At 42.9% G+C, this 237,438-nt stretch overlaps 19 protein-coding genes across 27 annotated transcripts; 6 read left to right on the forward strand and 13 right to left on the reverse strand.

The window, feature by feature from the left end:
* Window positions 1-1,370: 1,370 nt before the first annotated feature.
* Window positions 1,371-26,178, reverse strand: arid3a (AT-rich interactive domain 3A). Of its 2 annotated transcripts, none has more exons than XM_067229774.1 (9): window positions 25,705-26,178; window positions 17,898-18,600; window positions 17,319-17,601; window positions 8,095-8,167; window positions 6,794-6,977; window positions 6,304-6,539; window positions 5,703-5,990; window positions 4,591-4,680; window positions 1,371-4,389 (listed from the first exon to the last, which is right to left on the reverse strand). In XM_067229774.1, exons 2-9 carry the CDS (start codon window positions 18,254-18,256, stop codon window positions 4,244-4,246), a joined length of 1,659 nt encoding a protein of 552 aa, XP_067085875.1. In that variant the 5' UTR covers window positions 18,257-18,600; window positions 25,705-26,178; the 3' UTR covers window positions 1,371-4,243. The 2 variants fall into 2 exon arrangements, with proteins under 2 accessions (XP_067085875.1, XP_067085874.1); XM_067229773.1 differs by having other exon boundaries at window positions 5,703-5,993.
* Window positions 26,179-27,165: 987 nt separating this feature from the next.
* Window positions 27,166-32,893, reverse strand: r3hdm4 (R3H domain containing 4). The gene is made up of 8 exons (XM_067230045.1): window positions 32,758-32,893; window positions 31,868-32,025; window positions 31,592-31,716; window positions 30,428-30,542; window positions 30,061-30,146; window positions 29,886-29,971; window positions 29,202-29,257; window positions 27,166-28,802 (listed from the first exon to the last, which is right to left on the reverse strand). Exons 1-8 carry the CDS (start codon window positions 32,796-32,798, stop codon window positions 28,699-28,701), a joined length of 771 nt encoding a protein of 256 aa, XP_067086146.1. The 5' UTR covers window positions 32,799-32,893; the 3' UTR covers window positions 27,166-28,698.
* A 1,905-nt stretch (window positions 32,894-34,798) lies between these two features.
* abca7 (ATP-binding cassette, sub-family A (ABC1), member 7) lies at window positions 34,799-57,791 on the reverse strand. Its single transcript, XM_067230046.1, has 49 exons — window positions 57,692-57,791; window positions 56,495-56,597; window positions 56,115-56,208; window positions 55,494-55,635; window positions 55,261-55,388; window positions 54,908-55,026; window positions 54,477-54,671; window positions 53,793-53,885; window positions 53,052-53,289; window positions 52,751-52,890; window positions 52,375-52,491; window positions 51,776-51,973; window positions 51,342-51,547; window positions 51,021-51,197; window positions 50,600-50,822; window positions 50,200-50,421; window positions 49,693-49,897; window positions 49,274-49,387; window positions 48,822-48,993; window positions 48,594-48,725; window positions 48,205-48,344; window positions 47,832-47,969; window positions 47,467-47,687; window positions 47,326-47,383; window positions 46,919-47,121; window positions 45,782-45,914; window positions 45,239-45,384; window positions 44,876-45,000; window positions 44,530-44,622; window positions 44,036-44,228; window positions 43,708-43,802; window positions 43,539-43,571; window positions 43,314-43,419; window positions 43,028-43,102; window positions 42,743-42,912; window positions 41,913-42,090; window positions 41,567-41,682; window positions 41,183-41,327; window positions 40,879-41,002; window positions 40,641-40,770; window positions 40,195-40,318; window positions 39,915-39,977; window positions 39,606-39,712; window positions 39,139-39,280; window positions 38,754-38,888; window positions 38,416-38,519; window positions 37,632-37,724; window positions 37,138-37,387; window positions 34,799-36,958 (listed from the first exon to the last, which is right to left on the reverse strand). Exons 2-49 carry the CDS (start codon window positions 56,558-56,560, stop codon window positions 36,215-36,217), a joined length of 7,365 nt encoding a protein of 2,454 aa, XP_067086147.1. The 5' UTR covers window positions 56,561-56,597; window positions 57,692-57,791; the 3' UTR covers window positions 34,799-36,214.
* Window positions 57,792-58,533: 742 nt separating this feature from the next.
* si:ch73-40i7.5 (amyloid-beta A4 precursor protein-binding family A member 3) lies at window positions 58,534-65,651 on the reverse strand. Of its 2 annotated transcripts, none has more exons than XM_067230093.1 (11): window positions 65,394-65,651; window positions 63,641-64,735; window positions 63,509-63,539; window positions 63,082-63,227; window positions 62,712-62,798; window positions 61,983-62,162; window positions 60,906-61,085; window positions 60,573-60,785; window positions 60,002-60,121; window positions 59,636-59,776; window positions 58,534-59,518 (listed from the first exon to the last, which is right to left on the reverse strand). In XM_067230093.1, the coding sequence occupies exons 2-11, from the start codon at window positions 64,643-64,645 to the stop codon at window positions 59,447-59,449; spliced, it is 2,175 nt and encodes a 724-aa protein (XP_067086194.1). In that variant the 5' UTR covers window positions 64,646-64,735; window positions 65,394-65,651; the 3' UTR covers window positions 58,534-59,446. The 2 variants fall into 2 exon arrangements, with proteins under 2 accessions (XP_067086194.1, XP_067086193.1); XM_067230092.1 differs by having other exon boundaries at window positions 61,983-62,165.
* A 66-nt stretch (window positions 65,652-65,717) lies between these two features.
* On the reverse strand, window positions 65,718-68,085 carry pex11g (peroxisomal biogenesis factor 11 gamma). Its single transcript, XM_067229961.1, has 5 exons — window positions 67,766-68,085; window positions 67,413-67,601; window positions 67,053-67,231; window positions 66,642-66,713; window positions 65,718-66,494 (listed from the first exon to the last, which is right to left on the reverse strand). The coding sequence occupies exons 1-5, from the start codon at window positions 67,826-67,828 to the stop codon at window positions 66,281-66,283; spliced, it is 717 nt and encodes a 238-aa protein (XP_067086062.1). The 5' UTR covers window positions 67,829-68,085; the 3' UTR covers window positions 65,718-66,280.
* A 237-nt stretch (window positions 68,086-68,322) lies between these two features.
* Window positions 68,323-75,422, reverse strand: si:ch73-40i7.2 (FYN-binding protein 1). The gene is made up of 16 exons (XM_067229911.1): window positions 75,320-75,422; window positions 72,734-73,400; window positions 72,225-72,336; window positions 71,523-71,611; window positions 71,286-71,323; window positions 71,056-71,096; window positions 70,740-70,866; window positions 70,389-70,548; window positions 70,021-70,186; window positions 69,885-69,901; window positions 69,699-69,759; window positions 69,533-69,575; window positions 69,210-69,372; window positions 68,986-69,019; window positions 68,781-68,818; window positions 68,323-68,629 (listed from the first exon to the last, which is right to left on the reverse strand). Exons 1-16 carry the CDS (start codon window positions 75,320-75,322, stop codon window positions 68,601-68,603), a joined length of 1,788 nt encoding a protein of 595 aa, XP_067086012.1. The 5' UTR covers window positions 75,323-75,422; the 3' UTR covers window positions 68,323-68,600.
* A 10,930-nt stretch (window positions 75,423-86,352) lies between these two features.
* On the forward strand, window positions 86,353-87,636 carry LOC136936248 (prostaglandin E2 receptor EP4 subtype-like). The gene is given in 3 exon segments (XM_067230012.1): window positions 86,353-87,177; window positions 87,259-87,482; window positions 87,484-87,636. Coding segments are annotated over 3 exon segments (1,125 nt in total). The 5' UTR covers window positions 86,353-86,397; the 3' UTR covers window positions 87,605-87,636.
* Window positions 87,637-87,787: 151 nt separating this feature from the next.
* Window positions 87,788-93,462, reverse strand: slc35e1 (solute carrier family 35 member E1). 2 transcript variants are annotated; one of them, XM_067230159.1, is made up of 6 exons: window positions 93,127-93,462; window positions 92,264-92,334; window positions 91,590-91,727; window positions 91,111-91,236; window positions 90,539-90,784; window positions 87,788-90,324 (listed from the first exon to the last, which is right to left on the reverse strand). In XM_067230159.1, the coding sequence occupies exons 1-6, from the start codon at window positions 93,452-93,454 to the stop codon at window positions 90,091-90,093; spliced, it is 1,143 nt and encodes a 380-aa protein (XP_067086260.1). In that variant the 5' UTR covers window positions 93,455-93,462; the 3' UTR covers window positions 87,788-90,090. The 2 variants fall into 2 exon arrangements, with proteins under 2 accessions (XP_067086260.1, XP_067086259.1); XM_067230158.1 differs by having other exon boundaries at window positions 90,524-90,784.
* A 561-nt stretch (window positions 93,463-94,023) lies between these two features.
* On the reverse strand, window positions 94,024-98,497 carry LOC136936354 (mediator of RNA polymerase II transcription subunit 26-like). Of its 2 annotated transcripts, XM_067230155.1 has the most exons (4): window positions 98,463-98,497; window positions 98,171-98,278; window positions 96,727-96,804; window positions 94,024-96,641 (listed from the first exon to the last, which is right to left on the reverse strand). In XM_067230155.1, the coding sequence occupies exons 2-4, from the start codon at window positions 98,240-98,242 to the stop codon at window positions 94,971-94,973; spliced, it is 1,821 nt and encodes a 606-aa protein (XP_067086256.1). In that variant the 5' UTR covers window positions 98,243-98,278; window positions 98,463-98,497; the 3' UTR covers window positions 94,024-94,970. The 2 variants fall into 2 exon arrangements, with proteins under 2 accessions (XP_067086256.1, XP_067086257.1); XM_067230156.1 differs by having other exon boundaries at window positions 96,727-96,801; window positions 98,171-98,467.
* An 844-nt stretch (window positions 98,498-99,341) lies between these two features.
* On the reverse strand, window positions 99,342-100,720 carry smim7 (small integral membrane protein 7). The gene is made up of 5 exons (XM_067229906.1): window positions 100,631-100,720; window positions 100,317-100,358; window positions 100,167-100,225; window positions 100,007-100,097; window positions 99,342-99,832 (listed from the first exon to the last, which is right to left on the reverse strand). Exons 1-5 carry the CDS (start codon window positions 100,654-100,656, stop codon window positions 99,817-99,819), a joined length of 234 nt encoding a protein of 77 aa, XP_067086007.1. The 5' UTR covers window positions 100,657-100,720; the 3' UTR covers window positions 99,342-99,816.
* A 751-nt stretch (window positions 100,721-101,471) lies between these two features.
* tmem38a (transmembrane protein 38A) lies at window positions 101,472-105,636 on the forward strand. Its single transcript, XM_067230116.1, has 6 exons — window positions 101,472-101,872; window positions 103,270-103,426; window positions 103,705-103,889; window positions 104,072-104,159; window positions 104,536-104,653; window positions 104,849-105,636. Exons 1-6 carry the CDS (start codon window positions 101,749-101,751, stop codon window positions 105,050-105,052), a joined length of 876 nt encoding a protein of 291 aa, XP_067086217.1. The 5' UTR covers window positions 101,472-101,748; the 3' UTR covers window positions 105,053-105,636.
* Window positions 105,637-107,018: 1,382 nt separating this feature from the next.
* comp (cartilage oligomeric matrix protein) lies at window positions 107,019-115,220 on the forward strand. Its single transcript, XM_067230148.1, has 19 exons — window positions 107,019-107,197; window positions 108,532-108,605; window positions 108,844-108,895; window positions 109,043-109,191; window positions 109,498-109,635; window positions 109,719-109,796; window positions 109,881-110,033; window positions 110,282-110,386; window positions 110,569-110,676; window positions 111,090-111,249; window positions 111,384-111,502; window positions 111,595-111,647; window positions 111,874-112,067; window positions 112,465-112,643; window positions 112,750-112,798; window positions 112,910-113,106; window positions 113,455-113,627; window positions 113,804-113,943; window positions 114,208-115,220. The coding sequence occupies exons 1-19, from the start codon at window positions 107,131-107,133 to the stop codon at window positions 114,264-114,266; spliced, it is 2,247 nt and encodes a 748-aa protein (XP_067086249.1). The 5' UTR covers window positions 107,019-107,130; the 3' UTR covers window positions 114,267-115,220.
* Window positions 115,221-115,754: 534 nt separating this feature from the next.
* Window positions 115,755-126,948, reverse strand: LOC136936349 (CREB-regulated transcription coactivator 1-like). The gene is made up of 14 exons (XM_067230149.1): window positions 126,817-126,948; window positions 125,420-125,536; window positions 124,926-125,051; window positions 124,658-124,719; window positions 124,005-124,099; window positions 123,510-123,595; window positions 123,379-123,422; window positions 122,978-123,201; window positions 122,446-122,597; window positions 121,473-121,703; window positions 120,820-120,906; window positions 119,804-119,890; window positions 119,534-119,708; window positions 115,755-119,307 (listed from the first exon to the last, which is right to left on the reverse strand). The coding sequence occupies exons 1-14, from the start codon at window positions 126,940-126,942 to the stop codon at window positions 119,096-119,098; spliced, it is 1,824 nt and encodes a 607-aa protein (XP_067086250.1). The 5' UTR covers window positions 126,943-126,948; the 3' UTR covers window positions 115,755-119,095.
* A 285-nt stretch (window positions 126,949-127,233) lies between these two features.
* klhl26 (kelch-like family member 26) lies at window positions 127,234-132,093 on the reverse strand. The gene is made up of 3 exons (XM_067229713.1): window positions 131,908-132,093; window positions 130,688-130,870; window positions 127,234-130,265 (listed from the first exon to the last, which is right to left on the reverse strand). Exons 1-3 carry the CDS (start codon window positions 131,955-131,957, stop codon window positions 128,684-128,686), a joined length of 1,815 nt encoding a protein of 604 aa, XP_067085814.1. The 5' UTR covers window positions 131,958-132,093; the 3' UTR covers window positions 127,234-128,683.
* A 1,102-nt stretch (window positions 132,094-133,195) lies between these two features.
* On the reverse strand, window positions 133,196-138,521 carry il12rb1 (interleukin 12 receptor subunit beta 1). The gene is made up of 13 exons (XM_067229925.1): window positions 138,426-138,521; window positions 138,007-138,155; window positions 137,851-137,887; window positions 137,552-137,674; window positions 137,025-137,101; window positions 136,671-136,887; window positions 136,407-136,553; window positions 135,784-135,882; window positions 135,459-135,605; window positions 135,164-135,316; window positions 134,976-135,045; window positions 134,777-134,849; window positions 133,196-134,362 (listed from the first exon to the last, which is right to left on the reverse strand). The coding sequence occupies exons 2-13, from the start codon at window positions 138,124-138,126 to the stop codon at window positions 134,006-134,008; spliced, it is 1,620 nt and encodes a 539-aa protein (XP_067086026.1). The 5' UTR covers window positions 138,127-138,155; window positions 138,426-138,521; the 3' UTR covers window positions 133,196-134,005.
* A 2,906-nt stretch (window positions 138,522-141,427) lies between these two features.
* On the forward strand, window positions 141,428-167,085 carry LOC136935866 (microtubule-associated serine/threonine-protein kinase 3-like). Of its 2 annotated transcripts, XM_067229533.1 has the most exons (27): window positions 141,428-141,474; window positions 143,491-143,580; window positions 147,334-147,422; window positions 147,774-147,846; window positions 150,174-150,252; window positions 151,404-151,561; window positions 153,210-153,285; window positions 153,488-153,697; window positions 155,912-156,013; window positions 156,200-156,332; window positions 156,441-156,508; window positions 156,639-156,730; window positions 157,246-157,454; window positions 157,779-157,917; window positions 158,041-158,173; window positions 158,424-158,589; window positions 158,834-158,935; window positions 159,142-159,264; window positions 159,448-159,560; window positions 159,960-160,138; window positions 160,441-160,565; window positions 160,813-161,010; window positions 161,223-161,449; window positions 161,752-161,874; window positions 162,165-162,301; window positions 162,651-162,835; window positions 163,123-167,085. In XM_067229533.1, exons 1-27 carry the CDS (start codon window positions 141,428-141,430, stop codon window positions 164,175-164,177), a joined length of 4,431 nt encoding a protein of 1,476 aa, XP_067085634.1. In that variant the 3' UTR covers window positions 164,178-167,085. The 2 variants fall into 2 exon arrangements, with proteins under 2 accessions (XP_067085634.1, XP_067085635.1); XM_067229534.1 differs by lacking the exons at window positions 141,428-141,474; window positions 143,491-143,580 and adding an exon at window positions 145,746-145,828.
* Window positions 167,086-167,424: 339 nt separating this feature from the next.
* Window positions 167,425-181,449, forward strand: pik3r2 (phosphoinositide-3-kinase, regulatory subunit 2 (beta)). 2 transcript variants are annotated; one of them, XM_067229806.1, is made up of 16 exons: window positions 167,425-167,477; window positions 169,970-170,669; window positions 172,175-172,264; window positions 172,982-173,056; window positions 174,547-174,687; window positions 175,351-175,552; window positions 175,830-175,918; window positions 176,138-176,297; window positions 176,469-176,567; window positions 177,010-177,190; window positions 177,381-177,506; window positions 177,814-177,956; window positions 178,053-178,229; window positions 178,310-178,381; window positions 178,592-178,762; window positions 178,987-181,449. In XM_067229806.1, exons 2-16 carry the CDS (start codon window positions 170,345-170,347, stop codon window positions 179,174-179,176), a joined length of 2,241 nt encoding a protein of 746 aa, XP_067085907.1. In that variant the 5' UTR covers window positions 167,425-167,477; window positions 169,970-170,344; the 3' UTR covers window positions 179,177-181,449. The 2 variants fall into 2 exon arrangements, with proteins under 2 accessions (XP_067085907.1, XP_067085906.1); XM_067229805.1 differs by lacking the exon at window positions 167,425-167,477 and having other exon boundaries at window positions 169,867-170,669.
* Window positions 181,450-181,701: 252 nt separating this feature from the next.
* Window positions 181,702-184,117, forward strand: ifi30b (IFI30 lysosomal thiol reductase b). The gene is made up of 7 exons (XM_067229481.1): window positions 181,702-181,875; window positions 182,469-182,657; window positions 182,847-182,918; window positions 183,104-183,193; window positions 183,460-183,612; window positions 183,834-183,902; window positions 183,988-184,117. Exons 1-7 carry the CDS (start codon window positions 181,735-181,737, stop codon window positions 184,045-184,047), a joined length of 774 nt encoding a protein of 257 aa, XP_067085582.1. The 5' UTR covers window positions 181,702-181,734; the 3' UTR covers window positions 184,048-184,117.
* Window positions 184,118-185,499: 1,382 nt separating this feature from the next.
* pde4cb (phosphodiesterase 4C, cAMP-specific b) lies at window positions 185,500-221,571 on the reverse strand. 3 transcript variants are annotated; one of them, XM_067229478.1, is made up of 16 exons: window positions 216,828-218,309; window positions 216,406-216,683; window positions 196,296-196,487; window positions 195,422-195,458; window positions 194,452-194,525; window positions 194,196-194,245; window positions 193,953-194,065; window positions 191,582-191,675; window positions 190,408-190,580; window positions 190,168-190,266; window positions 189,695-189,859; window positions 189,407-189,506; window positions 189,166-189,320; window positions 188,848-188,970; window positions 188,399-188,581; window positions 185,500-187,367 (listed from the first exon to the last, which is right to left on the reverse strand). In XM_067229478.1, the coding sequence occupies exons 2-16, from the start codon at window positions 216,480-216,482 to the stop codon at window positions 186,795-186,797; spliced, it is 2,208 nt and encodes a 735-aa protein (XP_067085579.1). In that variant the 5' UTR covers window positions 216,483-216,683; window positions 216,828-218,309; the 3' UTR covers window positions 185,500-186,794. The 3 variants fall into 3 exon arrangements, with proteins under 3 accessions (XP_067085579.1, XP_067085580.1, XP_067085581.1); XM_067229479.1 differs by lacking the exons at window positions 216,406-216,683; window positions 216,828-218,309 and adding an exon at window positions 221,498-221,571; XM_067229480.1 differs by lacking the exons at window positions 216,406-216,683; window positions 216,828-218,309 and adding an exon at window positions 210,428-210,503.
* Between the last annotated feature and the right edge of the window lie 15,867 nt (window positions 221,572-237,438).

A 237,438-nucleotide genomic window follows, 5' to 3' on the forward strand; every position in this document is an offset into this window, starting at 1 on the left:
TACTGAGTAAATAGGCAAGACACATTCTTCACCCCACAGAAAGTCTTAAAATAATAGATCTCACATTCTAAAATGCTTGTTGTCAATCATTAATAGGGGCATTACACCTTGCTAATAAATGATCGTTACAACATGCCACATTTCCACTTCACTGTTTCCTTGTATTCTACGAAACATCCCATTTAGTGAAATTAAAATGTCATATAAAATTTGAAATTAACACACATATACAGACTTTAAAATACTTGTGCCTGTATCTTAGAAACTATGTGTAGACCTGTGGCAGTTTGTTACCGGAGTATAACCTGTTAAAAACAAAGTGCTACATGACAAATAACCTGTAACACACCAATAATGAGAGAAAAGGAGAGAAAGAGAGAGAAAGAGCAAGAGAGAACTTCCCTGTGTGCACACACTAAACTGTAACTTTAGCCTAGCATAAATGCATCTGTAAAACTGGAGGTAGAAGTATATTTTCCTGAGAAGAAGACAGAAGCCTCATTAAAATTGTTTTTTTTGTCTAAGAACATTTAAAACAAGTCAGCCACACCAGGGCTGGTATGTCAAATGAGCATTCCCCAAATTATCATGATCATAATTATCATCATCACCACCATCTTTAATCACAACCATCATCATCATCATGTATACCTTCCTTTTTACATGTAATCTCTTGTGACTAGGGTTGCACAGCATATCATGAAGAAATAACTACAACACAATGGTATATAGGTATGACAATCTAAAGCCATCAAGTATTTTTTGAAGCATAATGTTTAGTTCTATATACAAGTTAATTCAAACAATTGTCACAGCATAAGGCATCTTGTCAAATAATTGTTTAGTCGACAATGGTCTTAATTTCATCTTCACATGCTGTGGTCATCCCTGCAGTATACAACATGCCACTTGCTTTAACCTACTGCAAGGTTAGTTTCATGTTTTAAGGCGTACATTTCAAGAAGAGAAGATATAGGAATAATGTAAAAGGGTATGAAATGAAAAAGCATACAACTTCAATAATAAGTAGATTGCCTTACGTGAATTGCAATAGGCAAATTAAATATGTAAGGGTTCAATTAAATAAAAGCAGGCCCATTAAGATGCCATGTTGAAGTCAAAATTGTACACCTTGCTATGGAGAAGAGACAGCGAGGATTCTGAAGGCAACCCAGATAGATATGTAGGGTTTAGACAGAGAATAACAAATGTGTGATTGTAACCAATCCACCAGGTGGCAGCCCCACTTAATCTTCCCTACATCTCAAACACTTCATAAAAAAGGCTTCTCTGGTTTCTACTGCATGTTTCAAAAACAATCTAAACTGACTATGAAGAATGATTATGGACAGATTTGAGATATCATCCGATTGTCTACAAATATTTATTCTTCACACCATCTCAGATAATTTGTCAATGCTGAACACAATCTTTGCCATTTCGGTCAATAAAGAGCGGGTTTAACAAACACCAGCATATATTATCTTAATATAACTTAATAGTGATATTGTGTGATGGTATTTTAAAACACATCTCATTGAGGTAGAGAGAGGCTTCATTCAGGTCAAATAAATCAGCTGGAGATCCGTCCTTGAGGTAAACCGTGCTGTAACATCCCTCTGATTGTCACTACCACAAGGTCAAAATCAACCTTCCCTGAGGATGCTAAATACAAAATCACTGAATGATAAACCCCATGGATAAATGTAAAATGTTATAGTTTGAGTACCGATGTGGTTCAAATGTAAAATATGAGTGCTGCAAATCAATGGATATGTTTTAAACTTAAAGCTGGGTGCATTGATGTAGCCTAAGGGACAGGGAGGTCACAGGGACCAATCTAAAAAAGCAGCTCTGACCTATTGATCAGGATTGATTGGGTTTAATTCCACCCCCATCCCTTCAGCTGTAGCGTACATTAAACATACGTTTATTTTACTTTCGGCCATTCGTCATGACAATAATAGACTCCCTGATGTACTCCAATAAAAAATATTTCTACAATTCATGACGGTTGGGGCAAAAGGATGATTGTGTGTAGCTAATTAAGTAAAAAATGTACAGGCAAGCATTACTGTACATAGGTGTTACTTTACTTTAAATCTAGCTTTATAATTGTACGTTTTCCCGGGCCCACTGCTGACAATATGGATTTTTCAGTAGTTGAAAGCTCTGGAAGAAGTAATTATTTTACACATATCCCACAAGGGGATCTATTCCTTTCCCTTCACATAAAAGCCTCTTTTTTTTCATTCCCTCTTGTTTACAAAATGTATTGAGCATCACGAGTCTCTATTGTATCAACTGTAATAGATATGTACAAATGTTTGCAACCCAACTGTGCTGGCTGATTGACAATGCACAATGAGAACATAGACATTGAATAATATAGATTAATTCTTAAAAGGCTTAGTGGCTTTTCACAATTTTTGCTATCTTTTTGTTATCTTTGACATAATATATATATGTTTTAATACCGGCTCGCGTGTGTGTGTGTGTGTGTACATTTTTGATAAACCAGAAAATATGTGAAGAACAAAATGACATGAGAACTATTACCTAACAGCAGAGCAGTGATGCTCCCGTAATAAAACAACAAAGAAAAAAGACGGCGAGACGAGAGAGGAGACATACATGAAGCATTGTTTCATCACAGATCAGAAACGTAAAAGGCAGAGTTACACCCAAGCACATCATGATTGTTAATACAGTGAGGTTTACACAATAACTACTGCTACTCATTGTGTAAAATTATTTTGAGTCAAGTCAGGGTCTATATATATATATATATATATATTTGATGAGATACACATTCTTGTTAGAAAGATGGGTAAATCTTTAAGGCCTCAAAGCTTCCAGGAAGCATGATTGTTTCCTGCATCGCTATGGAACATAGAAAAAGGTCAATGTAAAGGCTTGTCAGATTGGTTATCTATAATCTCCTCAATCCAAACTGGTCAAGTCGACCCTGTCCAGACTGCAGATGATGATATAAATCTATAAGAATTTGGGTCTGACAAAAGAAAACCAGGCAAGCAAGTTAGCGTGTTTCATAGGATTCATGCATCATCTCATAGAAAGTATGTTGATAAAATTAAGAAAAATTATAACTTGTTCCACTCTGTAACATTGACTAATTCCAGGTTATATACTCTACATTTGTCCCAATACCCTTTGAAGGGCCCCAAGTAATCAACCTTGTCTGATAGCAGTGAGAACGGAAAGAAGCAGCATCCATTGAAGAACCAAGATGCCCCAACCCATCTCTTAAGTCTACTTCTGCTACATTTGCCAGGAAAAAGAACAGAGTTATAAAAAAAGAAGAAGAAGCTCCAACTCAATATTGAGAACAGGGGGTGACACGTAACAAATGTTTCCTGAGTAAAACAAACACTTGCAGAAAACTACAGATGTGAGAAATACAGTGATTGTTTCATTGCAAGTTTGAAGACACCTGAGAAAAAACTACAAAACACACAAATATTAGGCCTATGAGCATAAAGGATGCTTACCAACATACATCAATGAAGTTCATAAGTCTTTAGGGGTCATTTGACAAAACAAATACCTGTGCTCAAGGTACAGTACAACCCCTAAAAAGGATCACTGCCAAGACTGTTTTGACTGCGTTTGAGGTCACAGTGGTACTTTGTTATATTATGCCCTTAAGTAAAGCTTTAAAGTATATGTTGTTTCTTATCAAATAAAGATATTAATTAATTTTCTCTTTATAGAATCCTAAATATATTTTTTATACAGTAAGGATGTTAGTGGTGATTGTGAAGATAATGATGAGAATAACAATAATGATAATGTTACTGTAAAAAAAAGAAAAAAGAAAAGAAAAACGTTTTCTTCTTGAGAACATTTAGTCATTTAGAGAAGAAGCTTCATTGTCAGTCAGTAGCTGTGTTTACGTGTAAACAGTGTATTACCATTCCTGTTAAGTATTTATCTTTTGTTCTCTGATAATTTGTACATTGATGTAGAAATACATTATTCACAGGCTGTGCATATATTTATCATATACTGGCTCTTTGTTGGGGCTTTCAAACTCATTTTGGCTAAACTGAACGGATAAGGGAAGGTTTGGTGAGAGAACCTGAGATAGTTTACTTCAAGTGGTCTGAGTTTCAGTTAGTCACTTCTGCATGTATTCTCCTTCTTTTGGCATAGGCTATGTAGAAAATGAGGTTGGATTTTGGCTTTAGTTAGCATCAAAAAGGTTAAGGGTCTAGGTTTGTTAAGACGATGGGTTGTTGGAGGTGGATGAGGTAGGTGTGTGGGGGACTGGCTGAGGCCCACTGCGCCCGCTAGGAGCTTTGTTGTTACTGGATGATCCTGAGGGGCCTGTCGAGGCTGCCCCCGCTGCCTGAGCAAAAAGCACACCTACAGAAGACAAACAGACGGAAAAGCGTGAAGAACCTGAGTCTTGTTAACAGTTCAAGTGTTTAGTTTCCATAACAAATATAAATATCCACTGTTAGCAGTGTAAACATATTGATGATAACGCTCAACATCAGCTTACGAAAACACCTGGTCTGTTAATGTAGTTACTTCCTGACTCGTCATGTGACAGTGGGGACTCACCAGCGTAGACTACTCCATTGAGTTCCACTGACATGCTGATGCTGCTCATTCCGTTCGTTGTGAGGTTGAGGGCTGAGTCCTGTCTGCCATCTGTAAAGGGACATTTAGCATCAGATCCAGAGAACACTAGTAAACTGCCATAAATACCAGGAGGAAGAGTTTTTTTGTTTTATCATACAGATGTACATGTACTGGATTAGCATTCGTGCAGGGCCAACTACTCTGTATTAAAAGTTAAACATGTAATAGAACTTTACTGGGCAGTTTGAGATACTGTTCACATCAAATTAATTTCTCAAACTGACCTGTGAACCATCTGCTGTACCAACTACCTTAAACATCAACAATAATTTCACATCAAATGATTTTTTTATGAACTAGTCTCACACACAATGTATATTTGTCCTTGCCCACATATATACATTCATGGTCTTCTTCAACCAGCTCCACGAACACACTAGCTAAACAACTTCACATAAACAAATCTATGGTTGTTTATGGAGCCTCACATGGGGACCCCAATAATTCTTTAGGTCAAATAATGTACAGAAAAACAAACAAACGCTAGGTCTCCTTTCCATCTCATCCACACAAAAACTATAAATGAAACATGTAATTTCCTTCAGTACTTTACGAGGTTTTCCACTGATACTAAGACGACATTGAGTCTATAAACTTGGGGTTTTCCCGCACACCAAAAATGCCATATTCTTGAATGTGCAGTGTATGCAAAATGTGTGGTAGGAAATGATACTGTATTCAATTATTTCACAGTAGCTACTTCAAATTAAACCCTTAAAAAAAAAAAACTTCCCACGTAAAATCCCTTACAGTCGTAACCTATACACAGGTTGTGTTACATGTGAACAAAACTGACACCAACCCCATTACCCCCAAAAGAAGAAGCTTTCTACCATGGGAGTAGTTGTCAGAGTGTACATGTCCCACCCACACTTTCTACTAAGAGAATGATATGAAACGGGCACATTCTCAGTCATTTAAAAAAGCTGCCACACACCCACATTTGAAAACAAACCTATGACCCTGCTTTCTGCCATTGTAAGAAAAAAAAAAAAAAAGAAACGTCTAGTCCACAGTCTCCCTCCCTGTACCTTGGTTGTTGATGCGGATGTTCATGGGCATCTGGGCAGTCATGGCCAGCAGGTTGTGCTGCAAGGCCCTCTGCAGCAGCCTCTGGTGTTCCTCGGCCCCCAGGGCCATCTTCTTCTCAGGGGGTTCTCCTGCCTCCAGCTTATCCCTCAGGTGCTCCAGAGCCGCCACCTGGGCTGCCATGGTCGCCTGGGCAGCTGCAGCAGCCTGGGCCGCCGCCATCGAGTGGCCCGCCATCGCTCCGGCGGGCATGCGGCCCATACCGGCCCCGTGGGTCAGCCCACTGTCCTCTTCTGGGTGTAGGGAGGGGCGAAGGAAGAAAAAAAAAATTGTATTTCAGATGAGACTCTGGATGGGATGGCTTTATGTCACATTGATCTTTCTATCCTTTTGGTATTTACATGTGGTATGTGAGTGCAAAACTAATACATTTCTTGGAAGGACGGAGGCTATATATTATATGGATATAATTTGTTAAACATTTGTGTTACGGTTAAATTGCTGACCTTGATACAATTTCAAAACAACAGAATTACAGTGGCAGCAGTGTAATGTCAATAATACAAACAATACAGCAACAAACCATCTAGCCCATTTTTTCACCTTTCTTGATTTTCTGGGTGGGGGTGAGCGAGGCTCCGTTGGTGCCCATGCCCTGCATGGAGAGCTTAGGCGAGGACAGCATGGTGGGGGTTCCGTTGGGGGAGTAGGTGAAGAGCGAGCTCCCGAAGCTCTGTCTTCGGCCCTCCCGTCTGTTGCTGTCGATGGCTGCTTGGAGCTCGTTTGGGTTGCTCAGGCCCCTCTTGTCACATTCGTAAGGGTACAGGTACTTCATGTATCTGCGAGGGCCACACTTCGGTCAGATGTTTCGTAAGGAGAAATAGGAGTGTGCAACTAGACCTCGCCATGGGAACGAATACGGTGTGTTTGTATCCGGACTCAGTTGTATTGTATTCTGGATCCTAAACTAGTTAAAAACTTTTTTTAAAAGGTGTTGTATTGGAGGCCCAGTTTGAATCCTACCCTAGTTTTGCACTGGAGAAAACTTTGTTTAAAATGAGTTGTCTTGAGAGGGCCAAGTGTGGTGACTTACTGTGTTCTGAGGGTGAAGGCAGCGCTGGTGATGGAGGTGGGCAGGTTCAGGCCCTTGGTGATCTCCCTCCACAGCTTCTTGTTGATGACCTCCACCAGGCCTCCCTTCTCCGTCACCAGCTGGTAGAGCATGTACAGGTCCAGCACCTGCTTGGCCATGATGGGGATGCGGTTCACAGGCGTTCCTACAGGGAGCAGGCAGAGAAAAGTGTAAGCATTTTTCTTTCTGATATATTTTTGGCATTTTGCTTTACTGGAACAGTTTTTAAGTGAAGTGCAACAGGAAAGGCAGGGAGAGACAGAGGGGGAAGGTATAGCAAAGAGCCAAGGCCGGATTCAAACCCGGGCCTCAGCCAACATGCATTTATCTGGTGAGCTACGGGGGCGCCCCAGAAAAGTGTAAACTTTTTGGGGCAGGAAACCTTGAGCAAAAACACAGCATGGACACGGCACATGCCATTTCCCATCACAATATTTAAAGAGTGTAGATGGAAACAGAACTCGTGACTCGGTGTGCTTGGAAACTGAAACAAAAAAGACGTTTAAACTAGACGTAACATAAGGTAGTCATTAAGCAAAATATCTCACTGAAGCCACAAGGGTTCTTAGTTGACGTCTGAAAACCAGTGCTCTTATATTTCTAATCAGTTCCCCATCTTGACACCAGAGGGCACTCTCGTATCCTTCCACGATGTTGGGCAGACCCGCCCATACATCGGTAGGATAACTGACATACTGTAAACATCCTACACAGGATTTTCTACATGTAGTCAACATAGGGCATTACGCAACCCAAGGAATGCATGCTGGCTTCATTTTACGAGAGGAATGTCTCTTGCATTTGTTGCTTTTAAAACGATCCTTTAAAAAAACAATGATTTAATATGTCCACTTCTAATTTATTTCGAGGTGCAAGCTGTTTCAGTGGTACGACATGAGACACATACGAGCAAAGTAAATGGAAACAGGTGTGAATATGAATCCAATCCCGTCAACAAATGCCAGCATTAGATTTAGCCCTACGATGTGGGTCGAGCAGGCACGCCATAATGAATAAAATACATGAAGATCCACACATCTATCTGTAATATGAGAGTGGTGTTTCATATGTCAGGGGAAGGGGGGAGGAGCAGGTGGCAGAGAGAGAGAGAGAGAAAGGGGGGGGTCTGTGCAACTTACTATCAAAGCCAGTCTTCCACTTAGCAGAGTCATCTCTATGAGTCTTGCTTTGAGACATGAGCCATGGGGGGGGGGGGGGGGGGGGGGGGGGGGGAGTGTGCATCCACACATACACCAACTTACCTCTCTTCTGCATGAAGCTGAACAGGTCGTCCAGAAACTCTTTTCTCTTCGGAACTCCATCCAGTTCATAAAGCTGTGTGGAGCAGAGGGGAAGTGGGGGAGGGGGATGGAAAAAAAGAAAGAGAGAGAGAGTCAAAAAGAGAGAAAGAAAGAGTGACGGGAGAGTGAGAGAGAGTGAAAGAAAATGATAAAGGTGGTTACAGCTGGAAGCAGATTGCCAGGAGAGGTTGAGTCATTATTGCCCCCCAAAAATGGAGAGGAGAGAGTGCCTCAGCCATCAAATGGAGGAGGCCGCCTGATGAGAACCTGATGTGGGCCAGCTGCTATTGGGGCTGAGGGTTCCAGAAAGTTCAGTGAAAGTTAACAGTAAAAGTAGAGAGCACCCCCATATAAATAGTGGGAGGCTAGTCTTGTTCCCTGTAGAAGATACTACAACGACCAATTCTTGGTAGAGGAATATAGTTAGCCAGTGGTTCGATGGACTACGCATCATTTTAACTAACTAGAGAAGAACATTGTTTTTTTGTTTCAACTGCTAACAAACACAGACACACGCCTTACATTCCCTTAGACACACGCAAGGGGATATCAATGAGAACAATAAGATTCCAACATAGACAAAGATAAATGTTCTACCCAACTCTACACTAGTCCTGTAAAAGTACTTTTTCCTTGCGGTAACCACAAACAGACCCTTTTTTTGTGGCGTTTAGCGCTCATTAGTGACACCGAGCTGCCCTAAGATCTTATTATCAGAGATGGGGGGCTGGATCACAGGGCGGGGGAGGGGCGGTAATGTAGGGGCTGGAGGCAAGTCGAGTCTTAATTACAGGATGCATGCATTTCGAGGAGTGCTGCACCATAAATCTTGGAAATGGCTCCTCTCAGTCTCTCTCCCTCTCTGCTTCTCAAACAGACACATCCCTACGCCACCCCCTGCCCCCACACACACACACACCCTAACAACACACACACACACACACACCCCACCCTGCCCACACACAAAGTTTTTTAATGGATCTCCCTGACTCTGCCTGAATCACTCCACAGCTATCAGGATTTCCCTTCTCCTCCCAGCCAATCAAAAACGATTGTCTCCACTGCATTCTTCCTGTCCTATTTCTTGGAATTCAACGACTTGCCTCCCTCCTTTTGCTGTGGCTATCCTAGAGTTGTAACACCCCCTGATACCCAGGCCCCCCTAACAGATAATCACGATGACGAAGGACCTGTCTGGACAAATGGAGATAACAAAAGAACAAACCGCAAATTACAAAACACGAGTTCCCTCTGGTTCTGATGGAACATCATAAACACTAAACGTGCCTAGTATAATAGCTAGGTGAGAACAAGAGTTGCCAGGGTTACTGGTGAGAGTGAACAAGACAACTGAGGAGAGTCACAAGGTATTAGAAGTGAACACCAGCAACCACTTGGCACATGACAGAAAAAAAACTGACAAGCACCTTACGCAAGCAGTACACAAAAAAAAAAGACCCTGTACACAGTGTACACAGGGTCTAAAACAGTTAGCATTTCTAACATTTAACATTATATAGGAGGTGCCAACCAATCGGGTCCCATTACGCCCCATGCAGGGGCCCCCAGTCTCTCTTATTACTGGATCCAGCTGCATCCTTTCCCAGGAACTCTTTATAGAGCACCCCCGCCCCCCCCCCCCCCTGCCGCCCCCCCAACTCACACACACACACACACACACAAGCATATACAGTGTTCATGTACACATGACCCACTCAACCCCCTCTCACAGCATAACACCAGCAGATCACATATGTTTATCTAGGTTGGGACGGGTGTGGCTGTAATGGCTATGCGTTTTCAGATCAAGTCAAATCTATAGCACACACACTGATATAAGGGCGTCTCCTCAAATTGAGTTTTTTCTTTTCTTTTCAAAACCAGTACGCCAAAAAGCTGGGTCACGGAGGAGTGGAAGCGTAGGTGAGGGTTGTTTAGTCTCCTCTCCCGAAAGGTTAGATGATACTACAAAGGGCCGTGCGTCGACTACAGCCAAGCAGATCTCTCTCCCCCCCACCCTCTTTTGTTGAGTGAAGTGCTATCTATTCTGTTCTCTGGCACCAGGGAGTTTGTGTTCGTTTGCGAAGCTTCCTGCCTCCTCTGATCCACCCAGAATTTTGCAATGCAAGGACGGCAAACAACACAAAAACCATCAGCGACTTCACTGTGTAAAAATGCTCAAGTCTCTGCAGTGTAAACAGGACCGACGTAGCAGAAATAGCTAGCGAGGGCTAATTTCTGCACATTCTAAATCAATGAGTGTGGTCTGTTGAAACGTCTACCAATATGAAAAACAAGGACGACATATGAGAGAAAACAAGTAACCAACGTTCGGGCCATTTTTCTGACCTCAGAGGGATGAAAATAACATGGGTAGCTTCAGCTCCTCAAAGATATTAGGGGGAAAAGGACACCACTCAATACAAATCATGCTAGCACCTTGCAACAAGTGTCCTGTAGCGCATAATTGGGCCTCGCTATTGAACCTTATCCCGATATGGACATCGAGAGGGGAACCCCATCGAGCTGATGCGCCACATGAGACGCTACGTCTTAAACACTTCACCGTCCTTCACACCTGTCAATCATTTCAGGCACCCGCACACGAATGCGCGTGTGCACACACACACATGCAGGAAATAACATACACGAGCACGCATGCACACACTCCAAGTAAGTCCACATGCCGCGCATTTGCACATGCCTTCAAGTAAACATGTAGGGCACATGCAAATACACACTCTCATCCGAGCCATAGGAGGGAGTGGGGGAAGGGAGCGTAAGGTCAGAAGGGGGAGGGGTAGCAGAGCACAAGAAGCTAGACTTCAGCAGTGTGCAGAGACTTCTAGATGTGACGTTTGTGAACAAGGGGCACATGATCATATTCAACCAAATAGTGTATTCATTGTTTCAGTTTGAGGACCATAAAAGTCTGCTGTCTTTCCACACTATTTTAAAGGAAACCAAGAGTGACCAAAAACAGTTTGTGTAATTATTGTGTTCCTGTTACACTGTTACAATCTTACTTTCATGGCAAAAGAAAATAGAAGCAAAGCCTGTCATTTTCAAACCAGTTTTACAAAGAACAGACCCCACCTTACTAGGCCTGTGTCACGTACTAGGCTATTTAGTTTCAGGGCTATTAGGTGATTAGTCACACTGAGCATATCATCCTACTGCCATCTCCAATGTGCGTTTCCTTTTTTGTATCGAAAGGACACATTTAGCTCAGTATACTACCAGTTGAGAAGTGAAGGTGTATGAGCAGCACATTCATGTATTGTCCAGCTACCCCTTTCTTCAGTTAACATTCAATGAGACCTGAAATGTACGTTACATTTCTCTTTCCCCTTGGCCCTCTCTGTCTTTTATGTCATATACGTGAGGATTCAAAGGGTTAACACCATGACAATTTCAGTTAGCTATTTAGCACCCAGACTGGGTCTTCCTGTCTCAAATGTGTATGTAAATACGTCTCTGTCTCTCTGTGTGTCTCTCTCTGTGTGTGTCTCTCTGTCTCTCTGTCTGTCTGTCTCTCTGTCTGTCTGTCTGTCACACTCACACACACACACACACACACACACACACACACACACACGCTCAATCTGTTCCGTCTATCCTAACACGATATCTCTAACATGTCTAGTCTGAAAGAGGAATGCCAATGTATAGAAACTATACATTTGCATGGAAACAAAACTGGTGAAATGAGCTAGGCAGGACAAACATGCTCAAACACATCGTAATCCTGTCTGAATTCCTAAAGATCCACCCAAATGAACAGGGAGGTTGGGGCACTATCAGGATTTGTAGGAGAGAAACATTTACAAACTATAGGGCCTATTTTAAGCGAACACATTTTGTATCAGATACATTCTGAAGCTTTAAGGACGCATGATAGCTGCGGTTTTTAAGTTTTTCCTATGTGACAACTTGATGCCTACCCCTGGGGCGAAAGATTATTGACAGCCTCTCTCCTCTCTCCAATGATTTAATGTGTTTCTTCAGCTGAATATATCTGCTGCTGACATGGAAATGGAGTGAAAACTTGAAGACAACACGCATGACATGAAAACAGTATGAATGCTATTTGGTGAAACATTCCGTCCAACAGCAGCTGCTGGGAAGCCTAGTAGGCCTTGATAAGAATCAGAAATAGCCGCCAACTTATGAAGCATGTAACGTCTATGTTAGTGACTACGGATCATGTACTGATGGCATGTCCTGGTAACCACGGTGTTAATGAGGCGTATCAAATGTAGACATGCCAAAAAGAGTTAGGGAGAATTTTTTTTTTCTTCACGCAAGTGGGTGTAGCCATGATTTATTTTCACAGAGGACATATAACAAGTCTCAAATAGAAAACTGGGCAGCCAGTTCTGGAACCTAATGGCTTTACAGAAAGGGAAGAAAGCATTTATTCAGCGTCAGGGCAGATGATGGGATAACGTTGTCTCGAATGTCACTCAGAGATGGGAGACAGAGATACAGGAAACCCAGGGCTTGATCCAAAGTTGGGACAGACAAAGAGAGGAAAACATGTCGTGTCCCGGCGAACACGGCTGCTCGCCCGGTTTCCCCTCCCTCTCTCAGCGGCACCTCTTGAAGCGTCAATCACAAAGATTGATTGCCGTAGTGATGAGTCTAATGGCTGACTACCTTCTAAGCATCACAAGAGTCCCTCCCCTCAAGCCCCCCTCCCCCATCTCATCGTGGCTCCTTAGTGATGGAGATGTCTTGGACGCGTGGATGGCCTTGCCTGATCAATAGGTAGATGGGCGACACTTAACCTTTGGTGACCCCGGATTTGTCCTTCCCTTGTGGCTGGCCAGTCTCTTAGTCTCCCCTGGGAGTTTTGGGACAAAGGCTTGAATCTCCGTAATGGTGCTGGAAGGGGTTCTGTATTCAGTCTAGTAAGGGAGTCAGGTGGCTGAGCGGTGAGGGAGTCGGACTAGTAATCCGAAGGTTGCCAGTTCGATTCCCGGTCATGCCAACTGACGTTGTGTCCTTGGGCAAGGCACTTCACCCTACTTGCCTCGGGGGAATGTCCCTGTACTTACTGTAAGTTGCTCTGGATAAGAGCGTCTGCTAAAATGACTAAATGTAAACCCTCTCCTGCTGGAAGCAGCTGACAGCAGGGTCTGGCCTAACCCAAAACCTGAACAATAGGTTTGGGACCCCCAAAAAGTTTCCTGATCACCATCCAATATATCGGTTCATATACTCATCTGGATTGCATTGTGTTTTAATTGGATTGAGCCATGGCATGCCTTAGTGCCATTTGTAATGCCATTCAACCAATATGAGGTATATTTCAAAAAGGCGGAGGAGTAATTTAGATTTTGATAATTAGCAGTCTGACCTTTTGCCCCCATGTCTTTCATACAAAAGAACACACCCCTTTTTACACTCACAACCCTTTTTACACTCACAACCCAATGAGAAATGGTTGGAGGCAAAGGCACACAAGAACGTCCTTTGTAAGACGAGGCATTTTGTCACGATGGCCCCTTGGACATCTAAGTCATTCAGCGTAATCATATTTCTGTCCTTGTGTTGTGGCACAAGGACACACTGCAGGCTTTCATCCATTAAAGGAGGCATGGAAAACAAAGAGAGGCAAGTACACAAAAACATATTCATAAGAACACACACACACACACTTAAGAAGAAAAGATGTTGAGATTCTGCCACAATGACAGCCTCCAATCCATGACATACAGAGAAAAACATCCATTCTCAATCTCCCCCCGGACAATCAATCAGCTGTCCAATGACAACAACATCACTAAGAAACAAATCAAGTCCTCCGAAAAAACGGATTGAACTGAAACCGAGTCTTATAAAAATAAAAAAAAGAGAGAAAGACTATGTGAACGGAACACTGTGAGGAAAAAATGCTGGCCTCAGCCTTTATGCAATCTTTGTTTACATTCCTGCTGCTCCGCTTCCAACTAACCCATATTGAGTGTCTGCCAATTTCCAGAATCCCCTTGGCTGTACAGTTCTGACATCAGCCCCACACTGAAAGCTGGATGTTATCCAAAACGCTGCATGGAGCTTTGCAGCCAAAAGCCAACATTCTTCTTGTACACGTACTAGTTAGCTGCTGTTCAAAGCGGAACCCCTTTTGGGTCTTCCCCCCCCCCCCCCTTCTCTCTCTTTCCTTGTCTCTCTCCATCTCCCTCTCTCTCCCCCTCTCCCTCTTGCCACCCACACTGTTAGCCATGCCTCTGTTCCTCCTTGACTCAGCGGGAACAGTTGAAAAGGTCTGCCCTTGCCATTTCTTCTTTTGTCATCGACCTTTTGTCATCCTGTGATGTCAAGTTCCAATCACAATGGCTTTTCTTTTTCGTCAAATAAAAAGACCCTAAAACACACCCTTGGGATTCCTGGTCACACGTCGCTGCAGATGTGAAAGATTCATATTTATTCTTTACAAGCTCCCATTAAGAATCTTGCAACTGTGGTTCATGTAGTCTCGGATAATGAGCGCAGAGTCAGCATTACCATGTGTGTGAGCTAATTATCTTAATAGTCTCAGGCAGTCAAAGCCTTAGGTCAGCTGCTTCACTAGGGAGACCTTGAGCAATCTATAAGCAGTTTTCGGACTTTCGCAGTCCATACCCCCTTTCACTATACACATCCAATCAGTATTTTCTAGACAACATCCGTGGTGTAAGTCAAATGAATATAAGAATAAGAAGGACTGAAATAGTTCAGTAATACATAATAGACATGTCTGCATTAGCCAATGCACCTCATAAAACAGCTTAGGGCAAAACCACAAGAGCATGTGCTCAATGGACAATTGCATCAGCAGAATAAGCCCGAAGACCAATCCCAATAAGTATCCCTTCCCACTGGCTCCTGTTCACCCTTCACTTCCTGTGGTCACTAACGGCCTTACAACCCCCCTCCTGTTGTGCGTGTGTGTGTTTGTACAAATCAATGTTTAATGCCAAGTCCCCTCCGTTCAGCCTCATAATACTGAGTGCAATGAATTTTTAAAGAGATCCCTCCTTTACTGTCCATCTGGGCTCCATCTGCCCTGCTGTCTGCATTTAAACTAGAGGGCCGAAAGAGACACGACGAGGAGAAGGAGACTTCAAAGGCATTCTGGCTTTTTGGGGCTTTTTCACCTGAGGATGAGAGGGATCTGGCAGAGAGAGGGGGGGGGGGTGGTGTGGGTTAGAGGACACCGTGTTTTTTGGAGAGACCACAACTTCCAACAGTGCCATGTTTACGTTCTTAACCGCAGACCCTTTGCTGTCGTACATTGTATAATACAGTCACAAATGCAAGGCCACATGTACACGACACGACTCAGTTTAAAGTACCACCTTGAAAGACCATCAACAGAAAAGCTAAATGTCTTTTGAATACTTTAATTAAAGCACTACATTCTGAGATTCTTGTCAGATTTCACTCATCACTATAAACAGAGAATAGTGGATCAGTTGTGTTTTTGAGACCAATTCACAGTAGCATTGACAGGAGTCTTGCCATGTCAAAGTATTAGGAGGTAAGTGTGTGGGTATCAAAACTGAGAGAGGGGTGGGGGGGTGTAACTGAAATAACACAGTTCAAATGGCAGCCAACCAGCAGTACATTAGTTTCGATTGCAAAATAATTCTGAGCTGGTATAATTTGATCTTGGACGATGAATCCTTATTTGACTATAACTGTTCTTCCTTAACCCCATTGCCGTGTCAGACACTGGCCTGCTCTCCCTTCAAATTTGTATTAATTATTAAACACATTGTAATTAGACTTCCAAATAGACTCTGGTCACTGGATTTAGTCAGACCTTTTGGCAGAGAAGGAGCGAGACATTATGAGGTGGTGTCTCCAGATTAGTCAAGGGGCAGTTGGTTCATCTCTTTGTCATTGCATGAATGTCACCTGAAACTCTTGTTTGGGCGATACAAAGATCTATTTTAGTTTGAGGCGTGCTAACTGACGCAGACTGATAGAGACATGCAGCTTTTCGACGGAGGTCTGGATCTAGAATGGACAGATTATCACTCTCCCTCAGGCCCATTCCAACTGTCTCCACCCACCTGCCTAAAATAAACTGTACAGTCTTTAACCCCTTCCACCCAAGGGAGCTCATTCTGCTGAGACCATTTTTCCCCCTGCTGCTCACATTGCATATCTAATGATCTGTAAGTTAATTACATCAAATCAACAGAAATGTTTGAAAACTTCAAACCAATGCAAAATGTATACATATGTACACTTTTCTTTCTCGAGTTATCTTGAGGTAAAAGCTGCCTTTGCACAGAGACATCAGTTTTTAGTGTTGGACTGCGTAACATTATCTTAACAGAAAAGGTCCTGCCTCTTGATTATATAACTGTCACATATAGTCTTGGGAACTGAAGTGTTACATAAGAAGTTTCCCACAAACACTGGCACAAAAGAGACAAGTGGTAAATCATAGATTCCAAGTACCAAGTTAAGGAATTCTAGATCTAATGAGGCCACCCTGCAAAATGCATCTGTTTTGCATATGGATTTTTTTCAGCTTTTGTTACCAAATAAGGGAGTCAGGTGGCTGAGCGGTTAGGGAATCGGGCTATTAATTCAAAGGTTGCTGGTTCGATTCCCGGCCGTGTCAAATGACGTTGTGTCCTGGGGCAAGGCACTTCACCCTACTTGCCTCGGGGGAATGTCCATGTACTTACTGTAAGTCACTCTGGATAAGAGCGTCTGCTAAAAGACTAAATGTAAATGTAATGTAAATGAGCCATAGGTTTTGTGCAAGTCTCACGTACTTTTGTCGAACGTTATCATGAATGTTTGTTATATTCACCCTGTTCCTTCTTGCTAATAGGCACATAAACAACTGTACCAGAGAGCTAATAAATGCAAACTAGCTGTAAACGTAATAATGTGGTAATGCTCACAAACATGTCAACATGGTTTCAGTACACAACCTAATGGGTTCACATCTCACGTGTAATGCAATTAATGTCCTGTTTGTATTTGTAAACAACTAGCCTCTGCATTTTGCAGGACTGCCTGCTGGTCGTTTGAAATGATTGAAAACAAACTCCAGAATATTTCTGAATGGCTGAGCTGTGATTTAAAATATTCAATTTAAAAGAAAAAAAAAATGTCAGTGGAAAAACAACAACTTTAAAACAAACGCATATCAATGATTTCCCTCTCCCTCCTACCTGTCTGAACTGCTCTTCGTAGGTCCAGTCTCCGTGGTCCTGCCCTCCCAGCTGGCTGTGTGTGGCGTGGGGGTGGAGCATGGGCGCCCGAGGCTCCTGCTCCAGGCTGGGCCGGGCCTTCAGCAGCTGGGAGTGGGGGTGGAGCTGGCGGTGAGGCAGCAGGAGGATACCTTTCCCAGGGGCCACGGCTTCACGCCCCGTGGGTAAGCTGTCCTCGCCCAGGTCGTCATCATAATCCTCCTCCATCTCACCCTCAAAATCCTCCTCGTCCCACTTTTGCTTGCTGTGGAAGAGTGGAAAGGCAGATGGAACGCATATTAATGGCAAGTTCTCTCTCAGAAACTTTGAGAGAAGTCTCAAAGCAGTTTCTGCCTCATCAATTGGTTGGTGTGTGTCCTAAACTGTGTACAGTAGACCAAGCACATGGCCTGAAAACACTTCAAACAAGACCCAGATGCTAATCAGCGATGGCAACCTTATACTACCAATACCACCCTATCTGCCCCACCCAGAACACAGTCGAATGTCTAGAATGCCACTTGATCTCATTTAAACGTAAACAAAAACTCTCCCACTCACATCTGCTCCTCCTCCTCTGACCCCATCATATCCTTGTACTGCTCCTCCCCTTCCTCCTCCTCATCCTCCTCCTCGTCCTCCTCCTCCTCCTCCCCTCCGCTGCTGCGCTCCGACATGGGGCTGTCCGCCGCCCGCTGCAGCCCTGCCGCCACCGCCCGCATGGCCGCCAGCGCCGCCATCTGCGCGTGCTCCCCCGCCTCGGGGGCTGGGCTTCCCATGAGCTCGTCGGCGCCCCCCGTGGTGGCGCCGCGCGCTGCCGTCTGGCTCGCCGCCGCCGCGGCCGCCTGCTGTTCCAGCTCCAGCAGCAGCTTGGCCCGCTGCTGCCTGTGCAGATTCTCCATCACGGCTTGGAGCTTCATCTCCAGGGGGAAAGCGGTGCGCCCGTCAGCCGCCGCCTCCCTTCCCCTCTCCCCCCCCCCCCCCAAAGATGCACCAGTCGGGGGCCAGTTGGGGGACAGCGCCCTGCTTAGTCCTGGATGCTGAGGGAGGGCGGCCGTTGGACCCTGCTGGAGAGTGCGCTGGAGATGCGGAACCTTGGGAGGAAGGAGGAGGGGACGGTGTGACAGTGACGCTCAGAGGCAGTCTGATGGGTTATCTGGGAGGTCTCTTTCGTAGCTGTCAAAGCCAGTGGGGACAACACGCATACACAAGGGTCCCTGTCTCGAGGAGTGGACCTCTCTTATGAAGACAGCTCTACCAGGACCTGAAGGGAAGAGAGAGAAAGAACAAAAATGTGTTATGCCTGTTTCTATGACAGGTGGAAACAAATGGTGTTGAAACAAAAAGCACAGAGGCTGATATCTTGCATAGGTTGCGTTTCTCCAAAAAGGAATCTCAACTGCTTTCGAAGAAGATACTCAGGGGAAACCATCAGCCCAGAAACAGAGACAAAACACCTGAGATACAGTATGATTCAGCAACAAGAGGAACACAAATGTAAAAGGGGGGAATTCCGTGATTCCATGTTGTGTCATTTGGCCTTATAGTGACATTACGGTGATACCAGAAAACGAATCTAAACATGAGTGACATAGAAAGTGGTTTAATGGGCTGGACATGTTTGGCACAATGTATACCTGGTATCTTTTATGTAAAATGGATATCAGCTGACTTAGCATTAAACTCTAAGCTGTGCACCACACAGTGCAGGGGGAAAGGTCTTCATTTGGATTGGGTCATATCTGGGTCAGGACAAAAGATAAGAGATACACATGATGTTCTAGAATCAATAACACACGATGTTCTAGAATCAATAGCACACAATGTTCTAGAATCAATAGCACACAGAGAAATTAAGATGAATTATCAAGGATGTCACTTCACAGAGTTTGAAAGCAGTCATGAACATTTAGACTTGGTCTCATTTAAACGACAGTCAAAGAAATGGCACAGTCAAAATCGTAAAAAGGTCCCTTTGATTACGTCTCTGTGTCTGCAGGGTACACTACAAAACAAGATTTTCGTTTTATCAGGATGTCAGAAAGACATTTAGTACTTATTCACACCACATACCTACTGAGTACCAGCGGCAGCTGTCTCACTGCAATCCTTCAGGCCAAAATAGTAGCATACAGGATGATAACATTTTATCTTATTTGATAGTTTTTTATTGCTTTGTGACTGTAGTAACTTCTTATCTTTCGGAACAATGACAAAAAGAGACAAATGAGTCAAGCACATGTCGAAGAGTATCAAAGGGAAACTGATGTGTCTCCTATGTGAACTTTTTATATAACGTCCTAAATTTGTTGCACTGAAAAGTAATCTTGGGAACCTCATTCCAAGTCACAGCTATATAACTGATGGAACAAAACTGAGCAGCAAATCATGCATGCTGTTTTTATGACAAAGCAAAAGGACGAACAAAAGGCACACAGATTTGTTAATCTCTTTTGTTCATTTATTCCAGTGCATGTTGTCAGGGGTGACCGGTTGCTGTGTGTCGTTACTGTACATGCAACGCAACTCTGGTTTCAAACTCGGCGAGGCAAGCAAACCATTCCCACTAAATGTCAATGTCAGGTGTTTTTTTGTGGGCAGTTTCTGCTTTCCTGTATACCTTAACTGATGCAGGGAAGAGAAACAGGAAATGTAATAGAGAGATAGAGAGAGGTAAGGGAGAGAGAGATAGGGGAGGACATGCAGACAATTTCCCAGGCTGGATTTGAACCCAGTCCCCTGCGTTGAGGCCTTAGTATTTAGACATTTACATTACATTTTGTCATTTAGCAGACACTCTTATCCAGAGCAACTTACAGTAAGTACAGGGACATTTCCCCGAGGCAAGTAGGGTGAAGTGCCTTGCCCAGCAAATGAACCAGCAACCTTCGGATTACTAGCCCAATTCCCTAACCGGTCAGCCACCTGACTCCCTCAGCCTTGACAGCTGAGCCACCGGGGCGCACCAACCTCAGGTAGTTCAATAAAGCGATATTAAATGTGACCTTTTATCACCACAAAGTCCTCTCTGAGTTCAAACGCAAATGCAAGCAGCTGTCCACTTGCCCTGGAGCCCTTGGTTAGCAGGAGGTGAAATAGCAGAGGATGAGGGGGTAAGCAGCTAGGGAGGCCACAAGAAAGACCAGGCGGTTGAATGGCTATAGGAAGGACAAGGGGAGGATGAGGGGAGCCAACGGGTTAAACGTGTCCTACCTACTGGCACACAGAGGGAGGCAGGAGTGGGGGCAGGAGTGGGGGCAAAAGATTGCGCGGTCTGAACAAACAGAACAGGGAGATAAGGAAAAGCGCAGAGGGTCTAATTCCAGAGAGATAAAGAAAGCCTCACATGCAGGGTCTGCAGAAGTCCAATATAAACTGGTTTTTAACATACCTCCCGGGATGTAGAACGCAATTAAATCTATCAACTTGATTGTGAACGTTCATTGACTACCTGTAGGTAGAACGCAGACACGAGTTGATGGCGCAAAAACCGTAAGGCAAAGAAGCAGAAAGTAGTAGGCAGCTGAATTCGAGACGTTTTTCTGATCAACAGCCCAGCCCATTATAAAAATATAAAATTGGTCACTGGTAGTCTGCAATTACAGACTGATCTGTGACCTTTGTCCCAGCCTACACACAGTCTTTCACAGCCTTGATTCTAAAGCAGAGCGTGCCATTACAGTATATTACTGTATAACATGCTTTGCTTTACGGTTGCCATGTGCAGTATGAAGACTTATAACAAAATGTGCTGAATTGAAGGCCTTACAGAGCTATTAGGAAAGTAGAAGGAAACATTTGGCACGTTTCTTCATTGGCCTGGGTGCGAATTGGGCAAACTCGTTATTGCTCACATGTCATTTCCTCATTTCCATTTCACATAGGATCTAAACCTAACAGTTGTCATTGTCCGTCCCCCCCTGTCTTAGATTAAAGAAAACAAAATGAAAAGTCGGTCAATGGTATTGGTATATATATATATGTGGCATTTTCTCACATTCCACTCAGTATTAGCAGGGATTCAAGCAACAGTGGTTCCATTGAGCTCTACAACACCAACAGCCACATCATTGAGGAACTGTCACACACAGACTGGTCACGCTCCTTCCACCAACGTCTTCTGCAATCCGGTGGAGCGATGGCGCTAAAATCTGATTAGCGAAGCCTGGCATTATTAATGTTAGCAGCTATGGCTCAAAGACTGACGGTATTTCACTAAGTCTTATACTTATTATACCATTTATGGATTATGTCAAGTCCTTCAGTGAAATTAAAACATGTAAAACGGACAAATATTATTAAGGCCTACAGGATTTTACTCATTCTCACAGCAATATACAGAAACCATCGGATATATGGAATGCAAAGAGGAAGCATTGAGTTAGCATGAACATTTCTGATGTTCATCCTTGAAACAGAAGCTAGGCTCGCCTGGGCAGGATTGGGTTGGGCTTAGCTAACGCTACAAACACACTACCCTCTCTTCAAACCTGTCAACAATCAAAACATTCTATTCATTCATTAGCCAGTTGGAACGTGTTAGAAATAAGCTTCCATGGTAACCTTTAGACATCAGTACATGTAAAGGCTGTTTGAATCGGTTCTCACCATTGAATCTGATACTGTTACCCAGAGGGTGGGGACGTCAAATCATAAATGCAGGATCATAAAAACTTGACAAACTAGTTTGTTCTCAAGATGTGGGGGAGGTCAAGTCATTGTGATCTTCCACAATCTGTTCTTCATAAATTGGAGACAAACATGTTCAACAAGGAGGATCACAGACCTGCATGTGGCTACATAACATGCTCCTTGTGCAAATGTGTTCATGTTTGTCATTGTTTTACATGGAACACCAGTGTGTTGGCTGCACCCATGTTGATGACATGCATGCATAGCATGCAACTCATTCAGGAGCTAGAGGCAAAATAATATTTGAGTTATTTCATGACTACTTTTATTCCGGGGGCTTGCTGCCAGCTTCCTCCTCCAGAGCACACTGAAGCCAAGGGCTGTAAATATCAAAACACAAATAAACCTCCTTGATGGACACATGCGCGTGTGTTGAGTGTGCACTGGTATCCAGGCAGACACATACAAGGATAGCTTTGGGGATCCATGCTGGCCACTACACATCGACTAGCAGTTGTCCACAAAACATACAGGCCATAGCAGGGTTGTTAGGGGTGTGGATACCGTGGCACGACCCATAGTGAGATCCTTCCCAATGCTCTGTTCGACCTACGTCACAGTCAGCCGGATGGGATTCCCCACACATTTTTTGGCAGGAAAAACACAGAAATGGTCTGCCTGCCAAAAAGACTCTTTGAAATGTGGGTTTTGGCAACAGAACAGCTGACAACAAGCCAATTTATGACACATTTTCATGTTTTAAGAGGAAGTAAATTCTGGAAGTGAGATAACATCATATACGTCCATAAAATGAAAACTTTTGGGGGTTTGTCGACAGTTGGTCTTGTTGAACGCAAGGCGTGTTCAAGCTATCCATAGTGTGAACTATCCACAGACTAATATAACATCATCTGTCATAACTGGTGCCAGTACATAAGGCTAGACAACCAGTTGTCACCTGAACAGCATTACTGTCTCCGATAAAACTGACTCAAACCTGTTTGACTTGTCTTGTATGAATAGAGATTTGTCCTCAAAACAAATAACCAGTTTAGAGTCCAATAAATCATGTACCGTATTTTCCGGACTATAAGGCGCACTTAAAAGCCTTTAATTTTCTCCAAAAAATGACAGTGCGCTTTATAATCCGGAGCGTCTTATATATGGATTAATTCTGGTTGTGTTTACTGACCTCGAAGCGATTTCGTGTGGTACACGGCGCTCTGTCAAAATGTTTTAGTACAACTTTGAACCTAAACCAAACTACAAAGCCGCACCGCTTGCAGCATTACGGCTACCGTAGTCAGGAGCGTCGCGGAGTAATACATACTGTGCTTCAACATAATATTACATTGTGAATACGCTAACGTTCGATTTAGCGGTATCAGACTGTTTTTTTTAAGGTTGGGAGTTATTGTGAATACACTCATTAACGTTTGAACAATGTTGAGAGTTATTGTGAACACGTTCAATAAAGTTTGACTGACTGACATATCTGACAGTTTAGTTTCGCTTAATGCACCTTATAGTCCGATGCGCTTTATATATGAAAAAATATCGAAAATAGACCATTCATTGTCAGTGCGCCTTATAATCCAGTGCGCCCTATAGTGTGGAAAATACGATAATCACTATTAACTAAGATACTGCAGAGTTGATGTTTGATAGGGAGCATTAATGATTATTATTATTGTTTATTGTTTTTATTGATTTTATGTAAAGCACATTAAGCTGCAATTCTTGTATGAAATGTGCTATATAAATAAAGTCTTATTATTATCTTATTATAATGATGAAAAGCTCAATTGTCCAATTAACTCTATCATCTACAAATATGCTTTTAGTTACACTTCATATAGACTGTAACTGAGACTAATCCAATTGCAAATTAAAAAGGGCATAGGACCAAGCATTTTCACAGTAAAACGTTCCAGATTTTCTATAAAATACTACACATAACGTATGAATTGCCTAAATTATTTGATGTGTCAAACCAGACGTTTGTCGTTTACCCCCGTTTTTGCAATTTCCCCTTCAGACAGCACAAAACAAAAAAACATTAGTGAACCATGGGTGCATTCCAAACATCAGTAGCTAAATTGCATACAAAAAATAACAACCTTTAAAAGAGAGAGAAACAAATACAAGGCACAGACAAGTCATGTTATTCATTAGGCTGGCTTCATTAAGGAACGAAGGCCTTTAAGAACAGGACTTGATCACCAACCATACGTTCCTAATCCAACCCCTCCTACTCAGAGGCCCCGATGGATCCGTTCATGTTAGGATGGATGTTACAAGTTTATAGGATGCAGAATTCGGTAAATGGCACATCAACTTTGTGGCTTTAAATGTTGTCCAGTGTCCATAGATAAGTATGGTCTAAAGAAAGCAACATTTTAAGGGAAGTAGTATATACAGTAGATAAGTGAAGAGATTCTGTGCATTTTAGATGAAAAGATGGATTATCAAGCATCATTAGCAAAGTTATCATACCATCAAACCGCATAACATACTGTTCATCGTAACTAACGTTTTTGGTTTTTGTTAGTGACTGAACAGGGTAAGAAAGTGAATCAAACTGTGATTAAAATCATTTACGAATGTTATGTAACATAGTTAAAGGTAAAATTCTTTACACACAAAGAAGAGCGACTTGTTGCTGTTTATCAGTGACATTCACAGAACAAGTGTTGACCTAATTCCATGCTTTGGTTCACAAGGGGGTGTTACAAACAATACTTTCTATCCAACTTTGATTATGCACACATGGCTTTAGATGCGAGACAGTCTCACATCTAGTCACACAACGAAACAGCTTTAGGCAACGACATAAATTGTATCATGTTGTTGGCATTTCAAAGCCAACTGATTATTGCATGAGGTATGGCGCAATATTGGGTTTAGCTGCCTATTTGGCTGTTCCAATATGCAAAGCGTTTGTGTGTGTAAATGTGTTTAACTTCCACCAGACAGAAACGATGCAGTCTTTAGATTAAGACAGACAAAAACCTGTGTCTTCTCTATTGTGTTTGTAGACCATTATAGGCCTTTGGCTAATCAACAATTTATAAAGCAGAAGGGCCTCGTAGACGCCATCGTCACGAAGACAACCATTTACGTAGCCTATTTGACGCCGCCTATGAAAGTAGTTTTACTTGTTTAATATATTACGTTCAAAATGTACGACTACATAAAACATCGGAAATGCCTTTAAATCGCTAGAAGCCTATATGTCTATTTACGGTAGACTATGTTAAACGGTTCAAACGTTGAGCGTTACACATGAGCACAAAATGCAAACTGATTGCGACTTTTGCAGTGGTCCTATATTTCCTTTGCCAAGCAAATAAACAGAATACAGCCTTCTTCGAGTTCACTCATCGCAGAAAAAACATCATTTTACAAATCTGACTGTATTTTAAGTTAACTTCTGCACATCCCTGGCTGAAACTATTCGTATTTACATGAAGACCCATGCTACCTATGAGAGCGCTTTCGTTAATAAATGTAAAAGGGAAAAACTGTTGATCATACACAGCTATTGTGAATTCATCACGGACAGCCTGCAAGCACATACGGCCGACTGTACGCAGCCTATAGGAAGAGTTTACATAATGTAGCCTGACTGACATATCCACCAATATTTACTGAGAAAATAATCGTAATGTAAACGTATCGTGATATTAATCTATTCTAGGTAAACCAAAGGTATAAGAAATAGGAAAAAACCTACCAAATGTCTTCCGTTTGTTTTACCACTCTTGGGAACCGGAAGAAACATTCCTGATTTCCACTGGATCCACGGTGTTCTGGTGCTTATCGATCGGATTTTGTTCAGAAATGTAACGATTTCATTGGGCGGTGCTCATACTACACAATTGCTACATTAATTCGATTTCTGAGTATGGCTCGATTCAGAGGTTACATAGTATCTTTGCGTAGTCTAAGGCGTGCTCACAGAGTCAAATCATTGGTTGACAAACAGCAATCAGACGCAAATTCCTAACCTCTGAATCAGAGGGGCCAACCTACCCCAATAAAAAAGGGAATGTCGGTCAATGCAAATATAGTGAAGTCACTAACAGGAACCAATCCTAACTGACTTTTACCAATGGGTTACAACTAAGTGTGTCTGAGAACTAAACGTGCCATATTTATTCTAAAATACTCAACATTTATCTCTAACTTGCACATCTCGACTTGGTCATTACGTCTGAACTGTAACTATATACAGTAGATTGTCCCTTAGCGTTTGTATTGTACATACCATTTACGGTTTTTGGCCACGTCCCCTTGGTTGTGATCGCTTTAACCCTATGTAGGCGGGTGGTCTATCTGTGCTTAACAAAAGCAATGGAAAGTAAGCGAACCAATCTAATGAAGGAATGGAAAAGAAGTAGGATCTAAGATCGGTCTCGTCATAATGATGTTTTTTGTCATTTTAGCCAGTAATTTGAAGAAATCCCTATGTCATTTCTAAACCGTTATAATAGTCAGCAGATATTACAAAAACCTTTTTATCACAGTCAAATATAATTGTTCAATTACTTAACTATACTAATTTAATAAAGTCAACTTTAAATGATCACAAATGCATTTTACAGAACTTTTTTTGATCGAAAAACACGTCTCATACTTGATCTTCCACGTCTTCTAACATTTTAATTTGCTAAGGTACATAGGCTACAAGGTTATAATTGATTAAATGAAGCATACATTCACATACACAGACCAAATGCTTTATTACAAAACAGAGTTGTACGGTTGACTTAAACCATAGAAGAGCATTTCTTTGGAATATTCGTATCTATCATTTTTCAGCATTACAGTGCCATCTCATGGAGAAAATCCTGGCCATCATTTAAGAATTTTAATTTAGACAAGCTTTACCCAAGATCAACTGAAATACTGCCATTCCTTTGTTTGAAAGTAAACATTAACTAAGCATACATTTATAAATTGTATCTGTAGAAACAGAGGCTTTGACTACATGCCTATCCAGTACCTAGTTTAGGAAGAAAATGTACAATTGCAAATCTGCTTCACAGACCCCATATTGTCCCTTATCCACCCAGGGACCATTGTATTATTCATGTTTCTCATTCAACCATTTCATCTGGTTCAATTAAAAACTGGAGGAGTGGTTTGTGGAAAATTGAAAAAAATTGAATTCAGGTTATTGAAGTGACAATCATTGAAGAGTTCATTCATTATTTATTGAAAATCTTTCAGACAAATGTTGGCACTCATCAGTTTAAATTTCACAACCTAATTCCTAGATTTAAGTTTAAAGTTAAAACGACATTCAACATCCCTATTTTTATTTATTTCCTGATATTAATACAATATGTACTGACATACAATAAACTTTCACAGCAAAGTAACAAAGACACTTTTCTCCAAAGCATATTATATAAAGCTTTGAGATAATCCTATTCCAACAAGTTTACAATCTATGTTGGCACATGACATTAGGAAGCTAAATATTTACAGCATAACTAGTACCCACATTTTCTATAAAGTTGTAAAAAAAACTAGTGGAGAGTTCTTAGTTAAAAATGTTGAACTAAGTTCCCCCTACACTATGTATTAACTATTTCAAAGAATTACACTCAGTGAAATCACACAACATTCATAGTGGGAGGTTGAAAGCCTGAGAAAACTGAATTTCACACACACAAGCATATAAACTTTGGTTATTGACAGAAACAGAATGGCAGGTCGAGATGAATCCATCTTTGATAGCACAGAAACATTTATAATTTAAATAACCTGAATGTTTGTTTTCAAAAGCCTATTAATACAAACATATAAATACAAAGATAAATATGTAGAGAAACCCATAACATGCATTTATAAGGCATAAGTGCTTGTCTAGGGGTTGGGTAGCCTGAGAGTCAAATCACTGAAGATTTGCCAACATTACATCAAGTGCCATTAATTTCTCATTGACTCATTACTACTCTTGCATGTAAACAGTAGAACTGCTTCGCATTCCATACATATGTTAATAAAATCTGTAAATAAGCTGTAAAAAATTTAGTGTTGATGGAAATCAGATGGTAAAAATGACACTATTTGGTAAAGCATGTAATCAATAAGCAATGTTAACCGTTTGGTTAAAGCAAAAAAAAAAAAAATGAATGCAGGGACACAATCTTTCAGAATGGATGTTTTGCCCTTTGTTGTGCATTAACTAATGCAGTGAATGAGGAGAGAAAGCTACCCAAAGTTCATAAATTAGAAAAGCGTATTCCCATTATTTCAAAATCATGCAATAGCCTACCTGACATTTTGGTGAATACATTTCTACTTACTTACATACGCTTACATGTGAATTAAACTGTTCCGTTACCTTTTTATGTTCAATCAAAACAATACAATTTACAGTATACATTGAGTCATCAGATATGGTATCTATGCTTAAGGACTGGCTTTTTCTTTTCTTGTTTTTAGGGGCGCCAAGGAGAACAGACAAAATCGTCATCGGTAATGACAATCCATTTCTGCCCAGTTCCAATCACATTATAGTGGATTTGCCCCTTCCTCTATTAAGAGTGCAGATCTGAATTGTAAACACTTATAGACAATTCACCTACCATAGCAATCAAGGTGGAGCTGGCATTTTAAACCTTATGTCTCTTCCTACCCGTGTCTTTAAGCATGCATGGTGTAGGTTTCTAGGCATTCAGATGGAACTGGTCCAGGTGTCGTCTCTGGCGTAACCTCAGCTCATCTGCTCCAGGTAGGCAGAGAGCAGGGGGCAGGGCGGCAGGAACGCCTCCTGCTTGTTCATGACCTCGGTCTGGCGGGCCCCCTTAAAATCAGAGCCTGGATGACACACGCAAAGAAAAATGAAAAAAATAAAATAACAAAAAAGACAGTTGGAGGTCAAGGATTGGAGCATAAAACATTCTGTCACCCAGAATCAGAATTCGGTTTATTCGCCATGTATGTTATACAAACACGGAATTTACTGTGGCAGGGAGGTGCAAAACACTAAACATATACAGATCTTAAATTAAGTAAAAGTACAAAAGTTTAACTATTTCTAAGAACTAAACAATCTAAGAATACAACAATTTAAATATAAAATAAAATATATATAAAAATAAGAATAATGAGCAACCAACCGTCCTCCCAACCTACAATGTCCTAGATGTATGTAAATATGATTATGGGAATGTAATTTTTTATGGGTACTGTAGTGGAATTAACCATTCTACTCACTGGCTGACACAAGGTCCATGTACTGACAGATGGCGTGGAGGAGGAGCCTCTCAAAGCTGATTTCAAACAAATACAAACACAGAGGAACAACTTTGAGGCTCCGTTTTCAGATCCTTCTCACACTGTCTCTAGACGAACATGCTGTCATCTACATTTAATTATAATAGTAGGTTTAAGAACAAACTTTTTATCATCAGTAATTGAAACTGTTGTGTGTATGTCTCTATGGAAGCAGACAACTAGACATCCTAAACAAGGGTTGACTTGAGCCTCAAAAGACTGGACTTCCCTTGCAGGGATTATCTATACGTTGCTTAGTATAGTAGGCTTAGTAGGGAGTCAGGTGGCTGAGCGGTGAGGGAGTCGGACTAGTAATCCGAAGGTTGCCAGTTCGATTCCCGGTCATGCCAACTGACGTTGTGTCCTTGGGCAAGGCACTTCACCCTACTTGCCTCGGGGGAATGTCCCTGTACTTACTGTAAGTCGCTCTGGATAAGAGCGTCTGCTAAATGACTAAATGTAAATGTAGTATGTGTGGCAATGTACCTTACAACAGGTTGTTACTGCTACAACAGTAACAAGAAGTACATCTTTTCCTCCTTCTTCATCTCAGGTCAGCCTAGAGTCAGGCATGGGTTCCTATCATGTTCTCTAGATGTAAAGTCTTTAGTGGGCATAGTGTACCTGCTTCTAAGGTGGGTGGTGTAAACAGATTGAGGCTGAGCTGCGAAGAAACTCAGCAGGTTTTCCTCCAGCAACTCCAGAGTCCCCTAACAACAACAGAAAGAGGAATGGGTATTGTGTGCCAGCACGGATGACAAATTACATTTGTCTCAAAGTTTTAAATCCCAATGCTTACAATAGGGATTTGCTTGCGCTTTAAAGTAGCACGCAGCCTTCGGTCGATTCTTTGGAAGCATTCCTGGGCGTTGAAAGCTGGATTTACTGCAAAGAAAACTAAGTTAGAGTAATAAAACTATAACTTTAACTATAACTAAAATGTCTCCAAGACAACATTTGAATTTCCCTTATTATCCTATACAAAGATAATCTTGAAAAACTCAAGATTGGCAATACAACTTCCAAATACTGTTCACTGACCTGACTTGTGTTTCATCAGTGTACTATGAAAGTCCATGAAACTATTAGTGTGTACAGTAGGTATGCAAGTACATAGGGATCTTGGGCATGACGAATCACTGTGGGCGTTGACCATGGCATCTCACCCTCTCTCTGGTCTTTCAGAACCTTGTGGGAGCCGCTCCTCTTGGCCTCCTCCTCCAGCAAGGCCAACAGCTGCTCCTGTTCCTCTCCAGAGCGGTTCATGAAGTCATTCCAGGGCTGGACAAGGACAACAGGAAAAAACTAATTCTTATTTTCTTTTGTAAAATGTTACATTTAACTCGTTTAAATGGGGAGTCAGGTGGCTGAGCGGTTAGGGAATCGGGAAGGTTGCCGGTTTGATTCCCCGCCGTGCAAAATGACGTTGCAGTCACTCTGGATATGATCCTGTGACCTCTTGATACCGAGGCAAATGCTCTACCACTGAGCTACACCACTTCCCCACTTCTATAAGCATACTGCAAATAGAAAGTACTGCTGATAATTAAGGCTCATCTGCATGTCAACTCGAAGTATTTCATTTTTGTGTGCCTCACAAGCATGCCGAAGGAAAAGATTTGGTTTCTGTTTGACAGTTTCTTCCTGTTTATGAAATGCTACGTGAGTGCATTCTCATGAAATGCATGCTTCTCAACCCACGGAATCTCTGTGGGTTGCCACAGTACTTACATTCACTGTCTGTTGGAATTTGGTAACAATTAGTTGCAGAAAAGCAACATTTTATGGTTCCCACGTCTTCTGTTGGTAAACATTGCAGAACATGTAATCTGATCACAGGCTAAGAAAGAAAAAAACCTTTCCTTGAGGGATCTGAATATAACTGATCTTTTCTGATGGAGTTGCTCCGCATGATTACACGTGTCCATTAGGGGTGTAAGAATATATCGTGCAACAATATATCGCAATACAACATTTTTACAATATGTATCGTAGTGTTATGGCAATATTTTTACAATAGGACGTCCGTTTGATCCTATTGGTTGAGCTACCAGCACGCGACCTACTCTGCACCTGCGTCATGAGTGCATTCATTGCATTCACAGAAATCGCTTGAACTGAGTTAACTAAATTGTATGTACAACAAAAAAAAGTATTGAAAATGTTTAATGTTTTGGAAATAAGTCTGTTAATTGAATTTCAGTTTCATTTAAAATGTTGTTCAAAATATAGTGATACGTATCGAATCCTCAGCTGAGTGTATCGTTTCACCCCTACTGTTCGTGCAATGAGGTTCCTTGAAAAACCTGTCTGGAGAAACATGCACCTACCTCAACATAGTTTCCGTTGGTACAGGCCTCGGTGAAAATGGATGGAAGGGCTGGGTAACTACTGCACAACTCAATCTCATCTTTGGTGCACTCGTCTCTCTCAAGGAGGTTCGCAAGGAAGCGAGCTGTTCAGGTGAAGAAAGGGTAACATCAATACAAATTCACATTGAATCCAGTACAGCACTAAGATGACGAGAAGATCCAGAGATTTACTTAGACAAGCAAAACATTATTTGCAATGCAGCACTCCTAGAGAAACTATTATATATTTCTTACTGTTCTCTAGCCTCCGAAGGCTCTTCTTGCCTTTGGCCCTGGGAGTGAGATCAGAGTTGCGTATGGCCTGGTTGATGTAGAACTGCTTCTTCTTTGTGGGAGAGACACGCTTGGCAGGCGAATTGGGCAGAGAGGTACACTTGCGTTCCTCTATAAGGCTAAGGGTACACAAGGACATTAATTAGAACGTCGCTTGAGTTATGCTGACAAACGGGATAAGGGTTGGACACATTAGCAGCCACAGCAAGGTGCAGATTTAATATAATTGAGAGGGAAGTAGTTTGTGTATCACACAGGCATTAAATGCACTGTGACTGGGTGGAAGGAAGTTTGAAATATGACATCCACTGAGAAAGAAAAAAAACTGGGTCAGTGGGTGTAGATTTCAAAGCAACGCCCCATCTGGTTTCCCTGCCTCTGAATGGCTGATGTGTTGTAGCACCACTAACCAGCACGTAGAAACAACAGACCTACAGTGCTTTAGAAAACCAAAACAGGAACTATGTTGACCTACACAGGAATAGGTTACTATATCATATTAAACGATTGTAAACGAGACAGTACAAACAACACTATCCACACATGCTATAGGTAGCACCAGCTAAATGCATAAACCTCAAAACATTTATGTTTTGATATTATTTTTAGCAGCTCAGATTAGCTGACAATCTAACAGTCCTGTGGGTCAGGGGGTTTTGTCAAATCTGACATCGTCGATTGACAATGAGCTGGGCGAGTTGTAGGAACTACCCACTAGCTCGCTAAAACGCACTGCAAACATTGTCGATAAGGATTGGGGTTAAAAAAAACCCTAGTCAAGCTAGGCTAACTACCATGGCTATTGTTGTGCATACTAGCATAGGCTAGCTACAGACTGTAATGTTACTCACATAAAATCCGGTTCCTCATTGTTATTTGTCAGAACAACCATTTTACACAAGAGAAAACGAACAGGAAGCTATAACAGATAAATTCCCGATGGAATATAAATTTAAAATACCTAATTTAGATTTCTAGTTAGTTACAAGCTTACAGTGGAGTTAGCTAGAAGATACAGCCCAGTACAGAAATAGCAATCAACCAAGATCTTTTTAGTCCCCGCCTTTGGATCTGCGCGGAGACCAGATCGAGGCTTTAGAATGCCTGGGCAACGGTGTTTGGCCCCATTAAATCCTGTGCAACACATGAAATAAAATATCATACAGAAAATACTTTTTTTTTTTTAAACGCACATTCTGTGAAGAAAGTGATAGTGTTGTTGTAGTAATTAGTAATTTAAAAACAAAGCTAGCCACCTAATGATCTTGGCAACACCATTACAATTTGGGTCAAGTTTGTAAACGTTTCCATAACAGCAGTTTTATTGAAGTCTTACAGGAGTCAATTTGGGCTATGTTAAGCAGCAACATTTGGCGAAAGAGTGTTGTTCCTTGTCATGATGTCCAGAATAATAGTGTGGGTATTTGTAATCTTTCCTTCAGGTATGTTACGTTTTTTTGTTGTATAAATCCAGATTTATCCAATACCATAGGCTAGAATGTGGACTCATAGACAGTGTTTACAGACTGGCCTAATAATGAGCAAGAACGACATGGGTGCTGAACTCTGCGACATACCACAACCGTGTCAACTTGTTGTGGGTGGAGTAAAGTATTCTTGTAAGAAGAGTGCCACAAAATCAACTCGTTGTGAAGTTACCAAAAAATATGTAAAATCTAAAAAGATGGCCTCGGACACATTAGAGACAACAACAGCGCTGAAAATCTGTATTGATTTATGCCCTGTTCTGGCTTCAGCTAAAGAGCCGAACACAGAAGAGGAAGATAATACTAAAGACTATGAAGAACCTGTGTGTGGCACAGAGGAATGGACAAGGATCCCAATAAAGCCTCGACCGCCGCCAGGAAAAAATGTAAAGATAACCTATCAAAGTCTAGAATTAGATAGAGCCACAGTCCCACAATCAGTCAAATCTAGGTTACTACCGCCTATAAGTAGACCATCCCTTATTCGGTCAACACATTTAGACAGCCTGGCTCCAGGGCCTCCAGCCCACACTACTACCCTGCCACTGATCAGTGTCTCGAAACAGGGTGCTTTGATCAAACCTCATACCAAGACTGGCAGTGAGCACAAAACAGCACTTCCAAGGATTAAGTTGCAGGATACTAGTCCTCTGACCATGTCTTGGATGGAAGGCCCCAGACAAGTAAGATAACCTTCAAATCAATCCAAAATAATACATTATTGATTACTCACCGATACATCTTATAATTCACAATTCTGGTGTTCTTATAATGATTTTTAGGCTATTTCAAGCAATTTCACTAGTAGGCTACCCCTATCTGAATGTCTGGCTGATGATGCACAGTAGTTTATCTCACAGTTGTAGTGAATAGATGTGGTACAAAGTAAACAATTTTCTTGTTTTCATAACCCCAGAGGTCACCTCAGTTTTTCCTACCTGAGATCTCAGTGTCCAGTATAGAGTCCCTGCTACAGCGAGTGACGGAGAGACTGAGAAGAAAAGACAGGGAGAGTGATAATGGAGGGAGACTTGCCCATCCAGACCATCTCCTCATGACCAGTAATCTGCTATACCTGAGGGATAAGAGGAAACCACCAAGAGGAAACTACAGATGGGAGTAAGAATAACATTGAATTATGAAAAATAAAGTTGTCGCAATGCACCTGTCCAAAACATATATGTACTGAGTTTTGCTGTAATAAGACAATTGATTTGTGACCCCAAATCAACTTCCAATCATTTTTATACAATGTATACAGGGGGAAAGGAAGATGTCCACCGTCAGACGTCAAGCTGAAGGAGAGCTCAGAGACAGCAGAGCAAGACCACACCTCACTCTACATGGGAGTAAAACTGCCTGTCATCCTTAGCATGGCCAAGAGGACTCACTGCCACCAAAGTCATTCATGAAAACTGTACATTTAATTATATTTTATTCATCTGTAGAACAAAATACTCAGTCTTTATATTCCCACAACTATATACTACTATATTGTCAGTATATACATCTACTAATATATACACAGATAAATATCCATTTCAGTATTTCAAGTACAGTATGACAGCCAAGCATAGTACACAGAAGACAACCATACATTCAGTAGTATATTGCATATATTCTACACATGCCTATCATTATTGTAACCATTTCTCCAATACTGTGCATTACAGTGGTATCTGTCTTTGGATTTGCAGTAAACTGTTTTATTGGGGGGGGTCAAGTACATTGTTTTTTGATTGACAAATGCATAAATAACTGCTGACCTGATTCAGCTGTGTTTCAGGTCTGGTACGTGTCTGCCAGATCCATTTCAATTATTTACATTTACAGAGCAAGTTTTTTGTTTACTTGCAAAGTGCAAAAGCGTATATAAAAGCATTTGAAATAATTGCTCAGTGACATTTTCCCCAACCCTGACATTTTTTTTAATGTAAAATAACTGAAGTGCTTGTGGTGAATCAGTAAAAAAAATTAAAAGTGCAATACTTCAAATGAAAACGTTGATGGATATGGAATGGAATTGATAATGAATGTATTCAGTGGACAGCTTGTGCGCAGCATTTCTTAATGAGTTCTAGGAAAATATGCAAATGTCAAAACATTGATTAACGTTGATTTGATTGACTACTCTTTTTTGTTGTTGGTGTGAATATGACTTAAAGTCATTGAGAAACCAAAACACATTCAAGATTAAGGTAAAAGAAGATAAAATTAAACAAAAACTATAATAATATAAGCCATTGACCTGTCCCATGGAAATGCACAATAGTATTTAGGAGTATATTCAACTCTTTAGGAGGTATTGTACTGTAGCTGTATTCGAGAGTGAAAAAGGCACCAAAGCTAGACTGTGGAGGAGTCGTCTGTTAGCGTCTTCCTTTTCCAGAGAACACAAGAGGAACACTTTGCGTCTCTCGCTGAATACCATTTGTATGTTTTCTTTTGACACCATTTCCAGTGAGCTTAAACATTCATCAATTTGGAGGTTGGGATGCAATGCGGAACGCAGACCTGATTCCCTATTCGACATAGCACACGCTCATATTCATGTCATGTTTTTTTTTGTCTTTGGACTTTCTGTCGCAGTTTGTTAAAGATCCCACAACAGAAAGCGAGCAAAAACATCACTCAATTTCTTGCACCGTACCTTCTTTGACAGAAATTGACAACAATGTCCAATGATTCTACAGACAATCTGGTCGTGTATGTTCAGAACATTGGGGAATTCACAAGGGAGTGAATGACTTAATACAAAATGGAATTCAGCCTGATTTCAACCATACTTCTTCCATGTCCTCTTATACGTTCCCGGTCCACTTTATACCTTGCTCTCCTGAGTGTCGCTCCCCACTAGGAAGAGAGCGGTGGGATCTTTACTGCTGGAGCGCTCTGCTGCTCGCTTGGACCCGTTGGCAGTGGACGTCCTGCTCTCCTCTCTACCACCACCGCCACTGCCGCTGCTGCCTGACCCACAGCTGGCAACCTGGCTCGCCCGAGGCTTCTCCTTGGACGCCCGAGGCTTCTCCTCGGAAGCTGGGGGCTTCTCCTCGGACGCTGGGGGCTTCTCCTCGGACGCTGGGGGCTTCTCCTCGGACGCTGGGGGGTTCTCCTCGGACGCTGGGGGGTTCTCCTCTGGCTGCGGTCGGCTGGTCATCGCCACGCTGCTGTCCATCACCCCGTTGTGATTTCCTTCTTTAGATTTCCCCTCTTTTGATTTCCCCTCCTTTAATTTGCCCTCTTTAGATTTCCCCTCTTTTGATTTGCCCTCTTTTGATTTGCCCTCTTTAGATTTCCCCTCTTTTGATTTGCCCTCTTTAGATTTCCCCTCTTTTGATTTCCCCTCCTTTGATTGGCCTTCTTTAGGTTTGCTGTCCGAGGATTTGCAGTCCGATGATTTTCCTGACTGGGGAGCCTTGTTTGTTTGAGTTGGTTTGTCCGTCTGCTCTGAGCGTGAGGGAGAGGCCCCACGGCTGCTGTGAACTACTGCTGTGGCTCCGTTGTTGACTATCACCTCGTTGAGTTGGTCGTCATCGCACTGCTCTTTGGCAAAGTTGACAAAAACCTGAAGAAGAAAAAAAAAAAAGGGAAAAAGAGTTGCAGTCCATTGCAGAATACCTACATTGACTGAACACTGTCGTAAAACAAAAACATCCTACTGTAGCCTTATGTTACATTGCTGTTGTCCAACATATCTAGCTAAGGCAGATTCCTTTCAACTAGTCCCTTTGAACCCGACTTTACCTGGTCCAGTGTGGTTTGTGAGACGGAGTAGTCTGCGATGCCCAGCTCCTCGTGGTTGTTGGAGAGCACGTCAAAGACCCGCGCCAGGGAACAGATGTGCGAGGGCAGCTGGTACTGCAGAACGTTCTGGTGGCGTTCCTTCAGCTCGATGCCGGGGAACGAGTTCTTGATGTAAACGTCCACTGGACAGGGGTTCTCCGGGGGCTTGGTGCTCGCCAGGCGCAGGATGACGGTGTAGCCATCGCCAAACCTGAAACAGACACGACACACGAGAACGTAATGGGATTGGACGTTTTGTAAACTTCACAAGATTAGGATGGGTCTGAATAATATACTCAGGGATTGTAGATCGCCAGAACTCCAGCTCTCGACATAAACAACGGCATCGTGCACTGAAGGAGATTCTCTTTAAACTGTGTGTGTGTTACATGCTGTAACACACACACAGAAACAGGGTCAAAAGAGTTCCCTGGGGAGCCCAGCGTGTGACGTACCGGTTCTTGAGGTGCTGGACAGAGCCGAGACACTGGAACCTTCCGTTCACCATGATTGCCATGCGGGTGCATAGCGCTTCACACTCCTCCATGCTGCACACGACACAAGGAGAACCCAGTCAGCACATGCACATTTACATTTAGTCATTTAGCAGATGCTCTTATCCAGAGCGACTTACAGGGACATTCCCACTGGAGGCAAGTAGGGTGAAGTGTCTTGCCCAAGGACACAACGTCAGTTACATTTACATTTAGTCATTTAGCAGACGCTCTTATCCAGAGCGACTTACAGTAAGTACAGGGACATTCCCCCGAGGCAAGTAGGGTGAAGTGCCTTGCCCAAGGACACAACGTCAGTTTGCATGACCGGGAATCGAACTGGCAACCTTCGGATTACTAGCCCGACTCCCTCACCGCTCAGCCAACTGACTCCCTGATTTAGCAGATGCTCTTATCCAGAGCGACTTACAGGGACATTTCCACTGGAGCAAGTAGGGTGAAGTGTCTTGCCCAAGGACACAACGTCAGTTGGCACGGCCGGGAATCAAACTGGCAACCTTCAGATTACTAGCCCGATTCCCTAACCGCTCAGCCACCTGACTGACATGAACATAAATATAACACTGTCTTTTCCGAATATGACAATATTCCAAATATGATACGGCCATGTTAACAGCATTATCCGGATATTTTGAATGAGGCCATATTCCAAATGTAGCATTTTCAGATGAAAACGTGGGAAGTGTGCCCTTATTATTCAGGATTATGAAACACCGCCCCCTACCTGTGAGATGTGAGAACGACAGCCCTTCCCTCCTTGGTGACACTGAGGATGCAGTTCCACAGGAACCTCTTGGCCTTGGGGTCCATGCCTGTGGTGGGCTCATCCTACACATACAGTTGGCGTGGTTACAAGAGGGATGGATCAATCATTGCGTAACGATCTTTGACACCACCTTAACCTGAACCATTAATGATAACTTAGATTGTGACAGAAAAACAAAGGCATATTTCATCACTGTCCTTCCTTTACACTTCTAGGTGGGTTCGATGTGAAACGGCTGAAACTAAACAGGTCCCTCTCCAGAAGCAGTGCTGCCTGGCTCACTGAGCTCCACACACCAGAAATATGATTGGAGGAGCCCCGATGAGAGAGATGGCGGTGGAGAGCTTCCTCTTGTTGCCTCCGCTGTAGCCTCCGGCCTGCCGCTCGGCATACTGAGTCAACCCCAGCTTCTTCACCCCCCACTGAGCCACCTGTGGATGGGGACAGTCCCATTTTACTAGTCTCATTCCAAAAACCTCCTATAGTCAGTACTGTAGTTACAAAATGAAGAAAAAAAAAAAAAAAAAACTTTTAGAACATGGTGAGTATATAGAATATGTTCATCAGTCTGATTCCACACATGGTAAGCAATGATTTTAAACTGTAAAGTATTCACTGCCAACCAGGAAGTACATTGTGGAAGTAAACAAACGCTCATAAACCGACTGCTTCGGCTGTTACCTTGGAAACATGTTCCTCCGACACCCCTCGAAGACGGGCGTAGAGCTCCAGGTGTTCACGTCCGGTCAGCAGGTCGCTGATGGCGTCAAACTGGGGGCAGTAGCCCATCAGCTGGTGCACTCTCTCCATTTCACTGATCACACTACGGACAGGGAAGGAATCACAGCATGACCAAATACTTTCTGATCAACGTTCTTTTTTTATTGTTTTGTGGGACAAGCACAACATTTAACGTTAAATTAGATCATAAAAAAAAAAAGTCATGCCAAGGACACGCAACAGTTTAGGAACCTACAGTGAATGTGCTTGAGGATCGCATTAACAAGGTCTCTACCAATACCGTTTGACAATAGACATGACACTATTCGAGAATGCTGTCCAACTACAGTAATTGGTCAACGGTCGTTATGTCAAAAGGGCACATTTGAGAGTGGCATTGAGCTTTTCCAATCAAGCTCGGTGGTTACCTGTGATGGCTGAGGGAAGCCTCTCCATTGGTGATGGGGGTGTCTCCTGTCAGCATGCGGAAGGTCGACGTCTTCCCAGCCCCGTTCACTCCCAGCAGTCCAAAACACTGGCACACGGAGGAGGAATAACACCAGGTCACACCCATGGATAACACGGTAGCATGGCCACATATTGCACATACTGGCACATATTGCACATAATGGCCACATACTGACTGTGTGACTGGCTACTACTGACTGTAGTAGTTCATGGTACAGTTTGAGGGTGAGGAAGTGTTGGTGTCTGACAGGAAACATCCAATGTCTCACCTCACCACGTGGGATCCCCAGACACAGTCGATCCACAGCCGGTTTCTTTCCAGCTTTATACACCTGCGCCACAAACATCTTTACACACCTGTACCCCAAACATCTTTACCCACCTACACCACCAACATCTTTACCCACCTACACCACAAACACAACAATGCCGCATTCCCACCCCACAGCAAGATGAAAACGTGAACTAACCATAGCGCACAGCATTGCTGTCAAGCCCAAAGCCCCAGTCCCGAAGATGCTATCATCTGTGTTGGCGTTGCCACAGTACCTTGCTCAGGTCCATCATGGTGAGGATGTCAGCCTGGGCCTTGCCACTCTTCACCCTCTCTCTCTCCCTGGCCACGTCCTCATCCTCCGGGCCCAGCGGAGGCATCTCAGGCTCAGACCATGGCCTGGAGGGACACAAACACATTTACATCACCATTTTTTATGATGTAGCATACTATTCCTACTGTGCCTTTTTACACTTTTGTAATACCCTGTATACCATTTATTTGCACAGAAATTCCTACAATGTTATCTATATGTATTGCTATGTAGTTGCATGGTAGTGATTATAACCTTAATGTAAAGTGTTGTCAAAAGTGCACAGTTCTAACAGCTGTGGTTGGTGCCGAGGAATAGCTTAAATCGTTCTGCACTCGATAAAGACGACAGAGGTTCTGTGCTGGGCAAACCTCAGTACCACCTAGCCTCTTTTTCCAGCGGTCATACCTGCAGCTAAGGAAGAACTTGTACTGTAGCAGTATGGTGAAGATGAAGAAGATGAATCCTTCAACCGCCATGGCAAACAAGTTCTTCCCCACAAAGTCCCACTCAAGAGGCTCCAGGTTCTGCTTGGTGCCTGTGGACACAGAGACACACTGGTGACCCACTAGACAATAGGAGGCAGCCGACTGTATTACTGATGTAGTGTTGATGTGAGGGATGGGATATAGAGCCTTTTACACACCCAGTCTCAGGAAGGCATCAGCCATGGCCTGGTTCTTGGCCATGTCGATGAGGCCCCGGCCCAGACAGAAGTGAGGGAAGATCAGAAACACTTTCTTCAGGATCCTGTTGACTTCATTCAAGTGCTGAAAATCCGACAGACAATGTATTGAGCTCAAGACAACATAATGAGATCAGAACAAAATATATTTAAAAGTCAATCAAACAGTCACACAACTGGACTAGAGGGGAAAAAAAGGGGGGTTACATGCCTCCAAAGTCAACCACACTTGCGATCAGAATAAACAACAAATAACTACGCCCACCTCGTCTACAAACAGCTCCAAGACAAAGGTGGCGATGCTGCCATTGATGCCAATGAAGAGGTTGATGGAGGTCAGGACCACATAAGCAGTGCTGGGGACGGAGAAGATGAATGATGCTGGGTACATGAGAGGTGTGATGGACCAGCTGAGACAGAGGGAAAAACACACAGCACCATTAGCAACACCCTCAATAACACTATTAAAATAAAGAACACGAAATCGTAATGATATCACATAGTCATTATATGGATAGATAACACACTGGGGGACTGAAATCATGTTGTCAGTGTTCAATCTGTGTTCCAGCTACTAGCTTCAACGTTTTTATCTTTTAAGCTGTGGGTTCTAGTTGCAGGTTCCAGAGTGAGCAGCCATCTTCCTTACCCATACAGCAGTAGCAGAAGGACCAGAGCGGGCAGGTTCTTCTCCGAGACGTAGGACTGCTGCTGGAAGCACATGAAGATGAGGACCACCATGGTAGCCGGGACCGTGTAGTTCAACTGGGAGGGGGGGAAGGAAACGACACTGTGACAAACTGTCATGTGAGGAACCTGGTAACATCTTCGATTACATTTACATTAGAATCTGACAGATTCCACAGGATACAGTCTCATCTAATGATTATATAACTATATAACTCAATAATGAATATTAATATACATCAGTAGACATTAAAATAGCTCCAGGGGATCCAAGTAAAGCAACTTGTAAAGCTAACTGAGTGACTAACCATGTCCCAGGTGAAGTTGGCCAGCCAGTAAAGAATAGGTTTGACGCCACTGACAAACTGGAGGTGCTTGGCCTTGCTGACCCGTTCCTCAATCAGGAACAGCACAAAGCTGGCCGGCACGAAGGACATGGCGAAAATCACACAGATGGACACCAGTACGTCCACTGAGGTGGTCATCCTGGAAACAGGTGTGGGGTCAGTTGAATTAAAGGTACGCTGCGGAACACTGTATAAAATGTTTTAGTGGCAAGGGACTATGTCGTCTTTTAAATATAGATAGGGTTAGGGTGAGTGGTATTATGTATAGGGGTATTATTCTTGAAATCTGAAACTGGAAATACCAAACAATTTCTTAATCTTAATCTGATATTTGTTATGAATTCATTCTCATGCAAAACTTTAGAGCGATTGTAACTGAGGTGTGGGCAGTCAAACAAAGATTCAAATAGAGAGAGGACGGAACACATTCAGCAGTTTAATCTTGGGCTTAATTCAACAAAAGGGCTCTTTATAGAAAGAAAACAGTGGATTGAGAGAGAGGGAGAAAGAGAAAAAGAGTAAGAGAGTAGAGAAACCGTAAGAGAGAGAGAGAGGGAGAAAGAGAAAAAGAGTAAGAGAGTAGAGAAACCGTAAGAGAGAGAGAGAGAGAGAGAGAGAGAGAGAGAGAGAGAGAGAGAGAGAGAGAGAGAGAGAGAGAGAGAGAGAGAGAGAGAGAGAGAGAGAGAGAGAGAGAGAGAGAGAGAGAGAGAGAGAGAGAGAGAGAGAGAGAGAGAGAGAGAGAGAGAGAGAGAGAGAGAGAGAGAGAGAGAGAGAGAGAGAGAGAGACTCACATGGCCATCTCAGTGAGTTGCTCCTTGGTGAGGTTGAGGGGATGGTTGAATGCGGTGATGCCATGCCTCATCCTCTCCGGTCCGGGAGGCAGGCTGGCACGCAGCAGGCCATTGTTCATGACATTGACGAACGAGGTCACGGCATGCCAGCCTTTGTTGTTGTACCACACCTGGTGGGGAAAGGGCAGTAGTTAAACAAAACCCAGACAGTGACGCAAATGGCCAAACCCACACAGAGACACATATTTGCACACAAAGTGCAACGTATCCTTTGCCACCTCTCACCTTCACGTTGTTTTGACTGTTCAGTCCACTTAGAAACTCTGGAAGTCGACCCAAGAGCAGGTCCAGTGAGGTATTCTGTCAAAACAGATATTCTGTATAACGCATACTGTAAAACAGATGGAGAACAGAAAGAGAGAGAAAGAACGAGAGATTGAGACAGCGAAAGAAAGACAGACAGAGAGAGACTGAGAGAAGGAAGCAAAGAACGAGAGAAAGAGACACAGAGAGAGAGAGAATCAAAACCCCGCCGGTTGAAGAAGTGGTACAGCCCGGTGACTCCCCCTACCTGTGCTACTCTGTAGCGTGATCTGACAGACGTTATTGAGTCCTGGATGTGGTGCACCTGCGGTAATGCCTGGCTGGCTTGCCCACCCAATGAGAAGCCCCCGTATCTGCAAACACAGGAAGTCCATACGACACTCGTTCACAATCCCACTGGCGTTCACAGAGCTGACACTATCGTGATGGGCGTAATTGTTTGTACTTTGTATAAGAGTTCCCTTCAGCTCACCTGAATTCATTGACCCACTTTTTAGTCTTTAGGCTGAAATGAGATAAAAGGTAATGAAATGAGATAAAAGGTAATGAAATGAGATAAAAGGTAAAACCGTCAAGGCAAAGGCAAATCTGTGAGGAAATCACTGAAGACTAGCAGTGATGATGAGCAACCAAGCAAGCACCTTTTCTTCAGGATCTGTGGGTAGGTCTTGACCAAGTAGTCAGATATGTTGCGGCCTGTCATATTTTGCAGTATGTCACCAGTGAATCTTTTAATCTGTGGATGAGAGAGCCAAATCGTTCGAATATAAAAAAAAAAAAAAAAATCAAACATTCAGTTGTCTTAAATCAACATTTAAGTATTTTAGGTAAGGAGTAGTCACATGAACATACAACACAGTGCATTCCCACCCGACACACTCAACATAATCACATGAAACACCATGAACGTCAATAAAATCACACGACATAATAACATGCAAGTCTCTGAATGACACGAGTGTCTCTGACCTGTGGAGGGGGGAGCCCCCCGGCCCCCTGAGGGCAGTCTGGCAGCATCCTCCGCACCTCCTCCGTGCTGCACTGGCAGTCAGGAGAGGGCTTCTCCCGGCTCCAGTTCCCTTTGTCGAACATCTGCCAGGTAGAGTAGGACACCTGGGGGCGCATGTACATGGAGCCATGCTCCGCCTCACACTGCCCACTCCTGCAGGGAACAAACAGAGCCCCAACGCCCACTCGTTATGGCTTAGCCTTTGGAAGCTTTACCCCCCTCCATTTGCCATGGTTGTGATCCGGTTCTTTCAAATGATTCACAACAACACAAAAGGGGCCACTAGGGATCTTGAGGATTCTTTCGACGGGAGCGTAACAGGTTTTGGGAGAGTGGTTTACTTATTTGTAAGTGTCTGATTCCCCTTTGTCGTTGGTTCTGGAGATAAATCAGATAACGTAGACTAGGAGGGATCAGATTGCAGGTTGTGAATGGAGAAGAGGACGGGCCTTACTTGTTGTCTTCCATGCACTTAGTGCCAAACCCTGGTCCGTCCAGAAGGGCATCCAGAATATTCTCCATGGCAGGATTCCCAGGGGCATCGTTACTGGAGAGACAAGTGTATCACTGTCAAACAGGACAATGCCGAATTGTGTTTAACAAGCATTCAGCCAAACCAAATAGCAACTGTCGTTTATTCGTAAACCAACAAAAGACTATTAAAAGATAGCAGACCTTTTAAAAGATGAACATGAACAACAAAATAGACATTGAGACAAATAAGATGCAGTTGATAGGTGCGACAAGGAGCAAGGCCTTTGAAAGGGTAACTATTTCCTGTCAGGGGCCCTGTTCAGTACCTGTAGAAGGTGTACTGTTCACCATACATCCAGGGCTGCAGCTCAAGAGCAGGGTACTTCCCGAACGGAGGAACGACCAGGCTGAACAGAAGAGCGATCAACACAAACACAGCGGGCAGCACGATCTGAAAGACAGCATGTAGCTTCAGACACCTTTCACAGGGACGGACTACAACTTCCAGTATCCTCTTTACTTCCAATTTAGCGATAGAGAGAATACAATACAGGCAAATTGGCAATAGTACGTGTCACGTTCGTACAGTGGAATACAGGAACAGTTAAGACAAAGTTAATAACACCTTGTTTTGCTATTCCCTAGGCATTCACCCGCGCTTTCATTTCATTCTTGTTGTCTCGGTCTACCTGAGCAAAGAATCCTCTGCGGCTGCGGAGCGCATACAGCCACCTCTTAAGGAAGAGAGCCCGCAGCTGTTGCCAGGTCAGCCACCAGCCAGTCAGAGGGACCCCTCCTCTGCCCTCCCCACTCAGCAGGTCTGTCTCCTGGGGCTCTGCGAGTAGGGCGAGAGGACAACTCACGTCATCTATGTCTAGGGGGGGGTTATCACGGCTGAATCACTCTGTCAGAGGGAGCGGTGAGGGGAGAGGAGAGATAGCGTAGCGTCTGTTATTTGGTTAGCTAAGCTAGCGAGGCAGGTTATCGGGGCCCACGATGTTGTGACACTATGGGTACCTTGCTTACGAGGTCTTTTCCTTCCTGGCAGCGGTGCAGAGAGAGAGACAGTTCGAGAGAGACAGTTAGAGAGAGACGAGTTGGACTGGGGCAGGGGGCGGCACACACGAGGACGTTTGTGAGTGGAAATGTTTCAGGAAGTGAAAAGGCATGTTGTTTTCTCTCTGTGTTCGTGCGTTTTCTCTCTGTGTTCGTGTGTGTGTGTGTGTGGGTACCTGTCTCTGAGTCCTCAGCCGCCCCCCCCTGTGGGGCCCGGCTTGGGCCCTGGCTTGGCGGTGTGCCAGCCTGCCTGGGGTTCTCCTCTGGGTCAGCGTCCACTCCTGTCTCCTCGGCCACGCGCAGGAAGATCTGCGGCACACACACATCCATGTTTGGAGCACGCACAAATATGGACGAGTAACAATGACTTTTCGCTTTTTCCGTTCCATCCATTCGAATTTCTGTAGTTGACTGTGGTGCTTTACTTTGTGAAATACCTACCTCAATCACGAAGGTACAAAAAATAAGAATTTACATTTGAATCAAAAACAAACTCGGTTAAATATCAAGTCAGTGCCAGAAACGAAAACAACCTTTCAGGCCCCAGCAATGATAGATCGATGCGTGCCGAGGTCAGGAGAATAGAGCAGAGCCCCTTGAATTAAACAGGATCCATCTGGCCGTGGAGGTGATCTAAGCACATTACTGTCACAGCCACTTCACAAATACACCCTTCCTGATAAACCCAGCTTGATCTGGATAAGACCCAGACACTAAACGAACACAAGGGTAAAGGGGGTTTTATAACATTCAGTACAGGACACTTTACTAGAGCTGATTAGGTAGTGGTGGGGTTCAAATTGTGGCTGTTTTATTTATATAATCAAGTCACGATGGGCATGAGAGAGAGAGTGTTTCTGTGTGTGCGTGTTTGTGCGTGTAATGCGGCTTTAAGATCCCCTGCAGTGAATGACCTTCTCACCTGTGTGCATGCATGGAGGGTTCCTTATGTGCCTTTAAGTGACAGTGTATGCGTGTGTGGGTGCATGTGTAAATGGTAAATGGACTGCATTTATATAGCGCTTTTCTACCTTAGCGGCACTCAAAGCGCTTTACAATGTTTGCCTCTCATTCACCCATTCATACTCTCACTCACACATACCGACGGCAGTGAGCTACCATGCAAGGCGCCGGCCTGCCCATCGGGAGCAACTTGGGGTTCAGAGTCTTGCTCAAGGATACTTTGGCACATGACCTAGGAGGAGTCGGGGATCGAACCGCCAACCTTGTGATTAACAGACGACCCTCTCTACCCGCTGAGCCACAGCCACCCCATAGGTGTAGGTGTGTCTATGTATGTGAGTTATCCTCACCTCCTCCAAGGTGGTGTCAGACAGGCCGTAGCTGGACACGCCCAGCTCTGCCTTCCTGTGTTCCAGCTCTGTGAGGAAGATGGCCAGGCTGCTATCCTCTGCACAGATCTGGGGCAGGTTGATGACCGCCTCACGCCCCAGGTCCTCCACCAGCCGAGCCCCCGGGACATGATGCTGGGCGAGGGCCAATAACGCTGCCAGGTCTGGGGGGAGGGAAGGGATTGTGGGTCAGCCGGAGATTTAAAACGATCACCCGACTGGTGAATAAATGCTGTTAGAACAAGCCAGGCCGGGTGCAAGCAGACATTCCTCCAAACCTGACCATTCGCTTGAGTCTGCTTGGGGTTTTAGCTGGGAGGAGTTAGCAAAAACAATGTTAGCCGGGGAACCTGGAGTGTGACACTGACCTGAGCCGCTCACATCACTGCCCAGCCCTGTGTCATCGCTCATGGACGAGTCGCTGTCCTGGAACACAAGACGGTTTGGCCTCAAAAGCAGGTCACGTTAAGAAGGTCAAAGTTCAGAGAAGGGGGAGCCCGAGGATTCACCTTGGTGGGAGGGGGCAGCTTGTGAGCGCTGACGCTGTTGGCCGGCCGGGTCTCCAGTCCCTCCTTCTTGACCACGGTGAGGTAGTAGCCCGTGCCCAGGCTGGCCTTCAGGAAGAGGGGAGAGCCGCAGCAGCACAGCCTGCCCTGGGAGATGATGGCGATGCGGTCCCCCAGCAGGTCGGCCTCGTCCATGTAGTGAGTGGACAGGATGATGGTACGGTCTGATGGGGGGGGGGGGGGAATATCACTCTTTAACATGTAGTATGTTTGATCTTATATACTATTAGTATATAATTGACTATATACTATATAATATTTTTATTTAACCCATCGCCCATCTTTGAGGACACTTAGACGCGGCTGACCCTTGCGGTACTTGAGCAGCAGGTCCCAGATGCCCCTCCGAGAGTAGGGGTCCACCCCAGCTGTGGGCTCGTCCAGGACCACCACCTTGGAGCCCCCCACGAACGCTATCGCCACCGACAGCTTCCTCTGCATGCCCCCTGGGGAGGAGAGGGGTCCAAGCAGAGCACACAAACACCAAGTCAGCTTCCCCCATGACTCCCTGGGGCAATGGGGTCAAGACAGCCTAGAATTTTTCTTTTTTTGTAACTTTGTAAATGTAAAAAATCGATGAATGAAAGAATGAATACAAAAATATAAACTTTCGACTGGTGCTGTATAAATATATGAGTCTTAAAAGGGGCGTGAGGGAGCCCGTGTAGAGCAGAGAACTACCGGAGAGGTTCTTGGTCTGCTCATGGCGCTTGTGCAGCAGTCCCACGTCCTCCAGCAGAGTGTCTATCTCCTTCCGCACGTCCTCCCCGGACATGCCCTTCATACGGCCGTAGAACCACACATGCTCCTCCACAGTCAGGCTGGCAGCACCGAGAGGGGAAGGACAGGAGGAGGGAGGAGGAAACAAGTCACGCCACAAACAGGAAGTCCAGTTAGTCTTTTGACATTTTGCGATACCTGATTCATCATAAGAGACTGCTACGCTGACGATCAAAAAACAAAACAAAAAAGATGACATAAGGCTACAGGTGAAGACAGACAGCGAGAATCTAGAAGGACCATCTCCAAAGAAGAAGAGCAGAGAAAGACACTCGGCAGTAGGCACCTACATGTCAAAGAGGACATTGTGCTGGGGACAGACCCCCAGAGTTCTCCTGATGACGTCCATGTCCGTGCGGATGTCCATCCCCTTGATGTACACCGTCCCAGCGGTGGGAGGGAACAGGCCGGTCAGGATGGAACTGCCAACGGGAAGGCACAGTTGTTGTTACGAAAGGACCCTACGTCAGCTCTTTGTTGGACCCACTTGAACCAGTTTAGAGACCAGTCAACCTTACATAGTGGTGGTCTTGCCGGCACCGTTGTGACCCAGGAAGGAGGTGATTTGCCCCTCGTAGAACTTGAGGTTGAGGTTGTTCACGGCCAGCTTGGCACCCTGTTTGTAGATTTTGACCAGGTTATGGATGGCCACTCCCAGCATGAGGTGTGTAGGTTCCGGTTCAATACGATCTGTGGACAGGGAAGAGCTAACTGTGGGCGAGTTTCAACTTTCACTCTCTTGTAAGTGAACCTTCATCTCACTATTCTCTGTGTAATGATCCTTAACAGTCAGAGACTCTGGCTCGCCAATCTCTGGCATTAGAACTAAACATAAGGCAGGCCTCACTTTTTTGGACCCTTTCAGGACATATCATGTTTACTAAGAATACGTGAAATCACTTAACTTTCACATTCAAGTTCAAGTTTATTTCCCATTTGTAACAAGTACAGGTACATTGGAATGTATTACCTTGGTCGTGGTCTCTGGGTACTGGGGGGAGGGGCATGCCGGCCTCCAAGGGAATCCCACCCCAGTAGTTGAGCTGGAAGATGAAGTACCAGGGCCTGGGAATCCCAAACTCACCTGAAACACACCGCAAAACGCTCAATATCGCACGTTTCACATTCAGATATCTACCACACATGCCGACTTGTAACTCAATTCAAGGGAATACAGAAACCATTCATTCCTATATTTTCCTATGTATGTATAACATCTCCGTATATATCGTAAATATTTACCAATTTGCTACACAATACACTACATTATAAACTACACCTAATATCAGCTATTTTAGCAGACACTCTGGATAAGAGCATCTGCTAAAATGACTAAATGTAAATGTAATATATTTGAGACATATGCAGTAACCCACATCGACGTCTTACCTGGGAAAACGGCCTCAATGTACCAGGCAGCAGCGGCATAGAGGCAGGCGTCCACGTACAGGAGGACGATGGAGGTGGTGAAGTTGTACGTGTCTCCCTCCGTGGGGCTGGAGTGCAGGTTGAACCACTGGATGCCCACGCCCTGCTCCTCGTACTGGGAGAAGTACTCGCAGCCAAAGCCAAAGGCCACCGGGGAGAAGAAGCTCTGCGACGGAGGAACAGGCGACAGTTGAGACCTCCATTTCTGCAGTTGGTATCGAGAGCATCTGAGGCCCGTTTCGGTCCCCGGGGGTGGGGTTTCTGAGGCCTACTCTGGCACTTACATTTAGCAGACGCTCTTATCCAGAGCGACTTACAGTAAGTACAGGGACATTCTCCCCGAGGAAAGTAGGGTGAGGTGCCTTGCCCAAGGACACATAGTAATTTCGCACGGCCGGGAATCGAACCAGCAACCTTCTGATTAATACCCCAACTCCCTAACCGCTCGGCCATCTGACCCCTACTCACGGCGAGGATGCGGTGAGTGGTGTTGAGATGGTCCCGCCAGGCCACACACAGGACGTAGGGCAGGTAGAGGGCGAAGTAGATGAGTCCTCCGCAGGCGGCGGCCAGGTTGGCCCGGGAGAAGAAGGTGCTGATGAGGAAGCACTGCATGATGGTGGCGGTGGCGAACGCCGTCAGGAAGAAGAACACCACGGAGGGGTCGCTGTAGGGGAGGATGTCCCCCCACTGTTGGGAGGAGAGGAAAGGAGAGGAGAGAGGAGAAGAGAAGACAAGAGAGGAAGGAGAAGAGAGGAGAGGAGAGGAGAAGCGAGAAGGGAGAAAGGGAGATGAGAGGATAAAGTAACGATTCAGACCTCCGTGAGACGAAAAGAGAGTTTCTGATGGGTTTACCGTCCCCCCTCACCTTGAGCAGGGCGATGAGCAGCCCGGCGCTGATGAGGAAAGGCACAAAGCTGCTGATGAACCAGCTGACCCACAGCGTACCCGTGCCCAGGCCCATGATCCTCATGGTCTCCTTCAGACGGGCCTCCTTCTCGTACACCACGCCCTTGATGATCATGGCTACCGAGTAGATCCACGCCAGCGTCATGAAGAGGGGCAGCGAGCGGTTCAGCACGCGCAGGAAGCTGGAAGGTGGGGGGCGGCGGGGGAAGGTGGGGGCGGGGTAGGGAGGGGCACGGCGGGGTGGGGCGATTTAGGACGGGTGAGGTCGAGATGGGGGGAAAGGTTCGAAGGTTAGCGGGAAAAAGAAATCGGAGGTGGACCGCCGGGTGAAATGAAAAAAGGAAGGAAAGGAAGAACAGGGGTCATCCCTGGTCACTCACACGTCATCCACATAGCAGGGGTAGGGCATCTGCTGCAGGTAGATGCCCGTGGTCTGCTGCATGCCGCTCAGAACCCGCGACACCGCCCGCTCCACCAGGTCCTGCACGTACACAAACCCCCCCCAGATGTAGCGCATGTCGTTGAAGGGGTCCGCCGCAGGGCCTGGATCCCAGAACCTGAGAGGAGAAAAAGGAGAATAAACATTTTATTTATTTATTTAACAAACAACCCAAAGCTTCCATAAACACAAACACAATCACCAGCTGTCGCCGATTTAGCCGACTCACAGCGATGGCATGTCCAATCACAGGTACGCTCACCTGTCCTTGATTTTGTTTGTGCGCGTGACGTCATCGATGTCCATGCGGATCTTGTAGGTGACGTGAGGAGGGAGGCTGGTGGAGGAGGAGTTGGGGAGGAGGAAGACGATGCCTGCCCAGAACTGCCTGTCCTCCAGGAGGTCCAACGCCCTCTCAATCAAGGCCCCCTCTGACGCCACCCCCTCCAGCTTGTTCAGCGAGAAGCACTGGAGAACAGGACAGGATGCAGGAAGAGGAACCAGGAAGGACAATAACATGAGGCTTACGGATTTAGTTGCAGCTCGTAATCTCAGTCAGTTCTTTTGTGCTGACGATTTCATCTGGGGTTTTTAAACCCAGGAACTTGATTTTTAAACCCAGGAACTGGATTTGTTAACCCAGGAACTCTCCAGGAGCTATGTTGATTGCCATTATAGCTGGTCTTAGCTGTGCACCTGTGTGACTTGAGCGAGGGTGGTGATGGTGCTGTTCACGTCGTTGTACACGTCCAGCCAGGTGGGCGGAGCCCCCTCTTTCCTGGGGGCGCCGGGCGGCGGCGTGGACAGGAAGCGGGCGATACGGGAGGCCGTCCAGCTGGTGTTCTCCAGACGCAGGTTGACCAGCACGGCCACCTCCGGTCGCTTCAGCAAATCCTGTCACACAGGGAAGGCAGGGCGCAAAGAGGTGCAGGCAGGACTTTTAGGATAATATATCAAGAGTTTTTTGGAGTAGATACTACTTGGAACACCGATGCGTAATAGAAGAGTGTACAGTAGCACCTTCAGGTTAGTACAAGATTAGCTCTTACTCGAAAAGCTGAACGTGTCGTCACACAAGGATTCTATAGATAGAAAGGGGACTACCTGGCACAAACATTGCCATAAACAGACGTGACTGGACTAGCACACGCTCTCTAGGAAAACGACCTCTTGGCCCAGCAAGTGGTCAATATTTTGGGCTTCAATGTGTTTGCGTTTTCAACACACAATTAAGATTGTTTTCGATTTAATTGTCATTCGCGGATAGCATTAGCAATCTACTCAAGGTGAAATACCTGCAGCAGCTGAATCTCAACACTGCTCTCCATATAGGTCCTAATACGAGGTCCCACCTCTATCCAGGCACTGTTCAGGTCCTCCAGAATCTGCAGATCCTGGAACGTCCTGTTTACCTACAATAGGAGACAAAGAGGTCAGGCGTCACTGAACGACACAGACACTTAATAATGGCGAAATAATCTGTTGAATTCTTATAAAGACATCCGTTTCCTTTCATAGGTAGATCCTTATAGAGGAATGCCGATTGTGATCATGCAAGTACTGTATATATCTCCAGTAGGAAGCACAGCCATCACAAAGAGACTGAAACAGTATCTATTGAAGGCCTCAGAGACGAGAGTGAATGGAGGCGGAGAAAAGAGGGATGAGTACCTCTTTCATGACTTCCTGAATTGCAGGGGTGTCAGGTGTGTACAGCAGCTTCCCAATGAACAGAGGCTTGATTCCTCTCCACACGATGCGAGACAAGGGATTGGACTCCAGGTTCTGGATCATGCTTTTACAGTATGGGGCTGGGAGGAACCACACAGCACAGTAAACAACATTTGTTTTTAAGTCGTAAAGAACATTTTACACAATTATTGTTATATAAACATTATTATTATGACTATCCACTATATAGTAGAGGTCTAGAGGGGAAATAAAAATTGTGGGCCGTAGAAAAATATCTTACTGGTGGTGTTGTCGTCGTCCATGTCAGTAACCTCAGTGCCGTTCTTGCCCAGGAAGGACTTGATATCGTTGTCCTCGTACCAGTTGAGAGAGGGGATCTTCTCCCCTCCCACCTCCGGGTGTCCACACATGATCCTGGAGAAGGCCTTGAAGCTCTGACGAGGCACGGAGGAGCGGTTCTCGGGCGACAGCAGCCGCAGCTCCGCGTTGAGCTCCACAAAGCTGGAGAGAGACGAGAGCTGGGGAGGAGGGATGGAACAGACCAGAGAGAGGGGCAGAGGAGGATGTGGAGGACACAGGAAACGAAAGTGTGTGTGTGTGTGTGTGTGAGAGTGGGAGGGAGGGAGGCCAAGAGAGATGTTGGGAAAGATAAATTGATACATAGAGAGAGATAGAGAGATAGAAAGAGGGAGAGAGAGATAGATAGATGAGAGAGATAAAAGAGAGTGGAGATGAAACATTAATGGATTTTCCATCATGCTCTCTGTACAGCTAGAATTCAGTTAGCAGGTCTGTTTGGCAAGGCTATTAAAGAAAGATCTAGCCACAATGGACTGTAAGTAGTAGATTTTACTGTCACCTCGAAGCACAAGAGAAAAGTATCTGACAGTATCTGACCAATACTGTACATTTGAACAATACTACAGCGAAACAAAGCAAATATAGAAATACATTTAAAAAATCTACTAAAAATAGACCTGAGATTTATATGAGAAAAACGAGAAGAAGGTTTTCCTCTTACGTCATCCATGATGACAGCAAGCTCCTGGGACACATCAGTGACTGCCTGGCTGATGACCCTCAGGTCCCCGGGATTGGCCCTCAGTCTGTCTCTCTGTGGGGGGAGAGGGGGAGTGTGGGAGTGGGGGAGTGTGGGAGGTCAATATTAACGTTTACGTTCGTCTGAAAACAGTCACAACATCCGATGGCACCACACACTTGATAGGTTTTGTGTCATGTTAATCGGCTGACGGAATATAGCGTGCAGAAACCAATGTGATTGTATTTGTTCTAAATTTCTACCAAGGAAACCCAAGACCAAAAGACACAAAGCATTCTAATAACCCTGCTTCGGGACCAGTCTGAATAGGCTACATCTGAAGATTCACCAGAGAAACCCTTGTAAAGCTGCCAAAATAAATTGTTTAAGTGGGAGACCGAAGACAAGACTTTGTTTGTTCCCTATTCTGACTTCATCTGTAGTCAACAGCTTGAATAGCACTCTGTAACTTAATAGTATTTCGTGTAGGCCTAGAGTATGGAAGCCACTACTTACAGTTGACAGTATGAAAACAGCAAGCTGATTGATACACAATGACTGGCTTCAGTACAGCAGTTGATTTTCAAAAGGTCATCGTATTTCTATGCCTTTAAGGGAGAACTCTGGGACCTGCAACTGGGGCCTTTTTCCATAACTGCCACTGACCGTGAAGAACTTGGTGAAGTCGAGCTGGGAGAGGAAGCGTTGCTCCGCGTCCTGCAGCGTGTCGGACTCTAGCGCGCACAGCTGTCTCTGCAGGCCCTGTGACTCCTCCCCTTCCTCCGCCGTGAGGAACTGGCCCAGCACGCTGGCGTTACACACAATGTCCTTCAGCATCAGTCCCTCTCCCGCCAGAGACACCTATGGGAACAGACACGCAGACGTCAAACTTAGTCGTCGGAAGACACCGCAAGCGAGTAGAGAGGCTCTTGTCTTTTCTGACTGCAGGTTCAGATGAAGCTTGTGGCTAGGAGGACTGCGTCGCCTATCGTGCTGCCACCAGCATCATGGGGTGTCTAGAAGCTTCTTTGAGGCAGGCAGTGTCCTTAGAAACTTTAGTAGTGAGCTGAGGTGTGGGAGAGAAATTTGCTGCTTACCACCTGAAGGTTAAGGCGTGACTTCAACAGCTGGTCCACAGCACTCGGAGACAAACCATTGGTCAGTAGGAAGTTGGAAAATGTCTCATTGGCTCTCAGGTATTCCCCCACAGGTAAATCTGTAATATAAACACACGAAGCAAGCTATGATGCACGGGATGTACACAGGATATGCTGTGGAGCATCAAGGCTTTGAGTTCTAATGCACTGCCAATGAAAAGAGGCATTTGGGTGGAGCCTTGAGGAGACTGAATTGCTTGGACTCAGGAGCATATCCCCAGCACTTCAACACAAACACATAAAACACACTTAGTGACATCAGATCAAACACAGGGGAACAGAGAGATCCGTACTTGGCCAGGCTTCTGGCCTTTCTCCCAGCCTCTGGACCGTCTCCAGAAGGTTCTGGAAGCTTGCAAAGGCTGTCTGGTTCCCACTGTAGGACAGGATGGTCTGGGCGTCCACCATGAGCCGAGACAGTCTATGAGAGACAATAAACACATAGTAAACACACAATAAACCCCCCCACAGAGTACAGCATCCGGCCCCGCCAACGCCCCACTCGGCCCCCGTACAGTGTACCTACATGGAGTCATCAAAGTTTCCAGCCCTCCCTGGGGTCTCCCCTGGGGTGGGGCTGTGGAAACAGGGGTTGTTGATGTTGCATATGATGCCCTGGATCCAGGGCAGCGTGCCCGCTGAGGGCAAGGCTTTGTTGGGGAAATGACCTGGAATTACAGAGAAAACACAGAACATGCCTGTTCAGTGTCTGATCTGAGACTTAGAAACATGGTGGTGGAGGCTGAGGGGTTAACTGAGCTAAAGCAGGCTTTCTCGTGATGATAGGATCGGTCTTTCTCAACACCATATATTTGTGGCGCGAAACAAACGTGAGCTCTGTCAAGACGGAGCTCACAAACGCACGCAACGCTCACACTTGCACGCAACGCTCACACTTGCACATCCACAGCCTACAGTGTCGACAGGTCAGGGCAGAGCATGCCAACAAGGTCTAAGAACAGAACAGGCTGTGGAAGAAGAAGAAAAAAAGTGTGCGTGGTACCAGATTCACTCTCACGCCAAGCGAGCTAATCGGCTTAGCGTGGCTGTGGTGGGGGCCACCTGAGAAGGGAGAGGGGGGGGGGGGGGGGGGGGGGAGGGTTGGAGCAAAGGTCAACGACATTTAGCAACATACGGAGGCACTCACATTGACTCTGCTTGTAGGGCCGGTGAGAGCGCCGCACGGAGATGAGGATGAGGAATAGGAAGAGGGGCCAGAGCAGCTCAATAATCAACTGAATCTGGAACGGGGGGGAGGAGAAAAGATCAGGTCACGGCTCTATAGCGACTTCGATGCCTACCGTTGATCTCTGGTGAGCTCACACCAGGCCCCACACTATAAAGAGATGAAAGATGGCTACACAAGAGTTGTTTCGTCAGCGTGCTTAACAAAACACTAGGTTCACGAGGCCTTTTGGAGAATACAAAGCTCATTCCATCAGAAAGAGACATAAACGTTGTTTCTTTGTGCTTAAAAACATCGACACAGCGTGGCTCAGCCATTGCAGACCGGAGCAGACCACTCACCTTGTTTCTCCGGCGGTAGGTTATGTTCTTCCAGAGCAGGAGACAGAGCTGGCTACAGATCCCCATATCGTACACTGAGATCTTAAGGGGCCATAGTGCTCCACTATAATAGAACCAGGTGCAGAAGAGCACATTAAACACGTGTTTACATTATCACCTACATTGTTTGACATTTTGGTTCGAAACAAACAACTTTTCTTTCTTTCTCTCTCAGGAAATGCAATCTTACTGTTGCTATGGTACGAGGTAGTAGCCTAATGCACATCCCTTAGACAGCAGTACAGTCACGTCCGCGGGTAATTAACGTGCGGGAGCCGGTGTATGGCAGCTGGCAGTCTTTCAACTCAATAGGGAGTCTGGAGTCACTGACAGTTCACGAAAGCTTAATCCGGACAATAAACAAGCTCTTCCATCTCTGCTCTCTAGGACTATGTTACATCAAACTAAATTAGGCCTGATCACAACTGCTCAAATATATTGTAGTGGTTGATCATCATATGAATGACTTGGCATTGATATTCATTGTTTCGGTAAAGCAATTCAGAAAAGAAGATGATCTCCTCAAGACTCTCCCATGCTTAGTTGACCCTGCAATCCTTCTTACCTCTATTGGCTTACGTGACTGAGATTTCAAAATTAACATTTGGTAGGCAAACATCTCTACCCACAGACAGTAGCCTACATCCCGTCTACAGGAAAATGACAGAAATTTTCTGTGAATAAGTTTACATAGCCCTGGTCTTGGGTACCATGAGGAAGTAACAAAATGTACCACACCAGGAAATGTTTTAGACAGTCTACACACCAAATACAATTTTATTTAACTGCATTGGAATTCGTGTAAAAGACTTCGCAACTGTACATTGAATGTATGGTAGAAATACTTGTTTAATTCATCCAAAACTATTTAGTTTCACTGATATAGCCTAACCCTGCATGTTCAGTACACATAGTTTTAGATAGAATTTCTTTTAACATATTAATTTCCTACAAAATCAAGGGTTGTGAGATAAGTATATAGCCTATCAGGTTATGCTAGGTATCTTCAGCATTAGCACCTGTCATGTAAGGGCTGTAGAGATGCTCTTGTTGGCTAAGCTATGTCAGAAAAACAACTGCGTACAGACGCCGAAAATGAATGATGTAACACGCTCCTGACAAAAACAACCCTTTTGGAAATGTAGGTCTTATACTCACCTCTGTATGTCCGATTATATTCCTTTTTATACTGTGTAAATGTCCCAAATAAGAATGTCCGCTCCTTCATTGACCTAAACTCTTCATAGCTCAGTATAGTGTTGTAATTGGAGATGCGATCTAAGAAATTCCCGCCTACTAATGTTGATTGGTTGAAGAGATGATTACAGTACGGCGTCACAGAAACCGGTTCCAACTATGATTGGTCAAATAACCGTCAATTGTACGTTTATTTTGGTTTACTAATGCAGCCGATTTGCCAGTGACAAGGGTAGCGCAGTTTTATGTATGTTTCTATTAAATGTATTAAACATGGGAGTTTATCTCAAACAAATGAAAGGTTGTTAAATAAACCAAAGCATCAAAAGGTTGTTTGCTACACCATAAAGAAGGCCTACCATACTTCCTTGGGCTTCGACATAATGTCCCATAGTTTCAAATCAATTTATGAAATTCAGTTCAATTACCAAAGAGGTAGCTAACAACGACACTTAAAAAAAATAACTCTTAGATTCAGTCGCTTGCTGCTATTTATTCGTTAAACTTTGGGCCTTAAGTCACACAAGGTCCATTGTATGGAACATAGTTGATTTTATTTTGGGAATAAAAAATGCATTTCCGTGTAGGGCTATTAATTTCCGAATTCTAAGAATAAAACCATAGCAGAGTTCGAAGCAAAATAAAGTATTTTTTGTTACTGTAAAGCTCGAATGTATACTTTCGAGTTATCAACAACTTCACCATAACAACCACACCATTTTTTTATGTTTCATTTGGAACATTGAGACAACTCAATAATCTTCTTCTCAGAGAGCAACTGTTTTTTTTTATTGAGACATCTGCTGATATTTACAATGGGCTACAAATATTCAAAACTTCTGCTTCTTGTTGCCATCCTGGTAGTGGCGAGCCAAGTTCAGACTCCAAACTTTGAAGCCCTTGGAGACACTTTGATGCCCCCGATGGTGCCTAAGCAGTGGGCAACCACTCCACCACTTACACAAGACTTTCTTACTACCAATAATAAAAACCGAATGAAGTAGAGAGGGTGTTTTTATTTCTGCATACGGTACTCAATGAGTTTTATCAGGCACTGGAATGGGACACACACGTTAAGCACAATGGATGATCTTGGAACAAATAAATCCATATATAGAGATAACCACTGTGTAACACTGATAGATGTTCATTTAATATGCACTTGTGACAGGGTGTTAAAAAAAAGGTGAAGCACTGATGAGACAAATTTCCTAAGGCTCCACCTTATCTACATAATGCTCCGTTACAAGTACAGTTGAGTGAGGCACGTCAGCAACAAAGCAAGTAGGAAGACATGGTCATAAAAGCACTTATGCTGTTATTTTGCAGACAAAAGCAATAATTAGTTCAGACGTAAAATATATTTTCCTACTGTGCATTTACGTAATAATCCAATTTAAAACATCTCATAAATACAAGCAGAAAATGTCTGGTTCTGGGTTTAGAAATGTGCTGCATCATGATGTCAAACAAGTTCTATACACTTTTAAAAATACTCCGTTCAGTGGCATTTCAATTGCCTTAAAATATAGTACAATTGCATATAGAAAAGGAAATCTTCAACATGGAGCTCTCGATGTGCACATGTAGTCTCATATTGCTATATGTGGTAGCCTCGGTATAGGATCTGGTAGCTCAGTATGGTGTCCGGGGTAGCCTCGGTAGGGGATCTGTGATGTGAGCATATCAAGCAAAGAGGCAACCATGTCAGCTGCCTCAGAGAAATATGGGCTGTTCTTGTCCTGTCAGGAGACGGTACGTCGAGGCAGGCATAGTCTTCAAGTGGATCTGACCAGAGGGAAGGAAACAAAAGATCAACCGTGGCGACGATAATAACCATATCCAAGTAACTAAGTCCACTAAGAAGCAGGAGAGGCTCTGCGTGGGTTTGGTTTCCACTCTCACCTCCCCGACAGCATTAGTCAGTATGTTTATGATCTTGTCATGCGGTGTGGCGACCACACTCTGGCCGTTAATCTCTATGATGCGGTGACCAACACGGATGCCGCCTCTCTCAGCGATGCCTCCTCTCATCAAGCTGCATATCTGCTCAGGGCAGTGCCACAGGAAGACGGTACATTAGGAACTTTGTCTGTACAGAAGAGACTTTTCTGCCCCATGCATGTATACTGTACAATACCTAATCTACAGACTTATTGCTAATGTATCCGCTTGCGACACAGGCAAAAGCCTTAATGTCACGAAAGATGTGGGCTAGCGTGGCACACTAGTAGGTAACGGAGATGGAAATAAAGTGAAATGATCCTTTACAATGCCATCCTCCACACTGAAACCCAGCTGGAATTTGGGGTCGGGCCGCTTGATGATTGCCATGGTGACGGGAGGGCAGTGGACGATGCTGAGCTTTACACCATCTTGGTTTTTTAAATCCTAGACAGAGGAGGGAAGTGAGGAGAGACCATCACTGCTGCATGAACACAGCAGCTGGACAATACCAGGAAACAAACAGTTTCCACTACTTCCATCTCATGATCGACACACCGTTAGTGCTGAACTGAACTTTTTTTTATTTTCTTCTTCTTCTTCTTCTTAAGATTCAAGACTAAATCTAAATACTGTAAACTATCATCATATCACATTCTACATGGTACTAAAGCACATTCTACTTTAGCAATAAAACATCTGTCAATGTAGCTATACATCGCCCTCTAGTGTACTTCCCAGGGAACACAGTCAATAGCCATATTGTTATGAACATCCTGCTATTGTGGCAGGATACGTGCGGTAGCCATCCTGTACTTAATGACAAGTATATCACGGCCCCAACTCCCATTCCCCACCCCAATCAGACATAAGCAAACGAGTGCCGAGTTGACCTTACTCGGATGATGCTCTGGCAGGTGGCTATGGGGAGGCCCACCAGGCTGGTCCCATTGACGGACATGATGCGGTCTCCGATGCTGAGGGCCCCGCTGCGCTCGGCGGGCCCCCCGTGGAGCAGGTTGGCCACCACCACGGTGGGCAGGATGGAGCCCCAGCCAGACTCTACCACCGCCAGCCCCATGATCTCCCCCGGAGCCTTGGAGATGGTGACCTGGGACAAGCAAACGGAGGTTGATATCACATGACCACACGAGTGAGATGTGTTTTTACAGCATGAAAACTGCATTCATGCCGTAAATACAGAAGTGTCAGCTAGCAACAAAAGCCTCACCTCTCTGATGTTGTCTGAGTCAGAGAAGTGCACCAGGTCTCCGTTGTAAAGCTCTTGTGTGCCCAGGTAGTCACTGTACTCGCTGGGCCTCAGTTCACTGGCCTTGATCCCGTTGGCTTGGAGGAACTGCTGATAGGCTACGCCGAAGGCCTGTCCAATGGCCTGAGCTATAACCTGGGCCTGTGAGGAGAGGTACGCACAACAGTTTGGTGTGAAAGGAGTAAAAAGTACTAATAATAACAACCAGAATACACTTAAGTGTACATCTGCAAGTACATCTGCAAAGGGATCTTAGACACACAAACGGAACTGTTAGAGGCAAACTTAGACTTCAAAACACACTTGGGAAACTAATTATAATTTGAGTTAAAGCAAGTGTAAATCATGTTTGCGTTTGTCTACCGAGTGTGTTGGTTAGTTCGCTGAGACAGTTACACAGAGACAAGAGAGAGAGAGGTCATGTTCAGACACGCTCAAGAACAATGTGCTGATGTCACTACCTGATCCTCCACACAGAAGCTTCATGCATGGGCTTACAGATGGCTTGAGAATCAAAGGAAGGTTTTTGTTTTCAACCCCGAAAAAGAATCCTGATCTTAGTCTTAAACCTTAAGTATTCCCTTTCCAATACGTTCATAACTTATTAAAATACTAATGTCAACATGCAACCTGATTTAAAGGTTTCTTCTTAAATTTGTCAATCATAAACATGGAAAACTGGCCTGAGTTCCAGTCCGCGTTTTTATTCAAGAGTGCTACAACGTTCCTCAGAACGAATAACAGCAGGTGGCTAAATCCGAAGACACTAATGGCCCGAGTGCACTGAAAAATAGCAAAAGCTCAACACTTTCATGCAGTAAACGTTTACTTGCCCCAAAAGTTATACAAATCACTTATTCCCGCACATAAACATGTTTTAAAAGGGTATTAATCCCTTTAGATTGCTTTCTATTACAGGTTTCACACTCGCAATTTGAATCAATCAGCGAAGCGAAAACTATTGACAACAACGTCAAACAATCAAACACCCAAAGCCTGAACAAGGCCATGTTCTCTCTATGTGGCTGAGTGACTCACATCAGCGGAGGTGAACACGTGGCAGATCATGCAGCATTTCTTCTGCGGGCCAGAGGAGTTGGCCGCTTGGCTGGCTTCTCGCTCTTTCCGGCCGGCCGGCTTCCTGCGTGCCATCAGGACGACTATGCTCCCGATGTCTGCTATGTAGGAGATCATCTGGAGAGAGTGGTCCATCATAGCCTCCTGACGGAACGCAAGCAGTCCATGAAACACTGGAAGGGGTCTACAGATTGTGTGTTGTGTGGGAATGTCTATGTATATGTATACCATGAGATGTCTGGGTTATCTGGCTGGACAAGAAGCAAGCAGCAAGAGGGGAAAAGACTGTTTAAATGGCTCTAATTTTCAAGTCCTCTGGCGTTAAAATAAACATTCAAGTGAAAGAATATTCAACTCGCAAATAACATTTCGTACCTATAAGTATTTTTAAAGATGAAGAAAGTGTGCAAGTCTTACAGCACTCACTTGTTAGCTAGTCATGCAAGAAAGGGCAAACTGACCCACTTAGACTCTCTTGACAATTCAACTGTTCAGGCTATTGCTCAGATTAGACAATGCTATTCAGGGAATGACATTCACAAAAGGACCCAAGTAATTAGGTTCTGTTCTTCCAAGGCATCCACTTTGGAAATTACATGTCCACCGCTACGTAAACTAAAAGAAATGTTTTATATAAATAATAAAAAACATTTTGATCAGAAAGAAGCATCAGCTTCCATGTAACAACACCTGTGTGTCTGCACTGAGCACTTTAATGCGTTGAGTGGAGATGAAGAGGTCCACCTCTGTCGTTGGCTGGGACTCCCCCTCTGGAGCCTGATGAGGAAGGAGGACATAACAAACAGGAACTTACACAGCTTTGTCACACACTGTTGAGCACAATTCTGACGGAATACGGATATGGTGTGAATTAAGATGTGGGTTAAATATTATCAATGTGTTATGTTTTCAAATTGGTGACTGGGGAACGATTGTCATTTGTCTTATTCCTCACGTAACACTAACTTTATGAGAATACAAAATGGCAAAAAATAATTTACATTTGTGTAGGCCCCAAGACATTACCCTTTTGAGACAACTTGGTATGAGCCAAACTCACTTTTATTCTGTCCACAGCCTCCTGGGCCTGTGCCATGCGGGCGTTGGTAGAGGGGTTCTTGTCAGACTTCAGCTGAGTGGAACCCAGGTAGTTAGCTCCAAATATAACCCCATCCAACAAGTCCTCAGGGTCACAAGGGCCAGGCACTGACAAACAAACGGTCCAAAATGAAAGTCAAATGTAGATGTTGTAAAGCACATTTAAAAACAACAACAGTTGACCAACGTACTGGATTATCAAAATACCAAAAGCCATAAAACAACACAATACAAACGAATACAAACGCAACACAAAATGTATCACAAAATAAAGATATAAACCACAAGATTTAGATTAGTTTCCTCCTGAAAGTAGCTCTTCACTGTACATATGTAACTGACATTTAGGTATAATACGATATAGAAAATGTAATATATTTTTCTCTTACCATCTTTATAGGCTGGGTGGTCCTCAGCCCTCTATAAAGAACAGCAGATAAGACATTAGCACCTTCCTGTATATAGTAAATTCCAGCCAACATTAATGCAGTGTGTCGTTTCATTAGCCCTTTCCAACCTACCTGCTCAATGCCCTCCGCTGCACCTGCCTCTTCTGGAGGCTCCTCCCCCAGCTTCATCCACACTGGTTCTGGAACTTCATCCTCATCCTCTGGTAAGGAAACCATGGAGTCATTTCTGGGGCGATGCTGGCCGTTCCCGTAGTGATCCCAAAACCTCTCGCCGTCTTCCTGGTTGTAGGAGACTGAAACAACGGCATCTATGTCCCCCCTAGGGCCTCTAGCAGCCTGGGCCTCTAGATGCTGAGGAGCCCCTATCTCTGTACACTCCAGCAGTCCTACAAGGTCTCGCTGGTGGCTTTCTGAGAACAGCAACCCTGAGGCTTGGTTATGTAATGGAGCTACAGGCAGTGTGCCACCACCTGTCGTTAGAGAAGGGTCAGAAGGGTTCAAGTCAGAAGAGGCAGCGTATTGCAGCGAAGGGTTTCTAGGTGTTGAATCCTCATGGAGAGGGCTTTCTCCAATGAGTTGGAGTCGGTTCAGGAGAACTTGGATGCGAGTGTGGTCTTCATCACCAGGCCTCCTCTCCTCCACTTTCTCAAATTCCTCATCGCGAAAGTTCTCTGCCTCTTCCACCTTCTCATCTCCACCCTGTTCCTCCACTTGTTCTCTAGTGCCATAACTATGCTCCATGTTATCTTCTGGCAGTTTCTCTACCAGCTCCCCCTGGTTGACTCCAGGTAAAACAGCAGCATCACTCACATCCGGGGGCAGTGCCGACCCACTTTCAGGCGTATCCACGGTAACGGAGGAGGGAGAGAAGGTAGGGTCATCCATCTCGCGGACAGACCCAGCTTCGCTGGATGAGTCAGATCTCCAGTCCAGTGGAGGGGGCTCTATGAGGTTAAAAGAGTCCAAGTCCTCGAACTCAGGGTTAGGAATTCTAGAAGCAGCATTAGAGGCAAGGTGACCTCCCTCTACGACAGAATCTCCATTACAGTTGAGGTTTGATTGGGCGTCTGATGATGAGGAACAGAACTCTTTGGCAGGGCAGTTATCGGATTCCATATTGAATTTGGCAGCACATCGGCTCTTTTCAGTGGCCACCTGTCATTCAGTGTTCTAGCTATCCATTTATAACAGTGGCTTTGGTTCTCACTGCAAAAGAAGAAGCTTTTAATACATGTTCCCCATAAATATATATGCCACTCCCAATGTCGACATATTTGTATTTATTTAATATTGATAGCATGACATTTTAACATGGCAATACTGGGTATTTATTGTAAAAGGCTAGTTCAGCTAAAACATTATTTGTGCTATCCCCTCTGCACCCATCTGGATGGCCTTAACACACGCCTTAAGTGCTATTGCCTAAGACTCAAAGTACATGCGTATCATTGCCAAAGACCAACACTGAAAAAGCATATTTGCATGTTTATGAACCGTCTGAATCTAAAGCTTGATTAGCCGTTTTCAATAATAAATTGTAATGTTTGATGTAATCACGTTTAGTTGTTGTAATAACACATTGCGTTGCACCGACGAGAAACATGGTAGCTATTAGATAGTAAGTTTTCACCTAGCGTTAGTTACCCCACTGCCGAATTGCTAATTCAGCTAGCTAACTTAGTTATTGTCAGCTGGCTACCAAGCTACTAGTGTAGCATGGCACCTAACATCGAATCATAGTCAATTAGCCGGCATAAATGCATTAATTAGCTTGTTATTTGGTTATAAAGTATTCCATGTCATTTAAGACCGTATTTGTAATAAGATGTATTGATAGACGAGTGAAGCTAAAGCAAAAACTCACCTAGTACGTAAGCATTTGACCAACTTGAATATCCAGTGACAACTACTGCTTGAACTTCACCAGGCACTGCAGGGTAGACTTTTGTTGGACGTGTTTGGAACCCCCTAGTAATACACAGAAGTCAACTGCGACTTGTCGTTCGCTTATAGTTAAACCTGTAACAATATTTTGCTGCAACAAGCCATTACCCGTTCAGGCCTTATGACACACATTATAAGGTTATATCCATAGAACACAAAAGGTAATCAATTATCAGCCGTCTTCAATGTAGAAACGAATGCTATGAATGCGCATGCGTTTGAAACATTCTAGACACAGTCAGTCGATTGTCACTTCAATTTATTTTTGTCACATGAACTGTCTTACAGTTTTTTTAAGTAAGAATTTAATAACTTTACGTTCGTTAAGAAAATTTATTGACAATCTTCCAGAACTATTTCACTGAAAAGTAAAAAACACTATGCAAAATCATATAACATCAAATAAACACAATTATAATAATAATAATGATACAAAAAACACATTTCATTGAAATAGTATTATTAATATTATTAATATTTCAAATCCAGACAAATGACTGGAGTGCATAAGGGAAGCGGCAAGCCTGCCTTGTCCCTGTCTACATTTCATTGGGTAAGTGCTAAACAACATAACAAAATCAAGTTATATATAATTTGTGCAGCATGATTGCATATTGTTGACAACAAGGGTTGTCTGCACAAGCACAACTCCAGCACTAACTGGATTATTTCCAACTGGCTATCTCTTTGTCTAATCGTACTTTTCATTAATGTAATGTATGCGGATTGACTGCTAATAATGAAGTAGCCCACACTGCAGGATTTTATCATGAATTAAGTCACATTAACTTAATCTGATGGATGAGACTAGGCACCGCCATCACTCATCTGGATGAGACCTATCAAAGAGGAGGTGGTGCCCATCAGTCCCACCAGCCAATTAGGAAAGCTTCCAGCCCAAAGGAATCCAGGAGGCATCCAATGAATGGCGTTGCTTAGATCAGCCATGCTGCTCAGGACACAGAGGACCTCCGCTCTCATCTTCCTCCGAAGCTGAGATGGGCTGGGCACACTGCCCTCACTGGGAAGAGAGAAGCACAAATGTCATTGGTCTACACACCCTGTAGCTCAACAAACATCTCAACTAACAAACTGCAGTTCGCATGGGTTTTTTATGAGACCTGCTTTGAAGGCTTTTGTTTTGGTGTGGTTATGACTAATTCCTCACCTGCGGTCGACTTCTCTGGCCCTCTCGCACTTTCTGATATTTTTCTTCAGGAGCGTAATGACTCTTACAGACCTGGAAAAAAAAGACGAGTCTGGTTTTAGCATGCTGGGTGGTGTGAACACTGTTCAGTCCGCTCAACTAGGGGGGTCAGATGGCTGAGCAGTTAGGGAGTCGGGCTAGTAATCAGAAGGTTGCCGGTTCGATTCTCGGCCGTGAAAAATGACGTTGTGTGCTTGGGCAAGGACTACTTGCTTCTGGGGGGAATGTCCCTGTACTTACTGTAAATCGCTCTGGATAAGAGCGTCCGCTAAATGACTGTAACTACAGTTCCAAGCGACTTGACATATTTGGATTCACCTGACTAGCGTTGAGCTGCAATGTGAATGTCTACGGTGTGAACAACTGTCTCACCTGAGTATTCCCAGAAGCAGAGACGTGCCCCATAGCACTGTGCTGAACAGCCACCACTTATCAGACTTGACCTTAATGAGCTCTGTGTCGGCAGCCCATGCGATGTGTTCGCAGGGGTAGTAGAGCTGGTCAGCAAGATTGTTCAGCACAGACATCCAGCGCAGACCAGGGTCTTCTTCCTAGTGAAATGTGAAGATGTGTGAACACTCAAGTACTACAATGTTTTGTTGTTGTTTTTTACTTAGGTGGAGGAAAACTCTTAACCTTACAGAAACAATTTGAATGCAATTCAAATACTGTAAATGACATGTAAAAGCATGGCACTGGAAGACGTGCAGACTTAACTTTTGTTGTACCTACCCTAGCTCCTAAACCATAGCGATGGGAGTAAGCCAGCATGGAGAGGTCATCGAAGAGTCGGAGAACAGTTCTGCACTGACTTAACTGGGCTGAGAACAGTAGCAGACTCTTTCCAAGTTGCGCGGATCCCTCTGTCTTCTGAGTTAGGACTCCACCGACCAACTGAGACCCATAGCATATTGTCCTTATCTGACGTAAACATGAAGGAACAAGGAATTAGGAAAATGTATATGGTGGTATGAAAATACCATGAATGTAGCGATGACACAAGTGCTCCATGTAGTCCAAATGCTTGGGTATTATATCCATTGGTTATTTTACTTGTGTGTAACGTAGACCAGTGCAATACTGACCACTTTGTCTCTTCCTCGGTACGACTCTAGAACATTCACAAGCGATTCTAAAGACTCTTGCATGTCAAAACAGAGTTGGAGACAGGAGCGGTAGAGTCAGGTGCCTTGATGTAGCTAGTACTTCAAGAAATTCTCATAGAATTTCTCACACGATGTGATGGATTCCGCACCTTTATGAACGTCAAGACAAAGACGGTGTATGGAGACACGTGCGCGATATAGTTCTCGGATTCTCCCCAATTCCATCTGCTTATAACTATTGTTTTAAACAAGGTCGAGTGCACAGTGCCCAGCTAGCATAGTTTTTTACGTCAACTTATGATGTGTACTTTGAACAGGAAGTGACGTCAAAATTGTTTTCTAGGCAGAAATAGAGGATCCCCTATCCATAATGCAATGATGGCAGGATCTAATAATTTAACCTGAAAATGAGCAATTTATAGTACAGGATAGTTTACCCATGACCTTGACCTCTGTTCATATGAGATCCTTTTTTATTTCACCCAAATATTAAAACCAGACAATCAAAATAAATAGTAGGCTACATGAAACAGATAATCTGGGGGAAATGTTTATTTCTTAAATTATCTAAGACACCAATAAATGAACAAAGTATATAGTGTATCGTCAATATACAAGGCAATTGAAGCAAACAAAATAGTTTATTTTGGCTTTTGTTAGATCGGTTTACTAACAATAGCAGGATATAAAACAAATAGCAGGATAATGTGTGCATGAGTGCGTGCATGGTTGTGTGTATATGTGCATGTGTGTGGTTGTGTGTACGTGTGTGTGTGTCTTTGTGTAGGTGGGTGCATCTCCAGGGAAGCCAGCATTAGCGCACATGGTCGTTGTCATATATTTCTGTAAAGAGTATGAGGAAGATCAACAAGAGAGCAAAAATACAACATCATGACATCACTGCACCGTGGGATGATTAATAACTCATTGATGTTCAACTTTAGTTTAAAACAATAAGAACAGTCATTTCTATTTCAAAATAAGCCTGACATACCATTAATGTTGTCAACATCGTCATATACATCCCCTTCCCTGTAAAGGAATATTTACAGATAGTTAAACTTTAGAGCATTTATAATTGTGATATATAACCAGGCTGAAAAGGATCAACGATAAATTGTCCATTTCAGTCCTATATGATAGGATGTAGTACTGTAAAAGGACAGAAAATAAACTGAAATAATCTGAAAGAAACCTACATCTGAAGAAGATGAGCTCTAGGCACATATCCATCTAGGACAGGAAGAAAAATTTATGATCTGTTACTTTTGCATCATACAATCATTTTCAACCACCTAGTGAGATAACTGTGACAACCCAACAAAATACCCCAGCAGGTTACACTTTGGGTATACAACATGTAAATCCAAAAATGGCAACAGTTTCTGCAGCCATGATACAAGAGGGCAGCCTATTCACATACATTTCCCACGACTGTTTCGACAGAGGGCTTTCTTCTTGTTAGTGATCTGAATAACTTCCAGGATGTCTCCCTGAACCACAGCTAAATCCTTCCCTCCAGGCTTCTTAATGTTGGCATTCAAATCAACCATCATGGTGTGCAGCACCTTTATAGGTCCATTAAGCTGAAATAACATGAAAATCACACAATTCACATTTTGTTTTGGTTTGGTCACAAAACATGAAACACAAGTGCTTTCAACAACCTGTGTTGGAGAAAAAGGCATGGGAAATATTCTCCAGAGTCATTATGATTTTGAGAAAAACAGAAATAGCAATGTTAACCTTAAACTTTGTCCTCAACTCCTTCTCCGATTTGGGATCAAGGCTGAAACATAGTTTAGGGTTTCTTAGCAATGTAGGCCAACTTCAACCAAATCAGGCATGATAAGATTTCCATGGATGAAAATATGAAAAATAAAAAAATGTTCACAGGGGAATATTGTAAAACCTTATTTCAAGAGGGGGAGGTGGACACTCCTTGAACAGTTGTTCGACGTCATCATAGTCCTCTGAGTGAAGAGACAAAAAGAAAGTAAGGAGTGAGGGAACTAGAAAGAGACAAATACCGTTATTGATTCCCCGATAACTGAGTGACTATGACTAACTCAATCTTAAAAAGTTGAGCCCTACTTACCATCAGTCTCGTTCATACTGTTCCAAAAAAAAGCACAAAAAAAGCAATCGATCGATTGACAAAGTGAGGCACTACTACTTGAACATTCAACTGTTTTCTAGATTAAAGACATGTTTTGTGATCCTGTATGACCGACCTGTTCTTATGATCTGAGGAGTCCACGTCATAATAGATATCACCATCCTGCGGAGGGTCAGGTGGTGGTGGAGGCAGCGGGAAAGGATTAAGTTGTCGGGAATCGCGGTATTTACGTTTGATTTCCTCATAGTTCAAATCCACACATGATATACTAATGTAGCCATCTGTGAGGTAAAAAATTATTTATATATAGATACCACATTACAAAAGATGACTCGAACTCACTGTCGTGTTGATAAATGTGGCACAACATTCAAGAGATGTTTGGTGGGTCTTCACAAACTGTCTATGAAGGCATCTTTGAGGTGTATTCTGGAGATTTGAAAGGCAGAATGGTAACCCACACTACATTTGAAAGGAACTTACAGTTGCCAGTCATTGTGCGGCCTAACCACATGCCAACAGGGTTATTCTCGATCCTTATGATCTCAATGATCTCTCCTTGTTGGACACTTAGATCATGTTTGTCACCTTGCCAGTCATGTCGGACCGTGGCAGTGTGAATAACCATCACTTCATCTGACAGCTGTTGAAATAGAAAATAACCATTTATTGGAACATCTACAGAGATCTGTACCTCATGTTCTACTGTACGTTTCCCTAGTTGGAGAAATACGAGTTCCCAAAAAATGAAACAACTGTGGTAAGATTCAAATCCCGTGATTTTAGTTAGTTTAACATCTGTCACTGTTTCTGCATAAAAATGGGGTACACTACCTTGAATTTCTTTTTGTATTCCTTTTCCTTTTTATGTATTTTTTCCTGATTTTTCAATTCCTGTTCTTTAAGTCGCTTCATCTCTCTTTCAGTCTTCCTGTTTGAACTGCTGGATGTTGCACCCTGCCTGTTGATGCAGTCATAGACAAGGAAACAGACTTTATTCAACAGATATTATTGAACACTGAGTCAGAGGTACAGACCAGAGGTACAGTATGTATGTTTAAAAATCCACCTATATGACTGTGATCTGTTAACACATACAGTTCAATTGGTCAACTGATTACGGTGGATAGTAAGACTTGATTTAACTTACTCCTCATCGATAGTGTCATAGACCTCACTTTCATCACTTTCCTGAAGTAGGCAAATAACAGATAAACTGATTAGTTAGTGGGCTATAAAATCCACCTTTTAAAATCATACCATAAATAATTCTGCCTGTTTCATTTTCTTTGTTTATGGCTATATCAGTCACATTTAAAATATATGTTTTGCGAGATTGTTGCATAAAGAAATTTTGTAGAAACAGCATTTTACACTCACCACCTCAAATTGTGAAGAACCACTGTCTTTCCAAGATTCTGTGGGAAAAAATGGATAGACAGTTTATTAATTTAATTAGTCCCTCCCATGACAAAGTATGTACACATACTGCAATCCTCTAGTTGACATCACTGTTATAGCACCTACTTAGACTTATTATACTTACCATACAATTATATCATCATTTAACTTTAAACCTGACATGTATAGTAAAATAGAAGACATTATTTCACATACCACTCTTATCAAAGCTTCTCATATGAGGTGGAGGTGGAGGTGGCAGGTCAATGTCATCATATGTTTCTTCAACGTCTCCTTCCTCAAATCTTTGGGATTTCCAGAACAAAACAGATGAAACTTGTAAACTAATCGCCTTTAATTGATCACGTTGCACTTTCATAACTTCCCAAAAGTGGTTTTACGAGAAAAATACTAATATACAAAACATACCAAAAGTCAAAAGTTAAGAATTAATACATTATGAAAGTCCATTTAACCGTCACCCCAGCCATCTTACTTTCCATGGAGAAAACACTTAATTCTACACGCATTCTGCATTTAATCATAAGTGTCCCCTTAACTGCATTATGTGCTAACATGCTAAGAGAAGATATTAGATCTGCAAATATATTTTAAGATATAAGGTATACCGGTAGTAAGCTGTACTCAGAATCAGAATCATAATGGGATTTATTCGCCATGAAAGTTTGCACAGACAAGGAATTTGCTTTGGCAGGAAGGTGCATACAATAAACATATACCTAAAATTTAAATATGTGGACTATCTATACTAAGGGTACATAAACTAGCAGTACTAAGTGGGATTAGAATAGAATTATATACAATATATATATACAATAAAATAAAATATAAGTTGCCGTAAATTACAATATAAAAATACAAAAATACAAATATTACAAAAAATACAAATGTACTCACGCAGGGGTGTGGTGGCGTGGAAGGCTGCTGGGTTTGTTGGGGGGTCTGGGAGGCCCAGTAGGACTGACCAATCCAGACAGGGATAAGCTACTGCTGCCTGAGGAGGAAGAACCTAGACACGACCAAGAACAGAATATGTGGGCCAATGGGTTTGATATTCCCATTTCACAGATTGGACAGCGAGTAAGGACCTTCGACTTGTGGTGAATGTCCTAATGAAGACAACGTAACAAATTGACAAGTAACAAACTGACATAAAATGCTTGCTCCTGATGATGAACATAAAATAAATTTTATATTACCGTTTAACTTAATTTCTTTCTTTGTGTACAATAATTCCTTTGAAATTATTAGAGGTGATTAAATAAACCTAGAACAGACTCAAACAGAGGTTTTTAACCCGGACATTTGTGCAAATCTAGGAGCTAGAGCCAATGCATTTCCCGTACACATGTCTTGCCTTACTCAATTTGCAAGGGTAGTTGCCAAACAACCTGCTTTCTACTCACCATCAGTCCTCCGCATCCCTGTGCGTTCTGGTGGGGTAGGTGGAACCCTTTTATTTCCCTGGTGTTGATCCAGGTTGACATGGGGGGGGCGCTTGGGTTTCAAGGGCCTGAGTCTCTCTGGAGGCAAGGGCCTCCTAAGGGGGACCACCTCCGACCGGATCTTCTGGCTGGGCAACAGTGGGGGGCCGCTGGAGCCTGGCTTGGCTGGCGACGGCCCCTGGTGCTTCAGCATCTTGTTCTGCAGCATCGCTCCAGTGAGCTTTACCTTGCTTGCCGTCTCTGCGACTTCAGAAGGCGGAAAAGGCGGTGGAAGTGCTTTGGTCCTTGCGCCATGAGGTGGTGGAGGCGTGGAGGCGTGGAGGCGAGGGAAGACTCCCTGAGGCAGCTGGGGCCTCGGGGAGGAACCGCTCCCTGCGTCATTCCTCATGTGCCTGGGCAACCTTGGGACAACTGGGAAGGAGTCTCGTCCAGGAGGAGGTGAAGGAACCACAGCCGGAATTTTTTTTCTGGCCACCCCGTTTGCAGTAACGCCACCCTCGGCCAAAAGACCGCCGATCCCGAACGCTGGCAGAGGAGATTTTGGAGAGCCACTGTCTCTACTGCTGTCACTGATCTCAGCCTTGGCGTGAAACCTGGCCCTAAGCGCTTTCACATCTACAGCCTCCTCCTGACAAAGACACAGTAAATGAGAATAGTGCTTCTTTGTCTAAGCAGGAAGTTAGCACAAACAACACAACCTATCCCACACAACAGTCTTCACATCCCATTAGCATGCTAAGGTTTTTCTCGCTCCACAGGACGTGTGTACAGAACAATAAAGTGTTTCCTTGATTCAAAAGTGTCTCGAAGTTACAAGACACAGCACTGATCATGTTGACCAGGAGCTAGGTAAACTTGAGCAAGAATGTGAAACTAAAAGATATTTTGGTCTTTGGTTTTGGTTCACTGTGTCTGTGAATACTGATGCTCTATAAAACCTTGCATGAAAAATATTTCATTATGCTTAAGGTTAAGCTAAAAGTTAATATGGAAACACAAACAATGTAACTATCTCATAAAATTGACCAAATGATTAAAACAGTTATAAAAAATGCATTGTTTGAAGTCGTTTTTGATGGATATGGTATTTTCCACAAAATAAAATGATCCACGTGTCACTCATCAGTTTGCACATAATAGAATCATATCAATTTTTGAGTCACTTAACCCATGGTTAAATTATAATTATACTTGGTTGTTATAGAGTTTTCAGTGAATGTAGATATGCCCTAGTTCAGAGGGAGCCTTTCAAGTAGGTCAACCTACAATTAAACACTGACAGCACATTGCTATTTAATGTAATGTTTTTGTAAAGACAAATGACAATGACTTCATGAGGTCAATATCCCTTTGTTAACCATTCACGTCAAGATTGTGAGCCATAGGAAATACACTATTCATGTATTATATTTTCAAGATTTTTTGAAAGGAGGATTAAAGATTTTTTTATAGAGATCAAGACTTATGGTGCAAAAGATTAATATATAATTATTTTTAAATGACTACTCTAAAGTTTGGACATACTTCAGCAAAACATAATCAATGGCACAATAATATTTGGATTCATGGAAGACTTCAAAACATGACAGAAGCCGGAAGCAACTGTAACCACACACGTATGCACCTCTGTCTGCAATGGTTACCATAGAAATGGAACTTGCATGCACTTATCATCCAATCGCTTGCATGCTTTGCTCATCATCAAAGCAAAAATATTTCTGCACCACAAAACGCAACGTTTGATAAGTAGCATATTGTTCCCCAAGTACTTTGTTACTGAAAACAGAACTGTGTATGTACTTATGTATGACGCTTTCAGATCATCATTTTTTTATGACCTGAGAAAAACTCCAATAGGTAGTAGGCTTATACAATTCTCAAACCCCTCAGAATAAAATGTGCACAAAGTAAAATTTTATATTGTAGCCAATGGGTCAAATAATTACATCATCCTATGCGATGTTGGTGTATTTGCATTTGCTGATAGAACGTGTAAATGGTTAACTGGATTTAATGAATGGGTCTTTTCATTTCACAGAGAACTAACAAAGTCAACCCAAAAAATATAAATGAACTATAACTTTAATAATCTTTAAATGATTTATACTTTTACTTTCATTCTAGTTTTGTTGTTTTTTTTGTTTTTTGTTTTTACAAAAATATTAGTGACCTTTAGTAGCACTTCGACATTGCAACCTAGTGAAGTCGAATGTAGTGTCAACCTGAATATTGCGCTAATAAGGACGCTACCAAAGATATAGTCATCAGTGCCATGCCACAAATATATCTATAAAAAGCTAGCAGGAATGCATCTAAATACAGCAAGACGTATGAGAAATGTAGAAGACATGCGACTGAACAATTTACTGCAGGCTATTATTGTGCGTGTGGTACAGAGCAAGGTATGAAGAACAGAGAAAGAAAATAGCATTTGCGTACACCAGCAGACCTGCTATGTTAAATTTGACACCTGTGTTAAATTCTTAGAATGCTTGAATGTAGCTAAGGAATACAAATTCGGTGTTAAAAAAAAAGATAACGTCTTACCATATTTGTCAATATCAACTTTATCTCTTTTTCAACTGAAAGTGTGATCCATGATGAACAGTTATTTTGAGTGCCATACACGAGGGAAACGTTGACGCTGTGACGAACTATAGCCTTTTGATACTTCAGGAAACGACATTAAAGTAGGTCTAGGTTCACTATCTGTAACTGCCGTTGACACGTGTAAATCAGTTTTCTTGATTCTGTTAATAGAAACAATTTATTAAATCACTTGAATGTCTGTAATGTCTATTTCAACTTCAAATATATGTTTATATAGCCTTCTCAGAAAGCCTAAATACAACCTCAACACACATATCAATTTGACCAATATGTCATCAATTAACACGAGAGTGTAGATTTCTAAGGACAACTCTCATCTAGACACGTGATAAAATTAGAACATGACATGATAAATTCATAATTTATCAAAAGACACATTTGTCATCAGTTTGTAAACAGTTATATCATCCCACCTCCATAAAAATCAGCAGAATACCATATTTAACCTATTTAAATCAGAATTCAGAATAATTTTCGATTGACAATATATCTCAAGATTATAATCAGGAAAAAAACTTTTGAAAAAATACAAGTGCCAGGCCTATACCAAAACCTTTTAAATCACTTTATAAAAACATCACAGAAAATAGCAACTTTCTCAGTAAGTTCACCCCAGTGGAGGTTTGTTAATGGTTGTAGGAGAGACAGGCTGCTGTACTCCTTCTCCACCAAAGGGGATGTAGTTGATTGCAGCTGGGGGATAGCTGGCTGTAGTCTGACCCCACTGACCTCCCAGCTGAGAGTTCATCACTCCCAGTCCATAGCCCTGCATCTGAGCTCCCCCATGAGGTATCATGCCACCTGGTGGCCATGATGCCACACCAGGCTGGGTGGACCACTGCCCGGGGGCTTGAGCTCCCCAAGCCATGCTTGGAGGGGTCGAGAAGGGCCCTTGCTGGCCCCAAGGGATGGAGGTTGGTGATGTATAGGGAGAGCCCCCTATTGGATGGGTGTAGAGGATCTGAGATAGTGATGGGGTTTGTTGTGGAGATCCTTGAATACATTAGAAAGAGTTATACAAATTTGTGTAGCTTTTCTTAATAAATGATATTTGACTTTGAAAGGTGGGTGGTTGTATTTGTATTTTATTTCAACATCTTGTCAAGGCTGAAGCCTCATATATACAGTGTATTGTATACAGCCCTGTATATATTGTATACAGGATTGCCCTGCTTACGATCCTTATAACAACAATTAAATGTCAGTGACAACAACTGTATATAAAAAACTACCATTTAATAACAGTAAACAAATCAGTCTTAAGTCACACTTACTTGCATTTCGTTTGTATGACATTATATTTGACGTTACATTCATACTAGGTATGTAGGCCTATGTAATCGTAGCAGCATTGAATACAAGTTAACAGTCAGAGGCTGTATAGGGGACCAGAATGTGTTTTCTAGGTGATAACTCACTTGGTAGGTCCATATCTGAGTTTTCACAGGTAGCTGGTGGGTCCTCCAGACGTAAGGCGAAGATGTCCATCAGCTCCTCCCTGGAGGACACCTACAAAACCAACCCAGAACCATGGATGGTCAATCAGCATGAAGGAGCAAGTCCTGCATCAAAGCACCGTACCATGTCATCTTTATCAATGTGGTATCTACGCCACCTGCGTCGGTTGACCTGTCGGAGAGCTAGGCCCGGGGTTGAAGATGTCCAGATCATCCAGGCTCTTAACAGAGGAAATCAACAGTCGTCAGAGTTCAAAAGTCTTCTTTGTGTTTCTGCCTAAGCATATGTTAAATGGTTGAGCACATTGATACTGAAACATCCCCTCATCTTTCTTTCTTAAATTTTTTTTTTATACCTTTGTTGGACTGGTTGCATCTTCATCAAGTAGTAACAAGGAGCCAGTCTACCATAAATAAATAAATAAATAGCATCAAAAGTGAGAAGTGTCACAAACAGAAATGTAAAAATATAAACATACAATTACATTCAGTCATTTAGCAGACGCTCTTATCCAGAGCAACTTACAGTAAGTACAGGGACATTCCCCCCGAGGCAAGTAGGGTGAAGTGCCTTGCCCAAGGACACAAGGTCATTTGGCAGCGCCGGGAATTGAACCGGTAACCTTCAGATTACTAGCCCGACTCCCTAACCGCTCAGCCACCTGACTCCCTCCCTGACGCCAATTAACTCACATCAGTTGCTTGTGTTACTTCGTTATTTTCTGCCACTTCGTCCAGACTTTGACACACTTCTGTGATGTCAGTAAGGACAGGGTCAGCCTGTTAGTGACCAAACATTCCCGTGAACAATTAATTACCACTAGAATGTGGGCCCAACAGTTCAACACAAGGAGCTCCTCCTAGCCAAAACACGCACCAGGTTAGCCATCTTGATGTAGAAGAGTTTGTAGGATCCATCGCTGTGGTAGACGTAGGAGAGAGCTCTTGGATCTGACTCGTCCTTCCTCAAGGAGCTGATCCTCCCACACTCGTGATCGTGCTCCACAACCTTTCGAGAAGGAGAAGAGAAGAGTTAGAACGCTTATGAGAACGCCCTAACGAAAATAACATCTAAAATAAATGTTGGGGCAGGGATGAGCTGCCCAGTCTTTAAACCACATATGTCTCCTTTGAGTGTACAGATTAGATTACCAAAAATGGGTTCTACTGTATGGAAGTTCTCTCAAATCATTTATAATACAAAAGCAACCCATGATAATAAAATTATTTTAAGAATAAAGAAAAATGATAAGAAGAGTAAACATTTTCCATGACTCATGTCTGCCCTAACTCTGTAGCTCTCCCCACGTTCAACTATTTTCTAAGAAGATATCACAAATATGTGGGCTTTAACATCCCCTGGAGAGAGAGGGAGAAAAAAACTTGTGTCATGTCTTCTCCATTTCCCATTGTTTCAGCTGGACCAGCTTGCAGCTTGCAGCTTTCAAATAATTCCCAGTCCGTTCTCTTGTGCCTGAATGGGATTAAAGAGTTCCATTACAGTTGTGAGAAAGAAGTGATGTGGTACTTACCCCTGTCCTTTCATCTACAATTTTCAGGCCAGCAGTGGAGACCTTTAGCCATACCCTCTGCTTGTGTTTACCCTGACTCCTGCCTGCCACCTCCTGGCCCTGAGAGTAAACACACACACACACAGACACACACACACACACACACACAGACACAACACACACAACATCAGATTAGCAGCAGGGTTTCCTGCTGGACAGCTGTATTGTCTATACCAAAGAGTTTCATGGTGGTCCTCAAAATTGGCCTTTATCATAACATTAGAGAAGTACTTGGAAGTACTTTTATGTGTTTCCTGTGACCAGATTGATTAATGAACTGTTAAGTGTATTTCTTAAATTAATAATAGGCTACCAGACTGAAAATAAAACATGCATTCTCTCTAATGGCAAGGAGATTCGCAAGCGAAAGTCAGAAACGAATCAAATGTTGCTTTGGTGCTGGTATGGTAATAGGGCATAGTACTCTGGACAGTCTTTCCACAGGCTACCTTCAGTTTCATCATGGAGTCCAGACACATCTTGTCCCCCTGAGGTTCTTGAACCGGATCTACGCCAATAAGCTTGGCCTTAAAACGAACCCCCTCTCCTTGGAAACGTGAGGTAACGTCTATGACTGCCTTCGGATTGACCCCGCCTGAGAACATGAATGTTACACACAATGTCTGACGGGGGTTGAAGGGGATCCATGGACCATACAGAACAAACCTACAGTCATTCGCTCTAACTTGACTCCTGCAGTGTGTGTGTGTGTGTGTGTGTCTCTCTGCTGCGTCAGCGTTTGGCTTGTTTAAGAGGGACCTCCTGACTGTCCTTGCCATAGTCAATGTTTCATCACTGTCACTTCCAGTAATGACACTGTGTGTGGGGAATGTGTCAGAGTGTCATACTGCTGTGAAATGGGAAATGGCTTGGGTTTGTAACGCTTTTCAACATTTATCAGAATTGTACATTCTACATACATTTGAGAGGGTACAGAATATATCAAATAAAGCTCTACAGATGCGTGTAATTTGATGTGGTTAGAAAATGTTCTTTATGAGAGCAAATTAAAATTATGAAGGTTGTTACATTTCTATAAAATACAAGAACTCTGCCCCAGACGGTTAATAGTTAACAAGCAGCGTGGCTGAAATGACATTATGCAACATTTATGTTTTGATCAGTACATTGACCTAAACAACTGTGTTTTATTTGTTTAAACACCAGAGCGGATGTTAATTCAGAAACTTTAGAGTCCACTTCTTCTAAACAGAAACTCTTAGCTTCTGAGAGAAGACTTATGTATTTATAAATGTCTGCATAACAAAATATGTTATTCTACCGAATCTATCAACAAATTCTACATTGTAAAAAGATTATTTTCAGTGCAGTTTCAGTATTGTGCATGCTAAAGAACCAACCTGACCCTTTTATGACTTAACATTTTTTCACAAAGTCACTATATCACTACTTGTCACATCAACTTTATTTTACTATGCATATTCACACCACCACCCACAATTCTTTAATTTGAATTATAAACAAAACCATTTTGATTGTGTTTCTCGACACAATAAACAAGATTCCTTTTCAGATTCCTGAGGATTTCCTACCTCTTTTGCTGGAAGAGAGCCACGTCTTGACAGGTCCTTGGTCCTTGGGAGAGCTCACAGCCGTCTTAGTGGCATCTTGGTCGGACTCCATAATGATGTTACTGTTGTTTGTGAATCTGAAGAGAATCTGTGAGTCAGATGGCTGAGCGGTTAGGGAATCGGGCTATTAATCAGAAGGTTGCCGGTTTGATTACCGGCCGTGCTAAAAATAACGTTGTGTCCTTGGGCAAGGCACATGCCTCGGGGAAATGTCCCTGTACTTACTGTAAGTTGCTCTGGATAAGAGCATCTGCTAAATGACTAAATGTAATCTATCATGCATCAGCTACAGTAACTCCAGTTTGAGATTAAATGGAGAAAACTTCCAAAACATGATGGTCTATGTCAAATCAGTCCCTCCGATAACATACGCATAAACAGAAAAAAAAGATAACGGGATTCATTATTTTCTCTTTCAAATGTTTACGAAATGAAAATGGTTGCATCTCACCTGTCAGGATGTTGGTCAGCTCTACTCCTTGGCTCGACTTAAACCTCCAGTCGTGTGAAACATGTCGGAGCCAAAGGTCAAGCAGATGCCTCATCGGTGATGTATTAACCTCTGCTGGAATGCATTGAACTGCACAAAAAAGATTTAAGGGCAGTATTGCCATCTTAATGGGAATTACTGCTATAGTGGGTAAGGTATTGTGAGGAAAACTTGCAATAACATAAAGGCAGTCAGTAGAGGCATTGCCAATATGGGTGTAAGTGAATCCAATCCAATTTTTTATATCAAATGGTACCGTAATAGCCTACAGCATGTCCTTCCAAGGAGCGAGGAAAAACATTCACGATAACATTCACAATAACATTTTCATAATCTATCCTTAACATGTGTATTGCCCTACAGTGTTTAATAGATTGTACAATACATCATCCATCTCATGAACTACTGTTCTCCCATGAACTGTGCTTTAATTAGTGTCTATGACAACGCAAATGGAACTTGGCTTCTTTTAAATCTTAATAAACCTGTTGGGAAGGCTGTTGTTGTGCAATGGTTTCTCAGCAAAGCCTTGCATATTAAAGATATCACAAAGTATTTTCTTCAATCATCTTCTATATAACTGGGGAATTATAATTATAATGAAAAGTTCAAACACAAACAAAGACCGAAGTATGAGGCCTGGGGATATGATTTAACACTTTTAATGTCCTTTATTGCACAGTAGTGTAATATCCGGTTTACTGTGAAGCTGGACTAGTTTGTGATAAGTAGTTGAGAGTAGGCCCATTTAAGATTGTGGTAAATTATTTAGTCGTGGCTGGATCAAAATACAAGCAGTTTTATTAGTCTCATACAGGTTATACACAGTCACTAGGTATTCTTACCTCAATCCTCATACCTGGATATGGTAAACTATCTTGTTTATGGTATAAGCGCTTATACCAGTGAACAATTTAAAAACTATAAATCCCTTGAAGCCCACGGACATTCAGCAATGGCTGGGTATAGGATTTAGATTGCTTTTTATTATAGTTTTCACACTCGCAATTTGAATCCATCCGCGAAGCGATAACTATTGACAACAATAATGTCAAACAAACAATCAAACACCCAAATACTGAACAAGGCCATGTTCTCTCTATTTGGCTGAGTGCCTCACATCAGCGGAAGGTGAACACGTGGCAGATCATGCAGTATTTTCTTCTGCTGCAGAAGTTCTAGGCACGGGCAGAGACGGGCTCTGGCACGGGCAGCATGAAGAGAGGGGCGGCACTTTCCGGCATTTTTGTGTTCGGCGCCATAGATATCTATGTTCGGCGTCCTCTGCTGGCATAAAAAAGGTATTGCGTTTGTGTGTATTCACAATTGCATTGTAACGGCATTGTCGTGCCGTTTACTGGGTTGGGGGGGGGGGGGGGGGCGGCAGTGATAAACTTGGGTTTGGCTTTGTAACAGCTTTTCAACATTGATCAGAATTGTACATTCTACATACATTTGAGAGGGTACAGCATATATCAAATAAAGCCCTACAGATGCGTGTAATTTGATGTGGTTAGAAAATGTTCTTTATTAAAGCAAATTAAAATTATGAAGGTTGATACATTTCTATAAAATACAATAACTCTGCCCAGACGGTTAATAGTTAACAAGCAATGTGGCTGAAATGACATTATGCAACATTTATGTTTTGATCAGTACATTGACCTAAACAACTGTGTTTTTAAACACCAGAGCGGATGTTAATTCAGAAACTTTAGAGTCCACTTCTTCTAAACAGAAACTCTTAGCTTCTGAGAGAAGACTTATGTATTTATAAATATCTGCATAACAAAACATGTTATTCTACCGAATCTATCAACAAATTCTGCATTGTAAAAATATTATTTTCAGTGCAGTTTCAGTATTGTGCATGCTAAAGAACCAACCTGACCCTTTTATGACTTAATATTTTTTCACTAAGTCACTATATCACTACTTGTCACATCAACTTTATTTTACTATGCATATTCACACCACCACTCACAATTCTTTCATTTGAATTATGTAATTATAAACAAAACCATTTTGATTGTTTTTCTCGACACAATAAACAAGATTCCTTTTCAGATTCCTGAGGATTTTTGCTGTAAGAGAGCCACGTCTTGACAGGTCCTTGGGAGAGCTCACAGCCGTCTTAGTGGCATCTTGGTCTGACTCCATAATGATGTGCAGCTGTTACTGTTGTTTATGAATCTGAAGGAACACAGATATGCAGGGAGGGTGGGAACGTCTATATTGGCCTCCATGAGATTTTGCATGCATCAGCTACAGTAGCTCCAGTTTGAGATTAAATGGAAAACACTGCCAAAACATGATGGTCCATGTCAAATCAGTCCCTCCGATAACGTACGGGTAAACAGAAAAAAAAGACAACGGGATGTTTACGAAATGAAAATGGTTGCATCTCACCTGCCAGGATGTCGGTCAGCTCTACTCCTTGGCTCGACTCAAACCTCCAGAGTCGTGTGAAACATGTCGGAGCCAAAGGTCAAGCAGATGCCTCATCGGCGATGTATTAACCTCTGCTGGAATGCATTGAACTGCACAAAAAAGATTTAAGGACAGTATTGCCATCTTAATGGGGATTACTGCTATAGTGGGTAAGGTATTGTGAGGAAAACTTGCAATAACATAAAGGCAGTCAGTAGAGGCATTGCCAATATGGGTGTAAGTGAATGCAATCCAGTGTTATATCAAATGGTAATAGCCTACAGCATGTCCCTACAACGAGCAATGAAAAACATAGGAAAGTTCACGTTAACATTTTCATAATCTATCCTTAACATGTGTATCACCCTACAGTGTTTAATAGATTGTACAATACATCATCCATCTCATGAACTACTGTTCTCCCATGAACTCTGCTTTAATTAGTGTCTATGACAACATAAACAGAATCTGGCTTCTTTTAAATCTTTATAAGTGGGGAGTCAGGTGGCTGAGCGGTTAGGGAAGCGGGATAGTAATCAGAAGGTTGCCAGTTCAATTCCCGGTCGTGCAAAATTACGTTGTGTCCTTGGGCAAGGCACTTCACCCTACTTACCTCGGGGGGTATGTCCCTGTACTTACTGTAAGTCGCTCTGGATAAGAGCGTCTGCTAAATGAATAAATGTAAATGTAATAAACCTGTCGGGAAGGCTGTTGTTGTGCAATGGTTTCTCAGCAAAGCCTTGCATATTAAAGATATCACAGAGTATTTTCTTAAATCATCTTCTAAATAACTGGGGAATTAGAATTAGAATGAAAAGTACAAAAACTGAAGTATGTGACCTGAGGATATTATTTAACACTTCAATTTCCTTTATTGCACAGTAGTGTAATATCCGGTTTACTGTGAAGCTGGACTAGTTTGTGATTAGTAGTTGAGACTAGGCCCACTTCTGATAAAAAACAAATCCACCCTATAGTTTCCTATAAATGTTAATGCTGTTGTCTTTTGTATTTGAAAAGGATTTGGTGGGTCACCTCTCATTCTACTCATTCTGTCAGTGGAGATCAATTAAATTAAAGCTATGATGACTCATCAGAGGATGAGTTTGAGGAACAAATACGTTGGCTGGAACCCAAAGTGTGAGCAATTCTAATGACCAACAGGGTGAAGTGCTTCCCATGTTCTCCAATAGTGATGACTAAGTTTCGCAAAAGTGTAGAAAAGTTCAATTTAGCATTATAGGAAGGATAATGAATCGCTTTACAACTCATTACTGTGTGGTCAAAGAACAGTAATGTTTGTGTACTGTGAAGCCTGCACAATGTGAGGCAAATTGCCAAATAGTATGCAGGTTAAAATAAACACTGCCTTATATAGTGAGATATCATACTTAGACATACTTAAGACTAAGACATGTTCATGTCCTCCGAGAGGAAATTTAGGGTACAGCACAGAACATAAACACAAAACACATCAAACAAACCAATCAACAACGATCCAAGGCCATCAAAGTCATCTATAGAAGCCATTATAAATATGGTCGTAGTCCATGCAGATATTCAAGGTGCACTTACTCTAATGACAAAACTGTGAACAAAGGACTTCAGGCTGACATCTGAACTCACCAAATTAGAATATATACAGGCACTGAATCTAATGGAACAGATCAATACCTGTTCTGTAAAGCTGTATCGAGGCTATCTGTCTGTTTTAATAAAAAAAATGGTGCATCTCAGTGTAGAGTTTAGTCTAATCAGATCAAATGACAGAGCATGATCCTGAGTCATGATCAACTGAGTTTTCTCTATAGAGAAATTCAGTAAACACAGTTTAAGCATCTCCTTACTGAAACTGAACCAAATTAAGCCTGAAAACACATAGTGTTTGGTGAACTGAACTTGAGACCGTAGTGCTTCTAACATGGAAGCGCAGCTGCATACAGTCTTTTTCTTGACTATACACGTCATTCTCAGGTCTGTAACTTCCTGGAAGTTATGACATCAGAATCCTTCATGTTACAGGTCATTGAAATGGCAGGCAGTACTTGACATAGCAGGCCCTTCGCTAGCCTAGTGGAAGTCTAGCCTTTTTTGCAGTCCCATCCCCCCCTCCCCCCGGGACTCGAACTTCCCGAACCCCTCCTGTGTCTACGGGCCTGCATAATGAGCACCGGACTTTAACTTGCACTCGTGGGAACCCTTCTTATTCAATTTGCACAGTGAGACAACTGAGACAAAAGAAGTATTATTTCAGCCTATGTAATAGTTACATATTTGAAAATTACAACTCCATGATTTTGACTAAAAGCCATTTTTAACTGTTGATACACATTTCTCAACAAAACATGTTGATAAGAAAAAAAGTTGTCACTTTGAACTTGAAACGTTATTTTTTTTTTACTTTTTTAAAACTTTGATCTTACATTGTTGCAATTATATAGTATCAAGTTGCAATCCTTCTAAGAAACAAAAAAAACACTTATTGGGAATGAACCTCAAAAGAATAAATGAGTTGTCTTGAAGATATTGCAGTTAGAGTGCAGTAACACTTATGAGCACTGTTGATATATACTGGATTCAGGCGATCCGTTCTGTTTACAAAAAAGCTCTCCTTGTCACACAGCTCTGATATCATACCTCTCACTGAGGTATCGTGCTTTGTCTTTTAAGGATGGAACGAGACATGAATCGTGCCACACCAGTTCTGAATGTAAACATTTGTCATCCAGTAATGAATGTGCTGGGAAGAGAGTCAGACAGCTCAGTGCACCAATATCTTGTGTTCTCCTTCCATCACGGCTGACCTCCCCAGTAACAGCCATTTACAGCCATCTTTGTTTAGCACAAAGCTGTGAAGTTTGTTTTGGAGACACTGTGTTGGAAACTTACACCGTAGGTGTGATTGGGAGCATGCTAAAATACCCTATTAAATTGGTTCAACTATTCCCTCAAACAAAGAGTTGCAGGATTGAGGATCAACTGATCATTTGAAAGGGGGTTGGTTTACTTGTTTGTAAAGTTTAGCAATTGGAATGTCTATGGCCACTTTTTTTGTGAATATGAGTAACTGTTATTATAAAATAAACATGCATGTATTGCAATGCATTATCATGTGGGGCAATACTTAGGAAATTCTGACCTCCCAAGGGCCAGATTATGCGTAAACTTGGTGACGACAACACTGTGGGATAAGGAAAGGAAATGAAGTCCTTCCCACTGCACTATCTCTCAGTGCAGTGCGGATATTAGCTACTGCTTGGAAGTTAAGAAGACTGTTAACTAGCCAAACTACATGTGCGAAGAGCGAGCTTACCCGTTCCAGTTGCAGTATTGAACAAGAAATTACAAGGGTGCGATCTTGAAGGATGGGGCGACTTTCATAGCCTACATTTCCCATGGATGCAGATGAATTGTTTCGGAATAAATACATAAAATAACCCAAAGGAAAAAAATTGATAATTGATTACTGGACACCATGAACGACACACTGAACAACTCGCACGGTACAGATGATGGGACTGTTGCAACGATGGCTGTGCCTGTCCTCATGTTTGCAGTTGGCGTAATTGGAAATACTATAGCAATAGTCGCCCTTTCCAGATCTAAACAAGAGCAAAAATCGTCTGCGTTTTACTCACTAGTATGCGGTTTGGCTGTAACTGATCTGCTTGGGACATGTCTTGCTAGCCCAATCACTATCGCTACTTATCTTAATGCAAAGGTACTCGAAGACAGGCACCTCTGTGAATTCCATGCATTTCTCTTACTGTTTTTTGGCGTCCTTGGACTAAGTATTACATGCACAATGTCTGCTGAGCGATACTTAGCCATGTGCCACCCGTACACTTATCAAAGATGGGGAGTTGATCGATGTTTTGCACGCCAGTTCCTGTTTTTAATCTATATAGCAAATGTCGTTTTTTGTTGTCTTCCAATGATGGGTATGGCGAACAGCATTCCTCAATCGTCCCACACATGGTGCTTCATTGACTGGAGGACACAACAACCTTTACCTGCCACATATTCTTTCTTATATGGAAGTGTGAGTTTTCTTCTCATATTGATAATCATAGTCTTAAACTTTACCGTTTGTGGGACTCTGATAATCATGCGTCGGACGACAATCCAAAAATCCGTCACACGGGGAAGTGCGCGAAAACGATGGAAGGCAATCTCATCAGGCGCAGAGGTTCAAATGATGATTGTTCTCATGGTGATCTCTGTGGTGGTTTTAAGCTTCTCTGCGCCATTGGTGGTAAGTTATAATGGTTATCAATTAATTTAAGGTTATTATCTGAAAGGGAGAAAATAAGTGTCGGTTCTTGTTTTCTTTTAGGTACGCGTATTTGTTAACCAGATAACACTACAAGATAATTTCCAGGCAGATTTGACGGCTATTCGGGCTGCCTCTGTGAACGCCATTCTGGACCCCTGGATATATATTCTCCTTAGAAGGACTCTCTTTTGGAAGATTCGGAACTTGTGTAAAAGGGTTTGTCACAGTCGCCAAGGAGCCGTTTCAACTAGCCCGCAGAGGAGTTACGTTTACCCAGAAAACGTGTGACACTAACAAGTACACTCACGTCTTGGAGGCAATGTGCAGCTCTACCATCAGTGCACAGATTCCTGTCATGGTAACCTACGCCACTAAAGCTAAACCTACTCCAACACATTTACCTTAAACCGATCTATTCAACAGTGACACTCCATTAAATATGTCAGTTACAACATATGTTGGTTCTGTTTCTTATTTCACGTGTGGGGTTGAGTGAAGGGATGCGTGCTGTTCTAAAAAGGCAGAGCACTGTTAAATGAAAAAAGGGCTCATTTTGTCACTTTACTTTATACAGTAGACAAGTCAGCTGTCATTTTTCACAATGCATTTATTTTTTATGACATTTAAAAATAGTATTTACTAAACCAAAGCAGACGGAGACCGTGCATATGTAGCTGCACCTTTGTAAATGTTCTGTACCTAGACAACATAAATAAAAATCTATAAACATTGTTTCAGTAAAAATTCAGTTTCTCAAGATCCTTTAACACACAAAATTGAATTTATACAACTTTTACAAAGCAAACCACCAGGCTTCCAAATGTACATTCCAGTAAATGGCATCTTAGACAAGTCCCAAAAAAACCAATCAACATTTCTTACCTATAGCTGAAGATAACTTTAGCTCAAGATGACAATAATGTTACTGTACAAGTTAACGTAAACACAATGCACATTGTGTTCAACACTTTGCTACTGCATGAAAAAAGAATCCTAAAAATGAGTCAAACAAAAACCTAAATGTTCTGCATTTCATTCAGATAGATCAGTTCTTTTCATTTGGCAAGTCAAGACAACAGTGAAATCTAAACACACCCAATTAAAAGAGTAACAAAGTGAATTCCTAGTTTAAGTGTTTTCAATTAAGAATCTGACCAAGTTTCAAGTAATAATACCAATGCAAAATCTAGTTATTTAACTCAAGAGGTGTATAGGCTTAGAAGATGTGCATTTCTAAATGACTGATATTTCAAAACGCTCAGAAAAAATACATTTTCATAATTAAAGTACAAAAAAAAGTGTTAAAAAAACAAACAAAACCAACTTAAATGCCCGAAAGGACAAAGGACAACTAGACCAATTGCCTCCCCAGAATGACAGCAGTGTCTTGACAGGCCGCAAACTGATATGGTTTCCGAAACTTCAGACCATTTTACCGGTTAGATTAAGACTGCAGATCTCAATGGATAATTCACCTTGACACATTTATTTCATCTTTAATCTTGTTTTAGTCTTTGTACAGGAAAAACTATTTTTCCTCAATAGCATACCCTGGCACAAATGTTTGAAGAGATCAGTGTCTGTGCAAACAAACATGTACTATGCAGTACACGGTGAACAATACGGAAGATGTGAACAGTTTATGTGCAAATTAAACATCATAAATATAAATTTTGTTCCCAGACAAGTTTGTTGAAGCCCAAACAAAAGTTGTCAAATGTGTATTGCAATACATACAATTAGGCCTTCTCCTTCTGGTGGGAGCAACATAAATTAAACTATGATCGATCAAATTGCACAAATATATTTCACAACACATTCAAATAAACAGACCCAACAAATAATTTAGACTGTGACAATGACAACAGAATGGGGAAATCTTATAGAGATAAAATAAGCAATCTTGTCAGGGTTAAGCCTATGAGGCCATTTGATGTCCACTGAAGATTGGCACGAAAAATGAATCACATGCATTAACTTACTTAGGATTATGACGCATCTATAAATAGCTACATACTTTTATGCTCTGACTTTATAGAATCATAGACAACAGTGAGAACATGTGTGGCATCTCCAGGGCAAAGCTGGCATTATATAAGAGCTGGGAATTCCTGTAGCAATTATTTGACCTAGGAGGGCCTATCCCACACTATTCTGCAGTCCAGCAATGTAACTAAAAATAAAAAGGGACAGAACATGGTTATCAAATCAATGCGCAAGAAGTACTCAGAGAACATCTGTTAGGTAAAAACATTTTACCCATCTACGTTTGTACTTTTCTAGCAAACTGATATAATTAGTGGAACAAGTGCTTTCCATAACATCCTCATTACTATTACATAGGTCTACATTGCAGTACACCAGCAAACATCCTACCAAGAAAGTTAATTCATATTTGGACAGAAATGCAGGGGTACTGACATTTCAGCAGCATTGAGATTCTTGGGTCATGGTTGGGGCAATTGAGGTCAAGACGGATTCACAAAACAGTATGCACATGGATATTCAGCGTCTTTGATACACAGTATATGTTAAGCACAACATATTCGTTCAGAAACTGTCATTGTGGGTATAAACACAATCATTCCCACATTTAAGAGTTCTCACAGTTATAACAAGAAGAACATCCCTTCCTTTGCAAACAGACAAAAACAAAGACAAAAGTAATGCTTCACTCCATAAACAAAACCTGTCAAGTATTTCTAAACCTCCTAAAATGAATTCATTACTAGATAACTTTGTGATCTGAAAAAGAGAAAAAAACTAAACAATTGCAAACAAAAAAAACAGGGGAAAAGAAAATGCACTACTTTTCTCTGACGACGGTTTGTAGAAGGTTTCCAGGACAACGCAACACACAATGTCCATGGAGGGCGGAGAGGACAACACAACCTACACTACATACTGGTGGTTGTTATTACCATAGTTCATCGTATAGGCCTGTCGGCTGTACTGGAAGTGGTCAAGTACATTGCTGCGGCCGTGCTGCAGCTCTGAACCCTGGGAGAAAGGCACTGACCCGTTGGGCTGAGTCTTATCCAGTCCCAAGTTATCAAATGACATCATATCCTGCTTGGAGACAGGCAGAAGCTTTTTCTTGGCTTCCTGGTTCGAGTCATATTTCGCCTGTAGACAGAACAGACGAGAGACATCTTTAGAGGCACGAAAATGTATACAGAATAAACAAACACCTAAGAATATGAGAGACGAGAAATGCAAGATATAGAATAATATAAAGAATCTACAAACTTGTGTATGGGGGTGGGTATAAGAATAAATGTTTTGATTCGGATGTGAATAAAAGTATCAGGTAGAGGGCACTCACTTCAGAGGCACTCACCTTGTTGTAGAGGAAGACCCCCACAATGGCCGTCATCATGCCCATGATGTTGGTGGAGGATACGGGGTTCCTCAGCATCAGAAGTGATATGCTGATGACCATGATCCTCTTGGTGGCATTGGCCACGGCGTAACTCAGGGGGCTGACCAGGTTGAGAATGCTGAAGGCGATCACGTTCTGTGCGAAATTACAGAAGCCGCTGACCAGTAGGAGGAGGAATGTCCCGGTCCAGTTTGACATGTCCATCTAGAGGAAACACATTTACATTTAGTAATTTAGCAGACTCTCTTATCCAGAGCGACTTACAGTAAGTACAGGGACATTCCCCCGAGGCAAGTAGGGTGAAGTGCCTTGCCCAAGGACAAAACGTCATTTTACACGGCTGGGAATCAAACTGGCAACCTTTTATCCACATTGATATGCAACTGGAGCTTTAATTAGTACACCGGAAAACCAAGGATCATAAGGGCCTAGTTCTAACTAAGGCAAAATTTAATTTCTTTACTTTCTATCCTCTCCCGCCTTCCTTCCTTCCATCAGAACCCATGTTATGTCACATGCAGTCTACTTACCAAATCCCCGTCCACCAGGAAAGATGAGAGGTCCACCAGAACCCATGTAGGAAGCATGAATATGACTGCATTGAAGCCCAGTATGTTAAGGAGCCTCAGGTGGTGTATCCTTGTATCCCGCAACACCTGAAAAGCAATACACGGTGACTCCTCATGTCACTGCCGAAAACAAATATGTCCTGTGCTCGCCGCAACACCAGGCATCCAATTAGTTGGGACAGAAAACTAGGAAGTCATAAAATACCTTTTCTAAAGCGAAAGCGTGACTAATGTGATTCCAAGATACAGCCAGTAATTTGAGTCTATTGAGGTTTTGAAAGTCACACCACCAGACAGCATACACAGCCTACATTCTACCATACAAAAACCAATGTAAGATCCCCTCATCTTGAGTCAACATCTCTGACTATGATGCAATCAGAATCAGAAAGGGATTTATTCGCCATGAAAGTTTGCACAGACAATGAAGCCAGGCTTACCTTCTTGGAGAAGATATTCTGCAGAGAGAAGCACAGAGTGGCCGCCAGGGCACTAATCAACCCCAACATATCAAAGGATAGTTCGGTGACGGTGGCCAGCAGTACTCCTCCAATGATAGGAATGAGAGATACATACACCTGCAATAGGAGTCGCCACAAAGGAAAGCAGGTCAGGATCAGCCTTGGATAGGTAGAAAGGCAGTTTATTCTGTCCTGCAATCTGTAGTCCTAATATCTGTAAACCTAAAACTCCACCGTACTTATGTGAAACTATTTCTTTTAGACACTTTAGTTTCTAGATTTCATCATTTAGCACAGTTTGGCTACATGTAATTATGTTTGAAATGAGGACACAGGGATCTAACCTTTCTCTTTTAGTCCTATAATAGCACATAGGATAAAAGTGTTCCTCCTATGTAGGAAGTTGCCCATCCAGCAAACTCAAACTAAGTTTCACTGTTAATAATTAAGCAGCAGTTTTAACAGGAAGTAGAACTGACCAGATTACCCAATTCTGCCAAGGAGGCAGGACATTACTCTCTACAAAGCTCATGAAGAGTGGTAATATGACCTGCCCACACCGACACCGTGCCACATCACCACAGATGGGGCAAAGCATTCCAGGTGAGTCACATACACCAACAAGTGCACAATGCATTCTGGGTGTTACTTACTTTTGTTGTCTGCTTCTCCTTCATGATAATTCTTGATAACAACACAACCCATATTGGCATCGTGGCTTTGACTGCAGGAAAGGACAGAAACAACAGAAAGTGTCAGATTGATGAATGAACTGATACTTTTTGTGACCCAAGGTGAGGATATGATGAGGGTTAGAGAGATGATCTCTACGACGGTAGGAATACCGTTGTGTTTGTTTACATAGCTTCAGATATGAAAATTACGCCAGAAGGGCATGAAAGCTCATGTGACACGTCACAAAGTTTGCATTTGATATTTACATAGTCGCCATTATATAGGTAAAACCGATAATGCGAGCAAATATACTGCAGTGAGTCAGGTTGGTTGCTGAGGGTAAAATATCAAACAAATAAATACTAAATAGAAACTCCTGTCACTTTCAACAAGACTAGACAGGTAATGTCAGGATTCGTCTGTTGCCAGCGCTAAAATGATCTTTAGTCCACGAGTCTCGAGAGATGAAACAAGGTGTTACACTGCATGATACAGATGCTTGGGCCCCTCCCCCGAACAGGTTGGTTAGCTATCCAACCTGGCTAGTTAGCTAGCAGACGCTAGCAGCTAGATCTTGGTAGCATGTTTAATGAAATAAACCGACCTGCCCAAAGTAATTAGCAATTCCTCAAACATGCCTTCAAATGCCAAGCACATGAAAGCAATTGAGGTCGTCGCTGGCTAGCAATCCAGCTGGCGCACACTCGTTTCAAAGCACAACAGAGCAGTACAGACGGTTTGACACAGCTAGCTAGTACAGCTAGTATTGAGTCGGACTGCTGCTAGCTAACCAAGCTTCAGGCGGCCTAAGATTAGAATCAGATGTACTTCTGCTACTTACCAGTATGTGCATATGAAACAGGTACCTTCCATATACTGAAGTGTGCTGATACTGATGCAAAGTATTTCCCAAAAGCTAATGGGAGAATGTACCATCGGTAGTATCTGTGAGGTACTTCTGTTTTAGGTACTCCCCATGCCCGCAACAACGGTGGAAGAAAGACGACGATTGAAAAGATATGAAAGAGCGAGACAGTAACAGGATACGGGAATCCATTCAAAATGATTTTGTTCACAACATTGCCACCTGAACTAACTGTGTACCAACAAACGCATAGCATAGCAATCCGAACCCCTTCTTTGACTGGGGGACGCTCCACCGCAGCCATCTTCCAGTTTGGAGTCACCGGCTGTGTGGCAGTGAGGCCAGGACTGAGACGTGGAGCAACGTAGGCTACGTCGATTAGATTGGATAGTTGCGTCACTTGCCGATTAGATATGTACCAGCCCAGTAAACAGAAGTCTGGTTAGACTGAAAACATATTTGTGGCCTGTATCACGCGTCTATGATTTACAGATAATCAATAGTATTTGATGCAGTTGAGTTTGCCTTTTCATGTGCGGATGGCCATGCGGGTAGTTAGTCTGTTACGTACACAATTTTGTCTGACGCCATCATGCTTTTTGGGGGGGAATTTCTGTTTTATTAGTTTCAGAAAGGGTTAAGCCTCCTTATAGATCTCCTTTTGTTGACTGGTTTCTCATGGAAGGAGAGTTTCTCACCTGCATGTTATGATTGACAGCCTACATGCATACATAAGGCTACTGAGAAACGTTAAACATTTTCTTTCAATATAAAAGTACTATACAGTGGACAAACATGGATAGAACATTGAGATAGATGAGTGATAACCAAAATACATATGAAGTGCACTGAAGACACTCACAATTTCTGCATTTTTTTTTTTATTAACACATACCAACATGTCCAATTGAAGGACTAAGTAGCAAATATTTTCTCATCTGTATTCAACAGAATATGAAAGGCTAATTTCTGTACATTCACTAAGGCTCTGTTTTAGGGAAAACATATGGTTTCCATAAGGCAAACAATATCTAAAGGAATGGTAACAAGTATATTTCCAGCATATAAACAATTTATTTTCAGTTTTCCTCACAGTACAAAGTTGCAATGTTGTATAGCATTATCTGTGTTGCCTTTCAATTCATATTTTACAAACTAAAAACATGAGTGGGAAAAGGCAAAGAAAAGGAAAATGCTGCTTCTAGATCACATTTCCATAAGTAATTTTGCAGGATGTTTTAATGTGGTGTTCAGGCCCCGGGGCAAGAAAACAGTATGGCAGTATGGAATGATAATACTGCAGGAAGAAATCAAAACGTTTGTGCAGAACACAGGTTAACCATTTCCGACAAGCAGAGCTAAGTAAATGGGTCTCTTTCTCAATGACATTTCTGCACATGTATGTAACAAACAAAGTGAAGAAGAAAAAGTCAAGATAAATAAGTTCATACATGGTAACCACACTGTTCTGTTTCACTTGCCAGATTGTACTGTACCCGCCAAACACATTGCTTACTTCAAGTTACTAGGCACCTTTAAACATTGGCAGATAATGCATAGCCTAACCCATGTCACACGAAAGGAAATGAGGGAACTGTGATTCCCACAGCCGAGCTGCCTCCCACCCAACACTGATCCGTCACTACCTTTACTGGTGGCCTACTTCCCGAAGCCTCTCTAACATCAACAAAGGAAAGCAGCAAAGGAGTGACCACATCTGGCTCTCTACCTGAAAACTTGCCTTTGCATAGTCTTAACCTTTCTCTCTCGTTGAGGTACTCATGGAGGCCACTTAGCTCCCGCTCTTTAGAAAGGAACTCTCAGTCCAGACAGATGTATGGTAGTATGTTCAACTTGCTCTCATCCCCATGTGGGTCTAAGGATATGCACTCTGTCCAATTATACCACTTGTCCTTAGTGTCATAGCATCCATTAACCCCAGGCCAGTGCTCTTTGTGTATTCTGACAAGGTCTTCACTTGTAACCTCTCTGTCGACTCCAGGTAACTGTGCATCTGGGATAGTCGGTGCCAACGTATGCTTTTTCCTGGCCTCTTTGACATGATCTTCCTCTTGTTTTAAGTACTCCGTCATGAAAAAGTGTGCCCCAGGAGTTTGAGCCCCGGAAGACGTAAGCACATTGCTTTGTCGGTTAAGGTAGGACTGGATAATTTCGTTCCTCGACAACTCTTTCCAGTTAGTCTGTTGGAAGGGACTAGGGGGTACAGGGAGATTCTGTGTACAGGGGCTCGGCTTAGGTGGTTCGGTCCTGTGAGGCTCTAGAGGAACAGGCGCTGGTGTGACCTCTGACTCCTGGTAAGACTCTTTATGGGATAATGGTTTGATCTGCCCAGTTACAGGGTCAAATGTAAGTCTTCGGTCTTTTAACCTGACTGGTTTTGTGCTCTCTTCCGTGGGCTGCCCGTCTAAGTTTACAGTGTAGTCTCTAGGCCTATATTTATTTCTTTTTTTCTTCCCTGTGATGCTCACAGAATCATCATCTTCAATCTTAACCCCTTTGCTAAGTGACAAGGATTTGGAGTTGTGCAGAGTCTCTCCAGGAGAGACAGATATGCGATTGCTGTGCTGAAGGTGTGGGTCTGAGTCTGCCAGTCCTTCCCAGTGAAAGGAGGACTCGGCAATGGGAGGCCTATCCGGGTGTGATACCTGGACACACTGGGTTAAAGGCTGTGGAGAAGGCAAAGGAGAGGACCCCATCCCAGAAAACGTGGTGCTCTGAGTGGGACTTGAAAGAGTTGATACTTTGGGCGCAGAGAGTGCAGGTTGCCTTGCAACCAACTCTTGCTTGGAAGTTCGAGGACTATGCGAGGAGGAACGAGGACTCTTGGGTTGGCAATGCCCTCCTCCCGAGGCAGCCTGCTCCAATCTGGCCTGCTGCTGCAACACTGCTGCTTTCAGCAAGGCGGAAGTGCTAGGAGGTTTGCCGAGTCCTTGTGAACTGGGGTGAGGTTTGACAGCATTGACAGGGATTTTGTTTAGTCTTTCGCTCTCAAGATGCTCAGCGACAATATCTTTGTCCGACGGAACATCAAACATGTCCGTAAAAGCCTCTGGCCCACCTATGATTCCATTGGTTGGTCTAGAGGAGTTGTGCACTTTGTCATTGGCAGTTGTTTTTGGAATTTTCACTGGCAAGTGCTGTCCGTCCCTCTGCTCCCCTTTCCGTTTTCGGTTAGCTGACTTCTCAGTTTTGGGGGAGTAACAGTTGTTGAAGTCATTTCTGTTCTTGAGCTCTGGGACCGTTTTACCTGATGGTGGAGTGGCAGCTGGAGGGGAGATGTCTGTTCGGCAGGGGTAAGTGCCACCATTGGCAGAGCCTGGCATGTTTGAGTGCCCTTTAGATGACACCTCGCTCTGCCCCGGCTCAATTAACTTTTGCCAGTTGCGCAGAAGCTTCTTGGCCCGCTTGGCGAGGTCCTCATCCTTCGTCTTTTTCCTTACGTCATTGATTAGTTTGCCTAGACGGGTTTCCTGGAAACAATTTCAAAAGAAGGTTTTGAATCTCCCAACATTTAACAAACGATCAGTTTACAAAGCAAACATACTGCAGCCCTACCTCCAGTGTTTCTTTGGTAATGGGATATTTCTCCAAATAGGAGATGACTTCCATGACGGCCACCATGTTGCAGATCTGCTGGAAAGTACACAAGGACTCATGTTAAAATTATGCATTACTTCAATTGCTTTACAAGCCTCCCCCCCCCCCCCCCCCCCATTCAAGAACTTTGGATGTTAAGAGTTCATGCCGAATTTGAATGAACTTTCAGATGTGCAGCTGTCACATACTGGGTTTGCCAACCGATTGTAGTTTCAGACTCGATATGACAGCGCATGCAAATTTCACATTCATACCATTTTCAATAATTAGTCTTAGGCCTGAAATTATAGTCCAACATTGTGAAATACATCATGTCACAATGCCTCTTTCTAATTTAGCAAGATCTAGGCCTTTTACTAACATGTATCGGATAGAACGGAGAAAATCTGGTGTCAGGACTTGTGCAGTTGTTCAGTTGCACAAAATGCATTTGGTCAATTGGGCTCTCACATTTGTCCTATCCCTAAATCAAGCAAGATATGTGTTTCGTTAAAATGTCCATCTTAGCTTACAGGTCAAACATATATCAAGAGACAGGAGTGTCAGATCGACATTTTGATGAAACAGCTGGATGTCCACAATGGGCATGACTCATACAGCTTTGATTTCTGTTCTATTCTTTTAATGCTTGCTGGCTAGCTAGCTGGGTTGAATATAGCTAAGACATGGTAGCGCGTCTATACCAAAGTATATTGGGGGAAGGGTAAACAGTTACACTACACTAACAAGCCAGATGGGAATGTAACCAACAAGTTAGCTAAGCATCGAAAGCAATTGACAGCTTTATTAGCAGAAGTCACTTGCCTTATTTTGTATATATGTATACGTTTAGGAGCTTTCCGTCAGATTAAATTTACACAAAATGTGTTTGGTGTGCTGAGGAGTGTCGTTGACGGGCAGGTCCTTGCAGGTGGCACCAACTAGCCTGCTAACATTAGCTAATCATTAACGTTAGCTAACAAGGACCATGGCGACACGGCAGCTAACGTTAGCTATAACGATAGCTAGCCATCATTTAGCTTACATGCTTTCAAGCTCACAGTCCGTTAGAAAGTACACTACTGCTGCTGCTAAATAGCCAGAATAACGTTGATATACAGCAAATGTTAGTCATTTATAAACTTAAAAGATCATTAGATTGTCAAGAAACTATTCCTGCTAGGTGTTTACCTTGCAAGCCAGTAATATTATTTAGTTAGCTAGAGCATTCTTAGCACTAGCTACAGCTATCCTAGCTAGCTAGCTAACTTAGCTAGCTCACCTCAGCGAGTTATAGTGCTTGCTAGTAGCACCGCTAACTTTGAGTCAACACCTCGTTGCGAGAAACATTATGGTGGGGAGTGAGAGAAAAGACATAGCTAGACAGCAACATACACGACTCACACAACTACTCACTACTCACATTGCTTTGGCCATCGATGGCCTGCAGCAGCCGGTCTCTCATTTGCTGCGGAGTTGCCGTAGCCGCTGTCATTGCCTGGCAGTGGCGCGGATCAGTAGACAGGAGATTCTAAAGACAGAGACGGGTGGTTGACCGTCGACACTTACTTACAGGCCTATGGACAGGTAATGCGCTCGTAAATCAAGCCCCATGTTTACATGGCGCATAGTTGTTAGTTCATGCGGTTGTTAAGTTCAGCGTGATAAAGATATAAAGAGAAACAGATTCTCCAAACGCTCATGCGTTCGGCTACCTTCTCGGCAGTAGCCTGCGGTCTGGCCTTTCTCAACCATCGGTATCTCCCTCACACTCAAGGTTGCCAGGTTCTGTGTATAGTATCCCGCGAACAATGTCTGAAACCCCCGGCCGTACCATACATTTATTGGTAGCATTACCGACATGGTCAGTTCAAAACGTTAAAATATGTATACATCTACATTTTTACATAAATTACTTTATGTCGGAGATATACTTATCATGTAGCGCTGTTGGTAAACAGACAAGGCGATGCTACATTTAACTGATTATTAGAATAAATCAGATAAAGCTACCCATGATTCGATCATGTTTTATGTTTGGCATTTTCACATTAAATTTTTTTGTTCAGACTCGGAGAAAGTTGGGGTTTGCGCGTTATTACGGTTTGATTTATCTATTAATGTCTTTCACATTATTTTATCTTGTGCTAAACCTGGCAACCAATTTTCTATACGTTCTTTTGAATCGGTCTCTCAAAGCATTTTGGGAAACGGGACAGTTTCCATAACTAAATACTTGCCCAGGTTTCCTTCCGTCACCCCCACCTGTAAGGAAGATTAAACTGCTATAGAACAATCAAATAACGCTTTATTGGTCACCTTAGTGAGGAGTAAGAGAAGCATTTACTAAAAGCATCACGCATCATAACTGCATTGAAAGCACAATGAACACAGTACTATGAGCTGGAGCTCATGGTAGTACTTTTATTTATTTAAGATATACAATGACTAGATGAGAAATACAAATGTATGGTCCACGTGTAGCGTAGTATGTATTGGTAGTAGTACCGTACTATCATAATTCTGTCAGAACATTTTATACAAAAAAATGGTTTGGCATTTAATGAAAGCTGACATGAAGACATAAGTGAATATAGATTTCAGAGTAAGTTTATTATACAAAACTGGACCATGGATAACGAAACAGTATCCTTTGGTGCATTTAGGCTATACAATGAAGTCTGACTGCTTAAGCCTTTGCATGGAAAAGGCTAAAACAATATGAGAAGGTCATTATTGTTATTATCCTACTATGTTCAGAACATGAAGACAAAATAAAAATTAATGAACTTGGATATGACTGTGAATAAGCCAAAAAGGAACTTAACATTCCTTTTGTTAGCATTAATGACTATTCAGAGTTGTAACAAATAAGAAGTCCAGGAAATGACTACACATACAAATTCCACAAATATATTTGTGTGCACTGTGATATATTACAAAAAAACAGGCAAGGGAATAATGAAGCAGGAAAATGCACAGAACAGTGTAATATATCCAATCCCCACAATAGATCTGTAATTTAGATGTGTCATCTCTCTTTTGTGAAAGCCTCGTCAGTAAAGGTGATCATGATCCAAATAATCTGAAAAATGTTTCAGGAATCGTTAGTTTAAAAACAGCATACTTCAGCTATATAACTTGGTAGGCACACCAACATGAGCATTGAAAATAGTGAAACATTTAACCCATTATCTCAAAGAATTGCAAAATCTCGCCATTATTAAATAAAAATCCGATGTCAATAACAGATACTTACACAATCATGCAAAACATCATAAAGATATTCCATGATGCAATGAAGATCCGAAAGTATCGTAGACTGAGTAGGAACTCCCTGATGTTGTCACCTAGAGATTGTACAATTTAGAGAAGGTACAACATGTTACATACAATCCCATTAAACAATCATACCACACCTGTCGTTGGTCTTCTAGGCTCATCTCCAAATCCGTGACTGCCCGTGTCCTTTCTCTTCCTGCAAGAAGCAACGAAAGCCAAACTGTTTTATTTCCAACCTGATAATTTAAAGCCAGCTAGATAAAATAATAAAACACCAGGCTACTCACAGCTTAAAGTTTAACACAGCACCAGCGTTCATGAGCAGGGTCCTTCAAATGAATACATAGTCAGAAATATGTATAAGTATATTTCACACAGTCCAATAATATCACACTCCCTATGTTGTGGACAACCCAAAAGATGACATGAATATTCGCTAGCCTAGATAGAATGTGGCTAACATGTTCAATAGCTGGTTAGCAAAAAGATATGGCTAACGTAATCATAGGCTAGGTTGTTAAAGAGGGATCTTTTTCATTGAGGTAACAAGCTCGTCATCTAATCTTCACCAAAACATTACATAAAAGATCGCAAATATTACCCAAAAATCAAGAAATCCCCAATCATTTTGACACCATCAGACCCAGACACTTAACAGCACTTCCGTATACGCAAACGTAGTCAAAAATGGACAAATAGCAGTTGGGTTTGTTTTGCTTTGACCAATAGGAGTGCAGTATTCTGGTGCTCGTCTGAGCCTTTCTCGATAAGCATTACATGAGGAAGCCGGTTTGTTCAGCAAAAACATTCCTCCTGGAAGTGCATGTTTGGTAAAATCAGAATAGTACAACATATTCGATTTTTGTCGGCCCTAGACGTCCAACGGAGTAAACAAATTATTCTTCACGACTCGAGTGCTACAAATGACACAACATTAATTGACCAAATAACCTCTGGATACGACAAAGAAGACAGAAGCTAGAACTTAGTTCTAATAGTCTACATGAAACATAGGCTACATGAAATATATGGGCCTAGGCTACATTAAATATAAATCAATTTTATTTATTTTTATTTCAGATTTCATCTAGCCTGATAAAAAAACGGTGTATTATTGACATCGAAAATGGACTATTGGACTGTTGTTAATCATATGGCTTTTTTTATAGGTTAGGAATTGTCCTATACTTGCACTTTATAGAAACCTAATAGAAAAGCCAAATGTGACATGTAGTATTTCTTTTGTTGATGTTGGTGTCTCGTAGGCATTAGCCCAGCTGATCATTTTACAATTCAAGATATTATTATCGCTCGACATTCAGATCTACGCAGGCCAATCAGTTGCGCTACAGACATGCGCATCTCGACCCTGCCTGTTATATTCTGAACACCTTTGTTATATTTAATGAAATATTGGTGAAATATAGTTTCCCACTGTCATGGTAAATTAATGATTTGAAACTGGACACTTTTCCGACTGCATGTGAAGAGTCGGTTGACGAGCTTAATGGATCGGACAAAGAGCAGTTGGCACAGAAAAAACGCTCGGACGAGAACAAATTATAAGGGTGTGCAGATGAGGTGTATTAATAGGAAGGCTAGAGTGTCAGAGTTTTTACTCGTGAAGACAGGGGACGTCGTGGCGAGTCGCCGGGAAAGGGCCATTCTAATTGCGCAGTGTCAATAAAATACATGCGGTAGTATTCTAAATCTTGAAACATGGACGTGTTGGAAGGCCTGCATCTGGGCGATTTAGCCCAATCTTTTTCTAAAATGGGAATGTTTCCAGTTTTTGATGTTGCTTATTACATCGTATCCATACTCTACCTCAAGTATGAACCAGGTTAGTGGGACATTTAATCTCTTTCTGTGTCATTTAACCTATTTGTGATAATAATAGGCTAATGAAACCTGCAGCCTACTTTTATGCAGACATTTTAAGTAGTCGATCATCAGGACAAATGGGATGAGCTACTTATACGTGACCAAATTAACAGACAACAACCTGTGTGCTGAAATCTTCTAAATCAAATAGAAGTATTCATGCACTCAAGCCAACGATCTGACCTATATGTGAAGATGCCAAGATCTGATATCAAATTATGCCTTTTGACGTTTAACTTGAAGACCAAATATTGCAGTTGGAACTTTTCATATAACTTGCCCATTAAGATTGCGCATAACTAAATAATCTCAGAAGTTAGTCTTAAGCAGCTTTCTTGAATGCCTCACATTTTCTAACACTTAACCCCTTATTTTATCGATGGAGTCTCAGAAATGAAATCTGAGAGAAAGCCTGTGCATACCAAAAGCTTTGGCCACGAAGCAATAAATAGAATGTCTTTATTTAGCTGTCAGTGAGCTTCATGGCATTTGCCATGCTTCAGAGCATGCATGTTCACCGACCACATCATATTATAGCCTAGTCTTTATAGTTTATGTATATTTTCTTACTTTTGTTAATGTTGATCAACTTAAGAAAGTGCTCTATTAGCCAATGGTCATGAACTTTAAGATGTAGGGAGTCTTGATCAAATTAAATGTATGGCCAAATACTACCAATCTATGTACCAAACTACATATTTTTTTGTAAAAGAAAAGAAAAACGGGTTGCTCCCAGCTAGCTGTCCAATCACACAAATAGACCAGTGCCCGTTTTAAATGTCAGATTTAAATTCTCTTAGCTATTGTTTTGCATGCATATGTCTCTTTCAGTAGACTTCCTGGTTCAAGCTGTTTAATGAAAACCATTTAATCGATTTGAATAAAGGGGGTGTCCGGGTCAAAGTTTAAGCCAGACCTGACAGTTGCAAGGCAGGAAAAGCAATACAGCAAGATTTATTTTTAGGCCACATTTCTTCAGATCAGTTTTCTGTCAGCCCTCTAGCTAATCATTCCTCGACCCCAAATCCCACCTGTTCTTGGGGATCTCACAGCTCTGGCACACTGGGTGGTGACTCATAGATCCAGATTTACTCTGAGATGTTCCGCTATAGTAAAACTTGTATTGTAGTAGTAGTCTAAATACAATATGTCCTCTTCTATCACAATTCATAGACTTGGACAGGGTCCCATGATAAGACATTGTGAAGAGGTCTGTTTAGCTGAAAATTAACTGTAAATACCTACAGTTTCTAGAAAATATAGTACATATGAAATGTCACAGTCAACAACAAAAAACACATTGTGTGTCACAAAGAGTTTGATGTACAAAAGTCAAACAGGATTCGTGTTTTGCAGGTTCAGTGGAGGTGTCTCGCAAGAGCCCCGTGGTCTCTTGGCTCTGTGCTATGCTCTACTGCTTTGGTAGCTACATCTTAGCCGACATCATGCTTGGAGGCTGTCCCCTCGACTACTTCCAACACAACAGTCACATCCTTCTTGCCTCATTTGTCTGGTAAGCTCTTTTTCAAAGTTGTGACTGAATTCCATTGAAACAAGTAGCAAAACACAAGAAAAGTAGTCACTGAAACAAGTAGCAAAACACAATTTCCCCCCCTTTCAATCTCTCTTTTTTCACTTTCTTTCTTCTCTCTCTCTCTCTCTCTCTCTCTCTCTCTCTCTCTCTCTCTCTCTCTCTGTCTCTCTGTCTCTCTGTCTCTCTGTCTCTCTGTCTCTCTGTCTCTCTGTCTGTCTCTCTCTCTCTCTCTCTCTCTCTCTCTCTCAATTCATCAGGTACCTCATCTTTTACTGCCCATTGAACCTCTTTTACAAATGTGTGGCTTTCCTGCCTGTCAAACTGGTGTTGGTGGCACTGAAGGAAGTGGTTCGCACTCGTAAGATTGCAGCAGGTGTGCACCATGCCCATCATGCTTACCACCACGGCTGGATCATCATGGTGATTACAGGCTATGTAAAAGGTTGGTATCTTAAAACAGGAATCCCCATTATCACAGCTGCAAAGATTAGCCAGTGCCTCGTGATGGTTCTTCTTTTTAAAAGGGGGGGATGGGGCGAGAAAGGCAAACCCCAGATAAGACCAGTGAAGCGAGTGGCAGACCTTTGTCCCAATAATTTGTACTTTCTATTTATATCCTCACAGGGTCAGGAGTGGCTCTCATGTCAAATTTTGAGCAACTGCTGCGTGGTGTGTGGAAGCCTGAAACCAATGAAATCCTGAACATGTCATTGTGAGTGTGTTTCCCCTGAAGGCGTTAGGCTTGGTAGTTGCCTTAGATATTTACCGCTGTCTGCTCATGCATGGGGTGTTAGAGATGGCTTGTTACAAAAGCTGCTCCCAGCAAGAATTAATGGCTGTATTTTTAAGAAAAGTTAGGGTTCAAAAAGTATTTGTATATACTGCATACTAGTATATGCTGAAGCAAAGGCTGACATCGCTGCAATCTTTTATTAAACACTGCCTCACAGCTCATATCAACAGATTAGGTGAAGTTATTAGTAATATTGAGTGAACTATCCCATTAAGCAGGCAATATCAATGTGCTCTCAGATGTAAATGTTTTCAGTAAGTTTTGGGATCAACCCAGTATTAATTTCTCTCTCCAGCCCTACTAAAGCCAGCCTGTATGGAGCCATTCTGTTCACACTGGAAGAGACAAACTTGCTTCCTGTGTCCAAGGCCACCCTTATCTGTGCATTCACTCTCTTCATGGCTGGTTCCAAGGTAGGTCCTTTTTCACAGGAAATGTAGTTCCGTAAAATATAACAAAACCTTTAACAACACACAACTACCTGCTGAACTCTAGTAAACTTGATTGTGGTCTATGTCCATGTATATACTCTTTACAACCAAAGGGGTGATGAAATACATGGAACGTATGTGGAATGGCTTGCATTTTTATTTGTATTTTTTTTAAAGGTGTTCATGACAGCCCGCCACTCCCATGGCTCTCCCTTCGCCCTCATCGAGTCCTGGGTCTGCTACTTGCTCTTTGGCTCCGCCCTGGGTGGCGCTGAGGAGGATCACCACGCTCCGGCCCCTCCCCCTCCTTCCTCGCCAGTCAAATCCAAGGAGGAGCTGAGTGAAGGCACCCGCAAGAGGAAGTCCAAGAAAGCAGAGTAGAGCTCCGAGTCTACTACTGGAAAAGGGGGCTCAGGTCCCCCCACACCATCCACAAACTGCATCTGAAGTCCCCACATGGTCCAGCAATCTTTTTAGATAAGATGGGGGTCTCCCATTCCTTGCTGGGGAAAGGGGCCGTTTGACATCCATCAAACAAGGCCCTTTCTACTGAGGAAAATGGTGCTTTTATATATTACTTTGTAAGGGTATTCTGTAAATAGATCACCAAAGTTTCAAACTTAAGATTTCAACCCCCACCAGTACGTATCTCGTTATTTATTTATGTATTTATTTTTCCTCAATAGATATCTGTTACCGGGTGCAACAGCATGTGGTGAACAATGTGAACAACTAGGAGTTACTTAATTGCTTTAGGAAGGCCTCTGTTCAAAAAGTGCTTTTGCTTCCAGTAGTCAGTGGCTTTGGTTTATACCCATTAAAACTTGCGACAGTATAACATTAAGCACAAAAGGGCAATCAGACAATGCAATGTGAATCAAGCAATATATGTGAAGGAACCATAGCTGCTTTTTACATGAAACTTTATAGAAATCAAATCTTTTAATAAAGGCGAAACAAAATTGCTTTCATGTTGTTGTGTTCGTTTTTTAAAACGTTGATAGATTCAATACTCATTTTCTAAGGATGTCCATAAACATTTTGGAGGTTAATCTGGGGTCATGTTGCTGGGACGTTTCGGTACCCCCTGCCCTACTAACAAACATTTGTATCACGGGTAATAAACTGAGACTGAAGAACTTTACAGAAGGTCGTGAACCTTGATCCCTGGACCTTACAGTTCTCACAGCAGTAGAAGTGATTACTGACCAAGAACAAGCGTTTCCTTTCATTCCTCTCACAGAAATGCTAGCTTATTCGATATTTTGGTACGTAACCGCACACACTGTGTGTGAAATGAAACCATAAGTGAGATTTTGAAGATACCCTGAGAATAAGTCTAGTGTATTCTCAATTACATTAGATGGACTGAATGTTTAAGCACACAGATACAGGAAAATAGTTTCAACCAACAAGAATACAATTGCCAGAAATCTGTCATTCATGACCTACAGTCCCTCCAACAGAAAAGACACATTTGTCAGTCACATTCAGGAAGTGACAGATTCCACCAATAAATGCATACCCAAGCTGAAAATATATTTGGAGGGGTAAATAGTTGTACACCTTAGTTCCCTAGTACGATATTTACAGGGAAGGGCAGACACATTTCAAAAATAATTTTTCTGACAGAAGTCTAAAAAGGTTTTCCTTTTGCTTTTCCAGTTAAGGGCCATAGGAAGGCTTCTCCCATGCTGTGGGCTGGGCAGGGAGAGAGGATACATATACTGGAAGTTTTAAGCACCAATCAAGCCCTCAGGGGTGCCTTCCTCGGAATGCAACCAACATCTGCTGGTTCCATCACTGGAAAACAAGACACAAAACATACAAACCAACAGATACAAAATGAGTTTCTCGGGAACTTTTCAGGAACTTGTGAATGACTAAGAAATGACTTTAGAAATGTAATAAATGTGTGTAATTACGTGTTTAATGACATCTATGGTAAACGTGAAAATATGTTACACCCACTGGAATGAGTGTATACAATATGTAGGGTAAAAGGAAACAAATCAAGCTTATAAAATAAAAACGATTCTCCATTAAAAGTGACTCTTGGTTCTTGACCGGTGTTTAATCTTCGTCCAAGAACTCCGATATGTTAGACCCATTACGGAATTTGAGTTTAACAGTCCGTTCTAAGTCAAAACCACTGTTGCTTTGGCAAGGCAAGGTGATGGGCTCTATTTTCTCTACGTGGACATTCCAAAGGGCAGGGTTCCAGAAGATCTCCTGGAGAGGCGGAGAGAACGGCAGTCACTCGGAGACATGTATAAAAAGCAAGGGAGGAGGAAAGAGAAAACACTCTCCTCCAGCCTCCAGAACTGACACAGGAGAAGCTCACCTCAATCAGCTGGAAGACCAGGGATACAAAAGGACAGTGGGAAGACCCTCAACTGGCCTCCACGCCCTCAGGCAGAAGGCAAATGCTGTAGAGACATTGCAAGAGGATAAAAAACATGTTGAAGATACTGGTTCTGATCGGGGCTCTGAGTGTGTGCTGTAACAACGTGACTGGTCAGAGAGGTAAATGTCTCCACTCTCTTCTATCACCTTTGTTGCACAGGAAATAATATTTCAGAATTGTTTGCTTGTTTGTTCCAGGTAAATAATTCCATTTATTTACCTGTTCCCAAACTCATGTCAAGTTCTTCCTTGTTTACATGGAACATTTTCAAAGTAAAAAAAAAAAAAAAAATTTGAATGAAATATTGAACATAAACAATGAACATAAATGGTAACATTGACAAAATGCATATAAATGGTACCATGGTCAATTTGATTATATTTGATCATAGATTAAAGTGACGTAAGTGAATGCTTGACTACATGAACTGCATTATAGTTCACTTGTTTTTACTGTATTTTCAAGCTCTGAAAAACTTGAAAAATCAGCTTCTGTGGGTTAGGAACTTGATGGACCTTCCCTGGAAGTTGTCAGTATTTTCCAGCTAGCATCTCTCTTGTGTCTCTGGAGCTTTCTGCTCGGAATTCACTCTACAAACATGGATGCCGCTAATGAGAAGAACATATGTCTTTACCTTCATGCCCAAGAGACTTTGACACTGCAGTATACAGCTCCCCAGAGACTATAACCAAGTCAATTAGTCAGCAACCAGTAGCTTCCTTCCACAACATGTCTGCCATACCATGTTCCGAGAGGCTCGCCTGTTCAGCTGGGGCCACCCTCCACGGAGGGGTCAAAATGCAAACCCCCATAAATCCAAATTTCAGAGAAGTCCATAAATTAGGACTCCACAGATACTGAAGCTCAAGCACGCAGCATGTCCTATCTATGCTTCTGTTAAGGTACCGTACTATAATACAGAAATATAATGCCTGGTTGAGGTTCAATCAGTTCTGTACAATTGGTGTAAGAACAGAACAAAAAAGTCTGGGAAGTCCAAAACAACTTTTTGGAACTTCTCTGTAATTCAGTTTAACGGTAATTGTGGATGGCCAGCTTCTGTATCAGGGGATAGCAGCATGGAGGCAGGGAGCTCAGGCAGTAAAGATGATGGATGAGCAGAGGATGATGTTGTTTTATGGGACATCTGCACACAGTGTATCCCCACGCATGCTTACTAAGGATGACTTCAGATGATGACAGAAAGAGAGATGAGGTGTGTGTATGTGTGTTTGATAAAGGGACTGTGTGGCCTGTTCATAAAGATGAATCTTTTAGAATAGGCTTGGGATCTGATTAGTTTACCTCTGCACACAAGTCTCCCTCTGCTTACCTTAAATGTACCCTAAACGGTCAACCATTCGGTTCGGCTTTCAATTTTATTTCACATATGTTAACATAAAAAACGAAACCTAAAATGCCAATATGTACAATTGTTACCTTTCTTTCTAAGATGGAGAAATCATCAGTCAGATCAAGGGGACGAATCATGCTATGGCAGAGATCAAAGAACTTCTCAAACAACAGGTAAATCAATTTCTTTTGTTTTAGTCTTCTGTACATATCAGAAGTACTGGTGTGCTTCTATTTCCGACATAGAACAACTTTTTAAATAACAATTATGGACAAGGGTATTTAATTATTTGTACATTGAGATTTTAGATATGTGTTATTGTTCCTTTTATTGGTTATCCTTATTTTCTTTTCTTACTTATTATTTGTTACATGTTCGAAACATTATTAATTCTAATCTATCTCCATACAGATCAGAGAGATTGTATTTTTAAAGAACACAGTGATGGAGTGTGAGGCCTGTGGTGAGTACCTTAACGGTGTCAACCAGAACAGGTCAAATGTAATTTCCATCACCTACAGTAGAGGGAGAGATTTCCCCCAAGATGAGAGGAAACACCTGGAGTGTGAAAGGAGGGAGTTATTGACTGTGACTGTTTGTCCCTCCCAAGGCATGCGTATTGAGCCCTCTCGTCCCTCCTGTGTACCCAACCCTTGTCACCCAGGGGTGAAGTGTACACAGACAGCCGAGGGTATCAAGTGTGGCCCCTGCCCTGAGGGTATGGTGGGCAATGGAACCCATTGCACTGATGTGGATGAGGTTGGGAAAACTTGCCAATTTGTATTATAAACAGTGTTCTTCTGTGATCGATTACTTTATCCAGATGTGGCAGCTCGACAGCTAATTTCCCAGACATGGATTAAGTCTAAACAAAGAAAACGTTTTTATGAAGAACTCCGTAGAAAAAATTTGTTAGTCTAGGATTAGACTTAATAAATGTCTGGGAAACGGAGCCCTAACGTTCAGTGGCTAACTTATCATCTCACATTCTGTGGGTTAACATGGCATTTAATACTATATACCTACATGGAACATGTTGACGTTACTCTGCTTCTGTGCTCCCAGTGTGTCGTGATGCCCTGTCACATGGGTGTGCGCTGCATCAACACATCCCCAGGGTTCCGTTGCGGGCCGTGTCTCGCGGGCTACACCGGCCCCCAGGTTCAGGGAGTGGGCCTCTCTTATGCCACCGCTAACAAACAGGTAGGAAAGACGGTTATTAGCTTCAGAACCCTGCAGAGTCATTTGTAAATGAACTGTGTTTTTACTTCTGTCCCCGCGTCCAGGTTTGCAAGGATATCGACGAATGCGAGGGACCCAAGAACGGAGGCTGTGTGGAACATTCTGCTTGTGTGAATAACCCTGTAAGGGCTATTTCGAAATCTACATTTCATGTTACTAGATTCAAACTCTAGAGTTGTAAAGTGAGCTTTTCTGTATTGTGTCAGGGCTCATTTAGGTGTGGCCCTTGTAAGCAAGGCTACGTTGGAGATCAGCGTCGTGGTTGTAAACCCGAGAGAGCGTGTGGAAACGGACAACCAAATCCCTGTCACGCCAGCGCAGAATGTATTGTTCATCGTCAAGGAAAGATAGAGTGCAAAGTAAGAATCATTTCTTGTATTCCTATCCAAAAGAGCCATCAACATGAGGGTCCTGAATTCTTATAAAAGTTTTCCTTGTTGGGTATTTAAAATGTTAAAATAACTGCATAATTTAACTGTTCATGATGGCACGTATTGGAAATCTATTAATTTAACTGTCATTGTCCGTGTAACTGAATGTTAAATTGATTTCAGTCCACCATCCATATGCTTAATGTGTTTTTATATGACTCTTTCACTCCTCTCAGTGTGGCGTTGGATGGGCTGGTAATGGCTACCTCTGTGGCCCTGATATAGATATTGATGGCTTGCCTGATGAGAAACTGGATTGCTCTGAGAGAAACTGTTTGAAGGTGAAGTGTGTTTATGTCTCTCATAAAGACGTGATTAATACCAACAGGAACTGAGGGGAAGGAACTGTCCCCAGATGCACAAACTTGTAAAAACATCTTCATGAGATTCCATTAGCAGTGGCACTGTTACAAATGTCTGGCATCGAGAGCCATCAAGCATGATGAATGTATTTTTTTTCCAGGATAACTGTCTGACTGTACCCAACTCTGGCCAAGAAGATGCCGACCTTGATGGATTAGGAGATGCGTGTGATGACGATGCAGATGGCGATGGAATCCTTAATACACAGGTGCAAACATCCCTCGTGAATGATCTTATGCAACAACAGTTTATACCATGTTTAAGGCAGGTTCAATATAAATGATGAAGACATGGTGAATGATCACACCCGTCGAGGCTACAAATGACAAAAATATACCTAATATGTATCCAAATAGTTAAAAGAAAAACACAACAAATCAAAAGACTAACAAAGTAGAGTCAGTTGGCTGAGCGGTGAGGGAATCGGGCTAGTAATCCGAAGGTTGCCAGTTCGATTCCCGGTCATGCCAACTGACGTTGTGTCCTTGGGCAAGGCACTTCACCCTACTTGCCTCGGGGGAATGTCCCTGTACTTACTGTAAGTCGCTCTGGATAAGAGCGTCTGCTAAATGACTAAATGTAAAATGTAAATGTAATGTAAAGTATGGCATACGTCCCTAGGACAACTGCGTGCTGGTACCCAATGTTGACCAAAGGAATGTGGACGAGGATGATTTCGGAGACGCTTGTGACAATTGCCGCGGGATCAAGAATAATGACCAGAAGGACACCGATATTGACAGACTGGGGGACGAATGTGACGAGGACATTGATGGTGATGGTACGTGTGTCGGACTCATCAATAATACAAATCAATGGATCAGTTTCACCCATTGTGCTTGCTGTTGATGACAAACTGAACGTAATACGTAATACGCGTAATACACTGAACGTAATACGCTTTTTATTTTTAAGGAATCTTAAATAAGAAGGATAACTGCAAAAGGGTTCCTAATGCTGACCAGAAAGATCGTGATGGAGACAAAGTGGGAGATGCTTGTGACAGCTGTCCTTATGTTCCCAACCCCGATCAGGTTTGATTACAAACAACCATACTTGAGTAAAATCCTACCTTCTTCTCAGTGGTAGACTACACAAATGTAGAACAATATAATTTTTCCTTCAGTTGGACATGGACAATGACTTGATCGGCGATCCTTGTGACAATAACAAAGACAGGTATGACATGCAAGTCTTTTGTCAGTAACCATTGGTTGATGTTTCTGCAGACTTTAGAAATACAAGATAACCTCTCATTTCTTAGGAAACATAAAGCATAATTTGGCTTTAAAACGTACCCTTCAGTCACCAGGCAGTTGGTAAAAGGTACAAAACGATGACCTCCCCTCAGAAATGCAGCCTTCTCTACTCTACTCTTCTCTACTCTACTCTTTTCCATTTCCAGCGATGGGGATGGGCACCAGGACTCTAATGACAACTGCCCCGCGGTGATCAACAGCTCCCAGCTAGACACTGACAGGGATGGCCTGGGGGATGAGTGTGATGACGACGATGACAATGATGGCATTCCGGATCTCCTGCCACCAGGCCCCGATAACTGCCGACTCATCCCCAATCCCCTACAGGAAGATACCGACGGTGAATATGGAGCTATTTCATCGTCTGCTCTTATTATGTAACTCACATTGTTTATTATCATTCGATTATTAGTCTACGTAATGTTATCTGCCGCTTATGAGGATAAAGAATGCATGTACATTTAGTCATTTAGCAGACGCTCTTATCCAGAGTGACTTACAGTAAGTACAGGGACATTCTCCCCGAGGCAAGTAGGGTGAAGTGCCTTGCCCAAGGACACAACGTCATTTGGTTGGCATAGCCAGGAATTGAACTAGCAACCTTCTGATTACTAGCCCGCTTCCCTAACCACTCAGCCATCTGAATCCCTGACAATGTATGTATGTCTCTTGGATGTGTAAACACGTGTTTTAGTTTTTGCGTCCTGAAAATTAGGTAAATGTCCCCCTCAAAACAGGCAATGGCGTGGGCAACGTGTGTGAAAACGACTTTGACAACGACACAATTATCGACACCATTGACGTGTGCCCGGAAAATGCTGAGGTCACTCTGACAGACTTTAGGGAATACCAGACCGTAGTGCTGGACCCTGAAGGCGACGCACAGATAGACCCTAACTGGGTAGTACTGGACCAGGTACAAAGTCAATCAATTTTATTCAGATAATCTTTAAAGTATATTATAGTACTGTCACACATCAAATAGCATTGTACCGTTTGTTTGGTCATTTCCTCCCTATAAGGGAAGAGAGATTGTTCAAACCATGAATAGTGATCCCGGACTGGCTGTTGGTAAGCACGATGACCTATTAAAAAATAAACTATAACCGAAAATTTGGAACCCCTTCATAATTCAGCCTGTCAATGTTCAGTCAAATCTCCTCCCTTTTTCCTCACCTCAAGGTTACACTGCTTTCAGCGGTGTCGATTTTGAAGGGACGTTTCATGTAAACACGGTAACCGACGACGACTATGCAGGCTTCATCTTTGGCTACCAGGACTCCTCCAGCTTCTACGTGGTTATGTGGAAACAAGTGGAGCAGATCTACTGGCAGGCCAACCCCTTCAGGGCTGTGGCAGAACCAGGCATCCAACTGAAGGTACCCAGCCTCATTCGCCAATCCTGGATGTTTTCATCTGCCAAGTGAAAAAATGTATGTAGATGTAAACACTGTCTGAAATATAAGTAACGGTGAGCGAATTAGATCATGTTCTACAGATTCATGTCTTAACTCAACTATTTACTCAATTGGATTTATGTGAGGATCAAAAATCGTTGTAGGTTCACGTGGTGCAGGAGGTAAGGTGATACCTTAAGCTGCGTTCCTAGTGTCATGTGGCAAACCCTCATTCACAAAGATACAGAAACGATAGCCCGGAACGATGACTTGTTCTGCAAAAGGTCAGCATTGACAGCAGCTTACCTGTGCACATGTGCTGTTGCCAAGGCTGTGAAGTCGACCACGGGACCGGGGGAAAACCTGCGGAACTCCCTGTGGCACACGGGGGACACCAGCGACCAGGTGAAGCTCCTGTGGAAAGATGCTCGCAACGTGGGCTGGAAGGACAAGACATCCTACCGCTGGTTCCTCCAACATAGGCCGCAAGACGGCTACATCAGGTAGGCATAATTTTTTTTTTTAAACCCTGTAAAATAATTGGCAAATTTGACTTTTAATTTGAATACCCCAACTTTGTTCTCACTTCACATAAAAGGCTATTATGTATCTGATGACCTAATCAAGATTGGTGGTTTGCATGGCACTAACAGCTGCCTCTCTGTATACACGGTTTCAGAGTGCGTTTCTATGAGGGCACTCAGATGGTGGCCGACACAGGCATCATCATAGACAGCACCATGAGAGGAGGACGACTAGGGGTCTTCTGTTTCTCCCAGGAAAACATCATCTGGGCAAACCTTCGCTATCGCTGCAACGGTGAGAAAAAGACATGGCTCAAAAAGAACATCCTTTGCAATGTTGTTACTATGCTATCGCTTCATTCAAGTCAGTTACATAGCTACAAGTCCTAGTAGAGAAATGTACTAACAGTGCAAAGCCCTATTCATCTGGTACATCAGGCTCGAGATAACGTAAAAAATGACTGTGTATTGCGGGCCACCCATGTACAGAACATAACAATGATTACCGGTACATTTAGGCTTATCATGATTTCCTGCTTACTTTCTCTTCCTTCTGTAGACACTCTGCCTGAGGATTTTGACACATACAGAGCCCAACAGGTCCAGCTGCAGCTCTAAAGGGTTCAGAAAAATCCTCCCAAAAGAACTATGGGGGGACATTCTAATTCGCAACATTCCTTGAAACCCCCACTCCCACACGAAACAGGAAGTATGTCCTATGTCATCTCATACAATTAGTAACTGAATAGGGGACCGTTTAAAGGTCCATCTTCTCATGAAATACTCTTCACTTCCACATAGTGGCACAGTTTTTGTGACTTTTTTTCCTTTGGACCAAATTCATAATTTTTATGTAAAATATATCCAGAAGAATCTAGTTGTCTTACTTCACAAGGACTTTTTCAAACACATTAATCATCACGGTCAATAATGACCAATGTATCATTTGGATTTTGATTAAATATGAGAATGGCAGAGAACCTTAACTACCTCTGCTATTTACTTGTTGTACAGTTTTACAAAATGTGGCTTCATTTTAGGCAAATCAATTCCAGCTTTCAAGAAGGTAACGACATATATACTACCTTGTAGTTTTGTACTTTGAACCATATGTTTGGAGCTGAAATCATGAGCATGCACAGATATTTAAAATAATCTTTTAAAAACACATACATAAATACAGATTACAAAATTTAAATAACACAACTGTGATATAATTGTATATATATATAGTTCAAACATCATGCATGTCTACACAGCAAACCTCAGTGTTAGTGTTGTAAAATGACATCAGACATTTTTTATTGATATATTCTGCAAATTGAGACTATGTACAGAGAAAGGTCGCCTCCCACATTCAATTCCATAGACAAGTTTTATAAACAAATGGATCACATAGTCACACAGCAACAAATAAATACTTCACATCTTATATTATGATTTACAGAACAATAGTTTGATGAAGAGTTTGTTCTCAGTTGTCAGGTGTTTCAAGACCTCCAAATGCTGCAGATGTATATTCAGCTGTGTGAATGTTCCAAGTACCAAATAAAGTCAGAAACTTTCAATTAATGATTTTTGTGTCAAATTACACTCTACATTTGTGCTTGAACAACACATTTTGATATATTTGTCTTTTAAATGTTGAGTAAAAATATTTTGGCTTCTGCTAAGTGAATAGTTAGTGGTGGCTTGCAATTTCTTTAGTACAGTCAGACAATGGAAGTATGCTGAGTAAAAACTCAAAACTCCTCTTAAGCCTGAAGTCTTATGGGCCAACATCAACCCAATTAACATTAAATGGATATGCAGAGCACTAGGAAATCTGTTGACAAAATAAACATACATTCGGAGTGCTATTCCTTTCCAACATGATGGGAGAACAAGCTGCATTGGAATTAGCCCTTTCTAGATTTGCATCCCAAATATAAGAAATTTGTTTCAGAGATCAGATCAAAAGTACCTAAGTTTACAAAGAAGAGGACAAGAGAAATAGCATTTTGTTGCACAAAAATATATCTTCAGAATACATCTGGGGGAAAACAGTCAGCATTCACAGAGGGCAAACAGTCCCTGTTTCTAAAACAGGACATCACAAATAAAGTGCGAAGCAACAAGCCGACTAAAGACATCACAATATAGACAATATATATATTACACAATACACTTTCCTAAGCCTGACATAGCACGTCATTCACAATCATGATAACTAACATTGGTAAACATAATGTCAATTCAGGCAAGCTGACCTCGCCGATTGGTTTGCCTTGTTTAGTGTCCATACCCCTACAAGAAAGGTAATAGTATGTATTTTATTTTTTTACACTAACATTAGGGATCAGGATTGTTTACAACACCTTGCATGTCTTGCAAATGGCAGGATGTTTGTTTTTGACTTGTGGTTCAAGTCATGGTTTGTCAACAATTAGTGCAAGTGCCAAAACTGCTTTAAGTCAGCATCAGAGAGAAATCATGTTTTTCCATTAACTTTTCCAAATTGTAAAGCACTGAAAACTTGTAGGTTTGTGTAAAGTAAGTTACTGCAGACTCTCATGATAGACAATAGCCAATTTCAATGGTGCCAGGTGGGGTTCTGATCCAACTGGGACTCTTACAGATAAAATTAACTCTATGTAACAGCTATAATCCATTACATTGTCATACAAATACATTCTTATATCAGCAATGAATTAGCATTATGCAGATAGAGGTAACATAGTCATCTGACAGTAAACTGTTTTGAATAAATAATTTATAGCAACTCACACATGCATTCTGTCAACCGGATGTTGCTGTATTTTACATGTCGCATGATTTGGATCAAATCTGCTCAGCTAATGAAGGCTTTTTCCCCAGGGTTCACTGAACATGTTCATCATGCATTTAGTTTATGCTACAGCATATGTACACGATTTATCAGAATGTATTGTATGCAACGGGAGTAAATAAAATGAACTGAAACAAACATATCTTGGCATCTGAATGGTACTGAAATCCAACAGAAGAGCCTAATATGCAAGTTGGGTTTGAAACATGGTAATGAAACAGGTTTATGACTTGAATATTACATTGAATAATGATGTCCTATAATCTAGTGTTATGGTCAAATTTTCTTAGTCTTGCATAGGAATCACATTTATATATAGAAAACAATACAATTTGTTATGGATAATTTGTGTAATGAGAAACAAAAATATACACATGTAAACTTAATGTCAAAAATGACATTAAATAGTTCTTCAACTTTGAGGTCTGAAGTTAACAAACCGTGATTCCTTATAACTTAAAAATTCTGACAATTTCCATTTTCCTTTACTGGGATTTAGGCAAGTATTACTGTATATACTACATTGCACCGTAAATAGAAATAGGATGTTCTACAGCTAGTTTGAAGGAAAACTCTGATATTATGCACACATGTATGACTTAAAAAATATGAATGCCAGTGTATACAATTCCAAGCCTATCAAACAAATAATGTAATAACTAAATGCTACTTTCATCCATAACGTAAAGTTCTGCTCATATTTAAATAACAAAATAATCCAAACAGGTGTTTCTTTAAGAATTATGGCATTGGTAAAAACATTGCGTGATTTGACACTACTGACAATGACACAATTATTTAACAAAGCTAAAAATGCAAAGACAGGAGTGAAAACACCAAATATGTTTTAAGTGCGTTAAAGATATTTTCGGCTCCACATACTTTCTTAATAAAATAAAAAAAAGAATGTAAAGGCCTTTTTTGTTCCAATACATTTCTGATTGTGTGGTCAAAAACATGCAATGTAATGGTTTTTTATTTTTTTGGGGGTGTAAAAAATGGAATGGATTTTCAGTCAGGTCTACCCCGAAAGCAGAACCTTGTAATAATATTAAGTAACTTCTTATAACAATCGTCTACAAAAATTCTTGAACAGTAAGGAGCACAAAATGCTTTATGTTATCCCTTTAAGGAGAAGAACCCCTCCCCATATTTGCACTCTCCATCACAAATACTTATAACCCAACCTTTTTTGTTATTTTTTTACAAAACATTGAGAATTTAGCTAAAAAGTGTACCAGTACAAAATACAATACAATTATTTTGTCAAACCTTACTCTACATAACCACAAATATTGTCACTGACTGAAAGTTAGGAGTTCCTTTTAAATACAAGAAAATGTCACAAGAAGTTACGAAAATACATTGTCACATTAATTAGACACTTAAAACAGTATAATACTCATGTAAGGCAAAATCAGGTGATCTCACAGTGACAAGTTCAATAGGTAAGATTTCTGTGTTTCTCTCTAGGTTTTAGTAGAAGTGACCTTTGTCAGATAAGCAAAAGATGAAATTATATTTGTATTTACTTTTTCAAGCAGCAGCGAAAACAAATACTCTTGGGGAATTTCTCTTTGTCTTCTATATTTTCAATGAGACTATTTTAAATTATACTTTGCTTAACATTAAAAAGAACACATGGAAGTAGTCTTTTAAACAGTTATAAAGTCACTTAAAAGTTGTTAATTGGCACAATAAAGTGTTTTTCTTATGAGAGTGATAGAAGCTAGTTAATTTTAAGATGTAACTTTTTCCTAGTTTATATATATATATATAGATGATTGAGTTCAGGAGCAAATATGGGGAGGATTTGCACTCCTTAATGTAACTAAATAGACAAAAAATATCAATGAATAAATAGACACAAAATTAAATCAGTGCAGTTTGTACAAGAGGGACAACAGCAGAGAAAAATTTGGCATCAAACAAATAATTGAATTCTGTATTTACATAAAACAAATTCAACTTAATAAATAATTCAATAAATATAAATGCACACAAATTAAACACATACATGACAAAAATATAAACATTTGGTTGTCAGTAAAAATAAAGCTTTGAGTGTGATGTAAGTTTGGAAAGACAATGACTTTCAATTAAGGGTAGAATCAGCTTGGCCGTGGTATTTGCAAATATCATACACAGCATTCATTATTGGTGTGGTGGTGCCTACCGTCTTAGTGTCTTTTTTGCCCCCCACCGCCCCACCCTCCTTAAACTAAAACTGAACTTCCCAAACAGATATGGAAAACACAAGTTGTCAATTGCGATTTTTTGGGATTATTATAATTTTTTGTATGCGTATGGGAAATAATGTTGTATAGTAAACACAGCAGGTTGGCTGAGGGACCAACAATCTCATTGAAATTGACAGCAATGCCAAACCACCCGAAAAGGCATTGTGTGTCCTTCAACCCACACAATAGTTTTGGTGGAATATCGTATCAAAGGCCTGAACAAGTTCTGGGTGTGAAGGGCCATGCAACTGTGGAGAGTAGTCACCCACACCATGCCTTTTTGCTTCCCCTTGGGGACTCAACCCAAGGGCGGATTTTATTTTCCTGCACATTTTTTGTTCTTTAGTGGGGTTTTTTGGCGGCCACAGTCAGTTTCACCTTTACAACCTGTCCATCCTGAATGTATCCTCCGTAGCAGGGTCGGTGAGTACCATGTCAGGGTCATTGAGCATGTGCAGTCCGTCCAAGGTAAGGGGGTCGATTTTCAGTTCATCCAATGGAAATTGAGAGTCTGCATCAAAGCTGACATCCCCAACACCTGCCAGCGAGCTGGTCAGCTCTTTGGAGAGACTGGGTGGAGACTCTCCTGTTACTGAAATTCAACATTGCGGAAAATGTTATTCAATCATTGCATGTGCACAGATGGAAAAACAGTTTTCACATGCAACAATTAACACATAACATCCAAAACACACACACACACACGAAAAAATAAAAATAAAGCCAAAAGTTCTGGTTGAGAACTCGCGTAAGCGTGAATGGCAGTCGATGATGAACTCCGCGACCGAGTTTCTAATAGGCTCTTGCTGCTACGGTACCTGTGAGGATGATGTTGGGGATGTTGCCATGGCTACTGAAGCCCAGCTGCTGGGTGTCTTGCAGGCTGCTCCCGGTAAGCCCCATCATGGCTGCCTGTGTGTAGTTGAGGGTGGAGCAATGGCTGTACAGGCTGTTGGAGCTGATGGGGTTCTCAATCATGTTGAACTGCTCAAGCTGGACGACATACAAGGTTAAAAGTTGGGTCATTCTTTGTGTAGAGCAATATCAGGCATAATTTCGCAACACACATTTGATTACAACACTTTCACCTGGTGGGAAAGAGCATTGGTTTGTCTCGACGCCAGCTGCTGGTCATAGAAAGAGTCTCCGAAGATACTGCCCACCACAGAAATGTGCTGTTAGACAAAGCACAACGCTTATCAACAATCATACTTGATACAAAAGGTGCTTCAAATATGTACTCAATATGTAAACAATCAGCTACGACGGGATTGTTGGATAGCATGTCTGAAATGTTAACAAACTGAACCTTTCATAGACATCTCATCTCACAAGAGAACACAACAGCAATGGCATAGAACATAGCAGAGCACAGGCAGGAGGCAATTCAGAAGGCAGCCACTTCAAGCACTGTCGTGAAACACACTTCATGATGGCACAAACACAATCTTCTGGAACAGTCACAAAAGCAATGGAGCAGGATATACTGTACAAGGCACAACTGTTAAAAGGGGGCATTGCACTCAAATCTTTATGTATTTGTATTTATCTTGATCTATTTCACCTACCTTTAATCCATAGAATGGATAGGAACCTCAAAGATACCTTAATCGCACGCTTTCTTTACGTGTAATTAATGTGTTTTTTGTGTGTTAAAAAACACCACAAGGAGATTTTACCAAGAGTTAGCTGCAATCAATACCTCAAACACTACCTCGATTGATCAGGTAGCTGAGCTGTTTCTGGCCCCCACCCTTTTAACCTTATGCTAGTATTTTTCCACGAGTATCTTGAAATCTGGTCACTGACACAAAGATGTCAACATTCTATGAAACGAGAGCAAATATGCTTATATAATATTTAAAAACTGGAGAGGGACAGCAGTCCATTCAACAAAAACACGGTGGAACCTTTAGGAAAAAAAAAAAAAAAAGCAAACCATTGAATGTGGTCAGGAGAGGGAATGGGGGGGGGGGGGGGGGGTTGCGTTTGCTGACACCATGGATGATAGAATTAGGCTGGGGTGAAAGGCAGTTTAATTAGTTTAGCCAGTTCCCTGCGCAAAGCCCTCCCCCAAAAAGCAGCTCGGTGGTTGCGCCCTTACTTGAGGCGAGCCGCCAGGGGAGAAGCCTTGATTGGAGACAGGGGAGGTTGGAGACTGATTGGCCGGAGAGCCAGTCTGATTACGGTACTGTTGAAGGGAAGATGGTTAGCCAGAGGAAAGCTCTAGAAAAGTAACAGAACACTTCGATAGAGTGGACTGAAATGGACCATTTCGGGCCCTATTATGAAAAAAACACCCTAGAGAAAAACAGAAGACCCTTAAAGAGATTGTCAGCAGTTTTTTCTTTTTACCTCTCAGCTGCACAATAATTGGAAGTAGAACTTCAAATGTATACTGAGATACTAAGCCTACCAAACTATATACAAGCTCTATCTTGGGTTGTTTGTAAAATAATTTCTTTATCTTCATTATTGCACTGATCAATGCCTGACTAATGACATTATATTGATGGACAAGAGAGAAAGGAGGGGGGGAAAAGGGAAACTAAATACATAAATGAATAAATCAAGGCTCGCCACAACCACTTCTTACAGTCCATTAACCGCAACAAAACGTGGGCAACAGGCAGTGTGCATTAGAAAAAGCCACATGTCCATCGTTTGAATGTTCCAAGACATCAACTGTGCAATGTGGCATTACCGTTTCACACCTGCAATAAATAAAATAAAACTGAAAAGCGGGTGGTGACTCACTGAGTTGACGTTGATGCTTGCGCTGGTCTGGATCTGAGAGTCCAGGGAGGCCTGCGTGGCCTGGGTGGTGGTGGCCAGCGGGGGCAGGGTGATCAGCCTGATGCCTTGGGGCAGAAGCTGCTGCAGATGCAGGTCGTTCAGCACCTGGGCCTGTGCCTGAGCTGTCAGCTGGCTGAAGAAGGGGTACTGGGACAGCTGCTGCTCTAGGCTCAAGGTTTCCATTTGCACTACCTGAGGACACGAGAAGGGGGGGTGCGGTTATACACTGCAGTGGTAATGGTGACTTAATAGGACTCTTGGTAAAGTGTACTTTCCAGAATAAAAGGGGTGAAATTATTTGAGCAAAAACGGATGATAAATGGCTTGAGCAGAACACGATTGACGATGAGTCATAAAAAGGAGAAAATTAAAAGTTCTTACAATATAATCAATATAAACTATTATAATATGTTGAAATGTAATGTGTGTCTTGTCAGAGCACAACAGACAGACATTCTGTGTAGAACAATTGATTATTTTTCCAGCAAGAAAGCTACACCACAACAATCTTACCGATGTGAAAAGTACTAAATGACTTTCACGCATAATATATTTCAAGACCCACCTACAGCAATTCTAAAAGTTCTAAAACAGTCCAACCCAGCAATCTCATGCTGACTCATCCCAGCAAATAAGGCCAAACGACACCTGGCAGGCATGAGTTTAATACACCATAGAGAATATACCCTTCCAAAAACACCACTTTGAAAGTTTTCAGAAGGACTCACTTTAGAAGCTTCTGAACTAGCCCTTTCAAAAGTAAATTCAGAAAAAAGTTTTCAGAAGGACTCACTTTAGAAGCTTCTGAACTAGCCCTTTCAAAATAAATTCATTTTAATTACATTTTCTTTTTCAGAGTGGCCTTGCACAAGATTTTGGGGTGGTTTGTGCCAGTGGCGGGTGCGAGGGGGGACGTTCATCATCATCGTCTGACCTGCGTGATGTTGATGGGAGGCGACAGGGTGGGGGACAGCTGCTGTGGAGACGGCTGAGGCTGGAGGTCTACGCTGAGGGTGAGGGGCACCACGGTGGGCAGCTGCCGCTGGGATGACACCGTCATGGCGGACTGAGAGGAAGACGTCCCCACTGCGGGGACAGTACACAGACATGTTGTTAGACACATGGACACGTGCTAATTAGACTGCCACCCGCATACAGAGTTAGAGATGTATACCCGACTAAAACGGCTTTTCAGACAGATTGCAGTGTAGTGAAGTCTTTTGTGTAATACCAAGTTCAATACCAACCCTACAGAATAGGGTTGTAAGCAAAGGCGTCACTTGTGATAAAGTACAGCATGGACATACTCATTTGTATTGGTGATCCCATCTGTCATCCGTCAGTGGATGCACTTTAGGCAGGAAAGGCTGCCAAAAAAGGATGTTTCTGCCAGCCTCCCGTGACTGTTCTTTGTAAAGTTCATTATATACTGGGAGTTATGCAGTGGTAGCCAAAAAAGAACTGACCGTGGCTGGCGGCACTGATGCCTAGGTGGGTGAGGTTGGTGGTCAGGTTTCCCGTGCTGTTGGAGGCGCTGAGAGCGGGGAAGGCCACCGTATCGTCGGGGTCCAACGGGGTGGGCAGCGGTGGGGGGAACTGAATGTTGGTGAGGTCAGGCAGCGAGCCGCCAGTGTTGTGTGTGGCAGGAAGCAAAGATGTGTTCACTTCCTGATCGGGTGATGGGAAGATGCTAGGGTGGGAGGAGGGGGGGGGGAGAGAGGGGAGGGGGGGAGAGTGACAAAGCGAGAGAAAGAGACATTATATTCGTTAACCATCATTTTGCAATGTTTCAGTATCAATACATCAAAGCGGGAATAATACACCATGATAAACACATAGAATAAACGTGTAGATATGATGCACTCACTTGATCCCTGGGACATCGCAGGACTTGGGTCTCGATGAGTCATTCTGCAGCAAAATGAACCCTCAGTATTTCCTCGTCCAGCACAACAACACCAAAATCGGCACGCAAACTTTCAGTTGACTTATCAATACCTTTTTATTATCCCACATTTGCTTCTGTGCATCCTCGTCTGTTTCTGGTTCACACTCCTCGGTCCCAGGCACTGTTAACAGCAACACTAGATGATGAAGAAAGAAAGGGGGGAAAAAAATAATCAGAAAGCGTGAAGCAATGGTCAAATAATATTGATTAACGTTTGTCTTGTAATGGTCATTTAAACACTTTATGAGCTAGGTTCCGGCTGGACTAAAACCAAAACAGTCTCATTGCATCAGTATTGATCTGTCTTCCTGTGTCATTTCCACTGAGAACAACCACTGAGGATAAATCCCTACACGGACATATTTAATCGTAACTAAATCAATCCTAAAAGGATTCAGCATCAATCCGACAACCTATAACACTGTGCACCGTAAATATTGCAAGAGCATGCTGTTGAATTATAACAAGACTGCTACGGTTTCATAGAACTGGGCATTAATAAATGCAGGGTGGTTCAGGCTCTAAGTAACCAAATCCTCCATTACCTCGCTTGGGCTGGAGCTCTTGGGATCCCCCCACATACGTTTCCTGTGGCTTAGGGTTCATCGCACTCTGGTGTAAGGCCGAGTCTGAATTTGTCCTGAGGGTGTTCGAACCAATCCAGGTCAACATTTATTTATTTATTTTTAGTTTTTTGTGTGTCTGTGTACGTGTAGGCCAAGTACATCAGTTGTGCTCAGAACAGTAAGTATCTATAATGGAATTTGCAGGTGAAGTGAGAGCAAATTGAACACACCTCAAATGAAAGTGCTCAGTCAATGTAACTTTGCTGATTTTCACATTAGCTCACCACAATGTAGCAAACTGAACAATTGGACGATTGTTGGAGAATGTTTGTAGTTACTGTTTTGTTTTACAGATTTATTTTCATCCATATATTAGTGTTTTATGTCTAATAGTACAGAACAGAAGAACTCTGGAACAAGAAGTATGTATCTGCTACCAATGTACTGTATCAGGTAGATATAAATTACAACTAGAATTACTACTACTAGACAGAAAATTCAACGGACCAAACGGAGGGCCTCAATGGCCGAATTTGAGACAAAGTTTGCCTTCAAAAAAGTGAGAGTGGTCAAATAGGTGATCGCTTCAGCAGCACATTGATCCCATCTCTAATGTTTCAGAGAGAACTCACCTCCTCCAGCTGGTGTCAGGTGGAGGGGAGAGATACACGGAGCCATAGGGGCAGCTGTCGATGTGAAGCTCTGTTAAGGAGCGTAGTAAAAAGGCAAACTACTACCATATCTGCATAAAAGAATACCAAAAACAAACATGTAGGCTACATTTTCTATCAATTTGAATACAGTCCATTTAATAACCAATAGTCAATGAATGTGCAAGACATTTCTTCTTTTTTTTTTTACGCTTGACAAAAATTCTCAAATGAAGCAGAGGAAGGATATCTGGCGGCCATGTTTGTCAACAGAGATTGGCCGGCGGTGGGGTGAAGCGATGCGGTTCCGGTCACGGTAGACACGGTCCACTAGACCGTGATGCCTAGTGGTTCGACTGGTGTCCGACACAGAATTCTGGAGAGGACACACCAAACCAATAATGTGTGAAAACTGGTTTCTTTTCAATTTTGTATCAAAGTACAAAGTAAAATAAAAAAAAGCATTGATATAAATGGTGCACATGTTCTTATTTTGAATGGGTCAAGCTATGGGCCTACATATTGATGCTGGCAAATGTATTTCAAAAATGGAAAGCCATGATAAGCAATGACATACTTGTATTTGGGATTTTTGAGATTTAGTTTTTTTAAATGTCTTCTTTTGGTTACAGTGTGTTGGTATACTTTTTGCTAGTAACTGAAGCATTGCTACAGAATGTCTAGTTGTCAATGGTGAATATCAGAACCACATTGTACCAACTGATAGAGAGGCTGTGGGCTCACCTGAAAAGGCATGTCATTGTTGCTATTTCCAATCTGATTGACATTGGGCAGTGAGCCTCCATAGTACTGTCCACGATTCTGCCCTAGTTGCAAATACTGGGTCTTCTGTAACTGCAACTGTGCAAAGTAAAATTGCATGAAAGAATGAATAAACAATTAAACTGATACATGAAAAATGTAAATAAATAACTGATATACATAGGTGTATTTAATGTTTATAGTAAGTAACACAGAGTTGAGAAAAATTAAGAGAAAATGTGGGCATCTGTAGAATCCAGGTATTTATCATGTATCTATAAATCGCTAATATGAATGAGAATACCTGTTCTCAATGAGCTGACTAAAGTAATGAACACCTGGTTGTAATCCATTTCAACAAATGCATTCCGATTTTCAGTGATGGGTTCAACATTAAATAATTATTTGAGGTGCGACCTGAAACCATTTAGTTAGGTGAGAATCTCTGTATGATGTAGGCCACATAATATTCCTTATGTCTAAATAATGGATTGCAGTTGCATGAATGATGCATTCAACAAATTCGTGATTAAAAGGATGAATGGATATACATGGTAATTTGGCAAAAAAATATATATTGAAAGGTGAACATTACCAGCTAGGTACCTTGTTATTGGTTCAACGACCTTACTAGTTTAGCTATGTGCCCATCTGTTAATCTAGGGGAAAGTTGCTCCATTTGCTGCATGACTCATTTACTACTAGAAGTCTGATAAAAAATTTGTGAATGAGCTGCTAGTAACCTAGTGAAACATCGCAGCTTCATCGTTTTCATTGTTAGCTAGATGACCTAGCAACATAGACAGACATTTTCCGATTAATATTATGCTCCGCAAGAATGCTCACAAATGCATACTAGTCTAGACACGTATTTTATGATTCGCTACAGTACATCGCTGGCTAGCTACATGTCATTGGCTTCTGTGTTTGACAGCAAACGTCCCGCAGAATTGCTTCAGCTGTTGGCAGATTTATACCACTATCCACCATGTCAATCCAGGCATATGATGTAAATTAATATAATTCAAGTCTCATGCTGAGATCTAGCCTACTACTGGTGCTAGATAGTCTAGCCCAGAAATGTCAACAAAACAAAAGACAACACGGCGGATCACATCCTCAAATCAGCTTGACAATATAGTTAAGGACTGGTTAGCTGGCTTTTTGGGTCATAATAGTAGTGTATAGCGGTAGTCAACAATTCGAATTGGGTAATTCAATTTGTTAGCTAGCTACATTTTGGTTTTCTGACAGCTGGCTAAAAACAACTCGTTAAACATGCTGCAGCTGCTGCAGCTAGCGCGTGAAGCTGGAGCTCAGATAACCAGGCTAGGCGAACCAGCATATACAAAAAAATCTACCATGTATGAGAAACTTACCCGCGCAGCTCTGGTAATGTTTAGGTCTTTCATCACCTCTTCAAAAGCTGCAGTCTCTTCTGCTTGTTTTTGATTATGCAGAGCGATTTTCTCGCTAAATTTGCGGGGATTGTTTGAGGACGCCATCTTTCACTCTCCTCCTCAATAGAACTCTACGCACTACGCTGGAGTGCTTTCGTTTGCCGTCATTACGCATCTTGATAATTTTACCCAAGGAAAGGACATTGTCATTAACGAACACGGTGTGCAGAGACAGTTTACATAAATCAAGCATCAATCGCAATGCACTTCATCCTCTGGACGAGCTACCGCAGTGATTGTACATTTTTTCTATTTCCCCTTATAATTAACAACCTGTACATCAGTCCCATATATATTACAACTGAGACAGAGGTCTGCAAATTATTTTTGATTCACATTACACCTTTAATTAAAGTTAGACATACAGGTACACAAAAGTCTACATTCCCCATTTGATGACAGTGGATTCAGTTGATAATGCACTTCATTATCATTTGACATTGTGCTTCTGATTTGGAAAGACAACATTTCACAAAAACACTTACACTAAGGCAAACAGGTGACATTTGTACAACAGGTACATGTAGGTAGTCAGTTCATTGTTGTGTACTTAAATTGAAAACCTGTATTCTTAGCTTGTATTTGTACTGTAAAATAGTAACCTCAAGTATATTTTAATGTCCCACTGTACTGAGAGATACATTTGTGAAAACATTCACTTATCGTTCTAGTGGGGGAAAAGGAACTAAAATAAAAGTTGATTTCCTTTCTCTCCCACACTCCTATTACATGTCTTACCTTTTCAGCCTCCAAATTTCTGATACAAAAAACATACTTTCTAAAACTTGCTATCCAAACACACTTCCAGTTGAGCTACATGTACAGGAAAAAAAACGACTTAACCCAAACCGTCACCCAAATGGTTTCCAAGGTCTTTGACCAAGCATAATTTGTGTTTAAGTAAGGGGCAATAATTGCTCGGGTTTAAGGATGATTGGTGGAGGGATTTAGCTGCCATGGGAGTTAAATTGTATTTTCAATGCCCACCAAGGTTGAATATTGTATTACATGTTTCAATGTGAAGTAAAAAGAACAGAAAAATTAGCTCAATGACAATTCAAATGTTGTATTTCTGTGTATGTAAATCCATGAACGCATTAATTACAATTATATCAATGGCAAACTTGTGTTGTGTTGCAAAAAGGCTGATTTGGATGTTTCTGTTCCATAATCCCCCTTCTCTTTTTAAACTGTCTAGCAAAAGTGCAAATTTTAAATGAACAGTTGTCGGCCTTCCACTGAGTTATGCATATAAGTTGACAGACAGGTTCGTATTGAGACATTCATGGAGTAAAAGCATAAAATACAACATTTCAAAACACAGAGAAAAAAACAAGCATGCAACCAGACGCTCCAGTTCCTATACAATCATTGTGGTCATAAATTCTTTCTCATCGTTGAAAACGACTTTGTACAAAATGGCTCACTGAAACTCAAATATCCTTGACATTTCAGTCTCTCCCTCTCAATTCAATCTTTAAGCATTGACTATACCTCAACCTCAGCTTAAAGCCTACATTCATATTTATATAAGTCCTGGTCTTAAAAACAGCTCATGATAACATTGTACATGGACCACAAACTAAAGGAAATGAAAACAGAATGTGTATATAGCAAAATAACATACTTCCTATTTGCAGTCATTCTGTCAAACACACACACACAACAAATCAGGACTACCACAGAGATTACAATAGTATATGTAGAGTTCCACATTTCTATTGAACAACGGAACAGTAAGCACTACGAATGCACAATATCCAGTCATGGTCCAGGTGCTTGAGGATTAACGTTGGGTGGTGGTTTGTCGTAGTATTATTGGCGTACACGCAGTCCCCGCAAAGGACTCTGGGAAATGCAGATCCCTCTCCCACTCATCGGTCTCGGTGTTGTAAACCTGAACAATGCTTGTCACATTGTTCAGGTGCCAGTTGTACCCTCCCACAATGTAGATTTTTTTATCCAGTAAGCAGCAGCCTGCCTCTGATTGCCCTGCGCGCATGGGGCTAACTGTAGTCCACTGGTCATTCTCTGGAATGTAATACTCAACTGCCAGTACATCGAAGCAGCGGTCAACGTGATCCATGCGACCCCCCAAGGCATAAACGCGGTCTTTGGCGCTTATCATGGCGTGGAGCACTCTCGGCTCGTTCATGGGGGTTTTGAAGTCCCACTGGTCAGTCGCGGCGTCGTAACAATGCAATGTTTTCTTATCATCCACCGACACACCATAGCCCCCTGAGATGTAGAGCCTCTCTCCGCAGGAAGTGCCAGCGTGGCCCCAAATTCTGCGTTTCAGTGGCTCTACGTAAGTCCACTCGTTCTTCTTGGGGCAGTAGCATTCGACGGAAGACAGGCTGCCGGATCGATTGCGGCCCCCGGTGGCGTAGAGTCGTCCCTGCAGCATATTGAGCTGGAACTGGATCCGTCCCTCTTGCATGGGCTGGATGCGCAGCCATTGGCTGAGGTGCGGGTCGTAGCGGAAGCAGATGTCCACCGCCCCTTCCCCGCTACGGTACTGCAGGTGCTGACCGCCAACCACGTAGACAAAGTTGTCCAGCACCGAGACACAAGCATGGCTGCAGCCCGTCTCCATTTCTGCCAACTCTTTGAACTGTCGGGAGGAGATGTCTGGTAGGTAGTACACCTTGCTACTCACAGTGCGGTCATTGTCCGTGTAGGGCGTCCCTCCGAAGGTGATCAGCGACATGACGTCAGAGCGGATCAGCGTTCGTGCAGACTGCATCTCATGCTGACGGAAGGGGAGGATCTGATAGTTGAAGGCCTCCAGGAGATACTGTCTGCATAGCACATCCTCCACCATGATGTCTACTGTCTGGACGCTGTCGACCAGCTCTGAGGAGCGCATGAGGGGGAAGCGCACATGGCAGAGCACCTGATTGGCTTTGGCTCGCCGGGTTTCGTCGTGCTGCAGCCACCGGATGGCGGCGTGGAAAAGGTCGATCTCGCCGCAGTTCTTCAGCTTGTTGCTCTGCAGGAAGAAAACCAGGCGCTCCATCGGGATGTGGAGGAAGTCGTCCTCCTCTGCGATCTGTAGAAAGTGCCGGAATGTGAAGGTGTCCACAGACTCCTTGAGAGAGGAAAGGTTGAAGGTGGTGGCCATTTGGCCAATGTTCAAGCAGGTTTCCACACTCATGGCTGACTTGAGAAACTCCTCACAGAGCTCCACTACTGGGACCATCTGAAGAAAAACCGCTGCCCCTAGAACATCCTGAATACAGTCCAGATCTAAAGTGACCTCTGCACTGTAAGCAAAATCAATGATGTGTTTCAGCCCTCGAGCTGACAAGCCCTTCAGCTCAATGGTGTCCTGGTTTGACTCCCTCATGCCTCCTGTGAACATAGCTCTGAAAAACATATTGAAGAATACAGTTCTGAAAACAGTTAATCATGTAACCTATACAAAAAAATATAGTAAAAGTTCAGAACAATATAAAAGATTCAACACATAAGATAGCTTTCACACACATCTGTGCACACATAATAATCACAGTTATATGTTATACCTTCATGGAATTAGTCTTTTGTACACTGCAACAGCATACTATATACTGTAACACTATCAAACCTATCCTTTAACCTTGTGAAGTCAACATTTCTACACTAATCAAGCACTTGCTTCTTTACCACAAATGTTTTAACTGTTATTTACTTTAAGTCCCAGTCTGTTATCTCAGTGCATCTTTACATTCAGAAAAATGCTAGCTTGGAATATTGAACAAAACAAAACTATTTTGAGCATTATGGGAGTGTCCTTTGGCCAACCCACCTGAAGTAGTCACTGCAGGAGGCCAGCACTGCCTTGTGGACTTGGAAACGCTCCTCGTTGATAGCCAACACTACGTCCAGAAGCTGCCCTTGGTCCCGCAAGACGGACAAGCCCAGCAGCAAAGTAGCACTATGGCTCGGGGCTGAGAATGTGCAACGCAGCGTACCATTCTTGTTAGCCATACTGTAAGAGAAAACAGCTATCACTGTCAGAGTACAAACAGTTTTTTTTTACCTATACGAGATAGCTTAAGAGTCATCTCTGAAAATAGTGAGCTCTTTATCCAGTCATTTCCCGTCAGCTGCATAACAGCCTTCCTCTCAACTCTCTTTTCTCTTGAATTATTCATCTGTTTCGTGGAAAGAAATTCCCTTTGTATTCAGCACACAACTATCTTAGGGTAATCCATGGGGATGAAGGGATAAGAGCCTAATTCTTTACCACTGCACTCTGCTTCCATTTTTCTAAGTGAAGACCTGACCTTGTTAATATATCTAAGGTGACAGCAGTTTTGTGTAAGCCAAACATCTGTACACACCTAAAAGTGCTGCATGCTGATTCTACTATGCATGTTTGTTTTTTGTTTTTGATTTTAGGCATTGTTCATGCTAGGATCATAAAAGTTTTTGTAAAAAAAAGAAGATATATATTATAATTATTATTATAAGCAAGACTCATCTTGTTTGCTAAAGTTTAGTCTGTTTGATGTGAAGTTAATGGACTTTCGTAAATTTAATCATTTACTGGTTAGCAAATGCATTATGTAGACTTAAACACGCAGCCATTGGTCGCAGGCAATGGGGACAATGTCCAAGGCTGTACAAAGTGTTTCGTTGCATCTGCCCAAGTTCTCAGGGTCTAGCCTCCGACAGTCCAGGCCACTCGGGCGACTAGCCAGTGAGAAATGTAAACCTACCTTACGATGAACAGTTAAACTGTGACGATAACAGAAACTACCATTTGTGAACTTGTATTGGAACATGTATACTTATTTATAGTAGGCCTATACAATGTGGCATTACATGTCATATCCTTGAAATCGTTTTGAACTGTATCCGAAGGCGAATTCTAATGCTACTGAAAATTAGTTATCACACTCACTGCAGGTAAACTATGCTCGCAGGCTGTGATGAATTAAATACACGTGAAGCCTATAACATTGTCTTGTTAACCAAGAACTTGCATGTTTATTCGATTCGCATCACCCGTGACATCCTCACCTGTTCTGCGGACGATTCCAGGCGAAATCCCCACCATCCGACTCCGCCATCTTCTAACTCAGTGCGGTACGCATAGGGCATTTTTAATTGTATCACTTTAAGGTCGAAGGCATAATTGCCCCATTCATGACTAGATAAACGCATTAAGCCTGTCGATTAAAAAGCTATAAATGAATACCGCTGCTTTCTCCTGATACCGCATTCCCAAAATGACTTCTGCACGCACCAGATGTGACGCCGTCGTGTGAAAGGGCGACCCTGTACGTAAACACGTTTGATGCGCTACATGCTTTTCACCACTAGGCTGGACTCTTGAGTTGTAAAACAGTGCTAGATCGTAGTAGCGACACTAGATGGAAATAAAACACATTTGGAAGGACATGCTGTGTAAATACTCCACGAATTACACAAAACACTGAGACCCAGATGTGTGTTTTTGGCAGTATAATATAGTACCAGTATACATGCATGGATTACCTTGAAGCTGAACACGTGATTATTATGTCAAAGGACCATTTTGATGGCCCACAATGACCCAATGTTAAGATGATAGTTGTAGCTTTCCAGCATCTCTCACCTCTGCTCATCCTTAGTTTCCCACCTGGTCCGAGAGCGAGTGGCAATGAAACTGCATTTTTGTAGGCCCTTAAGAAATATGCACACAACAAAAAGTGGATGCCAAACAAATAATCTCACTTGTGTAGAACACAAACCCGGTGACTAGTCCTGTTACACTATGGTTGACAGAATAACTTGTTTAGATAACATTTGCAGGGGGCTTTGCCTCACCAGTTGTTTTATCCAGATGGTTTTTGGTGTTCCAAGTTCAACCCAATCGTGTCTGCTCATCTGGAATTGATGGTGCACACTGGTCACCTTTATGGGAAGTGACTTCAGACTACCAGATTGACACAAACTGTCAGTGTTCGTATCCACGTTTGTATCCAAGTGTGGCTATTATGATGCAATTGTTATGTAACAATTATTTCATTCACAGCAGTTGCCCTTAATCCTTGTTTTGTACTTTTTGCCAGAAATATTATTTTGCTGTCATTTAGGTCATACAATATACCAAGTCCTCTTCTTTTTGGATTTAGCATTGTCGTCTGACTGCATGGTGAATGCACTCATTGTAATCTAAAGGGTTTGACAATATTGATCTGAATTTCACCTCACAATGTGGTTTTATCAAGCTCTCCATCTGTGGTGCGGAAGTGTAATCATATCTTGTTTCGTGTGCAGATAAACATAAGAAGAAACATTTATTAATCATACAATGTGACAAGTGAGTGTACACAGAAGAAATTATTTCCCTTGCTTTTCTCCCGACCTGCTATCTTTCCTCAGAGGGCAGCCATATCAACGATGTCCGAGGCCCAAGTTCAAGTGCTCACCCAGGTCCTGGCCAGGAGACCGATCCTATTCTTTATGTTTGTCTGTTGGAGTTATTTTGCAGAGGAAACCCAGCACAGGATCTTCTTGTTGTGAGGTGAGGTGTCACCTTATATGGGGACTTTCTATAAGAAATTAGTTTATTCAAACTGAAAGTAACCTTAGTTCAAATAATCAACATTTGAAAAGTTAGAAAGTAAAAGGTCATGAAAGCCCAAAACCCTGTTATGTCATTTGCATATTACTTTAGCAGCCTATTTCTTCTAAGTAGGACAACATGAAATACATACAATTTTCCATCTGTATGATCAAGCAATACTGTGTTTAAAAAAAAGCTTGTATGACTTTTTAGGTCTGCCATTTCCTGTCTCCTGCTGTGCACACACCTCAGTTTCACTCATCAGTTTCACTCCTCTTATTTCTGACTTGACACTGTCTATTGGTGTTCTGTATGAACTCTCAAGCCCAAAAACCTTTTCTGCAGTTGAATACATCTTACACGTTACAGATTCCTACAGATAGGTGAAGCATTTATATGCATGCTTTACTGTGAAATTGTGAAGTACAATTTTTTCCATATCCTACAATTAGGTTAAAAGTTACATGCATGTCGTTTGTGTAGATTCTGTAATGTAATACCCCAAAATAAAGCGAATACACTGGAGGAATGAGCATGTGACCACAGTGAAGTCATTCTGTGGCCACACTATGTCGACAATGCAGTCCCCAAATCTTCGGTGGAGATTGCTTTCATGTCAAAAACCAAACCATTTCTGTACATCAGAATGACAGCCTCACAGTCATTTTCTTCTTCGTTGGTATCGGTTGTTTCAAGGTCTCCCAAATCGGTTAGAACTTGGCTTTTATAATCTGGGCTTAAAGGTACACAGGCATCTGAGGTTCCCAGTTCCCCCTGACTGCCCTTTTCACCGTCATCTTCACCCTCATCTATCTCACACACATCCAGTATAGTGAGCTTCTCCTGGTTGGGGTTTTGGGGGTCCTGTGGATTCCACTTTTGAAGGCTGACTTCATCCACCTCCTCTGTCACCTCCCACAAGTTCTGTTGAGACGTAGAATTGAAGGGAACATACCCATTAAGGTGCACCAATACAAACAGACCCCATTTATTGTCAATTGTTTTGTGCACCCTAAAAATCGCAATGTGTCATTTGGGGAAAAAGATTTGTTTGATGAATCTTGGAAGATCGTCAAGAGACGTAATGATGACGTCTTTTTTTCTTTGATGCAAAGGTCGAACACACAAATTCAGCGAAGCACTGTTAAATGCAGGGAAAGTTTGTGGTGACTGCTTGTGGTGATTACTAAGGGGAAGTTTTTCTTCATTTTTGCATGCTCAGCAAGTGCATTGTTTCTATAATTGTATAACACATTAAGAACATCATGAACCATGGACATTACAAAATGTGTAAAATCTATAGCTCCAACGTAGGAATAAGTTCAGAAAACACCATACCTGTCTCTTTTCTTCATAGCCATCTTTCCTCAGTACTGGAGCAGGTACTAATGACCAAAACTTTCTTTTAAGTCTGAGAATAAAGTTATGATTTTAGAACTTTGAAATGCCTTTCATTGTAGGCCTATAGCACATTTTGACAAAATAGAGGTTTTTATCAATTTGTTTATATTGAAGTACATTAAGAAAGAGATCTCACCTGTTGGCAAGAAATGAGACCATTATTGTGGCGATAAGGACAGGAATCATGCAAAAAACTATCCTCCAGACTTATTTGAGAAGAAAATATTGTTATTCTTTGTTTTTACGTGCATTATGAACGCTTCTACAACAGAAGAATTATATATGTTATGTTTACATTCTTGTGTAAGTAAATACAAATTTTACCAGTAAAAGGATCAGACCCAGTCTTGAAACCAACATTGGCTTTGGGTCCTGACCCAATGATTGTCACTCCAGCAACACTGATGTTATAACTGGACTCAGGAGTCAAATTCTCAAGAGTGTACTCAGTGTGTGATTCTAAAACAATTTTGCAATCTAATCAAAAAGAGAAGCATGTTAATACACTGTATATGTCATAGTAACTGTATGTGCAATGTCAACTTAAGGTTTATGTCAAACACACCATTGCTTTGCAGGTGCCATACAGACAAATTATAAATGTCATTATTGGTCCCACCTGTTTTATTGATGTTTGCTGTGATACAGATTTCATAGTGTATTAAGAAGCCTTGCAGGTCTGGCACAGGAATAGGTTTCCAATTTAGCAGAGCAGAATTGTGTGTTACATCAACAGCACTGAATTCCTGTGGTGCCTTAGTTGGGGCTGAAAAATAAATTGTTGCAAGGGATTTCATAAACTTATAATGAGGTTATGGTAATAATATGATAATTTCTCTATAATATTATATTACAATATTATATCCGTTTATGAAGTGAAAACATGGTAAAATAAACTTTTTTTAAATCTTTATCTAGCATTAGTGCTCCATGTAAATGCTTACCACCCTCTTTTTTATAAATGGTACACCATGCAGTGGTTTGTGGCTTCTTCTTATGACAGCTGTGTCTAAAGTAATAGTAGCGAACATAGTCTTCCATCTCTGGAAAAAAATTAGGTAAATGCTTTCACACCAGTCTGTTGGACTCACAGCAGAAAACAACAACAGTTTTTCATACGGCAGAGTCACAATGTGTATGAGAGGAGGAAAAGGGAAAAGAGAGAGAGAGGGGGGGGGTTGACGTTGAGAAAGTTTATAGTTTGCATTTTGGCCTCCCTTTCCCTTTTGGTTTGTGTCCTTGTTTTCTGTCTGTTCACTATACACCTAACGGGAGCTACCAAGTGGACTGCCAAAGAGAGCGGATCAATAATGGCAATGGTAGGTTCTAATCTAGACCATTTCAACTGGGGTGACAAACTGGGGGGGCCAAGCTGGGGGGGCCAAGCTGGGGGGGCCAAGCTGGGGCCAGTTGTAATGTGAGAGGTTACATTAAACATTATTGTTGTCATATATTTTTCTTAGTCTTAGTCTTCCTGGTCTTCCTTCAATGCTCATTTCAGTAGTCCACATACAGTCAAGCAGGTGGATGGACATTCATGGGTTTATGCCAAAGACTGTTATCATACCTTCTGTGATTTCCTGAAGTGTCTGAGTTGATTTTACGATGTTCACAAGTTCTGGTCTTGTTTCTCCATCTGTTAGCTTGTACCACTCCAGACAAGCCTTATTAAGCCCTCTGGTCTCTGGTTTGGTAGGTTTGTTATCAGAACATGCTAATGGGAATAAAGTTACAGTTAGGTTTTGGGTGTATGAGAATAACACACAGTTTACTGTATTTTTATTGAAAGCGCCACTCATCCGGATCAGACACATCACACATACACACTTACTTTTCTTATGTATGGCTGGGACTAGGAGAGGTGTTGAAGGTGTTCTCCCCATGATATTGAAAGCAAAAATCGAAACTTCGACAGCAGAGTAGGTCACAGTAGTTGTAAACTCAGAGGCATTAATGTGATTAATGTGATTCTCCTTCTTCTGGCAAGGCCAGTCATGGATAGATAAATTATAAGTCACTGTTCCAGCAGAAGGAGAGTACTGATTTGCCTGGTGAACAATGTAGTAGAGATCAGACTGGAACAAACTGAAGTGGTGTAAACACTGGTCTCTTAAAACACAATGTCCATGTATCTCTGGAGCTCATTTGATCTTTATGACTATGTAATAGCACCATATCAACTTACATCCCATGTTAGCTTTAGTAATCTTGATCCATTGTTGTCCTGCTCTGTCCAGTTGACTTCAGGTGGATTTTTTATTTCTGCATCCAAGAGAGACACAGTAACTTAATTACTCATCACTAATAAATTCATTAATTACAATGTTTTTTTACTATAATACTAGAAAGATTAAAGATCAATAGATGAAACAATACGTCCTAATTCAAGTTAAACTATATTCAGCACAGGCATTTACTTGATACATTTTGTTAGTAGATCATGTATCAGTAGATTGTACTGGAAATAACTTAGGTAACACTATCTCCCAACCTTGATCATTTTGGACATTTATTGGCAGGGTGTTTAAGAGAACAGGATGAGAGTAATGAAATGTAATCAAAGAAGGATCAAAACCTCTGTAGGTAAAACAATAGTAGCAAGCACAACACAGACACAATTTGACACATGCACATCTCAATGGTTGAGATTGCTCATTGTATTGTATCTGAATTAATAATGGATTTGCAAACATAACAAACAAGCTAACTCACCAGAAGGGACATCCAGAAGAGGAGTCCAGTCGCTCCACAATGGAGTTTTAACATAATTGGGCTTCTGTCTGATTCGCACCTGGTATGCTGACTGATGCGGAAGATTGTCCAGGGTGACCTTGACTGTAAACACAAATTATACTCCTGTCATGTCGAACAAGTTATAGTTTTTGTATGCTGAATACCAGTCCCTTACCGCAGCTATGTTTCAGTACTGTACTGGAAGCACATTTTAATTGGAATAAAGGGTCTTCACACAGCCCCAATAGCAACTTTTAGGGTAACAAGAAGGAACACACCTTTCATGTCATTTGAAGAATTGGTCTCTATCGTTTTCTGGACCAACGGCATTGAAAAATACACAAAAGTAGAATAAAAGACAAAGTTATGAGTAGAGTAACAATTACAAGGTTAGAATTGTCCCTGCCCCACTATTGTAAGAAACAATGTCTTACATTTTCCCATGCTGGCAAAGGATCGTCCATTATTCTGAACTGGACATCTATTATAACCGCTTTGCTCTTTTCTCCATTCCATTTGAGTGTGATGTTTTTTGAGTTTGAGGACCATTCCATTCTCACGTTCTTGGGAGGTAGATATTTTACTAGAGAGAGAGGGAGAGAGGGAGGGAGAAAGAGAGAGAAGAAAACAGCAGTGAGGTCATATCCTTCAGTGTTTTGAACCGAAGCTCCTTTGTCACACGCGTGTGTGTTCTTCCCGGTGTTCCACTTCCTGCACATGTGTATGTGTGCCACTGCTCGTAAGTCCAACATACCTTTCTTCTTCTGCTATGCTGGGAAAAAAATGACTTTCTAATGGTTATGGAATTGTGTGGATGACGAATATCAACCGGTTACTCAAGTTGTAAACGTACCTGTCTCATTAAGTACAGCTATGGTTTTGGGTGATTCACAGCTCTGGCCTTCCAAATCAACCTCTACCCATATTCCCACTTCACGTTTTGTGATTACGGATTCACCAGGGACTTCTTTATAGTTATGTTTGATATGCTTAAATGTATTTCCTAATCCGTCCAACGTTCTGAAAAGTTACAATTTCGTTTTCATTAAAACATTTCAGATTTATTGATTTAGAGTAGACTGCATACTGTAGTGGAATGTTTTAGAATCACTCAATTGTAGTTTGCTTTAATAACTCACTGTATGGTAAGCGTATAGGTTGCATTCTTCATGGTTTCAGAGGAACTCCATTCGCATCTATAACTTTCATTACTCTCCTCTGAGTTTCTTCTGAAGCACTGAGGACCAGAGGACAGTTCGCAAGTTGCTCCTTTAAAGTGGAAATCAGTTTTTTGACAATCAATAATTAATCCATCGATATGTATTTCTGTACACTTTGCTATTACTTCAAAGGATCTAGTTAAAATGTTAATGGAATTGGTATAATATTAAACAATATCAATCTTGAAATATGGTGAAATACAAATGAATGGTTCTACAGTAGGCTTCATGAAAATGTGCTTTCACACACACGCACAAACATGGTGCAGTAATATTACAACACACAGAGCTTCAACTTGTGAAAACCATACAGCCCTGATAAGATAACCAAAAGCTTCCGTCTCATGTAACACTTCTGGAGAAGGTGTTCCTCATCTCTCTAATACGACTGTGTGTTTATGTCTAAGACAGATAAGCTCAATGTTACTGCAGAATACCTACTACAAAACCACAGACAGCTACAGAGATGTGACAGATAAGAAGAAATGTATTCATACAATACCTGTGCTTTTGTTGACCATAACAAGCACTATAATCAGTGTCACAACTCCTCTACTCTTCCACCCTTTCAACAGGCCCATGGTGAAAGAATAAATGTAGGTAAAAAGTATCCAGATAGGTGTAATGAGTGCTGTTGAAAACAGGAAGACACCAAGTAGACAGGCTCATGACACTTAGACTCATTGCATTTTGACTTCATTTACACAGCTCCACCAGTACTGGGTAAAGTGGGTTTCACTTGCCTTTCTTGTAAAGTTGACAGCTGGGTAAGAAATGTCAACGGATTTCTCGTTCTCTGTCAGGTAACAGGAGCATTGCAAACTGACTCACAACCTCAGACCACAACTGGGGAGGGGACTGCACAATGCTGAGCTCTGAGAGATATTGTTGTTGTTGTTCAAATTGCATCTTTTGAGAAAATAAATGGCCAACGGAACCTTTGACCTCGTCCTTCTGTAAACACCTTATAATACTGAAAATGTAACCAGCAAAGAAGGTTTGAGAGTAAGATTATTATATTGACCAACTTGATTTTAATGAAAGTGAATCAAAATGTACATTTGGATTTGGGGGATTTAAAAGTGTACTTCAAAACAGAAAAACTGTGACGAACATTTTAAGAAATGCTAAATGATGTCTTAATGTCAACATAAAGCATTGGTTTTAGAGAAAGAGAACTTGGGTTAAAGGCTTACAACCTTCTGTCCTACATCCTCAAATTGTGTTTCCATTTCCCATTTCTCTGAAATGACTAAGATCCTGAGTATTTATTTTTTCCTATTTGCATTGGAGACATTTTCCTTGCTCTGCACAGGTTATCTTTGTCTATTCAAACGTTCTGACTGAACTACTTTCTCTAGACGAATTCTAACTGTGTAGAGTGTTCAGTTTTCCAACAGGTGGCGTCAGTCTGGCGTCACAGCAGCGCATCATGGCTATAATGAGAGACTAGAAAATGTGGGTTTGCTTATTACACTGGTTAAAGGTTGCCTAATAGAGTATGGTGTTTTTGAACTTTAAATGCTTATTCTTAGGATGCATAGTAAATGATGAACACTTATTATAACATAATTGACAGTTTGATGTGGAGTAGCCTACATTTCGCGTGAACAAATGTGCATCCGAGATTGCGCAGATGCACAAAGGACTGCACCAGACAAGAGAGAGGCGAAGGTAAGTCCTCGTCTCCATGGTAACTGAGGAGCCTGTTCTTCTCTGCTGTTCAGTTACACCTAGTTACACAAAACTCCACCAAAGCATGACCAGGGAAACCCCTTTTTTGTATGTATGTGTTGAATATGTACGCATAAAAAACCTGGCAATATAATGTGAAATCCTAATGCAACCATGCTCAGAGTCAGAGAGCTGAGATATGTCTCTCTCTCTAAGACCAATAGGTAGGCTAAATCATGGGGGGTAGTTCTTTAATATCAACTATTTAGGCTACACATGATCAAGTCTGCTGGGTCCTTGCAGCAAATAGTTTTTTGACCTATCTAGACCTTGAGGTCAAATTATCATCCTGGCACACACTCACATACCATCTATCTATCCATCTATATCTATGTATCTATCTGTCTATCTGTCTGCCTGTTTGTCTGTCATGTGAGCATTTAATCTGTTTGAAATTAATTTCAAATAATTACTTTGAAAGCAAAGTAATGTTTTTTTTTTTTAAACAATGCTTTATGTTCAAGCATTCATTTTGTTATTTTATATTTTTGCTGCCAGTAATTAAGAATTTTCCCGTGCACTATGATAGACATAATCGACACCCTCTCTATTTCCTCACCTCCGGTAATCACATGGGAGTGGTGACCATTCCAACGCCTCTGTCACTCAGCGCTGGTTCTGCGCTAGCTGTTCGCCTATGCTTCTTGAGATGAAGATACCTGAATCCCGACGAGCGCTCGGGTTTACAAATCCCTAACCGAACGGAGTGCTTTCATCGACATGCTGTGCCGTTAGTTAGCAGGGAAATGCTAAAGTTAGAGTCAAACGATAGCTTGTTGACAGTTATTTTTAGTTCCAAGCGTACAAAGAATGACAGCAGAATCGACCCTGATATTATTACTCGATCCGCGCCGTGACAACTGAAGTTAACTGGGATCCCTTTGGCAGGAGTCGTGAAACGATGAAGTCGAGGAGAGACAAATTGAAAATCCCCTCCCTTACTCTGGAGTAAGTTTACGTTTGTTTAATGGATATGTTTTTATTGCTTATTCGTGTTTGCTCATTGTACGTGTGTTTGGAAATGAAATACACTTCATGAGATAGCTGGTTTTGATGTTGAGATGCATCTTCGTAAACAACCAGGCGAAGTTTATTCGCATAGCATTCTGGCATCTTAAATAATAATGTACTCTAATCGATATATACAAGATGTAATGTTGAAGTTTACCAAGAAGAGAAATGCATTTTAGAAAGTCTGAAAAGCTACAGGTGTGTCGACATTTCAAAATCGCAGCCAAATATCAATGACGCACAAAGTTGGAAATGACAAAGCTATATGTGCATGTTTTTCCACAATAGCGTTCTCAAGTTTTCATGGAATAAAAATGTTGTTTAGTTTATAGTAGGCCTACATCTTGATTTATGGGGTTTTGTTTACTATTAAAAGCACTTCCACGTAATCACACTATAGCCTATTGGAATTGAAATATTCATTGTGTATTGTAGGCTAGGTTTGGGTTCTTTATTCGTGCATTATGTGGATTTTAGCAAATAGATTTGTAAAACCTGCTTGTGGCGTTGAAAACCAGTTTTAAGTATATTTTCTTATTGGTTGATGGAATGAAGAGCATCATGCCATGCAGTGTGTGTGACCTTAGAAAAATACCTATGGTCTGGACTTAATTTTGATTGTGATTAAAAGCATTTCCAGTAATTTAATAGCATTTCCAGTTTAAGTTACATGCTCTCTTGAGTCATGCAACTCCTCACTCATTGTTATACTCAAATGGCTGTCATTTTGGGATAATCTGTGTGCCCATTTTCCAACAAGCTATGTGTTGGGATTCCTGTCTCCATCAGAGGATTAGTATTGCTGCAGTTCTCATCCCGCCCACTCTCCTTCCCAACCGTATAGCCAGGGGCAGCCTGGTTCCTGCTTGCCCACTAGACGTTGATCCATAAAGCGTAGGAGCGTTTCAGAGCTATCTGTGTTTCCTATGGATCATTTGCTGGGTGCAATGACCCATTGTTTTTTAGTTTTTTGGTGCAGAATGCATAATATTGGAGCCCACTAATAATCCACTTCAGTACAAGCAAGCAGTGATGGAGGTTAGGACGTTGGTGTGAAATCTAAGAGTTTGGGGTATTTACAGTCATGGCAGCTAACCCAAACATTACAATATATGTGATGATATCCATTTGGGGGGGTTAGGGAGAAGATGCGGTGGTCTAATGAGGATTTAGTGAATTGTGATTTTTCTAACCCTCATTATGAGACAGCATGGTGCAGTGTCTTCACACAAGGAGTTGTTTTTCAACCGCTCTGGATTACTATGACAACACGCTCATGTCTTTGCTACGGTAACCGATGCTGTGTTCTGCGCCTGCATCTGAACAACTAACTATTAACATTGTGCTGCAATGAAGCAAGACACAGAACTCTGCATAGAAATCAATAGTGAATTTTCTAGCTGGATCAGCAACTTATACAATTCAGCTGATATATTACAGTATAGCTGAATAGACAAATTGTAAATGTGTTTATTTACAGCTATGTTCATGTTTTTTTCCACCATAGGCTTAAAGTAAAATCCTTATCAGAATTAAAGATTATTTACCATAAATTTAAATTATACCGTATATGGCTGTAGGTTGGGTTTGTACAACTAAAAAACACATCAAGAATGCAAGATAAGTCTAATAAGCTTGAAACATAACCCTATCATTCATAAACAGCTCTTAACAACGTTATATGAACCTGCATACCCTTTAAACAACATCGACATAATTTGCTACAGATTACATCAAACTACCATGTAAATTAAATCCATTACTCCCCCCAAAAGAGTTCACCAAAACAGCAGCTGTGTTGCCACAAGCAAACAGTGACAGGGTGTCTAGCACAAAACCATTAATGCCAGCCAATGAAAGTGATATGTCGAGGGGGTTGGTCAGCACTTTATAGGCAACACGGAAATGCTGAGGCAGCCCACTGACCCATGTGACCCGTATCTTGCCTTGCAGTTTGTCACCCACATGCCAGAGCCCAACTCTTCTGAGCCCATGCAGTCCGTGCAGCCCATGCAGCCCCTTACAAACCCTACATCCCTGGAGGTAAGGAAGCAGTTCTCACATCCGAACCCGGTATGAGTTGAAAAGGACTAGGTACTCGGACATTTGACTTGAAGATTGATTGAAACACCAAAAAGAATATGAAGGTCATCAATTTAAAATTGCTATGTCCTATGTTGTTAAATTTAATATTGAGATTTACATGTTGCCAAATGCCAAACACTTAATGGAAATAGGGCTATTAAGGACATTATTTGTTGTTTTGAGGGTTTCTGACTTTTGGTCCAAATCAAAAATCACACATGATGTCTTTCCCAGCCTATGTGGGTTGCTTGGCAACGTCAAAGCGGTGGAAGTATTGGAAATAATCCTGAAAACGGAAGCAGCATATAGCATTTTATTTGTCTGTATTACAGATGAAGACATTTATGTTATCACAATACAAGAGTCAAGATAGTTAATGATAGAGATATGAATTTGTTTTCTGGATCAAGAGATTCCACTACTGTGGTGCAGAGTACTGTGAATATTATTAAATTCTTAGTTCTAATTTTAAACCTTTTTCTATGGTCACATATAGGCCCTATACTATATATCCCTGTAATAGTGCAACTTACTAATGGAATAACAGGATGTCAAAGCCTCTGCAGTATGATAATAAATGGCAGTTTAAGCACAGCTAAACACAGTTTCTGCTCACCTTGTGAGCCCTACAGAAAGAAATTCACCTGGAAAAAATCCACCCAATTGCAATGAGCTGTTTTTTTATCAAGGTTCACTTTGTGTTGTGTATGACCTTGTGTAGGTGTGTGTATGACCTGCACCACTTAAATAAGCCCCTCTTAGATGGATGACATTCTTTTTCAATAATAACAACAATTTAAAAAAATCAAGTCTGCAGAGTAGATTATTTGTGCTGCAGAGTTCCTCTCAGAGGAAAAGTGTTAATTAATTTGTGTGAGTGGCTGGCATTATCACGTAATACCTGAGCCTTGCTATCTAGTGCTTCCTCCACTTGTGGACATCATAAGACACATTTCACTCATCTATATCACAATGTGTCAACGGATTCACTTTTTTAAACCCTGAAGGACAGTCAGGGGCATGCGTGAGCGTTGAAACAAAGAAGTAGGGGTCCTAGTTTGTGTATAAACATGCCTGGCTGTAACAAGTGAAATCAGAATAGGTGGATGTATAGAGGGACATTAGAAGTCCCTTGTTGATGCCATGACAAGAGAAGGTTAGTTGCCCTGACGGCAGGATGGCATACTGGCCAACAAAGGGTGAGATGGGGTATAGGTTAGAGGTAACAGGGCAATTTTGTGTTGTGCATAGCCTATGGTCTACTGCTAATTGAATTACGGTTGTGAAATGTTGTTTGGAGATTCTACAAAGCTCTGTTTTAGTTTGTGTGTAGTCAACTTGCATTTGCGTATAATTGCAACACTTTTCAGCATAACAAACCGTTCATATTGTTGGTGGCACAATTTAGTCTGAATAATGAACCAATATTTTCTCAGTCTTGGTCATAACCTTTTCCAGAGCACTTGCAATTCTAGAAGTCTTCTGATTTCCACTGCATGGCTAGCCTTAGTTAATTGATTTGTTACATTGTCACATTTCATTGGAATAAACCAAATTTAAGAGAGCTGGGAAGGTTGCCCCGTTCCCATTCTGTGGTATGTCCCAACGACGTCGGTTGGGGAAGGTTATCCTTCGTCACAACAACACCCCAATGAGAGCGAGCCGAGGGAGTGTTTCTATGGAAGCTAATCAATCAAAGCGCGCTTCGGCAGTGCGTATGAATTGTCCGGTCGCCAAGATCTCTCTCACTTAAAAGATGTAGCCAGGAGCTATGTAGTGAAGTTGGATAGCTGATCACTTTGAGCGGACCACATTTAGCTACAGAAATGACGAGAACTTGCTTCAACTGGGAGCCTGTTTGAATGAGGTTGAGTCAAACTAGCCTGCTGCTAGCTGGCCAGCTACTCACTCACACTCAAGTTGTGAAGCTAGCTAACGTTGTCGTTGGGTCAGAGTCTGGGAAGGAACACAAAGACTGCCACGGCGATGGAGGGTCTACAAGGGACTTCGGTTCTATTCATGGATTCTAGCTAGCTAGATATTTAATTTTAAGAACAATAATGTTCTCGCTTTTCTCTTGGAACGGAATATATGTTAGCATTCTAAACTAATAGCACTACAGTATGTCGGATCCAAGCCACTGGACCGCATTGCCGAGCTACAAGTCTCATTTTGTTACCGGGGCGATGCTTAAACGGTCTAAAAGGTAAGACATAAAATGTTTGTACTTGGCTGTACATATAGTAAAAGTGTAGTCTGTTTAACACCGTATAAACTAAGGCTGGCTAAGTTAGTGCTAAAGCAGGTCTCTGAATCTGATACAGGAGAATCACTAACGTTATTTTATGGAAATATCCCGGAGGAGACTACTGTATTTGGAAATGCTTTCTTTGTTTATATAATAAGAAAGTAATATATTTTTAACTTTCTGAAATGCTTATTTGCTGTACAGCTAGCATTTCTACTGTAGTAGCGAACTAGCTAGGTAGTTCTGTTTTCTATGTTGTTGTGAAGTTAGCTTGCGATGCCAATTACTTCCGAACTGAAGCTCCTTGGCTTCTGTGTGGTAGCACAAGCCAGTGTGTGATGCTTAATTATTTTTTGTTACAGTGACATAAACGTGGCCAGTAGTTCTGGTATTTTAAATCCCAATACAATGCAATGAATTCAGCTAGTTTCTGAAGGCAGTGTAAGGTATTCATTTGCTATTGAATGATTGACGACATGTTATTAGGCAACGAACAAATTGGATGGTAGTTACTACAAGCTCGTAACGTCAAGGGCTAGGCCTTGGCCACAACGCGGGTACTTTTAGTACATCTGCGGCAGAGTTTGCCTGGGATTGGATTCATGTTAGTCGTAAATTAAGTGTTGAATGCGAAATCAAGAGTTTACACTACATTCATCTACTCAGTTCTGAAACATAATAAATAAGAGCTGAATTTCGTGTTTGCTGAAAGTGTCTGTCTGGTCTATTGCCATTGGTTCATTCATCTATTGTTGTTTTAATGAGACAATACACATTTTCCCGACAGACAGTAAGACACCATGGCAGTGAGACACACCAGGCTGACACTGATGTCTGTAAAACAGGGTTAGGAGAAGATGACCATGGAGAAATGGGCAGTGGCATCTCCATGACATTGACAGCCATGTACATTTTACATAGCTGTCAATGTCCTCCAGTCTGTCTTGCCTTCATTAGGATAGATATAGATGTTTTCAGCAGACAGAGTAGAGATAAGGTGTTTTTGTTTTTTAAATCTGTCTTGCTCTGGAACAGTCATTAATTTCTAGTCTCATCTGTGACCCAGATACATCAGTCTCAATTGTCTTTGGTTTTCCAGCTTAGCATGTCAACAACTCAGTCCTGTAACAGGCACTGCATCTCTGATATCACCAGGAATTATGATGCACTGAATCAGGGCAGCGGTTGTGTTATATCAGCTTTGTGTGCATGCCTAGTCCCCCCCCCAGATGGGCAGATGGGGATGCTTTCTAACCACTGAGTTTGCATTACTGCTTTCTTTTCAGAACTGATTCGCAATCATTGCTGCAATATTTCTTGTGTGTGTAGTACTGGCACTTCCAAGTCAGTGCCTGTGATTCAAATGTCAAAGGAACGCTTGTGCCTGGGCAACGTTTCAACCTATCCCTACGGTGTCAGTGTTTGTTGTCGCAGGCGACTCACTTCCGTCTTTGTTCCCATAGTTGCCGCAGCAGCAACAGGAAGAGCCTTGGTGTTGGGTCACCTTCTCCCACTCTGTCCAGACCTCTGTCTCCTCTGTCCGTCCACACTGGTAAGACGCGTCGCAGCACCAAACCGTATCTCCCAGTACTCTGTTAAAGCAGTGCAGGTTGTACCAAAGGCATACCTAATAAAGACATCGGTAATTGCCAGTGTTGTTGCTTAGGAGGCCTACTGTGACTCCTTGAAATAGATCTACAAAGCAATTCACTCCAAAGTGAGTTTATTTGGCCTCTCTTTTTTTGGTGGTGAAATTTAGATCATTCAATTTGGCTACAAGCACATTGGAGTAACCATAAAAAAAAATATCAGCAGCAAGTTTATATAATTGCCTCCCTTCATTACTTATTATTATGGGTTTCAATTAGTTGTAATCACAGTAATCATCTTTGGTTTCTTTCAGCTGCAAGCAGTCCCCTGGACAGCCCTCGAAATGTGTCTACTAGTACCACCCTCAGCTTTCCCTTTGCTCGCAGGTATGTTGGGAGTATAATGAAGGCAGACAGTGCTTGTTTGTTTTGATTGTTCTTAATTCTATGCGTTAGTTGGAAAATGGTGTCAAACCATCCATAGCACCCATAGCACATCATGTATTTGTATGTGTCTGTGTCAAAAACATAAAAGCTTGTTAAGGAATGTATTTATCTGTGAATAAATACACATTTTTCTAGAGTTACTTGTGAGGTGAGGGCGGATGGTAGTTTTGTATTCTTCCTAAAACCACAAGGCCTTCATTTTAGAAGGGTTAGGAACAGTACCGGTCCGTGGTGTGGTTGGCGCCCTTTGCTGGTAGTGCGGGACGGTTAATTAACTGACGCACTTTGGAAAATGACGCCCACCTCTTCGTGTCGCCTATAGGAAGGACCGGCCCTGGTTAGGAATATCTTAGATATACTATCTACAGACGACAATGAGTCATGTAATTTCAGCCTTTAACTGTCCCCTTGGGAAATCCCTTTTCTATACTTGCCTCCTGGCATCTCACAAATACGTATTGTATGACGCGGTCGGAACAAACCTTTTCGACAAACTCAACCTCAGCTAGCTGACGTTTGGAGGCCCGTCGACGTCATCACAATCATCAGTTTGTGAGACCGTCATCCCTGCTACCTCCCACCTAAACGTTTGCCTGGTTTCAGTAATGACGCCATACTTGAGTAGATGAGGGAGCAGCCAAAAAGACAGTTCTTGCTCGGCCGTTTCGATAACGTCGATGGCGACAGATGGAACAAAAGCTCTGCGCGTCGTCTTTCGATGGCGGAGTCTGTGAATCACGTAGGGCTTCCTCTGCTGCTTGTGTGTGTGTGTATGGGGGGGGGGGGGGGGGGGGCGGCAGCGCCCGCTCAGGAAGTCGATTCGGCTTCTTTTCTCAGCCACAACCGAACTATGAGCAAATGTGAGCTAGTGGCCGAGGCGTTTGATAGACCTAGTACCAGTTTTCCCTACTTCAGCTCTCTGCTAGCGTGAGGCATGGTGTGAGATGAAGGGATTCCTCCCCCCCATAGCCTACTCAAGGTTCCATGTTGTCTCACAGCCACATGCTCTCCAGCACTTTTCACCTCACACCTAGCAAAATGTGTGCACATGCTGAGAAGTGAGTTTTTTTCCCCACTAAAAAAAAAAAAAAAAAAAAAAAAGCCTGTAATGCATTTTTATGTATTTAGAGGTTGTTATATCAAGAGCACCTCAATCCATTCAGCTGGAGCGATTCGTCATTATTTGGATTCCCACATTCCCCCCACCCCCCCCCTTTTAAAACCACATTTGGCCAGTGTGAGATTATCTAATAATGCTTCTCTACTGCCTGGGCATTCTTAGAGCAGCCTGAAAGCACTCTGATTCCCTGTGACAGTAGCTGTCAGATGTCCTCAAAGTTGGATTCATCCCCTTACGAGACACTAGAAGATAAGCCTCTGATAGCAGGCTACATCGAATGATTAGTTATGCAATACTCGAAAAAGAAAAAAAACAATAGGGTCCAGGTTTTATCGGAGCGCAAAGGTTTCGTTTTTGTTTCTCTGGAAAATGTTGTCAGGGAAGCAATCAAATTGCAGCCACTTCAATAATTGAAAATATAAAATGGTTAATAGCTCAGCGGTGCACGCTGGAATGGAAGGCGGCTTCAAGTTAGTGTCGTGCAGTCAGGGCTCAATGCTGCACAAATTCAGGCTGACGGCAAAGGCAGGTGTGTCTCAATCCGTCGACCAAATGTCACAGGTCATTGGCTCGTCGCCACCGCCGCCGCCATGTCTGTGGTGAGGCTCAAACTCCATGAAGACTCGACCTGGTTCAAACACTTACCTCTCCTCTTCTCCCTCTTGTTTCTTTCTCCCCACGCTGTCGTGGCACAAGCCACATGGCTCGCACTGACAGGTAGCCTATGTGATTTCCCCTTATCACCTCTCTTGAACTGGCTCTCATGTTTCGGTTATTTGTATTTATTCATCTGATGCTTTCAGCCACAGCATCTCCGTGGTTTAGGAGCCACATTTGGGGAAAAAGCTAAAAAATTAATATATAAAGCAGTTTCCGAGAAATCCTGTACTGTTTACGTAACTTGATTTTATAGACTTTCTATGACAAAGGCTACATTATTCACTGCACATTGTGAATACCTTTTACATGGAGGATATTTAAGGACACTGGTTACTTGAGTTCTTCACGGTGGGGGGTGGGGAGGGGAGGCAATGAAACTGAGGAAACTTTCACTGTAGTGTGAGGACATTGGTGATGTGTTATGTAAGGAGTTTGGATGTGGGAAGGTACGAGGTTATGTAAATCACATGTGCGTTTTTTCTCCCAGAGCGGAAGGCCGAAGATGGTCGCTTGCCTCTCTCCCGTCATCCGGCTATGGAACCAACCCCCCCAGTTCAACGGTCTCTGTGAGTCCCCCCTCCTCCGACCTGCTCTCACTGCATCGATCAACGCCGTGCAGCGGAATTGTTTCAGTCCTCCTCACCAAAAGCTTGACAGATAAAGAACGACAAGCAAGTGATAAACAACAACATTGACGGAACAATAAAACACAAAAGATAACCAATGGGATGAACACAATTGTTTCCCTTGATGTGCCAGTGAGTCACCATGCTACTGCCTGAAATAGGCAAAGTTTGGAGCTGGTAATGCATGCATGTAGCTAACAAAGGGATGAAACTTTGAGCTCACGTGGCTACCCTGTTTGTGCTTGTAATTCGATTTAATGCTTCAAAGACCATGTTTCTTTGGCTGGAGAAAATGTTACCTAATGTCTCATCGGCTTTGAATCGGTTTCTTAGCCTTTGCTGTTGCAGCGAATATTCTTTATTTCTTTGTCTGGCACTTGAATGCATTTAGAGGTCGACCCAGCCCCATACCACCACCAACCCAAACTCCTAGATCACTACAATAGGCCTACATCCAACTGCGTCCTTCACCTTCAAGGGCACTCCAAACAAATAACAACAGATAATTCACACACTGTCTTAAAAGACCGGGAAGTAAAATGTGGAGGTTAAAAGTTTAGACACTGTCATTAGGCAAGATGGTTCCCGGTCTTGTAATAGGCCAACAGTCTGTGGTGAGAGGCCGCCATGTGTTCCTCTATTGTGAGATAGTTTATGAGGTGAACCCAGGAACAGGCAGCTAGGTCATAAGAAGACAATAGGCCTTTTCAACTCTGGTTTTATATGCGGGCGGAAAAAGGGCCCTCACAGATGCACTCCTGGACGATAGAGCTGCTATTCAGGACACATGGGATGAAAAATTCAACAGATTGCTAGTCCCAGCCTTTTCATGTCACAAACAAAATGTTCTTCCTACTTCGACGGATGCCAAAGTCTGTTATCATGTTCTAATTAAGATACACACACACACACACACACGCTACTTAGTTTTATGATAATAATTAAAAAAATTAAAAGACACTTGCTACCAGCGTAATTTGAATACATAATGTTCTTGTTCTGCCAGTCAAATAAGATTGGATTTGACAAGGTGCTTTTAATCCTTCAGGTGGTGATGATGTTGTTGTTGTTGTTGTTGTTGTGGTCTGCAGTCCTCGTCCTCCTCTCAGGAGCGTCTGCACCAGCTTCCCTACCAGCCCACGCAGGACGAGCTCCACTTCCTGTTCAGACACTTTCGCAGCTCGGAGAGCGTGACCGACGAGGATGGCCGCCCCTCGCCACTCATGCGTCCCCGCTCCCGCAGCCTCAGGTAGGACCTCGCCCTCCCGCAGCCTCAGGTAGGCCCTCGCTCTCCCGCAGCCTCAGGTAGGCCCTCGCCCTCCCGCTGCCTCAGGTAGGACCTCGCCCTCCCGCAGCCTCAGGTAGGCCCTCGCTCTCCCGCAGCCTCAGGTAGGCCCTCGCTCTCCCGCAGCCTCAGGTAGGCCCTCGCTCTCCCGCAGCCTCAGGTAGGACCTCGCCCTCCCGCTGCCTCAGGTAGGACCTCGCCCTCCCGCAGCCTCAGGTAGGCCCTCGCCCTCCCGCAGCCTCAGGTAGGACCTCGCCCTCCCGCAGCCTCAGGTAGGCCCTCGCCCTCCCGCAGCCTCAGGTAGGACCTCGCCCTCCCGCTGCCTCAGGTAGGACCTCGCCCTCCCGCAGCCTCAGGTAGGACCTCGCCCTCCCGCTTCACGCAGGGATTCACGCGCATGCACGTACAGCGCTGGGCGTCTTTTGTTGCGGGTGGCGTTTGGCGACGCTTGCCGTGCAGTATCGTGTTCCTGTTAAGTTGAAAATGTGCAGTTGAAGTGCGGACGAGGGCGTGTCAGTGTTAACGTTGTAACCGTTGAAGAGAATGTGCTCATTTGCAAGCCCCATGCCTGGTCCTTGGGTTCAGTGGACTTGGTGCTTTCTTTTGAATTTGCAAGTATCTGCCTACGCACATTTGGCCTTGTCGATGAACTGTAGTTGTTTTTCGTGTTTGCCATGCCTGATCCTGTACAAACAGGTTACACTGTCAAATATATTACTGTCCATGAAACGTGTTGACTTTTCAAATTCAGAGACATCATTTGTAAATTAAAGACCATTTTTATGAGAGTGCACACATTTTAAGGAACCACTCAAGTAGCTCATCCACAGTCAACAAGTTCCAGAATTTAGTCTGACAGTCAGATACAGCTGACGACTTTGTAAACCTGAGAGCTGTTGTCAGTCAGGAAGCAAGTAGGGGTGTAGCGTAGTGGCTTAAGGACGTTAAAGATTGTGGTGGTGCGGCGCAAAGCCTGCCAGGGTGCTCAGGCCTGAGCTCTCTGTGTTCTCGTGGCACGGCGTGCGTGGGTGTGCTAGCTAGCGCTGCAGGGCGCTGCTGGGCAGGAGTCTCGGGCGGAGGCGGGGGGGTTCTGGGTGCCGCAGCGTGTGGTGGGCAGCCTGCCATCTGCTGCTACAGAGGCCTCTTTTGTGGAGGCAAATGCAGTACCTCAGCAAGGTCTGTGAAGAAGAAGTTGGAGCTTTTTGGCTGAATCCCTGATGTAGGTCTTGTAATTCTTGGACATCAAGTGTGTGGGGGGGGGAGGGGGGGATTGAATAGACTGTCCTTGGTGAGGCAATATTGAGGTTGTCAAAATCTCACTCCCGAGTTTTTATTGCCTATTATTTGCAGAGCATTTTTTTATGAAAAAAGTTACGATTTAATGCGTTTTTTTTTGCCATTTTCAGTGGATTAGAGTAATGCTTTTAGAAATGTGAGCATTTGAAAAATGCATTTTGCAAACACATGTGACCTGTCATATGGTTCCTTTTGAGCTGATATGTATATTTGATATTAGTACACAAGGACAACATTTTACGAGTCTGTACATTAACTCTATGCATTGAATTGAATGTAAGACTGTTTTTTTTCCTTCTTTTGTCTTTTTCCTTAGTCCCGGACGAACAAATGGTTCTTTCGATAACGAGATAGTCATGATGAACCATGTTTACAAGGAGCGCTTTCCTAAGGTACGTGACAGCACAAAACGCATGAACCCATGCATTACTGTTTTTTGGGGGGGACTACAAAAAAACAACAAAAAAACATTGGGTTGAAGGCAAACAAGTTCCGAAGATCAATCATCACAAACGATGATTCCCCAGTAAAACCCCTCTCCCACGGCAACCAGGCCTTCAGCGTGTGTGTGTGCATATACTCTGTTCCCTCCAGGCCACAGCGCAGATGGAGGAGCGCCTGCTGGATGTCGTCACCCTCTGCTCCCCGGACAGCTCCCTCCCGCTGGGGGACGGGGTGTTGGGCTTCATCCAGCACCAGCTGGCCGAGCTGGTCCGAGACTGCCTGGACAAGTCTGAGAAGGCGCTCATCACCTCGCGCTACTTCGCCGAGCTGCAGGAGAAGCTGGAGAAGCTGCTTCACGAGGTAGGTGCACGGTCACGTGACACGGTCACGTGTCTGACTGCCGAGGTGGGGCGTCGGGTCATGTGACCGCTCCTCGTAGGAAAGAAAAGCAAACGCTTGAGAGTCATTTGATGTGAGATCTTGGAGGGGGGGGGGGGTCGACTGGCCGTAGAGGAGCTGCAGATCTAGTTTAGGTTCCACTATAATAAGGGTTGTGTGATTCAACGTGTATAATAACCATAACAACTACTCTAAAAGATATATTTTTACATGGAGACCCATTCATTGCTTAAACAGAGGGAACGTGATGATAAACACCCACTGACTTGGTGCATTACTGACAGCTTTTGGTACTGTGTCTCTTAGCAAGAACAGCAGGCATACAGCGCTACTTTGGTAATGGATGGGGGATGGCATTTAAAACACTCCTTGTGGAGGCAGGGGGAGGGAAGGGGGGGGGGACACCCTCTGGCTCCCTTACACTGCAGTGACTGCAGTGTAAGAAGAGCTTCGAGCTCAGATGGACGATGAACTTTGACCTTAACTGTCGCCTTATCTTCTCATTGATTGGCAGAGTCGGTTTCCCTTTGCCGAAGAAGAAACATAATTAAACCGCATGTCGGCATACAATTAACTTATGGGCCCGTACATCAGTCCGGTGTATAATCATTCTAGTGTTTTAATGAACTCCCATGCCGTCGTGCTCTGCAGGTCAACAATCAAATTGTGATAAGGTTAAATAAAGAGGAATTGATTGGACCAAGCCGAGTGGAACGAATGAACATGACACATACCTGTCTGAACCCCCCCCCCCCCCCAAAGGCACGCGCACATTTGGGAGTGGAATTCTCCAGCGGTGGTGGTGTGCCGAGTCACAGAGCGCATGTCTGCAGTCTGTTTTTTGTTTTTTTTTGGTCACAGGTCTCATCTATGTTATGATAGAATGTTAGTTTCTATGGCAACCTCCTCCACTTCAGTCCTGTGTGGTGCGCCAGAGACATCGAGTCACTGTGTGTGTACTCTCAGATAGCAGGCTCGGTTTACCCACAGCTGAATTGATAAATGCCATTCCCATCGAGGGGAATAATAGTATAACACCACATATTCACCCTGTCTGCTTGGTTGGGGGATGTTGTCAAAACATTTGAATCGAGTGAACCAGATTCAAAGGATGTATTACGTCTTAATTATACAAGAGATATTTTACTGTTGAGTAACAGCATCCACGTTTGTGTTCTAGAACACGTTCTAGAACTTCATTCTTGATCTGTTTCTGAGTTGGACCTCAGAGCAGAAGGTTCAATCTTTTTTAGTTGGCTATACCAACTCAATATAGGGTTGCCAAGAATGAGTCACTTAAAAGAGGGTTTGAGGACAATGTCTTGCACAGTGCCACCAGTGCCGTGATATCACCCTCAGCAGTGACGAGTAAAGGCCAGAGATGATTCACTGCTTGAATCAGGAGCCCCTCTGAACATGCCTGTTGAGAAGTCTTTGTACTTTTGATGTAACTTCCCGGATGACGCATCATTGTGGGGATCGGTGTGTACGATATATCTGTCGATGTTCAGATCCATCTGTTTGGAGCGCATAGTTCCTCCTTACCCATCAGACCCCTCTAGTCTTCCTTTGTTGTAAGCATATTCCTTTCTCTCTTGGATGAGTCAGAGTTGACCCCCCTCCTCCCCCAATCCAGATTAGTTTGGCTGTCTGGGAATTGCTTCTGTTTTATTTTCTCCCAATTAGACCTCCTCCAAGATGTGGAACAAGCCCGCTTTGCATGTTTTCTTTTTCTTTATTTTGATGTTCCTTGTATTTTTAACTTTTAACGGTCACTGTATCGTTTCGTCTAATTCCAGTTGTCTGTGTAAATACATTTCAAAGAGGCATGCAAATCCGCTATCCCCTCATGATCTCTTGTTATAAACTCTGCTTTTAACTGAAGCAGACAGTTTGTCTGCTTCATCATCTGCACATATTTTCAAGAGAGGCAACAAAGAAATGTCCTGAGACATTTCTTTGAGAAAAAATATATTTTACAGATTTTTGTTATTTAGTATTCATAACTGTGGTGTAGGTCTGTCATCAGATACTCAAATTACCTCTGCGCGTGTTATAAAAACAAACAGCTGTGGTGCACTAAATGACTTGCATAATTTTTACGTGTGAAGTTGTTTCCAGCTGTGTGTCTCGCGGGTCTGTGTGAACGAACTCACTCCTGTCTGTGTGTTCCAGGCATACGAGCGCTCCGAGAGCTCTGAAGTGACCGTAATCACCCAGCTGGTGAAGAAGATTCTCATCATCATATCTCAACCCGCTCGGCTGCTCGAATGCCTGGTGAGACAAACAAAGGGGAGGCCTTTCTGATTAAAAACGAGATGGAAATGCAAATACAGAGGGATTTCCTTTTTTTTTTTTTTTTTTTTTTAAGGTGGAGGATTGGAGACTTTCCAAAGGATCTCTGAGATGATTGGATGATTATTTCTTGCCAATTCCGTCTAATGAAACTCTGTCCGTTGGCAGGAATTTGACCCCGAGGAGTTCTACCATCTGCTTGAGGCTGCGGAGGGTCATGCCAAGGTGGGCCAGGGCATCAAGACGGACATCCCCCGTTACATCATCAATCAGCTGGGCCTGACACGGGACCCCCTTGAAGGTAAACAACCTGACGGCTGACAAACAACAAATATAAAATTCATTAAAAACGCACATACAAATCTGTCAACGTCATTGTTTGACGTCAAGCGGCACCTCCTTTGTTTAGACATGGTGCAGCTGGAGCAGTATGAAGCGGGATCGTCCACGTCGGTGGATTTCGATGCACTTGTGGAGGTGAGACGGCAGCCATCTTGCTCAGTCAGGCTGTGTGACAGACAGGACACTGTGCTGGAGCTTGACCAGTGTCAGTGAATCAGACAGACGGTATACAACTCCTAACAACGTCTTTTATCGTGTTCCGCAGAATAAATGTCCCCAGGCACTCACCCCGACCAGAAGGAAACCGCTGGAGAGTGATTTTGAGACCATCAAGCTCATCAGTAATGGAGCCTATGGGTATGTGTCTTCAAGTTTTCTTATCCTGAGAACAATTCACGCACAGGTTCATTAAACATGTTTTTAATGCATTTACGTGTGAGCATGTCTTCTCTGATTAAAGTCTGATTCAAATGATAACAGTTAATGATGAAGAATCTTGGTATATGGCCCGCTTTTTACTGTCATACCAGTGAGAGACCACACACTCTAGTCCAGAGTCCAGTGGGTCTCAACCCTGGTCCTCAAGTACCCCTTGTCCTGCATGTTTTAGATGTTTCCCTGTTCCAACACACCTGATTCAAATGAATGGTCGTTAGCAAGCTTCTGCATAACTAGATAACAACCCCTTCATTTGAATCAGGTGTGTTGGAGCAGGGAAACATCTAAAACATGCAGGACAGGGGGTACCTGAGGACCAGGGTTGAGAAGTCTAGTCAGTCAACTGTCGCTTAATAATAATTGAGCTATCCTTGAGCTGATTGGTTTAAGGTTGAGGCCAGGTTGTGTTTGACGCGGCTCCTGTGGTTCCGCAGGGCTGTGTACCTGGTCCGTCACACGGACACACGCCAGCGGTTTGCCATGAAGAAGATCAACCGGCAGAACCTGGTGCTGAGGAACCAGATCCAGCAGGTGTTCGTGGAGAGAGACATCCTCACCTTCGCCGAGAACCCCTTCGTGGTCTCCATGTTCTGCTCCTTCGAGACACGCAGGCACCTCTGCATGGTCATGGAGTATGTGGAAGGTAATGGGAAAACGACATAGCAACACACACCAGGAAGTGATGAAGAAATGTGATTGGATAACACAAAGTACCACAACCAGTTGTTGTCAACCAGAGAACTTGAATTGAATTAAAATCTATTTTTAGAGAAGTTTCTACTTTAATTGAGAACAATAAACAAAACTCATGATCTCATCTGCTGACTTAATTTAAGTGAGAAATCTTAAGTGACATTTTCTTACTGTACTGGCAGCCACATGTAGTTGTTTTAAGCTTAAGCAAGCTCATAACTAAAACTTTTGAACTTGGCTTTTTTGCGGTGTCCTAACTGACTGTTCTGTGTAGGGGGTGACTGTGCTAACTTGCTGAAGAACATGGGCCCCCTGCCAGTGGACATGACCCGGATGTACTTTGCAGAGACGGTCCTGGCCCTGGAGTACCTCCACAACTACGGCATCGTCCACAGGGACCTCAAACCCGACAAGTGAGTTCAGATCCCCCCCCCCCCCCCCCCCCCCCCCCCCAAAAGAAAAAACGTAATCTCACATTTCCTATTTTGTTACTTTTCTACAGTTCAGGCTTACGATTCCCTCCGTTTCCCCTGTAGCTTGCTGATCACATCCATGGGTCACATCAAGCTGACGGACTTCGGCCTGTCCAGGATCGGCCTCATGAACATGACCACCAACCTGTACGAGGGACACATGGAGAAAGACACCAGAGAGTTCATAGACAAGCAGGTAAGGCGTTTCCTTTGAGCCTCATTCCATTCTCACGTCGTCATTAAGAGATACTCAGCTCTGTAACACGAGGAAGTAAGACAGCAGGCGTGACTCACAGACGTGTCAACACGTCAGATTGCTAGGCAAAAGGCTGGACAGTAGAAACACATTTTAGGAGACGCTTTTATCCTAAACAACATACAAATGCATGTAGAAAATACAGCGTAAAGTGCCCTTACGACCACACGTATTGGCTCTGCTTCTGTAGGTGTGCGGCACGCCCGAGTACATCGCCCCAGAGGTGATCCTGCGGCAGGGCTACGGCAAGCCGGTGGACTGGTGGGCCATGGGCATCATCCTGTACGAGTTCCTGATCGGGTGTGTGCCCTTCTTCGGAGACACTCCCGAGGAGCTGTTTAGCCAGGTCGTGAGCGGTGAGTATCGAGACACGCCCGGGCCTCGTTGAGTTGGTCCAATACCGCGGGCTTGATTATGCGGCCTGATAATGGAAGTCGACTTACCTTTGGGTGTGGTCCTCCTCTTCTCCTCCTCTTATTCTCCTCCTCCTCTTCTTCTGTCTCTTCTCATCTCTCCTCTCTTCTTCTCCTCTTCTCCTCCTCTTTTCCTCCTCTCCTCTTCTCCTCCTTTTCTCCTCCTCTTCTCCTCCTCCACTCGTAGACGACATCATCTGGCCGGACGGGGATGACGCTCTCCCTGCAGACGCCCAGGACCTGATCACTCGTCTGCTGAGGCAGAGCCCTCTGGAGCGTCTGGGAACAGGTACGGATCAGCCAGGTGTGGGGGTTTCGAGGGTTTAGGTGCAGTTCTATGGGCATATGGGAAACCCTCTGTGGCATTGCTTGTAAAAAGGACTGTACAAATAGAATTGGATTAGAATTTTTCCATTTGTAACAAGTACAGGTGCATTGGAATAGAACATTTAGCATTTCCAGTGTGTGATGTTGGAACATGATTGTGTTTGAAAGGGGGAGCGACGGAGGTCAGGCAGCACTCCTTCTTCCTGGGCGTGGACTGGAACGGCCTCCTGCGGCAGAAAGCAGAGTTCATCCCCCAGCTGGAAGCTGAGGATGACACCAGCTACTTTGACAGTAGGTGACGGTCATTCTCCCTGCTGTGTGAGGGCTGATTAGGTTCACCTGTTCGTCTAAATCCAATAGAAGTAACAATGGATCAAGGATTTGTTTGGCTGCCAGTGTCCTATTTGGATCCCTAGACTGCTTAAACCCACCCACCGATCTGCTTGAACCCACCATTGTACGTTGTGTTTCCAGCTCGCTCGGAGCGCTACCACCATCTGGCCTCGGACGAGGATGACGAGACCAATGACGAAGAGTCTTCCCTCGAGATCCGTCAGTTCTCCTCGTGGTCGCACCGCTTCAGCAAGGTTGGGATCAGACACAAATCTGTCGTCACAGTGGCAATGAGGCGGGTTTTGTTTTTCCGAGGGTGCAATGTAAAAAAAGGACGTTTGTTAGCCAGACTGTCACATACAGTACTGTGCAAAAGTATTGGTTACAAATGCAACAATTTAAAAAGCAAAGCAAACCTGCTTTAAGAACTAATTAAATGAAAAGACTAAACAACATGTCTCAACATTGCGCTTTTACATATAAATGTATATCGATGTATAAATATTTTATTTTGTATGTATTAGTTTATTTGTCAGGGACAATGCAGCGCACATTATACAGATACAAATGCATATAACGACAATCTCCATATAAAGAATCTTGGGTGCCTGAGACGTCAGCACAGTCCCTGATGTGGGGATGTTTACCTCCAGGTGTACAGCAGCACGGAACATCTGGCTACTCCGTCCAACCTGAGCTTCTCGTCTGACCGCAGCCACAGTGAGGAGAAGGAGGAGCGTTGGGAGGGCAGACTCACCCCCTCCCCCAGCCTGGGAGAGAGCTACAGGCAGGCCAGCACCGGCGAGCGCTGGCACCCCGGACAGAGGGGGAGGTGAGCTCCAATCAACCTGTTTTGGAGTGCTGCTTCAAGTAGCTAATTCGAGTTTTCCTTTTTTTGGTTGGTTTCCGACTGTAAATACCGGTTACTGAATGAAATGTGTTCTTTTTAAAACTCTTCTGCTGATTCAATGGCCCAATAAACTGTCTCAATAAAAGTAATTTGTTCTTAGCAGTGAGTGCACAATAACGTTGCTGCTGATTCAATGACACTATTAGCCTGAGGCATTGCCTGACTGTTGATCAGCAGAAGATTCTCCCTCACCGCCGCTCTTCTTCCTCCTCCTCCTCCTGCAGCCTTCGCCCCCGTGCCTCATCGAGCTCCTCCCAGTCAGAGAGGGGAGCCAGCCCCCTAGTGGCCATGAGCAGTACCCACAGCCTGGAGACCATGCCACGTTTCGCCTTCTCCACCGACGATGAAGGTGAGCCCAGCTCAGAGCTGTTCTCCAGCATGGCTGGAGGGCACGAGAGGAAGTAGACACTCAAACACTATGGAGAGGAGACGATTCCGAACAAGAACACCTGTAGAAAAAGAACAAGAATACTTGTCGACTAACGATAAGAATGCATGTGCAGACACAGCAATACACTGTGGTCTAAAATGAACATGTGTCATACTGCAAGAACAATTTAATTGATCCGACACAACCTTGTCGTGTGCGTCTGCAGCTGAGGTCGTGGTGTCGAACCTCCAGAGGATCAGGATCCGCAGTAACAGCACCGGAGCCAAGCACTCGTCCCCCAACGACCACGCCCCGCCACGCTTCGGGAACCAGCTGGAGACCCCGGACAGACAGAGGCTTCCCTGCGGGGGGAAAGTCCCCAAGTCTGCCTCTGTGTCCGCCCTGTCGCTCATCATCACCGCAGGTTAGTGTCAACACGGCCAAGCTCGGCAGAAGGGTTTGTGTGAGTGGGGCAAGGTTAGGGCCTAACCCTAACCCAAGCAATGAGCCTGCATGCAAATCACGTTTACAGGAAAAAACATGCATGTGGATATTTGCTTATTAAGTCCTGTGACGCTGTCCAGCCACAGTAATTCATTGAAATCAACGGATGATCCTTTTGCGTGCTTCTTCTAGATGACATGCCTGGCGGCCTCCAGCCGAGCCCCGTCTCTCCGCGCTCGCTCTCGTCCAACCACTCGTCCCGGGACTCGTCCCCCAGCCGGGACCTCTCCCTTGGCCTCAGCAGCCTGCGCCCCCCCATCATCATCCACAGCTCGGGGAAGAAGTACGGCTTCACCCTGCAAGCCATCCGCGTCTACATGGGGGACAGCGACGTCTATTCAGTCCACCACATGGTCCTGGTTAGTAGAGACACATTCTTATATTAGTTATTAGTATAAGTTATTAGTTAGAAGGGGTGTATACGAATTGATTTGAACAATTATTTTAATGATGAATAAAGATGACAATTGCTGATTAGCCTCACCCGTTTATTTAAATCCAACGTAAGTTACGTTGGATCAAGGATTTGTTTGGCTGCCAGTGTCCTATTTGGATTCTAGATTCACAAAATAAGGTCAAGGAGGCTAGTTTTTCATTCCTTTCCGTCTCTGTGGCTGTGTCATACTGTAAAAGTAACCGTGTGTTTTTGTTGGCGTTTCAGAGTGTGGAGGATGGAAGCCCCGCCCACGAGGCCGGTCTCCGGGCTGGTGACCTCATCACTCATGTTAACGGGGAGTCCGTGCAGGGGCTGGTCCACACAGACATGATCGAGCTGCTTCTGAAGGTACGGTCCACCACTTTCTCCCGGCTTCAAGTGGGTTCACATACAACAGTCACAAGGGTTTTATTCAGCAGGACACTACGACTGCTAACTTGGAACATTTAAATGGTTCTAAAACGATCGTTTTCAAGATTCTAGACGCAAAATCTAGAACTTATGACTCATGAAGACACAAACGGTTTAGAACCATCTTCTCGTCGTGGCTGTTGTCTGCGAACCCAAATTTATGTCCATCTATACAACTCATTCTGTACCTTGAATTGGATGTTAATTCACGTGTTCTACAAAAACAGAGTGGCAACAAGGTGTCTCTTCAGACCACGGCGCTGGAGAACACATCCATCAAAGTGGGACCCGCTCGTAAGGTCAGCCATAAGGGCAAGATGGCCCGTCGCACCAAGAAGAGCAAGAGAAGAGAAAATCAAGACAAGTGAGGAAAATTCTAGATCATCTAGTGTCATAATGGTTTCTGTTCCTTTTGGTTCCACAAAAGTGGCTTCTCCTGCAGAACCTGGTGGGTTGTTTGTGGTAAAAAATATGCCCAAACTGCCTCTTACTTCTACTTATAACCACAACACAGTCTCCCTCTAGTGTTGGTTAGAGGGAACTGAAAACCAAACCCAATCTAGGTCCAATCATAGAGGACATACAATGTAATACAATTAAAATAGTATTAAATATAAAACACTGACATCCTTGGCAAGCCAACAAATTACAATATGATGCATTTAATAATATGACATATTGTAATAAATATAAACAACTTTCATTTCCACCAGGCGGAGAAGCATCCTGAAGAAGCTGTCCAAGCAGAGCACGGTGATGCACAGCAGCCGCAGTTTCTCCTCTGGGCTGCACCAGTCGGTGTCGTCCAGCGAGAGCCTGCCTGGCTCCCCCACACACAGCCTGTCCCCCGGGCCCTCCACGCCGTGCCGCAGCCCGGCCCTGGACCACCAGGCTGCAGGTGAGCACTGAGCAGCACCTCCTCCAGTTGTATATTGTCTGGTCCTCACACGGTTTGAGATTACAAGAGTGGAGAGGCTTGGGGTAGATAAAACTTTCCTCATTAACTTGAGTGGGAAAACTGAGTCCGACATTTGAGATGATATGATTGTTGCACGTTTTTGGCAGTTGGATTGATTCTGTGATGTGTGGGCATTTGGACACATCTCATGATATTGCCGCTTGCAGTGGATTGTATCTTGTTAGCCACAGCATGACAACAACGATCTTTAATTCTTCCTTCCCCAGACACCCCTGACAGACACACCAACTCCCCCCAGAGCACCTCTCCCTGCTCCAGCTCCCCCAGCTCCCCGGCTGCCCACATCCGGCCCAGCTCCCTGCACGGCCTGGGCTCCAAGCTCAGCACGCAGCGCTACACCAAAGTGGGCCGCCGCAAGTCCACCAGCAGCATCCCCCCTTCCCCTCTGGCCTGTAACTCCTCCCCCCAGCCCCTGTCTCCGCAGCGCTCGCCCTCCCCTCTGCCCGGCATCGCCAAAACCCTCCACACGTACCACGGCAAGACCCTGTCGCCCCCCACCATCGTCCGCCACATGGTGCGCCCCCGTAGCGCCGAGCCCCCCCGCTCACCGCTCCTCAAGAGGGTGCAGTCGGCCGAGAAGCTGTCCGGAGGCTACCACGCCGACAAGAAATGCTACACCTCCCGCAGGCACACGCTGGAGGTGCCCTTCCATGGAGAATCCGAGCTCCTGGGAGACCTGGAGTTGGAGGGGGCCTGCGGAGGCTCCCACGTGGGGGAGCATGGGAGGCTGGTAGGGGGGTACCTGGGCAGCCAGCGGCTGAGGGACCTGGGTTCGGAGCGGTCGGAGCAGCTGGTGGTAATGCGGAAGCTCAACCTGTCCGAGCGCCGCGACTCCTTCAAGAAGCAGGAGGCCGTGCAGGAGGTGAGCTTCGACGAGCCGGAGGAGAAGATGAGCCCCATGGTCACCGTGACCGCCCCCGGCGCCAGGCCCCTGAACCAGCACAGGGCGGCCTGGGTGGTGACCCAGCCCCAGTCCAGCGAGGAGGTGGAGGTGCCAGCGGTGAGGAGGTTCAACCTGGTGCCTCAGATCGCCGTGCAGGGCTCCACAGAGAGCGAGGAGCAGGACGAGTGGGAACCGTGCTCCGACGGCGAGGATGACCCCGGCGAGAGGCCGGACTCTTCTGACGTCACCCAGCAGCAACAGAAAACGGCAGCTCCCGCTTCTGAAAATATCCCCTGTAAAACAACTGAGGACGAGGCCACTTTGGAAAAGGCGGAACCGGTTTTGGAAAGCTCACAGAAAGGGAAGCTAAAAAAGTGACTATATCACTGTCTGTGACTTATTTACGTACAGCCATATCTTTAAAGGGAGCTCCTTGGTATTCCCCTTTCTGTCCAAGTAGGAAGTCATTCGTCCCAGGAGTGTTTCCCTGCGAACCGATTCCTACATTGATGTTTTGTTCTTTTGTAAATTTTACTTGAACCACAGTGTTGTTTTGTAAATACGTGACACCAGGAATTAGACTGACCTAGTTCCTGTTCTTATTTATTACTTTTTATTATAAGCTATGATGATTTATTAATGGGCCCAAAAGGAAGTATTCAACTGTTAGTGGCTAGCCAAGGGTAACTCATGTCTTGTATCCATGAAAATGTCTTTTGACTTGATTTTTCTATAAATGTCTATTTTTAAACAGGTTTGCTAATAGTAGGAAGGAGACTTTGGACCAAAAAACTCATTAGGAAGTAATTTTTGGGAGAGTTTAGACTTGCCAGATAAATTTTTTACAGACTCATGAATGGGCAAACTGTAGAGGAATGTTGAAGGCTAAGAAGTTATTCAGCGGGTGAAACCTGGAACCAGGCTTGGTGTGCCTAGGAGTGAGTAATGCCTTCACCCAGTCAAGGCTGCAGGGTAACAAACCTGTTTCAAACTTCTCTGGTCAGGTGATAACAATTAGCATAGTTGACATTATCTTTTATATATGGTACTAGCTTCCATGCCGCACGTTATTGTTAGGTAAGCCATATCCTCTAGCCTGGAATGCAGGACTAAGCAGATCAAAAGTGAATCATTTTTATTGTTCACTGTTTGGACTTGACAGTAGCAGGAACGTGTAGTTCTCTCAATGAAGGAATTGTTTTAGTTTTTATGGTTTACAGCTCTTGTTTACAGCTCTGAGCATTTGTATGCAAATCACAATCGATCAGATGGTGTTTCTTCTTCTATTAGTTATCACAGTCCTCCAGTGAGATGAGTCATCGTGACCCGATCTGCTCCCGATGACTCATTGTTCAGTAAATTTGTTTAAGATTGGTAGCACGGCAATGCAAAAATTATGTAAAAGCTGGTATCTTAATCCATTTTTTAAACTGCATAATACATGTATTTTACACAGGAGGCTAAAGTTTCTCTCAAACCTATCTATATCTTGAGATTTTACCACCCTCGCTACAGTTTAAACATGGTTGACATCAAATATACTTGTTAAAGTATATTTAAAAAAAAAACACAATTCCCAATTTACTGTATTGATGTTTACATTTAATAGTGCACTAACTTCTGTATTTTCTGCATCATATTTTTTTATGAAAAATGTCAAGAGGAAGGCAAATTTAAAACCAGGGCTGACGAACTGTCGTACCTTCAGTTGGAACCCAGGGATATGAACAAAAACCAGTTTTGTGTCCTTGTCCTATACAGGTATTCGTGTACATTCTGATACTGAGACTGGGTTAACGTCAGTGCCGTGTGCGATGCTATTATACTTGATGTGAGGATGCACAGGAGTAGAGAAAGGCCCTATTAGAGCATAGAGCTCAGAATCCCATGCATGTTGTTTCTTTCTGCTACAACTGTCATCCCAATTTGCACACTACAGCGATAGTCCTAGAGGTTGTTATCCCGGCAAACATGGTACTCACTGTTGTTAAACCTTCCATACAAACAATACCTTCAGTGTTATTGTTTCTCAGTGGAACACCGGGGGGGAAAAGGGACTTAACTAATGATGGACTGTTCACAGTGGGACTGCCAATGTCTGTTGGCGGTGAAATGAAATTTTGCTTGCTTGCAGCCTATGAGAATTGTTTACAAGGGACCTATATGCTATGTAAACCTTTTTGTAATCCTGTCATTTCTACTTTCACACCATAGCAATCGATCAGAACCCCAACACTGAATCATTTATAATAATTGCTGTAGAAGTACTTTTTAGAACTGTAAAACTTCCTGACAGATTTCAGGGAAGCCTTTACGTGGATACGTACTCGTGTTTAACTTTATGTTGAATGCATGCTGCATGAAACAGACACACAGACTTGATCGCATGGTATTTGGGGATTATTGCCCGTACTGTGTTTTCTAATTTATGTCTGGTAGGATTTTTGCACAAAGTAAAACCTGATTCATATTCATGAATTTAGAAACGTCCTCTGTCTACTTGTAGCGTATATTTTATGATTTCAACCAACGCGTTTTGTGATGAAGTCATCCTTCCTTGGATGGTTTAGTCCGATGCTTTTTACTCTTTCACTGGAATGTGTTCAAGTTACCACAGTACGTCCTGTGACGACTGCATTCGGTACTGTACTTCGAAGGTCTGACAATAGACTAAGCAATCGAATGAAGTCATTGAATGAAGCTGGCAAATTAGAAGTTAAGAAATAAATACTATTATTCATTATCACAATAGAGTAAAGATAAGCTACACATTCAAGAACAAATGTATCTTTAATTCATAAAAAAAATTACTAAAGCTAAAATGTCAATTTTGTGAATATGGATACTGTACTGTTGTGGTTCATTTGCGTCACTTATTTGAATAGTTAACATTTCTGATGAGCAATTCCCTATTCAAACTAAAGGTTATGACATCGACACAGAATTAAATATGTAACGTGGGAAGACATTGCTGTCTGAGCACAATAAAAACAAAACTGAATTTGATTTGCTAATTAAGAATCCGTCACTTCCATTTTTTCTACAATTTTGTACCGTTTCTGTGTTTCAGGTTATATATTTGTAAGAATTTAAACAGATGTTCTTGTAGGGTTCAGCAAGTGACTAATATAGTGGACATCCCAAAAGGTGTGAAATAGAGGCCCTCATTCTCTAGAGCTACAGATGTTGTCATAATTGCTAATTTGTTGGGTACTTGTTTTTTTGTTTTTTACTGGCTGTTTAACTGTTTTATAATAAATTATTTGCATATGGCATACTAAATCTATTGGGACTGTGCTGTTTCTTTATTAGGCTTAGCCCAATGTTAATTAGTTTGGCAACGTTGAGTTCAAGTGGCAATCCCAACTGTTAAAATTGAACATTTGGCATTGCAAGACCAAATTTGAGAAATATATATTTTTCCATGGACCTACTTTGCTAATGTGGTGGCTTTTCTCGTCCCACAACACTAACTTCAACTTCAGCGGTGTACAACAGTGCGTCGACCAGTTTTTTTTCCTGCCTCTGAAAGACCCCTCCCATAACGAGTCGACTGGTCTGGTTTGGCGATAAATCCAGTTTTAGGGAGGTGGAGGAAGGCAGCGAACTACAGACCAACAAGAAACTACGCCAAGTTTGTGTAAAAAAGATTTGACTACAAATAGCTACATTCTTCAGGTGAGTTTTGTAAACGTAACTGAAATAGTTATTATATACTTGTGGTGCAGATAAAGATTCTTAAACACTTTGTTGCTTGCTCAACACCCCCAAGCGCAATTGAACTTGATCGCTAGCTCTGGAAGTCATGTAGGCTTAGGGAGTTTCAAATAGAGGACTCAGTTTGGGGCACGGCATTGTGCATTTTACTGCGAACTTTGTGCAAATGAATATAAGGCGTATTGTTTAAAGTTAACAATTTCAACATTTTAACAGATTAATATGCCTGCTGCACAGACTGTCATGCAGTAACCTTGGATATGTCGACTTACAGCTAGCCTTTAGTATTTGCATCGAAAATGTCAGAAACGAGTTTTCTATATTTTTAACTAAGTTCTTAAACCTAAAATGTTATTGATTGTATGAATCAGGATGCTGAACCTTTGCCCATCTTGGCAAGCCTGTGTATGCAGACGTCAATTCCACGTGGCAAAGCACCTGTGTTCACTTGTCCAATAAGTTAGAACGGACGGATACATTATTATTCATACAGCGGTGAACGAAGATGATTTCACTTCCTCCAATCCTACTGTAGGCTATACATTTTATTTAAAAATATATATATATAAATATATACGACAAAGTAACTTAATGTGCCGCGAAATGGACTATTGAAAGTGCTGTACAGATGGAACGCATTCTTTTTGCAGTTTTTCTCCGCCATGTAAGCCATTTATTATTTTGTGAAGTGCAATTTAATGATAAGGAGTTCGGGGGTCAGATGCCCACGCTGCCTAGATACATTTTCTAATATTAGAACATTTCCTTGATTTGTTAAAGCAAGGCTGGTGATTCCTGTGCACATGGGACCAGATTGTCCAATAGGATTCCAGGAGACCACTAAACCCCATCTTTCTCTATAGCAACAGTGACCTCCTTAATTTATTTATTTATGACAGGGGATTTTTCCTCGTCTTGGTCTTTCCCCTCTGTAAGAAGGTTTGTGTAAAGTGTGGAGAATTGATGACAAGCCATTCTTTGATGACGGGATCTGTATTTTTGATTCAAATACCTTTTTGCAAGCCTTCATGTATGTGTTTTTAGATATTCAGTATGTTTATGATACATTTGTTAAAACTTGCTTTGAAGGAGGGACACATGCCTTTCAGTTGGAAACTACATGCACGGTGGAATCATCCAGAAGGTGTTTTTAAGATGAGGATGACCATGAGGAGAGGACCTTTTAAATGGAGGGTTGGAGGGGTGTGGGCTAAAGGATGGCGTGAGCTTTAAGGCCTGTGGTTGGGTATGTCAGTGCCACGTGTCCATCCTGGCACCTTTTCGCTGTGCGTGGAGGTTGTTGAATTGCAGGCTTGCTGTGCAGTGCCAGGACAGTTTCCTGTTTGGTCAGAGACGGGTGAGTATTGCCCCATCGTTGGCGTACCATATTGACGTTTCTCCATTTCATCATAGTGATAGTCATAGGGATACTCGTGCCACTTGTTTTGTAACTGATAGGAACTGTGTGTACGCCTGTGTATTCTGTTTTGTGCTGCGTGGTGGAATGATGGAGGCGAACTGAAGGTAAAATGAGGTGTCCCATATTTTGGTGCCTGTGAGATAATCGAAAAGATGCTTCTAAACTGTGAACAGAGGAGGACCCTAAGTGGTTATTTGTGGGGTTGTGAAGGTGCAGACCTTACTATAAAAAATACTATACCATTTTCTATGAGCTGTACATTCTCCTGGCCTACATTTGCTCTATTCTGTTATCTTCCCACATCTCTTATCCAGTATCCGGATCTGATATTATGGATGATTAGGCCTATTTCATCTAAATGGACCGTTATCTTTGATAAGACTGGACATTGAATTAGTACGTTCATGAATGCCTCACATTGTTAAAAGGTTCACAATTGGACTGATCTGTGCAATACATTGCTCTTCGCCAAAATGATTCCTGGTTATCACATGCCTCAGCTGTGAAATTAGCTTCACATTAGATAAGGATCCATCATTATCCTAGGATTGAATCAAATCTTTGGCATCAGATCAGCGTTAACGTAGGTTAGGTTTCTTTAACATGGCATGGCTACCCAGTATTGTTTCCTACCAAGCAAAAATTGACATTAAAGATGCATTCCACTGTGTTGTATTCAATTGCAATAAGGTAGACAGATCTACGACAAGGGTTTGATTTTGAGTGATTTTAGTTATTACATTTACATTTAGTCATTTAGCAGATGCTCTTATCCAGAGCAACTTACAGTAAGTACAGGGACATTCCCCCCGAGGCTTGTAGGATGAAGTGCCTTGCCCAAGGACACAACATAATTTGGCACGGCCAGGAATCGAACTGGCAACCTTCAGATTACGAGCCTGATTCCCTAACCGCTCATCCATCTGACTCCCAGATGGCTTATCGTACTAGTCAATGACAAATCGCCTAGAACTCTTTATATTATGAAATCTGAGTGGGGAATAAAACCCTGTTTTGTTTCTGTGTTTTGTAGATCTTGCCGCAAGTTTACTTTAACGGATTTTGTGTGGCAACAAGGTGGTGAAAGACACTGAAAGGAAACTGCAAACAACCAAACCAGGGCTGGAATCAGAATTCTGAACAGTTCTTTTGAAGAGAATGTTTCCAATGCTGTCTCTCTGCTCAATAGTCTGGCTAAATCGGGGATCTAAATTGAGGAAAGTGCTTTGCTTCTCAAACACAGGCCAGCTCTGACTTCAAAAAAACTTTTGCCATTCAGGCCAACCATGCCTCCTAGCTGATATTGCCCAAGTGTGTTCCACCATCTTCACAAACGCACTCTTGATACTCCGCGTCGTTCATCAACTCTGTCAGTGAGTCACCGGTCAACATCTACAGTCTGCACAACATGGCAGCTGAGGGCTTCCAATTCCGATCACTTTATCCTTACAACAAAGATCGTGAGGAGGACATTGACCTCCAACCAGGGGACATACTGACTGTCGCTGAAGCGTCCTTGTCCTCCCTGGGTCTGAAGGACGGGGACCATGAGCACCCGGAGCGTTTGGGCTGGATGGTGGGAGTCAACAAACGCACCCAACAGATGGGAGACTTCCCAGGCACCTACGTTCAGTATGTGGGACCTGTGACCATGTCCTCGTCGTCCAGTCAGCCTCGGCAACAGAGACCCCTTCCAGCGACGCCCAGGCCTCAGCCTGTCCCGGCTCAGCAAGGTAAATCAAATCAAATTGTATTTGTATAGTAGTTTTGAAAAGAGTGTTGATGAAGGGATTGTGGACTGTGTTTACCAGGGTGTCCCATCCATTATGGAATATGGACATTGTGAGCGTTGTGGCCCTGTGAAGCAATCTTGTTTGGGTTCTTGTCTCTCCTGGTCCCGCTCCATGCATTCACACACCATCCTCCCTCTTTCAGTCAGTTTACTTCTCTTTGTTTGATTTTCGGCTGTCCTCCCTCCAGTCTTGGTGGTTGTAAAGCTACCCAAGCTCTCGAGGCACGCCAGGCCTGGGGGACTGGTGAAGGCAGGTAGCTTGCGTTCTGCTGAAGTCGTACATTCCTCGGGGGTCACGTGACGCTGCCCCAATATTTGCCTTCCATTCATTCCCTCTGGAGAGGAGGTCAGTTCAGTTCCTACTCAGACCACAGGTCCGTTTGGAGGGATGGAAATGGGATGGTGGCCACTGCTGCCCATGTTGTGCCAAGCTGCTCACCTCAAATTCACTTCCTCCATGAACTGTCCTCCATCCTGTTTTTACCAAGACTCTCTAAACAATGTGCAAAAAAAGTTTATTTTAGCTCAAACGTTTTAGGATTGACTTTCTCAAATGGGTCATTGATGTAGAGGGCGTTTATTAGCCGAGTAGTTAGAACAAAACATTTGCTCTAGATTAAAACCCATCAGAAACTTGGTAAGCATGTGTGTTTAGACAAAGCTAGACGCGACCGTGGCTCATTTTTATTATGTGTTGCACAATGTGTTGCATTTGTTGAAATAAACCTACCGTAACTTGCTTTCCTGCACAGTTGATACGACAGATAGACCCAGGTTGTTTCACGGAGGTGAAAAATGAAGGGAAGAAAAGGTTTAGGGGAGAGTGGTAAACTGTGCGGTGGAGGGAGACAGAAAGGGTGAGGGGAAGTGGAGAAAGCAGGAGCAGAGTTTCCATGTTTTAATGTGCGACGCGGAGAAGGAATGTGCTGACTGAGCACTTCGTGTGAACTCCAAAATTAATAATCGGACGCGGTTTAGCGCGGCCCTGCCAGGGAGGATCTCGGTGCCAAGCTCCAGCCTCCGCAGCTCCGCCTGAAAAGGGGAGCGTTGGCACTGTGCCACAGCAACGTTTTGCCTGTTCAGGGTTTTTTCTTAAACCCTTCATTGTGCTGCTCCGAGGCGCTAGCTAAACCTTCCTCACGCGAAGGGCTGTGGCAAAATGGGGCCTGCTGTTGAGAGGAGTGGGGGGGGGGGGGGGGAATAGAAACGGCAGAGGAGAATCGAGTGGAAAGTTTCAGTGTTTTTAAGCCGTTCGTTTTGGTTTCTGAGTGAGACAAGCTAGGGGAATTACTTGTGCGCTGCAAAGATGCATCCATCTGCGTGCTACTGCAACAGTAATTACTCATACCATGCAAATGTCAAATGTTCAACTGGGTTTTATCTTTTAGCTTATCTGACAAGATTGCAAAGACCATTTTTGAAACTATTTCTCATTATGCATTCCAGGGACTTCAGGTTGTGAACCAACCCTCATGTGCCCGACAGAAAATACACCCCCTGCTATGGGGAGGTTGGTAGAGGCCATTGACAGGAAAGGTAAGCGCTTTTGTGGTGGTAAAGGGCAGTAGGCCTACAGACATGCATGAAAGCAGGAATGCTTATCTGCATTGGTCCATTCCATCAAGTTTAGAGCCATTGACAAGTACTCAGAGATATAGGTGGAGTCCCTCCCTCCTTCCCTCCCCCCGCGTTTCACAGTTCTGCTGAATACCAGTCAGTCAACCCTCCTCTCCTGGCTGTCTAGACTTGGCCCTTCAGACTTGACACTCCTAAGAGGAGCTGTTGGGCCCCCTGGTAGCATGTGGAAGACCAGGTCCGCGTTCAAACACTGCATGGCAGCAGTCGGCGGTGGTGTCACCCAACTGTATTTTTAGCCCCAATTTCTGTGTTCTCCATGTTTGAGAATCAGAATCAGAATTCGGTTTATTCGCCATGTATGTTATACAAACACAGAATTTACTGTGGCAGGGAGGTGCAAAACACTAAACATATACAGATCTTAAATTAAGTAAAAGTACAAAAGTTTAACTATTTCTAAGAACTAAACAATCTAAGAATACAACAATTTAAATATAAAATAAAAAATATATAAAAATAAGAATAATGAGCAGCATGAATGGTCAACATAGTGCAGTCGGATACTGAGATAAAGTGGCTTTCTATGTGTTACCAACCCACTAGTCCAGGCATGCCAAGAGAGAAAATTACAATTTGAGGAGTTTTTAATGTGTGTGTTTGGTGTATGCACCTCAGGTTTGGAGAGTGCAACACTATGCAGCACGTCGGGCTCCTTGGCTGCAGGCAGTCACAGGCCTGACCTGAACACTGGTAAGTCATTTTATGCTCACCATCTCTAGTGCAAGGAATGCTTTGTCTTTGATGCTGAGAATGTATTATGTATGTATGTTTGTGCATACATGCATTAGGATTTATATCCAATCCATGCAAAGCAAGCTTGTTACCTTGTGTGGTAGTCAGGGTTGAGGCATACATTTGACTCGACACAACCATGCTTATGACTTGACTTCAGTGTTTTTGTGACCTGTGAAAGCATGTATCTGTCTCATAATTATTTATTTGTTACAAAATACACAGGATAAACAAGGGCACTAAACATGGCAATTTTGAAGTCGTCTTTACCATACAAGTTTTCTCACAGAATTCTGCAACCATCAAAAAGATTTCTCAGCTATAGCCTATCCTATCAGTGGAGTGAAGATACAGCACATAACTCACAGGGTCCCCATGCTGCCCTTGTGATTCCCCCTCTGCTAGGATCCTCTGCATGCTCCATTTGTGCTCTGTTTCGACATGAGAGTGATAACACTGCCTTTGTTTGTGTACGGGGGAAAAATAGGCCACCCCTAGAGACTCAACTCAGCTGGGCTCACCCCCCTAAAGACAGTCTCTCTTATGTGGGCTGAATGGACTGTGCTCCTCATTGTCTAGTTTCTCTTTGACTCTCTGTCCTGAGAACAGCCTTTAGGAGTTTTGCACCAATGGAAAAAGCAATAAAGTGCTTTCATCTGGCCTATTCTGGGCATGGCCTGCTTCATGAGTATAAATGTAATGTACTGCTTGTCTTGCCTGGTGGATAAAGGGAGTACTTTGTTATTGAAGATGGTCATTCTATAGCTTTATCGGTACAGTATCATCACCTCGAAGGGCCATCGGGCTGAGGGAGACATAATTTAAAGCATGTTGTATCATGTGGTCCCACAGACCAGGTCAAAGGTCAAGCCTTTACATTGACACGCATACACACACACACAGTCTCTCCTTGCTATTCTCGCACGCAAGCACACGCACGACAGACGCAGTCTCTCTCCTTTCGATGCTAGCCCGCATGTATACACGCACATGCGTGTGCACATCGTAAACATGCCCCAGACAGATTATCTCCTCTCTACGCTTGGATGCACACACACACACACACACACACACACCCTCTCTACAAGTTTGCTCAGGGAACGAGCTTGGCCTGGCAAGCCTCTCCAGACAGCTGTTGTTTGCTGAGGTGTGACAGGGCTGTGAGCAGCTCCCAGCCCAGGCTGAGCTGCAGCGTTCGGGGAGCACTGGCAGTATTTCAGGAACTCAGACAGTGTCACCTGTCACAGAACTAGTCTGAACAGTGTCTGCCAGACGGCGTGTCTGAGAAGCGTGAGCAATGCCACATAACACACCCTGAATATCTAGCCCAGAGAAATAAGCACAGACAGAGAGAGAGAGTGTGAGACACACACACACACACAGCAGAGTGCACAGGCTGGACTGGAGTTTAAGAACAACCCTGGTGTATTTCACCGTTGCTTTTGCAGAGCTGTGGGAGCCTGAGATGGGCCAGTTTGAAGGCCAGGCGCTCTCCCAGGCCCTGGTGGGCTTCCTGCAGAACCTGCCCTCCCCTCTCCTCCCGGAGTCTGTGTATGCCATCCTGAAGACCATCATCCTGGAGGAAAAAGGTACCATTTTGTGAATGCATGCAAAGTCACTCAGGACCCAGCCCAAACAAAACCTGCAGATCTTTTTTACATTTTATGCGGTTATTCAAATTGAAAAACATGAGGAAATCTGCGGAATTCTGCTAACCTTCCTGTTCTTCTGTCGGAGCGACCGAAGATGTTCCAAAAAAGTTTGACGCTGAATATGGTCGATTGAATGTTGACAGATTGTGTAAAAAACACATATTGATCCATCCTGAAAACTCCCTGGTCCTGTCTATTGCTGTAATTTTGGTTGATAAATGTTTCCGTGTCAATTCTTCAGGGCTGAATCTCTGCATTTTTGGCTAATGTTTTAATATTGGCTACAGTAGCTAGTCTAATGTGAACGTTACTGTATCAGTTTCAGGGTTGTCAGACTTCCTTCGATTGCTATCACAGACCTACCTACACTGGTGGCAATACATGTTAAATATTTCGAAAGAATAGAGACATAATATTAGTTGAGAATTATTTACATTTGGCCTCAGACCAATGCGTTCCATTTGAAAATCCGCGGGTTTTCGTCGGAATTCTGCGCCCGCATATTACGTTTGGGCCTGCTCAGGTCATACGGAGCGAGCTTTTTTGTATTTAAAAAAATATGTGTGTTATGACACTAATCTCACAATTGTGGTTCCACAGAGCTGTCTGTAGAGGAGACGGACAAGCGCTTGGTGAAGGCCCTGGGGCCGCCCGCTGTTCCTCCCCAGAACCGTGTCACGCTGCAGTACCTCCTGAGACACCTGGAGAGGGTGGCCCAGAGCTCTGCTCACAGCGGCCTGGATCGCCACGCTCTGGGGCTCCTCTTCGGCCCCCTGCTCCTGCCCCACCAGCCTCCCTCAGGGTCAGTCCACCACCATCCTCCTTTTAAGAGCTCACCGTTCGTTCAAGGTTACAGAACTCGCCATAGGATCAGCCGAACGTTGATTTAAATTATTTTCCGGGCTAAACTGTAGAGACATTACATTATGAAACATTAATGCGATGACATTTTTGTGGTTGAGTTTCTCTTAATGGAAATGTTTTCTTGCTGTAAAAAGATCACATTAGAAATACAAATTAACTCTATTATTTGACAGTAAAGTTTCCCAAATAATGAATCTGTATTGTTGGCCTGCCAGGTCAGAGAAGGATGGTCAGATATTTGCTCAGGTTTTGGAGAGACTGCTGTTAGTAAGGAGCTGGGAGCCGGAAGAACAGAAGCCTCCAGGTAAGGGCCCACTGCAGCATGTTTTATGATGCACTACTGTACCATCCCCTCGTCTCAACCTCTCCCTCCAGACATGCTACAGATATGTCATGGACTGCATTTACATAGCACTTTTTCTACCGCAACGATACACAAAGCGCTTTCCATTTTTATTTTTACGATATCTGAGGTACGAACCTCTGGGTTGATATATATATATTTTTTTGCTCTTATTGATAGCGCTTCCGCCCAAACCCTCAAAGAGCAGAGCTGTTGCACATTCGACTGCCATCGAAGATGGAGGGAAGCTAGCGACTGCCATCGAAGATGGAGGGAAGCTAGCTAACGAGGAAGTGGGGTTGCTAGGGGACGCAGAATGGTACTGGGGGGACATCTCCAGGTAGAAACTTAACCCCTTACATTTTCCCTGTGACCATATATTGTACAATATTTACCTAATGATTAAAAACATCTCCACGTTTCTACGAAAGTGTGGTTGCATGTTCCACAAATGGAATTCAGATGTTATATTTTGAAGAGAAAAAACAATGGTATTTTTTGCTTTTTCCAGAGAGGAAGTAAATGAAAAGATGCGTGACTCACCCGACGGCACGTTCCTGGTCCGAGACGCCTCCAGCAAGGTGCAAGGAGAATACACTCTCACTCTGAGGTAAGAGAAATGAGAGCCGCCATCTTAACAAGCTGTGACAGGAACACCCAGAAGAGACAGTTGGGTTTTCTAGAGTTGAAAATTCAGTATTTTTCAAACTAGGACGTTCTGTCTCTTGACTAATGCTCTTGCATCATACGTCTCGAGTGATGTGCACACCAAGCAGTCAGGTCAGACTCGTTTCAGAAGCATGGGGTACTCATAAATGTCAGTCATTAGTTTTATTGCTGATCTACTCTCAAATTACAGAGCATGTTATTGAAGACAATGAGTTGAGAGGCATTTTCCGCATGGCTGTCAAAAAAAAAAAAAAAAGCATTATTGGCATGAAATAATTTGTAAATATTGCCAGAAACGTATTACCCAAGACTTTGTTTAGCGTCTGGGGTCTTTGCAGTAGCTTAGTCATCTCACCTTGCTCAATGTCCACGGCTTCTTCTAGGAAAGGAGGTAACAATAAGCTGATCAAGATCTTCCACCGAGGGGGCCAGTACGGCTTCTCTGAGCCGCTGGACTTTAGCTCAGTGGTGGAGCTGATCCAACACTACCACCACGAGTCCCTGGCCCAGTACAACCCCAAACTAGACACACGGCTCATCTACCCCATATCTAAATACCAGCAGGTAGGCTGACGCAATCCTTCAACTATGGTGTTGTCATGGCACCTCGTGATAAAGTCACCCACAACAACGTTTTTCCCACAACTTGGGTACTAATAAGAAACAATTTCACATGTAGGGATGCTTCCAGAACACTAGAATCTAGAAAGACTTCAGGTTGCTTGAGGCGTTTCGTTCCCTTTCTCCTCGCCAGGACCAGGTTGTGAAAGAGGACAGCGTCGACGCAGTAGGTGAACAGTTGAAGATCTACCATGACCAGTACCAGGAGAAGAGTAGAGAATACGATGCCCTCTACAAGGAATACACTCACACTTCCCAGGTAGCAACAGGGCCGGGCACGGACCTCCCAAGTCGATCCTATAATATTATAAGCAGTGTGTTGGCGAAGACACAGCAAAGTTGCTTAACAGGAGTACCGTTTGTTGCTGTGTGCATTTAATCTTTCACAATCACTAACCTCGAACACAGAAAGAAGTACACATATATCCAATAAGGAAGTACAATATTCAATAGTATAGAAACAAGAATTTAAAAAAGGAACTTTAATTCAGTTCCCGTTTTCAGTCAAAATGTAACCTTTTGTTGTGGAAATGTCGTTTACCGTTTTGTGACCTCACGCTCTCCAGGAGCTGCAGATGAAACGGACTGCCATTGAGGCCTTCAATGAGACCATCAAGATCTTTGAAGAGCAATGCCAGACCCAGGAGCATTATAGCCAGGTGTACATCGACAAGTTCCATAGAGAGGGCAACGACAAAGAGGTTGAGAGGTATGCCAATTAATCTTTTTGATTTCGTCACCCAAGCAAATGCAGATGAGCAAAAGGACGATTTGAAACGTCCGGTGTTGTTTTTCAACCCTCTAGAATCCAAAGTAACGCAGACAAGTTGAAGTCACGTGTGGATGAGATCCACGACAGTAAGAGAAGGCTCGAGCAGGATCTGAAGAGACAGGCTTCGGACAACAGGGAGATCGACAAGAAGATGAACAGCCTCAAACCTGACCTCATGCAGCTCAGGAAGATCCGAGACCAGTACCTGGTGTAAGCAAGCACGCAAAACACACAAAACACCACGGGCCCACTGGTTTTCCAAACTAATCTTCTGCTGTCTGTGTTTTTAGATGGCTCACCCAAAAGGGCACCAGGCAGAAGCAGATTAACGAGTGGCTGGGGTTCAGAAGTGAAGTGGAAGAGTGAGTACCGTCAACAGAGCTCGAACCTTACCTGAATCTAACGTTCGTTTAATACAAAGGAGAGGCAACGATTTGTCTGAGGATTCCCTGAGGCTGTGGTCTCCTCAGACCCACAGATCTCCTCTTCCACTCACACTGGTCTTACTTCTGTACCGTGTCTTGTCTCCTCCTCACACTAACCCCGCCACCCCCACCTCCCCCCTCCCCTAGCCCGTATTCCCTGGCCGATGAAGAGGAGGTTGCCCACCAAGACGAGTGCACCTGGTACGTGGGCGACATCAAGCGCGGCCAGGCGGAAGACCTGCTGAGGGGCCGGTGTGACGGCACCTTCCTCATCCGAGGCAGCCAGACGCAGAAGGGATCGTTCGCCTGCTCTGTGGTGTGAGTGTCGCCACGGGAACCATTTTGATTTTTGTGATTCCTTTTTTGTTGACGAATCGATTTGAGAGATGTAGATTTGTGTATTGCCTGAAGTGTAAATTAGTGGGATTTTGAAATTGATTGATAAAATGTTATTTTTAAACTTGGTAAATAACAAGGGAAAGGCCTAACTTGATGTTGAATAGCTCTTGACTTGAGTGTATTACTGTTTAACTCCCATGCAGAGTGGATGGGGACATCAAGCACTGTGTGATTTTCAAGACCTCGAAAGGCTATGGCTTCGCTGAGCCCTACAACTTGTACTCCTCGCTGAGAGACCTGGTCCTGCACTACAGACACACCTCCCTGGTCCAGCACAACGACCAGCTGAACGTGACCCTGGCCTGGCCAGTCCTCAGCCAGCAACCCAGATGAATCTGAATTGGCGTGAAGCCATGGCGACAGGCGACCACGAGGCAACCCTTACTTGCTGGAACCGGAACTGCAACGCTTTTGCTGGGTCATAGGAGGATCTCAAGATGCAACCTGCTAGTGCATGATTTCAACCTGGACTGGATGAGTGGGTTGTTACCCTTTTGACTGTAAGTGGTTCAGTTTTCCCTCATCTTGCCATAACTCTAGTGTTGGAGCCCAAGTATAGTAACTGATGTAGACATAAATAACTAAATGCCCCCCCATAATATGAGCCACAACTATAAGATCAGGGATCTTGATAATTTCATTGAAGTTGGTCAACTTTGAAGGCTCTGGGCATGGCCATTTTCTTTGTAGGTTGTTAACACAAGTGCCTTTTTCATCCTATCCAGTCACTTCAATTGTCTTTCCCCCTCCCTAATGAGATCAACAGAAAGCTGGCTCGTTCAGCACCTCGAGTCCTCTCCTCTATAACACAGGACTGCGGGAGAACTATATAGTCGTGGTACAGTAGCACAGGCCCGCAGCACTGTGTGCACAATTTGGATGGAGGGGGTCCTGTTGTCTCTTAGATTGCCTTAGTGTGTGTTTGAATGATTGATAGATCACGTTCCCCATAACAAATGTATTCTTCTACATTTTGTAGCTGTGTGGATCGTGAGATAAGATGGCGTAGCCCAAGGCAGGAATACTATTGGATAAGCCTAGTTTACACACAGTGTAGTTTATTACACCATTTTGTCTCTGGGTTATGTGTGTGTGTGTGTGTGTTGGTTAATGGATGCATTATACTATAAGTATACTTGAAATCAACACTTGACAAACTGTGTAGTCGTGAACATGGAGCAGTTGATGAAGATGATGATCCTATACAGAGCTTTTTCAAGGCAGTGAAGAAATTCAAGCTGAAATCAATATTTCTTCTTCGGTTTTCGAGTAGCTAGAAATGCATTGTCTAATACACAGGAGGACATGTTTCAATATGAAAAGAACATTTTGCTTGTCGAAAACCAATAGCACATGCACAGAATGTATCTCCCTTCATTGGAAGATACTATATGCTATTTTCATGTGAAGCTTTTTGGTGCAGGAGATGGAGATTTTGTTACATTGATGCAGATGTCAGTATAAAGCGTTTTGGCAGTGATGTATTTTCCTAACACGCATGGTTTGATGAAATTTTGCTAAAATTCAAAACTGTTAAAATGTGGGAATATTATGCATCCTGTTAGGTAGCAGAAGTGTCTACTTCGAGTGACACTATAATACTATTTACTGTGTTGAGGCTAGTCCAGATTTGACTAGACTTCAGATTTGAATAGTCTGACTATGCGCCTTGATACAGTGTATATGAAAGTACTGTAAAAAAGAAAGGCACATCTACTGTACATGCAGTGTAAGACAGTGACCAAAGTTTAGACAGTCTTAGACCAGAAAGCAGAGTAGATGAAAATGGTGACGTTTTCAAATATTTTATGGTCTTTCTGTGGCTTGGACCTATATCTGAGATAAAAAATCTGATAATCTGTATGATTATGCTGTGGAAATATATTTTTTCTGTTTTAGAGTGTGTGAGTGGTTAATAGTGACATTTTATAGGTTCCTGTATTCACAGAAATAAGCTAGTGACTGTTTAACAGTGCGGTGCTAGATTTGGTATGAAACACATCTATGATCAGACCTGCCACAGTAACACAACAAATTATGATGATGATAAGAGGTGGCAGAGATCCTGTATGAAATTAGCTTTTATAAAAGGCTGTTTTAACTTCTATGTTCATTTTTTGTTGTCTGTTTATAACCCAAATACCTTGAATACATTTGTTCCCTTACGTTTTTAGATTTGGTCTCTAAATAACCAAATCAAAAGAAAACAACAGTTTGATTACTTCAGTAAAAGTTACGTGAAATGAAACTTGTATTGTTTCATTAAGATTTTTTCTTTTTACTTGTTTGTAGGACTACTGTGTTAAGTTAGCTTTCTTGTTTGTGCAAACAAAAATACACAACTAGCAAATACAGCCATCTACATTATACAGTAAGAGTAACATTTTTGCAGACACTTAACAAATGTCTGCAAAATGTCCGCAAATAAGTCAAGATTCCCTTAAAAGTCTTCGAGATACTATTTTTCTGCTAGGTTTTGACATGCCCCTGGCTGTCTAGTACAACAGTCCACACATGTTGGTATGCAGTTCTTTGACTGATCTCTGCTGGAGAAGAGATGTAAATGTTGATTTCATTTTGCACAAGAATAAATGTCATGGCAAAAAGGTTTGTCTGATTTTGTGTTGTCCTTGCAGACGTTTTATCTCTATTATGTATACCGTTTATTGTAATTATTGAACTTAAGCGGGTACAATGTCTGGGTGAATTGTGAAGTGCACTTAGTAGCAAGCATTTCCTGGTTGAAGTAATTTGATAATTGCTGTATTAAAAGCGCTCAAGGAAGAGTCAAAGGTAGGAGGAGCATGTCTGCCAAGTCCGTTATTACAACTCTCGCCTGGTTCAGATTGACTGGTTCTGTCACAATAGTTTGCTAGTTTTAAAAAGCAAAGATGAAATTTGCTACAATTTTTGCCACAGTTGCAATCTGTACAACTTTCCACAAATGTAATGGAAAATCAAAGCCCAAGCCGTCTTGCAGTTATCCTCCGTCGCAATGGTGCCGGTCTTTGGAAATTGCAATAGAATGCAAGGTAAGTGTAATTCTGTCATTCAAATTAAAATGCAGTGATAAGAATGTACTTAATAAAGGTCCTGGGTATACAATCAACAGCCCTTGAAGTAAATAAATACATGTAAAGATCATGGTAACTATATCCAAGGTTAAACTTAAAATGTTTAAGATAAGCATGTAGGTTTATTTATGTTGTGAGGTAGAGTCCAAGGTGTCATTGTTTAACAAAAGACGAGTTCTAACTAACTTTTCATCCTATCCTAAAATAATACATTTCATATTGTGGGATTTGACACTGTGCACTGTGGGATTTACAAGACATCTACAAGCTCCAGTTCAGTTCCTCTTCAAAGACACTGTTGTCTACTTTAGAATAAGGATCATGCTTTTGAAATTAAGACACCAGAGGTCTTATATTTCCTGCAGGCATGTGATGAGAATTTCTTTCCAGTTGGCGGGGGAGGGAAACGGGTCAGATGGCATGGCAGCAAATCTACAATCTATTGATTCAGTTTACCCCAATTACAACACTACTCTAATAACAAAATAACCAATATTCAGCTCTGGTTGCCTACAGACAAAGACAAGACTCTCAACCTCCCCTCCTTTTAGGTTCAGAAGCAGTGTCTTGAGCTGAATGCCACCAAGCCCAACCTGGCTGTTCCTCCAGTAGAGGTGACCCTGTACTATGAGAGCTTGTGCCCAGGTTGCAGGACCTTCATCAGCCATCAGCTCTATCCTACCTGGACCATGCTCCAAGACATCATGGAGGTCAAGCTTGTCCCCTATGTCAACACAGAGGTGGGCCACGAGTTAAGGGAGAGCAATAATGTATTTCACTGGATTTGATGTCAATGTATAACATTTTCATTATACACAGACAGCTGTTTAGCATTAGCTTTAGCATTTACAATAGATAAATATTGTAACTCTAAGTTGGAAGAGGAAGCCATCTTGTTCTCATGCTCGCAGTTTTGCTTTTGCCCATAGGGGATTCCAACAGGAAATGCTCCTTTCACCTGTCAACAAGGAGAGGCAGAATGTGACAGCAACATGATTCAGGTGCTTATTCCCATATATTTGAGGTTGCAAAATGTGACCTCATATACAGTACATATAAAGTCCTTTGTAACATACAGTAAAACCCACCCAGGTCCAGCATGCTACATATATCTACTTCCATAAAAAGAAGTAGACAATACAATGCCAAAAGAAATGATTGATCCTTACATTTTCTCTCCATCTAGTCCTGTATTCTACATTTAGCTGGTCACTCTGCCTTTCCTGTCATTTACTGCATGGAGTCTTCTGCAGATGTTCTCAGAGCTGCCCAGCCTGTGAGTACCACAAGATAATATGCTCCGTTTATTATCCGTTTTAACGCGCAATTATTGAAAATATTTCGTTTTTTACATTCGAGGTTGGTTGCCAGCCTGGGTTCCATCTTAGTGAAACTAAATGTGGCACTCAGAGCAGGCCTGGAATAACCAGGGACGCGTCATGTGTCTAGTTTGTTAGTAGCGTTCAAAAGCATTTTCATCAAGTGTAAGGTGTTGTGATCAAGGTGTTGTGATCAGTACCTTTTTGTTGACGTCTGAGCCAGTGTCTGCAACTGCACGCCCCCTCAATGGCGTGGAACGACATCACATCCTGTGTGAAGGGAGAGCTGGGCCACAAGCTGATGTATGAGAACGCCTTGACGACCAGAGCCCTCAACCCTGCCCACACGCACGTGCCTTGGGTCACATTCAATGGGGTAAAACAGCTGATTAGTGTATTCTGTATGGCTCTTCTAACACAAGCACTGTACATGTAGACATATTATTAGTGGCAAACCGCTACAGTCAGCATTTGAAGTCTTACATCAATTTAATAGTATTTCGAGGGAGTCAGGGATGGTCTGCATTTCCAGGCGCCATTTTAGCTATCAGGCACAGTGCAACAACAATGATAATTGGTTAACTTGTCAACCTGCAGGAATACACTGTTGAGTTACAGGACAAGGCGATGTCATCGCTTTTCAATCTGGTTTGCAACCTATACAAGGTGAGTAGATGAGGGGATTAATGACACTGCAATTTTTAAACAGTGATAAGTCAATACAAATTTACATTTTCTCTTGTTTCCAAAGGGAGGAAAACCACCTGCCTGCACTGGAGCCCTGAAGAAACTTGACCGAAGCTACTGCTGAAAGCAATATAATCTTGGCCTAGATTTACCAACCGACATTTGCTTGCTGGTTAAATGTGATACCTTTTTTTAACACTTAATACATTTAAGGTACCTCAAATATATATTTTGATGACATTTTAAACATATTACTGCTAACTTTTTCATACTTAAAGATGTTTTTTTGTATATTAGACTAAGACAAGGTAAGAGAGAACCATATGTATACAAGAGGTTTAACTTTTTTTCATTTATTGGTATTTTGACAACAACCTGGATTCCAAAGACTTTTGGCTTAAAAGATAAAATCTAGGAAATTTAATGGACAAACATTGGAGTGTTAAATAGTTGTTTTGGAAGGTATTCTTGATTCTTTTTCTTCAGGCTCTTAAACATATAAGGCATTTTACAGTACTTGACATACACATAACTATTCAACTTGGCACAACATTGAGGAGAAAATAAACAGAACATTATGGCATATCTTTCATGTGTCTCTATTAAAGCAATATTATAGGTAAGGCAGGAACAAGCAAGCTGTATCCTAATGTTGTCTTTAACACTGAATGGCACTGACTAATATTATATTTTACCCATGATGGCATTCCATTCTGTCCTATCTCCTATAACACTTAAGGCTTTGTAAAAGAGAGATGGAGTATTAATCTCATGTTCATGAGACCATGTGGTCTGTGTTGAAATCTGTGTTGGTTTTGCTGTACTTAATTTCCTGTTCGGAAGTTGTTTCGCCATGAAGCGTTTCACAGCTAAGAAAACAAAACATTTTCAATGTCTTCCTCCTTTTCCTATGTATAAGAAACAATATATGGTCTCTTTTTTGTTGTTGTGTCAGAACAGTTTTTCTGTTTCGTGGTTTCGACCCGTCTTGGATTTATTAGGCTGGGGTTCCAAGTTTTGGATCGGGACCTACAACTTGGTTTCTGGTCTTGACTCCATCTCTGCTTTGTAGTCAAAGTTAAATGCTAGCATGTAAGACATCACTACTAAAGAGTTAACATTCTTTTTAGTGTTCCAAGGCAATTTCCAAACTGTAAATTGGATGATTCTGACTGTTGTAGTGATTTACTCTAAAAGTAAAATATTACATTGCTTTCGTTCTCCGATTTCAACAAGAGGTACTATGGTATTTTAGGTACATTTGAGATTGTCTTATCATTAAGCTACTTCTCTCTGTCACATACCCGCTCAAAGTAATATTGTATTTTATTTTTTTGACATTTGTCCAATAAATAGAGCAACTTAATCAGCACAATGCTAGAAACTGGTCTGGATATGTCAGTGTTCTGCTCATTGAGCTAATCATTACGTTGACTAAATTAAATCTAAATCAGATTTGCGCGGTGCAAAAGCACTTTTTTATGTGAAAGTTTGACCTTGATGTTTGTTTTTGTTGTTGAAAGAAGTGTTTTTTCCCTCCACAAACAAATCTATTAAAGGAACATTCAAGAATATCAATACAGAATGAATCGCTTGTAAAGTAACTGATTTGATCAAATCTGTTAATTATATTTGAATTTGCAACTTCTGCAACGTACCATCGAATTAAATACTAGCTTTAAGCTGACTGATGCTCACAATGATCATGGTATGGCTATAGCCCTTTTTAGACTAAAGCAAGGGATTGCCTATGAGATTGTAAAGTGCTAATATGGAGGCACCCTGATAAAAGTTTCAAAGCACACAGATACACAAGTATTGACATCTCCAACAACAAAAAATAACCATTGCAACTCAAATTAAAACGTGGGACATTAACATTATACATGATCACACAGACAAAAAAAAAACAATTGTAAAAGAGATGAGTGTAAGTGGTGTTTTCTAGATTCAAAACAACTTGCATTGGGTACCCCAGAACATAGACCACAGTGGTACAAGTTACATAAAAGGTTGTGAAATTGAGAACATTTCCAATTTCCTAATTTCTTATCGCCATAAAAAGTCCTACAAATTTACTGTTGCTGATAGATTATATTCTCCTTGAAAATTCAGTGTTGCATGAAGTTCAACAGAGGGCGCCAGAAACCATTAAATAATCTCAATGTTTCAGTCTCCCTTTGTCTCAGGGATGCTCAGAGCAGATTTACAAAACATAAAACAGGCAGTTTAAGTGAGGGGTACCCAATATGTTTTTGCTACAAAATAATATTTTTTCTATTCATACCCTGAGGTTTAAAATCACAATTCTCTTGCTATTCAGGTACATACTGTATTTGGTAAAACCTATCATTCACATCATTCACAAGGGCTAACATACTAAGCATAATCATTTATGCTTCATTTAAAAAGTACATCATCTAAATTTTATGGTGCAAAATGTCCCAGGACCCTGTCATACTATCATCATCCTCCACTGTTCATGTCTGAAAATCTCACATCTCAAAATGTTGTTCTCAGTAGAATTCCATGTTTTTTTCAGTAGACCTTGGTAAGACTGGTTCTGTTGGTCTTCAGTCTAGTCAGTCAGATACAGCGACTCAAACTGCCCAAAGCAGGCCTTAATACAAAGGCCTAGTTGGCACTCATAAAAGAGGCTAAAACGATTCTTCTTGTTCTGCCAGATAAAAAAAAAAGAGGAGGAAAATCTCCCTTGTTTTCTTCCAGAGGGGTGTCTCCAGTGTAAAGGGACTGTGGTTACTACAGGCTTATTAAAAAGGACCGTCCTGCCTCTGCTCCTATTGGCACACACCTCCATGAGAGGCAGCTTGTTAAAGGCAGGCGTGGTGCAGGGCGGGGCCGTGGTGTGTGTTACGTGCCCAGACGCAGGTACGCCACGCCGCTCCCGTCCTGGCTGAGTTCTCGGTCTCTCTCGTCCACGTCGTCCCTCTCCAACCCCGGCAGCGTTAACGTCCTGTGGTGACGGGGGCTCCTGACCGACATGGTGGCCAGACTGAGGTTTCGACCGGGGTGGGGGGAGGGGGGGCGGGGGCGGCCGCCACCCCCGAGGTCCGGAGGCAGAGACGGGGAGGTCCTGGAGTCCTCTCTCTCGCTCTCAGGCGGACTCTCCAGGTCTGAATCTTTGTCTTCCTCGTCCTCGTCCTCATCTTCCTCCTCCTCCTCCTCCTCCAAGGTGAGCTCAAACTGAAACTTGTCGCCCCCTGTGGAGGATCCGCTGGCCCCCGGCGCGCCCCCGGATCCCCCCTCCTGGTCCCTGTCCTCCGGGGTGGTGGGGGAGGGGGAGGGGGAGGGGCTGTGTGGGATCATGCTCTGGTACCACTCTCGGTTATCCTCCAGGGTGTCCAGGATATCCTGCGCGTCCGGGTGCACCAGGTCAGCCCAGGTCTCCCACAGAGGGTGCACGATGTAGTCAATGAAGCCCACCTGGGGAGGGACGAACGAGGAGATTGAACACAGCAGGGTTTGGAGAGGCGTTAGACATGACTGGGGAAAGGGGTCGTCGATTTACCCCTGTGCCTGACATGTCAGCATCCATCACGCATTACAAGAACACGATTCCTTTCGTCGAGCAAATATTTGAAAGATATGTTTTTGTGTGCGAGAGACAGAAAGAGCTTTCACTAAGTGACCATCACTTTTTTTTCAACTTTGTGTGTGTGTGTGAGTGTTAGTGTGAGTTTGTGATTGTGTGATGGTAAAAGGATATTGGCATCCTCTTTTTACAAGACAGGAGGAGACAGGAGAGTAAGGAGTTACAGTTCATAATGTACAAATAATGGATTCCAAAGTCAAACCTCTTTCCATATTTATGCTTATTAAAATATATGCTCAAATCAATACTTGGAATGTATGTCTTGGCTGAACTGCAGTTTCCCTCTTCTTTGAGAGAAAGCAAGAGAACGTAACAGTCAGGGGTGCGTTTCCCGAAAGCGTCGTAAGCCTAAGTTGATCGTAGAATCCATCGTAGGACGAATCTTAGTTTTACGGGCCGTTCCTAGACATCGTAGCTAAAGTGTCTCTTGAAAATTCGTAACTCTTGAAAGTACATAGATTAGCCTACTCCTTACGAGCATGTTTGGGAAACGCACGTAAGAAATATCGATGGTTTCGTTTTTTGCTCGATCGTTGCTACGATCCATCGTTATCGGGAAACGCAGCCCAGTACTGTTTGAGTGGCACAGTCAGGTCAGCAGGATGTTCAGAATATATATATATATATATATTTACATTTAGTCATTTAGCAGACGCTCTTATCCAGAGCGGCTTACAGTAAGTAGCTACAGGGACATTCTCCCCGAGGCAAGTAGGGTAAAGTGCCTTGCCCAAGGACACAACGTCATTTTGCACAGCCGGGAATCGAACCAACAACCTTCTGATTAATAGCCTGACTCCCTAACCGCTCAGCCATCTGACTCTTATATATATATATAAGAAAGAGAGAGAGAGATTGTTACCTGGCTCTTCTCAATGGAGGCGTTGTGCTTGTCACACATGGGGCTGATCTCCATGCCCTTGTCCCTCTCGCGGTCTCCCTGGGTGAAGAACTCTACCATGATGCGATCCGTCCACTGCCGGTACACCTGCAAGGGCTTGGTGGGGTTGCTCAGGTCGGCACAGTGCACCATGTTCTGCAACACCTGGATTTGTTCAAATCTTTATGATTATCCAAACCTTAGAGAGTTGACTATTTGCAAAGCTTTTGGTCAAACAGAATGAGTGTATTGCAGCAAAAGCCATTCCTAAGGTAAGTATTTGTTTTCAACAAAGTGTATTTCAACAGAACTCAGTGTTAAACATGTTTAGTACAACTAATAAAACAAGGTTGTCATACAGGTAAGTTATTTATAAACGTCATGCTGGAGGTCAGAGGTCAGAGTTACAGGAGCTACTTCCTGGTCCTCACCTGAATGCGGTCGGAGTAGTTGTCAAGCAACAGCACCCCGAGACTGGTCACCTTCTTGGTCTCCACCATGGTCTTCAAGTCAGCGAGGAAGTGCATGTGTTTGGACATGTCTGTAGCCAACACCTATACAGCACAACAACACGTCAGTGTGACTTGCATATCTTGATTTTTACATCTGAATTAATTGCATACGTATGAAAAAGGTATACATTCGCGTCGTTTCTTAGGTAGTCGCTAGACAAAAAAGTAGTAAATTAAGTAGTTAAATAGTTGCCGTTTTGAAAGTCAAACTCGCTCTCGTCACTCCTCAAGACTGACCATATCGATGACCATCTTCCTGAGGGATTGTCTCTGCTTCTTGTTGATGTTCTGGAAGATGTCACAGTTGTCCTCCTGCAGCAGCTTGAAACCCACCGCCAAGTGGTGGTTCTCCAGAACGGAGGTGTCGTTGTACATCAGGGCCAGCTCGGAGTCTGTGGACCGAGACACAGACCTGTTTAGATGCTTCACTTTGAGATCCGTCTCAGAAGAAGGCTAAGATGAGGAAGGGAGGCCGTACTTGTGTTGATGAGGAACTGGTTGGACACTCCAGGGTGATCCACATCGTGAATGGCACTGGCAAACAGAGCAGCCATGATCTCCAGATCAGTGAAGACTGCCTGCAACCGGAAGAAAAGACAGCTGTTGAGATGCTGATCGAGTTTGATCAAATTATTTATACCCTAGCCTAGCCTAAAGTACCATTATATCACAACTGTACTGTACCATAGATTATGCACACTTTGATTTCAGATTTCAAAATTGTAGCAAAGAACGACGTGGACCAGTGGAACGTTCCATGCCATACCTCCAAAGCAGGGGTGGAGAGGAGGATGTGGGTGGACTGAACCACATCCGCAGCGTGGATGTTGTTGTGGTAGGCCACGTCGGCGTGGTAGTGGTCCTCCAGGGTCATCATTAACGTGATGAAAGTGTCTGTGGGAATTTTAAAGGACTTGAACAAGTCTCTCTCCTGGAAGTGGTGGAAAGAACAGACGGTGGAAGGGTTAACAGCTGCCTGTACCTTGAGTGGAACGAAAAGGATAGATAAAAATGAAAACTGACGTTCGCAAAGTTCCGATTTTCTGTAAACTGAAATCCAATCCTGTAGCTGGACCGGGCCCATTTACAGTTTATAACAATATAAATAATTTATTTTATTTATAGTGCACCCTTTACTCTCCAGACAATCTTAGTTACAAAAGTTACACTTTAGTTCTAAGTTTAGGCCAGAATGTAGACCTAAATGAAGGTATATCTTTTCTGAGACGAGTACTGTACCTGAAAAATTGAGTACATGACCACTGTCAGAGGACGATTCCCAGAGTATTCGGCTATCTTGAAAATATCTAGCCCCCATCTGTTGATGTCCTCAAATTCCTGGGGACACAAAACAAATGAGGAAACGAAATAATGCTGTGATTGGAGCAATGAAATGGGCCTCATATACAAATAACACAAACTCCCAGTGGAGCTGTGTGTGTGTGTGTGTGTGTGTGTGTGTAATGTACATGTGTTCACCTTGGCCAGCAGGTCTTCCTGGTGTGTGTTGACCCCAAAGCGTGGGATGCAGGTGGGGGCCAGGCTGGGGGTTGGCGTGGGCTTCTTGACCCCGCTGATCTGAGACATGGGTCTTTTCTTCTTCTCCTTCTCCTTGGGGGGCGGCGACAGAATCTCCACATCATGCTGCTTTTCTGTAACACACAGACACACACATAAACCTGAATTATGATCAACAGTGTATTTCACAATCTAACCATGTCCATGTTTTTAACCTTCCATCGAATTCACAGTTATTTAAATCATGTCCTTCAAGCACCTGAGTGTGCAGCTGGCAGTACTGAACTGAGAAACAATATATAGTGTTAAGGGAAGATAAATGTTCAGCAGCTGTTCATTTAACAAATATACACTGCACAATAATACTTGGAATTTTAATATAGTTATGTATATCATATAAAAGGATCTATAGTGTGACTCTCTCGTAAAAAAGGTGCCTTTTCGATATAGAATTTTTTGATTGTTAATTCTGACTGTCACACTTATATATGCACACAAAGACTTAATTCGGATTGGTCAAACCATATAATCCTGTATGAGCTTCTAGTCGGATCGGCATTGACATTTAGCCTACAAGGACACACAGGCTTGTGCCACGCCATGAGAGATTCAGCTCCCAATCTCACCTCTCTCCCAATATTTCCTCTTCCTTTCACCCAAAGCCATAGTACTCATTTCCAATCAAGGCTGATGTTGAAACGGACGTAATCATCACAAAACGAACAAAAATACCCATCCTCTCTCTGTAGGAGAACATTCTGGTAGTGGTCCATTCTGCGACGATATTAGTTAAAGACTGGCTATTGACGCAACGACGGTCTAATAATATTACTGTCGCCGTGGCAACGCCAGACAATGTGTCCGGGAATGCCATCGAACCTCTTTGCTGCTTACCAGAAAGCAAGTGACAAGCCACAATAGAAATATGACTGATTAGCGTGCACAGATTATACCACATACATGAATACTATATTCTCTGTCATCTTTTTGCATGAATTGAAGTGGATAAATGGATTTTCTGTAGAACTATATGCCACCACGTTCACATATGAAGGGGTCAGAATCAGGATCAGACTTGAGGTGATACTTGCTGTCCATTTTTGTTTAAATGTGTACCGTAAACAGACGCGCTCACCTAAGAATGTGCTGGCAATGAACTCTGACACCTGGTTTCCTGAACGGCTGGTTTCAGACAGCTGTGTGAGTTCTCTGTTCAGCATCCTCTTAAACTGGGGACCAAACACAAACACAGCAAGAAAGTACATAGGCGTTAGTTGCATCAAGGCAAGGTGGATGTAGAATACTAACTACCCGTCTAAAAGTAAGGTTGTTCAGTTGTACAGTCCACACACACACACAAGATTTTTTATAGATTATTTTTGTAAAAGCATGTAATCAATATTAATTTGGTTGACCACATAACATAGTTAAGATTAAAAGGTTGACCATGTTGATTGTTACAGTTAAAAAATAACCAAATACTTCAGAAATGTGCTATGCATGTACTATTCACAATGTGAATTTCACATACAAAAGAACTGTCAAAATGACCATTCCTACATCAATCCCAACACAACACCGGGACTAACTGCCTCGATCTGATTAATTATTTGGATGGAGTAACACTGTTAGTCAGTTAAATACAAAAACCCCTTTGACAAAACTGAAGAAAAAAACCACACTTATGAATGTGAGGGGATCAGGGGATAGAGTCAGAAGAGAAACCAATGAATGAAAGCCATAAACAAAAACAAACACACATTGACTTCACGCACACACACAAAACATGACACACACAGGCATGTCAGATGCACACACACACACCAGACACAGTTGTCCATACTGTCCAGCATGTTACGCTTAAAGTTAAAAATCTCACATGAAAGCATACAGTACTAAACCACCTCAACATAAACATGCATGCACACAAAGTAAATGTTTGTTAGTCCGTCTTTCATGAGGGAGGGCGGGTGGAAACAACAGTGGCTGTTTAAGCCACCATCTAGATACAAACCATGCAAGCACTCACTTCTAGGATCCTCCAAAACCCAAAAACCAAGACAGACAGTGCATTCCAGCACCATTTATGACACACGTACCGTGTCAAAAACTCCCCTAGCAACAGCAAAAAACTGTCTCACAGTAGACTAGGTGTCCTTCATGCCCAGAGCTGTCCGGGGACACACTGGAGCACATGGCTGTCTGCAGCCTCTCTGCTCTTTTCCCAGCCCAGCCTACTGTACCTACAGTACTACCCTAACATTCTCAACGTAAACACAGAAAGGGGAGGGAGACAGAGAGAGAGAGAGGGAGAGAGAGATATACTGTAGATATATATAGAGAGAGGAGAGACAGAGCGCACAAGGAAAGCCTCTCCATCCATATCTCCCCCTTAACCACCTGCATGCGGGATGCCCGCCATCCAATGAGCTTCTCTGTACGACAGAGGCTGGGTGGAGGAGAGCACTCTGATTGGTTGGGCAGGAGAGTAAGGTGGGGGTTGGAGGGGGATGTGTAATGAGAGCAAAAGCTGAGAGAGGGAGATCGGGAAAGTGAATTGAATAGGGAAAGCTCCTTCAATGGAGATGGATTAATTGAGCCGATCAACAAATTCAATTAACGTGTTTGGTGAAAGAAGGGAATACTGCAGATGGTCCCGAGAGACGGCAGTAAGCGTTGCCCTGCAGAGCCAACAGACAAAGCACCATATGTAGAATGCACATGGCTCTCGTGTGACGTAGCCAGAGCTGTCGTCTCAACTACAGCCAATCCTGTCAGCGTGCATGTGGAGAGGGGATGGCTTCAGTGTGTGTGTGTGTGTGTGTGTGTGTGTGTGTGTGTGTGTGTGTGTGTGTGTGTGTGTGTGTGTGTGTGTGCGTGTGTGTGTGAGCATGTGGCATCAGATCCCGATACTCAAATTCATCCCTTCTAATGACATGTATGCGTGTTTGTATGATGTGAGTGCGTGTGTAATGTGAGGGTATGTGTGATGTGAGGGTATATGTGTGTGTGTGATGTGAGGGTATATATGTGTGTGTGTGTGTGTGTGTGTGAGATGTGAGGGTGGGGAGGAGTTGGAAGGTAACATGGGTGTAATCCATTTCATTCAAAAACAGAATCAAGAGACCCACTGAGAGAATGTGGAAACATCCTTTTACCCTTCAAACCACCTTGTTCTATTCCCCGGTCCCACAGAAAGATAGGTTTAGCTCAGCGAGCTATTGACTGCAGATCAAGAGGTTGCAGGTTCAAATCTCCCTCGGTACGTTGCTAAAAGCGTCTGCTAAATGAATACATAAAAACAGAACTCACTGTTATAACACATAGAAAAGCCCAGTACGTTCCCCTGCCTAGCAGTGTATTTTTTGTATTCAAGGTAACCATCACCTGCTTTAGGACTTCTCAAAGTCCTATAATCACAAAATGAGCAACGTGTTTTATAAGTTCCCTGAGGAGTTTCAGAACCAGAATTTGCAACATGACAAAAAAAAAGAAAAGTAGCTCACCTTATTGGAGGCCATCTCGCTGACAGAGTGACGAGTCTGGATGGTCTCCAGCTGGTCCAGGCACCAGTCCAGCTCTTCCAAGGTCTCCACTGCCAGCTTTTGATAGGGCTCCTCTGCAGGCGGGGCACAAAAGTTCAAGGGTCAAACAAGTACTACAGGACAAGTTCTCCATGTAGAGAAACCAAATAACAGGCCATACTGTCATACCAAGCATGATCAGTGGAGATGTGACTGGTGACTGACCTGCTAGGCATGGTTTGCACATTGATGGCGGGTTGCTACTTGGTGGTCTTCTGTTGGACAGAAAAAAAATACAGATCCAGACCTTTCCCTCACTTGTTTATCACGTCGGCCATCTTGGTTCATTCTCTAGCTAGCCGTCCATTCATCATGTCTGAAGTGGGCTTGGTGGTCTTTGTTTGGGAAATGGGAGCAGTGTGGGATCAAAGATAGAAAGCGTGGTGTTTTGACTCAACGTGAAGCTACATAAAGTTCTTACTTGTTGCCCACGCGATCTTGTAGATGAGTCAGTACAGCAAAGTTGCTCCTCACGGTGCGTAAACTGGCAAGTACCTGTAGTAGGAGTGATGATTACACTGAATTATGGTGCTGCGCTGCCTGCTCAAATACAGACCGTTCCTTGGCTCTAACCAGTCAAATGCTGTTAGAGCAGTGCACTTGGGGTCCTAGAGTATATGCCGTACTTGTATGACGCTTTGGATAAAATAGTCTGCTAAATGACTCAAATGTTATTTTGTACAAATGTCATTCTTTGACAGAATGATTCGCACTCTCCATTTCAAACGTCAATCAAGGCTTTCGTCTCAGACACTTTTTCTATATCTTTATGTGGAATTCGATGCAACACAAATGTCACCCGGATTAAAAAATATATGACGAATGGAGTAAGCACTTTAAAGTTCTCCCCTTACAAAAACTCAAAAATATTCGACATCTGTCTGGAGCGCTCGGGTGTAAGGTTCCGGATTGTTTTGTAACCCCAGTCGGGTTGTGACACACACTCCCTGTAACTCAACCTCTGCTGCGCAGACCAGGCCTGTTCCTGCGAAAGCCAGAGGCTCGGGTTAAGAGATCTTTCACACACAGGTTGCGTCACTGACATGGTGAAGTGGAGAACAAGCTGCGCTGTGTAGAGAGTGTGTGTGTGTGTGTGTGTTAAAAATGAATTGCCCCTCCATCTTTTTAACACCAACCAAATATACATGGAGGTGGCGTCACCCATTTCGGCAGGGTAGCATTTGGTAATGCAAGTACATCCAGGAGGAGAAAACATGGAGAGGACATTGTAACGTTGATACAGAACACCTGTCTAATACCTCAGATCTGCAGGCTGAATCTTAGTTGCACTGGAATATTGGTCCATCAATTAACAACCCGGGGCACAGTTTACTTATTTCGCAGACAGGTGTAAGACAACTCAATTAAAAAAAGACAGTTAAGTGACTAACCTGTGCAAATGGTGTCACTATCATGTCTTCCCCGTGGCTGAAAAACAATTTTATAAAATGATTAAAGGCAAAACCGCAAGCAAAGGTTTACAATGTCTAAGAACCCTACTACAGCAAAACAAACCCGTTTTAGAATATAAGATATTTAAAAGACATCATGAAAAAAAAAAAAAAACAAGTATATATATGTTACAGTTATGTCGTTAAGATAACGTGTTGGAAATAACATCATAACAAAAAATCACATGCACATCTGTGGGAAGACAAACCAAGTTTATTTGGGGTTGTGTGATCATGCACATAACACCATTTATCGCCATACTGGCCTTTTGGCAAAGACAGCAGACCTAGAGTGCCACATGCATACACACTGTAACAGGGTCAACTGGGATGCAATACAGTGTTTTTTGAGCGGGAATATTGAGGAAGTAACAGGGATTGTGTGTGTGTAGCTTGGAGGTGTTGGGAAGGTTGCAATGGGCTGGTGAGCGAGGGAGGGAAGGATTCTGAAACGTTCAAATGCGAAGGGGAGGACAAACACAAAGAGAAAACATCCTTGTGATCTCTCACCGAGGTAGCCAACTGATTTCCCAGTGCTTCAACCCCTCTTCCCTTTAAAAACATAAGGCAGAGGCTGCAGATGACTGACTAGCTAGGACCACAGAGGAAAACCTACTGCGTACGTCGCTTTGTCTTCGTGAACAAACATAAACAATAAAGTGGCTGTTAGATCTCAGGAACAGCCACTGAGTCGGGCAGAATCGAGGATTACATTGGGACCTCCCTTGTTTCATACGATACTGTTAACAACGTGAAGCGATGCCAGTGTAGACTGTAGTTCACAGCGTGGGACCGGTAGTACTGGGATACTTACAGCTCACTGGCAGTGGAGGAGTTCCGGGACATGGTCTTGGGAGAGAGGTCGAAGTCCGAGTCGGAGCGGTACAGGAAAGACTCGCGCCGCTGGCTGTGGGGGTAGTTGGCCTGCATGACCATGCCTGAGCCAGGGCTAGCCTGGGGGTCGAGGGGGCTGCGCCCCACCGACAGCCCATTCTCCACATCGAAACTGGGGGAGAGAAGAGGGAGAGGGCTGGGGTTAGCGGTCAGATTATGGTTGTGTGATGGTAAACAGGATGTTGGCATCCTCTTTTTACAAGGCAGGAGACAGGAGAGTAAGGAGCACTAGTTACAGTTCATAATGTACAAATAATGGATTCCAAAGTCATCTTTCATCTTTATGCTTGTTAAAATAAATGCTCAAATCAGTACGTGGAATGTATGGCTTGACTGAACTGCTGTTGCCCTCTTCTTTGAGAGAAAGCAAGAGAATGGAGAGAGAGAGAGAGAGAGAGAGAGAGAGAGAGAGAGAGAGTGAGAGAGAGAGAGAGAGAGGGGGGGGAGGAGAGGAAGGGAAAGAGGATAAATGGGAGAGAGAGAAAAAGAGGCAGAAAGAGAGGGAGAGGGAAGGAGGAAGAGAGGGTAAGGGAGAGAGTGAGAGAGAGAAGGAACAAGGCAGAAGAAGAAGGAAAGAGAGAATAAAGGAGAGGATGTGAGTTCTAGTAATAGCCAGTCATTATGTAATAAGGACTCGCAGCAAATGTACTCGCAGCAAATGTACCCCTTGATACCCTGCATACCCCCCTGGGCAATGGTGAATCAGGTTATGCAATAGTCTACAACTCCAAGATGAAATGTGGACCGCTGAATTCATCCAACTGTTTAAGCTACACAATCTCAAAAATCAACTTCTTTTGGTAGATAATAAACGTATATACTGTCTGAATACCTGCTTTTGCATATATTCAGATATATAATATATATATATACACACACACACACAGGGAATGCCCTCTTTCTCTCCCTCCCTTTCATATTCAATGGTATCTCCCCCCTCAGCACTTTTCGCCAGCTCTGACGACAAGGACTGCATCGATAGCAGCGCTTGTGGCGTCAGCAGCTATAAATAGCTCTCTTCAGGAGGGGTGGATGCTGCCAGTCTATATATAGATTCAAGGTGGAGCAGAGCTCCAACACCCTCACGGCCAGCTTGGGATTTCGTCCCATTCATTTATATCAATGCAAACTGGCTTTTGGCAACACTGGTCAACCATTCTTTTCCCATATGAGGGAAGAAATTGAAACTGATATAAGAAGCCATAAGCTGTCTTTGAAGGGTAAGATTAATCCCCAATCATATTTTCATTTGTTCACCATGAAAAATGACATAATAGGTCAGCAAAAACAGAGTACCGAGGGGTCAAAGGTCACTGTCGTTTCCTCTTAGCCTTCTTACTGCTTCTTTTCCCCTTCACTAAACAATACAGTGAAGAAGGATGAAAAATAGGCCCCAAAAACCCAAGGTTTTTACTTCAGAAACAGCAAGAAATATCTGACCTTTTCTTACTGAGTGCGGAGTCAAGGAATTAATGAACTTTGGTATTCATTACACATTCCACACTGTAAATGTAGTTGAGTTATTTTTATATGTTTGCACCCCCTACCGGGCAACATGGGTAACTACAAGCCCCATCAAATAAATGGAGATTTCTGCCATACTAGATCTGCCCGGGTCGATTGTCAGTGCTATAATTGTGGAAGAGTCTGGGGGCACTGAGAGTGGTAGACCACGTCAAGTCACAGAGCAGGGTTGCCAAGTGCTGAACATAACACGTAAAAAACAACTGTTGCATCACTCAACTCATGTCAGGATAATGCTACCTAACGTGCGTACTGTAAAATGGAGGAGGGATAATGGTCTGGGGCCGTTTCTCAGGATTTGGTCTCGGACAGTTTGTTCTGGTGAACGCTCCTCTTAATGCGACAGGATATAAATACATTTGAGACAATTTGGTGCTTCCAACTTTGTGTAAATGCTTTGGGGAGAGCCCTTTCTTGGTCCAGCATGACTGCCATTGTGCACAAAGAAGGGTAGGAAAAGAAATGGTTTGACGAGGCTGGCTTGGAGGACCAGACAGGCCTGCACAGAGCCCTGATCTCAACCCCATAGAACACAGATGATTGAGAGCCAGGCCTCCCCATCCAACATCAGTGCCTGACCACACTAATGCTCTCTTGGCTGAAAGGACTCAAAATCCCAGACACATACTCCCAAAATCGTTTGGACAGCCTTCCCAGAAGAGTGGCAGCTGTCAACTCTTGTGTCAATGCCCGTGGTTTTGGAATGGGATGTCCAACAAACTCCTATTAGGTCTGATGGCCAGGTGTCCTCAAACACTAAATGGCCAAAAGTATCATTGACAACAATACAAAGGCAAAAACAAATGTCAGTGACAGTGTTTATTTCTGCCATGAGAAGTCACCGTTTCAAAGTCAGTTTAATGGGATGTCGGGAGTTTTGGGTGGAAACATGAGGTTGTGGAGCGGTAACCTTGAGAAGTTCTCACAGGATCCTGGCATTGTTGATGTCCTCCAGGGTCTCTGACGCAATTCCATTTTGAGACATCTCCACCAAACCTAATAAACCACACACATGGCTAAATTAAAATCTGGTCATGATGACCTTGACTGTCGCTCAGAGCTTCTAGTCTTGTTCTCAAACTCTGACACGGCTGTGTTCTGTGTGTGTGTGTGTGTTGTCTATGTGAGTGTGAGATAGGGCTTTCAATCCTGGTCTGGGTTACATTTACACTTAGTCATTTAGCAGACGCTCTTATCCAGACTTACAGTAAGTACAGGGACATTCCCCCGAGACAAGTAGGGTGAAGTGCCTTGCCCAAGGACACAATGTCATTTTTCAAGGCCGGGAATTGAACCAGAGACCTTCGGCATACTATCCCGATTCTCTATCCGCTAAGCCACCTGACTCCCTATACAGTTATACAGTGAAGTGTGAAGAAAAAGACCCTGCCGCACCCTAGCAAAACATGACAAAAGGGCACTCCTTGCTTTAGCAGCATGTTTACTATTAAAGGGGGCTTTCTCGTTCAAACTGTGAAATAAATTTAATTTGCTGTGAGTGGTCAACCTACAATGACATGGGAAAATTCCACATCAACAGATGAACAACATAAACCTCCCATGGGATTCAGAAGACAGCCTTGAGAAGCCTCCTGGTCTTTGTCACCGTAGACAAATAGACCTACCAGATATTTCTCAATTACAGTCGTTTATCAGCCGATGAAAAGACTGAAAAACCCCTGCCTGGACCAAGCTGCTCTCCTTTCCGTCTTGATGGCCCAGAGCCAGGCCTTGCGTAATCAGGTCGTGCCTGTCTCCTGTGATTGACACCAGCTGGACAGACCAGCAGCACTCATGGGAACGAGAGGAAGATCTGAGGGACTTTGGAGTTTCATTCCGAGACCCAGATGTTATCGCCAACCAGAAGCTTCCAGAGGATGACACGGAATCTGGAGTCAAAAGTCAACCCTCTACCTCCCCCTCCCCACCTTCACCCCTTCCCCCCAAACCCCTTCCGTCTTCTTTCCTTGTGGCGTGAGAACCAGCTCTAGGGGGGCCTGGCCGACCGACGACAATCAAAGGAGAAAGTGTGTTTGCGTGGTTTCTGGGGGCCGGAACGCTCCGGGAAAGAAGGGAGCGGAGGAGAGAAAGCGGGTTTGGAAAAACATGGTTTGTGTGTGTGTGGATGTTTAAGGGTGTTTGTGTGGGGTGTGTTTGTCTGTTGGTCTCTGTGAGTTCCTGGTATTGCGTAACCGCGGGTGAAGGGGACCAGGGGCACCTGGTCTGGGTAGGGGGATGTTTACTCGGCCCCTCCACTCCATTGTGTGTGATCTACAGGCACCAGAAAAACAAGTTGTGCCACCCAAAAAAGATAGACAAAAAGACGGCTTTGAAAGTAAACATTGTCTGTGTAGACGTCTCCAAACTGATTTTTTTTTTCTTGCTTGAATGTCACCCTGTATACACAAGGTATGTTGTTTACTGTATGATTCCTTTGCATGGAATTTGATTTCAGTTAGTTAGTCTCCAGCACTGACACATAACAAGCTAGCTAGTTATGTTCAGAAACATACCATGGCTATGTTCGAATGTACGAAACATTTTGAAGGTTACTTGAAAAGGTGTTTTGTGCACACGATTACCACCACCCATCTAGATAGAGGCCAGAATAATTATCCCTATGAGGAAATGAGGTGTGAATTATTATTTAACCCAAGGATATTCATAGGCTTTTATAGGTCTTCAATACACCTCATAAATGTTGTAACAACCAGAGGAAACTGGATAATAAGTTGTTTCCATTACATCAATTTGGAAGTTGCCCAAAAAGACTACATTGTGCGTGTCTAACAACATATGATCTAACCATTTGAGCATATGTTTGTCTAAATTTAGCGTGAGGAGAAGTCCTTGCACGAGGGCCGAGGAGTCAACAAAGCGAGCATGTTTATTATTTTACTCCCTGACCTTTGACTTATTGGCGGAGGACCGACTCTCCAAAACACGAGAACTTGACTTGTGGTCAACGATGTGAGAGAGGCAAAAGTTTACAGGACGTATACACAATGCTCATTCACCACATGTAGAAGGGAACAAACAGACAGTTATTTTTTACATGAACCCCCCCCCCCCCCCCCCCCACTCCCAAACATCTGTATCATCTGCATGGCAACAGAGAGCACCCACACAGACAAATACAAACACACACAGGCAAAACTGCCTCACACAAACTTACTCCAGGAAAAGCCATAAGAATCTTGTCTATGGATGAAAACCACATTCTTGGACCCTTCACCCACCAACCCTGGCAGGGAGGGTAAGGTCAGAGAGTTCCAGTGGCAAAGACTGGCAAAGACAGATAACGCAACGAGGGGGACCAAATCGGTCGTGTTTGTCAAAGTTATAAGGAGGACACAACGGCCTCACAGCTGAGTGCTAGGAAGGCAATGTTCCCTTCAGAAAGCAGCCCATGGAATATTTGTTGGGGCTTTGTGGCTTAGAAGGAACTACAATTTCCCCTTGCTTGGATGTTTTGTATGACTGGGTCACACGACCCTAAGTCTATGTAGTGGTTTAAGTTAAGCTAGTGTCTAAGCTAAGCTACCACGAAGCTAGCGGTCTAAACTAAGCTAGTCGACTTCATTATCAGTCCCACATGGCTTGGCTGACCTGGTCTACAGTATGAAAATGGTGTAGGCAATTTATCCCGTTGTAAGAAAAAGTTGTGTCGGCTGAATAGTGAGTGGCCAGGGTGCTGAACGAAGAGGAAGAGAGGAGGCAGAGGGAGAAGAAGAAGAAGAAAAAAAGACAACTGATCTTGGGGCGGAGGAGGGATGAGGGGAGCAAGGTAGGGGGGCTGGGATCTCAGGACCTACATCAAAGTGTGTGTGTGAAAGTTGAACTCAGTCGAGCTGCTGGTGACTCCTCGAGGTTGCCTGGTCTGGTATGTGAAAGTGCGAGTGCGTGTAAGTGCGTGTGTGTAAATCTGCTCGGTGTGCACAGAGGAGCTCCTTTTTGAAGGTGGCGTGTATGTCGTGACATGGATGTCAATCCCAAAGGGAGAGTTGTCATCCAGGCCACAGCAGTCTCGTACTGTAGCAAGGTATTCAACTTCAGACACACATAAATATAGAAATAGATTCCACACACTGAGACACATAATAGAGTGTTCTATTAAGTCGTAAAAGTTAAGCTCATTTTCTATTCCTAGGAATGGCAACACTACTTTCCATGGGAGATTCAATTTGATTGAATTTAATAACTTTTACGGTTAAACTAATCCATCTGAGAGGTTATTCTCAGGTTCTACCCATCTTAGCTGATTATCAATCATGAAGGAAACAAGAACAGATTATATAAGTCACAGCCAGAATCTAATCACACAGTGGGGAAGCACGTGATGAGTATTGTTAACCCATCTGAAGAGTTTATGAAGGGTTACAGTAATAGAACTCTTGACACAAACCAGCATCCTACACCAACTCACACAAATCGTTTTTACACACATGGGCAAGCACGCACACACACACACACACACACGCACACAGCTTACAGCCAGCCAGCTGGGCATGATTAGGGTCCCAGTGGTGCAGGTCTCTATTTGGTCCTGTCATCGACCGCATATTGAGAACCTTCCATCTTCCATCAGGCAAAGAGCAAATGCTAGCCAGGCACAACAGGTAGGCGCAGACACACTCTGTCTCTTTTTCTCTCTCTCTTTCCCGCTCCCCCTCTTTTTCTCCCTCTCCCTCTCCCCTTCCTTTTACTCCATCTCCCTCTTGTCCCCCCCTTCCCCTCCCCCCTCTCTCTTTCGGTAAAACAACAAGCACTGGGGAGGAGGGGACCAGCTCTCCTCTAATAGGTTTCATTTGGCTGTAATAGGTGCTGCTCAATAAACTGGTATTGAGTCCTGAAGCGAGGCAGGCTCTGCCACTTCCTCCTAAAATTAAGGAGCTGGGAAGACTGCAGGGAGAGTGATATTTCCTCACATGGGCCCGGGCAGTGTCCGGTGTTTACCAGCCAATCAGAGTGGTTGGCCACTGCTAACGTGGGCCACTTCTTGTATCCATTGGCTACTTAACGCCTGGTCTGCTCCCCCCGTCCCTGGCCCCCCCCCCTCTCCCCCCTCTCCCCCCCACATCCTTTAAGCACAATTATTTTGTATTATTTCATTGCAGCCTGTAGCTTGAGACAGTAGTGTCCTTTCTGTGTGACAGATGCTTGGATCTTGAAAATTCCTAAGCCAACATGTGTACATACTGTAAACCCAGGTTCAAACTCTCCTCTATTGCTCGCTGTCACACACACACACACACACACTCCTATCTGTGCCAGGGGCCCCCGGGTCATCGACCATAGATGCGTAGGTGACAGATCGTAGTCTGTGCTGACATGATGCCAGTGACATCATTGGTGGTTTCCTGGCCGTAGGGAACACAGCCTCCAAGCTCATTTGTCTGCTCACTGTTGGCCAGTGGTTGCAATTCAATTTCTGTCCATCTGTAAACTCTTTCTGAAAGGCAGTCTATGAGGGAAATTTAGGGTCTCAATACCCATACAACCATACTTGGTATGCCATAAAAATATTTGGTATGTCCCAATACACGGTCAGTATACAGTCTGCCAAACATGCCAGGATGTTCTACCGCATCTGGTTGCAATTTGCAGCAAGCCAATAATGCTTTTCGGGTTGCTTTTCAACGTGCACCTCGTTTTGCTCAACGAACTGTGACGCAAGTGTGAGACGAGGCTCAAAGTTCAAGGCCCAATGAGGAAGGGGTATGTCCCAATTGTTCGCACGCTGCGTGCATTGGCACATACTTCATTGTAAGGGTATCAGTACATCAAGTAAAAAGAAAAAGTACAACATTTGGGACGCAGAGATACTCACCATGACCTAGCAACGGGTAGATGTCAAACCACATACACGCCGGATCAGCAGCCGAACAAGCGGCAGCGCTCGGCTTCCCCGGAATTTTTATGTGATTAGTTTCACCTGTGTCTGCTTTAGGGTTGTGTGTGTTTATACCCGTCTGTGTAACGTGCTTCGCAAAGTCTTGATCTTTCACATCCGATTGTTGTTTATACGTAGTGTTAAATTAGTTATTGACATTTGGCCTGCTCCTAACTACGTCTTTTGGATGATCTATATTGCCTTGTTTTTGGCTGTCACGTTGCCTGTCCCTGACTATTCTTCATAAAAGACCTCAGCTGTTAGATCCTATCCCCTCGGTCTGTGCATCATTCCACACGTCCAGCTACAATGATTTTGCTTTGCATACGTTTCCGAAAACAGAGCTTCACTTTAGAGCATCTTCACATCCTCCCTGAGTGGAGAAGTCACTCCTCTTACCGTACAGGACAGGTCACAGCATGTGGGTTCAAATAGCCATCAATGCATTGATCAGATACTGTTTTTTTGGGGGGGGAAGGGAGTGAGGCAGATTGCATTTACATTTGGATTTTCATTAGCATTGAGCTCTGGATAAGAGCGTCTGCTAAATGACTGAATGAATTAGCATTTAAATTAGCATTTTCATATTATAACTAGAGAGGATACAATTTCTGGGGAAATTGTTGGGTGTGCTTGCTTGCGTCGGTTGCACAGGGGTCTGTATATTTTCTATAAAAATGCATCGGGCCTACTTATTATTTATAAAGATTACATAGATTTAAAAGCATCTTTTTTTTGCCGCTCATTTACAACTCAAAATACGAGTGAAGTGTAGAATGAAATATGATGTCTTCTCATTTCCCCTGCAAGAGGCAGCTGACAGGCTGAATCAAAACGAATAAATTTGGCAGACCGGTGTAAAAATGGACCTAATCTCTATGACTTAAACGTCCTTTTAAGTTTTCCCTTCTCGTGATATTTTCAGGCATTTAGCCTACTCATATTGCATTCATTCATTAATAAAGAACCCCCTTTGAAGATTATTCTACGACGTTACCGGCAGAAGATAGAATCGCGATTCAAACAGTACCATCTGCTAACTGAAAATGAACAGATTGACAAAGTTTAGGCTGTGGCAATGAAGTTCAGGTTAGTAGTCAGATAGTTTCACCTATTGAAAGACTTTTGATTTAAGTAAGGGTAGTGTCAAACATGTTCTGTCGCCGTTTGACTTCCTAAACAGCTGTGTAGTAGATGTTTTGGGAGTCAGGTGGCTGAGCGGTGAGGGAATCGGGCTAGTAATCCGAAGGTTGCCAGTTCGATTCCCGGTCATGCAAACTGACGTTGTGTCCTTGGGCAAGGCACTTCACCCTACTTGCCTCGGGGGAATGTCCCTGTACTTACTGTAAGTCGCTCTGGATAAGAGCGTCTGCTAAATGACTAAATGTAAATGTAAATGTTTTTGTAGTGTGTCTCGCGTACAGTAGGCTACAGCGTTGCAGTGAGCAAAACTGGTTTGAAACCACAGGTAATGATAATTTCACCAACAAATCGTTTACTTGTAATGTAATGTCATAATAAATCCTACAACGAAAATGTATTTGTGAGGAATGTTTATTTTAAATGATTGAAAACAGATGCATCATAGACCACTGTAGTATGTGTTGCCCGGGTAACAGAGGCTAATGTCATGATGCTAATGCTTCAGTGAAATAGTAGACTACCGTTTCCGAAAGTAGATGTGGGCCTACTTCCTTAATAATATCAGCTAATATTGTACATCACATTTTACAATTGTGTTTCACATCACAAAGTAAAATAAGTAAATAGTTATCACCCTGGCCTCTTTGCTTGTGGCGTTTCTGCAGCTGCCTTGCAGTAAAGCTATAGTTAGCCTAGCTATCCCCCAAGTTAACAGATGCAAAACGAATGTTCTGCTACAGGTAGTCACGCGTGTTTTCATGATGTTAGTGACGTAGTGACGTTAGTAATGTCAGTGACTGTGGCTAGCAAATTAGCCACTGTTAGCTTCACTTTTCGCCACAAAAACGTAACTTGAGCCTAAACCATGCAACGGAACGTAAATCCCAATAGAAGCAACTCAATCGCTACCAAGACGAAACTTTTGACACCTAGGTTGTCTATGTAGGCCAAATATTGACTGAGTTTTAGGGGGGCAAGAATAATAATAATAATATATATGTGAGAGAACAAAGGTTGTGCTCTCGCCGAAGGCTTGAGCACACCCAACAAGGTTCTGGGAGCCTGTGTGGTCTTATGCGGTTTCATTCATCCACTGGGAAAATAGTTAATTCAATTCAGGTTAGATTCAATGGTGACCTCTTGAATCAATTAGGAATCGAAGCAATTACGAAATTAAGCCTGACCTCCGTGGTGTACGGGTGACACATCAGTCCACATCAGCCTCCTAGTGGCAGTCTCTATCTGTCTATGTCTGATTGTGCGCTGTGTGTTGGTGTGTACATCTGTTTGTGTGTGTGTGTGTGTATGTGTGGGGGGGGGGCATCTCTTTAGTTTTTTTGTCGTACTTGCTAACTGTCTCCCGTTTCTCCTGGCCCAGATTCACCTCATCCTCCGTCTACCTGTCTGTTTTCGTTTCCGAAAACAGAGCTTCACTTTAGAGCATCTTCACATCCTCCCTGAGTGGAGAAGTCACTCCTCTTACCGTAGAGGACAGGTCACAGCATGTGGGTTCAAATAGCCATCAATGCATTGATCAGATACTGTTTTTTTGGGGGGGGAAGGGAGTGAGGCAGATTGCATTTACATTTGGATTTTCATTAGCATTGAGCTCTGGATAAGAGCGTCTGCTAAATGACTGAATGAATTAGCATTTAAATTAGCATTTTCATATTATAACTAGAGAGGATACAATTTCTGGGGAAATTGTTGGGTGTGCTTGCTTGCGTCGGTTGCACAGGGGTCTGTATATTTTCTATAAAAATGCATCGGGCCTACTTATTATTTATAAAGATTACATAGATTTAAAAGCATCTTTTTTTTGCCGCTCATTTACAACTCAAAATACGAGTGAAGTGTAGAATGAAATATGATGTCTTCTCATTTCCCCTGCAAGAGGCAGCTGACAGGCTGAATCAAAACGAATAAATTTGGCAGACCGGTGTAAAAATGGACCTAATCTCTATGACTTAAACGTCCTTTTAAGTTTTCCCTTCTCGTGATATTTTCAGGCATTTAGCCTACTCATATTGCATTCATTCATTAATAAAGAACCCCCTTTGAAGATTATTCTACGACGTTACCGGCAGAAGATAGAATCGCGATTCAAACAGTACCATCTGCTAACTGAAAATGAACAGATTGACAAAGTTTAGGCTGTGGCAATGAAGTTCAGGTTAGTAGTCAGATAGTTTCACCTATTGAAAGACTTTTGATTTAAGTAAGGGTAGTGTCAAACATGTTCTGTCGCCGTTTGACTTCCTAAACAGCTGTGTAGTAGATGTTTTGGGAGTCAGGTGGCTGAGCGGTGAGGGAATCGGGCTAGTAATCCGAAGGTTGCCAGTTCGATTCCCGGTCATGCAAACTGACGTTGTGTCCTTGGGCAAGGCACTTCACCCTACTTGCCTCGGGGGAATGTCCCTGTACTTACTGTAAGTCGCTCTGGATAAGAGCGTCTGCTAAATGACTAAATGTAAATGTAAATGTTTTTGTAGTGTGTCTCGCGTACAGTAGGCTACAGCGTTGCAGTGAGCAAAACTGGTTTGAAACCACAGGTAATGATAATTTCACCAACAAATCGTTTACTTGTAATGTAATGTCATAATAAATCCTACAACGAAAATGTATTTGTGAGGAATGTTTATTTTAAATGATTGAAAACAGATGCATCATAGACCACTGTAGTATGTGTTGCCCGGGTAACAGAGGCTAATGTCATGATGCTAATGCTTCAGTGAAATAGTAGACTACCGTTTCCGAAAGTAGATGTGGGCCTACTTCCTTAATAATATCAGCTAATATTGTACATCACATTTTACAATTGTGTTTCACATCACAAAGTAAAATAAGTAAATAGTTATCACCCTGGCCTCTTTGCTTGTGGCGTTTCTGCAGCTGCCTTGCAGTAAAGCTATAGTTAGCCTAGCTATCCCCCAAGTTAACAGATGCAAAACGAATGTTCTGCTACAGGTAGTCACGCGTGTTTTCATGATGTTAGTGACGTAGTGACGTTAGTAATGTCAGTGACTGTGGCTAGCAAATTAGCCACTGTTAGCTTCACTTTTCGCCACAAAAACGTAACTTGAGCCTAAACCATGCAACGGAACGTAAATCCCAATAGAAGCAACTCAATCGCTACCAAGACGAAACTTTTGACACCTAGGTTGTCTATGTAGGCCAAATATTGACTGAGTTTTAGGGGGGCAAGAATAATAATAATAATATATATGTGAGAGAACAAAGGTTGTGCTCTCGCCGAAGGCTTGAGCACACCCAACAAGGTTCTGGGAGCCTGTGTGGTCTTATGCGGTTTCATTCATCCACTGGGAAAATAGTTAATTCAATTCAGGTTAGATTCAATGGTGACCTCTTGAATCAATTAGGAATCGAAGCAATTACGAAATTAAGCCTGACCTCCGTGGTGTACGGGTGACACATCAGTCCACATCAGCCTCCTAGTGGCAGTCTCTATCTGTCTATGTCTGATTGTGCGCTGTGTGTTGGTGTGTACATCTGTTTGTGTGTGTGTGTGTGTATGTGTGGGGGGGGGGCATCTCTTTAGTTTTTTTGTCGTACTTGCTAACTGTCTCCCGTTTCTCCTGGCCCAGATTCACCTCATCCTCCGTCTACCTGTCTGTCCACCGGTCTACCCCTCCTACCGAGCACGTCTGCCCTGCCGTCTACCATCCTACTGCCTAACCAGACCCCTATTCTGATTAAATAATCATTTGAGTACTCAAATGCACTGTGTCGCACGCTAGAGTCCATTCTCCCCTAGCACCAATAACAATAGGCCTGTGACCAGACCAGTGAGCCACACAAACTGGACGCACAGCATTACAAATCCACAAAACACCACAAAACATTCGACCTTTGAACAGTGTTCCACATTCAAGGGGTCAACCAGCTGGATGACAGCCAAGGACTGCCGATCGTTTTCTTTCAGTTTACATAGAGAGGCTTCTAAAGTACAGTGCAACCTCAGCCGTGAAATGAAATGCTCAGTAGCCTGGGAACCAGAGAAATCTGGAAGCTCGTAGTTTTTAAAATGACTCAACGGTGCTCCTCTTTACAGGCTCGCGTTCTCGTACCCAAGACTGAATTGCTTTAATATACAGTACTGTGAAGAAGTCTTAGGCCCCCCAAAAATGGTATATGAATATTTAATGTTTTTTTGTCTTCTGTATATGTGCGGCAGTATAAAAGCGCCGTTTTGCGGGAGAGAGACAGAGAGAGAGACCCTGTATGTATGATGACTAATGTCACAATTCACCATGCATTATCTGGCTCTTAAATCAGTGACCAATTTGTGTACACGTTAAGAGCTGGTCAAATCTAAATCAACTCAGAATCCCATTACAGACAAGGAGACAGGATATTCACTGACTCCCTTGTACTGAATCATAAACAAAAAATCTATGTGGTTTGTTAGTAGAGGGAATACTCATACCTGACACATAGTATATTAGATTGTATGCTGATTTCGTGGACGACTTGAACTGTATCATTAAGACACAAAAAGTTTACAGAAAGATGAACAATAACGTTGTTTGTGTGTGCGTGTATCTGGATGAATCTTGTATATTTGTATCAGTTCAGCTAAAAGTCCCTCATGTTGAAAGCAGAGCGTTGTGGCTCGGCTGCTCCTAAACATGAATGGAAACTGGACTGGGGAGCAGGGTTAAAAAGGCACTTTTCTTCTGTACTTCACTGTGTTATTAGTCGCATATGCTCAATTCATCAGGCTGCAACATGTGCCTATAAACATGCCTGACTCACAGTCATTAGACGTTTTCTTTGAAGGGTTTTTTAAACATTTGAGGGCTGACATTATAAACATACAGTTGTTCCGCCAGGACAGAGGTCTGTCGTCATGCTTTCTGAAAAGCCAGATACAGAATTAGTCATGTTTCCTTTAACTTCTCAAAACTGAGCAGTGGGACTGGCGGGAATAGTCCGCTGGGTGCGTCCCACACAATATAATGGTCCCCTTCACGTAGTGCCATCTGTTCAGTATACTGTAGCAGTGGTGTTTGGGGGTCTGTGTGTATGTGTCTGTGTGTGTGAGCATGCTGACGTATAAAAAAGGCAAATAGTGGTAGTAACTCTGTCATGGAACATGCGACCTTTGACTTCACCTGCGCAGGTCAACCATGTGTTCCACATTAAGACAAGCGCACCTCCAGGCTAAATCTCTCAGTGAGTGACCAAAAGTCACAGGACTCCTTGTAGAAACTACCAGCTGTGTTTCTCAGCTACCAAATCACCACAACACGGCCCACGCTCTTCATTTAACACCGGCGGTTTTGAATTTTCCTGCAGGCTAAACATTTTCCAGGAACACTAAATGTAAATTAGAGAACAGAAAAAGGTAAATGCATATACACGGAGGAAGAGACCTCCCACATGTATAAGGAAGACACATTTTCGGGAACATGTTAATGTTGAATAGACAACTGCACGTGTGGTGCGAGGTAATAATTTTGATGTGTTACCGTCTGCGTTTCTGCACAATGTCAATGGGTCGGTTGACCGCACTGGGAGATCCACATATATTCCCATTACGGACTTTAAAGGATCGGTCCGAGGGAGCGGGCATTACACAGTTTGTTGGCAAACTCATATTTCTCCCCTTCTTCCTTTATGCCTCCTTGTACCCCCCCCCCCCCCCCCACCCCCCCTTCTCTCTTTCTGACGCTCTCGCTTTCCTTTCGTTCGTCTCGCAAGACGGGCTAGCGCTGTGTCGTTCCTCTCCGTTTGCGAGGCCTCAGCTTTCTCACGCCGCACCTGGTTTCCATTGTCGCTTAAACAAACAACGGGTCCGAAAGGAGGAAGCAAAAAGGCCAAAACAACAATAAGACTGATAGAATCCCTGGTGGAGTTCAAGCGTGGAGCACTGACGAAAGTCCTTCTTGGCGTTTTCCGTCAACATTCCTTCCGTCGAAAAGGCATGAGAGAAATCCTCGGGACCACTGAGACATCTTTTAACGTTCGACCTGAGAAACGCGTCTCTCAGCGGAGGAGTCGATGTGCATCTTCTCCTGTCGGACCGAGCTAATACACCACAGTGAAAACATTTGCATGAAAGTCCCAGCGACTTCTTTGAAAAGGCATTCAAACTAAAGAAAAAAAAGGACCAAATGATGGACTTGACGGAGTATTTTCCAATGTCCTGTGTCCAGCTATCAAGGTCTCCTTCAATACTATCCCCCCCGCTGACGTTAAACCTCCCCCTCTCTCTTTCTCTCTCTCTCTGGTCTTCTCCTGCAGTGCACTTGTGAAGCGCGTCCTCTACCTTCGAGTCCCGACTCCCTCTGACAGCTGAACACATGTAGAGCCGAAGTTTCTAAAACAGCTGTGTGCCTAACTGTGTGTGTGTGCGCGCACTCTTTCCCTTCCCGAGTCTGTGTGTGTGAGTCAGACGAACTGTGAGGTCAGAGCTGTGAAAGCAAGGGCTCAGAGACGACATTTCTTGGTCTCAGTGTTAACCCATAGTACCAGCAGTCCTGCATTCACAATGTTTAAAAAATATTCTTCTAAAAAGAACATTAGAATTGTAAAATAACCCCCCCCCCCAATCTGCCAGGGCCATTTCGACTAGCATAACCTCAGACGTGATTCCTGTCCAAGTAAACTGTATGTAAACGAAAAACTTGGAATAAACTCAGCCAGTACGGTAAGTGAGGGCTATGCTGGAGCTGTTCTCCTGCACTTGGACTGGCGCTGATGAAATTAGGGGTAAATATTTGTCTGTTAGGGAGAACGAGAGCCACGTCATCAGGTATATGGGAAGAAAAAAAGGAGGGATGAGAAAGAGTCTTTTCAAATGTTAGCTCTTGGGGTGAACACCTGAATCATTTTGTGCTACTGTTCATCCCTTATGGTATCTAGTTCTTATGTAACAGTCACTGTCCAGTGTTTAGCAGTCCCATGACATGCCAAGTGACAAAGAGACCCACTTTCTTGTTAATAAACAAAAAGATCAGATTAGTGTCTTAATTCAGGCAATGTTACTTAGTAAAAATTGATCTAATTTTACTCAAATTTTGAGTAAAATTCAATCACTCAAATTATTCACTGCATGTGATGGAACAACAACCTAAAAAAGCGCTTTTTCACTTATCCTACAGTGAAGGACTGCATGGCAAACAGTACAGCAGGCTATGTCTGCATCTGTCATTCTACAGTCTGTTTTTGTAAGGTTTGAGTTTGCAGGGAAGGAGGGATATCGAGAGCGAGGGCGGGGTACACACGACAGGAACAGAAAGAAACCAGCTGGTGTCTGGGGTCAAACCTCGGCTGATGGGAGGAATGTGTGCTTGACAAGCGGAGAATTAATTTAGCCAATCACTCTACTGAGTGAGAGCTTGTCCGGTGAGGAGCAACAGGTACTCTAGTCACACTGTAGATGTGGTCGAGCATTCGGTTGAACTGAGGCTAGGAGAAGACGAAGCAGGGGGGGGGGGAGTGACACCACATCTATCATCCTCCAGCGACACATGGCACCGTTTAGAATGATTAAAAATAGAATTGCATTGTCAGCGAAGGTGCCGCTGCACCACGCAAGACAGAACCTTCTAGAAACATTGTCACGTAGGGAATACGTGTGAATATGCGAGACAAGATTGTTCCCTCATAATAATAATAATAAAAAGAAAAAAAAGGAATTCACCAAAAGCACTGACCAGACCTTTAACCCCTGGAGCGAAAATAAGAGATATTCCTTAAACTCACTCTATATGACCAGTCATGAACACAAGTCATTGTAACAGGTGCTTGGGGTACCAAGGTACACAGCGAGGTCGGGCTCCACTTTGAAAAAGGGACCGGGAAGTGTGTACACATGAAGGGTTTCTAGTCTCTCGCTGACTGACACACATCCGTGCCCGAGGCTCCTTGCGCAACGTGTATGAGAAACGTGTTGGGTCTTGAAAAAGACGCCGGTGGTCGCTTGCCAAGAATGCGCCTCATGCCATCCAGCGTTCCGTTGCCGGGGGGGGGGGGGGGGGGGGGGGGAAGTAACCATACCCAGAGGTGGAGCGCTCTGCTATGCAGTGTCACCGGCTCACTGCTTTACTGCCGTGGCCTAAGCGAGACTGCCCTGGCCCTGATATTTTTGGGTGTTCGTATGGCTGGGAGTCCTAACATTATGGATTGTCTGTGTAAGCTATACTGCCCTTAAAATGCCCTCATCAAAATGTCAATGTAGTTTGTACATGTGGTTAGGGGGTTAAACCACACACAAAAATGTTAACATTACAATCAATAGTCTGGTCTGGAACTGCCAGATCTAACTGGAGTTCGGAACAAAAACCTTTGGCCTTTTTGGACTGTACGGTTTAGTCAAGATGTGACTTCTGCAGTTATCTTTCGGGTCACTACATATTTTAGGACAGTGGCTAAGCTGAATTTTACATGGCAAAACATGATAGTTATTCATCATTAAAGATGACTTGGGACTTGGCATTGAATCCATTCCTACCATGCAATGACTGTGTGAAGAGACAGTGTAGCAAAACCAATCCTCTTGCACCCTCTTGTGGACTATTTTGGATATGTTTGAAAGAAATTGTATTTACAGTATGTCAATTTGAGTGCTGATGACTTCAACTGAAAACTTCTAAGATAGACCATACAAGAGAATAAACCTGGAATAACAATAGCAATAACAATAACAATATTTGATTTGATTAATATCAGGCAAAGAATGCTGGTTTAGGTGTGGGATATTACATGCGCAGAAACATGTCTTGCTTCTCAAGAGCTTGGTGAACTGGAGAATGAGAAGTGGATCAATAAATCCTCATTTACACTGGAGAGGGAATCAAGAGGCTTTCTCCATTACAGGCTCCAATTCAAGGGTAACAAACCAGCAAAAATCTATTGGTTGGTAAACATATTTGTCGACTAATCTTGAAGTGTCTCAGAACAGCTGATATATACTACAAACACTGTATCCACAGTTTAAATCATTGATGGATGGATAAATGATCACCCAAACAAATTTTGGATTCAACTGATCTACTTACATGGCTCATAGTGTATGTCTGCCAACTGAAACATTAAAACCATTGAAACTAACAACACATTTTTCCTGGCAAACGACTTCAGAAACCCCTAGCTTAGCAAGCATGGGCCAGCAATGTTTCCCATAGAACATAGCGGGTGCTTACAGAATTGGACTGATGAAACAAACAGACAAAAACTCCTAACACTCCAATAATATCCATGACCATAACATTAGCTGACCACAAGCCTGTAATCCATAATTACAACCACTGTCAGATCAATGCTCACAAAAAGTGGCCCAGAGTAACAGAAGGCCTTAAATGGAGCAATCAATATGATTTTGGAGGGGTTGGAGAGCACGGTCATGCAGAGGGACTGAGAATATGTAGCTGCGTTTTGACGCATGTGACCCCCCTCCCCCCCCCCCCCTCCCCCCCCCCCCCCTCCCCCCACCCGTTCCCCCTGTAGTCTCTGCCAGGGTAGGGGGAACTATTCAAGGCTCGGGGTGCTTAATTTATTTGGTATGTGTGTGTGGGAGGAGGGGGTTGCATTTGGATTCACGCAGGGTTGCTATGCTATTGTTGCCTTTATTATCATTCCTGTTCTCTTTTAAGTGGGGTCGGGATAAGGGGGCAACTTGGCCTTTGCTTTCAATAATGTTATTACTGCGTATGGACTGGTCGTGTCGTGGTTGGTTGAGGCAGTAACTGAAGTACATTCTAGGCGAGTTCCGCTGATTATTAAAAACACGCCCGTCTGTCTCACTTTCTCTCTCTCTCATCCATATTATGATAAATAGGGAGTTGTGGAAAGCACTGTACAGGCCTGGGGCAAGAGATTACTGCAGAACCCTCTCTGTCCTAGTGCTCAGCAGAGTGACCACAGCTGGTGTTATCAGTGAGAGAGAAGGTACCAGAGTGGACTGGGTCTGAAGACCACTTGGCCACACCTAAAGACTTTGACAAGACAGTAAGTGCTCAGACGAGGTCACTGATGAGCAGACCTGCTTGCTACTGGGAACAACCTTGTTTACGTAAAAGAAAAAGGACAGCTCCACATCTACTTCAAAGGGCTATATTTTCCCATGGCTATTTTCATGGTCATAAGATCTTAAGTTTCCCTTTGAACAAAAGAATGCGCTTAAAATATTAAAGTCTGCGCGTTGTTTAGGCCCTCAACTGTATTAGAACCAAACAGGCTTCCGTAACTGTTCTTCACATTACGCAACAGAGGCAATGAAAGGACCCTGAAGTGTCTCAGATCCCCTCAACCAAAACGTATAAATAAAAAAGGTATGCTTACACAAGTATACAGAAACAATGTGATGTGTCCACTCGGGTACATTGAGAACATGGTACAAAACCAAGCCATTGAAAGTCAATAGCAGCCCAGAGGAATTCATATAGAATGTGGCCAGGGGGGGGGGGGGGGGGGGTGAAGCAAATCACTAATGCAATTGTTAGACATCGTCTAGGCTGGACTACAGGAAACTTTACAAATGTCTGCGGTTTATGTCTGGTTCTGTTGAATCACTGGGGACCCCGGTCTTTCACAGAGAGCTTGTGGTTAATATGAAATGGTGCCAGTCATCCCAGTGGTAACTCATCCAGGCATGTAGACAGACACACACACACACACACACACACACACGATATGCATGTGTCACCAGCGTGACTGTCTCTCTCTAACCCTCCCTTCCATTGTGACATCAGCAGACAGGGCTGGTTCTATCGATCCTAGCCTCAAGCTTCTCCACGGCTGTGCACAGACTAGCCTAAATAAACACAGAAGTAGACATATACATGTAGCCACACACCACGCAAATATAAACATGCAGATGCAAAATGAATACGCACATTCTCAGGAACACAGAATTAATCATCTATTGTATACAGATCCAAACACAATATACACACACCCGTTTCCACACGTAGCTATGGCTGGGAATACTGGTTTGACTGACTGACTGCAAACATTTTCCATTCAAATTTGCAATATCAAGTGGTGGACACGCACATTGCATGTTTTCCTGAAGACATTAAAAACATTTGAAATCCACACTGCCACAAAAACAGGAAGCCCAGTTAGAAGTGTTCGTGTCACACCAATCTCCAGCTTCCTCTTATGCCACACAGCAGTGTGTCATCAGCTGCAATTCAGACATTGTATTGAGAATCAATAAAAGAGGATACAAATAATCAAAGTAAGCCTTATACCTTCCAAAAAGGTTGATCTGGATCTATGCTCTATGGGTTTTAACCAAAGGTGCAAGCACTGAAAGACCTAACCCACATGCTTGAACATTTGCTACTGACTACCAAAACATTGTTTGTTTCGAGACCGCAAGAAACAGAGAGGATGCCAACAGTCAACCGCCCTCCCACACCGCCCCCCCCCTCCACCCCCCCCCCCCCTCCCCCCCCCCCCCCTGTATTCTCACCACAAAAAAATCCAGTTTACGTACCCCAAACACGAGTGCCTGCGTCCATGCCCGTGTCCCAACGGCATGCCTTTCCGTGCTAACCGGGAGTCCTTGTTCATTGTGCCACTCAGTGTTTCCAACTCATATGGTTTTTCAAAGCCTTACTGGGTCATTATCGACGACACAGCAGAGGAGTCAAAGCATCCATCCAGTCACACGGGACCTGGCAGATGACCTGGCACTCCACTGGGTCCTCTTCTCAGAACTTTTAGAAATGTCCCGGACACGCCGCATGCTGCAGGTTTTTTGGAGAGGCTTGGCTGGGGGGGGGGGGGGGGGGGGGGGGGGGGGGGGGGTTGGGGGAAGGGGAGAGGGGGGGTTATGTCACTGGCCCTTCCCCACACAGATGAAAGAAGAGACAGGTGTTCAAGGTATATGAGAACAGAAACTGCCAAGCCAACTACCTGCTGCCGCCCCAGTACAGTAGCTGACGGTGAGGAGAGCTGGAATGAAAAGGAGTTCCCGATCGAAACAGGTCTCAACAAAGATGAAAAGTAGTCGTCGCTCTGACCTGCTACAGAACAAAATGAGAAAAGGAAAGAGAGAAAGGTAGACGCGATGCAACTGCAGGCTCGGTTGATATCAGAGTTTCCTGGCTCCGATGAGGCAAACTTTAGAACATCCTGAGAGTGGCAGAACTGAAAGGCGCAAACTCATTTAAGCCTCGAAAACAGTACTTCCTCTTTCTTCTCCCTCGCTGTCAAACTTCTCAACGACTGGCTTCTTCTTCACAACAGACTTTTTTTCCCTCTTCCTGAATAATGAAGAAACTTTGCAAGTGGAGTCTCAGAGAGAGAGAGAGAGACAGAGAGAGGAGGAGGACGGCATGAGCGAGGGCTGACCTCCCCTCTGTAGTGTGGGAGCTTTGTCAATCCCCTGAGACGAGGTCCGAAAGGTCCTCCAAACTCTGCGCTCTTGTCGTTTTTCCCCTATTTTTTTTTCCTCGGGACCTCTGCATTAGGATGAGAACAATTTGGGCTTTGGCGCAGGAGCTGCCAAATCTGGGTCAAGCCAAAAATAAAGTTAAAAGTTAAAAAAGAAAAAGACAAAAGAACCCCCAAAAAAGAATCTGATGCTGCTTTGGTTGGTTGTCTATGAGTACAACGACAGACCACCGCTAAGATGCCTGGAGATGAGTCTCAATTACAAGAGCGATCTCACAGTGGGTTTAACCAGTTAACGTCTTTCGACACACCAAGTTTGTCATGTGTGTCCGGACTTGTTTGTGGGTCGTCTGGCTCCCCTGTGATGCAGCTGGGCGTCTCGCTGCGATGCCTCCCAGCACTCGTTCCACTCAGGCTAGGCTGCCACGTGGGATCGACATGCTTCCTAATCAGGCACCCTCTCCACCCCCCTACAGCTAAATAATCACAGGATGCATTGTTGGCACCCATTGGTAAAGGGGTAAAAGAAGGGGAAGGAGAGAGGGTTCTGGAACGCTGTCAGGTGGAGTGCTTAGTTCTTGGGCTGTGACCACGAGCTGGTATACTAAGAGATTTAAGGACAGAGGATACAGAATCTACACTGTATTAGATTTGTCTACCTGGCAACTGTCTCTTTTTTGGCCATCCTTTACCTTCTGGAACCGGTTGATTGAGGATGTCAAGTGTGATTATGCTCCTCTTTGGTGAACAGTGTCAAGGCAACTTTTCTGCTGTGGACATTCTTTGATTTGAGGAGCTGAAACCTAAATGAACATTCTACATTAGCAGTTCACATTCTGTTGAGACTCGGTAAAGAATGTCAGTTCTTTTGTGGAATGGGACCTAGGAAGTCCCTAGTTAAAAGTTTGTACAAAAGAATGCTAGCCAGTGCAGGGTCACACACTGTCCTCAATCCTAATCTCACAGGCTCATCAGAGCATGAAACACACCCAAACATGTGCTCTTCGATCTGTCAATCTGACTGTGGAGTGGAAACTGGGGGAAGGGCAGTGAGGGTGGGGGAAGGGGGGCGGCGTGGGGTGGGGTGAAGGGGGGCGGAGGAAGGGGGGGGGGAACATGGTTGGAGCTCCTGCCAATGACAACATGAGGGGGTTTTTAAATGTTGCCTACTGTAGGCCAAGACTACGGCCTTGACCGAGACACACACATAGGACATCCAGAGCCACGCCTCCTTGTGTTCAAACGCACACATTGGCCTAGGGGAAACACACACACACGCAGCCACACCGTACCCACCAAAACACACACACACACACAGATCCACAAACCATGGGAAGGGATCTTTGCCACAATGGTACAATCTTTCATCAAGTCTCTTGGTGCGGGTGATGAGTTAATCCTCGGTTTAAGGTGTGTGTGAGTTGCGTAACAGGGGACTCATAGGACTCAGTGTGTTTTTTATTGAAGGAGGACTGCAGATGGAGCAGGAGGGTTTCATCTGTAAGTCTGCAGACGTTCTCTTCTGGGGCCGGGCACTCCTTATCTCCGGTGCCCTGTCTGAGAGACTGCAACCCCAGTTGCCAACACATACCTCGCTGACGAACCCTCTTGTGTTTATCTGCAGCAGTTTACACTCCCCTGCACTGCAACATGCTCGATTTATCTTCTATGACGTTAAAGGCAGGGCAGCGCTTGCGGACCTGTGCTGACTTGTATACATCTGCTTTGCTTCATGAAAAATATGTCACGTTGAACTCAATTGCACAACCAGACAAAGTGCTTGTGAACTTATATTGCCGGTAAAAAATAAATAAATAATTGCACTCTGTAAAACGACTGCATCGTTCAAAAACGATCATCCTTGAAAGTTTCATAAAGTTTAACCCTTGTGCTGCCTTCGGGTCACATGACCCAAAGGTTCATAACAAACCATCATTGTGTTTACCCAATTTTACCCAATACAAAAACAAATAAAAATTATTTTCTTTTAACTTTCGCAATGTGGGGGGTCTGAAACAGCCGAACGGTTAAAAGAAAATGCTTCACTTTGTTTTTGTATGCGGTAAAGTTGTCGCAATACGATGGTGGGTCACAATAACTGATGGGTCAGAATGACCCGAAGATAACACAAGGGTTAACTCTTCCACATGTTCCTTCCCACACCCAGGAACAGGGAGAACAGGGGAACAGGGAGAACAGGGGAACAGGGAGAACAGGGGAACATGGCTAATCGGTTTGGCCAAGTAACTATGCACAAGAAAACAGTAAACCAAGAGCACTCCATACAGTTGATCAAGGTGAATTGACTGGGCAGGGCTCCCCTTATTTTGCTGGATTAACTGTCCAAATAAAGAGTCTTTGATGAAACTTAAAGATGCCTCATCAGCGACACTAAATCTGTATAGTCGTACGGTTTCTGGCAGTAACCCACATTCTGTGTTCTCTATTCTTAGGGAACCAACCACAACAGGAGTATTGAAACTCATGTTTCAAAACACAGCTACATACACAGACAGGTTTTCAAATCTGATTCAGCAAACCTCTAACCTAAACTATTATTAACCTTGAGATAGAGTAAAAAATGTTTTAGGTCTGTTGTTGGGGGGCGGGGGTACATCTTGCTGGTATGGAAAACACACACCGTATCTAAAAATACCCTTCCGTATCTCAACTAGAAGGAGCCCTGCCCGCTCATCTAGTCAACAAGTTAATGATACACCACAACCAGGTCAATCCAAGTCCATGACTTATTTACTGGAATATTCTGGATAGTGTTCTTTCCTAATCTGAAGATAAATGTTGCCATTACAGTCACTGCTATACTGTAACACAGAGAAAAGAAAGTTAAGTTAAGGTGTGCTTATGCCCAAAAAATAATATGATTGATTAGGATATTTATCCCACAGAGAGAAGAATACTGGGGTGAAAGAGAATAGGGAGGACAAAAAAGAAAAAACTAATTTATTATTGGTTAAACACACTGGCCTACAGTTTAAACATTCTAGAGGCTTTTGGGTAGAGAAATTAGCCTTTTTTGTGCATAAGCGGTCTCCAGAACTCCATGATGACCTTAAGGTCATGACCCTGGATATGGAAAATCCATCTCTGACGTCACCACCCCCACGAGCACAGACCAACTGCTGAGTGTTTTGGAAAAAATTGTTTGGGGTTTGTGTTTTCATTTGTATCATTAACTGTGTCCTCCACGCATCGTTTTGTAGTCGTTGTCCTTGTTACACTGTACCTTTAATAAGTTCAAGAGATGTTGTACTCTATGATATGTCTCTTTGTCAACAAAACTGTTAGGTACACAGCAGGTAAGGAAATATGTATAAACATAGAATAAAGCATTTTTTTTTTACTTTTATCTTATTCCTTATCTCGCCAGTGGTTTGATGACCATAAGGTATTGTGGAAAAAAACAACCTAACCTGCTATAACAAGGCCTCTGTACAGAACCATTTGGCGGACTGCCCATGCCACAAACAAGCTGGCCACATGCAATCCTTGTGAAAATAACCCCAAATGTGGTCCTGTTAAGAACACCCTCAGGACACAGCCATGGATTTCGCTTTTATCGAGCCAGGTTGAGGAGAGGAAGGTAAGCCAGCAGAGTTGTTTATCCCAGAAGGCAGTGCGTTGAACTTGCACAGCCCGACAAAACTCCATGACCAACACAACAGCACAGTGTTGACCTGTGACGGGCCTGCTTAACAGAACTGAACACCTTAGGCACAAGACGAGACACACTCTCTCCCTCTCTCTCGTCGGGAACAAAAGACCCCATTGAGACGAGGACACAAGAGACGTCAACAGAATCATTAACCGTATGATTTTGACTCAGGAGTTACCTTCAGAACTAACCGGCAGGCTTTGTTCACTGTGTCTTGTGACACAGAACTACATGACATGCAAGAATAGTATCTAGCAATGTGACAGGTCAAAGATTCTGCCAGCTGAACAGACTCTAACAGTAATATACAAACACAGATATGCAGGGTAACTAGCAGTCATCTCGCGATTGCAATAAGGGAGCAATGAAACCAATTATAGACAGGCTTTGCACACTGCAGTGTCTCTGTAAAAGCACTGGCAACCCTTGTTCTATCAAACATTTCCGCACAAGTAAAATAAAATAAAAAAGTGAGTCTTTCTCTTTGAGAGAACATGCACCGTAGGTCCGGTGTTACCTGGGTGTGTGAGCCAAAGTGAAGCGCCTCTGCAGCGTGATGCTGCGGTTCACCAGCATCTTGCGGAAGAGAACCGGCGAGTTGTTTCGGGGCGAGTTGCGAGGAGAGTCCCTGGGGGACATCTTGGGGGAGCCACAGGGTGAGCCTCCAGTGGATCGCGACTTCAGTTTGATGGGCTGAGTCCTGGTACCCATGGCGATGGAGGCCCCAGATTCTGACATGCTACCCCAGAGTGGCTCGCCTCCAATGCAGCCCAGATGTACTTCTATACAGGGCCCTTCCCCTTTCCCCGCTGGGTTCCAGTTCAACAAGCTGCCAACAGAGTCCAATAGGTTGCCGAATCAAAGAGTTGCTACGTTTTGTGTGGGATTGATGCGGGTCGTGCTCAGGGAAAAGACACTTGGAGGAAAAGTCAATCAGTCAAGGAACATACCACGTTTGAAAACTTTCCCCTTTCGCCCGTCGGAATCTTGTTCACCTTGCTCAGAGAGATCTCCTGGCTCTCTTGACAGACACGGACACAAGCAGAGCACACACCCTCCCCTCCGGGGGAAGCTCTGTTTACATTGCACTGAGCCGTGCCCACCCCCCTCCTGCCTAAATATGGCCAGCCTGAGTTATTGAGGGGTTCACTAAAGCCACAGGAGACGTAACCCACTCAGACTCCTCGGCAAGCTGGATCAGACCACAAAGGTCTCAAGGAGGGGGGGGGGGGGGGTTTGGCTCGGAAGGGGAAGTGATTTTACAATCATTTCCTTTCTCAGGTCATGAGTGTATACAAATTAACCAGCGTTTAAAATATGTTTTTTTTTTTTTGCTCTCCCTGTGCAAGCACATGCCTGTGATGCTGTGTTAAGGAACAGGACATTGCTGGGGAGGCCGAATAGGGGCCCTCATTGTGCACGGTCTATTTGGCTAAATCCTACGGGAAGGGCCCCCCCGCAAATTAGGCAGGAAGGTGAAGTTTAAAAGCATTGTCTGCGTCACAGAAAGGACTGGTTGCTCAACTATTTCTTTTTCTGGACAAGTACAGCTCTAATGTCAATACATAAAGGTCACTCATTTACCACATTTGTCTAGCACTGATTGACTTGTATTCCGATGCTTACGGTACATCTCTAAAGCAGCGGAAACGTACAAATAAGGCCATTCGACTGAAACACTTGAGAAAGCTTGGATGTTGGACTGATGGCTGAGGAACGACCACTCATTCAATTACAAATCATTTTGGATCATTATCTTGGGACATCCATCCCCCTCTGTCAGGCTAGCATCCTGATGGAGCAGAAACTGACATAAACAACACTGAATGAACATGCATCACCCCAGTCCTTCCCCGTGAGATGCCTTTAGATCAGTGGTTAGGGTTAGGGTCCTCAGGGCCCACTGTCCTGTGTCTTTGAGATGTTTCCCTACTCTAACACACCTGATTCTAATGAATGGTAGTTATCAGGCTTCTGCAGAGCATGATGACAACGTTGAGTAACCGCCCCCCCCCAAACCCCCCTCCCTCCCCAACCGCGATCTAATCCAATGAAAGGAAGATCAAGGGACCAGTTTGACTGGAATGAGCTCACTTATGAAAACACAGCTGCTGTGTGAACGTTGGCCAAATCCAACCAGCAGATGGTGCACTCCCAATCTCCCCAGCTATGCAGAGGCCTTTATCCCCGCCACATGTACCGACACACACACACACACACACACACACAAATAGAGCTTGGTGGTCCAGGACCACAGTATGTATGAGGGAATCATAGGACAGATACCAGATTTAAACAAGAAGCCAACTTCTAAGGCCTTAATATTTAGATCAACTAGACTGGACCTTTACTCCTATGCATTATAATGACATGGTTAACTTTTAAACAAGGTGGTTTACTTCAGGGGTTGTCTTTCTATGATAAATAGAAAAGAAGCCCTCTGGTTTTGAGTAATAAAGTCTATACATAGGTAACTGGCTGTTATTAATCTTAATTAAGTGACCATCTATTGGGACTTATTCAAACTGTTCTTATATTATTAGCACCTTAGTGTAAATTCCTGAAAGACTGCATTGTAGAACCTCATATCCAGGGAACGACTCATTTAGTTACCTTCACTCTATTTTCACACAAGCTACACACACACACACACACACACCTGTTTTGATGCCATTTTTCAAGAGGAAGTAACACTTTGCTATAATGATAGTTGTACCCAACAGCGGGCTAGCAGTGAAAGGCAGTATGTTCCCTCTCTCCTAGGTCTATTGATACATTTGTGTGTAAAAAAACAACAAACAAAAAAAACATTCAACAGATACGGTTTTATCAGAAAGGACACACTTCGTGAACCGCTTCGGATGACACTCAAGGTTGAGAGAAAAACACTTATTTTCAAAGCTATATGATGTTACCATCGTAATAAGTCTATTTTTCAAGGGAGTAAGAAACTGCTAGTCCAGCGTCGACATTGACATTGAACTGAGGTAGAAAAAAACAATTTCTAAATAGGAAATAAGCAAGTCATAATTTATTCAGAGGTCTGGGCCTTTGTCAGTTACAACTATTTATACGTATGACTTTGACAGCATTTAGTCCCGACTGTAGCCCTCCTGTATACCATGAATACTTGTCTGAACATTGTGCGTGTGTCTGAACCTATTGTAGCTTTCAAATAGATTCAAGTAATTCAATTGTTGAAATAAAACAAATAGCCCAATAAATGATTCAACAAAGTGTACAAAATATGACTGCTTTCACTGTTTAAGTACCGCACATGTAAAAACACTAAATTAATTTATTAATGCTGCATCCTGGAGGAAACTAATCTGGAGACATGAGACAAAGCAGTTTGCTCAGCTAAACAGCTGAACAGGCGGAACAGCCAAATACTAAAGCACCCTTCCAGGAAAGCCAAGACTACAGTACGAGGGCAGGACCCTCCTTCAAAGGCACCAAGGTGTTGTTCCTCCAAGTACGGTCTGCTTGCCATCAACTGTCGGAGATGAGTATGAGAGAACCAGTGACTTCGTAAAAGCTACCCTAGGAATGGTTGTATATTCAGGAGTCAGTGGAGCCAACAGTACTTCAGGGAAATTAGACGCATAGTATATTAAATAAAGAATTTACAAGATGCAATCATTTACTAAGAGGACATTTGTGATCCGTAATTCATTATCAAGTCATTCAAGTACCCAGAACTGACCCAAGCAGAACTAAGGATGCATATTGTTTAAGGGTTATGCTTAGCCCTTTAAGGAACGTAAGGACCTTTGTTTAGAGTATACCGTTTTTGTTCAACTTCATTGTTTGTACAATTGTCTCTCGGTGATTGGATTTTCACTGATAGTCACAGAGAGCAACTTTAGAGCGTTTCCCAATGCAGAATAAAATCATCTTTCTGTAAATCACCAAGGGAACGGATGGCAACACGGTGGCTATCAGAGACGATAGCGACCTTCCCTTCACCTGGATCTGCAACAAAAACACTATAAAGTCTGCCTCGTACGCTATAATGGCATTGTGAGAATAATGGCCTACACAAAGTGCATACACAAACAATCATAGAGTAATCCGGGCATAGCAAACATGTTCAGTGCCTGGTCTGTGCACGGTAATGTGTGTAGCAGGTGTCGTCGCATGCTCCTTAGACAGAACTCTTTGTCGCTTACAGCGTCTTAGGTAATAACAGCACCTGGTGTCATCACATAACAGGGGGTACTTTCAAGTTACAAGCAAACGCATTAGGAACGCAATTTCCAGCGACTGTTGCCTGCGTAATTGTCACTTTTTTGAAACTTTTGCAATTGCTTGACTGCTCTGATTAATGACAATTATTCTTATTTAAAAACAACGCCCAACAGCTGTCATTCTAACAAGACGTTTCCCTTGCGATTGACGTCGAAAAGGAAAATAAACAATAATCACTGAAGTATACTACGAACAATTCTCTTGGTAGCTTTCTGTGTACCGTACCGCAACACAGATTGATAGGCTTGGTGGTGTCCGTTGAAGTGTGTGAAGGGGAAACTTCCTCCTGTGGCTCACAAAGACATGGTTAGATTTTTGTTTTTGGTGAACACACCACGGTGCGTGGCTGGGATGAACTTGATACGAACAAAGCCGAAGGCAAGAAGACTGATGATCAATAACTTCCAGGCCATAGCTTTGATTACTTAACCGTCCCCTGATGCAGAGAGATTGTCTGAGGCTTAGCTCAGGAGGATATTAAAGTGACTTCTCATTCTGCAGAGGGGATTCTTGTGTGAGCATCCCCTGAGAGAAAAAAATCGTTTGTAGACGCTTTGGGTGGGTGGGTGGGGGGGGGAGTCTACCAAACATGCATCCTTATGGGGTTGAAAAACAATGTTTGTGTTTCTCTGCAAGATCGAAATGTAACAAAGAGAGGAAAGAGACTTTGGCATCGATTTAAGGTTGGATTCATACATCTCCTGATCGTCATCTTCAGTGCTATGGAAGTGGAAGATAGCTGAAAGTAAGCATGCATCCATTTGGTGTAACAAACAGTAACATTTACAAGCATACCAGCAAAAGGAGAAAAACATTTCAGGACAGTTAAATAGGTCCTGAAATATTATCATAAAACAAACATTTCCATTAACCATCAACCAAACATTAGCTACTCGAGCACTGAACCCTACGCAAAGGAACACACACACAGAAACAGAACAGTTTCCAGGTGTTCAGCATTACTTGTTAGACTGGATATATTTTGTGCATAATTGTGACAGAATGCTATCAAGGTCACACACTGGCTCTGCCAAACCGAATGTAAAAAAGTTCTGAGAAATGACACAAGTAGTCAGAAACTATATTTTAACATGTTTTCATGGAAGAAATAGCACCACCGCACCTTCGCAGTATGTCAGGAATGGGGTGTGAAAACATAGTCGGGAGGGGGTTTAATTCCCAAAGATGACGGGAGTTAGCGTTAATTTACACATGCTAGAGCTATGGAAATGAAATCCGCTCCTACTTCTATTTACACTAGAAGATGGTGTCCCTGCAGTGACTGAGGCAACCTTCTAAGTGATCTAACCTGGCAACATGCAATAAATAAAATAAAAGTCGGGTTTTTAAAGTTTAAAAGATCTATCAAGAAGGGCAGACATTCATTCTATTACAGTGCTGGTGAACAGAGACATTGAAAGGGAGTGAGAAATTTGTATTTATACATTTAGAGTGACTATAAGTGTGGTTGATATCGTCAGAAGAAGAAAGTAAGTGAGGAATGCTGACGTGGGCACACTGGCTAATAGCATGACGGACAGATTATAAATGTTTTTAATGCACCCGACTAGCTCTTCCTTTCCATCTGTCTAACTTGTTTTATGGCTGGAAAAAACTGTGCGAGTGTGACGTGTATATACAGTATGTGTATACACATGTGTGTATGTGTGTCTCGATTCGACCCAGAGAAATTTGACTGAGGATACGGGTGATTGTAAAGTGACTGAAAAATCAACCATCACATGCTGTGCTCGAAATGGGTGATGAATAAATGGAACCGACATATTAGTCATCCAAGGTCTCTCACCAGCCTTGGTTTCCAACACTGTTTAAAGAGGAGAATTAAACACAACTCGAGCTGATGTCAAAGGGATGCAATTGCATAGGCTAAAAAGTGTCTACTGGCATATACTTGTGCTTGTGTGTGAGATTTGTTGGCTCAATTCTTCAGCCAAAAAAGTCAGCCTACATATCTTGATATCAAAAGATCTGGATGTCAAAGTCTGTGCTGAAAAGGATATGAATGATTTTTGCCTTAAAAAGGGTCACAGCTTACCTATGTATTATTCTATAACAAGGCACTGAAGGCTACAGAGCTTTACAATCCTTTTGAAATCCATCATTTTGATCCAGCTTATATTCAGTAAACACTGGATGCTCCTGTTTTTTGTGTTCAAACATTTTGGTCTTGAGTCTGGTTCTTGAGAGGATTGGTCTGGGTGTTTTTCACAAAATAATGGCTTCAATCTCAAGAGTCAGGACATGCTTTGGGTTTGATAAAAAAAAAGGCCAGTATGGTCAACTGTCGTGCACTATCTACCATTGTAGAAAACACCTCTGTATCTACTTTGCAGAATCAAAGATTAAACCATTTTGCTATCCAGAATTCCAAATGGTCCCCACAGACTAATGGCATCTATAGTGTACCTTAGAGCTAACAGGGTGGTCATGTGGCAGACATAGTGCTGGCTAATAACAGCCCCCATACCCACTTCCCATGCATCTCATACTCACGGTAGAGATGATTGGACGCATTCAGCGAGTCATTTAGTATCATTATTTTGTTGTTTACGGATATAAAAGTGGTTTGGGATGCAAGTGTAAAGATGTGACACACAGAGTAGTAAATAAACAGTTTTACAAATGAATGCTCTTTCACTAGAATGTAGAGAAAACAAGTATTGCTTAGAATTACAAAATTAATCAAAGTTATATTGATGGTTATCATTTATCTGGCAACTGTCAAATTCCTTTTCCATGTTTATGTGAGTGTTTTGGGCCACAGTTTTGGAAAGTTCTGCTGTTTTTCTTAATGGTAGTTTTGCATACCGAGGTTCTCGAGTATACAGTAAAATCATAAGCCACAAGAACAAACAAGAATATATATTAACATGCGTGACATGATTCACACTCGCTACCAATGCCAGAATTAATTTGACACTGGATGCAATGTTGCTTGCAAATTGCCATAAAGCCACACAGCATCTTCAAAAGACTGCAAAGAGAACAGTGTGAAACATACTGTTATCCTCGACAGGTACTGCAGGGAAACAAATATCTCAACAGATCTTTTTTGTTGTCAAGCTGAACACATTTCCAGTGTGGCTGTGGTTCTAAATCACAAGCCACAAAACAGAACCGGAGGCACTCAGAATTGATTAGGTCTAATAAAATTCCATGTCCACAACATATCATGTATGGCCAAACACGATGTGTATTTATTGCTCCACATAAAGAATGCAAAACCATGCTTCAAAGTAATTGAAAAAGAAGAAAAAAAAAACAGGCTGTGTGAAAACAGTGTGAGGTGAGAACGTTCGACAATTATCAAAAGGTTTGAGCTAAATGTGACAGGTATCCCTTTGCAACTTTGCTCTTTGATAGAGTACTTATCTTCCTCGTCATTTGACAATCATCTAAATTCACCACAAAGGCTCCAGCTTCCAGTGATCCCATGTACCCGATGAGAATGTCACGACTGCCCTGCTCATCTACTCGTGCCAGAAGAAGTCTTCTCCATATGCCCCTGCTGACTCCCATTATGGCACTAGAACACCCTGTGTACCTGGCAGGACATGCCTTGCAGACAAGGAAACAAATTGTTTTAGCCTTTAGGTACCCATTAGTCAGCTTTCGTGTTTGACAGTATGGTTGAGAAAACCATCTGCCTGAGAATGCATAAACCTTACATGACAGAAAATGTCAGAGAAACACTCCATGTCGTCCATGATATGCACCATGGTGTCCATGGCGCATATCAGTAAGCAGCAGCCCACAATGGAAACAGCTTTTAATGACCCAATGATATCACACATTTGACATCTTTTACCAAGCCTTCAAGTGACCACTACAAATCCTGACATTGTAAGCTTCTTAATGTTAACATGGCTTGATAAACGCTCAGATTTAAAGCCTGGCACAAGGTTTCAGTTTCCCAGATAACCCAGCACACACAGACCTTTAGACCATTATCCCTTGAAAACAGATGGGTTCCATAGCAACGTCAGCCTCACCTAATCCTTTGCCATGCCAGAGTTAAAAGTGTGTCAAAAGAGAGGACAGCGTTTTGAAGTGCACCAGCAAGCACGGAAGACGTGTGGGGGCTCCTCTCAGACGTCCAATTGATCACCTCTCTCCCTCTCGCACACACACACACACACACAGTTGGCAGCGTCTGAAGATTCACTAGAAGTCTGTGTCTGAGTCTGAAATGACCCACGGTCTGTGTTCAGGTTCACCCGCAGTGACTGTTCCCAATTAAAACTGTGATACCTTACATCTGTCCATCATGTACACGGAGGGGGAGACAGACATTGGGAGTGAAGCGGGATAACCATAGGGAACTGGTTGGATTTGTATTGTTTGGACTGTACTTTATCTCCCCTGGCTCCCACAGATGTGCATTGTCAACTGGTGAACTGGATAAGCGCCTGCTAAGCTCCTCTTATTGAAACAAAACTAACAGAGAGAATGTGTTCTGGAAATATTTAGCACAGTCTGTGAGAATGACTCATGATGTGTTCTTAACAGTATTTTCATTGTATGTCCTGTTTATGAATAGAGTTTTTCTGGCTATGCAGGGGCATCACAGGCCCTATTTTGCTGGCTCTCGTTCCTTTTACAAGAAAAGTCAGGGCCGATGACTACAATCTGCCCTAAGGCTCCACATTTAGCATTCAGCAAACTGTTTTTATGCCTTTAAATTCACCTCTCCACCTTGAGAAAGCAAACCGAGTCACCCGGAGTGGAAAAGTGTCACAGGACAATAGATAATGATGTATTCATCACATGCAAGTGAAAGGCATACGTGTTCAAAAGGCAGAATGCTGTGGTGGTGGTGGTGGTGGTGGGTGACTCACATCTTCACTCCTACCTCAAGAAGCTTCACTGCATGTCCAATGCCTTTCTATCTACCGTGCCAAACAGTCAACATGGACGTCTTTCAAGGCAGGCTTTCAGCACCAACTGTTACAGGATATTTTTTAGGTGTAATGAGACGTGAAATGAGGGTTGTTTTGGTGTTAAACTGAGGCCCAGGCCAGGAGCCATTACTAACAAGGGTTAGGTGCTGCTTGGGTCAGATGGGGTTAAATATAGTCATGTAGGGTTGTAAAATTGAGAGTGAATAGGTGGAAAATATCAAATCATGACTGATGCTGTGAGAGAGTGTTTGCAAAAAACGTTGGAAAATAATGATGGCTAAAGGAGCCATGGCTGAACATCATTGTAGGACTATAAAGCCTTGAGCTTCTGATTTAAATGAGAAGTACATAATGTTCCTAGTCTGCTCCATCAAAATGAGAACCTGTAATGTACTCCATTATATCAATATCAGGAGAAATGGGTGAAAAGTTAAATCCCATTGTCAGATTCTATTTTGAAAACTACAGCAAATATTTGCAAATAAGAACAGATTTGGAGGGTCAAGATGTTCCATCAAGATCTAATATGATCACAAAAGCATAATTAACTCTGATTTGTCTTACTACTGCAAAGTAGGCTGACCGTGTGGTGGGCTGTGCATTGTGCGTCTGAATTGCTGTCAATGCACACTAGACCCACACACATTGTCTAAAAGAAGCAGAGGAGGGCAGAAATCAACACAAAGAGCCCCCCTCTATATAATAGAAAGTAATCACAGCCTGTTGATTTTACATTTAACAAGTTATAGGGATGTTTTGACTTTTTAATTGAGTCTAGTGGCTTTAGATTTCTCCAGTGGACTACTGCTTCAACATTAGCCTTGGGATCAGGCTTGGTACAGGGGAATATTAAGGATGTGATTAAACATGTACATAAACAAGAAGGTTAATGGGGATTACCGTTTCAACGAGGTTGGCCATGACATTCGCGGCTTTTTGAGGCCAGGACGCAGCTTCTCCAGAGTTCTGTTGCGACATAAGTACCGTTCTGTGTCCGAGTGAAAACGCTGCTTGATTCGGATATGAGTTCTTGGTTGACGCCACAGATGTTTCGGTGGTTTGGCTAAACCCGCACCATCTCGACTCAAAGCTGTGCACTCCATGCTGTCTTGTGACTTGACCAAGTGGGAACCTTCTCAATCCCTGTGACCTCGTTTCTAAAATGTACACTTTGGCATTTTGCGCTGTCCTCGCGCCGTGGTGCTGAAATGAGAGTGCGCTCACTCCGACTCAGGTCAAATCAGTGAAGAGACACCATACAAATAAAAATAAATGATGTTCAATCTTCATCTAGAGAGAAAGAAAATTGCTAACAAAAAATAAAGAAAAATAAGATATCCTTGCACAAGTCCGTCCTAAACACTTCGCCGCGGTGAAGCTTTTTTGATCATGCAATTTTTTCATTTGTAGCATTTTTCTAATAATTTCTCACGAAATAATACAAGGTTATGAGTTTTCACAGTCAGCAATAGATAAAACAATATGCTATCAGATAAACTCCTAGGCTCAAGACGTCAGAGAGAGAGAGAGAGAAAGAAAAAAAGAGAGTTAGTGTGAGCTCATCTCAGCGCGTTATAAACCCACTCCAGACACGAGGTAAGAGTGAGTGAGCACGACCACTGACGTGAAGTTGCATTACATCAACGGGTGAGCAATGATGTCCGGGAACTCTAATTTATTCCACAAAACAAAACATGAATTTCTGTTGGTTATGGCTGTCTCACAAACACAACATTCCTAGTCATCGAACAGCGACTCTCTCATTCCAGTCATAATTAATTTAAACACATCTCATCGGTTTTATTTTATTTTATGACCTTCAGGAACACGAAACTGTTTATCTTTTTAGCTACGTGAATACATAGGTCAGTAAAGGTCCTCCCATTACGCTGAAAATGTCATTTTTTCAATTAGCCTACAGTTTTCATGTTTTCAACAGTCAGTGTTGTTCTAGACCCAATTCGAACCAGTTTCAATATAGCATCCTACATAACTATCCTTCACCTTAAAAGAGATGCATCAAATTGAACTATTCATTAGTTTTCATGAGTTAATTGCACTAATGTGATTCTTCAAAACCATACCAATTGTTGTGTTTAAATGATAGCACATTCCATGTCATTTATCTCTTCCATACAATTCATGTCACTGTGCCCTTTTCCTGGCTTGGCAAACATAATGGTCTGTTATCAGAGATGAGGGTAAGAAATCGAGAATGAAGGAGAGTGTGGGGAGAAGCAAAGGACAGAGGAGAAAGAAAAGTTGAGGCACATTAGTGGTTACAAGGGATCGAGAGAAAGAGCAAAAGAGAGAGAAGAAGAGACAGAGACAGAGTATGGGCAGAAAGAGCGAGGTGAAGAGAGAGAGACACAGAGAAGCGAGAAAGAAAAAAGTAAAAAATGGAGAGAAAGAGACAAAAGAATTTCCCCTCCTCCTCCTCCTCCTCTCCTGACCTTTCTGCCACTTGCCACTTCCTGTTGCTTAAGCAGAGCAGCAATTACCATTCATTTGATAAGAGAAAGACACCCATAACATCTGCAGAAAAATACACACATCCATTATTAAATCCCTGTGACTTTTGTTTCATTATCCTCGCCTTTGTATGAGAAGGACAACCGAATTAGCAGGTCTGCCTAAATATTCTGCAACACAGAGCCAGAATCTGTGTTGGTCAAAACCTTTGATTCAAGTCATGCCTAAAAAAATAAAATAATCTCCTGCTGGAAGAAGGTAATTAACAGCAGATCTTTTCATCCGTAAGTAACCAAAAGTCAACTGGTGAGTAATGGTTTTCAGAATGGCTTTAGACCTTGAATACTGATCCAAGGTTAAGGAAACGTGATCAAGTGCACAGAAACAATACACAATGATCTATCTTTGTACAACGGCCTGTATCTAGGATTAAATGAGATAGAGAGAAAGAGAAACAAAACAAGACAGAGTGATAGAGGGAGATGGATTTATAGAGAGAAACAATCTTGACAGGCCTTTCTTGACTAGGCTTAGAGGGCCCCCCCCCCCAACCCAGATCACAAAATAAGTCATTTAAGGTTACCTTTTCCTATAAAACAGGTCTATAACTTGCTATGTTATTAAACAAACTAAATGGCCTTATGTTATTTATCTTATTTACACAACAGAATGTCATTTCTGTCTCTACATGCCCTCTGCCCCCCCCAATCACTTGAACAAATTCAGTAGAAGGGCCTTCTCTTTGATCACTCACTCGTTGTCACTGATGGTGTCCAGGCTGTCGCTGGCACCTGCCAGGGCCTTCCTGTAGATGGCCTCCAGGTCCACCAGGGGTCGACGGTGGTGCTCTTGGGCCGAGTGTCGCCTGGACAGCGGGGGCAACAGCATGGGCCCTGAGAAGCGCCGACGCACTGCATAATTGAGGTTGGCCGTAGGGAGGGATTCCCGTCGTCTCTGTGGAGGGGGAGGAGGAGGCAGACTGATAAATAAAGATGTTATATATTAAGCCTGGATTTTTGTGTACATCTCTGCTCAAGTTCAGCCTCAGCAAAAATCCAATAATGTTTACGAAGAAATCTGAGGCTTTCAACAAATCCCAGTTCTAAGGAAACAAATCTCTCGCAGAACATATTGACTTTAGAAACAAGTATATAGCAGTTTAAAAGCAAGGCAATGTCTCTCTTCAGCCAGCACAAACCAATAGATCAGATAAATGTGTCCAGATAACAAGGCCTCCAAGGGCCCAAATGTGTCAGACGATTTGGAAAGTGTGAGAAAAGTGCAACTCTAAACTCTAACACCTAGGGGCCTATACATGTGACACTCCAGAAAACACAATTATAAGAGTGAAATAGCAGTTAAAAACACAACATTTCCCCCAATTTCTAGTGCACAAACTGGGAACTGCTATCGCATGATCTGATGCAAAACCTGTTCTAGTCATACAAGTCCATTGGTCACTCATCCATCCACCATTTCCTCATGTCAGATGGGATGCACATTGGCTGCTTAGGAAACACCAAGTCTTAACACACCTGTGTGTTAAGACTGGGCTTGTAAACCCTTATAGCCTAAATACATGAGAACTGACTAGACTCAACTCTTTGCTCGTCGATGGTTCATCTATTCAGCACTGCCAGGAGAGTTGTCTACCATCTAGAGTATTGGAAAGTACAGATGAATTTGGAGAATGGGGAAGAACATCAATACGATGGCAGATTGCAGTGTCACTTTTGCTGGGCCAATGAACTTTGAGAGAGAAGAAAGAAGGAGGAAGAGAGAAGAAAGAGAGAGAAGAAAGAAAAACCAGACTAAATGAAAGAAGGGGAAAAAATGGAGTTGGAGAAGAACAAGAAAAGATCTGGGAAATAATGAGACTACACACAAGATGACTGGCTTGGCCTCCGGAATAGGGAATCAGACGTGTGTAATTAAGTAATTGAGATTTTAGCTCTCATAATAATTAAATCATTAATTGGGTACTCTACTCAAGAACAACAACAGCGTACTTATTTCCAATCAACATGTCAACATGATTAAAATAACTCCTAGTATTTCAAAGCTCTGTATAAAGCACTACGAATATTAATAGTTGGATTTTGAATACCAACACAATTTCACATCACACTTTAAACCACGACAACACCGTTTAACTGCTCGTTTCAATTTGAACGGTATACGTAAACGCAGTTGTTCTGGAAGACCGGACGAGGTAACAGAAGGCAGATGCTCTGAGAGTGCAGTCTGCTGTTTGTACAGAGCAACGGTTTGGCTCTAATGGAAACGCAGACCGTGATGGTTCTCATGGTACAACGTGGCTTTGTGACAGCAGTGAGACTAAGCAGGCCTGCATAGAGGAGCTTACCACAGTGTGGTCACAGGACTGACTGTGCTCCCATCTGTCCTGAACTGTTGTTGACACACACGTTTAAATAACTACATACATGCAGACACATACACACACAGACATACACATATTAAATATCTACACACACAGATGCACACACGTACAAACACACAGCTGCAATCAAGGGCTAATCAAATATTTAAATAATGCTATTTATATTGACTGCATTTCTTTTGTTGAAGTTTTCCATCAGATAAATCAAGGTTGAAAATGGCTTTTAAATAGGAGGATACATATTGATGCTTTTAAATTGTAGGATACATATTGATTTAATCCTCTACTACCAAACTATCACTTAAAATGACAGTAATGTGTGGGTATTGGGTAGTGAAGAAAGTGTGTGTGTTGCTTCTCATAGCTCTACCTCCCAGCAATATCAGCAGGGGGCCTGACTGACTGAATACTACAATCATATTAATTAATTTTATAACAGGACACAGGAAACATGCCTGACAGAAAGAGCTGCCATCAATAGTGGGATCATCAAGGATGCATTTGGATCCACCATTTTTGAATATGGTAATCCATTAAAATTCTTCTCTCATCTACTCCTCAATATAGGTAAAGCAATAGTGTTAGGATAGGACAACCACAGACCCAAAACCCATTATATGGGTTCATGTATTATGCATGATCAAATTTAATTTAAGACGACCTACATACAATTTAGAGAGAAGGTGAACAATCTTCTGTCGCATAAAATTAATTAATGGATGCTGGAGGTGTGTCTTCAACTAGTGCGTCAGGAGCAAGGAATGCAGAGCACTGCTGATATGACTTTACGACCAAAAGACATTCAAGTCCAACGACAACAATCCCTGTCACACACTTAAGAAATACTTTTGACGGAATTGGTCAAACATTAACCTATGAGGTTTTTTATTTTAGACAGTGACGCAAATGCACATACACTAAAGAAAACTCCTTAACTAGATGGATGATTCTAACGATAGAGTTATCACCAAGGTGTCACTTGAGGGGGTGAAGCCTGCAGGGGTGCTGGTGTGAGAGTTGAGGGGTGGGGTAGGGTGGTGGGGGTGTGGCTGAAAGGAGGTCAGTGAAAAAGCGAGTCAGATGGGTGAGTGGTGAGGGAGTCGGGCTAGTAATCTGAAGGTTGCCGGTTCGATTCCCAGCCGTGCATAATTACGTTGTGTCCTGGGGCAAGACACTTCACCCTACTTGCCTCGGGGGGAATGTCCCTGTACTTACTGTACGTCGCTCTGGATAAGAGCGTCTGCTAAATGACTAGATGTAAATGTAAATGTAAAAAAGTGCAGAGCTGGGTTGTATTTACCTCTGTCAACTGGCGAGACATTGATGCAGAAACATGTGGGTTCCTTCATAAGCTCGCAGCTCTACAGAGAAAGTAAACAGAAGAGTAAAAAGCCATGTCATCACATTTCTCTTACATGATCCTAGATCTGCAACATCACTTTACTCCTTCTTCTCAACAATAACCACGTGTATTGGTCTTAACATTAAGTTAACAATTATTCCAGAAGCATCACAGAATATTCCTGATAAAAATGTGTGGTGAGTCAAGTTCATATTAAAAGATGGGATGTGGTCAAATATGGACTAGAAATGCCTTTTACAGCAAGATACAATGTTATGGGCCTATATGTATTCAATGCATAAATCAATATGTATCATATTGTCAATGTGGGTCGTCTTTTTGCTTTTGTTCCCATAGCAATGGCTCCTCAATGTTGTCTGCCAAAAAGCTAATCGCTGAATTAAAGCATAAAATCAATGCATCAAAAGATCTAATATCTTAAAGGACAGTGTCTATCTATAACAAATACAGAAATTTAGGCAGTAATGGTCTCTTAAATATTAACCAAACTCTTTAACAACACTGCATGGCCCAATCAGTTGCCATAAAATAAAGTAACACTTGAGCCTCTTTTGAAGTTTTCTACGTATTGACGTAAACTAGTACGTCATAGCCTATAAGACATGCATGTAAAATCCTACAGTACAGCCCTGTACAACCTTTGGAAGATGATAAGAGGTCTTCTTAGCCTAGTCTGAAGCTGTTTACACCTGAACAAGACTGGTAGTACTTTTAAAGTAGTTAACTGTTGGATAATTCTGGGGACATGAAACAGCCACAACCTTGGACTACACTTTGATTCTCCAATTTACAATTAATGCTGGCTAACTAATTTTATCTCCATAAAAGATAAATTTGTAAAGGGATACTCCTGTGAACAAACATATGTTGCCATAGTTACAGTTGCTGACCCATATCAATAGGATATCTCTACACATAGGCCTACAGCAATACAGAAAGATAGACAGAAAGATATCAGAATTATATTGATAAAACAGCAACACCTTCAAAATGAGTCATCCAGCTTGTTGTAAAAGACAAAAAATGTAATGTAATAAATAAATAAATGT

Source organism: Osmerus mordax, chromosome 26, assembly GCF_038355195.1.
Source record: "Osmerus mordax isolate fOsmMor3 chromosome 26, fOsmMor3.pri, whole genome shotgun sequence".
NCBI classification, from domain to species: domain Eukaryota; kingdom Metazoa; phylum Chordata; class Actinopteri; order Osmeriformes; family Osmeridae; genus Osmerus; species Osmerus mordax.

Bases quoted from the DNA above. Each gene is read 5' to 3' on its own strand.
- arid3a (XM_067229773.1), bottom strand. From the start codon at position 18,256: ATGAAGCTCCAAGCCGTGATGGAGAATCTGCACAGGCAGCAGCGGGCC. The intron at 6,978-8,094 runs GTAAGTTGGTGT...TGCTCCCTGTAG, and splicing joins CAGCTTCATGCAGAAGAGAG to GAACGCCTGTGAACCGCATC. The intron at 5,994-6,303 runs GTGAAAAAATGG...CCCTACACCCAG, and splicing joins CACCCAGAAAATCAAGAAAG to AAGAGGACAGTGGGCTGACC.
- r3hdm4 (XM_067230045.1), bottom strand. From the start codon at position 32,798: ATGGTTGTTCTGACAAATAACAATGAGGAACCGGATTTTAT. The intron at 32,026-32,757 runs GTGAGTAACATT...GTGTACCCTTAG, and splicing joins AATGAGGAACCGGATTTTAT to CCTTATAGAGGAACGCAAGT. The intron at 30,543-31,591 runs GTAGGTGCATGT...GTCCTTGTCCAG, and splicing joins CCAACGGAAACTATGTTGAG to CCCTGGAATGACTTCATGAA.
- abca7 (XM_067230046.1), bottom strand. From the start codon at position 56,560: ATGGGGATCTGTAGCCAGCTCTGTCTCCTGCTCTGGAAGAACATAACC. The intron at 51,198-51,341 runs GTGAGCGTACCT...TTCTCCTCTCAG, and splicing joins ACAAACAAAATCAAGGACAG to GTTCTGGGATCCAGGCCCTG. The intron at 43,572-43,707 runs GTGCTTGCTTGG...ATCTCATTTCAG, and splicing joins CCACAGATCCTGAAGAAAAG to CCTAAAGACTAAAAAGTGGG.
- si:ch73-40i7.5 (XM_067230092.1), bottom strand. From the start codon at position 64,645: ATGGAATCCGATAACTGCCCTGCCAAAGAGTTCTGTTCCTCATCATCA. The intron at 63,228-63,508 runs GTAAGAGAAAAA...TTTGTTTGTCAG, and splicing joins CCACCCAGCCTATAAAGATG to TGCCTGGCCCTTGTGACCCT. The intron at 61,086-61,982 runs GTGAGTCACTCA...CTCTCCTCACAG, and splicing joins ACGTGTTCACCTCCGCTGAT to GCCCAGGTTATAGCTCAGGC.
- pex11g (XM_067229961.1), bottom strand. From the start codon at position 67,828: ATGCAAGAGTCTTTAGAATCGCTTGTGAATGTTCTAGAGTCGTACCGA. The intron at 66,714-67,052 runs GTGAGACAGTTG...TTTTTTTTCCAG, and splicing joins CTGCTTCTGGGAATACTCAG to GTCTGTAAGAGTCATTACGC. The intron at 66,495-66,641 runs GTGAGGAATTAG...CTCTCTTCCCAG, and splicing joins GCCAGAGAAGTCGACCGCAG to TGAGGGCAGTGTGCCCAGCC.
- si:ch73-40i7.2 (XM_067229911.1), bottom strand. The intron at 71,612-72,224 runs GTGAGTACATTT...GAAATCCCAAAG, and splicing joins CCACGCCACCACACCCCTGC to ATTTGAGGAAGGAGACGTTG. The intron at 70,549-70,739 runs GTAGTGTACCCC...CTATTTCAACAG, and splicing joins AATACAAAAAGAAATTCAAG to CTGTCAGATGAAGTGATGGT.
- slc35e1 (XM_067230158.1), bottom strand. From the start codon at position 93,454: ATGGCTGCGGTGGAGCGTCCCCCAGTCAAAGAAGGGGTTCGGATTGCT. The intron at 91,728-92,263 runs GTAAGTAACACC...CTCCTATTGCAG, and splicing joins AGGAGAAGCAGACAACAAAA to GTGTATGTATCTCTCATTCC. The intron at 91,237-91,589 runs GTAAGCCTGGCT...ATTGCTTTTCAG, and splicing joins AGAATATCTTCTCCAAGAAG to GTGTTGCGGGATACAAGGAT.
- LOC136936354 (XM_067230155.1), bottom strand. From the start codon at position 98,242: ATGACAGCGGCTACGGCAACTCCGCAGCAAATGAGAGACCGGCTGCTG. The intron at 96,805-98,170 runs GTGAGTAGTGAG...TGTACTTTCCAG, and splicing joins CCATCGATGGCCAAAGCAAT to CAGATCTGCAACATGGTGGC. The intron at 96,642-96,726 runs GTAGGGCTGCAG...AATTGTTTCCAG, and splicing joins TTACCAAAGAAACACTGGAG to GAAACCCGTCTAGGCAAACT.
- smim7 (XM_067229906.1), bottom strand. From the start codon at position 100,656: ATGATTGGGGATTTCTTGATTTTTGG. The intron at 100,226-100,316 runs GTGAGTAGCCTG...TGCTTCTTGCAG, and splicing joins GCTGTGTTAAACTTTAAGCT to GAAGAGAAAGGACACGGGCA. The intron at 100,098-100,166 runs GTGTGGTATGAT...TACAATCTCTAG, and splicing joins GCCTAGAAGACCAACGACAG to GTGACAACATCAGGGAGTTC.
- tmem38a (XM_067230116.1), top strand. From the start codon at position 101,749: ATGGACGTGTTGGAAGGCCTGCATCTGGGCGATTTAGCCCAATCTTTT. The intron at 103,427-103,704 runs GTAAGCTCTTTT...TCAATTCATCAG, and splicing joins CTTCTTGCCTCATTTGTCTG to GTACCTCATCTTTTACTGCC. The intron at 104,160-104,535 runs GTGAGTGTGTTT...TTCTCTCTCCAG, and splicing joins GAAATCCTGAACATGTCATT to CCCTACTAAAGCCAGCCTGT.
- comp (XM_067230148.1), top strand. From the start codon at position 107,131: ATGTTGAAGATACTGGTTCTGATCGGGGCTCTGAGTGTGTGCTGTAAC. The intron at 108,896-109,042 runs GTGAGTACCTTA...GTCCCTCCCAAG, and splicing joins GATGGAGTGTGAGGCCTGTG to GCATGCGTATTGAGCCCTCT. The intron at 110,677-111,089 runs GTGCAAACATCC...ATACGTCCCTAG, and splicing joins ATGGAATCCTTAATACACAG to GACAACTGCGTGCTGGTACC.
- LOC136936349 (XM_067230149.1), bottom strand. From the start codon at position 126,942: ATGGCGTCCTCAAACAATCCCCGCAAATTTAGCGAGAAAATCGCTCTG. The intron at 124,720-124,925 runs ATATCCTTCCTC...ACAGAGCTTCAC, and splicing joins TTGACAAACATGGCCGCCAG to ATCGACAGCTGCCCCTATGG. The intron at 123,423-123,509 runs GTATTGATAAGT...ATTTTGCTGCAG, and splicing joins AAATGTGGGATAATAAAAAG to AATGACTCATCGAGACCCAA.
- klhl26 (XM_067229713.1), bottom strand. From the start codon at position 131,957: ATGGCGGAGTCGGATGGTGGGGATTTCGCCTGGAATCGTCCGCAGAAC. The intron at 130,871-131,907 runs GTGAGGATGTCA...TTTCTCTTACAG, and splicing joins TGGAATCGTCCGCAGAACAG to TATGGCTAACAAGAATGGTA. The intron at 130,266-130,687 runs GTGGGTTGGCCA...TATGTTTTTCAG, and splicing joins TCCTGCAGTGACTACTTCAG to AGCTATGTTCACAGGAGGCA.
- il12rb1 (XM_067229925.1), bottom strand. From the start codon at position 138,126: ATGGAATGGTCCTCAAACTCAAAAAACATCACACTCAAATGGAATGGA. The intron at 136,554-136,670 runs GTAAGTGTGTAT...TATTCCCATTAG, and splicing joins CCCAGCCATACATAAGAAAA to CATGTTCTGATAACAAACCT. The intron at 135,883-136,406 runs GTATGATAACAG...ATTTTTTTCCAG, and splicing joins ACTTCAGGAAATCACAGAAG to AGATGGAAGACTATGTTCGC.
- LOC136935866 (XM_067229533.1), top strand. From the start codon at position 141,428: ATGAAGTCGAGGAGAGACAAATTGAAAATCCCCTCCCTTACTCTGGA. The intron at 161,450-161,751 runs GTTAGTAGAGAC...TTGGCGTTTCAG, and splicing joins CAGTCCACCACATGGTCCTG to AGTGTGGAGGATGGAAGCCC. The intron at 162,302-162,650 runs GTGAGGAAAATT...CATTTCCACCAG, and splicing joins AGAAGAGAAAATCAAGACAA to GCGGAGAAGCATCCTGAAGA.
- pik3r2 (XM_067229806.1), top strand. From the start codon at position 170,345: ATGGCAGCTGAGGGCTTCCAATTCCGATCACTTTATCCTTACAACAAA. The intron at 174,688-175,350 runs GTACCATTTTGT...GTGGTTCCACAG, and splicing joins CATCATCCTGGAGGAAAAAG to AGCTGTCTGTAGAGGAGACG. The intron at 175,919-176,137 runs GTAAGGGCCCAC...TCTTATTGATAG, and splicing joins GGAAGAACAGAAGCCTCCAG to CGCTTCCGCCCAAACCCTCA.
- ifi30b (XM_067229481.1), top strand. From the start codon at position 181,735: ATGAAATTTGCTACAATTTTTGCCACAGTTGCAATCTGTACAACTTTC. The intron at 182,658-182,846 runs GTGGGCCACGAG...TTTTGCCCATAG, and splicing joins TCCCCTATGTCAACACAGAG to GGGATTCCAACAGGAAATGC. The intron at 183,903-183,987 runs GTGAGTAGATGA...TTGTTTCCAAAG, and splicing joins TGGTTTGCAACCTATACAAG to GGAGGAAAACCACCTGCCTG.
- pde4cb (XM_067229478.1), bottom strand. From the start codon at position 216,482: ATGAACAAGGACTCCCGGTTAGCACGGAAAGGCATGCCGTTGGGACAC. The intron at 190,267-190,407 runs GTGAACACATGT...TTGTGTCCCCAG, and splicing joins AGGAAGACCTGCTGGCCAAG to GAATTTGAGGACATCAACAG. The intron at 187,368-188,398 runs GTAACAATCTCT...GTCCCTCCCCAG, and splicing joins CCTCCATTGAGAAGAGCCAG to GTGGGCTTCATTGACTACAT.